General features: G+C 40.3%; 8 protein-coding genes, 1 non-coding gene and 2 pseudogenes across 32 annotated transcripts; 2 read left to right on the top strand and 9 right to left on the bottom strand.

Moving 5' to 3' along the window:
- Positions 1-25,884: 25,884 nt before the first annotated feature.
- LOC105712745 (gamma-crystallin F) lies at positions 25,885-29,168 on the bottom strand. Of its 2 annotated transcripts, XM_012445937.3 has the most exons (4): positions 29,160-29,168; positions 28,800-29,042; positions 26,712-26,714; positions 25,885-26,157 (listed from the first exon to the last, which is right to left on the bottom strand). In XM_012445937.3, the coding sequence occupies exons 1-4, from the start codon at positions 29,166-29,168 to the stop codon at positions 25,885-25,887; spliced, it is 528 nt and encodes a 175-aa protein (XP_012301360.1). The 2 variants fall into 2 exon arrangements, with proteins under 2 accessions (XP_012301360.1, XP_012301361.1); XM_012445938.3 differs by lacking the exon at positions 26,712-26,714.
- Positions 29,169-38,216: 9,048 nt separating this feature from the next.
- Positions 38,217-260,452, top strand: PIKFYVE (phosphoinositide kinase, FYVE-type zinc finger containing). 17 transcript variants are annotated; one of them, XM_064373093.1, is made up of 43 exons: positions 160,087-160,099; positions 174,370-174,550; positions 176,418-176,567; positions 176,849-176,884; positions 180,022-180,140; positions 180,844-181,015; positions 189,704-189,911; positions 192,335-192,424; positions 202,965-203,103; positions 205,455-205,612; positions 206,836-206,947; positions 209,385-209,532; positions 210,062-210,229; positions 217,320-217,379; positions 219,393-219,522; positions 220,288-220,468; positions 221,372-221,446; positions 223,757-223,864; positions 227,143-227,283; positions 227,921-228,047; positions 228,280-229,439; positions 231,124-231,224; positions 232,793-232,864; positions 233,462-233,633; positions 235,952-236,130; positions 237,988-238,101; positions 238,475-238,583; positions 238,701-238,855; positions 239,478-239,568; positions 240,523-240,583; positions 241,421-241,558; positions 242,261-242,381; positions 244,784-244,879; positions 246,730-246,813; positions 247,660-247,757; positions 249,465-249,629; positions 251,717-251,776; positions 252,459-252,635; positions 253,038-253,141; positions 254,379-254,507; positions 255,622-255,883; positions 256,272-256,346; positions 256,887-260,452. In XM_064373093.1, exons 2-43 carry the CDS (start codon positions 174,379-174,381, stop codon positions 257,000-257,002), a joined length of 6,333 nt encoding a protein of 2,110 aa, XP_064229163.1. In that variant the 5' UTR covers positions 160,087-160,099; positions 174,370-174,378; the 3' UTR covers positions 257,003-260,452. The 17 variants fall into 17 exon arrangements, with proteins under 17 accessions (XP_064229166.1, XP_064229163.1, XP_012301633.2 ...); XM_012446207.3 differs by lacking the exon at positions 160,087-160,099 and adding an exon at positions 169,177-169,261; XM_012446210.3 differs by lacking the exons at positions 160,087-160,099; positions 176,849-176,884 and adding an exon at positions 169,101-169,261.
- Positions 40,526-43,500, bottom strand: CRYGD (crystallin gamma D). Its single transcript, XM_012445888.2, has 3 exons — positions 43,450-43,500; positions 43,107-43,349; positions 40,526-40,864 (listed from the first exon to the last, which is right to left on the bottom strand). The coding sequence occupies exons 1-3, from the start codon at positions 43,456-43,458 to the stop codon at positions 40,592-40,594; spliced, it is 525 nt and encodes a 174-aa protein (XP_012301311.2). The 5' UTR covers positions 43,459-43,500; the 3' UTR covers positions 40,526-40,591.
- LOC105712723 (gamma-crystallin C) lies at positions 51,665-53,381 on the bottom strand. The gene is made up of 3 exons (XM_012445886.2): positions 53,337-53,381; positions 52,997-53,239; positions 51,665-52,004 (listed from the first exon to the last, which is right to left on the bottom strand). The coding sequence occupies exons 1-3, from the start codon at positions 53,343-53,345 to the stop codon at positions 51,732-51,734; spliced, it is 525 nt and encodes a 174-aa protein (XP_012301309.1). The 5' UTR covers positions 53,346-53,381; the 3' UTR covers positions 51,665-51,731.
- LOC105712757 (replication factor C subunit 2-like) lies at positions 59,013-61,626 on the bottom strand (annotated as a pseudogene).
- Positions 70,900-74,295, bottom strand: LOC105723031 (gamma-crystallin B). Of its 2 annotated transcripts, XM_021667129.2 has the most exons (4): positions 74,249-74,257; positions 73,911-74,153; positions 72,463-72,476; positions 70,965-71,223 (listed from the first exon to the last, which is right to left on the bottom strand). In XM_021667129.2, exons 1-4 carry the CDS (start codon positions 74,255-74,257, stop codon positions 70,965-70,967), a joined length of 525 nt encoding a protein of 174 aa, XP_021522804.2. The 2 variants fall into 2 exon arrangements, with proteins under 2 accessions (XP_021522802.2, XP_021522804.2); XM_021667127.2 differs by lacking the exon at positions 72,463-72,476 and having other exon boundaries at positions 70,900-71,240; positions 74,249-74,295.
- On the bottom strand, positions 88,893-92,335 carry LOC105712727 (gamma-crystallin A). Its single transcript, XM_012445889.3, has 3 exons — positions 92,294-92,335; positions 91,952-92,194; positions 88,893-89,229 (listed from the first exon to the last, which is right to left on the bottom strand). Exons 1-3 carry the CDS (start codon positions 92,300-92,302, stop codon positions 88,957-88,959), a joined length of 525 nt encoding a protein of 174 aa, XP_012301312.1. The 5' UTR covers positions 92,303-92,335; the 3' UTR covers positions 88,893-88,956.
- Positions 94,916-115,067, bottom strand: CUNH2orf80 (chromosome unknown C2orf80 homolog). Of its 6 annotated transcripts, XM_064372817.1 has the most exons (9): positions 114,962-115,067; positions 113,015-113,096; positions 110,789-110,871; positions 108,733-108,820; positions 108,150-108,221; positions 107,737-107,847; positions 100,763-100,850; positions 99,691-99,809; positions 94,916-95,324 (listed from the first exon to the last, which is right to left on the bottom strand). In XM_064372817.1, exons 1-9 carry the CDS (start codon positions 115,000-115,002, stop codon positions 95,316-95,318), a joined length of 693 nt encoding a protein of 230 aa, XP_064228887.1. In that variant the 5' UTR covers positions 115,003-115,067; the 3' UTR covers positions 94,916-95,315. The 6 variants fall into 6 exon arrangements, with proteins under 6 accessions (XP_064228887.1, XP_012301787.2, XP_064228890.1 ...); XM_012446364.2 differs by lacking the exon at positions 107,737-107,847; XM_064372820.1 differs by lacking the exon at positions 113,015-113,096 and having other exon boundaries at positions 110,775-110,871; positions 114,962-115,043.
- On the top strand, positions 117,853-118,693 carry LOC105712917 (glutathione peroxidase 1-like; annotated as a pseudogene).
- On the bottom strand, positions 140,867-159,783 carry IDH1 (isocitrate dehydrogenase (NADP(+)) 1). The gene is made up of 10 exons (XM_012446274.3): positions 159,620-159,783; positions 158,556-158,629; positions 156,081-156,218; positions 153,020-153,311; positions 150,622-150,727; positions 148,743-148,920; positions 147,296-147,447; positions 145,158-145,298; positions 143,460-143,622; positions 140,867-141,805 (listed from the first exon to the last, which is right to left on the bottom strand). The coding sequence occupies exons 3-10, from the start codon at positions 156,200-156,202 to the stop codon at positions 141,715-141,717; spliced, it is 1,245 nt and encodes a 414-aa protein (XP_012301697.2). The 5' UTR covers positions 156,203-156,218; positions 158,556-158,629; positions 159,620-159,783; the 3' UTR covers positions 140,867-141,714.
- Positions 178,048-178,168, bottom strand: LOC135273746 (small nucleolar RNA SNORA76). Its single transcript, XR_010341556.1, has one exon. It is a non-coding gene; the product is annotated as a small nucleolar RNA SNORA76 (small nucleolar RNA).
- Positions 260,453-262,820: the final 2,368 nt, after the last annotated feature.

The following is a 262,820-nucleotide window of genomic DNA, read 5'->3' as shown; positions in this document are numbered from 1 at the left end:
CAGTCCTTGAGCCCCAGATCTTCCCTCTAACATAGTCTACCCAAAAGAGAAGGAACCAGAAGAATCATTCTGGCAATATGATAAAACAAGGTACTTTACACTCCCAAAAGATCACACTAGCTCACTATCCTGTGAGAGGAACATATTTTGGGGCCCCAAATCACTAAGGAAAACTAGCTGGAAATTGCTTAGGGCAAACCTGCCTCCCATTCTATTCAAAGTTATCCCTCTGCTCATTGAGATAGATACATATCTGATTGCCTTCTTTGGAAAGGCTAACAGAAACTCTAATGCAACCATTTGTGTTTCACCTATCTGTGACCTGGAAGATTCCCCCTCTGCTTTGAATCTTCCAGCCTTTGCTTCAAGTTGTCCCGCCTTTCCAGGTCGAATCAATGTACTTCTTACATATGTTGATGTCTCATGTTTCCCTAAAATGTATGAAACCAAGCTGTGCCCCGACTACCTTGGGCATATGTCCTCAGAACTTCCTAAGACTGTGTCACAGGTGCGTCCTCAACCTTGGCAAAATAAACTTTCGAAATTAACTGAGACTTGTCTCAGATTTTCTAGGTTCACACCTCAAAGAACTAGAGAAACAAGAATAAATCAAACCCAAACCCAGCAAAAGAAAATAAATAACAAAGATCAGGCCAGGCATAGTGGCTCACACCTGTAATCCCAGCACTTTGGAGGCCAAGGTGGGCAGATCACTTGAGGTCAGTAGTTCAAGACCAGCCTGGCCAAAATGGTGTAACCCCATCTCTACTAAAAAAAAAAAAAAAAAAAAAAGCTGGGTGTGGTGGTCCATGCTTATAATCTCAGCTACTAGGGAGGCTGAGGCATGACAGTTGCTTGAACCTGGGAGGTGGAGGTTGCAGTGAGCCGAGGTCACCCCATTTTACTCTAGCCTGAGTGAGAGAGTGAGACCCTATCTCAAACCCGTCCCCACCAAAAAAAAAGAAATAACAAAGATCAGAGCAGAGCTAAATGAAACTGAAACACACAAATAAAAAAGAGATATGAAACAAAAAATCGATTCTTTGAAAAGATAAATAAAATTGATAGACCATTAGCAAGATTAACCAAGAAAAAAGAGAAGATCCAAATAAGCTCAATTAGAAATCAAATGAGAGATATTACAATTGATACCACAAAAATGCAAAAGATCATTCAAGACTACTATGAACACCTTTACAGACACAAACTAGAAAACCTAGAAAAGATGGACAAATTCCTGGAAATATACAACCCTGTAAGAAATAAGAATAAATAAAAGGTTCCTCTTCAAAGCTTTCCTCCTAGTTCATTATAAATAAATAACAGTTTCTTCAAAGGTTAATTTACTTTAAAGCTTTTGTTAATAATCTTAAAGTAGCTGTCAGTCATAATAAAGAAACAAACGTATTCCATGTTCTTAGTTCTTACACTTTAACCTAGATATTTGCCCTGACATGCCTGGACAAGCCCAGGCAAGTCTTAGGTCTTAGCTTATTCCCCTTCCTTATTTGGAAATGTTATAGCTTCTCTAAGAATTCCTCAAGTTACTTTCTCTTTTCCTTTGTTCTCCTCTGCCTTTACCTCTTTAGAAAATTTCCAAGTGTTTAGCCAATCAGATCAAGCATAGAATATGAGGTCCCATTCCAGCCAATGGAAACTGGACACAGCAGTAGAGCAATTGTGTCAGGTTATGAAAGTTATAAATGTCCCTGTCTCCTTTCTTCAGGTGTGTTCTCACGGCAAGACTGTCAGCAAGTTGCACCCTTCCTGCAAGAAGTAAACTAGCCTTGCTGAGTGATCCATTGTCTCGGTGTGGATTTTTCCTGACATTATAAACCTGTTTCCAGCAAACCCTCCTAGATTAAACCAGGAAGAAATAGAAACCCTGAGCAGATCAATAACAAGCAGTGAGATTGAAATGGTAATTTAAAAATTGCCAATAAAAAAAGTTCAGGACCAGATGGATTCACAGCTGGCTTCTATCAGACATTCAAAGAAGAATTGGTACCAATTCTGTTGACACCATTCCAAAAGATAGAGAAAGAGGGAATCCTCCCTAAATCACTTTACGAAGCCAGTATTACCCTAATACCAAAACCAGGAAATGACATAACGAAAAAAGAAAACTACAGACCAATATCCCTGATGAACATAGATGCAAAAATCCTCAACAAAATACTGGCTAACTGAATACAATAGCATATCAAAAAGATATCCACCCTGATCAAGTGAGTTTCATACCAGGGATACAGGGATGATTTTATATATGCAAGTCAATAAATGTGAAACACCACATAAACAGAATTAAAAACAAAAATCACATGATCATGTCAATAGACACACACACACACACACACACACACAAATTGACAAAATCCAGGATCCATTTATGATTAAAACCCTCAGCAAAATCAGCATAGAAAGGACATATCTTAAGGTAATAAAAGCCATCTATGACAAACCCACAGCCAACATTATATTGAATGGGGAGAAGTTGAAAGTATTCCTTACTTCTATTCAACATAGTGGTGGAAGTTCTAGCCAGAACAATCAGAGAAGACAAAGAAATAAGGGGCATCCAAATCAGCAAAGAGGAAATCAAACTGTTGCTATTTGCAGATGATATGATTACATACCTGGAAAACCCTAAAAATTCAACCAAAAGGCTCCTAGAACTGATAAATAAATTCAGTAAAGTTTCAGGCTACAAAATCAATTTACACAAATTAGTAGCACTGCTATACATCAACAGTGACCAAGCTGAGAATCAAATCAAGAGCTCAACCCCTTTCACAATAGCTGCAAAATAAATAAACAAGTAAAAGACCTAGGAATATACCTAGCCAAGGAGGTGAAAGACCTCTATAAGGAAAACCACAAAACACTGCAGAAAGAAGTTATAGATGACACAAAAAATGGAAACATCCCATGCTCACGGATGGGTAGAATCAATGTTGTGAAAATGATCATACTGCCAAAAGCAATCTACAAATTCAATGCACTTCTCACCAAAATACCATCATCATTCTTCACAAAACTAGAAAATATAATCCTAAATTCATATGGAACTAAAAAAGTGCCCACATAGCCAAAGTAAGACTGAGCAAAAAGAACAAATCTGGAGGCATCACATTACCCAACTTATATCAAAGGTTATAGTCACCAAAACAGCATAGTACTGGCATAAAAATAGGCACATAGACAATGGAACAGAACAGAGAACCAGAAATAAAGCCAAATACAGCCAACTGATCTTTGACAAAGCAAACAAAAACATAAAGTGGGGAAAGGACACCCTATTCAACAAATGGTGCTGGGATAATTGGCAAGCCACATGTAGAAGAATGAAACTGGATCCCCATCTCTCAACTTATACAAAAATCAACTCAAGATGGATCAAAGACTTAAATCTAAGAACTGAAACCATAAAAATTCTAGAAGATAACATCAGAAAAACCCTTCTAGACATTGGCTTAGGCAAAGACTTTATGACGAGGAACCCAAAAGTAAATGCAATGAAAACAAATAGATGGGACTTAAACTAAAAACCTTCTAAATAGCAAAAGAAATAAACAACAGAGTAAACAGGTAACTGACAGAGTGGGAGAAAATCTTTGCAAGCTATACATCTGACAAAAGACTAATAACCAGAATCTACAAGGAACTCAAACAAATCAGAAAGAAAAAAAACAATCCCATCAAAAAGTGGGCTAAGGACATGAATAGATAGCTCTCAAAAGAAGATACACAAATGGCCAACAAACATATGAAAAAATGCTCAACATCACTAATGATCAGGGAAATGCAAAGCAAAACCACATTGCGACACCACCGTACTCCTGCAAGATGGTCATAGTTAAAAAATAAAAATATAACAGATGTTGGCGTGGATATGGTGAAAAGGGGACACTTTTACACTGCTGGTCGGAATGTAAACTAGTACAACCACTCTGGAAAACAGTGTGGAGATTCCTTAAAGACATTTGATTCAGCAATCACACTGCTGGGTATCTATCCAAAGGAAAAGAAGTCATTATACAAAAAAGACACACTTGCACGCACATGTATACAGCACTACAGTTGGTAATTGCAAAAATAGGGAACCAGTCCAAATGCCCATCAATCAGTAAGTGGATAAAGAAAATGTGATATATATATATACACTATGGAATACTACTCAGCCATAAAAAGGAAAGAAATAATGGCATTCAGAGCAATCTGGATGGAATTGGAGATCATTATTCTAAGTGAAATAACTCAGGAATGGAAAATCAAATATTGTATGTTCTAATTTGTAAGTGGGAGCTAAGCTATGAACAAAGGCATAAGAGTGATACAGTGGACTTTGGGGACTCAGGGGAAGTATGGAAAGGGGGTGAGGGATAAAAGATTACACACTGAGTACAGTGTACGCTGCTTGGGTGATGGATGCATGAAAATCTTAGAAATCACCACGAAAGAACTTAACCATGTAACCAAACACCACCTGTTCCCCAAAAACCTATCGAAATAATAAAACAAAAACCCCAATTCTTAAAAAAAACCTTGTAAAAAATAAATTTTATATAAATGGAAAAAAATAGCTGCTGCTTTCAGTGTTCTAAGCATTTGCAAATATTAACTCCATCAATCTTTATGACAATCCTATGAGGTATTATTATTATTATCCTTATTCAAGAGAAGAGGCGACTGAGGCACAATTTAAACAACTTGCTCAAGGTCACATAGTAAGTGGGAGATTCAAATTAGGCAGGCTGAGTTTGTACCAAAATCTATTCTCTCAAACTTTACACTACCATCATGGTGTTTGATGTCCCCTCCCGTGGTTCCACTCAACCTCAACCACTCCTCTCTCTCTGTGAAAATTTCAGAATAGTATTCTCCACTTGCTGTCTTCATATCTCACCAATATACTTGAAATCATTTTCTGCCTGCACTTTTGCAAAGAAACTGTTTTAGCTAAGGTTAATAAAGACCTCCTATCAACACAATTCGTTTGGGATCTTTTAGATCCCAAATGTTACTTCTCATGTCTGTGACTTTGGACACCATCAACTACTCTCTCCTTCATGAAACTCTTTTCTCCTTTAGCTTTTAGTTATATTCTAGAAGTGATGTCATTCCTTTGCTTTTTCCTTTTTACTTTTTTGTCTGTGTCTCAGCTACTGGATCTTTCTGCTCCAAAATGTTGGTGTTCCTGAGGTTTCTTTCCTAAGCCCTTTTCTCTCTGCACACTGTAGGTTCTCTTTGAGTCGTCTCATCCAACATTGGGGCTCCAGTTGCCACTAATACAAACTTGACTAAAAGGAAAGAAAAAGAATTGAGGAAGTCTAGAAATAGTTTGACTGACCAAGTTTAACATCCTGATCCTGTTTGAATCATCCTTGGGAGGAAATACTGGTCAATTTGGTGGAAAGGCGTTGGGGCCAAATTGTCCATGGTATTTACACAACAGGGCAGGAAGAAGATGGGCAGCCAACAGAGAACAGAATTGTGTTGGAGGAGGATTGCTAAGGGTCAAACTGAAGAAGTCACTAGATTGAGTGGCTAGAGCAGCTGGAAATAGGAAACTATCCTGAAATGTAATCATCATCTAACTGAACTCCCTGCCTTCAGGGTTTCTTTGCACCAACCTATCTTTCACAAAGCTGCCAGAATTATATTTCTACAACTTACCTTCGTGATAGTATTACTCCTTTACTATTATGTGATAGTTCCATATTGTCTGCAGAATAGAGACATTCGTGAGGCTTTTCATGAGCCGGTCCCAGCTTTTCTGTTTAGCCTCATGTTCTTCTGATCCCTGCCTTATCCTCTGTGTTCCATTGATGCCATGCTTCTTGATGATCCCTGAGCACATGCAGATGATGTGTACATGTTCCTCTGTGAGGACCTCCAAGACCTCCTCATCACCTCATTCATTCATCAGAACATAGTTCTTGAACACCTGCTGTGGGCCCAGTTCTGAGCTCAGTGCAGAGATCTATGCTGCAGGCCAAAAGCATACACAGTCTCGACTCTATTGGAGACAGATAGTGATCAAAGAGTTTCAGGAAAGGCACCAATTTTCACTTATGGTAAGTTTTATGAAGGCAAAGTACATGGTACCATGACAGAGTGAAATGAGGGGAAATGGCCTAGTTAGAAAAAGTGGAGAGCCAAAGAAAGACTTAGGAGTTAGCTAAGGGTAGAGAGAGCACGTGCAAAGGCCCTGAATAGAAGGAAATTGGCAGGTACGCTGAGAAGGACAAAGAGGATATGGCAGAGGGAAAGGGTGACAAGTGAAAGGAGGTAGGGACCTTCAAAAAAGGGAGCTTGGATGGTTCCCTGAGAATCACAGGGAGCCACAAATTGTTGTAAGCAGAGGTTGGGGTGGTATCAACATGATCAAGTTTGCTTTTAAAAAGGTTAGTCTGGCTTCATGTGGAGGATGGATTTAAGGGGAGAAGACTGAGATAGGAAAACCAAGGAGGAGGCTGTGGCAATTGTCCCTGTGCATAATAACAGGCTCTGAATCCTGCTCTGAGCATCACCATATCTTGTCCGGGGTTTTGCTGCTGCTCTTGGCCCGTCCTCCAGTGGGTTTAAAGTTCTATGAAAAGTCTGGACAGGAGGGCCGGGCGCGGTGGCTCATGCCTGTAATCCCAGCACTTTGGGAGGCCGAGGCGGGTGGATCACGAGGTCAAGAAATCGAGACCATCCTGGTCAACATGGTGAAACCCTGTCTCTACTAAAAATACAAAAAATTAGCTGGGCACGGTGGTGCGTGCCTGTAATCCCAGCTACTCAGGAGGCTGAGGCAGGAGAATTGACTGAACCCAGGAGGCAGAGGTTCCGTTGAGCCGAGATCGCGCCATTGCACTCCAGCGTGGGTAACAAGAGCGAAACTCCGTCTCAAAAAAAAAAAAAAAGTCTGGACAGGAATGTTACAGACAGACCTGAAACCTAGGGGACTCTGGAATGTCATTGAACTTCTACTTATTTCTTTTGGAACACTTGTTATATTGCTCTAAATTGACTTATTTACATGCCCGTTTTTCCCAGGCCTCTGCCACCACTTTGACACATGTTTTATTCATCCTGGTCTTCTCAGAGCAAAGCAAAGTCTCTGACATGGTATATGCTCAATGAATGAAAGAATAAGGATCATATTAATAAAAATTATTATGACTGGGCATGATGGCTCACATCTGCAATTCTAGCACTTTAGGAGGCTGAGGTGGGTGGATCACCTGAAGTTAGGAGTTTGAGACCAGCCTGGCCAACATGATGAAACCCCATGTCTCCTAAAAATACAAAAATTAACCAGGCATAGTGGTGCGTGCCTGTAGTCCCAGCTACTTGGGAGGCTGAGGCAGGAGAATCGCTTGAACCCTGGAGGTGGAGGTTGCAGTGAGCTGAGATGGTGCCACTGCATATTAGTCTGGGTGACACAGTGAGACTCCATCTAAAAAGAAAAAAAAATTATGACTGTTGTACCACAGAATGCAACCATGAATCTGTAATAACAATAAATTAATATTTAACACTGTTAGAGGTTCTAGATAACCTTAAAAAGTAGAGAAAAGTTCAGATATTTAAAAAACTCCTTGTATTTTAAAAAATAAAATGAGCAGTAAGTACAGATGGGAACATGCATTTTGTTGCTATGAAGGAATATTGTTCTTTTCTGTATTAATATTTATATAACTTTGAGAACACAAGAGCATTACAAATAGAATGCAGTAGCCAAGACATAAAGAAAAAAATTAAAACTAGAAATAGAATTAGCAAAGAGTATTTGCCTTATTCACAATGGTGGCTACTGTATTTAAAAACTTTAGAAGGCAAATTGCCCCCATGGTTTCCAGCTCTGACTGTACATTTGAATCAGCTGAGGGACTCTACAAACACGGGAATCCTGTGCCCTACCTCAGACTAAGTCTTACTTTTGAGTGAGCTCAAACTTTGGGATTTTTGTGTTTTTTTTTGATATGGAATCTTGCTTTGTCACCCAGGCTGGAGTACAGTGGCTGGATCCTGGTTCACTACAACCTCAACCTCCTGGGTATGAGTGATTCCTCTATCTCAGCCTCCTAAGTAGCTGGGATTACAGGTGCCACCACTCTTGGCTAATTTTTGTATTTTTAGTAGAGATGGGGTTTCACCATGTTGGTGAAGCTGGTCTTGAACTCCTGATCTCAGGTGATCAACTTGCCTCAGCCTCCCAAAGTGCTGGGATTACAGGTGTGAGCCACCACACCTGCGGGATTTTTTTTTTTTTTTTTTTTTTGAAAAGTTTCCCGTATGATTCAAATGTTAGCCAGACTGAGAACCACTGCTTTGGTAGAGTGTCCCGGAGGGATGGGCTGATGAATGAGAGGATGCAACATTGACATTCCCGCAGAGAGAGCAAACAGAGGAAATGGGGGGAAGAGGAAGAAGTCTCCTAATCAAATTGTAGAGAATTTACTAGACACCGAAGACTGATGTATATCAGTTAAAGGATTTGGAAACTCAAAATAGAAAAAATGGCAGCCAGGAAAAACACAGATTTCTGCCAGACACGGTGGCTCATGCCTGTAATCCCAGCACTTTGGGAGGGATTCCAGCCCTGGCTAACACGGTGAAATCCTGTCTCTACTAAAAATACCTAAACTTAGCCTGGCATGGTGGCATGCGCCTATAGTCCCAGCTACTTGGGAGGTTGAGGCAGGAGAATCGCTTGAACCTGGGAGGTGGAGGTTGCAGTGAGCTGAGATTGTGCCACTGCACTCCAGCCTGGGCAGTAAAGTGAGACTCTGTCTCAAAAAAAAAAAAAAAAGATTTCTTTAAAATCTCATAACCCTCTTCCATAATCTAAAGGCAAATGGATTTATTACAAAAAAGAAATAAAAATCCATGAATTCATAACTATCTTTATGAAAGAAGAAAAGATAGTTTTATTTCTCTAAAAGAAAGGCAGGCTAAGTCTTAAATTAGCTTCCATCAGCATTTTAAAACATATTTAAATATTAATAACTGCCCACTTGGAGGAGAGTGAAGGGAACTAGCTTGATGTTGAATGACTCTGCAAGTAGTGGTTTAATTATATATTAATTCCATGTGTCTACCTTACAAAAAAGTAGAACACTTTCTTGTTTAAATATTGGCTTCCTGAGCAATTATCACATTTGCTTCTTCAAAAATTCTGGCAAGGTAGTAGGGTAGGAATTTCTGTTGGTGTTTGAGAGATAAGGACGCTGAGGTTCAGCATTGCATAAAATAAGGCAAAAAACAGGAAGCACATTTGAGACTTGGCTTCCAAGCTCGTGATTCCAAATCTAACTTCTTGTTGCATCATCCTACTGCTCATTAAAAGTGGCAGCTTTACAAAGCTTTGATTTCAGAATAGTACAGAGCTTTACAGAAGTTCAAAGTCTGGTTTTCAAAGTGAGTAATAGACTGAAAGACTACATTAGGTATATAGTAGTGGGTTGCTTAATTTCATGTGTCAACTTGACTGGGCTAAAGGATGCTCAAATATCTGGTAAAATGTTTCTGGGTATGTCTGTGAACGCATTTTGGGAAGAGATTAACATTTGAATCAGTATACTCAGTAAAGAAAATTAACTTCACCAATATAGTAATTTTATCATTTAAATGGATAACTTTATCCAGTAAGGGCCCAAATAGGACAAAAAAGTAGAGGAGGGTGAATTCCCTCTGTTTGATCTGGGACATCTGTCTTTCTCTGCCATTAGACATCAGTGCTCTTGGTTTTCAGGCCTTTGGATCTGAACTGGAGCATACACCATTAGCTCTCCTGTTTCTTGGGCCTTCAGACTTGGACTTCAGACTTCTGATGGAATTGCATCACCAGTTTTCTGATTCTCCAGCTTACAAACAGAAAATTGGGGGACTTCTCAGCCTTCATAATCACATTAGCCAATCCTCACAATAAATCTTCTCTTATATACACATATGCTGTTGGTTCTATTTCTCTGGAGAACCCTGAAGAGATTTGGCCATTCAAAGGTATGGGATTAATTGTAGATTACTCTAAGACTTGCCTTTAAGAGATCAGTAAGTTCATTGGCACTATTTTCTCCACAGTTCATAATAGAAAAATCTTAAAACTTTACACAGTAATTCCATTCCAATACTCACCTTTACCAACAGGAAGTGCTTATCTATCCTGAAATCTTTCCAGTACATTTTTTTTAAACAGTCTAAATTTCAAGGAAGAGGAACCATGTTCTGCTTCATAAAGTCGCAGTTGATAGGCTGCTGACTGGGAAATCAGAAATGCTCTCTGCAGACTCCACTGTCAGTGTCTGTGTTCCTAGTGAACGAGGGAGCCAGTGACTAGTTTGCCTGTTTGTTAGCAGGAGTGTCTGCTACATGCTGCAGCCTGAAGCGAGTTACCAGTTTTCTCTGGACTTTGTAGTGGGCATACTCAGGTGATGAGCACTTGTTTTGTTCTGATTTTCCTTCTTGGGGTCCATTCTACCTTCAAGTGCTCCTCTTCTCCTTATTAAAGAGACCTAATCTCAATAAAAATACATAAATACAAATTAATTAATTTTAATCAATTAATTAAATTTGTGAATAAAGAAATTTTTCCAGCTTATGTTTTCAGCAATAATGAAGTTTTGTGAACATTTTCAATAGCTCAACCTAAATTTATAAAGTGGACTTCTTCAAGAAGTCTAAATGAACAGAAATCTCCCTTGCTAAAGATAAGTGTTCAACGCTCTACATTTAATCCCCAAAATACTTTAGATCCAACTTTCCTTAGAAAGACTCCAGTAGAAGATGAGCAACAGCTGTTATGCTTGACCTACACTTCACCTCTTCCTCATTCTCATTCCATGTGTCTTAAGTCTCATTGACTCTATCTCCCAACTCCAGGGTTTGCTTCCCTATTTAGAGTGTTCGAAGGCTAAAACAGTTGAGGACCGCTGAATTAGGGATCTTCAGAGAAACAGAGCCAATGGGATGGATGGATAGAGAGATAGATAGATGAAAGAGAATTTATTATAGGAATTGATTCACGTGATTATGGAAGCTTAGGAGTCCCCTGACAGGCTACCTGCAAGGTGGAGAACCAGGGACGTTGGTAGCATGGCTCAGTCCAAGTCTAAAGGTCTGAGAACCAAGAACGACATTAGCGTAACTCTGTAACTCTGAGTCTGAGACCAAAGGCCTGAGAAACTGAGGGACTGCTGGTGTAAATCCTGGAGTCCAAAGGCCAGAGAACCTGGAGTTCTGATGTCCAAGGGCAGGAGAAGATGGTGTCCCAATTGCAAAAGAGAGAGCAAATTAAACTTTCCTCTGCCTTTTTGTTCTGTTTAGACGCTTAACTAATTGGATGGTGCCCACCCACATTGGGTGACGATGGCTCTTCCTTATCCCTCTGATTCAAAAGCCAAATTCTTCTGGAAACACCTTCATAGACATATCAGAAATAATGTTTTCACAGCTATCTGGGTTTCTCAACCCAGACAAGTTAGCACCTACAATTAACTACCACAACCACTATATAGAAAGAGCCTGCCTGAGAGTCAAACCAACCTAGAGGAAAGCAGAACAGAGGAAGGGGGGCTACAGAGACCAGCTCCTGACCATCTCGCCTGAGCCCCTGCATCCAGCCATGCCTGAAGGCTTGTGAGTATGTGGAGCAATACATTCTCTTTTTGTTTAAGCTTGTGTGAGTTAGTTTTAGTCACTTGAAATTGAAAGAGTCCTGTCCAGCTCATTATAACAGTGATTTCAGTTCGGTTATCTGTATTCTGATCTTATGTAGGCTAATTTTACTTTCCTATTTTGCTAGAAGACAGAAATGAAGGTCATGTGTAGGTTAAACATAGCAGCTGTTGCTCATCTACTGGGTGCTCTCAAAGCAAGATTGGATCTATTTTATCTTGAGGATTAAATGTAAAGCACTGAACCCTTATCTTTAGCAAGGGAGATTTCTGTTCACTTAGACTTTTTGAAGCAGTCCACTTAATCTTTAATTATAAATTTAGTTTGGGCTGTTGAAAATGCTAACCAAATTTCATTATTGTTGAAAATATAAGGTGGAAAATTTTATTTAATTAAATTTAATTGATTGATTTTAATTAATTAATTAATTTTCATTATTAATATTTTTAGAAGTAAGGTCTCACTTTGTTGACAAAGTTGGTCTCAAATACCTGGGCTCAGTCAATCCTCCCACCATTCCACCTTGGCCCTCAGTGTGCTGGGATTACAGGCGTGAGCCAAAAAAGTTTCTAAGCCAGAAAAATTTCTAAGTTAAAAACTTATTTGTAAGACTTGAAAAGAAGTCAGAGAAAGAATGAGGCTCATTAGAAAAGGCAAATATTAGCAAATATTCTTGGGAGAAAGACTCACTGACTTTCCAGTCCGTATTTTCTGGCTTGTTTTCAGTAGGGAGGATAAAAATAATGACAGTTAAGTCCCTCCCTCCCTCCCTCCCTCCCTCCTTCCCTCCTTCCCTCCTTCCCTCCTTCCCTCCTTCCCTCCTTCCCTCTTTCCCTCCTTCCCTCCTTCCTTCCTTCCTTCCCTCCTTCCCTCCTTCCACAGGGTCTCACTCTGTTGCCCAGGCTGGAGTGCAGTGATTTAATCACAGCTCACTGCAACCTTCACCTCCTGTGCTCAAGTGATCCTCCTGCTTCAGCCCCCTGAGTAGGTGGGATTATAGGCACACACACCATGTCCAGCTAACTTTTTAAAGATTGTTTGTAGAGATACAGTCTTAATATGTTGCCCAGGCTGGCCTTGAGCTCCTGCCCTCAAGCAGTCCTCCTGCTTCGGCATCCCGAAGTTCTGGCATTACAGGTGTGAGCCACTCTACCCAGCCAATTTTCTCTTGCTTTTCTTACAACTATGGGTATCAAAACCAAGCATATGAGTTGTTGTTTTTAAGATTGCAGTGGTTATTTGTGGTGCTTTGAATCTAAAAAAAAACTCAATTCTAACTTACGAAAAGGAGAATAATATACTAACTAAACAATAATACAATATACAATGTAGTAAAACAACCACAGAAACTTACATATATTGAGCACTTAAATTTTTTATTCATTATTTATTTATTTATTTATGTAGAGGTGAGTTCTTGCTATGTTGCCCAGGTTGGTCTTGTACTCCTTGTCTCAAACGATACTCCCACCTTTCTTCCCAAAGCGCTGATATTACAGGCATGAGCCAGTGCCCAGACTATTGAGTACATGCTAGGTCCTGTGCTAAATGCTTAATGTGCATTTCTTAATTTATCTTTCACAGCAATGATGTCAACTATCTTGCATAACAAATAAGGCTGTCTAACTAGCCCCTGGCCTCTTGGGAGCCTCCAGGAACCCCTGGCCTCCTGGTTGGTTAGTGAGAAAACCAGAATTCAAACAGGTTGGTCTGATTTCAGGAATCAATTACCAAACCATACTGTCGGGATTTATTTTTATTTTATTAAAAATAAACAGCAATGATATCAACTATCTTGTATAACAAATGAGGCTGTCTAACTAGCCCCTGGCCTCCTGGGAGCCTCCAGGAACCCCGGGCCTCCTGGTTGGTTAGTGAGAAAACCAGAAATCAAACAGGTTGGTCTGACTCCAGGAATCAATTACCAAACCATACTGTCTGGATTTATTTTAATTTTATTTATTTATTTTTTATTTTTTGAGACGAAGTCTCGCTCTGTCACTCAAGCTGGAGTGCAGTGATGTGATCTCAGCTCACTGCAACGTCTCCCTCCTGGGTTCAAGCAATTCTCCTGCCTCAGCCTCCCAAGTAGCTGGGATTATGTGCACCTGCTACCATGCCTGGCTAATTTTTTTGTAATTTTAGTAGAGATGGAGTTTCATCATGTTGGCCAGGCTGATTTTGAATTCCTGACCTGTGATCTGCCTGCATTGGCCTCCCACAGTGCTTGGATTACAAGCATGAGCCACCACGTCTGGCCCTGTCTGGATTTTAAATCCCTCCTATATTCCTAATTGTACAAAACTGAGGATGTTTTGCTTGCCCTGTATGGTGATTTAAAGATGTTTAAGCAACATTAAAAATCAGTGTTGGGGTAGGTAGTTACCGTTGAATGTACAATTTTAGATTTGCATAAAAAGTGAGAATATCTGGCTACCCTAAGCTCTTATTTCTCCAAAATGGGAGGCACAGGCTATGTCTAGCTGACCCCTATCAAGGGGCAGGTACACTTGGAGTTGGCCCAGCTCTCTGCAAGCACTCTTGTGGTTTCCTGAATTTCTTGTTTCCATCCTTCCTCTCATTTGTCAGTACTTTGTATTTAAGGAAACAGACCTGATTGCATCAGGCCTGCTGAAAGCCTTCAGTGGTCCCCTATTACCTGCAAGTACTTAAAACCCTGATCTACCCACTTTCTAGTGTCTTCTATGCCCTTCACTTCTATCTACCCCTTATTTCTTGTACTCTAGCCATGTTGGGCTCCACATTGTCTGCTATGCACCACGCCCCGCCATGCCTCTCTGTGTTCATGTCTTTTTCATTTCTGGTGCCAACAATGTCCTCCTGCTTTCTCAATTGTTAAATACCTACTCAGAATTTAAAATCCATTTCAAATGTCATCTTCTTGGGAGATAGAAAATCCTCTTTTACCTACACAGGGTGAATTCATGTATTTCCTTCTCCATGCCTCTGCAGCCCTTCACATCCTGGGCTCCTACAAAGCTAACCACATTTTACTTTTTTTTTTTTTTTTGAGACGGAGTTTCGCTCTTGTTACCCAGGCTGAAGTGCAATGGCGCGATCTCAGCTCACCGCAACCTCCACCTCCTGGGTTCAGGCAATTCTTCTGCCTCAGCCTCCTGAGTAGCTGGGATTACAGGCACGCACCACCATGCCCAGCTAATTTTTTGTATTTTTAGTAGAGACGGGGTTTCACCATATTGACCAGGATGGTCTTGATCTCTTGACCTCGTGATCCACCTGCCTCGGCCTCCCAAAGTGTTGGGATTACAGGCGTGAGCCACTGCTCCCGGCCCCACATTTTACTTTATGGAGTTAATTGTGGGTCTGGTTCCTCTGGCTACACTCTAAGCTCTTTAAGGGGAAAATCTCTGACTTATTCCTTTTTGCACTCCCAGAACCTGACACATTGATTGGCACACAGTTAGAGCTCAATCAATGCTATTCCTTCTCCCTTTTCCTTAGTGGCAGCAACTTTATCTTATCATCCCTGAAATGTTTCTGCTTCATTCAGCAGCATTAAGACCTGGGTCATAAAAGGCACTCAATCATTATTGAAGGATGAGCTAAATTCATGTTGTGGCTGTCACAGCAGCTCTTAACCTGTGTCTCACTCCACATTGAGCTTGACTGTTCTAGAACCCTTCTTAGTTTCTACCTGCTCAAGTCCACCCAGCTACAAACAATGCCTGTTACCTGCAGACTTGGCCCTCCTAATTATAAAACTGATGAGAAAATCTGATAGTCAACATATTAGAAACCTTGACTACTCAGGTGTGGGGTCTTTTTCTGCCAACATACAGTATAGTCAGTGTTCTTTGAAGTAATAGAGGGGAGCAAAATCACAGATTCCTGCCTGGACATTAAGCTACTTCTGCCCACTAGCCAGTCCCTCCAATGGGAATGGCATTTTGCTTCACTGGCTTCAGCTTCTTGCCTGAGGTCCCTACTGGGATGGATGCCCAGACTTGAGCAGTAGCCTGATAGGTGTGGGTCCCTGGCACCTGGCCAAGCTCCTGATGTCCATATTTACTGCTCCCACTATCCCTTTTACTGAGTAAATTACTGCTAGAAATGTCACATCCAGGATAAAGTAGACACATCTTCCTGCAACCACCCCCACTCCGTTTGTCTATGTCCAAGTGTCTCCTTACCCACAAAGAGGCAGTATCGCTTAATGCTGAAATGTAGGAACTCTGGAGTCAGAAAACTCTGGCTTCCAATCCTGGTTCTGCAACTTTTATTTGTATGTGGCACTGGATTAATCCTTTAATTTCTGAACATGTATCCTTGTTAAATGCACATACTACTGGTATCTGACTCACTATGTTTGTTATAAAAATATTGAACAATCAAACAGATGTGAAGTAAATGGCGCCATGCCCAACACCCTGGAAACAGTCTAGGAATGTTGTCGATTATTATTGTTGGCTGCAGGGCAGGAGAAAACACTGTAAAAACAGCAGAGTAGCCTTCCCAAGCTGTGGTCCTTTCAGCAGCTGCTCAGTCATTGCTCACTGCTGCACAGGTTATATTATACAGTACCAAGAAGCCAGCTTTACATACCTGGAAATAGATTCCAGATGTTTAAAGAATGTAAGTCTTTTTTGGCCAGGCACGGTAGCTCACACCTGTAATCCTAGCACTTTGGGAAACTGAGGAAGTCCGATCACTTGAGCCCAGGAGTTTGAGATCAGCCTGGCCGACGTGGCAAAACCCCATCTCTACAAAACATACAAAAATTAGCTAGGAGTGGTGGTGTTACAAGATCTTTGGGGTGTCACTTTTCTGGCTGCTATGCCTGGCTTTGTCTGAGTTCTTGCTCTGCATCCAGAAAAAATGAGGTATGCAGACAAGTGGAGGGTGAAAAAAACAAAGAGGAGCTTTACTGGGTGTTAGAACAGCTCAGAGGAGACGGCAGTGGGTAGCTCATCTCTGTAGGCAGATCATCCTGTTGAGTCTTCAGCTCTCAGCAGAGAGGAGGCCCTGGAATTGGTGGCTGCTCTCTATAGGCAGGTCAACCTGTCAAGTGTTCAGCAATCAGCAGAGAAGAGGCCTGGAGTGGGTGACTCCTCTCTGCCAGCAGATCATCCTGATGAGTATGCAGCTCTCAGCAGAGAGGTGGTCCTGGAGAGGGTAGCTTCAGGCCCCCAGGCTTCAGGCCTTCTTTGAACTGAAGGTGGGACTTCACTCAGACCCATTCCCTTCTGCCCAGGGGCCTGTCTGCCTCCGCCTCCATTCATGGAGTGTAGACTGTTCATGCCAAGTGCCTGCAGGCCAGTGCGGAGCTGCCCTCAGCCCTTCCTTGGCTTCCCTCCTATACTCATCAGTGCCCATAGCCCGAAGGGGGCCAAGGTGGCAGGAGGCTGTCATGTCAGTGTTGCCCTGAGTGTGTGCCCACCCTGCCGGACTGCGACAACTCCCAGGCTCAGCTTCAGTTCTGCTCCATGATCAGAGCAGGTGTGGAAGCTGGGAGAGGCCAGACAGTGGGAACAGGCACTTCTGAGCCTGTAGGGGGTAGGGGAGCCTTTCTGGGCCCCCAAAAGCACAGAGGCACTGGGGTCTGGAGCCACAGCAAGCAACTGCAGCAGCACGTGGGGAGGGCGGGGCTCCTGCCTGCTCTGTGGAGAGGGAGGCCCAGGCCCATCTCCCTGTTGCAGCCAGAATCTTGGCAGTGACCACTCTAGATGGGCTGCCGCCACCATCAGTGGCATGTGCCTGTGGCCCCGCTACTCGGGAGGCTGACATGGAAGGATTGCTTGAGCCCAGGAGGTTGAGACTACAGTGAGCCATGATCTTGCCTCGTACTCTTCCAGCCTGGACAACAGAGCAAGACCCTGTTTTAAAAAAAAAAAGAATTTCAGTATTTTCCTGTGGAATAAAACCTCAGAGGAGAGTCATCTGAACATTCTAATTAGATTTTATCTCTAAAATTATAGTGATGTGTATTATACCTCATGGGGAATGTTTTGTTTGTGCTAATAGAGGTATTATAATTGATGGCTCCAATGAGGAAGGGGGTAGAAAAGCGATCCCTTCCTACCCTGTTACCATTTTTTAAAAGCTTCCTGGAAGGTAGCAATTGCAATGAATTCTTATCAGCTCTGGACAGCTTGAGATATGGCAGTTTAAATAGTTTGAGCTTCTGTCATTAGAAACACCACTGGGTTGGTACCTGTATCTGCTCTACCTACCTCCCACTTTTTTTTCTAAAGCATTTTCTTTTCTTTTCTTTTTTCTTTTTTCTTTTTTTTTTTTTTTTGAGATGGAGTCTTACTCTATTGCCCAGCGTGGAGTACAGTGGCATAACCTCGGCTCATTGCAACCTCTGATTCCCCAGCTCAAGCAATTCTCCCCTGCCTTAGCCTCCCGGTAGCTGGGATTACAGGCACTCGCCACAGCGCCCAGCTAATTTTTGTATTTTTAGTAGAGATGGGTTTTCACCATGTTAACACTGGCCAGGCACAGCATCTCATACCTGTAATCCCAACACTTTGGGAGGCAGAGGCGGGCAAATCACTTGAGGTTGAAATTTCGAGGCCAGGCTGACCAACATGGAGAAACCCCGCCTCTACTAAAAATACAAAAATTGGCCAGGCGTTGTGGCGCATGCCTGTAATCCCAGCTACTTGGGAGGCTGAGGCAGGAGAATTGCTTGAACCTGGGAGGTGGAGGTTGCAGTGAGCCGAGATCTTACCATTGCACTCCAGCCTGGGCAACAAGAGGGAAACTCCATCTCAAAAAAAAAAAAAAAAGAGAAGTTTCTCTCTGTGCCTGTCTGGATGTTATTTTAGAGTCAAGCTTGTGGCTTTCAAATGCAGAAATGGGCAGTAGAGAACAACACTGCACACTGTCCATTATCTCTGAATACGATTAGATCGATTTGAGATAGCTTAAGATGAGGGGGATGGGATAGCTTTATATGTCTGTAGACACCAAGAGAGGGAAGGAAGAACCGTGGAAGTCAGCCAACAATGTTTGGGATAGGTTTCCATTTTTTTTTTAAATAAAAGATTTCTGTAAAAGAAAAACTATTCATATACAATGGTAAGAAAAAAATATACAGGATATTAAACAGTTGGTTGAGAGAAAACCACAAATAGAGATTGAGCTTGAAGATGAAGTGAAGGAAATACTTGAACACAGATGTGGGGTCTCTTTTATTCACGAACTCAGTGTTTCATAAATTAAGTGTGGGCCTGTCAGACGTTGAGAAATGGAGGAAGAAGACATAGGACTCTTTTATTATTTATTTATTTATTTTGAGACAGAGTCTCACTCTGTCACCCAGGCTGGAGGGCAATGGCGCAATCTCGGCTCACTGCTGCTTCACTTCCCAGGTTGAAGCAACTCTCCTGCCTCAGCCTCCCAAGTAACTGAGACTATAGGCACAAGCCACCATGCCTGGCTAATTTTTTGTGTTTTTAATAGAGACGGAGTTTCGCCATGTTGGTCAGACTGGTCGCAAACTTCTGACCTCAGGTGATCCTCCGGTCTCAGCCTCCTGAAGGGCTGGAATTACAGGTGTGACCCACGGTGCCCGGCTGACATAGAGCTCTTTTAAAAACCGCAGTGTAGATGCTGGATTGTCTATTCGAAAAGGCCATACCCATTGGGGAGAGCACAAGAGCAATGGGCATGCCTCTCTTCACTATCTCTTAGGAAATGCTTAGGATGTGTCACAGAGATCTCAAATGCTTCTTTTAAAAGTCTACATTTGATTAGTAACCACTAGCTAAGTTATAAGCTTAACCTGCATATACTGCATAGCAGAGTATATTTTAAAGGTGCAAAATAATCACTTACTATTTGTGATTTTGGAAAAGGCTTTTAAATCATACTTGCCTTCCTTCTGGCCAGCAAAGGGTGGAGCGCTTATCCAGACCAAATAAAAGCATTTTCTAAATGGAAGGGATGGAAGCTACTTTAAACACTCAATGGAATTTTTGGCACTTACGGAATTTTTATCCATTTAGTCTTCGTGTGGCACAAAAGGCTTCCAACTCTTCCATTAAAAAAAAGAAAAAGAAATAGTAGAGTCATAAATAAAAAACAAAAATGTGAGAAGCAGAGTACAAAGAAAAAGGAGTTTCATGATACATGAATGGAAACACTTGTTAATAATAAATTCCACTGCTGTGAATTTAAGCCCAGCTGAGTTGCGTAGGCCTCATATTCTCACAATCTTGTTCCTAAGCAAGGTAAATGTCTCCCTGGTGCTTAGGTGATTCTGTGGCTTAATAAACAGAACGTTCAGCTTGGAATGGGTCCTAGCCTGCTCATCACCATCACTAGGTCTCTCTGTGCCTCTTTCTGCTTCGTCCGTCTGTCCAGGTCGTGTTCGCTGCCTGATTCTGTCGCCAGGCCAGGTCCTGGCCCAGGAAAGAATATTTGCAATCCATAGTTGCTTTGCCTGTGGATGGTGGTTAGTTTGATTTGGAAAGACGCAGGGAGTCCCATCTTGGCCCTGGATCCAAATCTTGTTTTCTAATAAAGCTTTATCATCATTAAATATTAGGAATATTTGGATATCCAAAATAAATAAGTGAAGTAGTATACATAAGTCAATAAAATGTAAATCAGGGGAGAGAAATTATTTGAAAATTGTGTAATTATTTCATAATTAATGTCTCAGTGGGACCTAGGCATCAGCATTTTTAGAAAGCTCCATGGGTGACTGAGTGTGGTGGCTCATGCCTGTAATCCCAGCACCTTGGGAGGCCAAGGCAGGGGGATCCCTTGAGGCCAAAGGTTCAATAACAGCCTGAGCAACATAGGGAGACCCCTATCTCTACAAAAAAAATGTTTAAGTTGGGTGTGGTGATGCACAACTGTAGGCCCAGCTACTCAGGAGGCTGAAGCAGGAGGATCACTCAAGCGTAGGAGTTCGAGGCTGCAGTGAGCCGTGATCGCAACACTGCACTCCAGCCTGGGCGACAGAGTAAAAACCTGTTTCTAAAATAAAATAAAATAAAATAAAATGCAGATTCCAAGGTAGCAGGTCTGGAGTGAGGCCTGAGATTCTGCCTTTCTGACAAGCTCCCAAAGCATGCCCTGTGCTGCTGATTTTCGGACCACATTTTGAGAGGAAAGGCTTTTACTCAGTGGGTCCCAAATGTTTCATGTCATAACCCTTCCCAGAGAAGCTGGTTAAGCCTCACAGATGCTCAGGGCATTCTATGAAGGTTGCTGATTCAGGAGGTCTGGGAGTCTGCGTGTTAAAAGCTGCCCAGCTGATTCTTGGCTTACGTGCCTGCTGGAGAAAGGCTGCCCTGACTTCTTTTACGGTGTTGATTGTTTGCCTGGCTTTTGTTGTTTTGCTTACTCAAGCTTCAAAATCTTATTCTCTTTCTTAATAATTCTAAATATGAGTATATAGGCAACATGATATTTTTTAGTATTCATTAAAGTTTTCAAAATTTTCTTGATTACCTGGTAGGCAGTAATTTTTAATACAATGGGCAAATAATTGAAAAAAAAGCTTTGATCCCATTTATCTAATTGTGTTGGCATTGTTCTTGCTGATCTCAATGTTCTTGGATCTAAAAAACTGGTTAAAAAGTTATCACCATTAAGAAAAAACACTTTAGTTTTTAAAAATTAATTTTATTTTTTTTAAATGAAAGATATATTTTCATCATGTTAAGCCACTGGTTTTTTTTTTTTTTTTTTTTTTTTGAGATAGAGTTTCCGTCTTTTTGCCCAGACTGGAATGCAATGGCGCAATCTGGGCTCACTGCAACCTCTAAGCTGCTGAACTTTGGGCATCATTTGTTACAGTAGTTAGCTCTCTCTGATGCATACATTCTTCTTTGCTTTGTGCCTTTAAAGTTGAGGTGCCCCGGGGACTTTTCCATCTATGCACAGTCCTTTGGGGACCCCACCTACCGTCTAACGATTTGGAAACACAGATCTCCCCCCATGCCTCTTTCTTGAGCAGGCTAGTGTAACCAGTTGCCTGGTTAGTAACTCCACTTGCATGTTCATGGACATTTTCAAACTCTTCTCATCCAAAATGAGATGTCTGATTTTTTTCCCAAACCTGCTCCGACTGTGCTTCTCCCTGTATCGGTTGGAGGAACTCCATTCTTCTAGCTGTTCAGATCAAACCTCTCTCACACCCATATTTAATTCATCCAGAGTTTTTGTTGGCTCTCCCTGCCTAATAGATTCAAGATCCGACTACCTCTCACCTCTGTCAATGCCATGACTTGCCCTAAGCCACCACTCTTCCTTGCATAAGTATCTGCTGTAACTTGCTAGCTGTTGTCTTTTTCTTCTTCTCCCCTTCCTCTTTCTGTTGTAAAGTTTCTTCAAATAACCTTAGCGGTTGAGAGGTAACAGAAACAACCCGTGTTGCAAACATTGTATTCAATATTCTAATTTTTGCTTTTAGAGGGAAAAAATTTGTTGTTAAGAGAAAGTTGGAAGGAACTAGGTTTGGTTAACTGAGCTAAAAAGTTTTTTTTGTTCTTTTTTTGAGATGGAGTCTCGCTTTGTCGCCCAGGCAGATGCTCACCACAACCTCCGCCTCCTGGGTTCAAGCAATTCTGCCTCGGCCTCCTGAGTAGCTGGCACTACAGGTATGCACCACCACGCCCAGCTAATTTTTGTATTTTTAGTAGAGACGGGCTTTCTCCATGTTCATCTGGCTGGTCTCAAACTCCTAACATCATAATCCACCCGCCTCGGCCTCCCAAAGTGCTGGGATTACAGGCGTGAGCCACCGCGCCTGGCCAACTGAGCTAAAAAGTTACTGGAATAGTTCAGATGGAAAGAGATGACAGTGAGAAGGCAAGGGTTTTAAATAGCACGTGTTCATTCTTTTATAACAACCTCTTCAGATTCACAGGTCTGGGAATGTGGTTGCTTTGCTTGTGGAGAAAGCAGCTGTGTTCGTGTTTGGTATGTACAATGCTTCTCCTATATTGGTTTTTGCTGATATGGATGTGAAATGGTTTTGCTTGTTCCATCGTTCTCCTTCTTTGCGTGTGTGTTTGTGTTTGTGTGTGTGTGTGTGTGTTTTAAAAAATCTTTTTTGCTTTGGAGCTCAGGTTCTAAATCCTCCTCTGAGCCTTCTAATGACATCTCTTCTGTCTCAGTTAAGATCTGATCAATAATGTCATTTTCTCTCAAATCTGGCTTTAACCATTTGACTACCCTCTCCCTTGCTTTTTCCCTCTCAGCCCCAAATACTTCAGCTAAGGTGAATTATTCAGTGTTTTCTTCTATGCGCCATGCTTTCTTCCCTGTGGTACGAGATTAGTTCATGACATTTCCACCACCTTTATACCCATTTCCTCTAAATCCAAATAACCTAATAGTAATAGTCGATACTTGGTAAGTACTTACTCTGCGCCAGGCAGTGCGTTAAGTGTTTATGGCTATTTTATCATTTTAACCCCACACCATATAAGGTTGACCATTTTATGATTCCCCCCTCCCCTGCTTCTTTTTTGAGACAGAGTCTGGCTCTGTGGCCCAGGCTGGAGTGCAATGGTGCCATCTCGGCTCACTGCGACTTCACCTCCTGGGTTCAAGTGATCCTCCTGCATCAGGCTCCTGAGTAGCTGGGATTACAGGTGCCTGCTGCCATGCCCTGCTAATTTTTGTATTTTTAGTAGAGACAGGATTTCACTGTGTTGGTCGGGCTGGTCTTGAACGCCTGACCTCAGGTGATCCGCCCACCTCGGCCTCCCAAAGTGCTGGGATTACAGGCTTGAGCCACTGTGCCCGGCTTATGATCCCTATTATACTTCCAGGTTTGCCCCACCCAGATGCCCCTGGGTCCTCTTTTCCAGCTCTGCGTGCTCAGACTCCTGCTTCTGTGAGCTAGGCTGCAAATGCTTGCCCTACAACCTTCTTCACATTACCCCTCACCATGGAGGGACAGTGGAAAGGCTCTGGGAGTTTGTGCCCCTCCCCCATGGCCAGTGACAGAAGGAACTGGTGTGGGAACACAAGACCCAGATTCGTGGCCTCAAGGAGGGAGAGGCTGAAGTGTGATTCATGCTCCAGGACTCCCGGAGGACCAGCCTCAGCTGGCTTCCTTCCCCTTCCCTGTCTTGCTTCCCTACTCTTTCACTTTTCCTCTTGGGAGCTCATTCCCCAGTAAATCATGACCTGTGTCTGGAGGAACTCAACTTAAGACTCTAGCCTGGCTCATGCAAGGTACAGTTGCTATTCAAACCCAAGCAGTCTAAATCCTACCCCAGTTCAGAGTTCAAATCCCTCTGTTATGATGCCTCTCATGTCAGTATGATGACTCTGTTTCAATTTCTATTTCTTAGAAAATGTTAGAAATTTTACCCGAGAGGGCTGGGCGCGGTGGCTCACGCCTGTAATCCCAGCACTTTGGAAGGCCGAGGCAGGTGGATCACGAGGTCAGGAGATCGAGACCATCCTGGTCAACATGGTGAAACCCCGTCTCTACTAAAAATACAAAAAAAAAAAAAAATTGGCTGGGCACGGTGGCGCGTGCCTGTAATCCCAGCTACTCAGGAGGCTGAGGCAGGAGAATTGCCTGAACCCAGGAGGCGGAGGTTGTGGTGAGCCGAGATCTCGCCATTGCACTCCAGCCTGGGTAACAAGAGCGAAACTCCGTCTCAAAAAAAAAAAAAAAGAAATTTTACTCGAGAAATTTTGGAGCAATATCTTTGATATTTGCTCACAGTTCTGAGTATGATACTGGGAGTATTGAAAGTCCTTTCTAGCGATGGCTGAGGCTGTATTTGGAGCATCTCACTATACTCTGACAAATGTCTTGAGCATCTTCCTCCATGCACCACAGCCCCGTGGACATGCATCCGTCTATTATGCTACTGGGATCATGATTTCAAAAATTCTTTTGGATCTTCTGCTCCCTCCCCTGGACTGTGGACTCCTGGTGGCCTATTCATAGTTGTTTCCCAATGCAGAGCACAGTGTCTGAATGGAGGTGTTAATCTTTTTGGATGTAATTCTGTACTACAAGAAAGTGGATTTAGAACTGTGGTTCTCAAGGCTGGGCCCGGTGGCTCATGCCTGTAATCCTGGCACTTTGGGAGGCTGGGGTAGGTGGATAGCTTGAGTCCAGGAGTTCGAGAACAGCCTGGGCAACATGGCAAAAAACCCTGTCTCTACAAAAAATACAAAAATTAGCTGGGTGTGGTGGCATGTGCCCATAGTCCCAGCTATTTGGGAGACTGAGGTGGGAGGATCACTTGAACCTGGGGTGGTTGAGGCTTCAATGAGCCATGATCACACCACAGCACTCCAGCCTGGGTGACAGAGTAAACCTTGTCTAAAAAAAAAAAAAAAAAAGACCAGGCACTGTGGCTCACGCCTGTAATCCCAACATGTTGGGAGGCTGAGGCAGGTGGATCACGAGGTCAGGCGGCAGATCACAAGGTGGATCACTTTGGAAGGCTGAAGCGGGTGGATCACGAGACCATCCTGGCTAACACGGTAAAACCCTGTCTCTACTAAAAGTACAAAAAATTAGACGGGTGTGGTGGCATGTGCCTGTAGTCCTAGCTAATTGGAAGGCTGAGGCAGGAGAACTGCTTGAACCCAGGAGGCCGAGGTTGTAGTGAGCCAAGATCACGCCACTGCATTCCATCCTGGGTGACAGAGCTAGACTCCCTCTCAAAAAAAAAAAAGAAAAATTGTGGTTCTCAAATTTCATTTACATAAAAATTACAGTGGGGAAGGTGGTGGGCTTAAGTAATCCACATTTTAAGAAGGTGATGTTTAACCTATTATTGATACTTTGAGAAACACTCATTTATAAGGTCCAAACACTGAATACTAACCAACAGTTATGTTACAAATACTTATATGCATTTACTTCATACCTGGTACTGTTGTTAGAAAACCATAAATATTCACTCATTTAATCCACATTTAATCCTCTTGAGGTGAAAAGTACCATTAACCCCTATTTTTACATATTAGGAAACTGATGGACAGAGATGCTAAGTAACTTGCCCCACACCTGTAACTAGTAAGCAGAGCTGGGCCCAGGCGTTCTCGCCCCAGAGGCTGTGCTCTTAACCCCTTTCCAGTGATACATGCAAGAAAATCCACATGATTCACAGTATGATTTTTGCTAAGCCCTTCCAAGGAGGCTGAAAGGAACAGAGGATACATAACTGCATGGGACACACAGGAAATATTTTATTAGTTTTCAGATGGAGCACAGGATAGAGTAAAAATATTTCAGTAGAGCTCCACGGCTCTCCTCAGGGAGCCCACTCTGGCATCCGTGGCCCCCCAGTCCTGGTGCCGCCTATAGTCCCCCGGCCTCAGCAGGTACTGCCGCCCCCGGTAGTTGGGCAGCTCATAGAGGACCCAGGAGCCCTCCAGCACATTGAAGGAGTGGATCTCACTGAGGTGGAAGCGGTCGTGAAGAGAGGAGCAGTCCTCGGTGATCTCCACCATCTGGCCCCTGCAGTCCTCTCGCTCATAGATCCTGATCCTGTGGGAGCTGGCCTGGGGGTTCAGCAAACAACAGATGAGGGGACGTCAGAAAACCTGACTTCCTGGCAGATGGACTTAAAAATTTTTTTTTGTATCAAAAGTGACCAGACTGAAAGAAAGAGACTGCCAACACCAGGGCAGCCGTGTATAGTTGGGTAGGTTGCGCACTGTGAAACTCAAAAGGCCGCCATTCCCCATTTATTTGGTATGAATGGTGCTCCCTGGGGTTTTCTGGTACAATCTACATGAATAGACACACTGGTCATGCTCAGTACCCCTTTTAAATATTGTATGTATTTTTTTTTTGTTCTCTAAGCTTCATAAATTTATGGTGGTTTGGGGCTCTTCTTGGATGACCCACAAAATAATGAGATTTTAAAACAAAAAGGCAAATGTATTCTAGCAAAAGATATTATTTTGAATCTCAATACCATTAGAAGAAGCTAGAGGGAGAGGAGGTTGAATTGTTTTTACCCAAATGAGGCTTAGATTGGTGGCAACTCAGGAAGTCCAGCCCAAGCAATCCTGCATCCGTGCCTTTCTGCTTTAAGTCCTGCTGCTCTAACATGCTGAAAAGCAAGAGCCATCACGAAGACAGTTCTCAGCTCCAATATGTGCTCCTACAAATCAGTTTTATTTATTTATTTAGAGTTGGAGTTTCGCTCTTGTTGCCCAGGCTGGAGAGCAATGGCGTGATCTCAGCTTACTGCAACCTCCGCTTCCCGGGTACAAGTCATTCTCCTCCCTCAGCCTGCCCAGTAGCTGGGATTACAGGCACACGCCACCACTCCCGGCTAATTTTGTATTTTTAGTAGAGATGGGGTTTCTCCACATTGGTCAGGCTTGTCTCGAGCTCCCAACCTCAGGTGATCCGCCTACCTCGGCCTCCCAAAATGCTGGGATTACAGGCGTGAGCGACCGTGCCTGGCCACAAATCAGTTTTAGGTAATAATCAAAAATGGAAGTTCAAGATCATGAAGGAACAGCTGGGTATGGTGGTTCATGTCTGTAATCCCATCACTTTGGAAGGCCAAGGTGGAAGGATTGCTTGAACCCATGAGTTCAAGACCAGCACAGACAACACAGTGCACAGTGAGACCCTGCCTCTACAAGAAAAAAAAACAACAACATATATATATATATGTAGTCGGGCATGGTGATGTGCACCTGTGGCCCCAGCTACTTAGGAGGATCACTTGAGCCCAGGAGTTTGAGGCTGAAATGAACTATGATCACACCACTCAAGCCAGCCTTGGCGACAGAGAGAACCTTGTCTAAAAGAAAGATCATGAAGGAGGCTGATACAAGTTCAAGAGTGTGAAACCTTCAGAAAAATGAAAACTTAGGCTGTTTTTCCTGAGCTATTCCTGTCTCTTAGTTTTTTTTTTTTTTTTTTTTTTTTGTTTTTTTTTGAGATAGAGTCTCACTCTGTCACCCAGGCTAGAGTGTAGTGGCAAGATCTCAGCTCACTGCAACCTCTGCCTCCCAGGTTCAAGCGATTCTCCTGCCTCAGTCTCTAGAGTAGCTGGGACTATAGGTACGTGCCATCACAACCAGCTAATTTTTTTTTCTTTTTTTAAGTAGAGATAATGTTTCACCATGTTGGCCAGGCTGGTCTTGAACTCCTGACCTCAGGTAATCAGCCTGCCTCGGCTTCCCAAAGTGCTGAGGTTACAGGCATGAGCCAGTGCGTCTGGCCATATCGCTTGTTTTGAGCACTTGTTCTTCCTTCATTTGTTTGTTCCTTTCCATTGTCTCAATATATTTCTTCCTCTACGTTAAAATATTCTTTAGGGGCCAGGCACAATGGCTCATATATACATATATTTTAGGGAAGATTCTCATGAGCAATTCTTTTTGAGGTTTAAGTGACTGCTAATAAAATGGATCTTACAGTCTGTAATTAGAAGAGTTGGAACTTGAAACTGGAAATCTAAGTTTTTAGGCTTCTAATGGCAGGCTGGGTCCCTATCGAGCTATTAAACCCTGTGAGGTGATGTCAAACTTCACAAAAGTGGTGCATGTTCCCAGGACTCTGTCACAGTCAACTTAGAGAATCCCTAACTGTGAAATTCCAGGCTGCTGGGGCTTCATTTGGGTAACAGTGGGCCCTGCAGGAGCTATTGGAATCTCAATGTTGGTTACCGGTTTGTCTAATCAGAAGGCAGGACTTGAGAGGTCCTTGATGTTCATAATAATAGTTAATACTTGGGGGTGGGGGTTGGCCTGGACCAGGCGCTCTCCTTCCATCCTCACTGCAGCCTTAGAAAGGAACTACTCTTATCAGCCCTGTTTTACAGATGAAGTAAGAAATAGCCACTTAGCCTATGGCCACCTGAGAACAAGAAATCAATCTGTTGCTCATCTGTCACCTGTGGCATAGACACTCTGAGCTAATGCCATGCACAACTTATTCCCAGTGAAGATAAATTTGACTTTAGAAAGACAAATAAGATGTCCAATTGAAAGCACTGCATCACACGCGTTTTCAGTGGGAGGAAGACTTACGAATGTTAATAAAGAAAAAGAGAATATGGTTAGAGCCAGAAAAAAGAAAGCTGCCATCCCATCCCATCGCCTGTCCTGTGAATCATCCACGTGGATCACTGATGCGACTCGAGGGCACCGAAGGGACTCGGCGGGACTGCACTCACCTGGGGGATGAGACGGCAGGAGCGGACAGAGTCGTTGAGGCCCATCCACTGCTGGTGGTTGGCATAGTCGCCGCGGCGCAGGAAGTACTGGGGGCCCGAGTAATTGGGCTGCTCATAGAGCATCCAGCAGCCGCTGTCCACGCGCACTGAGTTGCAGCGGCTCAAGAAGGGCTGCAGGTTGGGGTGGTCGCTGTTGCATTCGTAGTGGCGGCCCTGGAAGCCCCGGTCCTCATAGAGGGTAATCTGCAAGGCAAGGCGAAGCAAGGCAAGGGCTCAAAGGCCTACTCCCGCCCCAGTCTCAAGTCCCCGCGATGCAGGGAGCTTCAGGGGCGCGGGGCGCGGGGCACACGCTGGGCTCACCTTCCCCATGGCTGGCTAGGCGTGCAGCTGGGCTGAGCGGGTGGGGCGGCGCGGCGGGTCTATATAGCAGGAGGGCTGCTGCGTTGGCAAGAACCGCACAAAAGGGGCCCGCGGAGGGGAGCAAGGGCATTTTTTCCCTCTCTCTCTCTGTTCTATATAATGACTGTGGGGGTGGGGGTGGGGAATTTATTGTATGTTTTCTTTTAGACTCTCTAAAGCTTTCGAATTGATGATCTGGTTAAAACTGTCAGTGCCATTCGGGCTTTTACATAAAGCCTATTTGGGAAATTGGAATTGAGCAAGTGCTTAAGAGTTAATAATTGTAATTAAATGTTTTATTTACCTTTTACAAGTTCAGTTTGAGCATCATCGCAGAATAGTGACCAAGTAGAATGTCGAAATGGACTACAGCGTGAGGTGTTTAGATTACAGAGTCTTCTTGGTGGGAAAATGTGAAACTCGAGGATGAACTTCCCTTCTGCTCGGGATGTTTACAGTAGGATGTGATTCTCCTCTAAGAGAACCTCTCTGTGATCCTACCTGCTGATAAGCAGGGTATCAGATAACTAATACAGGAGGTTGGATGCCCGGGGTTGGACTTGAGGAAGCCCTGTTTAGGCACCTGGCCTCAGCTCTGAAATCTGGGGCCTGGGTGGAACCAGGGAGGTCTTCAGCTTCAGCACCGAGCCTGCCTCAGCACAGGCAATGAAACCGGCAACTTTGGGATTCATGAAGTGACCCACTGGCGGTTATTACACTGCTAACTTTCTATTTCACTAACATATTTGCTAACTAAGGGCCAAGCTTAGTTGGTTCTAGCTGCTGACAAATGCAAGTTAACATGCAAATATAACACATTGAAAATTCTACAATCTTGCAAAGATTCTGTCTTCTTCACCCTGGGACAAAACCCTGGTGGCTCTCCAGTTAAGACTCTGACTCCAGGGGCTGGATGGAGTCTTCCTTCCTTTTGCTGAGAGCTACAGCACCACCTGGTGTTCCTCTGTCTCTCTTTTTTTTTTAGATGGGGTTTTGCTCTTGATGCCCAGGCTGGAGTGCAATGGCACGATCTCGGTTCACTGCAACCTCCCCCTCCCAGGTTTAGGCAATTCTCCTGCCTCAGTCTCCCAAGTAGCTGGGATTACAGGTGCCTGCCACCACACCCAGTTAATTTTTTGTATTTTAAGTAGAGACGGAGTTTCATCATCTTTGCCAGACTGATCTTGAACTCCTGACCTCAGGTGATCTGCCCGCCTCGGCCTCCCAAAATGCTGGGATCACAGGCGTGAGCCACTGCACCTGGCCTCCATTCTTTTCACAGAAGGGTTTCTCAACCACAGCACTATTTTGACATTTGGGGCCAAAAAATTATCTGCTGGGTGGGGAGTCTGTCCTGTGCTTTGCAGGACAATTAGCAGCATCCTGGCCTCTACCAGCTGGGTACCAGTAGCATTACTCTCCCGTTGTGACAAGCAGAACTGTCTGCAGACATTGCCAAAGGTTTCCTTGGAAGCAAATCCACCCGTATCCCCCATTGAGAACTAGTGATTTACAATAACTTTGGCGCACTCAATCTCATTCCTTAGATTCTTGCTATCCAAGTCTAATATTAAAAAATAGTTTTCTTGGGACAAATTTTATATGATCCGTGAAGTTTAATAAGCCTCATTTACATCTTTCTCTTTTAAAAATTCTAAGTTTTGTGGAAAATTAGAAACTATAGATCAGTAGAAAGAAGAAAAGATTTTAAGCCATAGTTTTGTATAAAAAGTAGCACTGTTGGCCGGGCGCAGTGGCTCACGCCTGTAATCCCAGCACTTTGGGAGGCCGAGGTGGGCGGATCACGAGGTCAAGAGATCCAGACTATCCTGGCCAACATGGTGAAACCCCATCTCTACTAAAAATACAAAAATTAGCTGGGTGTGATGGCACGCACCTGTAGTCCCAGCTACTTGGGAGGCTGAGGCAGGAGAATTGCTTGAACCCAGGAGGCGGAAGTTACAGTGAGCCGAGATCGCGCCACTGTACTCCAGCCTGGCGACAGAGTGAGACTCTGTCTCAAAAAAGAAAAGAAAAAAAAAAAGTAGAACTGTTGATGTATATTTAAAAACTCCTAATTCTCACACCTGTGATCTAATATTTTCATTTCTAGGAATTTGTCTAAAGGAAATAAAGGTGCATACAAAGATTATGCACAGTGATATTTTATCAGAATGGTGTTTATAATATAGAAAATTGTATACAAATAAAATGTCCAGAATAGGGCATTGATTAAATAAATCATGGAACACGTGTTTGATGAGATGCTATGAAGCTACCAAAAATCATGTTGTCAAAGAATTTATTTAAGGGTATGGAAAATGCTTACTACATGTCAAGTTAAAAAGAATCCTAGTTTATTATACTCTGAAAATTACAAAATATTGAAAGAAATTAAAGAATAAATCGAAAACATATCCTATATTAATGAAGTGGAAGACAACATTGTTAAGATGTCAGTACTACTCAAAGCAATCTATAGATGTAATGCAGTCTCTATCAAATCTCAGTGATTTTCTTAAGCAGAAATGAAAAAATCTATCCTAAAATTAATTTGGAATGTCAAGGGACCCCGAATAAACAAATTAGTCTTGCAAAAAACATAGTTGGAGGTTCCTTATTTCTAATAAGGAATGCTGACACATGCCATATGGATGAACCTTGAAAACATGTGAAGGGAAATAAATCAGACACAGAGAACAAATATTGTATGATTCCGTTTATTTGAGGTACCTAGAATAGTCAGAAGCATAAAGACAAGAAGTGGAACAGTGGTTACCAGAAACTGGGGGAGGTAGGATTGGTGAGCTGTTGTTATTATGACTACAGAGTTTCAGTTTGGGAGGATGAAAAAATTGTGGAGATAGATAGTACTGATGATTGCACAATAATGTAAATGCACTTTATGTCCCTGAATTGCACACTTAAAATGTTTACAATGGCAAAGTTTACTACTATAGATATTTTTATATATAAATATAGTATATTTTTATATGGAAATATTAGATTTTTTACTACAACATAAAAATTATTCCATGAGCAATAAGGGAAAAATATTTTATCTATTAATTTCTCGATTTTGATAATTGTACTGTGGTTGTAAGAAAATGTTCTCAGCCAGGCGCAGTGGCTCACGCTTGTAATCCCAGCACTTTGATTAGGCTGAGGTGGGCGGATCACAAGGTCAAGAGATCGAGACCATCTTAGCCAACATGGTGAAACCCTGTCTCTACTAAAAATACAAAAAAAAAAAAAAAGAAAGAAAAAATTAGCTGGGCATGGTAGCATGCACATGTAGTCCCAGCTACTCAGGAGGTTGAGGCAGGAGAATCATTTGAGCCCGGGAGGCAGAGGTTGCAGTGAGCCGAGATCATGCCACTGCTCTCCAGCCTGGTGACAGATTGAGACTCTGTCTCAAAAGGAAAAAAAGGAAAGTGTTCTCAGTACATATGGATAAGAGATTCATTATGTCTGCAACTGGTTCTCAAAGGTTTAGGAAAGAAATGTGTGTGTGTAGGAAGAGAGAGAGAGAGAGAGAGAGAGAGAGAGAGAGAGAGAGAGAGAGAGATAGAGAAAGGAATAAGATTTCCCAAATGTCCAAATGTGGTAAGATGTTAACATTTGGGAAATCTGGATGAGGGGTATATAAGAATTCTTTGTACTCTTCTGACAAATTTCTGCAAGTCTAAAACTGTATAAAAATAAAAGCTGAAAGAAAGAAGGAAGTTAACAAAGTAGGTTACAAAACATTTAAAACCTTATAAATCAGTTATATATATGCCTAAAATCATGTGAACCAAAATCGGATTATTCTGTACTTTTTCTATGCTTATTTCCATAAAGAATGTAATTAGGGGTAATTTTTATTAAACTTTCTTTATAACTTTTCTTTATCTTTCAACATTTTTGTGATAAAAATTTTTAAAGTCAGAACAAAGAGAGTAATGGATGCTCATTTTTAAACTATTGTTAAAATTTTGTTATGCTTTGGTGAAAAAATGTGATGTTGGCTGGTCGCAGTGACGCACACCTATAATCCCAGCACTTTGGGAGGCCAAGGCGGGAGGGTTGCTTGAGCCCAGGAGTTTGAGACCAGCCTGGACAACATGGTGAAACCATCTCTACCAAAAATACAAAAATTAGCTGGGCGTGGTGGTGCATGCCCGTGGTTCCAGCTACTCTGGAGGCTAAAGTGGGAGGATGGTTTCAGCCCCGGAGGCAGGGGTTGCAGTGAGCCAAGATCACACCACTGCACTCTAGCCTTGGAGACAGAGCCAGAATCTGACTCAAAAAAAAAAAAAAAAAGAAAAAAGAAAAAAAAGTGGGGGAGGAGGGATGTTTAGGAAGCAGTTAAAATTTTGAATCTTTTACATTCAGTGAGCATTACATCAAATACCTTTTCTGGTTACTGCTTCATAAAAAGTGGTTCTTTAAAAAACACCAAAACATTTATTAAGTACATGTGCTGTCATTTACTTATCATTCCTCTATTATTAGAAAATTACCGGTTTTCATTTGTTTTATTATAATAAAGATTGCGTGAATAGTTTGTGCATAACATTTTTTTTCACGTTTAGGATTTGTTTCTTAGGTTAGGTTCCTAGAAGTAAGCTCAAAAGTTAGTTTATATTTCGTCCTCTGCTGTTCTTGTGACATTCAACTCCTCATTATCACAAAGGACTGAAGTGTAAATGTTTGCTAATAGTTGGTACCATCTGAATTGCCTCCCAAGACAGGGTGAATTCCATGGATTATAAAGGAGTTAAAGAGTGTCCAAAACAAAATTTACTTTAAATTTTTTGTAGTCAGCCAGGAACCAGGCGTGATGGCTCACACCTGTAATCACAGCACTTTGGGAGGCGTAGGCAGGTGGATCATTTGAGGTCAGGAGTTCAAGACCAGCCTGGCCAAAATGGTGAAACCTCATCTCTAACTAAATATACAAAAATTAGCTGGGCGTGGTGGCGTGTGCCTGAAATTCCAGCTATTGGGGAGGCTGAGGCAGGAGAATCAGTTGTACCCAGGAGACGGAGGTTGCAGTGAGCTAAGATCACACCACTGCACTCTCTAGCTGTTGTCCTCTCCATCTCAAAAAAAAAAAAAAAAAAAAAAAAAAAATCTTATAGTTCTCTCACTTAAATATTCTTAAAGGGAAATAAAAGAATATTCAATATAATTGACATCTTAAAATTTGTTTTTTCTATTTTTACCCTTCCCTCCTTGGACTTTATCCTTCTTTTTCCTTTTATTCAGTTCACTCTGATTTCCCTATAACACCAAAGCTCACACTGAAGAATCAGATAACATTTTTTTTTTTTTTTTTTTTTTTTTTTGAGACGGAGTTTTGCTCTTGTTACCCAGGCTGGAGTGCAATGGTGCGATCTCGGCTCACCGCAACCTCTGCCTCCTGGGTTCAAGCAATTCTCCTGCCTCAGCCTCCCGAGTAGCTGGGACTACAGGCATGCGCCACCAAGCCAGCTAATTTTTGTATTTTTTAGTAGAGACGGGGTTTCACCTTGTTGACCAGGATGGTCTCGATATCTTGACCTCGAGATCCACCCGCCTCGGCCTCTCAAAGTCCTGGGATTATAGGCGTGAGCCACTGCGCCCGGCCTGAATCAGCTAACATTTTAAGGTCTTCTTCAATCCTGGGAATTTGTGCTCTGGACATAATTGCGCTAGAGGCAAAGACTGCTCTTGTGTTTCTTCACTCAACCTTTCTTGTATATTGCCCACGTTGCAGCTAATAGATATCCTGTGGTTACCAGGGACACAAGCTTTGGGATGATGCAGATGCTAAATACCGCGGGAGTCAGACAAAACCTGGGACCCTGATGATGTTGTTGAGCTGCTGAATCAACCATCCCTAAACCCTGTGCTCCCAGGACTTCCTGTCATGTGAGCTGGTAGATTTCTATCTTGCTTACCTATTTGACATTAAGTTGCTGCTACTTTCAGTCTAAAGCATTCCTTTTTTTTTGAGTCGGAGTTTCGCTCTTGTTACCCAGGCTGGAGTGCAATGGCGCGATCTCGGCTCACCGCAACCTCCGCCTCCTGGGTTCAGGCAATTCTCCTGCCTCAGCCTCCCTAGTAGCTGGGACTACAGGCGCACGACACCATGCCCAGCTAAATTTTTTTTGTATTTTTCGTAGAGACTGGGTTTCACCATGTTGACCAGGATGGTCTCGATCTCTTGACCTCGTGACCCACCTGCCTCGGCCTCCCAAAGTGCTGGGATTATAGGCGTGAGCCACCGCGCCCGGCCAGTCTAAAGCATTCTAAGTCAGATCCATTTCTGGCTGTGGGATTAGGGTGAGTTTTGATCTAGTTAAAGGCTGAGTAACTCACAAGGGAGAAGATACGGAAGAGAAATACTAGTGAGGAAAAGATGTAAGTAAGGGCAGAGATGTGAAAGTGTTTGGTGTGCTTGGAGGACTCAGATGAGATGGGAAGGAAAGACAGCTGAGAAGGAAGGACAGCTGAGAAGGGAGGACAGCTGAGAAGGGAGGTCAGGAAATAGGAGATGAGGTAGTCAGGCTGGAGATCAGGTTCTCAGGAATTTGAATTTTTTCCTATGGGAAGTGGGGGAACATCAAAGGTTTTTAATCAGGGAAATGACAAAACCAGAGTAGTCTCTAAGCACTTACATAGTGACTCCTCCTTTCTAAAATTCTAGCAATGAGAGTACAAATAAGACAGAATAAAAGATAGGAAAAGAACTAATGTAAGTGAAGATACTGTAGGACAGCCTTATATGTAGTATACTAACTCATACATATGTACATCGCATGAGGTTATATAAATATATATAACTGTGTGTGTGTGCACGTGTGTGTTCAGAGAGAAAACAGCTTTGGATTATTCAATATTTTTTTTTTTTTTTTTTAATTAAAAATGCTATTTTTTTTTTTTTAAAGAGAAAGAGAGAGAGAATAGAAAGGAAGAAAAAGGAAGAGAAAGAGAGAGAGAGAATGGGGAGGAGGGAGAAGGAAAAGAAAGAGGGAGAGAGAATGGGAGTATTGCTTTCTTGCCCAGGCTAGAATGCAATTTAGTAATGGGTATTGAAAACCTCTTGTATACTGATAATTATACTTAATGATGTAGTCAGGAAGGAATAAGGGAAGAAGATAACAAACAAACAGCCAACCAATATTTCATTTAAACCTATGAAATGCTATGCGATTACTGAGGAGTGATTTACTTCCAATTATATAGTCACTTTTGGAATAGGTGTGAGGTGGTAATGTATGTTTTGTGTATTTGAAGTGGAGAGTTCTATAAACGTTTATTAAGTTTACTTGTTCCGGGTCTGAGTTCAAGTTCTGAATATCCTTGTTAATTTTCTATCTCATTGATCTATAGAATCGTTAGCTCTTCTTGTTACATTGATCCTTTTGCCATTATGTAATATCCTTCTTTGCCTCTTTTGATCTTTGTTGCTTTAAAGTCTACTTTATCAGAGGCGAGAATTGCATCTCCTGCTTTTTGTTTATTAGTTTATTTTTACTCTCTGGTTGGTAAATCTTCCTCCTTCTCTCTGAGTCTTTGTGTATTGTTGCATGTAAGATGGGCCCGGATGCAGCATACCGATGGGTTTTGGCTTTTTATCCAATTAAAATATATATAAGTTTAATACCGGCGTTTGATGCTAGCTGGCTGTTTTGCCCATTAGTTGATGTAAATTTTTTATTGTATTAAAGTTCTTTGCTTTTTGATATATTTTTGGAAAGGCTGATATTGGTTGTTCCTTTATATGTAAAGTGCTTCTTTCAGAAGCTCTTGTAAAGCAGGCCTGGTGGTGGTGAAATCTCTAAGTACTTGTTTGTTCGCAAAAGATTTAATTTTTCCTTCGCTCATAAAGCTTAGTTTGGCTGGATAGGAAATTCTGGGTTGAAAGTTCTTTTCTTTAAGGATGTTAAATATTGGTCCCCACTCTTTTCTGGCTTGTAGGGTTTCTGCTGAGAGATCTGCTGTAAGTCTGATAGGTTTCCCTTTATGGGTAACCTGACCTTTCTCTCTGGCTGCCCTTAGTATTTTCTCCTTCATTTCAACCCTAATAAATCTGGCGATTATGTGCCTTGGGGTTGGTCTTCTTGAAGAATATCTTTGTGGTGTTCTCTGTATTACCTGGAGTTGAATATTACCCTGCCTTGCCAGGTTGGGAAAATTTTCCTGAATGATATCCTGAAGAGTATTTTCCAACTTGGATTCATTCTCTTCATCACATTCAGGTACACCTATCAAACGTAGATTAGGTCTTTTCACATAGTCCCATATTTCCTGGAGACTTTGCTCGTTCCTTTTCATCCTTTTTTCTGCATTCTTGTCTTCTCGTTTCATTTCACTGAGCTGGTCCTCGACTTCTGATATCCTTCCTTCTGCTTGATCAATTCGACTGTTTAAACTTGTGCATGCTTCGCGAAGTTCTCGTGTTGTGTTTTTCAGCTCCATCAATTCACTTATATTCTTCTCTAAATTGTCCATTCTCGTTAACAGTTCGTCAAACCTTTTTTCAAGGTTCTTAGTTTCTTTGCATTGGGTTAGAACAAGTTCTTTTAATTCACAGAAGTTTCTTATCACCCACGTTTTGAAACCTGCTTCTGTTATTGGAACACACGTGTAATCTATTAAGCCTTGTTCCGTTACTGATGAGGAATTGCAATCCCCTGTAGAGGGAGAGGCATTCTGATTTTGAGTATTCTCTGCCTTTTTACGCTGGTTTCTTCCCTTCATTATATATTTGTCCGTCTGTCGTCTTTATAATTACCGACTTTCTAACTGGGTCTCTGACGTCCAACTTGTTGATTCCCTGCACCGAAATCTGAGCAATCCACTGAGCCGGCCAAAACAGCAGTGTTAAGATTGATGGTGCTTTTCTGCCCGGGAATCTCCGGACTCTGCACCAAGAACTGGCGTGCTAGGGCACCAGCAAAACCGCCACGCCGGCCACAAGAGTCACCCTGGCGACCCGTGGAGCTCCTCCACTGGGAATCTCCTGGTCCGTGAGCAACTAATATTCGTCTGAAAGTGTGGCGTCCTCTCGTTCTCTGCGCTTTCACTGGGAGGTACGTGCCCGAGCTGCTAATCATCAGCCATCTTGGATCTCTCTCCCTCTGGATTATTCAATATTTTAAATTCAATTCCTGGTTGGTTGTTTGCAACGACCTCATGGTAAGAATCTATGAACTAATGTTGTCATTACTTTGACAAGATTTCATAATAGATTTTATAATAGAAAACCAGCAGTTTCTGAGCTGTCATTCTAAGTTCTGATTCCACCTTCGTTACTGAGTGTGACATTAAAGTTAGACCTTAGTTTACAGTACATAAAATGAGTTATCTAGATTAGATGATCTACGGATTTAAAATATGTTAGGCCGGGCACGGTGACTCACGCCTGTAATCCCAGCACTTTGGGAGGGTGAGGCAGGCAGATCACCTGAGGTCTGGAGATCAAAACCATCCTGGCCAACAATGTGAAACCCCGTCTCTAGTAAAAATACAAAAATTAGCTTGGCATGGTGGCGCGTGCCTGTAATCCCAGCTACTTGGGAGGCTTAGGCAGCAGAATCGCTTGAACTGGGGAGTTGGAGGTCATGGTGAGCCAAGATCATGCCACTGTACTCCAGCCTGGCAACAGAGCAAGACTCTGTCTCAAAAAGTAAATAAATATATAAATAAAATAAAATGTGTTAACCATCTTATCTTAAGACTACAATGTTCTATAATGGCCCCTCTTTCTGCCTCTCTCTTTCCCCTCCCTCCCTTTCTTTCTCTCTCCTCCCCCCCTTTTTTTTTCAACTTTTATTTTAGGCTCAGGGGTACACGTGCATGTTTGTTATGTAGGTAAACTTGTGTCACTGGGGTTGGTTGTACAGATTATTTTGTCATCTGGGTACTAAGCCTAGTGCCCAATTGTTACTTCTTCTGGTTCTCTCCCTCCTCCCATCCTCCACCCTCAAAGAGGTCCAGTGTCTGTTGTTCCCTTCTTTGTGTCCATGTGTTCGCATCATTTAGCTCCTGTCTTTTCTTTCTCTCTCTCTCTTTTTTTTTTTTAGTTAGAAATGTCTCTAAATAAAATTCTATACAGTTACCTAAGGAAAATTCACATATACTCTACATTAGCTAGAAATGTGTGTTGAACTGCAGATAACAGAACACCCAGATACAGCAGCTTAAACAAAATGTGGTTTATTTGACTGCTTTTACAAGGAGTCTGAAGGTAAAAGGTTGTTAGCATGGTCCAGAGGCTCAGCCACACCATGGCCGACATCTCTGAAATTCTCCCGGCCTTTCTAACATACTCTGTTATTTCTTGAGTGTAAGAAATTAAAGGGAACTGTGGCACCAGGGGCATCTGCTCCCTTTCATTAGAAAGGCAAAAATTTGGCTGGGCACAGTGACTCACGCCTGTAATCCCAGCACTTTGGGAGGCCCAGGCAGGTGGATTACCTGAGATCAAGAGTTTGAGACCAGCCTGCCCAACATGGTGAAATCCCATCTCCACTAAACATACGAAAATTAGCCAGGCGTGGTGGTAATCCCAGCTACTTAGGAGGCTGAGGCAGGAGAATCGCTTGAACACAGGAGGTGGAGCTTGCAGTGAGTCGAGATCTTGCCACTGCATTTCAGTCTGGACCACAAGAGTGAAACTCAGTCTCAAAAAAAAAAAAAAAGTTTTTCCAGAATCATCTCTTCTCCCTCGCTATCAACATTTTTCCACTTACAATTTGATGACCAGAAGAAGGTCACATGGCCATCTCTGCAGTAAAGGAGTCGGACAGAGATTTGCGAACTCAACTTTTGCATACAATTGTAGAGAATTCAAAAATTGATGCACATTATGGTACCCAGCTTCAGAATCCCTAATTGAAAAAGTGGGTCACACTATCTGAACCTACATTTTCAGGTCCTCCCTCCTCAGAGAAAAACTGAAATCTAAACAGATTTCTGATGATCTGGTTTGAAGCAGCAAGCTGTTTAAAGGCCAGAGAATCAAATGAGATAATGTATTACGAAATTTTGGCAAACTGTTAAGTTCTGCTTAATATGAAGACATCTGACCGGGTGCAGTGGCTCACGCCTGTAATCCCAGCACTTTGGGAGGCCAAGGTGAGCGGATCACCTGAAGTCAGGAGTTCAAGACCAGCCTGACCAACATGGTGAAACCCCGTCTTTAAATAATAATAGTAATAATAATAATAATATGAAGACGTCTCTCTGTTGTGAGAATTGCCTTTGTTATCTATGTATTACACATCTTGGTTGCCATCTGCCTCGTGTGTAAATAAGATAGAATAGGGCAAAATAAAGACACCAGCAATCGGTGCCAGGAACACACAGAAAATATTTTATTAGTTTCCAGATTGAGAAACGACGAAGGAGTACATATTTCAATAGAAATCTATGACTCTCCTCAGAGAGCCCACTCTGGCATTCACGGAGCCCCAGTCCTGGTGCCGCCTGTAGTCCCCTGGCCTCAGCAGGTACTGCCGTCCTCGGTAGTTGGGCAGCTCGTAGAGGACCCAGGAGCCCTCCAGCACGTTAAGGGAGTGGATTTCATTGAAGTGGAAGCGGTCCTGAAGAGAGGTGCAGTCCTCAGTGAACTCTATCGTCTGGCCTCTGTAGTCCTCCCTCTCATAGAGTCTTATCCTGTGAGAGCCAGCCTGGCAGACCCAGAAATGAAAAGAGGAGAAAAGCAACCATGAAATGATTCCAGTGCATTGTCAGGCAGTTCAGCTTGGTGAGGACCCGCTCAAAGCCATTTCGAAATACATGGTAAAATTTAATTAATTCTGAATATTTATAAACTCCTCATTACTGAAGGCAGAGATTCAGTACCTTTTCAAGATTATAAAGTGTTATAAAGAAATTGAGAAAGAAATAGCCTTAATATATTCTGCTATTTCTCAGGATGAGCTGACTCCTATGCTTAGTATCCTGTACCACACACAAACCCAAATCTGTAACAGCTTATTACTATTGTATGCCATTTTGAAGAGGTGTTTTAATATTAAAATAAACATTAAATTATAAAAAATTAAATTACGTATTTTAATATACATAATGATATCTAATATATATTTAATTAGATACTATATTTAAAATACATTATAAAATGTATAAAATTATATTTTAAAAAAGAAAAAAGAAAATGAAAAAATTGTTTTATTTAAAAATAATTATATTTATTTTAAAAATTATATTAAAATTATATTTTATAAGTACAAATTAAAATCGTATTTATTCAAAAATGATTATATTTTATTTAAAAATTACTTAAAATTTAAATAAAATATATTTAAAATATAGGTATTTTATATTTATAAAATACATAAATATAAGGGCTGTCACAGTGGCTCATGCCTGTAGTCATAGCACTTTGGGAAGCCGAGGCAGGTGGATTACTTGAGGTAAGGAGTTTGAACCAGCTTGACCACTATGGCGAAACCTCCTCTATACTAAAAATTCAAAAATTAGCCAGGCGTTGGGGTCAGGCGCGGTAGCTCACGCGTGTAATCCTAGCACTTTGGGAGGCCGAGGTGGGTGATCACGAGGTCAGGAGATCGAGACCATTCTGGCTAACATGGTGAAACCCTGTCTCTACTAAAAATACAAAAAATTAGCTGGGCATGGTGGTGCGTGCCTGTAGTCCCAGCTTCCTGGGAGGCTGAGGCAGGAGAATTGCTTGAACCTGGGAGGCGAAGGCTGCAGTGAGTCGAGATCGTGCCACTGCACTCCAGCCTGGGCGACAGGGCGAGATTTCGTCTCAAAAAAAAAAAAGAAAAGAAAAGAAAAAGAAAAAATTAGCCAGTCATGGTGGCATGCGCCTGTCCCAGCTACTCGGACGAGAATCGCGTGGACCCTGGACGTAGAGGTTGCAGTGAGCCAACATCATGCCACTGCACTCCAACCTGGGGGACAGAGAGAGACATCGTCAAAAAAGGTAATAATAAATAATAAATGCAATAAAATAAAAATACGAAAATTAGCTGTGTGTGCTGCTGTGCTCCTGTAACCCCAGCTACACAGGAGACTGAGAGAGGAGAATCCTTTGAACCTGGGAGGCCGAGGTTGCAGTTAGCTGAGATAGCGCCACTGCACTCCAGCCTGGGCGTCAGAGTGAGTGAGACTCTGTCTCAAAAAAAAAAAAAAAAAAAAAAAAACATAAAATAAAAACTATAAATAAATATAATGTAAATAAAATATATTTAAAATATATTAACTATATTTAAAATATAATATAATTTATATTATATAAATATATTAAATGAATAATTATTAAATAAATCTTAAATTATATTCATTAAATATATTAAAATATAATGTATTTTAAATATGATATAAATGAAATATATTAAATATATAAGCCTATTTAAAATATTAAATATTTTAATAAGATAATAAACAACAATTAATTCTAGGTCAATACTTTGTGAATACAATGAGGAAAATTAGGGAAAAAATCAGTAAGTCCAAGGACGAATTTTTCATAACTGTAGTGTTCTAACACACATATGAGATATATGTGGCACATCTGTAAAATGTCTGTGTTGCTCTCCATTGACTGCCGCACCCTCTGGCAGCTCTTCTTCTCTTAAGTAGTAGTGGTTTTTCTACGACTCCATTCTAAATGATTCCAGAATAGGAGTTAAGTCTTATACAACCCCTAAGGCGGGCGACACATTCTTACTCAGTAAGTGTTTGTGGATTAATTGTGATTCATTGGTATCTGGGTAACACTTTGCTTTTGTGGGGCACAAACTCTATTGATTTAATCCAGTATAGTTCATCTTTTATCCACTCTCAGTTATTGTGAATGATCACTACTTCTAATGTTCAGCATTTGCTTGAAACCATCCAGTGAGTGTTCTGAGGGCCTCGGTCCTGACTTGAGGCTGCACTCACGTGGGGGATGAGGCGGCAGGAGCGGACCGAGTCGCTGAGGCCCATCCACTGCTGGTGGTTGGCATAGTCGCCGGGGCGCAGGAAGTACTGGAGGCCCGAGTAGTTGGGCTGCTCATAGAGCATCCAGCAGCCGCTGTCCACGCGCACCGAGTTGCAGCGGCTCAAGTAGGGCTGCAGGTTTGAATGATCGCTGCTGCATTCGTAGTGGCGGCCCTGGAAGCCCCGGTCCTCGTAGAGGGTGATCTGCAAGGCAAGGGGAGGGCTCACAGGCCTGCTCCCGCCCCAGTCTCCGGTCCCCGAGATGCAGGGAGCTCCGGGGTCGCGGGGCGCGGGCTGGGCTCACCTTCCCCATGGCTGGCTAGGCGCGCGGCGAGTCTGAGCGGGTGGGGCGGCGCGCGGCGGGGCTATATAGCGGGAGGGCTGCTGCGTTGGCAAGAACCGCACAAAAGGGGCCCGCGGAGGGGAGCAAGGGCATTTTCGTGTTCTCTTTTTTCTCTTTGCTGTCCTAGTCCACGGGGCTCATTGTGGGTTTTGGTCCTAGTCTCTCTGGAATATTCGGATTGCTATCACTGGCTGATGCTGTTGAAAATGTTTGAAAAAAGATAATTTGGGACACTGTCTATTTCATAATAGAAGTAGAGCTTCAGCTATTTCACATATAGTTCACACTCTTATTTGTATAGGTTGGGGGAAAACAAAAAAGTTTAAGTCGGGGAGCAAAAAAAGCAAAGACTCTTAATAAGGCAAATATAAATTAGTCTGTCAGAACTGCAGCATTACTTGCGTGCCACAATATTGAATACTGTTAGTATTGTTAGTAGGAAGGAAATGGCCTTAACTGAATGTTGAGAATTTCAAGTTAGTCCTTTAAGAGAACGTCATCAAGAAAGGGTTAAGAAATTGGAAAGTTTTATCAAGAGAGTTCACAGAATTTCGATCTTTTATGATAGTAAAACACACAGCAAACATGAATCTTCAATATTGGGTCTGATTTTGTTGCAATCATGCCTGGAAGCAGCTGAGAGTTAGATGTTTTTCTCTTAGCTAATGGTAGTGCTGTGATTCAAAAGAGGGCCTAGTTCTAAGATGCTTAATCTCAGAAAGAACTAAAAAGGGAAATATCTAAGTTTGAGGAAATTAGAAAAAGTAATACATTTGAAACAAAAAGACAGGATCTCTTAGCTTGTTATAAAATAAAACTGAATTCCTAAGAAACTTATTTCTCGTAGGATCTAGAATACACATTTGTTCTCTGAATGAGCGAGAGTACAGGAGGCCTTTGACTCAGAGGAAATTAATTGCATGAACACAAAGGGGAGCTCTGGCTGGAATGATGCAGGGAGAGGAAGGAATAAATATCTAGAAGCTGGACTCTAAGAAGACTTTAGAAAGTACTTATTGGCCTGGAAGAGAACAGTTTGATGGACTGGAAAGATCACTGGAGTGGAAAATGACCTATGTGTCCTGCTTCTTTCACGTTCAAAGAACTGTTCACAGCCCTGTGTCAACCCATGGAAGTACTTTGTCTTGTTTTTGAGTCATATATCTTTGTAAGGGGCACTTATGAATTAAACACCAACTATGTGCAATACATTATTTTAATTCTTATTTTCTGGCTTCTTCTTATTCACTATGTAAATGCACATGTTTGCAAAGTTGCTTGTGTTTACAGAGTAGAAAATAAGAAACTAGAATCTAGGAATACACATTATCATTTTAATTAAAATTTTAAAATAAAAATAACATTAAAATAATTATTATTACATACAAATGGCCAATGGGTATATGTAAAAAATACTCAACATCACTAATTGCCAGGGAAATGCAAGTCAAAATCATAAGGGCATATCATATCACAGTCAAAATGGCTATTATAAAAAAACAAAAAAGAATGAATGCTGGCAAGAATGTGGAAAAAGAAGGATGTTTGTATTCTCTTGGTAGGAACAAAAAGCAGTATACCTGTTATGGAAAACAGTATGGAAGTTCCTAAAAAATAAAAATAGAACCACCATATGATCCAGCAGTCCTACTGCTGGATATACATCCAAAAGAAAGGATTGTCTTCACTTCTATGTTTATTGCAGTACTATTCACAAAAGTCAAGCTATAAAATCAGCTTACATGTCCATGAACAGAAGAATGGATAAAGAAAATGCAAATGTTATATATATATATATAGAGAGAGTATATATGTACATATACACACAAATAATGGAACATTATTTGGCTATAAAAAGAATGCTATCCTGTCATTTGCAGCAACTGACAGCGGTTACTGGTTGGAACCAGAGGTCATTATGTTAAGTGAAATAAGGTAGGCACAGAAAAACAAAATATTGCATGTTCTCATTCATATGTGGGAGCTAAAAATATTGATCTCACGGAGGTAGAGAGTAAAATATGGACCAGGCATGGTGTTCACACCTGTAATCCCAGCAGTTTGGGAGGCTAAGGTCAGGAGTTCAAGAGCAGCCTGGCCAACATGGTGAAACCTGATCTTTACTAAAAATACAAAAAATTAGCTGGGTGTGGTGGTGCGTGCCTGTAATCCCAGCTGCTCAGGAGGCTGAGGCACAAAAATCGTTTGAACCCAGGAAGCCAAGGTTGCAGTGAGCCGAGATCGCGCCACTGCACTGCAGCTTGGGCAACAGTGGGAGAGACACTGTCTCAAAAAAAAAAAAAAAGGAAGAGAGAGAGAGTAAAATAGTGGTTACCAGAGGTTAGGAAGGGTAGTGGGAAATGAAGAGATGAAGAGATATTGATTAATGAATATAAAAATACAGTTTGGTAGGAAAAAAAACAAAAAAAGAAAAAAGGAAGAGAAAATACAGTTCGATAGAAGGAATTCGTTCTAGTATTGGATAGTATAATAGGGAAATTATAATTTATTGTACATTTGAAAACAGCTGGAAGGGAAGAACTGTAATGTTCCCAACAATAAGAAAAGATAAATCTTTGAGGTGATTACCCTGCTTTGATCATTATACATTGTATATGTGTGATGTACACTGTACATTTTGTATACAGGTATCAAAATATCACATGTAGCCCAAAAGTGTGTATAAATATGATATATCAATAAAAATACAAAAAATAAAATAATCATTATTTTGCTGAATTGTTTTTGAGTCCGGGCTTCTGTTGGGGGAGTGTGGATGCAGACACAGTAAAATTTGAGAAAGAACCGGGATGCAGAGAGTCCCGGAGAGCATGGGCAGAGTGGTTCAGGGAAACCTCGAGGAGCATGATGGGGATGTCTGTGTGAACCCCTGCCTCTGCTGACACACAGTTGCAGCTGAAATTTCAGATGCATCTAGAAGACCAAAGCAAGGGACTTTGGGCTTGACTTTTCCATTGACCAGGAAGAGGGAAGACTTTATTTCAGCCTGGGGCTGAAGAAACAGAAAGTGCTATTTCCTATATACTTCATTTATAAAATTTCTCATCCTTAAAAGATTTAATGTGCATCTCAAGCACTTTTAGTAAAAGAAACAGGAAGTTTTGTAGTTCTGGGTTCAAATTTCCCTCCAGAGAAATAGCTATATTTTTGCCTTCAAGATCGTGTTCTTCATTAATACAGCTTTTGCTATAAAACTGTCATCTCTAATTGTGTCACATGATATTTTCATTTTAAATGAGTTACTATTTTTCTTTTTTGAGGTGGAGTCTCGCTCTGTTGCCCTGCTGGAGTGCAGTGGCGTGATCTCGGCTCACTGCAACCTCTGCCTTCCAGGTTCAGGCGATTCTCCTGCCTCAGCCTCCCAAGTAGCTGGGACTATAGGCAGACGCCACCACACCTGGCTAAGTTTTGTATTTTTAGTAGAGATGGGGTTTCACCATGTTGGCTAGGATGGTCTCGATCTCTTGACCTCATGATCTGCCTGCCTTAGCCTCCCAAAGTGCTAGGATTACAGGCGTGAGCCACTGCACCCGGCCAAGCTACTACTTTTCAAGCGCCTTCATCCTTGTCTGCCACCACCATAATTAGCTAACATTAATCTTGATCATTCCCAGAATCCTTCACTAAAGATACATAATTTACCAGTAAAGGCTCAAAACTGACTGTACCAGTGATGGGAAACTGGTTCCCTAACACTTCCCTTTTGAAATTCTAAAGAAGAAAAAGATTATTTTATGATGGATTGCAAGCTGACTGTCATTTTTGTATGAGAGAAAGAAAGAAAATAAGTCATGTACAAAATGCATGGATTATTTTTAGACTGGCATTTATACCAGCTATACAAATTATTGATATTGACTGTATGTAGCAAAACCCTAACTTGAGCTAGATTCTTTCACCCCTAAAAACCGAGAGAGACATTGGGAGATTCACATATCCTATACCCCAAGACCAGTGGGCTAGAGAAAGGAACAAAGAAGTAGAAGGGTAGGAGGCGGAGGCAGGTTGGGAGGAGAGAGTGGGAAGGAGGGCCAGATGGAGGCGGGAGGTGGAGGTGGCAGAGAACCTGGGACTACCCCTGGGTTTTTTCCCTGTGACTACCTTTTTGGCTGCCTGTGCCCCAGCCAAAGAACCAAAGGCAGGAAGTAGCTGCTCCTGTAATGCCACCCTTCATCTGCTGTCTGTTGTGGCAAGAACAGATGGTTTTCCATTCACAGGAAATTGTGTATTCTGTGGAGATGCTGTTCCAAAGCAGAAAAAAAAAAGTGTTGCAGAAAGGTAAGATGTGTAAGGAAGCGTTGAATGTGTAGTGTACCTCATGGCAGGAAAACACTTTTTCTACCAAAATGTTAAACATATACTGTAAGAAATATGTAAAAGTATTTGATAAACAAAAGTGATTAAATATATATTATTTAGTACTTGGGAAGTACTTGAATTTAAAAAGTGATTATATCTTATTTAGTATTAATATTTAGTTTCCTTCCTTCCTTCCTTCCTTTCTCTCTCTCTCTCTCTTTCTTTCTTTTTCTTTTGACGGAGTCCTGCTCGGTCGCCCAGGCTGGAGTGCAGTGGTGCGACCTCGGCTCACTGCAACCTCCGCCTCTCCAGTTCAAGCAATTCTCTGCCTCGGCCTCCTGTGTAGCTGGGCTTACAGGCGCCCGCCACCATGTCTGGCTAATTTTTTTTTTTTTTTTTTTTTGTATTTTTAGTAGAGATGGAGTTTCACCATCTTGGCCAGGCTGGTCTTGAACTCCTGACCTCGTGATCCACTCACCTCAGCCTCCCAAAGTGCTGGGATTACAGGTGTGAGCCACCATGCCTAGCCAATATTTAGTATTCTTTCTATGTGGAGCTCTGCAGCGGTAGAGAAATATCTTTTTTGTTTGTTTTGATTGTTTTCTACATCTCCATTGCTACATACAGCAGGCGCATGTAAAGTGCTCAAAGATTGATAAGGATCCTAACTCAAGGAAGTTAAGTCTCTAGTGCCTAATAACTGGAGGCTATTGAAACAGAAACTAAACTTGTGGGTGGGTGTGGTGTCTCACATCTGTAATCCCAGCACTTTCAGAGGCTGATGTGGGAGGATCACTTGATCCCAGGAGTTCAAGACCAGGCCTGGCAGCACAGTGAGACCCCTTTTCTACAAAAAATGAAAAAGTTAGCTAGGCAAGGTGGTGCACACCTGTAGTCCCAACTTCTTAGGAGGCTGAGGTGGGAGGATCACTTGAGCCTGGGAGGTCGAGGCTGCAGTGAGCTGTGTTTGTGCCACTGCCCTCCATCCTGGACAAGATAGAGTGTCTGTGTCTCAAAAAATAAATAAATAAAATAAAATAAACTCGCACTATGAGCCGGTGGTCTCACTTCTAGGTCACTATCTTTTTACAATTATAGTGCATCAGGATTAGCGTATATGTGCAGTGTTATGATTTGCAGCATTGTTGGTAAAAGCAACATTGGAAAATGACAAATGGTGAAAGGATCTAGGGGACCTTCAAACAATGGGATGCAACTCAACCATTGAGCAGAATAAGGTGCTGACCTAGACATAGGTCCATATTATAATGCATTTTAAAACCAAGTTACAGACGACTATGTATAGCATCATTCGGTTTTTGTAAAGAAAAGAAGCATGTGTTTTTTGAGGCAGTTATGTAAATAAGGAGAAAACCCCAGAAGGGTGCCCACCAACTATAAACAAGAGCAATGAGGGGCATCAGAAGGACTCCCTTCAACTTCTTTTTTTATTTTTTTATTTTTTATTTTTTGAGACGGGGTTTCGCTCTTGTTACCCAGGCTGGAGTGCAATGGCGCGATCTCGGCTCACCGCAACCTCCGCCTCCTGGGTTCAGGAAATTCTCCTGCCTCAGCCTCCTGAGCAGCTGGGATTATAGGCACGTGCCACCATGCCCAGCTAATTTTTTGTATTGTTAGTAGAGACTGGGTTTCACCATGTTGACCAAGATGGTCTCGATCTCTTGACCTCGTGATCCACCCACCTCGGCCTCCCAAAGTGCTGGGATTACAGGCGTGAGCCACCGTGCCCGGCCCATTTTTTTTTTTTTTTTTTTTTCACAAATTAACCAAGTATGGTGGTGTGTGCCTGTAGTTCCAGATACTCAGGAGGCTCTGGAGGAAGGATTGCTTGAGCCCAGGAGTTCTAGGGTGCAGTGAGCTATGGTCGCCTAGCCTGAGTTGACAGTGTGAGACTTTGTCTTTTTTTTTTTTTTAAGATGGGGTTTCACCATGTTGGCCAGGCTGGTCTTGAACTCCTGACCTCAAGTGATCCACCCACCTCAGCCTCCCAAAGTGCTGGGATTACAGGTGTGAGCCACCATGCCTGGATCCCCTCAACTTCTTTGTAGAGTTTCTACAGTAGTAAGATTATGAGAGTCTTTTACTTTGAAGGGAAAATTTTAAGTTAAAATAAATTAATTCTCTACTGATGAAAAGACTTGGCTGGGTGCAGTGGCTCATCCCTGTAATCCCTGCACTTTGGGAGGCCAAAGTGAGTGGATCACAAGGTCAGGAGTTTGAGGTCAGCCTGACCAACATGGTGAAACACCATCTCTACTAAAAATATAACAAACAAACAAACAAGCAAAAACTACCTGGGCATGGTGGCACATGCCTGCAATCCCAGCTACTCGGGAGGTTGAGGCAAGAAAGTCATTTGAACCAGGGAGTCAGAGGTTGCAGTGAGCCAAAATTGTGCCACAGCACTCCAGCCTGGCTACAGAGTGAGACTCTGTCTCTAAACAAACAAACAAATAAATAATAAAAAAAGACTTGCAATTCTTTTTTTTTTTCTTTTTCTTTTTTCACTTTTTAGGGCTTTGCTTATGAGCAAGTAGATTTTAGTTTAATCAAAGGCTGCAAAAATTATGGCTTTCTTTAATCACTTTTAAATTTGAGCCTTTTTTGTAGTTAAAGGACTTATTTATTTATTTTAACTTTTATTTTAGACTCAGGGGCACACATCCAGGTTTGTAATACAGGTAAATTAACATACAGGTAAATTGTAATAAAGGTAAATTGTGTGTTGTGGGGGTTTGGTGTACAGATTGTTTCATCACCCAGGTGATAAGCATAGTACCTGACAGGTAGTTTTTTGATCCTCTTCAACTTCCCAACTTCCAACTCAAATAGGCCCCAGTGTCTCTTGTTTTCTTCTCTGTGTCCACATGTACTCAAAAGTTTAGCTCCCACTTACAAGCAAGAACATGAGGTGTTTTGTTTTCTGTTCCTGTGTTCATTTGCTTAGGATAATGGCCTCCAGCTCCATTTATGTTGCTCCAAAGAACAGGATCTCATTCTTTTTTATGGCTGCATATTATTCCACCGTGCATATGTACCACTTCGTAAAATCCAGCCTGCCATTGATGGGCATTTAGGTTGACTCCATGTGTTTGCTGTTGTGAATAGTGTTGTGATGAACATATCATGCATGTGTCTGTATGACAGAATGATGTTTTTTGTAGTTACAGAACTTTTTATGTTTGGGGTGCACTACATCATGCAAGTCTATTTAAAAGATTGATGTGTATCTCTTATTAATTTATTTGCAATAGCTGGACACTATGTATTGATGTGCAGTTTCTGTAATTGACACAGCATTTTGGCCAGGGGTAGTACTAACCAAGAGCTACAGTCCTGGACAGGAGCCATTTTCAAATGAAGACGAATGGTCTTTAACTTTGTTCAAAGGTACTGCAATGGCCGGGGTGGCCCTGGCATTAGTTATAAAATACCGTGCCTGCAAGTAACAAAACTACAATCCTTTATATAGTCCAAACAGGCTGTTGGCCAAGTTAAGTTTGCTCTCACCACTCATCTGACTTTACCTTTTGTCTGACCCACATTTTGGGTCAGAAGGAAACTTCTGAACTCTTGATCCTCAAGGTGCTTAGTTGAATGCCTCCCTTCTCGCCAGCCAGCCTCCCCCAGGTCTCTGGCATTGCCCTGCCTTTTGTTTCTCAGGCAGGCTACACCCTGCTTCCACCCCAAGTTCGAAGCCTTGTTCAAACTCACTCTACCTTGAAGCTCTTCTCCAACAGACCCTGCTTCCATCCCCATTCACTACTTAACTTTTAACAGGGAGCATTTAAGGGTGAACTGATTTGCACAATGAAAGAAAGACAGAAGTCAGCAATTGCCAACAATGCAGACTAAATACTTTATTAGGTTCAAAAATGGGAAATTGGGAGTGTTAAGCTATTTTAGTATAAATCCACCACTCTCCGCAAAGAGCCTGCCTTAGCATCCAGGGCCCCCCAGTCCTGGCACCGCCTGTACTCTTGGGGCCTCAGCAGGAACTGCCGCCCCCGGTAGTTGGGCAGCTCGTAGAGGACCCAGTAGCCCTCCAGCACGTGGAGGGAACGGATCTCGCTGAGGTGGAAGCGGTCCTGGATGCTGGGGCAGTCCTCACTCAGCTCCATCATGAGGCCTTTGTGGTCTTCTCTCTCGTACAGCCGCAGCCTGTGGGAGCCTGTCTACTCGGTCCACAGAAAGAAGGATGGAAAAAAGCAAATGAGTCTCTTTTAGAATTTGTTCAACCAAAGAACAGATGAACTTGGTAGGCTGGGGCATGGAATTGTCCATGTAAAATTTAGACAATGTAAAACGTAGAGGATTGCTGTGATGCTGTGCGTGGATCTGTCTTCTGCTAGCACTTAAATACTGGCACGCTCATTTTCTATTTGACCTGCACTTTGGACCTGAAATTCATTCTTATTCAAGAGACAGAATTTTTAAGAGGTTCAAACTCTGAGTTGGAAACTATCAAGAACTCCAATATCTTGATTCCTAATTACCTGTGTTAATTCAAACTACATTTGGGAGGAAAATAGAAATAATTTATTTTGACTAGCATTCTTTTAGTAAGAAAGAGTATTATCTCTCAAATTTACAAACATATAAATTTACCACTAAAGTAAAATTTAAAAAATCTTGTACTTCGGTGTAAAGCTAATTTAAATAGTCATTTGGAAAGAGAATTTAACTGATTTTCCAAATTAAGAAAAATTACCTTTTCCAAAGTGGGACACAACGTTTGGCTAGCCTGTATTAACAATACAGTTGTGAAGGTTTACTTACTAGTCCACGGTGGAACCTATCTAATTCAGTTATCAGAAATTCCTTTACTATAGGCAAAATAATTTGTTAAAAATACTGTCTTTGTATGCCCAACCAGCTTCCCGTTTGCAAGTTTTGTTTTATATCCCATTATGATATTACATTTGTTACAGGCCGCTTTTGATTGACTTATCGGTAGCAAAAATTTAAAGGAAAACAGAACCTTCCTCTAAGTGCGTTCTTCCTTATACTCTGCTGTTTTTGTGCGTGTTCTCTATCTGGCTTCTGCAGGTGTCTAATGTCCTTCTAACCTTTAGGTGTTTTTAAATGCAAACCTCCCTCCCTCTAACCCACATTGACAATGCAGTGAGGACACTCCGGCAGCAGAATCGAAATCTAGGAAACTCACTTGGGGGATGAGACAACAGGAGCGGATGGAGTCGCTGAGGCCCATCCATTGCTGGTAGTCAGGATACTCCCCACGCCGCAGCAAGTACTGGTGACCTTGGTAGTTGGGGCGCTCATAAAGCATCCAGCAGCCGCTCTCCACCCGGATGGAGTTGCAGCGGCTGAAATAGGTCTGCAGGTTGGGGCAGTCGGTGGTGCACTCATAGCAGCGGCCCTGGAAGGCCCTGTCTTCAAAGAAGGTGATCTGCAAAGGAAGAATCATTCCTAGTTACATTATTTGCTCCTAACAGGTATTTTATAAAGGCAGTTTTTTTCATTTTATTTAATTGTGTTCTGCTCACCTTCCCCATGGCTGGTGGAGACGGATGATGCGAGCTCAGTGCGATGGGGCCGCAGAGTTCAGTGTGATGGTGCCTGTGGCCGCGCAGCCAGTTATATAGCAGGGTGGCTGCTGCGTTAGCAAGAATAACACAAAAGGGGCCCTCGGCAGTAAGGGGATTTTATGCATCCCTTTAACATGCTGCATTCACTGGAAATGATTGTAGATTGTGTCCTTGTTCTCTGGCATATTCTAACGCTGTCCTGTACATTACTGCTCTGTGTTGCTTTTATTTGGATTCTTAGTGTTTTCTAAATTTATCTGCGCATCAGTCTGCACTTTTGACCTGAAATTCGTGGCTCTCCCTATGTGATTCAGCTATTCTCCGTGAATTTTCTGGGAAAGATCTATGCCGTTATACAATTTCTCCAGGATTCCAGAGAGGTTGTTGAGGCAGAACACCACAAGCACTGACTCATTTTGCTGGATGGCAGAGACTGCTCTATCTTACATTTTTGTCTTTACACAATTTTCCAGTCCAGTTCAGGACATAAATCTAGATTCTTATCTCGGCTAGTTTTGACTTTGTTAACCCAATGCTTTAAGACAGCTCTTAACTTTGCCTTTCACGGGTGCATGTCATGTAACTAGAAATCAGGCCCTGGTAGTGAATTTGTAATAACACGAAGGGAAAGGTTTCTGTGGTCACTGCGCCCAAGACTGAGAAGTACCGTATACTGCTTTATAGATCGCTTTCCCTTTTTCAAGCTTGCAAGAGGCCATAAAGCTTCACAGGCAAGAGTGTGAGCTTTGGACTCAGGCCGCCTGTACTCAGAAGGCCCACTGATTAGCTGCATGGCAAATGGCATAACCACCCAGACCATGAGTTATCTCGTGGACTATAGTCTGATTAACAAGAAAAAAAAAAGTGAGAAAAAAGAGCAGCCTCTGACATTTGGATGCTGCCTGGCACTCACAGTGAGGACATGTTATTCCCTTATTAGACATAAACAGTCTCACAGCATAACAGCTTCAGACAAGACCACTCCGAGACCATGATGAAATGAGATAAAGTAAAGCCACTTCTTAACTTTGTCTAAGCGCAGACCAAAACAAAGTCAATGCTCCACTCTCAAAATCCCAAGCCCCCACTCTCTCAGCCAAAATGATTAACTGCTACTTCTTTATGAATTAGGGGTTTATCTGTGTTCTAGTCTCCCCTCCCTACGGGTAAGATTTCTTGAGATAAGTAATCACAAAATTAATCCTGCTTTCTGCTAATATCTAATCTAGAATGAGTCCCAGCTTTTTTAACTCCTTCCCCAAATCACACAACTAAAGTGCAAATCCTATAACAATTTCTTTCTAAGCCCTCTTACTGAGACATTCCATACTTCCCCAAGGAGCATGTTCTCCCTTGCTGTAACAAGTAATAAATCCAACTTGTTTAAAGACAAGTGTGTCCCTGGTGGTCTTTAGCTAAAGGACATTGACGTGAATAAGTGGGATTATGTGTATAAGGCATTTGGTACATGCTTGGCGCAAATGAACACTGAATAACTGTTGTTATTAGTAATCGAGTGACATTATTAAGGGTAACTTCATCCTGTTTATCTCTCTCAAAGATATTTAATCCTCTCAAAGATTCCTGAAAAAATTTATCCTCTATGAAGTCATTTTCTGATTAAAGAAAAATCAGGCTTGGAAGAGACGTTAGAAATCTTCAGGTGGTTTTCAAACTCTAGAGTTCATGAGAATCACCTTGCTTGTTAAAAATGCAAATTATCCTCTCGACCTTTTGGCCAAATCCTGCATCATTAGATCAGGAAAAGACCTCAGATCCGATGTTTTTATTTTTTATTTTATTTCTTTATTTATTTGTGTTTTAAGATGGAGTGTCTCTCTGTTACTCAGACTGGAGTGCAGTGGCTCGATCTCAGCTCACTGCAAACTCCACCTCCCGGGTTCAAGCCATTCTCCTGCCTCAGTTTCTTGAGTAGCTGAGATTACAGGTGCATGCCACTATGCCCAGCTAATATTTGTATTTTTAGTAGAGTTGGGGTTTTGCTATGTTGGCCAGGCTGGTCTCAAACTCCTGGCCTCAAATGTTCCATCCGCCTTGGCCTCCCAAAATGCTGGGATTAGAGGCATAAGCCACCATGCCCAGCCCAGAACCTGTATTTTTAATAAGCACCAAATAGTTCTTGGGCCAAAACACTACTGTGGTTTATCCCTTCATGTTTTGATAAGGAAATCACACGTTTTAGCCATCCCCAGGTAATGCCTAATTAAGAATTGTACTAACATTCTCTTTATTTTATTTATTTATTTATTTTGAGACAGAGTTCTGCTCTGTTGTCTAGGCTAGAGCGCAGTGACGCAATCTTAGCTCACTGCAATCTCTGCCTCCCATACTCAAGCTCAAGCTCCCACTTCAGCCTCTTGAGTAGCTGGGACTACAGGTGCATGCCACCACGCCCAGCTAATTTTTTGTATTTTCTTTGTGTAAAGACAAGCTTTCACTATGTTGCCCAGTCTGGTCTTGATCTCCTGGGCTCAAGCAATCCATTTGCCTTGGCCTCCCAAAGTGCTGTGATTACAGGTGTGAGTCACTGTGCCCCGCCTAACATTCTCTTTAAACCTGAAGGCAGATGTGATCTCTGCTTTGTAGCACTCTTTCTTGTTCTATAAAGTTTCATATGTACATAATGAGAGAATCAGAGCAGAGATACCAGCACTTAAATTACAGCACTGGTAAGAAGACAAGAAAAGCAATAAAAGGACCAGAAAATGTACATCACAGCACGTTGCTCTTGTTCCAGAATGGCATAGTCTTGTATTTCTCCGAACTTTTTTCAAATCTTTCTCCTTCTCTACTCTGCCCCAACCACCAGCCCCCCAAACCCTTGCCATTGTAGCTGCCTTATGTAGGGTCTCATCATATCTCAGCTGGACTTTCAACAGCCTCCTGACTCTGTCCAGCTTTGTCTTCCTCCAAACTGCACTCAGCCAGATGTTGGAGTGATGAGAATCAAAACACAGCAAGTCATGCTGTTCATTTGCTTGAAATATTTCGTGGACTCCCACTGTCTCCAGGATCCAATATTGATTCCTTAGCATGGCATCCCTGACTTGGCCTCCTCTGTCTGTCCCCACACTTTCTGTTTGATCGTGCCGAACCGCTTGTCATTTCCCAAACGCACGTTATTTCATGTTGTTCTTGTTTTTCAACATATTGATCCTTCTCTCTGAGACATGTTTATTTTCAACCAGAGAAGTTTTACCCTTTCTTCAACTCAGCTCAAGCATCAGTTTCTCTGTAAAAGATTTTCCTGAACCCTTCCTAATCTTCTGGGCTGAATTAAACACTGCCTCTGTTGCTCCTCACGTTCATACCTCTCCAGTGGTAACTACCACTTATCTAATTATTTTGTTTAGACATCAGTTTCTCAAAATAGATGGGAGAGCCCCATAAAGGCAGGGACTATTCCATCTTTGTTTTTATGTTCTCACTAACTGGCATAGTGGACTGGCACATAAAGGTTACTCAATAAATGCCTTGGGTGAAGGATGTGTGAATGTTATTCCTAGTGTGAAATTTATTGTTATAATGGTCTGTGGAGCCTGTTTCAAATGCTCAATATATACAGGCATAACATGCTCACGTCAAAGTTCAGAATGGGCAACTTTTGGTGTGTAGGATGACACAAGCACCCTGCATTTGATTGATTTAACGGGGCTTTAAAAAAAAATAGAGGCCGGGTACAGTGGCTCATGCCTATAATCCCAGCACTTTGGGAGGCCAAGGTAGGTGGATCACGAGGGCAAGAGATGGAGATCATCCTGGTCAACATGGTGAAACCACCTCTCTACTAAAAATACAAAAATTAGCCAGGTGTGGTGGTACACGCTTGTAGTCCCAGCTACTTGGGAGGCTGAGTCGGAAGAATCACTTGAATTGGGAGGTGGAGGTTGCAGTGAGCTGAGATTGTGCCACTGCACTCCAGCCTGGTGACAGAGCAAGACCCTGTCTCAAAAAAAAAAAAAAAAGAAATGTAGTCTTGCCATGTTGCCCAGGCTGGTCTCAAACTCCTGAGCTCGAATGATCCTCCAGTCTTGGCCTCCCAAAGTGTTGGGATTGCAGGTATAAGCCACCCCACCCGGCCACAATGGGCCTTTATGACAGTGGAGATAATAAGCAAAAGGGAAAAATCGGGAATGCTGTGTTGTGACCTAAGTCCTCCCACTCCTTAGTAATTCTAATTTTTATTTCTTTAGAGATGAGAAATTAATGTTACAATAGCGGTAGCCAATTCTAGAGTTTGCTGGTGTCTGAGGTCCAGCCAGCAGTTGATTTTACCACCCACCTTCCTGCTTCTCAGCAATGAATATTTGATGGTATCATATGCAGTCATGCATCTCTTTTAATATACAATTGCATGCATCTCTTTTTAAATATACAATTGAAATTTTATTTTAAAAAATGAGAAAAAATAATACCCTTGCAAATAAAAAGGCAATTCTACAAATTGATATAAAATTCACTGGGGAATTCTAAAGTAAAGGCAGAGTTCTCTGGAGAACCTGGGAAAGGCATCATGCTGGAGTTTTCCCGGGGGCCTGTGTTGTGTGACGCCAGACAGCAGCCCCTCAGCAAGCTCATTGCCCAGGTTCTGAGAAGTCTGCCTCAATAGGAAATTACAGAAAACTCTGCCTTTGCCCCAGGGAACTGGTCCCTTAATGCTTCTAGAAGAATTGAAATGAGCTTGTCCAATCTACTATCTAGTTAGTCTTCCTACTTGCAGGCTGCCAGGGTCACAAGTAGAAAGCAGAGGAACAAGCAGGGGCAGAGAGAGGAAGCTGGTTTTCCCCGAGGCCTCATGTGGTCACCTTACAACAAACACTGCAAGGCTTTATTAGTTAAAATGTCAACTCACACACAGATCAGGTGCCCGCCCTGAGCTTCTCTGGGCCTTTCTGCCCCACCCCATCACCTTATCAGTGAGTCTGAGGTTGAACGCACACACTCCTGGAGCAGAGGTCTGCTAGAAGTGAAAACCATGAGGGTTTAAAATGTCAGGTCTCCATATGCAAGCCTGGAACCAGAAAGTCTGAAGTCCTGCCTACCCCGGCTAATAGTCTCCCACCCCCAGCCTGCGTTGGCCGTTGTCCCTGATCGCCCAGCGGAGCTTCCCTGGACAAGCCTCCCACCCCACCCTGCCATCTTAACTGTTCTTATGATAATGTGAATGCTCCTTGCCCCATCCTGCCATCATAACTGTTCTTCCGCCTTACCCAACCTGCCATTGTAACTGAACTTGTGGTCATGTATACTCCTTGCCCCTACCCCCCAGCACTGTAACTGATCTTGCTCTGTAACACCCCTGCGCCCCAAAATTACCCCAACCTATAAAACCAATTTCCACCCTTACTCCCTTTGCCTATCCTTTCTCTGATTCAGCCTACTTGCACCCAAGCGAGAAACAAAATGGCCTTGTCGCCCACACAAAACCTGTTTGGGAGATCCTTTAATTAAATGCATTTAATATTCAGTACTATTGGATGCGAATAACAAAATATGGTGTGTGCTGGCACCAGCCTAAGGTGGCATTCCCCACACATGCCCCTCTTCAGAAAGCTGTGCCTCCTGTATTTCAGGGATGAGGACTGTTGTAACTCAATCAATGAAGTCTCTGCTCTAACTGGCCACTGGGGCCATTGTCTTCTGACACAGCCTGGCTAGGAGCCCACCGTCTGCAGAAGGGAATTGACTCCTCTGCTGCTTCCATACCAGTGTAGCCAATTTCCTTGACAAACTCCACTTCATCAGTTATTCTGCCATTTGGAAAGTTTTACACACTTGGAAGATGTTGCCAATGACATCTTCTGGTGAGTAGCCCAGATGCCATAGGTGAGCAGGAATCTTGTAGGTTTCCTTGACGTTGGCATTCACCCAATGCTTGATCATCTCCTTCACGAGCAAGGGATGGGGCTCATCCCAGATGCTGAACACATTCTCACTGTAACTGAAGCCAGATCCTGGAAGACGGACTGCAATTGTTCAGTGCCTGCTTCATATCTCCCTGGGCCATGAAAATGATGGCTTTTAAGCCATAGTCAGTGTATAGCACTGTACCCTTCTCTCTAGCATTCATCAGCCTGGCACTGGTTTGAGCGTTGGTCAGCTTTGTGTAGCAGAGGACTGTGCACTGGGATCCAGTGGGCTCTGAACAGAGCAGGGAAGGTAGTGAGGCTTCCTTCAGAGGCTGGCATCACCCTATTAGCTCTTTGATTACGAGTATGCAGCTGCATAATCCACACAGCCCAGTCATGCTGGTGGCGCCACTCTTCTTGGGCAGCAGGTGCTTAAGAGAAATGTGGTAAAAACAGGGCTAAATGTCAAAGTATTAACTAAAGTATAAAGTATTGCTTTATAGATTGCTTTTCCTTTTCCAAACATGAGGGAGGCCATAAAGCTTCACAGGCAAGAGTGTGAGCCTTGGACTCAGGCTGCCTGCACTCAGAAGGCCCACTGATTAGCTGCATGGCAAATGGCATAACCACTCAGACCATGAGTTATCTCGTGGACTATAGTCTGATTAATGAGAAAAAAAGTGAGAAAAAAGAGCAGCCCCTGACATTCGGATGCTGCCTGGCACTCACGGTGAGGACATGTTATTCCCCTGTTAGACGTAAACAGTCTCACAAAATAACAGCTTCAGACAAGGCTACTCCGAGAGATGAAATGAGATAAAATGAAGCCACTTCCTAACTTTGTCTAAGTGCAGACCAAAACAAAGTCAATGCTCCACTCTCAAAATCCCAAGCCCCCACTCTCTCAGCCAAAATGATTAACTGCTACTTCTTTATGAATTACAGGTTTATCCGTGTTCTAGTCTCCCCTCCCTACAGGTAAGATTTCTTGAGATAAGTAATCACAAAATTAATCCTGCTTTCTGCTAACATCTAATCTAGAGTGAATCCCAGCCTTTTTAGCTCCTTCCCCAAATCACCCAACTGAAGTGCAAATCAGAGGCCTTGGCTGGCACTGCCCTGGCATGGCCTTGGCTGGCCATGGCTTCCAGAAGGGGAGAGGGTCCTCCAAGGCAGACATCCATGTGCCGTAAGCCCTGAGATGAGTCAGTCCAGGCCCAGGAAGACTCTGGAATCACAAAGTGTGCTCAATGTTGGGCCCTTCTGGGCAGATAACAATTCGGTCTGGCTAGGGTAGGAACAGGACACTCGCTGTTTCTTTCTTTTTTTTTTTGAGATGGAGTCTTGCTCTGTCGCCGGCTGGAGTGCAGTGGCGAGATCTCAGCTTACTGCAACCTCCACCTCCCGGATTCAAGTGATTCTCCTGCCTCAGCCTCCCGAGTAGCTGGGACTACAGGTGCATGCCACCACGCCCAGCTAATTATTTATTTATTTATTTATTTTTGTATTTTTAGTAGAGACGGGATTTCACCATGTTGGCCAGGCTGCTCTCAAACTCCTGACCTCAGGTGATCTGCCTGCCTCGGCCTCCCAAATTGCTGGTATTACAGGCATGAGCCACCACACTCGGCCCATTCTCAGTTTCTTTAAAGCTCCACCGGAGATGCTGACCTGTAGCTGGAGCTAAGAACCACCAGACAGGCAAATGCAGAATTCTAAAACTCTCCTTTACCTTCTCCTTAGGCTACGACGACAGCTACTTCATGATGTCCAAGCCCCAATTTGGCCTCTCTCTGATCCTTCATCTGTGCCACTGTCACATTGGACTTCCAGTGATCTTATCTGAAGCATTAAAAGCAAGAATACAGGGAGTCATTTTAGAGCAGATTTTCATGGTTCTACTCAAGGCTTGCTGGACTCCATCAGTTACACTGTCTGCTTCATCCAGGATGATGATCTTATGTTGACCTTTGGGAAGGATGACTTTTTGTCGAGCAAACATTTTGATTTGATTCCTCACAATGTCGTCAATGCCCTTGCCATTTGAAGCATTGAGTTCCACTTCAGTGTTGGGCCCAGGATGCTCATAACTTTGTCAGTTCCCAGGGGGGCAGCATAGATGATGTGAGGCATATTCTCTTCTCTTGCAAAGACCTCCAGCCTGCCCACAGTGTCTTCATTCCTGATAATTTCCTTCAGCTTTACTTGCCTGTATTTTTCAACCTCACCCTTACGTCCGGATGTGCCCATTTCTTACGACCTGGGCCCTCACCATGTAGCTTGCAGTGGTCGGCCCTGCCAGGGGCCTTGCTGGAGGCAGAGTCAGGGTCCTGGGCTGCACGCTCACCTGCACCACCGCTGCTCTCTTGCACCTCCATTCTCTAGCTTTTTAATTTTTTTCTTTTTTTGAGATAACATCTTGCTCTGTTGCCCAGGCTGAAGCAGAGTAGCATGATCTCGGATCACTGCAGCCTCTACCTCTCTGGCTCAGGGGATTCTCCCACCTCAGCTTCCCAAGAATCTGGGACCACAGGTGCCTGCTACAATGCCTGGCTAACTTTGTTTATTTTTTACAGAGACGAGGTCTCACTATGCTGCCCAGGCTGGTCTTGAACTTCTGGGCTCAAATGATCCTCCTGCCTTGGCCTCCCAAAGTGCTGGAATTACAGGAGAGAGCCATTGAGCCTGGCCCATGCCTCCACTGTCTAGTCTCCTCTTCCCCCATGCATCTCTTATGAATGGGGTACATTCTGAGAAATTTCGTTGTTGTGTGAACATCAGAGAGTGTACTTACACAGACCTAGATGGATTGGCCTACCACACTAGTAAGTATTTGTATATCTAAACAAATCTAAACATAGAAGATGTACAGTAGAAATATGGAAATATGGTATAAATGATAAAAAATTCTACACCTGTAGAGGACACTGACCATGAATGGAGCTTGCAGAACTGGAAGTTGCTCTGGGTGAGTCAGTGAGTGGAGGTGAGGACGAATGAATGTAAAGGCCCAGGACATTACTGTACACTACTGTAGACTTCATAAACACTGTGCACTTAGGTTACACTACATTGATTTAAAAATGCGTTTCTTTCTTCAGTAATAAACTAACATTAGCGTACTATAACTTTTTGACTTTATAAACTTTTTAACATTTTAAAACTTTTTGACTTGTAGTAATATTTAGCTTAAAACACAAACACGCTGGTCCGAGTGCAGTGGTGTTTACAACTAATTGATCACAACCAGTTACAAATTTCTCTGTTCCTTTTCCATTCCCACTACTTCACTTGACTAGGAAAAAAAAAGAAAAAACCCCCACAAACATTGTATAGCTGCACAAAAATATTTTCTTTCTTTTTATCCTTATTATATAAACTTTTTTCTATTTTTTTTTTTTTTAGTAGAGATGGGGTTTTGCCGTGTTGCCCAGGCTGGTCTCAAACTCCTGGGCTCAAGTGATTTGCCCGCCTCAGCCTCTCAACTCTTTGGGATTACAGGCGTAAGCCACGTGCCTGGTCTAGTCTTCTACTTCTTAAGTTTTTTTGTGAAAAACGAAGACACAAACACACACATGAGTCTAGGCATACACAGGGTGAGGATCATCAGCATCACTGTCTTCCATTTCCACATCTTGTTCCATTGAAAGATTTTCATGGGCAAAAACATACATGGAGCTGTCACCTATGATAACGATGTTTACTCTGTAATACCTCCTGAAGGGCCTGCCTGAGGCTGTTTATAGTTAACTATTCTTTTTTAATATAAGTAGAAGGAGAATACCTTAAAGTGACAATAAAACATACACTAAGCCAGGCATGGTGGCTCACGTCTATAATCCCAGCACTTTGGGAGGCTGAGGCGGGCGGATCACCTGAGGTCAGGAGTTTTAGACCAGCCTGGCCAACATGGTGAAATCTCATCTCTATTAAACCCGTCTCAATTAAAAATACAAAATTAGCTGGGCATGGTGGTGTGCACCTGTAATCCCAGCTACCCAGGAGGCTGAGGCAGGAGAATCACTTGAACCTGGGAGGTAGAGGTTGTAGTGAGCTGAGATCATGCCATTGCACTCCAGCCTGGGCAACAAGAGCAAAACTCCATCTCGAAAAAAAAAAAAAAAAAAGAAAAAAATAGTATAGCATAGTAAATGCACAAACCAGTAACATAGTTGCTTATTATGATCAAATATTATGCACTATTGTACATAATTGTATATGCTATGCTTTTATACTGCTGACGGCACAGGCGGTTTATTTACACCAACACCAGCATCACCAGATACGTGAGTGATGTGTTGCACTAAGATGTCACACTATGACATCACTAGGCGATAGGCATTTTACAACTCTATTATAATCTTACGGGACTACTATTATAGATGTGGCCCATCGTTGTATATGCCATAATGACCAAACATAGTTATGCAGTGTGTGCTTGACTGTGTGTGCTTGGTTAAATAAGCGGAGGTCATTTAGGTGGTAGCCGTGTAGACCAAAGTGTCCCAAACAAAGAGACTGAATAAGGGACCAAGGATCACTGTAACAGAGGCCCTAGCTTCTGGTTGACTCTCTCAATGTGTCTTTGGTGACTGTGCAGTAAAGGACAAGAACACAGGGAGTAATCATTGACCCACCTTTGCTTGAGTCCTAGTAATATTCCTCTTGGAAAAAATTGACAATGCATTTCTTCTCGTTTAAGCAACAGGTGGTTGTGATGGACACTTTTGCCTTGACAAACCCACAAAGAAGAAAATAATTGAACTTCCAAGGACTGAAAAGATGAGAATGGGACACATACTAACATCAGGACCTAACCCCAAGGTAGCAGGGCAGGAATATTGTAGAAGCGGTCCCTAATGAGGGGAACCCTCTGAGGGCATAACTCAGCACACAGATCTTGGCACTTCTTTATGTAATAGCTGCTTCTTTAGTATCTTTGTGTGGTGGGCGTTTATAAGATTAAACAGACAAGAGGACATCATAAATTCAAAGGGAGGAAAGAGTGAAAAAAGGAAGAAAAAGGCTTAAATCCAGACTTAGTATTACAAACTAGGATACGCAGGAAAGACTGGATACTCAGGAAACACTGTGTAGGGTGTCTGGAGTGTCGAGTACGAAGGCTGACACTGGAATTATCTCAGATTGTTGGCTCATCTCAATAGGGAAAAGATTGGTGGGATTCTATGGGGTATCTTTTCTTCCATTCCACTCTTTGAGGTCCGAGGATTTACTTTAAACAGAGAGGAGGAAGAGAAGAAGTGAAGGGAGTTATTTTGGACATAATCACTTCCCCAGGCCACTCCCCAGTATTGACTTTCTCTTTATGTTGGCATTAAGAGGAGGACATCTTTTTCTTTGCCTGTATCCCAGGAATAAGAGTAACCAATTTCTTTTTTCTCTCTCTTTTTTTTTCCCCTGAGATGCAGTCTCACTCTGTCTCCCAGGCTGGAGTGCAGTGGTGCAATCTTGGCTCACTGCAACCTCTGCCTCCTGGGTTGGAGCAATTCTCCTGCCTTGGCTTCCAGAGTAGCTGGGATTACAAATGTGTACCACCACGCCTGGCTAATTTTTGTATTTTTAGTAGAGATGGGGTTTCACCATGTTGGCCAGGCTAGTCTTGAACTTTTCACCTCAGGTGATCCATCCACCTCGGCCTCCCAGAATTCTAGGATTACAGGCGTGAGCGCCCAACCAGGAGTAGCCAATTTCTAAGAATAATTACTTGATCAAAGAGATTTAGGAACACTAATCTCTTCCAGTTCAGATGTTTTAGAATAATTTCCATACCTAAAGACTGTGATTTACTTTTATTTTTATTTTTTGAGACAGAGTCTCTGTTGCCCAGGCTGGAGTGCAGTGGTATGACCTCAGCTCACTGCAACCTCCGCCTGCCAGGTTCAAGCGATTCTTGTGCTTCAGCTTCCCTAGTAGCTGGGATTACAGGCTTGTGCCACCACGCCCAGCTAATTTTTGTATTTAAATTTAGTAGAGATGGAGCCGGGCGTGGTGGCTCACACCTGTAATCCCAGCACTTTGGAAGGCCGAGGCGGGTGGATCACGAGGTCAAGAGATCGAGACCATCCTGGTCAACATGGTGAAACCCCGTCTCTACTAAAAATACAAAAAATCAGCTGGGCATGGTGGCGCATGCCTGTAATCCCAGCTACTCAGGAGGCTGAGGCAGGAGAATTGCCTGAACCCAGGAGGCGGAGGTTGCGGTGAGCCGAGATCACGCCATTGCACTCCAGCCTGGGTAACAAGAGCGAAACTCCGTCTCAAAAAAAAAAATAATAATAATAATAATAATTTAGTAGAGATGGGTTTTCGGCATGTTGGTCAGGGTGATCTCAAACTCCTGGCCTCAAGTGATCTGCCTGCCTTGGCCTCCCAAAGTGTTGGGATTATAGGTGGGAGCCACTGCACCCGGCCAAAATATGTGATTTTATGTCTTCTAGGAAAATAGCATAAAATTCAGCACTCCAAGCTTTTGGTTTTTAAAATTATGTTTGACATATTACTGTTGACAAACAGAGGTCTCTGATTAATATCTCCAGGAAGCCATCACTATTGTTGTGAGTGTAAGGTTGGCCGCGTCGTGGAGAGTTCGGACACGCCTCCTCCCCTCGCCGGGAGCTCGGACACGCCTTCCTCCCCTCGCCGGGAGCTCAGACATGCCTCCTTCCATCCGGGTCCCACTCCCCTCCATTTTGTCCCACCCACCTTGGCCACAGCCAATCGGATGCCTCCACTCCCTATAAAACCCCGTGCCTGAGCGGAGTCCGTGCGACTTCTCCGGCCCTTCCTGTCCGGACCGCAGAACCTGAACCTCGTCCGGGAGCCTGAGTAAATTCCCTTGCATTGGATTATTTTCGTGCTGGCCTCAGTTTCTCCGTTTCGTCTTCGGTGAAAACAGACCTTACAGTGAGTTTAAAGGTTAAAAAGCTAAGATTTAGGAAGAGTTAACACTAAATAATTCCAGATTCTGATTTTTTTTCAGGAAGTAAATCTTTATATATATTTGTACTCTCGATATATACACACATACAGTGGGCTAAACATGCATCCTAGTTTGCCTAGAACAGTTCTGGTTCATGCCTCTGTAATTATGAATAGTATATACTTTCACTCTCAAAAATGACCCACTGCAGGCCAGGCACAGTGGCTCACACCTGTAATCCTAGCATTTTGGGAGGCAGAGGTGGGTGGATCACTTGATGTCAGGAGTTTGAAACCAGCCTGACCAACCTGGTGAAACCCCATCCCTACTAAAAATACAAAAATTAGCTGGGCATGTTGGTGCATGCCTGTAGTCCTGGCTACTTGGGAGGCTGGGCAGGAGAATCGCTTGAACCAGGAGTCGGAGGTTGCAGTGAGCAGAGATCGCCCCACTGAACTCCAACCTGGGCGACAAAGTAAGACTCCATCTCAAAAAAAAAACCTAAACCTAAAACTAAAACTAAAACAAATGACCGAGTTTATAGCTGGGTTTGGTGGTTCACACCTGTAATTCTGGCACTTTGGGAGGCCCAGGCAAAAGGATTGCTTGAGCTCAGGAATTTGAGATCAGCCTGGGCAACATGACAAGACCCTGCCTTACTAGAAATAAAATAAATTAGCTGAGCGTGGTGGTGTGTACCTGTAATCCCAGCTATTTGGGAGGCTGAGGTAGGAGGATAACTTGAGCCCTTGAGAGGGAGGCTGCAATGGGCTGTGATTATGCCACTGTACTCCAACCTGGGTGACAGAATGAGCTCTTGTCTCAAATAAATAAATAAATAAAATTTAAGAAACAAATTATATGCTAGTCTGTTTAGAAGCCCCTTGGGTGTTGGATATAGAGACCTTGAGCACATGAGATGGAAGAAGTTTCTATAAAAAATGAACAGCCCAGGACTGGGCGAAGTGGCTCACGCCTGTAATCCCAGCACTTGGGAGGCTGAGGCAGATCACGGGGTCAGGAATTCGAGACCAGCCTGACCAACTTGGTGAAACCCGTCTCTACTAAAAAAAAAAAATGCAAAACTTAGCGGGGCATAGTGGCACGCATCTGTAGTCCCAGCTACTCAGGAGGCTGAGGCAGGAGATTGAACCTGGGAGGCAGAGGTTGCAGTGAGCTGAGATCACACTGTTGCACTCCAGCCTGGGTGACGAAGCGAGAAACCGTCAAAAATAAAAATAAAAATAAACAGCCCTTAGCCGGGCATGGTGGCTCACACCTGAAATCCCAGTACTTTGGAAGGTGGAGGCAGGTGGATCACCTGAAGTCAGGAGTTCAAGACCCGCCTGGCTAACATGGTGAAACCCCGTTTCCACTAAAAATAAGAAAAAATCAGCTGGGTATGGTGACACACGACTGTAATCCCAGTTACTCGGGAGACTGAGTCAGGAGAGTCGCTTGAACCCGGGAGGCGGAGGTTGCAGTGACCTGAGATCACACCATTGCACTCCAGCTTGGGCAACAAGAGCAAAATTCCATCAAAAAAAAAAAAAAAAGAGAGAGAAGAACACCCCCACCCCTGTGGGTATGGCTAACAGCCAAGAAGAAAGGAACAAGAAAGGGAGAGAAGACTGATCACGCAGCAGTAGGTTGAAGCCTATAGGCCATATAAAGCAGGGCAATCTAATATTAAATTTGCATCAATGTACTGTTACGATGTAAACTTGCGGTGTGCTCCCATACTCTTTGTAATAAAGGCAGCTGCACACATCAGTGCCCCATGTGAGAGATGGTTCAGAAGTTAGAGGAAAAGGAGCTCTGTCCCCTATGTGGGTCAGTGTGGTACATGAGGACAGAATAGTAGCACATGTGGGAAGCAAGATGACCCACCCAATGCCAAGGCAGGAGTTCTGAGTGAAGGGCTCCTGAGAGAAGCATAAGCCACTCATTCCTTCTCCAGAATTACAAAGGACATTTGGTTATGGATATGTTGGTGGAAGTGGATGCACAAAGCTCCCACCCCCACGTAAGATGGGATTTGAGGCAATTCATTAGAATCTCAAAGGATGGAGTACTTCTGATAAATTTTGATCTGAAGCCATTAGTTTGTTTTAGTGATGAACCTTATATGAAACATCCACGAAATCTTATTTAATTTCTGCAGGATGTTTTTGAGGATGGTGCTTCCTTAGTACCCTCTTTATGAGGACCCACAAGAAAACTTTCTTTTAGGTTTCATTACTGATGATGGTTAGGCTTATCTTGAATAGTTAGTTAATTTGTCGAATCTTGTTTCCTTCTCTGCCTTGTTGGCTGCTGGATCCAAATCTGGGTCTATCTATACTGAACAAAGCACTTCACAGCACACAACTAGGGCTCGAACCTTACTCTTGGCTCTGTCTTGTCTCTCCTACTCTTGCTTTTCCCTCAGACCCAATTTCCTTATTTATTTATTTATTTATTTAATTTGAGATGGAGTTTCGCTCTTGTTGCCCAGGCTGGAGTGCAATGGCACGATCTTAGCTCACCGCGATCTCCGCCTCCCGGTTTCAAGCAATTCTCCTGCCTCAGCCTCCCGAGTAGCTGGGATTACAGGCATGTGCCACCATGCCCAGCTAATTTTTGTATTTTTAGTAGAGATGGGGTTTCATCATCTTGGTCAGGCTGGTCTCGAACTCCCGACCTCAGGTGATCCGCCTGCCTCAGCCTCCTAAAGTGCTGGGCTTATAGGCATGAGCCACTGCACTTGGCCACTTATTTTGAATTTTAAAAATGTATTGTACCATATTTTTTTAAATTTTAAAAATTTATTGTAGCATACTTTTTTTATTAGCAACCTTAATTAATTAATTAATTTTTATTTATTTATTTTTTAAGAGATGAACTCTTAGCCGAGCATGGTGGCTCATGCCTGTAATCCCAGCACTTTGGGAGGCCGCGGTGGGTGGATCACGAGGTCAAGAGATCGAGACCATCCTGGTCAACATGGTGAAACCCCATCTCTACTAAAAATACAAAGAATTAGCTGGGCATGGTGGCACGTGCCTGTAATGCCAGCTACTTAGGAGGTTGAGGCAGGAGAATTTCCTGAACCCAGGAGGTGGAGGTTGCGGTGAGCCGAGATCGCGCCATTGCACTCCAGCCTGGGTAACAAGAGAGAAACTCCGTCTCCAAAAAAAAAAAAAAAAGAGATGAACTCTTGCTCTGTTCTTCAGGCTAGACTTGAACTCCTGGGCTCAAGCAATTTTCCTGCCTCAGCCTCCCGAGTAGACGAGACTACAGGTGCACGCCACTGTGCCTGGCTAACATTAATGCATTTTTAAAAACCAAAGAAAACAAACATACAGTCAAACAAATTTCTCCAGAAAATTTCAATTCCTTATTTTCCACGTAGTATTATTTTCTATGTGTCATCATACTTTACTCTCTACTGAAATGACATGAGGCTGTTTCCCCACATGCATGTAGTTTTCGTCAATGTCCTGAAATTCTTTCACAAAGCACATACAGTAAAACACAATGAATTATATTTGGACTGGAAATCTCATCGTGGAATGAGGTATTGGCAATGGAAGTGAGAGGAAAGGCATGGTGTTAGAAGGCCAGGAGTGCCATAGGTAAGAGCGGACCAGTTCATTTACGTGTTTGTTTATGGAGCTGAAGTAAGAGCCTAGATGCTGCGAACAAGTTTCCTCATCAGCTAAGGCTTGGGTTATTAGGGAAGACAATAGGGCTCACCTAGGGAAGACAATAGGGCTCACCTAGGGAAGACAATAGGGCTCACCTAGGGAAGACAATAGGGCTCACCTAGGGAAGACAATAGGGCTCACCTAGGGAAGACAATAGAGCTAACCTGGAGGGATAACTTGGTGGTGTTTCAAAAAGTGCGAACTCACCACTATAGCTGCAAACCTAGCCTTGGGAGACTAACTACAAATGGCCTGAGCCCAAGTGAGCTGAGTTTTTATTTGAGCCCACACATTTTAGTCATTAGAAGAGTGCTGGAAATAGTATCTCTGTGTTGTTCGGCCCAAGCATAGAAAGTCAACACCAAGATAAAAGTATGCCAAATTGCAGGGTCTTTATTGCCGGTGGCCACGGAGGACTCGAGTCTCTCCAACCTGTGGCCCCGAAAGGAGGGTGTCAAGACCTTTTATACCCGTAAAACCACCTCGGGAGTGAGGGTGAGGGACAGGGGTGGGGGTGAGGGGCTTCAGACGTTCTGAGGGCCAGTGGATTCTGTAAATCACCTCCTGGGCGGAGATGAGGGTGAGGGGCTCCGGACATTCCAGTGGATTGCTGGGCGAAGATGAGGGTGAGGGGCTCCGCACATTCCAAGGGCCAGGGGACTTTTGACATTCTGATTGTTACTTAAGCGGTTCACAAAAGTTAAGATAAGCATTTGTTTACACATTGGCTGGGTAGGGTGGAAATCACAGACCTTAATTACTTATTACAAGTTGCAGGGGCCAAGATGGCGTGGGTTTGGACTGCTTGCCTGTCACATTAGGGGTTACAGAGAGCAATTTCAACAGAAAGCCAAGGTATGGTTGAGGTATGCAGTTTTATGGGGCTTTTACCATGTCACATCTGGATTATTCCCCTTATGAAAGATTGCTTCCCATCTTGAAAACATGTTATTATGGTTAGCCGAGTGCCATAATTGCTTATAAATGCTTAATAGGTTGAAAGAAAGACAGGACTCTACTAGTGCCAGAAACACAAGCTAAATATTTTATTAGATTTTAAAGGAGAAAAGTGGAGAATCTAAATACTTCAGTACAAATCCATGGCTCGTCTAAGAGAACCAACTTTGGCGTTTGTAGCCCCCCAGTCAAGAAATCTCCTGTACTCCCCCGGCCTCAGCAGATACTGCCTCCCCCTGTAGTTGGGCATCTCATAGAGGATCCAGCTGCCCTCCAGCACATTGAGGGAGTGAATTTCAGCGAGGTGGAAGCGGTCCTGAACAGAGAGACAGTCATCTGTGAGCTCTGACATTTGTCCTCTCAATTCATCTCTCTCGTAGATCTTCATTCTGTAAGTGCCAGCATGCTGGAGTGACAGAAAAGCAAGAAACGAACAAAAATAGGTTGAAATTGAAGTTCCAGTCCCTACACCTCCCCTGCCACAGCTGCCTAGAAAGTTCTCCCGGGCCAAGTTTGCTTCTAGAACAACCATGTTGCAAAGTGAAGGGGCTGTGCCACCCCCAGTCACCCACCACTGAGTCTAATGATTCATGGGCAGATCGAGGTCTTTGGGAGTTAAGATTTGCTTATGATAAAATTTATCACATCACTTTAGTGCCTGTTATTTGAGAAAGCCTTTCTCAAAGGAGAAAACTGAGAATCATTGGAAAGCTAAGCATCATATTATATACAAATAGCAAATGAGAAATAAATCTTGGGACCTCAGAATCACTCAGCTAAAGGGAAGATTCAAGCTGGGAACTGCTTAGGGCAAAGCTGCCTCCCATTCTATTCAAAGTCATCCCTCGGAGGCTCACCTGAGACAAATGCATATCTGATTGCTTCCTCTCCCCTACTGTTTATGTAAAGATGCAGATTCACTGAGCCAGACTAAATTGCGTATTCAGTGGAAAGCTGACCAAGGACTCAAAAGAACCTTTTTTCTCTTATCTACTTCTAACCAGGAAGCCCCTACTTCCTGCCTTAGCAGACTGAACCTATTTACATCCTACACATATTGATTGATGTCTCAAGTCTCCCTAAAATGTATACAAGCAAACTGTACCCCCAACCACCTTGGGCACATGTCTCAGGACTTTCTGAGGCTGTCATGGGTGTGTCCTTAACCTTGGCAAAATAAACTTTCTGAATTGACTGAGATCTGTCTCAGATGTTTGGCACTCACTATTACACACACACACTCATACACACACTTGTTTGTTGATACAGGGCCTCCCTCTGTCACCGAGGCTGAAGTACAGTGGCATAATCATAGCCCACAGCCCCCTCAGTCTCCTGAGCTCAAGTGACCCTGCCACCTTAGCTCCCTAGTAGCTGGGACTACAGGCGAGCACCATCACATCTGGCTGATTTTTTGTATCTTTTTTGGTAGACACAGGGTTTTGTTATGTTGGCCAGGCTTGTCTCAAACTCCTGGGCTCAAGTGATCCAATCACCTCAGCCTCCCAAAGTGTTAGGATTACAGACCTGAGTCACTGAGCCCTGATCATTTGATATATTACCATTGTTTAAAAGATAGCAACATTTAGCTATTTTCTGTAAGACTAATGTATTTGTTTTTATGTAACCTATGGAACAAGGACTCTTAAGCTCTTGTAAAACAAAATGACCTGTTTTCCTTATCTCTGCTTTCATAACCCCAGTTTCAGTTCAAATTTTTTTTTTTTTTTATTGAGACGGAATCTCACTCTGTCATCCAGGCTGGAGTGCAGTGGCTCAATCTCAGCTCACTGCAACCTCCACCTCCCAAGTTCAAGCAATTCTTCTGCCTCAGCCTCCTGAGTAGCTGGGACTACAGGTGCATTCCACTATGCCAAGCTAATTTTTGTACTTTTAGTAGAGACAAGTTTCACCATGTTGGCCAGGCCGATCTCGAACTCCTGACCTCATGACCTCATGATCTGCCTACCTTGGCCTCTCAAAGTGCTGGGATTACAGGCTTGAGCCACTGTGCCTAGTCTTCAGTTCAAATTTCAATCTGTCTGACTTTTAAGTTTCCTTTCTAGACTCCTGCTCTCAACTTACTCATTTCCCTCAGAAGCAGGGATCACCTTCATTCAGTTCTGTTTTGATGACACTGTATCCCATGCCTCCCACATGCCACAGTTCTAAGAACCCTGCAATCACTCCCCAGAAAATGTGGAATCTCAAACTTTAGTTTCAGATTTAGCCTTTTCCCTAATTTATACCTCTAACTGAGCTAATAGGTACTGACCATTAAATTAGAATAGAAATCAGAAGACAGGATCCTATCTTCTCTAGGAGGAATAATCAAGTAGAAAAGTAAGACAAAGCAAACAGAAGTATTTTTTAATCAATTAAACTGCTCTAGGTTATATTTATACATTTTGATATATTTGATTTCTGACTTGCTATGGCTTGAAATGAACATTTAATACATTTTATCTTGAACAGATGGTAAATTTAGTTTCCTCCATGTCCTGCTTTTTCTTAATTAGTCTGTGATCTTTCAACTTTTTGATTACATTTAAAATATAAAATCTGGGAGCATGTGATTTAAAAAAAAACAACAAAGAGTTTATGAGGAACGGCTTCCCATCCGAGACATCGTTCTAGACTGGCCGGCTGGTACTGTCACTTCCACTTTCTGTCCTCTAGTTGGAACTATTTGGTTTACGAATAATATGATTAAATAGGCCAGATGCAGTGGTTCATGCCTGTAATCCCAGCACTTTGGAAGGTCGAGGCAGGCAGATCACTTGAGGCCAGGAGTTCGAGATCAGCCTGGGCAACATGGTGAACCCCGTTTCTACCACAAATACAAAAATTAGCTGGGCGTGGTGGTGCATGCCTGGAATCCCAGCTACTTGGGAGGCTTAGGCAGGAGAATCTCTTGAACCCAGGAAGTGAGGCTGCAGTGAGCCGAGATGGCGCCACTGCACCCCAGCCTGGGTGACAGAGCGAGACTCTGTCTCAACAACAACAACAAAGAATAATATCATTAAATAGCTTTTATTTTCAAAAAGGTGGAAGGCCAAGACAGAGCCACACTCACCGGGGGGATGAGGCGGCAGGAGCGGATGGTGTCGCTGAGGCCCATCCATTGCTGGTGATCCGGGTACTCCCCGCGCCGCAGGAAGTACTGCTGACCTTGGTAGTTGGGGCGCTCATAGATCATCCAGCAGCCGCTCTCCACCCGGATGGAGTTGCAGCGGCTGATATAGGGCTGCAGGTTGGGGGAGTCAGTGGTGCATTCGTGGCAGCGGCCCTGGAAGGCCCGGTCCTCATAGAAGGTGATCTGCAAAATGGAAGATGTAGGAGCAAGGAGCGATTGGCCCCCACTGAGACTATTGCCTCAGGGCCAAGGCCGAGCATCCGGTACCCAGGACTTACCTTTCCCATTCTGAAGGAAGCAAGCAGACGTGCTCTCGGTGCTGTGTGGGACTGGGGGAGCGTCACTGTATATATAGCAGCCCGGACTGCTGCCTCCACAGGAAATCACACAAAAGGGCCCATTTCGGTGAGTAAGGGGATTTGCAAGCTCGCTGTTCTCCCTCCCCCGTCATTGGGGTTGGCTGAATGGTTTATTCTCATTCTTTCTGGTAGGTTCGGGTTGTTCTAATTCACTAAAGCTGTTGTTGCCATCGAAATGAATAGAGTACGCTTTCAGTTGAGCAAAAGGATGGGAGAAATTCTGTCTCTGTGCTTTTATTTTATAGTTTACTCTGTTTAGCTGACTTCTCAAAGGTCATTAAGCTAAGTAAGGAATTCTGCTCAGGGACTGGTGGTATTTTTTTTAAAACGTTTTAAAAACCAGAATTTAAATAAGGAATCTTAAAGAAGAGGGAAATCAAGTGAAGTAATATGTGAAAGTGCATTAAAAACCATAAAGCTTAGCAAACTCAAAATTCTGTGATCAGCCTGGTGAGGTGGCAAGGCTGAGGCAAGTGGATTGCTTGAGCTCAGGAGTTTGAGACCAGCCTGGGTAACATGGTGAGACCCTGTCTCTATAAAAAATACAAAAATTAGCCCAGCATGGTGGCGCACACCTGCAGTCCCACGTACTTGGGAGGCTGAAGTGGGAGGATCCCTTAAGCCCAGGAGGTCTGGGTTGCGGTGAGCTGTAATTGTGCTACTACACTCCAGCCTGGGCAATAGAGCAAGATCCCGTCGCAAAAAAAAAAAAAAAAAAAAAAAAAAATTCTGTGATCATCTTTGTTGGTGTTTGGGGACTTATCTTGAATAAAACTGATACTTGTCTGGAATTTTGTAGGCTTCTGGGTGCTGGGTATTATTTCTTGTTCATTTCTACCCCTGAGCCCTAGAGCGGCGGGCTGGCACATTGCAGGCCCTCCATACTTGGCTCTGACCTGAACAAAAACAGATAGTTGTGGCCTTCCTCCCCCTCTCAGATCTTCCTAAGGGCCTAAATCCCTCCTTCTGCTGGTGGCTGTCCAGAGTCCTGCCTGCTGTTTGGTGTCCCTGCTCTGTCTCAAATGTTACCACTCAGTGGCTGATTGGTTTTCTCAAGGGATGGGACCAAACTGGGGCTCAGAATAGGTCCCTATTGCTGGCAGATTGGACATTCTACTGTGGAAATAGCTGGATTAGCTTTAGTAAGTAGGAATTAATGCATAGCCTTCATCCCTACCACCATGAACGCTCTGTTAATGAGCTCACTGCTAGTAGTAGGGTGGCTGGTGGCAGAGGCTGGCTGGTATCAAATGACCAAATCATCCTGTCTACGTGGCTGTTTAGTGCCTCTTCAATGGATGCCCTACACGGGGCCTTCACAGGATACAACGATCTTTGCCCTTTGTGCCCACGCCCATATCTCCCTACACATTCCTCTACCCCAGACCTTCTTGTCCCTAATCTTCCAATCCCTCTCCTTCCAGGCCCTGGACCAGCCATCCAAGCCACACATTACTGCTCAGTAATCCATATATGCTTGACCTCGGGCTACTTTTCTTTCTGCACAGAGTGAGCAGCTAGGTGCTGCCTGCCTTAGGCAACCTTGCCTAAAGGTTGCCCTTTGGGAGGATTTCCCTCACTGCTTGTCCTTAGGGCAATTCCTGAGTGAGCTATTGTGCAGCAGCATTCTATTTTGTGCTTGCACCCAAATACCACGCCAATTTATTAGTGTACCAAGCTCAGCCTTTCCCCCATCTATCAGCTGGTCAAAAGGGACCCCTGCAGGCAGTTGTGAATGGGAGCTGAGAGAGAGCTAATGCAATAATGGTGACCTCATCTGGTCCGACAGGGAGTGCTAGGGCTAGAGTTGTCAGGGAACTTAGTCAAGTGGGCTGGGAATCTGTGCCCCTGCATTGCCCAGTAATTGGATGTAGGCTGCCACCGTGGAGAAATGTAACTTTGGGCAAAGCAGCTCCTACCAGCAAAGGAAAATTCTTGGAGACAATCTCAGCTTTAAGCTGTCAGTCTCTAAGGGAAGGAGTGCCTCAGCCTAGAGTGGAAGTCCAGGCAGCACCATAGTGTCCACCATAAGAAGAAAATAAAGCTAACTGCAGTTAACATTTTGGTATTTTATCATCCCAGCTTTTTTATATGTAAAACCCATGTGTGGTTGTACAGTATTATTTATACTGTGTAGCATTCTCTTGTTTTCTTCTAAGTAATCTTTTTTTTTTTTTTTGAGACGGAGTTTCACTCTTGTTAGCCAGGCTGGAGTGCAATGGTGCAATCTCGGCTCACCGCGACCTCCGCCTCCTGGGTTCAGGAAATTCTCCTGCCTCAGCCTCCTGAGTAGCTGGGATTACAGGCACGCACCACCATGCCCAGCTAATATTTTGTATTTTTAATAGAGATGGGGTTTCACCATGTTGACCAGGATGGTCTCAATATCTTGATCTTGTGATCCACCTGCCTCGGCCTCCCAAAGTGTTGGGATTACAGGCGTGAGCCACCGTGCCCAGCGCTCTTCTAAGTAATCTTTCAAATAAAGTGATTAGTAATACTGATTAAGGTGATCACATTTAGTCTTTTAATAATTTTGTTTTTTGGTAAAGAGAAACTGAATAAAAAATCATTCTAGACTCTCTATTGCTTAGCTATACTCATGCTTGAGGTCTAGTCAGTATTCAAGAGAGGATCATTCACCCAGTGGGCTCCCTAAAACAATGTAAACAGGGCCGGGGCCGGGCACGGTGGCTCATGCCTATAATCCCAGCACTTTGGGAGGCTGAGGCGGGTGGATCATGAGGTCAAGAGATCGAGACCATCCTGGTCAACATGGTGAAACCCCATCTCTACTAAAAATACAAAAAAAATTAGCTGGGCATGGTGGCGTGCGCCTGTAGTCCCAGCGACTCGGGAGGCTGAAGCAGGAGAATTGCTTGAACCCAAGAGGCGGAGGTTGTGGTGAGCCGAGATCGCGCCATTGCACTCCAGCCTGGGTAACAAGAGTGAAACTCCGACTCAAAAAAAAAAAAAAAAAAAAAAAAAAAAACAGGGCCGGGCGCGGTGGCTCACGCCTATAATCCCAGCACTTTGGGAGGCTGAGGCGGGTGGATCACGAGGTCAAGAGATCGAGACCCATCCTGGTCAACGTGGTGAAACCCCGTCTCTACTAAAAATACAAAAAATTAGCTGGGCATGGTGACGCGTGCCTGTAATCCCAGCTACTCAGGAGGCTGAGGCAGGAGAATTTCCTGAACCCAGGAGGCGGAGGTTGCGGTGAGCCAAGATCACGCCATTGCACTCTAGCCTGGGTAACAAGAGCGAAACTCGGTCTCAAAGAAAAAAAAAAAACAATGTAAACGGTCTTTATGTGCTGAAAGTTCTAATTCTTAAAGAGATCAAATGAACAACCTGGTTTATGTAAGACCTAACATATTCAGTGTGATTCATACCTGGCCCCACCCTTGACACCTGGTGATTATTACAACTCAAGATGAGATTTGGGTGGGGACACAGCCAAACCATATCAGCATCCAAAAAGGAAAAGAAGAAGTCAAACTGTTTCTCTTCGCTGATGATATGCTTCTATACTTAAAAAACCCTAAAGACTCCTCCAAAGTCTACTAGAATTGATGAATGATTTCAGCAGGGTTTCAGGATAGAAAATCAATATACAAAAATCAGTACCATTTCTGTACACCAATAACATCCAGGCTGAGAGTAAAATCAAGAACACAACCCCATTTACAATAGCCACAAAGAAAATGAAATATCTATGAATACAGCTAACCAAGGAGGTAAAATATCTTTATAAAGGAAACTACAAAACACTACTGGAAGAAATCAGAGATGACACAAATAAATGGAAAAACATTATATGATCATGGATTAGAAGAAGCAATATCATTAAAATGGCCATATGGCCCAAAGCAATTTATGGATTCAACGCTATTCTGTCAAACTACCAGTGTCAATCTTCACAGAATTAGAAAAAAAAGTATTCTAAAATTCATATGGAACCAAAAAAAAAAAAAAAAAAAAAACCTAAATAGCCAAAGCAATCCTAAACAAAAAGAACAAAGCCAGAAGCATCACACTATTCAACCTCAAACTATATGTACTCGGGCCGGGCACGGTGGCTCAAGCCTGTAATCCCAGCACTTTGGGAGGCCGAGGCGGGTGGATCACGAGGTCAAGAGATCAAGACCATCCTGGTCAACGTGGTGAAACCCCGTCTCTACTAATACAAAAAATTAGCTGGGCATGGTGGCGTGTGCCTGTAATCCCAGCTACTCAGGAGGCTGAGGCAGGAGAATTGCCTGAACCCAGGAGGCGGAGGTTGCGGTGAGCCGAGATCACGCCATTGCACTCCAGCCTGGGTAACGAGCGAAACTCCGTCTCAAAAAAAAAAAAAAAAAAAAAAAAAAACTATACGTACTCTTAGGCCACAGTAATCAAAATATCATGGTACAGGTACAAAAACAGACACATAGACCAGAGGAACAGAATAGAAAACTCATAAATAAAGCTGGACACCTACAACCATTTGATCTCCAACAAGACTGACAAAAGCAACGGGAAAAGCATTCCCTATTCAATAAATGGTGCTGGGATAACTGGCTAGCCATATGTAGAAGACTGAAACTGGACCCTTACCTTTTACCATATTAAAAAAAGTAACTCAAGAAGGATTAAAGATTTAAACATAAGAACCCAAAATATAAAATTATAGAAGAAAATCTAGGAAATACCTTTTTCAACATTGGCTTTGGCAGAGAATTTTGGCTGAGTCCTCAAAAGCAATTGCAACAAAAATGAAAATTGACAAGTGGGACCTAATTAAACTGAAAAGCTTCTGCACAGCAAAAGCAACTATCAACAAAGTAAACAGAGAACCCACAGGATGGGAGAAATTATTTACAAACTGTGCATCTGACAAAGATTTAATATCCACAGTCTGTAAGGAATTTAAACTGTTCAACAAGCAGAAAAAAACAAATAACCTCATTAAAAAATGGGCAAAGGACATGAACAGACATTCCTCAAAAGAAGACATATAAGTGGCCAACAAATATATGAACAAATGCTCATCATCACTACTCATCAGAGAAATGCAAATCAAAACCGTAGTGAGATGCCATCTCTTACTAGTCAGAATGGCTATAATCAAAAAGCCAAGAAACAACAGATGCTGGTAAGGCTGTGGAGAAAAGGAAACACTTACACACTGTTGATGGGATGTAAATTAGTTCAGCCACTGTGGAAAGCAGTTTGGAGACTTCTCAAAGAACCTAAAACAGAGCTACCATTCAACCCAGCAATCCCATTACTGGGTATATTCCCAAAGGAAAATAGATCATTACACCAAAAAGATACACACACTCATATGTTCATCACCATGCTATACATGGTAGCAAAGACATGGAATCAACCTAGGTGCCCATAAATGGTGTATTGGATTAAAGAAAAAAAGAAGTGGTACGTATACACTATCGAATACTGCCCAGCCATAAAAGAAATAAAATTCTTTCCTTTGCAGCAACATGGATGGGACTGGAGGCCATAATCTCAAGGGAACAGAAAACCAAATCCCACATGTTCTCACTTTTAAGTGGGAGCTACAGCTTGAGCACACATGGACATAAACATGGAACAATAGACACTGTGGACTACTAGAGCTGGTAGGGGGAAGAGGTGTGTGGACTGAAAAACTACCTATTGGGTATTATGCTCACCACCTGGGTGCAATATTCCTATGTAACAAAGCTGTACATATACCCCTGTGTCTAAAAGTTGAATTTTTTTTTTTTTTTTGGAACAGAGTCTCACCCTGTCACCCAGGCCGAAGTGCAATGGCATGATCTTGGCTCACTGCAACCTCCAGTCTCTGGGTTCAAGAGATTCTCCTGCCTCAGCCTCCTGAGTAGCTGGGACTGCAGGCATTCGCCACGATGCCTGGCTAATTTTTGTCTTTTATGTAGAGATGGGATTTCACCATGTTGGCCAGGCTGGTCTTAAATTCCTGACCTCAAGTGATCTGCCTGCCTTGGCCTCCTAAAGTGCTAGGATTACAGGTGTGAGCCACTGTGCCTGGCCGAAATTTTTTTTTTTTTTTGAGATGGAGTCTCACACTGTCAGCTGGGCTGGAGTGCAATGGCATGATTTGGCTCACTGCAACCTCTGCCTCTGGGATTCAAGCAATTCGCCTGCCTCAGCCTCCCAAGTAGCTAGGATTTGAGGCATGTGCCACCATGCCTGGCTAATTTTTTGTATTTTTAGTAGAGACAGGGTTTCACTATGTTGGCCAGGCTGGTCTCAAACTCCTGACCTCATGATCCACCTGCCTTGGCCTCCTAAAGTGCTGGGATTACAGACATGAGCCTCTCCACACCCGGCAAAAAGTTGAAATTAAAAAAAAAAAAATTTTAAAGTGTTTTTGTGCTTTTTTTTTTTGTAAGTAGAGACAGGGTCTCTCTATGTTGCCAATGCTGGCATCAAACTCCTATCCTCAAGGGACTCTCCTGTCTTGGCCTCCCAAAGTGCTAGGATTATAGGTGTGAGCCACTATGCCTGGCCTGTTTCTGGGCTCTGTCATATTGCCTACACTTTTGCTTATGGTATAGAGACTAAATGTGATCAATGGATAATTTCATTTTTTTTTCTTTTGAGACAGTTGCTATGTCACCCATGCTGGAGTACAGTGGCCCAATCACAGCTCAGCCTCAGCCTCCTGAGCTCAAACGGTCCTCTCATCTAGCCCCCCAAGTAGCTGTGGATACAGGCACGCACCAGCATACCCAGCTGATTTTTATATTTTTTTGTTGAGACAGGGTTTCACCATGTTGCCTAGGCTGGTCTCGAACTGCTGGGTCTTTTTCTCCTTGGACTCCCAAAGTGCTGGGATTACAGATGTGAGCTATTACTCCGTGTCAGATAATTTCATATATTGGAACACTTTGGTTTAATTTAGCAAAGATCTTCTGTTTGATATCACAGTCAATGATGGCTACGAGGAAGAGTAACCTATGTGGGCACTGTGCAGTCTGAGCAGATGGAGTTGTTGGAGCCCACCTGTGCTGGTGGTTCATGTATCTGTCCCAGCAGAGCATCCAGCCCTTGCTGTCTACCTGTATACACCAGGTTGCTGCAGCTGAAGCAGGACTGCAGATCAGAGTGGTCACTGTTGCACTCACAAGGGGTCATCTACAGTGGAATATGCCAATAGTAGATAAATCCTCCCCAGAACACGTTACCATGAGTTCATAACAAGCCCCTGGTCTAAACTCACCTCACTGTGGCCAGAGGACTGAGAATTCGAAAGCCAGGGTTGTTCATCAGCTGTAACAGAGACTTGGGAGTGTATGTGTGTATGTGTGTGTGTGTGTGTGTGTGTGTGTGTGTGTGTGTGCATATTTTAACTTTCATTCTTCATTGTGTTATAGCTGTGTATCCTTTCTTTAACAGTGCTTTGGGGGTCTTTGAAGCATTTGAAAAGGAAGGCCAAAATATAAAGAACAAGTCAGAAAAAAAAGTCCTCATCCTCACTGTTTTATTGAACTCTTATGGTTAAGTACAGAGCAGTGACAGTAGACAAAATTCACCCTGAAAACTGTGGGCACATCTGATTTAAATTTTGGCAGCCAAGAAGAGCTAACCAGAAAGAACTTTTTTCTTATTTTGCCTTCTAGATTCAGGGTGTCCATGATAATTTGGGCCTATGGATGGGAGCTGTTCCCTAAGCCTAGAACACCTTCCCTTCCCCCAAGCTTGCCAAATTCTGCCCAATCTTCAAGGCCGTCCAGGGTCCTCTTCCTAGGAAATCTCTTCTCAGATCCAGCTCCTATTCATCTCTCCCTTCTCTGAACATCAGCATCACCTCATTACTGCTCGGCTTCTCTTAAATATTGTCTTCCTCATGCAGTTTCTTCTTTTCCAGGTTTCTTCTCTTCAAAAGAGTTTTAAGCTTAAGGACAAGGATCATGTCACACTTCTCTATTCCTCATAATGACTTATTAATTAATTGAGCAGGTAAACAGAGCCCTGGTGATTCCTATTTTATTCTAGAAAACAATTGCTCTCCCATGTGAGGTCACCCCATGTCAAGTTCAAAGACGCAGAAGCTACATATGTTCAGATATGGGCTTTCTCTTGCTCACTCCTCTACTACATCCACTGCTTCTGATACTCTCCCTTCTGTTCTGTCCAGTCTCTGGTGACCTGGGAAGACTGAAGGGAAATAAAAATGACCCAGAAGCCTACCAGCCGGTGTAGACAGACTCTGTGGTGATGTCCCTGGGAGGTGGAAGTGGGCAGCTAGGATGGGTAAGCACACAACCAGAGCTGTCAGAGTGAGGCTGCGGAACTTACCTCGCATGGCTAACGTAGAGGGACACGAGAGGTGGGCTGACCAAACGTGTGAAAATGAAAAAGAAAAGGTGATTTTGTGAAAGGAAATAATGAAAGAGATTCTCAGCCATTTCCTTGTATTTTAGAAGATGGATGGGTTCATGGAATGAGACATTGGGTCTTGAATGCAGCAAAACATGCTGTATTGGCTGATGACATCTCTTTGTGTTGTCAGAATGGGGAATGAAGACAGTGCCTGAGCCTTTTATCACAAGTATTTGAATACTGAGTTTAACTCTCAAGTTATACACAGGCTTTTTTCCCTTTAAAAATAAGTGCAAAACATTTTCTTAAAAAGTCAGGCTTTATTTAAATCAGAAAAATTTACCCATGTAGGCCCTCTAAGATGGTTAATATAAGCTTGTATATCAAAATATTTGAATAGATCTCACAAAACCCTGGCTTTTTCCATAAAAAGTCATTCATTTAAAAGCCATTAAAATTAACTGAGGTCTTTTAGAGGCCTCAGTGGAAAATTCATTACCCTCTCTCCCCTCCCCTAACACAAATATTATGGCTTATAATCTGATTATTGCAGACTTCTTTTCCTGGCTCTCTGGTAACCAGCTATATGTCTTCTACATGAAAGCAGCTGAGTTCATCAGTACATCATTGTATCACTGATACGGCCCTGCTGAACTATGCCATGTCTGCTTTTGCTTAAAGGGTAGGACTGAACTTGCAGCAAACTTTGGAGCACTCATTTGGCTCACAATTATAAAAATAATAATACTTATTAATAGCCTACTGTATCATGAGTGTCTAGTAAATTCTAGACATTGTACCGGGAATCTTATACAAGCTGCATCATGTAGCCAACCCAGTCCAATTAACATCAGGACTACCCAAAATATTTGAGAGATATGCCTGGAGCATAATAGAGCTCCTCCCTACTCTATGAAGTACCCTCCTTTCTTCCCACTCTCTCACATGTCCAACTTCTATTCATATGCCCCCTCCTCAAACAGCTGCCTGTGGCTACCAGTGTCCCCGGGAGGCTAGGCCTGGTGAAAACCCCCTCTTAGGTCTCAGAAGTGAGCTTGGGTCTAAATGGAGGGAATTTTCAAGATCCAGGTATGAAGAATGTGGTCTAGAAGGAGAAGTGCGGACATGTCCCATAGCCCCACAGACTCTTGCCCCACTGGGAAGAGTTCAGCTAGAGGAAGCCAGAGTGAAGTTCTCTGAAGTATCCAGTCCAGTCGGGGGGTCCTGGTCCATGAAGTCTAATCACAGTACTGATCACTGGGGAGAAACACATCTGGAAAGGTACACATAGCTAGTGAGTGAGAGAACTGGGAATTGAACTCAAGGCCTAAGCTAATGGTCTCTTCATGCACTGATGGTTTGTTTCAGATGTGATCTTTTCAGGTGTGCAGATCTTGTATCTTCTCTAAATTATACACTTGTCATAGTAGGTCCAATGTCATGCTTTTTTTTTTTTTAAATTTCCACAAGGTCTGGCACCCAAATAACCCTATCAGTGCTACATATCTTGGGCTTTAACAGGAGTTCCAATATATTCTAATGCATTGGCCAATTGATTAATTGGTGGAAGGCTTATTTCTTTCTTTTTCTTTTCTTTTGTTTTTGTTTTGGTTTTTTGAGACAGGGTCTTGCTGGAGTGCAGTGGCATGACCACAGCTCACTGCAACCTCAACTTCCTGGGCTCAAGTGGTCCTCTCACCTCAGTCTCCTGAGTAGCTGGGACTACAGGTGTGCACACCACAGCTGGCTAATTTTTTGTATTATTTGTTAGAGACAGGGTTTCACCATGTCGCCCAGGCTGGTCTCAAATTTCTGGGCTCAAGCAATCTGCCGGCCTCAACCTCCCAAAGTGCTAGGATTATAGGTTTGAGCCACTGCACCCCGTCCTGAGTTAATTTTCATATATGGTATGAGATGGGGTTCAGCTTCATTTTGCATGTGGATATCCAGTAGTCCCAGCACTATTTATTAAAAAGATTATTTATTCCCCATCGAATGATCTTAGCACCTTTGTCAAAGATCGGTTGATAAATCTCCACCCAGGGATATGTAAAATAAAAAAAAAAATCAGTTGAACATAAACATATAATAGGTTTACTTCTAAACTCACAATTCTGTTCCATCCATCTCTATGTCTGACCTTATGCTAGTACCTCACTATCTTGATTACCATTGTTTTGTGGTCAATTTTGAAATTGGGAAGTGTGAATGTTCCTGCTTTTTGTTCTTTCTCAAGGCTGTTTTGGCTATTCTGGGTCCCTTGCAACTCCAATAGATTTTAAAACCAACTTATCAATTTTAACAAAAAAGTCAACTGGAACAGACCATATTTATTTTATTTTACTTTATTATTATTGTTATTATTATTTTGAGATAAAGTTTTGCTCTTGTCACCCAGGCTGGGGTGCAGTGGCATGATCTCGGCTCACGGCACCGTCCACCTCCTGAGTTCAAGTGATTCTCCTGCTTCAGCCTCCCAAGTAGCTGGGATTACAGACATGTGCCACCACACCCAGCTAATGTTTTGTATTTTTAGTAGAGATGAGGTTTCTCCATGTTGATCAGGCCAGTCTCGAACTGACCTCAGGTGACCTGCTTGCCTCGGCCTTCCAAAGTGCTGAGATTACAGGCGTGAGCCACCGCACCTGGCCTATTTTTGCTTATATAAACTTGGGAAAGAAACTAACATTCTGGAATTGCAACTGAATATTTTTTATTTGAGTTATAATTTCTATACCACACAAATCAATTAAAACTGTACAATTTAGTGGCTATTCGTGTATTTACAGAGTTGTTCAACCAACACCACAATCAATTTTAGAACATTATCATCACCCCCCAAAAAAACCCCTGTACCCATTAGCAGCCATTCCCTATTTCTCCCCAGTTATCACTCCGTTTTTCCATCCCAGCAGGTAGGCAACCACTAATCTTTATTGTCTATTTGCTTATTTTGGAAATTTCATATGAATGGAATTATAAAATATGTAATCTCCAATGGGTTTCTTTCAGTTAGTATGTTTTAAAAGTTCACCATATTGTAACATGAGTTGATACTTAAATCCTTTTTTTTCTGTGATGGAGTCTTGCTCTGTTGCCCAGGCTGGAGTGCGATGGTGCAATCTTGGCTCACTGCAACCTCCACCTCCTGGGTTCAGGTGATTCTCCTGCCTCAGCCTCCTGAGTGGCTGAGATTACAGATGCATACCACCACACTTGACTAATTTTTGTATTTTTAGTAGAGACGGGGTTTCACCTTGTTTGTCAGGCTGGTCTCGAACTCCTGACCTCGTGATCCACCTGCCTCAGCCTCCCAAAGTGCTGGGATTACAGGCATGAGATGAGTTGATACTTAATTCCTTTTAAAGGCCTAATAGTCTTCCATTTTATGGATATACCACATTTTATTTATGCATCAGTTGATGGACATTTGGGTTGCTTATACTTTTTAGTTATGAATAATTCTGCTATATACATTTGTGTACAAGCATTTGTGCTGAACATATCTTTTAATTTTTCTTGGGTATATACCTAGGAATAGAATTACTAGGTAATATGATAACTATGACATAAAGTATGATATAAACATATGATAACTATGTTTAACCTTCTGAGGAACTACCAGACTATTTTTCAAAGCAGGGGCATAATTTTACTTTGTTTTTGTTACATTTTTTTGCCACCAACAATGTTTGGGTCTTCCCATTTTCTCACATCCTCACCAACACATGATTAACTTTCTTTTTGATTATGTCCATCCTAGTAAATGCGAAGTAGTATCCCATCTTGCTTTTTGTTTCATAAAGAACTCCACTGACGTAAAATTCATATACAAAGAATGTGCAGCTCTATTATAGTGGAAAAAAGCCGAGATATGTAGGATAGCAAATATTAATCGCTCACTCTGCATATAGTTCTTTTTTTTTTTTTTTTTTTAAAGAGAGAGGGTCTCACTTTGTCACCCAGGCTGGTAGTGTTGATATCCTGGGCTAAAGCAATCCATCTGCTTTGGCCTCCCAAAGTGCTGGGATTATAGGTGTGAGCCACTGTGCCCAGCCAGAGTCTTCAATAATTTAGTCTTGATAAAAATTCATAATGAAGTCCAACACGAAGATGACCACATTGTGATACTGAATTTGAGAAGACACTGCGGATATATCAAATTCTTACATTTGTATAATGATTTAAAGGTAACAAAATTTGCTCACAATCTTTTCCCATAATTTCATTGTCATCATCCTGGGATTTAGTGAAGCAGGAATTTATTATCACTTGTTTTCAGTAAGGTAATTTAGGCACAGAGAAGGTAAGAAGTGACTTGCTCAAAGAGATAAGCTAGGAAGTGCAGTAACCAACCATTTGGGTTCATCTGACACTGAGGAGCTTTCTGGGATGGAAGACTTTAAGTGCTAAAACCAGGAGAGTCCCTGGAAAACTGGGCTGGGTTGATTACTCCACTAGTAAGCAGCAGAGGTAGGATAGGGAATCAGGCTGTTTAACTCTTGGTTTAACACCTTTCCTACCAGGTTACCTAGTGAAGCAGGCTTGCCCTTCTCTGCTTGAAAGTTCTCTTTAAAACTCCTCTCTTCAGCCAGGCAAGGCGGCTCACACCTGTAATCCCAACACTCTGGGAGGCCAAGGCGGGTGGATCACCTGAAGTCAGGAGTTCAAGACCAGCCTAGCCAAGATGGTGAAACCCCGTCTCTACTAAAAATATAAAAATTAGCAAGGTATGGTGGTGTGTGCCTGTTATCCCAGCTACTTGGGAGGCTGAGGCAGAAGAATCACTTGAACCTGGGAGGCAGAGGTTCCAGTGAGCTGAGATCACGCCACTGCACTCCAGTCTAAGCAACAGAGTGAGACCCTGTCTCAAAAAAACAAAACAAAAACACCTCCTCTCTTCATGCATTTTCTCTCTCTTTCTTTCTTTTTTTTTTTTTTTTAAGATGGAGTCTGGCTCTGTCGCCCAGGCTGGAGTGCAGTGGCACCATCCCAGCTTACTGCAACCTCTGCCTCCCAGGTTCAAGGGATTCTCCTGCCTCAACCTCCCAGATAAGCTGGGATTACAGGCACCCGCCACCACACCCAGCTAATTTTTGTATTTTTGGTAGAGACAGGGTTTCACCATGTTGGCCAGGCTGGTCTTGAACGCCTGACCTCAGATGATCCGCCCACCTTGACCTCCCAAAGTGCTGGGATTACAGGTGTGAGCCACGGCACCTCTCCCCACATTTTCTTTTGACTAACCTTATCTGAGACTTCAGCAATCCCTTGTGTTTGACATTTCAGCCACAAGCCACTATGAGTCCTATACTTTTTCCTTTGTGTGACTTCTGAAGCATTTTTTGTTATGCTCATCTTTCTTCTTTCCTTCAGATTGTAGATCATGAAAGGCAGAAATTGTCACTCCTCTCTCGTTTTTTTTTTTTTTTTTGAGATGGAGTTTCACTCTTGTTACCCAGGCTGGAGTGCAATGGCGCGATCTCGGCTCACCACAACCTCCGTCTCCTGGTTTCAAGCAATTCTCCTGCCTCAGCCTCCCGAGTAGCTGGGACTACAGGCGTGCGCCACCATGCCCAGCTAATTTTTGTATTTTTAGTAGAGACGGGGTTTCACCATGTTTACCAGGATGGTCTCGATCTCTCAACCTCGTGATCCACCCATCTCGGCCTCCCAAAGGTGGCTCACACCTGTAATCCCAAAGTGCTGGGATTACAGGTGTGAGCCACCGCGCCCGGCCTTCCTCTCTCCTTTTCATGACAGGAATGGATATTCTGTAAATACCATTGCCTGACTAGGAAATGAGTAGGCATTCAAAACATCTTTCAGGGTCAGGTAAGTTGCCAGGGGTTGCCATCTATTAGAATTCAGTTATTATTTAAAGATAAGGGCCAGGTTAGGTGGCTCACATCTGTAATCCCTAGCACTTTGGGAGGCCGAGGAGGGCAGATTACTTGAGGTCAAGCACTGTAGACCAACCTGGCCAAAATGGTGAAACCCCATTTCTACCAAAAATACAAAAATTAGCCAGACGTGGCGGCACATGCCTGTAACCCTGGCTACTCAGGGGGCTAAGGCAGGAGAATCACTTGAAGCCGGGAGGTGGACGATGCAGTGAGCCGAGATCATGCCACTGTACCCCAGCCTGGGTGGCAGAGCAAGACTCCATAACAAAACAAAACAAACAAGTTATAAAATAAATAAATAAAGATAAACTAGAGCCACTGAGTGCAGGGGGCACAATTTGTGTATTTATTGTGTTTCTATGTGGATCATAACAAGGCAGTCACAGCTTAGTACAAATCAATGACCCGTCTCAAGGAGCCCACCTTGGCATCAGCACCACCCCAGTCGTGGTACCTCCTGTAGTCCCCCGGCCTCAGCAGATACTGCCGCCCCTGGTAGTTGGGCATTTCGTAGAGGACCCAGCAGCCCTCCAGCACGTGGAGGGAATAGATCTCATGGAGACGGAAGAGTTCAGGGACACAGGCGCAGTCGTCAGTGAGCTCAGACATAAGGCCTCGGTAGTCATCTCTCTCATACAGCCTTAACTTGTGAGAGCTGGTCTGTCATGGCAATAAACACAAGAAGAAAAATAAACAGCGTGCATCTTTGGGTGTCAAGGCAAGTGACATAATCAGTCTGCATCTTCATGAAGCATGGTTTTTATTTTATTTTTGAGATAAAGTTCTTGCTATGTTGCCCAGGCTGGAGTATAGTGGTAGGACTGCTGTTCACTACAACCTCCACCTCCCGGGCTTAAGTGATCCTCCACACCTCAGCCTCCCAAGTAGCTGGGATCGCAGGTGTGCACCACAGCACCTGGCCAATTTATTTTTAAAAATTTTTTGTAGAGATGGAGTCTCACTATGTTGCCCAGGCTGGTCTTGAATTCCTGGGCTCAAGTGATCCTCTCACCTTGGCCTCCCAAAGTGTTGTGATTACAGGTGTGAGCCACTGTACCTGGTTGAAACATGGTTTTTAAACCAGTTGATAAAGTGTTTCTCCCCAATCCCACTTTTTATGTCGTTATTCTAAAAAATTAGGAAAACTATTAAAATAAATCTGACCTAATCAATAAACTGGAGACACTGTGGAAGAAGCAAACATTAAAATACAGGGAATTAAAGTGTGTTCTTTGTAAGCACCCATCATCACAACTGAGGTCAATAAGTCTGTAGAGAGGATTTCAACTCTTGTTTCCATTTTGACTCCATACGATTGAGTCTTATCAAGCTTGTTTTTAAGTCACTTTTTGCAGTTACAATTTACAGTGATTTATATTTACACTGAGTCCACAGGTTTTTTCTTTTTTTTTTTTTTTTTTTTTTTTTTTAATAAGATGGGGTTTCACCCTGATGGCCAGGCTGGTCTTGAACTCCTGACCTTAGGTGATCCACCCTCCTCGGCCTCCCAAAGTGCTAGGATTACAGGCATGAGCCACCGCGGCCGGCCTTCTTTTTTTCTTTTTCTTTCTTTTTTGAGACAGAGTTTTGCTCTTGTTGCCCAGGCTGCAGGGCAATGGCGAGATCTCGGCTCACTGGAACCTCTGCTTCACAGGTTCAAGCGAGTCTCCTGTCTCAGCCTCCCAAGTAGCTATGATTACAGCTAATTTTGTATTTTTAGTAGAGACAGGGTTTCTCCATGTTGGTCAGGCTGGTCGCGAACTTCTGACCTCAGGTGATCTGCCTGCCTCAGCTTCCCAAAGTGCTGGGATTACAGGCGTGAGTCACCCCGTCTGGCCCCACATGTCTTTTCAAGTGACATTTTGACAAGTCATTTGTGCCATTTGAGTTTCTTGCCCCAAAAAAATGCCTATTTTATTTATATCTTTGTGCATTTGCAAATTTTTCTAGCCTAATTTTTTTTTTTTTTTTACCTTTTTTTATGAGATGAAGTCTCGCTCTATCACCCAGGCTGGACTTCAGTGGCACAGTCTCAGCCCACTGCAACCTCCACCTCTTGGGTTCAAGCAATTTTCCTGTCTCAGCCTCCCACTTAGCTGGGACTACAGGCACACACTACCATGCCTGGCTAATTTTGTTGTATTTTTGGCAAAGACAGGGTTTCACCATGTTGGCCAAGCTGGTCTTGAACTCTTGACCTCAAGTGATCTGCCCAGCTCAGCCTCTCAAAGTGCTGGGATTATGGGTGTGAGCCACCGAGCCTGGCTGTGATTTCAATTCTTGAATCTCCTTGTCACACCACATAATTTGGTGCCATCAGTGTAAACACATGCTGCACGTGATTAAAAAACATTAAGCAACACTTTGGTGAGGACCATGTTCTATGAAATCCTAATTAATTGTCTGTCTCTGATATTTGTAAGAAACTAGTTGATAATGACTTCTGGAAATTATAAATCCACACAAATTGAAACATATTTTCCTAGGTTCTAGTATGTCCTAGAATGTAGTGAAAAAAATTCCCAATGCAGTCAGAATACATTATACCTATATTGTTCTTCCACAGTCTGTTAAGTTTTTTTTATCATTAAAAAGTAATTATCTAGCCATTCCCCGTGGCTCATGCCTGTAATCTCAGCACTTTGGGAGGCTGAGGTGGGTGGATCATGAGGTCAGGAGTTCGAGACCAGCCTGGCCAATATGGTGAAACCCTGTCTCTACTAAAAATACAAAAACAATCTAGGCGTGGTGGTGCATGCCTGTAGTCCCAGCTGCTCCAGACGCTGAGGCAGGAGAATCACTTGAACCTGGGAGGTGGAGGTTGCAGTGAGCAGAAATCGAGCCACTGAACTCCAGCCTGGTGACAGAGCAAGACTCCATTTCATAAATAATAATAACAATAATTATCTAGACAAACTAGGCAGACTTTTTTTTTTTTTTTTTTACTACTGAGTAAGGTGACTTTTATGTAGAAATTAGGGATCGCCTAGATGCTACCAAATTTAATTTAAAGGCTGTTGTGATTTCTCATGCCCTGGAACAATTATGGATGTCCTTAAGTAAGAAAAATAGATCCCAGCTAATCAGGAGGCTGAGGCAGGAGAATTGCCTGAACCCAGGAGGCGGAGATTGCGGTGAGCCGAGATTGCGCCATTGCACTCCAGCCTGGGTAACAAGAGCGAAACTCCGTCTCAAAAAAAAAAAAAAAAGAAAAATAGAGATTATTGTTACTTTTCTTTTTTTTAATGTTTGAGGGTCAGGTCTTGCTATTCTTACTGTGAATACTCGTCCTGATTTGGAACTAACTGCCTTTTATAAACAGGAATTGATGGGCATGGATCATTGATATCTTTCACGTCAGTCAGGTTGAAGCAAGACTCACATCAGGAATTATACGGCAGGATCGGACTGAGTCACTGAGGCCCATCCAGTGCTGATAGTCGGGGTACTCGCCTCGGCGCAGAAAGTACTGGTGGCCCTGGTAATTGGGGCGCTCATAGATCATCCAGCAGCCACTGTCCACTCGGATAGAGTTGCAGCGGCTGAAGTAGACCCGCAGGTTGGGGCAGTCACCGATGCAACTGTAGCAGCGGCCCTGAAAGTCTCGGTCCTCGTAGAAGGTGATCTGAGGTAGAAACAAGGTGACAATAGATAGTCAGCTGGAAGGAACATCCCCACACGCCACTCCCCCAATAGACGTGGCACAGCACCTCCACAGGCTCACCTTCCCCATGGTTGTTGACAGCAGGTGATTAGTATCTAGTATGATGGGGACAAAGGGATAGCTGGTATATATAGCAGGAAAGCTGCTGTGTTGGCAAAAACAACACAAAAGGGACCGGGGGGTAGTGCATAGGGGGATTTCTGTGTTCTCTTTTTTTTTTCATTTGAGATCATGGGGCAGGGGGCTCTCTCATGCTCTCTCTCTGGCATTTTCCAGTCGTCCTCACTAGCTCCAGTGAAAGGTATTAAAGTCAGCAGAGCCATTATGACCTTGGAGACAAAGGGTGCACTTCTCATCCCATGCAGCTCACTAGAAATACATGACATGCCCAGCATTCTGCAGTGTTTGCCTGTGGAAACTGCTGAGATGGAGGTTGGTGGTTCCATCCGAGGCCACTTAGGAGAAGTATGTGTGTTCCAGAAGGACTTAAAGTGTGAAGAGGCAACAAAAAAATCCCAAACATAAAATCCTCTAATTGAAAGACAGTTATATTTCTTAAATGACTTCATCAGTATGACATGGTTTTGATAAAAATATTTTTTATATATTTATGTAGGGAAAACGTAAGATTAGTAGTGTGTACTATATCAACATATCCATCATGGTAATCAGTGAATGCCAACATTATAGATCTTAGCTTTGTGTTTTTATATTTTGTTTTTTGTTGCTGTTTTCTTTCTTTTTTTTTTTTAAAGACGGGGTTTCACCATGTTGGTCAGGCTGGTCTTGAACTCCCGACCTCAGGTGATCCGCCAGCCTTGGCCTCCAAAGTGCTTGGATTACAGGCGTGAGCCACCACGCCCGGCCGCTGTTGTTATTTTCTTAATTTCTATTATATCTGCCATCTTCAGCCAGACAGCAAAAAAAAAAAAAAAAAAAATTCTATTATAACAATTTCATGACATGAAAATATAATAAAATCAATTTTTAAATGTATGATGGTGAAAATCAGTGAATACTGGAAATAGGTATATTTTGCCTAGAGATTAAACACTACTTGAGCTAAAAATAAAAAGATACCCTGAGAGTCTGTGAAAGGGTGAAAGAGCAGAAACATCCACAGGATCCTTCCACTCCCCTCCCACCTCCCCCTGGTACCCTCCTTCTAGCATTGCTTTTGTTTTTTAAAATTAGCATGATGATTTGCCTGTGTTTTTCCTTTCAATAGTGTCACTGTTTTATTGAATCCAAGTGACTGCCTAAGAGAATTCTCTATTGCTGCCAACCTATTGATTTAGAAGCACTCCTCAGATGTGCAAGGGTGGAGGGTGACTCCAAACCCCAGACTGTCTTTTGTTATTCCACATGTATGTAGCAAGATGAAATCAAGCACCTTTGTGCTTTAGACCGACAGAGGGATTCTAAAAGGGTATTTGACCACAGCTAGCAAACACATTCACAATGTCACTTGTGAAAATCCTCAGGCAGCATGTAAGGCAAATGTGCAGGTGGTAAAAGGAGAGACAGCAATAGCTACCAAGGAAGAAATGTTTCCTCATTACTAGCAGAGCTGGACAAAAGAGAACTGGGTGAAGTCCTATGAAGTTAGACGCCTGGCAGTGCATGCAGGGATCACAAGTCGCGATTCCCTCTGTCTCCCCGCTAATTATCTGCAGGCCTACTGGTAAATCTTACTTTAATTACAACCATAATCAAACCCAGTGTGGAAAAGGTTGCATTGGTCTCCCAGCCACAACCCCGTGTGAGAATACACCACCATTTTCAGAAAGTCTACAAACCATGGCCGGGTGCGGTGGCTCACACCTGCAATCCCAGGACTTTGGGAGGCCGAGGCGGGTGGATCACGAGGTCAAGAGATCGAGACCATTGGTGAAACCCTGTCTCTATTAAAAATACAAAAATTTGGCTCACGCCTGTAATCCCAGCACTTTGGGAGGCCGAGGCAGGTGGATCACGAGGTCAAGAGATTGAGACCATCCTGGTCAACATGGTGAAACCCCGTCTCTACTAAAAATACAAAAAATTAGCTGGGCATGGTGGCGCGTGCCTGTAATCCCAGCTACTCAGGAGGCTGAGGCAGGAGAATTGCCTGAACCCAGGAGGCAGAGGTTGCAGTGAGCCGAGATTGCGCCATCGCACTCCAGCCTGGGTAACAAGAGCGAAACTCCGTCTCAAAAAAAAAAAAAAAAAAAAAAAAAATACAAAAATTAGCTGGGTGTGGTGGCATGCGCCTGTAGTCGCAGCTACTCAGGAGGCTGAGGCAGGAGAATCGCTTGAACCTGGGAGGTGAAGTTTGCAGTGAGCCGAGACTGCGCCACTTCACTCCAGCCTGGTGACAAAGCGAGAGTCTGTCTCAAAAAAAAAAGTCTACAGCCCCCACCCATGTTTTTGCACATGCTGATGAAAACTGTTCTATAGACAGACGGCACACCAAAACCTTCAGAAATGTATCGTGCATACTGATATTCATGAGCTCAAGTTGTTATTACATACATTGACAGGCTAAGCCATGTGCCTAATCAGCATTTTGGAAAGATACTAGAAGACTAGAACATTTTCCCTCCTAGTAGTCATTATACTCTACTGAGAGAGAGCCTGTATTCATTTTTTTTTAATGCTTTATTGAAATGATTTAAAAAAATTTTTCATGTGAGAACACAGTAAAGGCAATCAATGACAGATTAATTTTATTTTGGATTAAGTTTTTGGAAAACTGCCTCCTTCTCCAACACTGTGCGATGTTCAGTGCCACACATTTGTAAAATGTGCCACAAAGCCAGCTTGCTCTGTCACAGAAATGCTATATACTCTCTGAATTCTCCAACAGTCTTCCAGTCACAGTAAAGTAGCATAAGATCATATATTTCTTTTAACAAAATGTAGCCATGCAATATGCTTCGAAAAGAAAAAAGCTCAACATCAAAAATAACACTTCAATGCAGTTGTATCAAAAACTAGTTGTAAAGAAAAATATACTGGCAGGAACTGTGGTTTTAAGATGATGCTTCTCGTCTGCTCCCAGAGACTCTATTATGAAGTTCCATGGTACAATTCCAATTTTCTAAGTGACCTGCAGAATAAAAGATGATTTTGGTATCTAGCACATCAATTTAACATGGACACAGATATTAGCTTTAAATCTATAGGAAGTTAAGTTCAAATATCACATACTAACTTACTGACAAAGATAGATTAGATTAATTACAAAGGAATTTCCATGAAATTATTCTGATATTTGGAAATTGAGTTATATTTCCCAACTAAATGCAATTTGTGATCCCATACTGGATCTTATACAGAAGGAAAAAATGCTTACAAGTAACATTATTGGGTCAATTGACAAAATTGGTGTATAAAGAGTAGATTAAATAAAAGTACTAATAATAGATATTCTGAAGTTGATAACTATTCTGGAGTTATCTAAGAGAATGACTTTGTTCTTAAGAAATACACATCGAGGTACATGGGGTAAAGTGGTAGAGTGTGTATAACTTCTAATGGTGCAAAATAATTATATATATTTATCTACATACAGAGAGACAAAGACAGGGAGAATATAATAAAGCTAATAAAACAAAACATTAACAATTCGTGACTCTGTATAAAAGGAATATGTGACTGGGCATCGTGGCTCACGCCTGTAATCCCAGCACTTTGGGAGGCTGAGGTGCATGGATCACAAGGTCAGGAGTTTGAGACCAGCCTGGCCAATATGATGAAACCCCATTTCTACTAAAAATACAAAAATTAGCTGGGCATGTGGCACGCAACTGTAGTCCCAGCAACTCGGGAAGCTGAGGCAGGAGAATCACTTGAACCCAGGAGGTGGAGGTTGCAGTGAGCCGAGATTTTGCCACTGCACTCCAGGCTCGGCAACAGAGGGAGATTCCGACTCAAAAAAAAGGAATATGTGGGTTCTTTTCATATTATTCTTGCAAATTTTCTCTAAGTTTGAAATTATTTTCACATTAAAAAGTTATACTTCTCTTAACCAATCCTACCCAAAGCAAATCATTTTTTGGACTTTCGGCAGTTATGTATTATGCTTTTAGAATATTATTTTGAATTTCTGATGTATTGCTTTAGATTTAAATTTAAATTGTCCACTCTCTATGTCTCATTTCCTTCCATGATAGCGTGACTGTTTCATGAGTGGTGATAAAGGGCGCGACTATATATTGCTTGCCACTGTTCTGACACTTTTCTAAGCCTTTACGCATATAACTTATTTCAGTGCTTATAACAACCCTATGAGGCAGGTACCATTATGATTTTTTAAAGAGATGAAAAGCTAAGGCACAGAGAGATTAGGTAACACTCAAGTTATGAGGTGGGTAGCTTGGATTCAAGAAGTGTGCTGTCTTCTAGCTCTTTAGTATGGACCTGTTCGTTCCAAATTTACTTCCAAGTAATGTGCCCACTACTGACACTTTCCTAGGAAATGTTGTTGTTCGTAACTATTTTCACTAATAAGTCAGCTACTAATATCAATGCAATAAAAAAATTGTTTAAGCTATTTCCCAGAACACTGAGGGTTTGTTTGTTTGTTTGTTTTAACATAGAGTCTTACTCTGTTGCCCAGGCTGGAGTGCACTGGCGCTATCTCGGCTCACTACAACCTCTGCCTCCCGGGTTCAAGCAATTCTTGTGCCTCATCCTCCCTAGTAGCTGGGATTATAGGCATGCACCACCACGCCCAGCTAATTTTTGTATTTTTAGTAGAGACAGGGTTTTGCCATGTTGGCCAGGCTGGTCTTGAACTCCTGACCTCAAGTGATCTGCCTGTCTTGGCCTCCCAAAGTGCTGAGATTACAGGCATGAGCTATTGTGCCCGGCTGAGATTTTTTTTAAAAAACAATTTCCTCTTTTCTCTTACTCTTTGAAGAAATTTGGTGGCTGGAAATAAATAAAAAATTCCGAGTAAGGCATTGTTTTATCTTGAGGTTAAAAAAATTGTTCTTCAGCTTAAAGACATTTAATATCCACAAGCTCATAAAAGAAAAACGTTAAGCTCAAATATTTAAAATGAAAATCTTCAAACACCAAGATGTGAAACCATATTTTTCATCCATTTAATAAAATACTTATTCCTTTAATATAGAAAGAGTTCTAACAAACCAGTGAGACATACATATATGTATATTTACATGTATATGTGTAGCAAATATTTAAATATCACAAGAGGTATTAACAGTGGTTATTTCTGAAAAGTGGGAAAGGGTTGTGAAGAAGAGAGAATTCTTTTGCTTTTCATTTTATATTTTCTGTATGGCACGAAAATTTTACTTATAAGCATGTATCACTATTATAATTTTTAAAACTAGCTTAAAAGATACATTACCCAGGAGCCAGAAAAATGCCTAAAGTACACAAATAATAAAGTATGAAAGAAAAAACACAAATGGATTTTCTGTCATTTGATTATTAAGAAAGGGCCTTTCTGGAAGGGATTCATCTCAGGACCTGGGGCCCTACTGCAAAATGGGCATTTGTTCTTTTGACACTTCTGGGCTTGCAAGCATCAGTCAGCCTATAGAAAGGTCTGGTCCCAGAACTGAGCCTTAGATCACTATAGACAGCGCCCAGAGATTTGAGAATGGTCACCTAAGGACTATTCCTTACTACCTACTGACAATTCACTAAACAAAAATAGTTACTGGATCTGTGCTGCCTGCAAATCACTTTGTATACGTGTGAGAAATACTAAGGAAATAAAAGATATGCTTCCATCAAGAATCTAACAATCTTCAGTGGTTGTGGAAGAAAATATATGTGGAACAAAATTATATTTAAAAATAAGATACCAATGAGTAATCTTTAGAGCTATGTTTTTCTTACATGGGGTCCATTGATGAGGCTTGTTGGGGGTCTATAAAGCCCCGTTTCAGAGATTTTTCTTGTGTGTGATTAAGTTTAAAGTCTAGATTGTGTGTGTGTATGTGTGTGTGTATGTGTTCTTTCTGGAGTTGTTACTGTTTTTTCATTGTTGCTTTGTTTTGCTTTCTAAAACTTGCTGCTTCTAAACATGTATAAAAAAATGACCTCATTTTCAAATTCTTCAAAAAATTCTTCAGAAACAAAGGTATGGTTCTAGAAAATCTAATACTTTCAAATCTTATTACAGCAAATTCATTTAAAGGAAAATTGAATATTGTGATAACTTCCAAATAGTTGCAATAGTTCTGTTATCAGAATAACATTTATTAAGACCCTGATATGACCAAATAATTCAGTCGGTTCCTAAAGCAGTTGCTATGATAAGGTTACATTTCTAATTAATCAGATAAAAGGGACAGAGAAGATAGTTTGCCTCTGACATCTGAATAAATCCTAAGCCTCATGTAGTCTAGTCTATTCAGAGATTCAATTTAGAAATGCACGGTACAGTCTGGCGCTGTGGATCACACCTGTAATCCCAGCTCTTAGGGAGGCAGAGGCGGGAGGATAGCTTGAACCCAGGAGTTCGAGACCTGCCTGGGCGATACAGCGAGACCCCGTTCTCCACAAAAAGGAAAAAAGCAAAAAGATCAAAAAAAAGCATGGTACAACAGCCAAACTCAATAATTTTCAAATGTCACTTGTTTCCTGATGCAAACCCAATCACAAGTCAGTGTATCAGTTCTTCAAGCTCCCTTCCCCCTTTTCTACCTTACAGCCCTCCAGCATATCTAACACCTCTCATTCAACAAAACTCTAAAATATCCCAGACACCCACCCTGTACCACTTTTCCGATTCTCTCCCTTCTCAGCTTTTATTATGTTGATCAGAGAAGTCTCTCTGACTTCTTAAATTTTCTTTTCACTTTACACATTATAGTTGAGAACCCAGGGCTGGAAGAACAAAGAGCCCTCCTCCCTTTCTCCTTTCTTTCCAGCCCTCTCCACCTCTGACCATTGTCTGAATTCCACCACACAAAAATCAGGAATTTGATGGACAGGGCAGGAGCAGGGGAGACATTAAACAGGAAAAAAGAAAGTTATTATTACTGAGAGAGGGATCAAGGATAGGAACATTTGGGATACAGATACTAATACAAACTTTCTCCTCAACATACTTATTTGCATCTACAGAGTAACAGCCAATTAACTTGTGAATAATATTTTTCAAATGCTGAAAAGATAATAATGGCTAATACTTATTTGGGGTTTACTCTGTGTTAAGCATGTTCTAACCTTTTAACATGAATAATCTCAGTTAATCTTCCCAACAATCCGAAGAGGTATGTATCATTATTCTTCCCATTTTGCAGAGGAGGAAACTAAGGCACAGAAGAGTTTAAGTAGCTTGCCTGAAGTCACACAGCTGGTAAGTGGTGGGCTCTAGATTCAAACCCAGAGCATCTGACTCCAAAGGCTAGACTTTTAACCACACTATCAGGAAAGTATTTCCAAAATATCTAGTATCAGTTTGGTCTAATTCACAATTTCACACCTACTTTGTTCTTTGGCTGTGTGTCTGAAAACCTCTGTGATGATTTCCATTCTGTGGCATTTGCTTCCTTCGTAGAGCTGCTGGTGGCATTTTTGTTTGTTGTTCCCTTTCTTGACTTGACACCTACAGATAGATATAGTAACCATAACTATACATAGATTTTTTTAAAAAATGTGTTCATCCACAGTTTCATTTCATTTCATTTCATTAATTAATTATTTTTGAGACAGGGTCTCGCTCTGTCGCCCAGGCTGGAGTGCAGTGGTTCCATTACTGCCAATTGCAGCCTCCGCCTCCTGAGCTCTAACAATCCTCCCACCTCAGCCTCCTGGGTAGGTGGGACTAGAGGAGTGTGCCACCATGGCCAGCTATTTTATTTTTGTTTTCTTTTTTGTTTGTTTCTTTGCTTTTTGTTTTTTGTTGTTGTTAGATGGAGTTTTGCTCTTGCTGCCCAGGCTGGAGTGCAATGGGGTGATTTCAGGTTACTGCAACCTCCACCTCCCAGGGTCAATCGATTATCTCACCTCAGCCTCTGGAGTAGCTGGGATTACAGGTGCCCGACACCACATCCAGCTAATTTTTGTATTTTTAGTAGAGATGGGGTTTTACCATGTTGGTCAAACTAGTCTCAAACTCCTGACCTCAGGTGATCCACCTGCCTCATCCTCCCAAAGTGCTGGGATTACAGGTGTGAGCCACCACTCTGGGCTTATTTTTGTGGAGATGAAGTTTCACTAAATTTCCCAGGCTTGTCTCAAACTCCTGGGCACAAGAGATCCTCCTAGCTTGGCCTCCCAAAGTGCTGGGATTACCAGTGTGAGCTGCCCTGTTCAGCCCACTCATAGTCTTAGTCCTGTGAGTCAGGAGTGCTTTGCTTCCATCACCAAAGAGCATCTGAGAAATAAAACTTCCTTGATTTTGGTAACGGAGGGAAATCAAGCCCTAGAGCTCCTGGTTCTTTTAAATTCAAGCAGACACAGACATCTAATTCCCATTACAACTTTGACCTTACCTTGTGAGCCCACTTCCTAATTTTACTTATATTTCTCTAAGTAGATGAAGGTAAACAGGCTTACTCTGTTTGCGGGCGTATTCTGCCGCTTTGGGTGCTGTTAACATGGCAAAGGGGTGCAAGGAGAGGTGGAGAGATGAAACTCGGGGAACCTGAAAGGAAAACAGTCCTACTTTAAAAATCTGTTCATTCTCTGCAGCATGAACACCTGCTATTTACAGCATTTGGCCTGTTTGATCAACTGAGAATCCTTAGGTACTCACGGTCCATTGATGGGGCAAGTGAAGCATATGAACGCAAACTTGCACACATGGCCTTTTGTTCCTGTATTTGGTTCCCATTGCCTAGAATACTCTGTCATGCATTGACACTCTTCACATAGTTTCCATTCTAGCCATTTCCTCCTTTTCTGCCTAGAGACACCTACCTCTCCTTTATCATGTAGCTCAAATATCACCCCTTCTGAGAAATGTATCCTGATGTCCTCCCACACCCACTCTCCCTTACTGGCACTGTTCCCCCTGCCCATCCAGTGCAGAATTATTGGTTCACTTATCTGACCAAAAGTCTTTAACAGGCACTTTACAGAAGAAGAAACATATGAATAGTTGTCCATTGGTAATCAGGGGAATGCAAATGTAAACCACCGTGAAATACCACAATACACTAAACAGACTGATGAAACTGAAAAAGCCTGAAAGTATCAATGTAGATAACCTGCATTGCTGGTAGAAGTATAATTGTCACAACCGTTTTGGAAAGCAACTTAGCTTTATGTAGAGAGTTGAAGATGCTTATATCCATGGCTTAGCAATTTCATTCCTAAGCATATACCATTCAGAAACTCATTTGCTGTGCAACTCTTCTTGCTTTTGCAAGAAATAACTCAGCTGGGGGCAGTGGCTCATGCCAGTAATCCCAACACTTTGGGAGGCCGAGGCCAGTGGGTCACCTGAGATCAGGAGTTTGAGGCCAACCTGGCCAACATGGCAAAACCCTGTCTCTACTAAAAATACAAAAAATTAACTGGGTGTGGTGGCGGATGCCTGTAATCCCAGCTACTCGGGAGGCTGAGGCAGAAGAATCGCTTGAACCTGGGAGGCAGAGGTTGCAGTGAGCTGAGATTGTGCCACTGCACTCCAGCCTGGGCAACAAGAGTGAAACTTTGTCTCAAAAAAAAACAAAAAAAAAACCTCAAGTGCCTGAATAGGAAAAATATATGACAACATTGTAGTATATTCATAGAGTGGAATATTGTATGTAATGAAAAGAAACTACAGCTATGTGCAGCAATATGAATAGGTTTCTGAAATATAATGTTGAATGAAAAAAGGAAGCCACTAAATAACAGATTTGCTAATATCCTATTTATAAGAAACTCAAAAATGTGCAAATTAAACAATATATAGATTAGAGATGAATATGTGGTAAAACTATAAAGAAGCAAAAGACAATAATAAACACATAATTCAAAATAGTGGTAACCTATGGCGAAAGGAAGGGTATGAGACAGGGGAGGGTACACAGAGAGCTTTAAAACTGTTGATACTGTTCCCTTTATGCACTTGGATTTGTTTGTTTGCTTGGTCTTTGTCCTTTAAATATATATTGTTAAGTGTTCATTTGGACATAATATTGAAAGTTTGTTTTTAATCCCTCTTTTACTATTATTATTAATTTTTGAGACAGGGTCTCACTCTGTCACTCTGGCTGGAGTACAGTGGTGAGATCATGGCTCCCTGCAGCCTCTACCTCCCAGGTTCAAATGATCCTCCCATCTCAGCCTCTGAAGAAGCGGGGACTGCAGACACACGACACCATGCCTGGCTAATTTTTGTATTTTTTGGTAGAGATAGGTTTTGCCATGTTGCCTAGACTGGTCTTGAACTCCTGGGCTCAAGTGATTCTCCTGCTTCAGCCTCTTAAAGTGCTGGGATTACAAGTACCGTGCCCGGCCAATTCCTCATGATTAAGATCTGTCAATACTGAACATTTGTTTAAAACATAGGTCCCTCCCGTTACCATGAAAATATTTTAAAATTTCTGCACAATTCAGTCAGAGTTACACTTGGCAAATTATTGGAGTAAGTGTGAGAGGGTGGAAGCCAGGCCTATCACAAAGGGACCAGGCTGCTATCAGGAGGAAGGAGGCTGGCCATTCCGAGTGGGGGTGAACTTGGAAATAACAGCACTAATATGGAAGATCTCCCGGTACCACCATCATGTGCTCTATACCTGTGGTCTCACTGAGTCCTCAGAGTGATCAAGTGTGTGTGGGTGAGTGTAATCATGCCTGTTTAGACATGCCTATTTACATATGGGGAAATTGAGAATCAGAGAGAAATAACTTATCCGAAGACACACAGCTAGCAAGTGACAAAGCTGGGACTGGACATCAGTCTGTTTGCCTGTGACATGCTCTGGACTTGGATGTCAGTTAGGATGGACTTGAATGACAGCCAGTAAGACGCCGGGGTCCAGCTTCATGAAAAAAGAAGGAAAGCAGGCCGGGTGCGGTGGCTCATGCCTATAATCCCAGCACTTTAGGAGGCCGAGGTGGGTGGATCACCTGAGGTTGGGAGTTCAAGACCAGCCTGACCAACATGGAGAAACCCCGTCTCTACTAAAAATACAAAATTAGCTGGGCATAGTGGCACATGCCTGCAGTCCCAGCTACCTGGGAGGCTGGCAGGAGAATCGCTTGAACCTGGGAGGCAGAGATTGCAGTGACTTAAGATTGTGCCATTACACTCCAGCCTGGTTAACAAGAGCAAAACTCCATTTCCAAAAAATAAAAGAAAGAAAAAAAGAAAAGCAAGCAAGCAGAGGTTCTAGTCTGTCTGCCCACCTGCCTTTGTCTCTTCCCTCTCTCTTATGTGCTCATTTCCACTCTCTCTGTCTCCCTCTTTCTCCATCAAATGGAGCTGGAGAGTATTTTTATTTTTGTTTGATTTGTTGAAGGAAGATTTATGTTCTCTTTTCTTCAGTTTAAAATTGAGTAAGACACGGTCTGGCACAGTGGCTCACCCTGTAATCCCAGCACTTTGGGAGGCCAAGGCAGTTGGATCACTTGAGGTCAGGAGTTCAAGACCAGTCTGGCCAACATTGCAAAACCTCGTCTCTACTAAACATATAAAAAATTAGCCACGCACAGTGGTGTGCACCTGTAATTCCAGCTACTTGGAAGGCTGAGGCAAGAGAATCCCTTGAACCCGGGGGTCAGAGGTTGCAGAAAGCCAAGATCACACCACTGCACTCCAGCCTGGGTTCAAAAAAAAAAAAAAGAGTAAGACATTTTATATTGATCCGGGCTAGTTGTCAATAACCATCACTTGTGTAAGGCCCTTAGTTGAATTTTTTCTGTGAGTCCAGAATCCTCAGCAGAAAAAAAGCTAGCAAAAACCAACTCCCTCTCAGCTAACAGAGTTGGTGAGCAACCCCACGCCCATGACGCCTTTCTACCATCAGGTGGCAGCACATAGTCCTGGAGACAGCCATCAAGCTAGCACAGTACCCATATTGTGTCATGCGGCCAATTCCAGTTGCAGGAAATTCTACAAAATCTGATTATCATTCAACAGGGTTTTAAGCTTTTGCCTGGGAAGGATTTTAGCTGTTGCTTAGGAGACATCTCATCGGAAGGAATCAAAGGTCATTCAGATATATGCAGTAATTAAAGAAGAATCTTTAGCAATATCTTTTTTTTAAAACTCCTCTTTCTAGTTAAAACCATTTTTTTGAAATTATGTTAAATCCCAAAAAGACTCTTTTAAAATAGGTTTACAGTTTAGTCTTTGAAATGGTATATTTCCATGGAGAGGTCCTGCTAATTCCTTATTCAATATGTGGCAAAAGTCCCTGCGTGCAGCTGATGTGTAATTACAAAAGTACAGTCTGAGCTGGTGTTCTGGAGGTGGGAGGAGCTTGTGAAGCTCACGGGTAGATCCTCAGGCTCTTAGGTTCTAGTGTGTTGGTAACTCAAATTACACTCTCTGTGATCACTGGTTTTCCAAAAGAGGCAGAGTGTACGTTGTATTAATAATACACGTGGATGCTTGATTAGCTATTTAATTTTTGAATATTTAGAGCAGTAGTTCTCTATCTCATGTGATTTTGCCTCCCTGGGGACATTTGGCAAAGTCTAGAGCCTTTTTTTTTTTTTTTTTTTTTTGAGACAGAGTCCTGCTCTGTTGCCCAGGCTGGAGGGCAGCGGCACCATCTCCACTCCCTGCAACCTCCGCCTCCAGGGTTCAAGCAATTCTTCCTGCCTCAGCCTCCCGAGTAGCTGCTCACCACCACGCTTGGCTAGTTTTTGTATTTTTAGCAGAGATGGGGTTTCACCATGTTGGGCAGGCTGATCTCAAACTCCTGACCTCAAGCGATCCTCCCGCCTCAGCCTCCCAAAGTGCTGGGATTACAGGCATGAGCCACCACACCTGGCTGACATTTTTAATTGTCACAACGGGAGAGAAGCCACTTGCTTCTAATGGGTAGAGGCCAAGGGTGCTGTGAAACATCCCACAATGCACAAGACCGCTCCAGACCTCCACCCCCTACACACACAACAAAAGATTATCTGGCCCAAAATGAGAAATCCTGATTTAGAGGAACACAGAATAAATCAGATACCCATCCCCTGAGTACCAGAACTTTAATTAAAGCTGTTATTTGGAGGTTACCATGTGCCAGACACAAAGGGCTTCATTGATTCTAACTTACTTCATCCCACAACAACCCCCATCTTCTCATCCCTGTTTTTACAAATGCAGTTGAGAATTACAGAGGTTAGAACATTTGCCCAGGATTATTCCGCTTGTAAATGGTGAGCTGGGATTCAAACCCAGGAAGCCAGGCTTTGGAATCCTAGTGCTTAACATCACACAGCCTGCCTCTTGGTTTCATATATATATAAAATATTATGTGTGTGTGTGTATATATATATATATATAAATGAGCCATTGTTCATATCACATAGCAATAAACAAATACAATAAACAAATATAAGCGGCCAGCCGTGGTGCCTCATGCCTGTAATCCCAGCACTTTGGGTGGCTGAGGCGGGTGGATCACCTGAGATCAGGGGTTCAAGAACAGCCTGACCAACATGATGAAACTCCATCTCTACTAAATATACAGAATTAGCTGGGTGTGGTAGCATATGCCTGTAATCCCAGCTATTTGGGAGGCTGAGGCAAGAGAATTGCTTGAACCCAGGAGGTGTAGGTTGTAGTGAGCCAAGATCACACCATTGTACTCAGCCTGGGCAACAAGCGGGAAACTCTGTTTCAAAAAAAAACCAAAACCAAAAAGAGAAGTCAGCATCTATGATGTTCAATGAAGGTGCTGAACAAAGGCTCTTCAATGAATAAACGAGTGATCAGATGAATAGGTAGAGATTGGTTGGTCCACCTCTACATGGCCTGTCTTCCCCTTCTAGCACCTTTATGTTTTTTTTTTTTTTTTTTTTTTTTGAGATGGAGTTTAGCTCTGTTGCTCAGTCTGGAGTGCAATGGCACAATCTGGGCTCACTGCAACCTCCGCCCTCTGGGTTCAAGTGATTCTCCTGCCTCAGCCTCCCCAGTAGTTGGGATTACAGGTAACTGCCACCACACCTGGCTAATTTTTTGTATTTTTAGTAGAGATGGAGTTTCATCATGTTTGCCAGGCTGGTCTCAAGCTCCTGACCTCAGGTGATCCACCTGCCTCTGCCTCCCAAAGTGCTGGGATTACAGGCGTCAACCACTGTGCCCAGCCTACAAAAAAAGTCTTTAAAAAGTAATCTTGTCGACTTGCTCACTACTGCATCCTCTGCACCTACAATTATACTGAATGAACAGATGAATGGATGAATGAATGAATGGATAAATGAATGAATGAAGTGAGTTGAAACTAGGGGGATCAAAGAGAAAGTTCTGATTTTCACAGTGATCAAGGGCATTTGAGTCTCAGGACTATAGCCAGGTAACATATGGGTTAAGGTAATAGGAAGGTTGGTTTCAATGTAAACCCTTGACTCCTAAGGTGGACCTGGTAAGCTCTTGACCTCTACATGACCCCACTGCTTGCACTGTGATCTGCAGTAAAGGAGCAAGGGAGGCAGGCATTCCCATGGTCACAGCGCCGCCCCTGCCCTGCCCTCCCTTCTGAATCCAGGTGGGGGCAGGGAAGGCCACAGCCTGAGTAGAAGACCTGGGCATGAGGACGTTGGTTCCCCCTTCCCTCCTCCCACTGCATGCCCCGCACCACCCCACCTTCCCTTTCCTCTTTCCTCTTCTAGAGGTATCCAAAGGTGAAGGGATCAGTAGTTCATCTCTAAATAGCAGTTCATATTTAAATGTTTACTTAATGGTCATACATTTACAAATGGCAAAAATGAAAGAAGTGGTCTTAAAAATTATCCAGAACACCTTTTTTTGTTTTGTTTTGTTTTTTAAGATCAGTCATATGGAGGCCCAAAGCGGGAAGTGGACGCATCTAGGGCTTCATAGTAGTGGAGTCAGAACTCAAACCCAGCTCTCTGAACTCCCAGGTCATTGCTGCTTCTACTATTAGTGATTTCAAAGTAGTTTCATGGGAGGAGCTGGGAGTGGAGCTCACGCCTGTAGTTCAGTTACTTAGGAGGCTAAGACCAGGATATCGAGGATTACTGGAGCCCAGGAATTTGAGATCAGTAGTAGACCAGTCTTTTAAAAAAGTAGTGTTTTGGGAAAGGAAGATGTATCAACAATAAAATAGGGAATTTGTCATGAGAATGAGCCTTGTGGATCTCGTCCTAGTTCTAGGAGACACAACACATTGTAGAAGAGAAGAGTGTGGACATATCAGATCTACATTACAAAAAGTGTAAGTGAGAAATTACATTAATTAGAAACAGAGCAGAGGTCTGGTGTGGTGGTTCACACCTGTAGTCCTAGTAATTTAGGAGGCCAAGGTAAGTGGATCACTTGAGGCCAAGAGTTTGAGACCAGCTTGGCCAATGTGGCAAAACCCTGTCTCTACCAAAAAATACAAAAATTAGCTGGGTTTCGTGGTGCGTACCTGTAGTCCCAGCTGCTTGGGAGGCACTAGAATTGCTTGAAGCCAGGAGGCAGAGGTGCGGTGAGCCGAGATCACGCCACTACACTCCAGCCTGGGTGACAGAGCGAGACTCTGTCTCAAAAAAAACCAAAATCACAACAGAGTAAAATTTGGTCCCCAAGCCTGGTATTCTCTTTGCTTCCCCTTCTCAACCTTACACAGATACATTTGCTATTACCACATGGTCTTTTACATATGAAAGGCATTTTACAAACATGTTATTTAAGTAAGAAATGGTTATGTCTGGTTTTGTACCTTTTGATATAAAACTGTTATTTCATAATTGATGTCTGAAAATATGACATTATACATTTTTACATTAAATAAATTCTCTCTAAAAAACCTTTATATTGACAATCTCAGGTCACCCTTACCTTGATGGTACCAGAATTGGCAGAAGAATCAGCCCCATAAATTTTAAAGACTTCCTCAATTGGGATACTGTTCTGTTAAACAAAAACAGCATAACAAAATATGATCATACGTGGTTTTCTTTTATTACAAAACAAAGCTAGTATAGCTTCAGTATATCTAAAACTGTGCTTGGGTATCATGAGTACTAAATACAGCAAATAACTTCTGATCAACGGGTGAATCAGTTTCCCAGATACCGATTAGTTATATTTCTCGTTCTTTTCTTTCTTCTTCTTCTTTTTTTAATCTTTTCATGGAAAAAAGGGAATTAGGTATAGAAGTGTTCCTGAACACACACAAAAAAAGGCCACATATTGCAAGCCCACAACGAACAGCATATCTTTTTTCTTTGCCTCTAAAATGTTTTCACATACAGTGTAAAAGTCAGTCTTTTTATTACATTAAAAAATGAAATATTTGCTATCAGTAAATCCTAAACATTTAGAAACATTGGTTGAAAAATAATGTAAATATTCATTACTATAAAAACGCTCAGAGTAGATATGAAATATTCATACAGTGAAATAGTATTCTTTTCCTTACCATTAAGATTCCAGCATAAGATGATAAAATCATAGCTTCTCGTTCTCTACGATTTGGATATATGGGTCTGCCATGGAATGGCATTTTCCTAATGGGAAATAGGAAATACAAGTGGGGTATTTATTCTTATTCTTTTTGGTGCCTGCTAAGGTTGTGATGAGAATCCATAAGTAATCTGCAATGGCTGTGTGCTATCCGCTTATTTATATTCATAAAACGGATGTGATTGTTCCTCCATTGGTGAAATCCACACTTTGAATTTTTAATCTTTCAATAATGGTGATGAACTTGGCCTCATCTATCCACACTTTCATAGCAATCAAAGACTGGCAGACTGGCTGCTATGGGGGATGTTTGTGGTTTTGCCAGTCATTATCCTGTCCCCTTCATGTGGCAATTTGCTTTGTGGGAACAACCTAACCCCACTGTAAGCCTATATGCTTCAGGGAAGCCGACAACACCCCTAAAGTCCAAAGATGAAAAACACACTGTGGACTAAGCTGTCAGTGTATTCCACCTCCCCTGCCCTGCTACTGTCTACCCCAGACAAGTCAGGTAACAGCCACAGAGACACAATTATGTGACTAATATATATATATATATATATATATATATATTCACCCTTCCCTGGAGAGTGAAATAGGCTGAAACTAGGAATGGTGTCCACCCTGAGGAAATAGAGTCAAGAGGTAGATCCTGATGACGTTGTTTGAGTCTCGAATTAAACCATGCCTAACACAGTCCTACCCAAGGACTTTTCAGATACAAGGGCAATAAAATCTACCCCCCATTTTTTTCTTTCTTTCTTTCTTTTTTGCTTAAGGCTGTTCAAACTGGATTTTCTCTCATTACAGCTAAGCCCTAACTGTTACACCTCTCTAGGATCAGGTGTGTAGTCCAGAGCCACTGAGTAGAAAAAAATAACCGGCCTCCAGAATAAGCTATTTGATCCTGTCCTCACTGGTTCTGTGTTCTTACCAGTTGAGTGAGTCTGCCCAAACACTCCCTACACATGAGAGAAAATGCTGGTAATCCCGGAAAGAAAATTATTCTGTGCTTTGAACAGCTCAGCTCAGGTACCTACCTGCCTAAACGCTGAAGAATTTGCGTTTGGTAGTCCTTAGGAAGAGATCACAACTTTTACCCATAGAACTGACTGTTTTGACCAGGTGTGGTGGCTCACACCTGTAATCCCAGCACTCCGGGAGGCCGAGGCAGGCAGAGCACTTGAGGTCAGGAGTTTGAGAACAGCCTGGCCAACATGGTGAAATGCCATCTCTACTAAAAATACAAAAACTAGCTGGGTGTGGTGGCACATGCCTATAATCCCAGCTACTCAGGAGGCTGAGGCAGAAGAACTGACTGAACCCAGTTGCAGTGAGCCCAGATCACACCACAACACTCCTGCCTGGGTGACAGGGTGACTTTGTCTCCAAAAAAAAAAAAAACAAAAACAAAAAACCACAAATAAAGCAGTCATGTTTTGAGGATAGAGCATTCTTTATTTTTGAGATGGAGCCTCACTCTATTGCCCAGGCTGGAGTGCAGTGACACAATGTTGGCTCACTGCAACCTTCGCCTCCTGGGTTCAAGCGATTCTCCTCTCCTGCCTCAGACTCCTGACTAGCTGGGACTACAGACGTGCACCACCACGCTGGGTGAATTTTGTATCTCTTAATAAAGATGAGGTTTCATCATATTGGCCAGGCTGGTCTTGAACTCTTGGCCTCAAGTAATCAGTCTGCCTTGGCCTCCCAGAGTGCTGGGATTACAGGTGGGAGCCACCATGCCTGGCACCTTAAGACACAACATTCTGTGCAAGAAAGTCTTTCATCTCACATAAGTCAATTAGCAGAGATGCAAAACATGGAAACATATAACTTCTTCAAGTTGGCAACTGTGGAGGTTCCTTAGGTGTCTTGTCGAAGGGGGATATACCCTGTAGTATTTTCAAATCAGAGTGCTTCATGATGGAAGATGTTAGGGCTAGAACTTCCTCTATCGTTAATCATAGCCACAAATTAAAGAGGAAAGCCACAAACCTATTTCAACTTACACTTCCTCCCACTCCAGCCAAGCTAAGTCTTCTGAGGGATCCAGCCATTGAAAAGCAACATTGATGGCCAAGTCATAGTGTGCCTGGGAGCAGAAGCACAGAGAGCAAAGAAACAGGCTTAGACATTGGCCGAAGTACTCCCTGGACCCAGTGACGATGGCACTGCTAAGCCTATTCTAGTCTGTCATGTCCAAATGGGAAGGATCATTAGCTCTAATAACCTGATGCTCAGCCAGAATTTTTTTTTTCTCAGACTTCACAGGGATGAATCAGCCAGAAGTATTTTGGGATCTTCAGATATTAGATTTATCTCCCACTAGAGCAGTTATCTGGTTTCTGTGGTTTGGAAAAGAAAGGAGAGATCAGTGAAAAGAATGCTAAACTGGGAATCAGGAAGTCTTGGCTCAAATCTAGGTATTGCCAAAAATTCTTAGGTGAGTAATTGATGCTCTCTGAGCCTCGGTTTCCCTGAATTTTTTTTTTTTTTTTGAGACAGAGTTTCACTCTTGTTACCCAGGCTGGAGTGTAATGGCATGATCTTGGCTCACCACAACCTCCGCCTCCTGGGTTCAAGCAATTCTCTTGCCTCAGCCTCCCGAGTAGCTGGGACTACAGGCGTGCACCACCATGTCCAGCTAATTTTTGTATTTTTAGTAGAGATGGGGTTTCACCATGTTGACCAGGATGGTCTCAATCTCTTGACCTCATGATCCACCCGCCTCGGCCTCCCAAAGTGCTGGGATTATAGGCGTGAGTCTTCCCTAAATTTTAAAATAGAAAGAGGTAAGTTTAGGGGAAGAGGGCCGCAGGGAACAATTTCTGATTCTGTGAGTAGAATGTCAGAAATGTGCTTCCAGGAGTACAGGGGCAGTGTGGTGGGAATTTGGAGGGATGGGCCGCTTTATGTCTACCTTGGGAGATAGCTAGAATCCCAGGAAGCTTCAGAGAGGGAAGCTTCATTGGAGCTAGGGCTTGTGGGATGAGAATGTCTATAGACATGGAAGGACATCACAGGTAGAGGAATTAGCATGAGGCAAAGGATGGGGCGGTAGGGGGGTAGTCCTGAGTAAGTGACTTGCTGAGAGTCTCACACTTACATACAGTAAAAAGCTGAGAACCAATGTGATGCTCATTTTTATCATAGTAATTACCTTTTCCTAGTAATCCTAAGAGTTCTTGTTCCATAAGCCTATTTACCATTTGTCTATCAAAATATTCCTTCTCTCCTTTCAGTCTCCACACACAGGAAAGGGAAGATTGGTTTTGTTTTTAATTATTGTAGAAGAGTTCTAAAGTTTTAACATTTCCCAAACAGTGAAGTTATTTCTTCCAGGGACTGAACCAAACTGAACAGTGAACCTAAATGAATAAATAAACAAGAAGAATTGGACCATGACCAATTGTTGCAACTTGATCCAAAGTTTGATACCTTGGCATCACTTGTTTGTGGATTTGAAATGCAAATTCCTGCCCTGCTCTTCACCTCCTGAATCAAAACAGCCTTGTAATACGATCTCATTAAAGTTTGAGAAGTACTGCTCTAATCTACTTAAATTCTCTGTTTAATATGTGTACAGAGAGAATAAGGCTTAACTATTTCTTGAGCTCCAGGGTAGTTTGGAAGTCAGTGAGCCTCCCTCTACTTTAGTCAGAGAAGGAGAGGAGAGGGGAGTGGAGGAAGAGAGTCTTTTTTATTAGTGCAGGGATAGTAAACGGGCAGTGAAGAAACTGAGGGTTTTCTAATTTATTTTGAATTCGATCTTTATATGGTTTCTTCCTTAATTTCTGTGATGTGAACTTTCAAATCCTGAGTCTGCGTTTCAAAATAAATAACATCAAGGATTTTTAGGGTTACTTAATTTATTTGGTTTTCCCCCACTAATGCAAGTGGTAAAGAAATTATTTTGAGAACTACATGATCACTAATTTTGTCAAAATTTTAACTCCATGGATATAACATTTTACCTTGCATTAATTTTGCTTTCTAATCTTCTAAATAGCAAATAACTCTCATGATTTTTATTTTCTCATTCTCTTTTTGCTTTCTGGATAGTGGGTTGAAATGACCATATGAACAATCTTAGGGTAAGGAGAAGATGAGGAAGGGGACATTTAGGGGATGGGTGTCAAAATTAGCTTTGTTTATTGTATAAATTAGATCCTTTTTCTTTCTCTTTAATACACATATACCACAAATATGACTTGCATCAGCATGCCTTTCTTTACCATATCATCTAGAAAGGTGAGTTGCCTTCTTCCTTTTGGGTCAAATTCATTTTCCCGAAGTCTGATGCCAATATAATCTCCCCTTAAAAGCAAGAGAGCAGCATTGAACCATTGGAGTGACATGGGCTCAGTCTGCAGAAAGAGGCTTTTTCCCCCATCCCTCCCTCCCCCACCAAAATACAAGAGAAGTTGCTGATTCTCTGGTAGCTGAGTTAATACTCAGTTTGGGTTTACATGATAATTCAACAATGCTGCAGTTTAAAATGTATAACTGTAATTAACTGAAATCACATTGATCTAAATATTAAACTCAGTTGGAACAAAATTTACAGGAAAGCAAAGAATATGCCAAATACCCACACACAGAAATGGTTTTACAAGACTGAAAGGATTGAGACACACTGTTTAAAATAATCATTTGCTTCCCATGTTAAATTCAAGCAGCATGTCCAAAGTTGATCAATTCCAGATATGTAAAATTCTATAGATAAGTATTCTTTTGTCATAAGGCATTTTCTCTTTAGAATGCAAATACCCTTAGGAGGAGGAATGCATAAAAACTTATTAGTGATTCCACTTTAGTTTATCCTTAGCAGATACTTTCCTAACAGTGACTTTTAATAAAAGAAGGTAAAATGAGCACCATGAGGGGAGAAGAGAAAGAGGTGCTACCCTGTGAATGTCAGAGAGAGGAAATGGCGCAGGAAAAGGACTATGGCATCTCCCAGGCTGATTTTGGCACAGCTCACAGTTTTACATAAGGTGGAGAATACGTCTGTTTCTGGCTTCTAAAAGCTTTTCTTGAGTCATTAAGCTTAACTAGATTGATAAAAATTCTTAAAATTTTGCTGTGAAATTTCGGGATACTTTGAGGTAGCCTAAATGTATTCTCTGGATATAAAATTGTATTTCTGTCACTTTTGACATTCCAGTTCTTTGGGTGAGATGTGTAGAAGAGTTGACGTTCCTGATCATGGTTTGTTCTTTACTATTCTGTTGGCCTCTAACATATAATACAAATAGGACTGGCATCAGCATGCCTTTTTTACCATATTATCTAGAAAGGTAAGTTGCCTTCTTCCTTTTGGTTCAAATTCATTTTCCCAAAGTCTGATGCCAATATAATCTCTGCTTAAAAGCAAGAGATGAATATGAATTCACATATATGTGCATACACATATGTGTACATGGGTACTATATATGAATTTACATATATGTATATACACATATATGTTTCTTCCAGCATTTCTTAAGGACTTATTAAAATTAAATGGTCTTAGTAGGCCAAGAAAAGAAATTTGATGGGGACTGTGATAAGGCCTTTGATGAAAAGGTTATTACTGTTCTGTCTATAACACATATGAGACAGAAATTTTATATGGTTTGTGATTTTTTTTCTTTTTATATGGTTTGTGATCTTTCACCAACATTTGTTAAGTACAAGTCAAAGAAAAACTACCATGGGAGGAAAACGTTTCTTTCAAAGGAATGTTCAAATGTCGAGAAAAAGGAGATGAATTTCTTAGTTGATAAGGCTGACAATAAAAGAGGCAGAGCAGAGGCTGCAATTTAGACGCTGGGCCCTTTCAGGAATCTCTCCTATACCTTTTACCAGCAGGGCCAGCCCCTTTCAACGGCACATCCTGCCTACACAGGCTGACTGGGACACAGGCTCAGCTCTTGGGCTCTAGAATGGGGATGCCTCGGATGTGCAGGCTGTCGGCAGAAACATCCTCCCAAGAGTTTCAGCATCCTGGCTTGCACTACATGTGAGGCCTCCCTGGCAGGAGACCAAGAGAGGCCATAACGTCCTCTGGCTTTCTCCTACCATACAGAAATAGATCTTTCCTTAGATTTTTACCTGCTGCCAATACCCAAGCCATCTATGACATGAAACCCACCGAATGCCAAGTGTCATAAATGAAAGTTATTCTCAATCATACTTACAAGAGCTTTTTCATCTCCTTCTTTATGAGCCTTCTTTCCATGGTTAAAGGCTTAGCCAGCTGAGCAGGTATCGGCAGCTAACACTACACTTGATATCCTGTGGGAAGACCCAGCTTCTCTGAGCCTAGAGGCTACAGCAGCAAATCAGAGAGAATTTGAGTTAGGGATGCTATCACTCCAAATACCAGTCATGGAGTCCTAGGCTCTGGAAGGGATCCGAGGGAACACCTCATTTACGCCTCTTATTCAGCAGGTTTGGGGTCAGAAAGCTGCTTGGAGGCTCATGCACTGTACATTGTGTTTATTTGACACCTTTTGTTCCTTCCAAATTTTTCCAACACTTATTTACTTAATTTACACTTCCTTGCAATAATCTAGCAAGTAAAACCAAAATGGTCCGTGTAACTGATGAGTCTATTTGGGCATAACCATCCATGCTAGGTGGATGTGATTCATCTAGATCTGAATGCATTTAGGTTTTTCTGTAACCATTCAACTCCCAATGAGTTCACCCTGCCTCAGTGGCTCATAATCGAGTTTTCCATAGAATCCATCTATAACCTCCTATGGCCAGGAGGTCCTTGAAAGAACATGTGGTTATGGCAAATATGTCTTCAATTCCCACCCTGACATTGAATCAGAAATTGAAGATCAGGTGATGGGGTCGCAAGGGGTCTGAAGTCACCAAAAAGGAGGCTATCAAAAATCATCACTATTGAATGGGGTACTCAGGGAGAGGTATAAATAGGATATCAACTCTGTGATGCTTTATTTATTTTTAAATTTATTTTCTGGCTGGGCCACTATGCCCAAATAGTTGTTCAAATATTATCCTGGATGTTTCTGTAGAAAATGTTTTTTGATGAGATTATCATTTAAATCAGTGGACTTTGAAAGCAGATTGCCCTCCATCTGAGTGAGCCTTGTCCAATCAGTCAAAAACTTTGATAGAACAAAAGACTGACCTCCTGCATGCAAGAAGGAATTTGCCAGTAGGCAGCCTTTGGATTCAAATTGCAACTCTTCCCTGATTCTGTGGCCAGCCGGCCTCCCCTATCAGATTTTGGACTGGCCAAGACTCCACAATCATGTGAGCCAACTCTGTAAAATCGAAATATTTGAGCGAGAGAGAGAGTTAAGCCTATACTGCACCTGTTTGTGTCTGTGTGTGTGTGTAGCCACACATCCTGTCTATTCAGTTTCTCTGTGGAACCCTAATACACAAATCTATCAAAATGTTAATAGTTGTTGACTCTGGAATTCTAAGTCCATGGATGTTCATTATACTACCCTTTGTACTTTTAAAATTGTATATGTTTTTAAATCACTACTCTAAAGATGATTGGAAAACAAACTTTAGAAATGGTTTTTTGAAAATGGTACCATATAAACACTAAGCCTCACTTGATTCAGCTCTACTAACAGTAAGCAAAGAGCACACAGGATGCCACTAATCTAAATGAATTCTTCCCTAGGCTAACTTCATTATTTTGGATCATTCTTGCTGCCGCTACATCTGCTTTAGTTTTTGGGGAGTGGACAAGATGTGGATAAGGTGAAATTAGGGAAGAAAGTAAGAGCATTTTACAGGAAATTGAATAAGTATCAAGACAATGATATTGCTCCCTACAGGGTCAACTGGGAGAGGATACAGCAAGCCATAGAGGTGGCCCCATCACCTAGAGAAGAACGAGCCCTGGACCCCAGGAAAGCCACACTCATTGATGTGGCTGTGCATCTTCTGCTTCCCAGCCTCAGGTGTTACCCAAAAAATGATGGGCCTGGTTAACACTGTCCAGAGCACTTGTTACCCCAACATTCTGTAACTCTATAAGGTGTGGCATGCATTACAATGCTCCTGATTCAATAATTTGGAAAAACATTTGTTGCTAGACTATTTGACCTAGCTCAATTCCTTGACAGGGAGTGGGCACACTTAGCATGTGCTTTAATCCATTCTTGTCTTGTAATTCTGAGTAAGCCCTTTGAGTTTCAGACTTACAAGTTATAATATCTGCATTGCTCAGTTGTTGTAACAGCTTCCTCTTAGATCATCCCTTATCCTCCCCATCCCCTGTCCCCAACACCGCCATTCAATGTGGTATAATATGCAAAGGTTTAAATCTTTAAAATATGAGTATGTCCCACTCCCAAACTACTAGGCTGTAGGTCAGAAGAGCCTGTGAGGTCACTAACTAGTTGTGCACCTTGAACAAATTAATTTGCCTCTCTAGTTTCATTTCTTCCTCTGTAAAACAAGCATTGAATGATTGGAGAGGTTTCTTACAGCTGTAGAAGTCAGTGATTTATATGCGTTTAGTAGCTATGCGTGTTTTAAAGAAGGCCATTAGCACAGACTCTAATTCAGCTAGATTTGAATTCTGACAGTTACCCCTCTTCTCTGTCTATAAAGCTTTAAAGAAAACAAGACCGCTGGCTGAAAGCACACATAAAAGAGGTACTGGAAAGATGTCAGCTGTCTCAGGCTTTAGCCGTTTCATAGAAACAATTCCCTAGAAGTCAGAGCCCCCAAATTCTATAGGAATATCATTCCCTGGAGAATATCTGCACATTCCATGCAGGTTCCCTGCTGCACCCCTGCAATTGTGGTACAGGTCTCTGGGGCTGTGCTATTAGGTGCCTGCCCTTAACAAATTCCCCTTTGAGAACCGCTCATCAACCGGAGACTGATTCCAGTGCTTTTGTTCTTTCTCTGCTTCTGGAGGCATGCTGGAGCATCTGCGCATCTCAGGCTGGTGCTCACAGACATCAGGAAAACTTGCTTTTTCCTGGTTGCTAGGAAACTGTGAATGAATTAAAATCATTTGTTTTAAAAATACACTCCCGCGGCTGGTTCGGGGCGCTCCCTTAGCTTCTTGAATAGCTGCGCCATGTGTGCTGCTCGGCTAGCGGCGGCGGCAGCTGCCCAGTCGGTGTACGCCTTCTCGGCGCGCCCGCTGGCCGGCGGGGAGCCTGTGAGCCTGGGTTCCCTGCGGTGCAAGGTGCTGCTTATCGAGAATGTGGCGTCCCTCTGAGGCACCACGGTCCGGGACTACACCCAGATGAACGAGCTGCAGCTGCGCCTCGGGCCCCGGGGCCTGGTGGTGCTCGGCTTCCGGTGCAACCAGTTTGGACATCAGGAGAACGCCAAAAACGAAGAGATTTTGAATTCCCTCAAGTACGTCCGACCTGGTGGTGGGTTCGAGCCCAACTTCATGCTCTTCGAGAAGCGCGAGGTGAACGGTGCGAGGTCGCATCCTCTCTTCGCCTTCCTTCCGGAGGCCCTGCCATTGCCCAGCGACGATGCCATTGCGCTCATGACCGACCCCAAGCTCATCACCTAGTCTCCGGTGTGCCGAAACGATGTTGCATGGAACTTTGAGAAGTTCCTCGTGGACCCTGACGGTGTTCCTGTGCGCAGGTACAGCTGCCGCTTCCAGACCATTGACATCGAGCCTGACATAGAAGCCCTGCTGTCCCAAGGGCCCAGCTGTGCCTAGGGCGCCCCTCCTACCCCGGCTGCCTGGCAGTTGCAGCGCTGCTCTCTGGGGGATTTTCATCTATGAGGGTGTTTCCTCTAAACCTACAAGGAGGAACACCTAATCTTCCAGAAAATACCCCCTCGAGAATGGGCGCTGGTCCTGTCTATCCCAGTCTCTCTGCCAGACCAAGGCGAGTTTCCCCACTAATAAAGTGCCAGGTGTTAGCAGAAAAAAAAAAAAAAAAAAAAAATTACACTCCCACACGCCCACCCACGTTATTTGAGGGAGGGCAGAAAGTCATATATTTGGGACAGGACTGTGATCCTGGCCTGAAGTTCATGTGTCTTTTTACCTGAATAGGCTTATGTTTCCCATCTAAATGATTCATTGAAAAGCCAAGAGGATGGGAGGAGTTTACCTCCCCCAGAGTTTCTTATAGTATTTGGCTGCAGACATAGGAATCAATTGACTAAGCAAGGATTGCTGGGGAAGCTAGTGAAACTCTGGCTCCTACGTACTTCGAGTGCCCCAAAGACCTGAAGGTCATTCTACTTGGTGAATGTCAACACAAAACAGTGGCAATCCTGAAGAAGCATCACCTGGGTTCAAGCCATCACCATCTTTCTAATGATAAGTGATATCCCTGCTCACACACCTGCTTCCTTGACTTAAACACTTGCTCCCTTGCTTAAAGCTTGCTAATGTTTTTTTTTTTAATTGCATTTTAGGTTTTGGGGTACATGTGAAGAACATACAAGATTGTTGCATAGGTACACACATGGCAGTGTGATGTGCTGCCTTCCTCCCTATCACCTACATCTGGCATTTCTCCCCATGTTATCTCTCCCCAACTCCCCACCCCCCACTGTCCCTCCCCTATTTCCCCCAACAGACCCCGGTGTGTAATGCTCCCCTCCCTGTGTCTACGTGTTCTCATTGTTCAACACCCACTTATGAGTGAGATCATGTGTTGTTTGATTTTCTGTTCTTGTGTCAGTTTACTGAGAATGATGGTTTCCAGGTTCATCCATGTCCCTACAAAGGACACGAACTCATCGTTTTTGATGGCTGCATAATATTCTATGGTGTATATGTGCCACATTTTCCCTGTCTAGTCTATCATCAATGGGCATTTGGGTTGGTTCCAGGTCTTTGCTATTGTAAACGGTGCTGCAGTGAACATTTGTGTGCATGTGTCCTTATAGTAGAACGATTTATAATCCTTTGGATATATACCCAGTAATGGGATTGCTGGGTCAAATGGAATTTCTATTTCTAGGTCCTTGAGGAATCGCCACACTGTCTTCCACAATGGTTGAACTAATTTACACTCCCACCAACAGTGTAAAAGTGTTCCTTTTTCTCCACATCCTCTCCAGCATCTGTTGTCTCCAGATTACTAATGGTTTTTGTCTGTGTCTTCTCTATACCAGCAGACTGGGGGCAGAATTTGTTCTTCTGGCCCATCTACGGCTGGGTGTCTGTTGTTACACCTCTTAATCTTTATTTCCATTCCTTTCCGCTGGCCATGTAAGGCACTTGATTACCTGAGGTGTGATTATGAAAGACACTAAAGAAAACCCCTAGATTTGGAATTTTCCTAACTAGTTGTTCATTCCATATTTAGTTTGTATTGTATCTAGACGCTTTCAGGTTCTGTGAGCCTAAAGTTTATACAATATGGGGACCCTCTAGAATAAAAAGAATGCAGAATTGTGAATATAAAACTAGTACAAAATTGAATATTTATTTAGAACTATTAATTACAAGCACAAATTTTAAAGAGCTGACAAATACCACAAACAAAAAATCAGTATTAATATTTTTATGATTACTAACTGCCTAACATACTCTAAAATTTCTTTTTTTCTTATATACTCTTTGATTATGTCTTAATAGGACCAAGATTTCCTAGTATTTTCTATAGAGAGAATTAAAAAATAATTCAGTCTCTCCTCTACTGTGATTATTTACAATTTATTTATTTTTTAATTAATTTTTTTTTTGTAGCAATAAAGTCTTACTATGCTGCCCTGGCTGGTCTCAAACACCTGGGCTCAAGTGATACTTCTGCCTTGGCCTCCCAAAGTGCTGGGGTGGCAGGTGTAAGCCACCATGCCCAACCATTTTCAATTTGTTCTAATATTTTGTTTATAATTAAAAATAAACTGTAGGCTGGATGTGGTGGCTCACGCCTGTCATCCCAGCACTTTAGGAAGTTGAGATGGATAGACTGCTTGCACCTAAGAGTTCAAGATCAGCCTGGGCAGAATAGCAAAACCCTGTCTCTACAAAAAATGAAAAAAACTAGCTGGGCATGGTGGTGTATGCCTGTAGTTCAAGGTACTCAGGAGGCTGAGGTGGGGGGGATCACTTGAACCCAGGAGGTTGAGGCTGCAGTAAGCTATGATGTGTCCCTGCACTCCAGTCTGGGTGACAGAATGAGACCCTGTATCAAAAAAAGAATAAATAGAAAATAAACTGAATTATTTTTCAGCTTTTGACTCCCTATTGTTGATGCCTTTATTAAAAGGTGTTCCACAGTTTCTTGCTCAAGAGAGCTTCTGACGCAAAGGCAACCTTGGAGAACTTTAGCCTTGACCTTGCTTGGCTTTTGCATCCCTGTTAACTCCCTTACCCTTGTCCCCAGCTGAGGCTGCTGCAGCTGGTCCAACTCAGCCAAGTGTTCATCCCTTCTTCAGTCCTTGGAGGCAAAGAGAAGCTCCACGTGTGCAATGATCTATCAGGGGCTGGTTATTGCTAAGACCCAACATTGATGGAGGTAGTGAGGACATTGCCTTGCTGCAATGCCAGTGAGTCAGGAGTTCGGCAGGACTACTTTTACAAGGTACAGGTCACAAAGACCCCGCTGATGAAATGACATGTAGTAAAGAAGCCAGTCAAAACCCGCCAAAACCAGATGGCAATAAAAGTGACGTCTAGTTGTCCTCACTGCTCATTATACGCTCATTATGATATATTAGCATGCTAAAAGACACTCTCACCAGGACCAAGAAAGTTTACAAATGTCATAGCAATGTCTGGAAGTTACCCTATACAGTCTGAAAGCAGGAGGAATTCCCTTAGTTCCAGGAATTGCCCACCCCTTTCCCAGAAAACTAATGAATAATCCATTCCTTGTTTAGCATATGGTTAAAAAAAAAAGTAAACATAAAAAACCCACAAAAGGCCGGGCGCGGTGGCTCAAGCCTGTAATCCCAGCACTTTGGGAGGCCGAGGCGGGTGGATCAGGAGGTCAAGAGATCAAGACCATCCTGGCCAACATGGTGAAAGCTCGTCTCTACTTAAAATACAAAAATTAGCTGGGCGTGGTGGTGTGCACCTGTAGTCCCAGCTACTCGGGAGGCTGAGGCAGGAGAATTGCTTGAACCCGGGAGGCAGAGGTTGCAGTGAGCCGAGATTGTGCCACTGCACTCCAGCCTGGCACCTGGCGACATACAAGAAAAAAAAAACCCACAAAAACATAAAACATAAAAAAACATAAAAATAGCCAACCAGCAGCCCTCAGGACTGCTCTGCCTATGGAATAGTCACCATTTTTTATTCCTTTATTTTCAATTTACTCTGTTGGCTTGCTCTTGAATTCCTTCCAGTGTGAAGGCAAATACTATATATTTTCTACTTTTTACTATTTAAAAATTTTTTTTGTAGAGACAAGGTCCCACTACGTTGCCCAGGCTGACCTCGAACTTCTGGGGTCATGGCTGAGACCTCTCTAACAATGACATATTAATAAGAAAACAAAACAGCAAACAAATTTATTTAATGTAAGTTTTATGTGATGTGAGAGTTTTAATAAATGAAGACCCAAAGAAATGGGAAAATCTGTGTATTTTTATGGAGAGTTGTGCAGAAGTATGATTGGAGGACAAAAGGGTATGATCTACCAGTAACAAACTGGGGGGACTCTAGCAAGGCCTGTTTGTTCAGATTCTTCCTGGCCTCTTTGTGTCTTCACTACTTTCCTCCAGGACAAAGGTCTTAGGGTTCATGACCTGCTTCCGGGGAGAAGGGTAGGAGAAGGCCAGAGAGAACTTCCTGCTTCTGCTGTTTTCTCAGATTCCATAGTTCCATATTTTGGGTGAGTATGTCCTGTCCTGAGCATCATGATCTTAACATCTTAACAGTCCTGCCTTCTCATTTGTGGAAGCTTTCTAGCCTTATTGGTTGAATAATTGGAGTCTGCAGGAGTTGATCATAATGGGGTTCAGAATTCTCTACCCCAAAATAGGATACCTTGGCATACTGAATATTTTAAGATAAAGGAATTAGAGAAAATGGCAGAAGCAGGAAGGTCACTCTCATCTTCCCCTCACTTCTCCCCTGAAGCAGGTCATAAAACCTGGGAAAGATTTTTCTGACTTACGTCTGAAGCAGGTCATATGACCCTCATGTGAGAGGTGCCCTCTCTATACCTGGAGGAAAGGAACATCCTTATCTCTGAAGACACCAGGTCACAGAAAAGAATCTGAACAAACAGGCCTTGCTAAATTGCCCCCAGTATTTTGCCAGTAGATTATACCCCCTTTCCCCAATATATTTCTCTGTGACTGTCCATTCATCAAACATACCATAAAAATATACAAATTTAACTCTTTTTTTGGGTCTTCATTTCCTTTTTTTTTTTTTTTTTGAGATGGAATCTTGCTCTGTCATCAGGCTGGAATGCAGTGGTGCAATCTCCTCTCATTGCAACCTCCACCTCCAGGATTCAAGAGATTCTCCTGCCTTAGCCTCCCAAGTAGTTGAGACTACAGGAACTCACCACCACGTCCAGCTAATTTTATATTTTTAGTAGGGATGGGGTTTCACCACATTGGCCAGGATGGTCTCTATCTCTTGACCTCATGATCTACCTGCTTCAGCCTTCCAAAGTGCTGGGATTACAGGCATGAGCCACTGCGCCCAGCCTTCATTTCCTTATTAAGGCTCTCATGTCACATAAAACTTATATTAAATAAATTTGTATGCTTTTCTCTTGTTAATCTGCTTTTCATTAGAGGGGCCTCAGCCATGAACCTATGATGGGCAAAAAAAAAAAAAAAAGATAGCTCTCGTCTTCTACAACTGGATGGTAGTATCTTTAGCGTTTGCATTTGTTGTGGGGAGATGAAACTTCATGCACATACAGATAATATATAGTAAACCGGCGTATATAAATATAGCGTTTTTGCATGAAAAAAAGATGTGATGTAGTAAACTTCTGTGTGAACACAAGAGACCAGACCTTCTAGGGTAATGAGGTTATGACTATGCTCACGTTAGGATTTAAGCATGTCTGGGCACCTCTGGGCAAGTCTGCAGGTCCAGGGGTTGTGAGATTATCAGGATTCTATTTGCATCAGTGGTTCTCAACATTGGCTGTACTTTAGAATCACTGGAGAAACTTTGAAAACTCCCTGGAACAATTAACTCAGAATATCCGGAAGTAGGACCTAGGCTTCCTTAACCTTTAAATTTCTCCAGGTGCTCTAATATGCAGATAAAGTTGATAACCACTGACACATGTGAAAAGCTGAAGACCATCCCAGGTGGTGCTCCATTATTGCAGTTGCACTGAGTAGCTTGGGGAAAAGTTTTCTTCACTTTGCTTTTTCTTTGAGTCAGGGTCTTGCTCTGTAGCCCAGGCTGAGCTGCAGTGGTGTGATCCTGGCTCACTGCAGCCTTGACTTCTGGCTCAAGGGATCCTCCACTTTAGCCTCCCAAGTAGCTGGAACTACAGGCGTGCATCACAATGCCCAGCTAATATTTATTTTATTTTTTTGTAGAGACAAGATCTCGCTATACTGCCCAGCCTGGTCTTGAACTTCTGGCCTCAAGCGATCCTCCCATCTTGGCCTCCCAAAGTGTTGGGATTACAGGTATGAGCCACGGCACCAGCTTTTCTTTTTTCTTTTTCCTTTTTTTCTTTTTTTGAGATGGAGTCTTGCTTTGTTGCCAGGCTGGAGTACAATGGTGCGATCTCGGCTCACTGCAACCTCTGCCTCCCAGGTTCAAGCAATTCTCCTGCCTCAGCCTCCCAAGTAGCTGGGATTACAGGCACGTGCGACCACGCTCTGCTAATTTTTTGTATCTTTAGTAGAGATGGTGTTTTGCCACGTTGGCCAGGCTGGTCTCAAATTCTTGACCTCAGGTGATTCACCCATCTTGCCTCCCAAAGTGCTGGGATTACAGGTGTGAGCCACTGCGCCTGGCCCTTTCCTCACTTTCTAAAAGAGACATGAGGAAGAAGTGAACCACTTTTTTCCTCTGGCCATTGTTACACTAGATATGATGCCCAACACTACGGTAATGAACTATCAATCTGAAGATGAAGCTACTATATAGATGAGAGCAGAGTCCAAGGAATTCCAGGTATGTGCTTTTATAAATTCTATTATTTAAAATAATATATATATGTATATTATTTTTAAAGCCAGTTGTACCTGTAAATGGGATGGTAACTTTAGCCAAAGACACCCTAAGTAATACACTCTTCTAAATTCAACCTCAAAACTCATCCCAGGATTCTTGCTAGAAGGGGCTGCAATAGAAGAGTGAATAAAAACCAAATATAATCACGAAGGGACTCTCGGTGGACAATTTGGCAGCAATAGTACCACAGTTTCTGCCATGATGGTAGACAATGCCACCAGCTGTGGCAGCAGAAAAGGAAGGCAGACATCAGCAGCTTGGCACCTGGCATCATCAATAGGTGTGATAACAAGCAGACCTTGAGAGGCGCCAGTGGGAGCTCTCTTTATGATATTCTCTTGGTGGATGCCAGCTGCCATCTTCCTTGACTCACCATTTTTGACTCAGACTGCAACAAAAGATATAAGACGCGGCCGGGCGCGGTGGCTCACGTCTATAATCCCAGCATTTTGGGAGGCCAAGGCGGGTGGATCATGAGGTCAAGAGATCAAGACCATTCTGGTCAATATGGTGAAACCCTGTCTCTACTAAAAATACAAAAGTTAGCTGGGCATGGTGGCGCATGCCTGTAGTCCCAGCTACTCGGGAGGCTGAGGCAGGAGAATTGCTTGAACCTGAGAGGCAGAGGTTGCAGTGAGCCGAGATTGTGCCACTGCATGCCAGCCTGGTGACAGAGCGAGACTCCATCTCAAAAAAAAAAAAGTCTACTGCTTATATGAGGCAAATAAATGTTAACTACTGTGTATCTAAACTATAATAAAAGGGCAAAGAAGATACGGAATAGCCGACATAGATGGGATCAGTTTCAGAATGACACTGAATGACTCTTTGCCTCTTATCCCAGAGCTTGAGACTAAGCCACTAGAACTTGGCAATAGAATGGCTTCTATCTTGGGTACATCCTGAGATGCCCTCTATTCTCTGATTTGCCTGTGGGGTAAACATACATTCTAAATAGAAGTAAGTGATGGTTTTATTAAGTTGTCCTCCGCCATACCTTCAACTTCAGGGGTAGTAACTTTTTTCTTCTATGTGGATAAAAGTCTTCAGAGCCAAAGGTATTTGTGGGTGCTAATCTGCCTCTATGGGTCAAAGAACATTCTTTCATGGAAAGTATCTATTGCTTGAACAACACTGAGCTATTTTGGAAGTCCATTGTTATAATACACAGCCTTATAAAAGGCCTTGCTGCTTTGTTTTTTTCCAGTTTGAGCACAAAGTGTGCTAAATCAAAGTATCTTTAAGGACCCCTTTTCACTATGTCATTTATTGAATAAAAAACATTATTTGAAGCAGGTTGTAAAAGCAACAATTACCCTATACCGTATAATAATAATACCCTATAATTCCCACCAAGCCTTTCCTCCTGAAAGCATAGTTATTGTCAGTGTCCTTATGGGTAAGGGCAGCAGACAAAGTTTGGAAAAAAGAGTAGGCAGAAGGGGAGGCAGCATTGATTAGAATGAGTGTGGGGTTGTGAGACCACCTTCAAGGAGTCTGAATTTTCCTCAAGGGCTAGTGCCTGGTCCAAAACCAAGGGAGACCAGAAACCAAGTCAGCCCAAAGGTGCTGACTGCAGCTGTCTGGCAGAGCAGCAATGCACAACTGCAATAGAAATCCTCAGTTAGCATTTGGAAAAATACTTAGAACTTCAGACTTTGGAAAATGCCAAATCATTAGCCCTTAGGTTCCGGTCCTTGCCCTGATCTGCTTGTTTTTTGAGGTTATCTTAGGATCTGGATTCACTATGGCTGACTCAGCCTAGTTCATCTTGTTAGTAATACTTAATCCCTGGACAGAAATAAATGAGAGAGGCTAGACGCAGTGGCTCACGCCTGTAATCCCAGCACTTTTAGAGACCAAGGCAGGTGAATCACTTGAGGTCAGGGATTCAAGAGCAGCCTGACCAACATGGTTAAACTCCATCTCTACTAAAAATACAAATAAATAAATAACTGAAATGAATGAGAGAGAAAACCGATGTGTTGAATGGGAGGAGAATTAGAGAGGGATGCTGGGGAAAGAAGAGGTCTAGACACACAGACACACACACACACACACACACACACACACACACGAGAAAGAGAAATATGATGAAACAGTTTCATCATTACCAATTTTAACTTTGTTCATTTATCACAAAACAACATTAAACAATAACCAGGAAACAATAACCAGGAAGGCTCACCATGCCTTCCTGCTACAGTGGTGACAATATTGTTATAGTATATTTCCTGATGTATCTGTGATTAGTGGCCTTTTTCATTAAGGTTTTCCCATTCAGCATGACTTGGAATGCAAATATGCATTTCACCCTGGAGATTGTGGGGGAAAATACTGTAGAGATGCCTGAAAAGTAGAGCAAATGTTCTGGCAGCTATGGAACTAAGAACTCCTGACTTAACAAATAACTCTGCTTTACAAAGAGCCACAGGTGACCTTGCCACTCTCCTGACCCCCCTACTGAAAGTTCTTTTTCTCTCTGTCCCAGCTAAGTTGGTCTCTTTTTACCCTCTTGGTGGTCTCTTTCGTTAACTCCTTCCATTGTAAGTGATGAAATGTATAAGGCTCCACTTCAGATGCTGGCTTTGCTATGAACATGGTCTTTCCCTTTACTGCAACTCAGAGTTAACACTTTTGATTCTTGGGGCTTTTAAAATACATATATGTTTTTATTACATATATATATGTTTTTAGAGATGGGGTCTCACTATATTACCCAGGTTGGTCTCAAACTCCTGAACGGAAGCGATCCTTCCATCTCAGCCTGTCAAAGTGCCAAGATTGCAGGCATGAGCCACCATGCTCAGCCTGTTTCTTGCTTTTTATATTCCAGTCTCATAAGTAGTTTCCACTGTAGAAGTTATCAGATGACAGTCTTATTCTTTCTAGTAGTGGCTTACAATCAGACCTAGCTTCTCCGGGAACACTACAAGATGGACTTAGTTTAAATATGTATTAAACTAAAAGGTATTCTTTCAAATAAGTTTAAATGCATTTAATTTTTAGACAATCTACATGACATGGTTTTCTTAAAGCAATGTCTCCACTCCAAATAAATTATAGTCAAAATAAATGAAGAGCTCAAGATGATAGCAATCCCATTTGTGTGAAGTCCTGGTATTATGTGGATGACAAGCAGAAGCCAGTTATGACACCAGGTGATAGATCCAAAGTAACTGCCAAATTTGTTAACATTTTTCCATTTCTAAGCCATCCTTAAAGACAATCAGTGGGCACGGTGACTCACGCCTATGATCCCAGCACTCTGGGAGGCCAAGGCAGACAGATTGCTTGATCTCAGGAGTTTGAGACCAGCCTGGGCAACACAGCAAAACCTCATCTCTACAAAAAATACAAAAAATAGTCAGGCTTGGTGGCTTGTACTTATAGTCCCAGGTACTTGGGAGGCTGAGGCAGGAGGATCGCTTGAGCCTGGGAGGTAGAGGTTGCAGTGAGCTGAGATTGTGCCACTGCACTCCAGCCTGGGTGGCAAAAGGAGAGACCCTGTCTCAAACAAACAAACAAAAACATAAATAGAATAAATAAAAATAAAATAACAATTGAGTCAAAAAGTTTTGAAAAGTATTTAAAAAAAGAAAGAAAATAATATATGGGGTCATTCTGCTACCGGTGGCAAATCCGAACATGTTTGCAGCAACCTCAATTCTTGCCTCCTCAGAAGAAAGAATTCAATCTTTCTTGAGTTAGGAGGCCGAAGCAAGAGTTGGAGCAGGAGTGAAAGTTTATGAAAAAGCTTTAGAGCAGGAATGAAAGGAAGTAAAGTACACTTGGAAGAGGGCTAAGCAGATAACTTGGGAGATGAAGCGCAGCGTTTGACCTTTGACTTGGGGTTTTATATGTTAGCATGCTTCCGGGGTCTTGCATCCCTTCTCTCTGGATTCTTCCCTTGGGGTGGGCTGTCTGCATGCGCAGTGGCCTGCTAGCGCTTGGGAGGGGAGCATGTGTGTTTACTGGAGTTGTACGCATGCTCATTTGAGGCATTCTTCCCTTACCAACCAAATGTTCCTAGGTAGTCATATAACAGTTAAACTCTGCTATTCTGCCTCTTAATGTGCAAACTTGAGCCCACTCACTCAATTTCTGAGATCTTATTGGGAAACTCCTTATCAACAGTTTCAGGGTTTTTTTCTGTCTATTAAGAGACTGCCTTTCCCTGGAGCTGGCTGCAACCAATTACTATTATTATTTGAGACGGAGTCCCACTCTGTCATCCAGGTTGGAGTGCACTGGCATGATCTAGGCTCACTGCAACCTCTGCCTCCTGGGTTCAAGCAATTCTTTTGCCTCAGCCTCTGGAGTAGCTGGGAATACAGTCATGTGCCACCATGTCCAGCTAAGTTTTTTGTATTTTTAGTGAGATGGGGTTTCACTATGTTGGCCAGGCTGGTCTCAAACTCCTTTCCTTAGGTGGTCCACCCGATTCGGCCTCCCAAAGTGCTGCTGGGATTACAGGTGTGAACCACCATGTCCGGCAGTGACAAATTATTGTTTTAGAGAGACAGTTAACAACTGCCTGACCATCACCTGATGGTTGCCTGACATTCCTGGTAGGGGTTGGGGGAGCCTCTCCTTCCCTGCTCATGCCTAACTAGGTACCTACTATAACAACACCAGCCTCACGGTAGAGCAACCATGCCATCTGGATTCATGTTTTCACTAATAAAAACTGGTATATATATTTTTAAATTGCAAAGGGTGTGCTTGATTTGTTCTGCAGCCTATGTTATAACCGGTTTTACTCTTTCTGGTCTCTGTTCTTCAAGTTTGCCTTTGACTGATTGCAGGTGATCTTGGATGTAATTCTTGTATGCTCCTTTTGTAAAACTGCTTTCTTTCAAGTGATGGTTCACGGCAGTCTTAACACCAGTGATTACTGTGGTTTCCCTACGGTTGCCCTTTGGGCCTTCAGCTGAGGCATTTCCACTAATGAGAGAGTCACCAGTGCTACTCTCTGTCCTAGTGGCCATCTTCTCCTCCTCCTCCAGGCACAGCCGGGCTAGCTTGGCAGGAGCCCTGAGCTTGAGCAGTGCAGTGCTGGGGGAGAGGGCAGAAGGTGGAAAAGCCCTACTTGGAGCTCTAAAGGAATAACAGTGACAGAAAACCCAGTTTACCCATTTGAGACAGTTTGTGGGTTCAGGAGTGGGAGAAAGGAAACTGGCAACAAAGAAACTGGGAATAGTGGACCTCAGAGAAAGTTTCCTGCAAAAATTGTGGAAGCCTGCAAGGAGTAAGAAGTAAATAATACACCTTATTGTACTATCTTAAATTGTACCCATTAGAGATTACTTGCAATTAATTGTCATTATCCTGTTTTTAAAATGGCTGATGTAAGCCAATCACAACTTTATGTAAATTTATTACATATGGCAGCTTTCACCTAACCTCCTTCCATGGTTCTCAAACTTTGGCATTCATAAAAATCACGTGGAGAGCTTGTAAAACTGTAAGTTCCTGGAGCCCTGCCTTCAGAGTCTGATTCAGTAGATGGAGCCCAGGAATCTGCTTTTGAATATTCAATTAATTCTCCATTGTGTGTTTTACCTATCACTGGTGAGTCTCATATAGATGACTCTTGGTTCATATTTTGGGAAACATTTTGTCTAGATGCACTGAGAAAATGATAGCTTGAACTCTGTTCTGCTACTTAGTGGCTGACCCTGAGCAAATCACTTTTATTCTCTGGGCCCTAGTTTCCTCCTGTGTAAAATGCAGTGGTAGATGATAGTAAGGATGAAATGAAAATACCTATAAAGGACCACATACATAAATGTAAATTCCCTCAATTGTTATTCTCGTTAAATACTGAAGACTTACTACATTGCTTCCCCGATGTAGTAACAATGTAGTAACTAGCGATTATGTTCTAGTGTCAAATTGAATTATCTAAACTTTTGAAATGCAGTCTATTTGCATGCTTATATCTTGAACCTGGTATAAGGTTAAACTTATTTACCAAATACCATGTATCCAGAAAGCAATTTACTTTCTAATGCTACAGACTGTCAACATAAATGCTAAGGTCATTAATTTTGCAATAGAACTCAGTCTGTACACTGCTTTTCCATAACTCTAGCTTACATGAGATAATTCCACTTATAAATCCTACACACTGTGATATAGGCCTAAGGTTTGTCACTTTCTTACAATCTCAGGGCTCTGTAGGAATTCATTCTTCTTTTTCTTCTTCTTCTTTTTCTTTTGAGGCAGGGTCTCACTCTGTTGCCCAGGCTGGAGTGCAGTGGTACGATCTAAACTCACTGCAACCTCTGTCTCCCAGGCTCAAGTGATTCTCCTGCCTCAGCCTCCTAAGTAGCTGGGATTACAGGTGTGACCCACCATCGCCTGGCTAATTTTTGTATTTTTAGTAGGGATGGTTTCATCATGTTGGCCAGGCTCTCTTTTTTTCCCTTTCTATTGCTTTCCTAGTTCACTTAGTCCCCACAAACGTTATTAAATAATTTATTTTCCATAAGGTTTATGCAGATTAGATTAAGAAAACAGTGTTTAAGAAATTGATGTTTTCATAGGGTTTATATAGATCAGATTAAGGAAACAATATTTTAGACATTGCCCATTGAGACTAAACTTCAAAAATGGCTACTTTTGAAGTTTTCTGATTTATTTTTGTTTTTTTTGGAGAGGGTGCCTCACTATGTTGCCCAGGTTGGACTCAAACTCCTGGGCTCAGCTGATACTTCCGCCTCAGCCTCCAGAGGAGCTGGAACTATAGGCATGCACCGTGCGCCACTGCAGGTACCTTTGCCTTCCTACTTTGTATCTGAATAAACAACAAAACTGAATCTTCCATGAGCAGTTCACATAATTATTGAAATAATCAAGTTTTACATTTGTTTTAAAAAGTTGCCTGTATAGTTTGCATACATGGTCCCCAAATGCCAATGTAGAATGATGCATAAGTTCCCCTCTCTTTCTGGTAGTATGTAAATGGTGTAGTATCAAGCTTCAAGTCTAACCTACCACGCTGTGCCCATTGTCTAGGCCAGTCCCTGGCACACAGTGCACCCTCAAAAAGTATTTGTTGAATAAATGCATAGGTTTGGAATTTCAGTAGGAGCTGAATTTATCTTAGAAGTGTATTCAATTATTTATGTGATACCCTGTATTTTGTTACCTCACTGCTGATTATTTTACGACCTTTGTTCAAAGTGATTGCTGATTAGATGGTAAAGAAAATCAGTTCAGAAGACCAGGTGCGGTGGCTCATGCCTGTAATCCCAGCACTTTGGGAGGCTGAGGTGGGCAGATCACTTGAGGTCAGAAGCTTGAGACCAGCCTGTTCACCAACATGGTAAAACCCCATCTCTACTAAAAATACAAAAATTAGCCAGGTATGGTGGCACATGCTTGTAATTCCAGTTACTTGGGAGGCTGAGGCAGGAGGTTTGCTTGAACTCGGAGGCAGAGGTTGCAGTGAGCTGAGATTGCGCCACTGCACTCCAGCCTGGGCGACAGAGTGAGACCCCATCTTAAAAAAAAAAAAGAAGAAAAAAGAAAATCAGTTCAGAAGATGGGAATGTGATAAACCTCATTTATTTAAAAATCTTCAGATGCTTTTTGGAATATGATTCTCCAGAGTTGCTGGTGATAATTTTTCAGTTTGCCTTCATCTTCAGCCCTCTTCTAATATTTGAGCTGGATGTTTACTCCTTCCTACATGAATTGGCTGTTCCTCTGACTTCGTTTGACATTGATCTTCCCTGGTTGTCTTTCATGTTGTTCCCTCTGAGTCCTTCACTGATTCTTCCTATTTCTAAAGTGTAGCCAATCACTGAACACCTTTTGTTCTTGTTTTGCTATTCTCGTCAGAGAACGTGTCTTTTCCAGACTTCAACTGCTGTCCATATCTCTGGCCCTGGCTTCAGTCCTTCATCTTCAAATACTGCTTGAAATCTTCCAATTGCAGGTTCTGCCTATCTCAGACTGATTGTGTTCATAACTGAGCTTATTGTTTTGGAACCAGCAATCTTCTTGGAACTTCTGTATTTTTGACAGTGATTCATTCACCCAGACTCAAAACGAATGATCTTTAAAATACATTTCCTTCATTTTATTTTGGAGATTATCAGTGAAATCTCTGACCACTGAATGGATAACATGGAAGCTAATATGCTGTCATTCTAGAGGTGCCATGTGCCTTAAATTCTCCCCTGTGCTCAGAGGGAGTTTGTGAGGCAGTCACGTCAGGCCTGATACTTTTCCATTAATTGCCAGAGGAAATAGTGTATGTGAGTGATGTGGCAATCATACCACTGAACTACGTAAGGTAATCACAACTGCAGAAAAGGGCAAGAATTAAAACACTCACTGTACAGATCAAGATGTTGCTTATCTTACCATAGCTTTAGGATATTTGAAGAATGTACTCATAGAAAATGAGACCCAGGTTAACTGCAAATAAGTTCTGAAAAGCATTCCCATTATAATAGTAAAGAATCATACTAAAACACTGTAACAAAACCAATGACTCAAAACTTAAGCTGTCTGACGCTCAGCAATGATACAATTGGAGTAGCCTGACCTATAAAAGGTACCCTCACCTAGAGGTTGTGGGTCCTATGAGACATTGATTTACCAAGATAGTGTCAGGATTAGTGGACATACTTCCATCTACTTGTTAGATAAATTAGGTTCAAAAATCAAAGAAAGGAAAAAAAACCCTTCCATAAGGAAGTAGATGATGGAAAGGCCAGATTCAAAACACTGGCTGAACTCCAAGTTGTAAGTCTTCATGGAATAGTACAAGAGCATGGTAATTAATTTGCAGGAAAAAATAAGTCACCAACACGCAGGCTATTTCAAACAATAAAAATAGAAACAGGATCAAAAGACAAGTAAACTTGCTGAGTAATTCTAGCAAAGCAAGTAACTGTAGCCAGGAAATATGGAACATTTTAAATAGGTGAGACTAGCTCTAGAATATTAGAATAATATTTCAGGGTCAAAGTTAACTTGTTAGTTTTTAATCATGTATTTTGGACATCTTGGAGTTTACTAAAAAATTCAGAGTTAAACCCTATAGGAAATGACTGAAAATATCCTGAAGTGGAAAAAAGAGGAGGAGAAAATTTTGAAATTGGTAAAAATTTAGTGACTTGAACACAGGAAAATGTGATTTGGTTAGAATGTCTTGGAGCTTAGTCTCTGAACGTATAAAGAATGTGCAAAGCATTATTTTCCAAATAGAACAAAGCAAGACCAACTAGGAAAAGGATAATTCTCATGTAGAAATCAAATAAATGCTTTAAAACCAAATACTACTAATAAGAAAGTATTATGAATTCATCCAGATAAAGGAATGTAGGTCCAAAAAGCCCACTAAAGACCCTCAAATGACTTTACTCATAATACTTAGTATATAGTCCAATTAAAGTTCCAGGGCAGAGCACCTTCCTAGAGAGAGGCTTCCTAGCTTATATTTGGAAAGGTTAAAAAGATGATTTGCCTGCTCACGCTTGTATTCCCAGCACTTTGGAAGGCTGAGGCAGGTGGATCACCTGAGGCCAGCCTGACCAACATAGAGAAACCCCATCTCTACTAAAAATACAAAATTAGATGAGTGTGGTGGCACATGCCTGTAATCCCAGCTACTTGAGAGGCTGAGGCAGGAGAATTGTTTGAACCCGGGAGGTGGAGGTTGCCATGAGCCAGATTGTGCCATTTCATTCCAACCTGGGCAAGAAGAGTGAAATTCTGTCTCAAAAAGAAAGAAAGAAAAAAGATGGTTTGACTGAAATTGTGTCATCTATTGAAGGGAAACCAAGAGGCTTTGTCAGGAGGGTAAGCTGACTCTGCAGAGAAAGTTTCTGAATTTGTTCTAGAAGAATGTGATCCTATGCAATTAGTCCAAGGGATTAAAAACAAGTTTCCTAATACACTTTAAAAAACCTTTTATTATTAAAAAAGGATGCAGTAAACCACACAAAACAAATGTATAACGTAGTAAACCATTACAAGGTACACTTGTAATCATTACCCATAGCAAGGAATGAACACAGCCATCTGCCCCAGAAGTCCTTCATGTGCCTATCCCAATCATACTCTGTCCCTCTTCCCATTAATTATTACCTAAATGTCTATCATGTAGACTCAATAATTTATTCTCAATAATAGAATTTTGAAAGTCAATATCCCCATCTTTCCAAAAGGTCAGGAAGTGGTGACAACCCTAGTGCCCTAATACCTTCCTTTGCTTCTACCCTAGACTTCTTTTAAGTTAAGTAAGGCTCCAGTCTCTGGACATCCATCTTGAAACAGGCAGTCTTTCAACAATACTTTCTGCTGAGACATTGTGTGGTTAGATCTGGAAAGGAAGGCATGGACTTTCCTATAAAATATATTCTATTGGTAGACAAGGAGGATCGCATGTGAGAGCTCTTCTCAGTGGAAGCCTTACTGAAGAAATACTACTAGGTGGCTTAATATACAAGACCGCATACCCAAATTAACTGTGTGTAAAATATGTTACAATCCTGACAGGACCCAGCTTGATAGCATTCCCACTGAACAAATATGAGACAATCTAAGCATCAAAATACATGAAGATGGTGGTAAATTACAGTTCATTGAATAAAATCTGTGAGTCCAGGCTGGGTGTGGGGGCTCATGCCTGTAATCCTAGCACTTCGGGAGGCTAAGGCAGGTAGATCTCTTGAGTCCAGGAGTTTGAGACCAGCATGGGCAATGTGGCAAAACTTCATCTCAACAAAAAACACAAAAATTAGCTGGGTGTGGTGGTGCATGCCTGTTGTCCCAGCTACTAGGGAGGCTGAGGTGGGAAGATCACTTAAGCCTGGGAAGTTGAGGGTGTGGTGAGCTGTGAGTATGCTATTACACTAAAGCTTGAGTGACATAGCAAGACCTTGTCTCAAAAAAAAGAAAAAAATAATCTGTGAATCCATACCAATAATACCAATATAGATGAATGGAAGGAAGGGAAAGCTATTCTTTATGGTAATATAAATATATACTCTATTTCTATGCTAATGTATGTAATAATTACAGAAGGTATGATGTAGTTATAAAATCATGAATGGGTGCTGAAACAATGGGTGAAGCTTGATGATGAGCAGTGTGCATACACAGCATCTCCCTACATGTTACTTAAATTTACAAAGGAGAGAACAGTAAATTCACAAGGCAGCTACCACCTTCACCAAATAAGCTAACAGTAAATTCATAAGGCAGCTACCACCTTCACCAAATAAGCTAACAGTAAATTCACAAGGCAGCTACCCCCTTCACCAAATAAGCTAACAGTAAATTCACAAGGCAGCTACCACCTTCACCAAATAAGCTAACAGTAAATTCACAAGGCAGCTACCACCTTCACCAAATAAAGCTAATTTCATCAACATGAGGACAGACCAACACTATGCATCCTTTCTTCCCTTCCCCTATTATTGTATACTGAGAAGGATGCTATATCACTTGACAAAGATACAATTGTGCTTGACCAAACTTTAGTCAGCCTTCTGAATCTTCTGCTAGGTCCATCTGTGTATTTTCTTCTAAAATCCAATCTCCTTGTCCAGAAGCAATGATCTGGTAAATTTCAATTCCTTGATGCTATCTGGGAGGCCTGATGGTTTATTTCCTGGGAAAGGAACTCAGATAAGACAAATGTAACTTTTTCAAGTTTAAGACTAGGAGGGTCAATTTCTATGTTTATTCAGAAGAAACCATAAACATTAGTTGTGTGGGACAATTGGGCCAGTTTCATAAACAGTGCTACAATATCTGCAAAATTTATCTCCTGCAGAGTCTGAGATATCATCCGAATTCATAGTTCTTTGAGTTTCTTGTTGTAGAATAATTTACAGTTTGGAAGCTACATTCTCCCTAATATTAAAAATAGAGATTATGAAAATCTTTAATTTTAGATGAGTACAAGACTTTTATCAGTATTGATATAAATATCCAAAGCCTTCATTATCATTCTTTATATTAGTTTCTAATTTCCTTCTTAACAAGAAGAGCCAAGACCCTTAATTTGGGGGAAATGTTTATTATAGAATATTTAAGTAGATGATAGGTCACTTGTTAGTGTTGTAGAAGGATTTTATATATCAAGCAAGAACACAGGGGAGCTGTGATTCTGATTGCTAAGATTACATTTTAAATATTTTCAGTTAGAAATTCTTCCTGAAAACAGTACCTACAATTTAGAGTTTTGAAGTCTGGAACTCATATCTTCCCTGTCCCTGAATCCTGCTGCCTTCAATGTTGTGCTAAAGAACAGTGATTTTCCAGGTCAACAATTCTGATCATCTAGTTGTTATGTAATAAACCATTAGCCTCTGAATGTTCTGGTCCAAAATGATCACTGATATATTTTGCAACTTTGATCAAAGTAGTAGAAACAGAACACTTTTTTTTTGAGATGGAATCTCACTTTGTTGCCCAGGCTGCAGTGCAGTGGTACAGTATCAGCTCACTGCAACCTCTGCCTCCCAGTTCAAGCGATTCTCCTGCCTCAGCCTCCTGAGTAGCTGGGACCACAGGCGAGCACCACCATGCCTGGAAAATTTTTATATTTTTATTAGAGATAGGGTTTCGCCATGTTGGCTAGGCTGGTCTTGAACTCTGACCCCAAGTGATCTGCCCACCTCAGCCTCCTAAAATGCTGGGATTACAGGCATGAGCCACCATGCCTGGCCTAAAACACTTTTAAAATTTATTAAAATCTTGTTAATGGAAGAGGAAATGGATGCTCTTAACAGTTATGAAGAAGTTACCAGTTAAAAATCTGAAAAAAGAGTAATAAGTTTATTGTTTAAACTTTTTATTATTTTTTTGAGATGGAATCTCATTCTGTTGCCCAGGCTGGAGTGCAATGGTGTGATCTTGGCTCACTGCATCCTCTGCTTCCCAAGTTCAAGTGATTTTCTTGCCTCTGCCTCCCAAGCAACTACAGCCACCATGCCAAGTTAATTTTTGTATTTGTAGTAGAGACGGGGTTTCACCATGTTGGCCAGGCTGGTCTCAAATTCCTGACCTCAGGTGATCTGCCTGCCTCGGCCTCCCAAAGTGCTGGGATTACAAGTATAAACCACTGTGCCTAGCTGAGTAATAAGTTTAGATGAGAGGAGGAGAGTGCAAAACACATTTTATTTGACAATTGTTTTGGATGTAAAGTTTAAAATGTTAAAACAATTAGAATTTTATAAGAAGCCAAATATATAAAAATCTGAAGAACATTACATTTAACCAGTATATTGGACATCAAAGGGCAATATGTTTTTGGCTGGGTGTGGTGGCTTACTTCTGTAATTCCAGTACCTTGGGAGGCCAAGGCGGGAGGTCAGGAGTTCGAGACCAACCTGGCCAGCATGGTAAAACCCAATCGCTATTAAAAATACAAAAATTAACTGGGCTTGGTGGCTGGCACCTGTAATCCCAGCTACTTGGGAGGCTGAGGCAGGCAAATTACTCGAACCCGGGAGGTGGAGGCTACAGTGAGCCAAGATCACAACATTGTACTGCAGCCTGGTTGACAGAGCAAGACTCTATCTCAAAAAAAAAAAAAAAAAAAAAAAAATCTATTTTCCAAAGAGAGAAAGACCTGTGGGCTTTTGTTAGAAAAGATCAGTTCCACCTTTAAGTTAATTATTAGTAACATCTCTAAGTTTTTGCTTTCTCATTAAAAAACAAACAAACAAAAAAAAAACCAGTGAACCTCTTAAGACTGGTGAGAATTAAATGAGGTAGTAAAAGAATTTACATTCCTTTTCCTTTGAATCCCAATCTATCCTGTTAAAAAAACTTACTGGCATTAATGTTAAAACGAGTCATTGGCATGTCATTATATTGAGACATTATATATCAGCTCAAAGCCACCAAAGCTGAAAATCAATGATTATATGTCTTCTAATTTATGTAGCTCTCTATTCCTTTTACTAACTACAGATTATATGGGTTATAAAATCTTACTGAAAAATCTTAAAAATCTTATAGGAGAGATGAAAACATTTATTGCCTCTTTCTTAATGTTAACTAGGAGCAATGCTTTTTTTTCCTACTGCCCGAGTTACTTGACACTGGTTGATCTTATGTGGTAATTGATTTTTATTTCTCCTGCCAGGAGAGCTCATGTGGTTTGGATTCTAACTTCAACTTGGTCAGGAATAAACTGCCCAAGCCACATGGACCTCCCCTACTTCATGAGGATCTCCTCTCAACAGGGCTCTTCTAAGACTGTGGGCTTGAATTGGGGTGTATTTTGGGGGTAGCACTGAGGGAAATTGGTCAAAAGCTCATTCTGAATAAGCTCCATGCTATAGGATTCTGAAAGGCTCCACGTTTCATTGGGCCTTCAAGAGGATTTGTGAGCGCAGTGTCTGGGGCCCAGCTAAGCTTACCAGGAAGGCAGCCTAGAAATTACCAAGGATCTCCACCCCAACTTACTGACTTTTGATGTGTGAGAGCACAAAAGCTCACCAGAGTCTCCCTCCCAAAGATGCTAGGATGTGGACCAGCCTTTTCCCAGGTGTGAAGCCAGAAAGTGGGAAGCATCTTTGACTTGCTCCTGTCCCTCCATCCCCACATATCCTTGTCTTGCCAAGACCCATCCATTCAACGTCCTAGGGATTATCCTGTTCTCCTGGTGCCACTGTTCCAGTCAGATCTTCATCGTTTCCTATCTAAAGTATTGCAACAGCCTCCTAACTGGTCCTCCTTCTTCAACTGTACCTAACACTCTCCTCCTCAACCCCCACTATCCATTCTTTTTTTTTTTTTTTGGTTTTCTTTTTGAGACGGAGTTTCGCTCTTGTTACCCAGGCTGGAGTGCAATGGCGCGATTTCGGCTCACCGCAACCTCCGCCTCCTGGGTTCAGGCAATTCTCCTGCCTCAGCCTCCTGAGTAGCTATGATTACAGGCACGTGCCACCATGCCCAGCTAATTTTTTTTTTTTAATGTATTTTCAGTAGAGACAGGGTTTCACCATGTTAACCAGGATGGTCTCGATCTTTTGACCTCGTGATCCACCTGCCTCGGCCTCCCAAAGTGCTGGGATTACAGGCGTGAGCCACCACGCCCAGCCCCCATTCTTTTTTTTTTTTTGAGACAGAGTCTTGCTCTGTCGCCCAGGCTGGAGTGCCGTGGTACAATCTCGGCTCACTGCAACCTCCACCTCTGGGTTCAAGTAATTCTTCTGCCTCAGCCTCCTGAGTAGCTGGGACTATAGGAGCACACTACGACGCCCAGCTAATTTTACTATTTTTAGTAGAGACAAGGTTTCACCATATTGGGCAGGCTGACCTTGTGATCTGCCCACCTCGGCCTCCCAAAGCCTCTATTCATTCTTTGTAAAAGTTTCCCAGAGTGGTATTTTTAAAAAATAAAAATATGGCTGGGCACCCGCTGGCTCATGTCTGCAATCCCAACACTTTGGGAGGCTGAGGCAGACGGATCACCTAAGGTCAGGAGTTTGAGACCAGCCTGACTAACATGGGGAAACCCCATCTCTACTAAAAATACAAAATTAGCCAGGTGTAGTGGCGCATGCCTGTATTCCCAGCTACTCGGGAGGCTGAGGCAGGAGAATCACTTGAACCTGGGAGGAGGAGGCTGCAGTGCGCCAAGATCGTGCCATTGCACTCCAGCCTGGGCAACGAGAGCAAAACTCTGTCTCAAAAAATAAAAAATATGATCGAGTCCCTTATTTCTTAAAAGTCTTCACTGGCTCCCTAATAATTTATAAGATAATGACTAAACCCCTTAGCATGTGCATAGAGAGAATCTCTTCTCTGATATTCCTTAATTCTTCCTTTAATTCCATCTTTGGTCTTCTATCCTTTCACTGCAGGATCTACATCTTACTGTTTACTTATCTATTTCCACCATGGTAAACTTCTTGAGAGCAGAGAATTTTTTTCAGATTACATGCCTATGGCTAGGATGTAGCATGGTGGTTGGCATCCAATAAACAGAAACGCAGAAGAGTAGTCATTGACCCTTAATTTTAATTAAATCAACAGTTCAGGAGAAGATAAGGACTAGAATAGTGTTTAATACCAACTTCTGAGAAATCACATTTATATAAAAGAAATGAAACAGGCCAGAAGTCCAAAAAAGATGCAGCTTAGGTTATTGCACTTGGATGAAATATGCTATTTAGAGTAGCATAATATTCAGGCCAGGCCAGGCCAGGCCAGGAGGAGAACGAGAAAGAGAGGACAAACCTCCTGGTAGTATGTATTCTGGATTCCAAACTCTTCTGTGGCCTAAACAATATTTAGTCTATTGGAAACGTTCAGCAAGCTCTTTACAAAAATGACTGCAGTATCTTCAACACATCTGAGTTACACTCATACCTTGTTCCAGTCATATGCAAGTTTAATGTACAGCTATTCCTCACGAAACAGGACATCTATGACACCAGAATCTTCCTGTGCAGGAAGGGAGGGGAGGGGAGTAAATTTCTACTTTACGCATATTTTAGGGAACAATACTATGGCTATCATTTACCCTTTTGAGCACTCTTGATTTTGGTCATTTATAATTAGAACATGAGAAAAAGTGACGGTGAATACAAATGAGTACTCACTGAATTCCTAGGCTGCTACTAGAAAATAAAATAAAATTTAAAAAAGTCCCTTGCCACATTCACAAAGGTGGCAATAACTGTATATATAAGAAAAAGGCTGTAAACTCATAGAAAAGATAAACTCTGGCTTCCAAACAAATTACAAAATTGATTTTGCCTTTATCCTTGAGTGTGTTACAGAAAAATGTAAACCAGTAGACTTAGTTACCAAAAGACACTTATCCTCCTCAGCCCAGGTATGAACTTAAAGTTTGGCCTGAGCTAGTTTGATCTTCAAGTTTTCTCCAAGTTTGTCCATGAACTCAAAGGTATTCAAATAGTCAGAACGTTGCACGCTAATAGGGGAGGAAAAAGAGAAAATGTAGTTTGTCTCTGATATGGTAGCAGGTAGAGGTAAAATCCTAGAAATGCTACTTAAACTAGTATTCTATTTGTTTCAGAAAGAAAACGCATTCATGTTAGTAAGCTACAAAATCTATAGAGAATGACTGTGTTCACTGAGACCAGCCTGACCAACATGGTGAAACCCCATGTTCATTGTCTATAGATTTTGTCTATAGGTTCCTGGGACTGACGCAGGCTCAGTACTTAGGCTCTCTAGGCAGCCTGCAGTAGAGTCTCATCCACATACATTCAGTTAGGTCTCTTGCCATGTAGCTTTGAGGGTGATATTATCATGGAATTTCAGTTCATACTAATGCTGCTGAGATAGAAATCATCCCACTTCTTCCTTATTCTCAAACATAGCAAAACTTATTCAGGACATAGCTAAACCTTTACCCACCTTCCCAAAAACTATCACATGTCCTTAAAACAGTTATAGTATGGCCGGGTGCAGTGGCTCACGCTTATAATCCCAGCACTTTGGGAGGCTGAGGCGGATGGATCATGAGGTCAGGAGATCGAGACCATTCTGGCTAACACGGTGAAACCCCATCTCTACTAAAAATACAAAAAATTAGCCGGGTGTGGTGGCACATGCCTGTAATCCCAGCTACTTGGAGGCTGAGGTAGGAGAATCACTTGAACCCGGGAGGTGGAGGTTGCAGTGAGCTGAGATTGCACTACTGCATTCCAACCTGGGCGACAGAGCGAGACTCCGTCTCAAAAAAAAAAAAAAAGTTATAATGCTGTTATATCTAACAGTGTCTTACTTAAGAAAAACAAAAGACAATGGACTGGATAACATAATCCTGCTGATAGGTGCCTAATAGGCTACAAAGGTATTCCCCTGATAAGATCATTTCAAACACTGCAATCCTTTTTTTTTTGCTGGAAATTTAAATTAAGAAACATGCAGTGATCAAGTATATCCCCATTATGGGGTATACAGACCCTAGTTGAGACCTCTGCAGATGCACCGGTTGAGACATGGAGCCAATCCCCCCAGGATACTGGCTATCATATTCTCAGAAAAATTCTCTGTAATGTATGGGGTCTCAAATATTTGCCCAAATATTGGTTATAGATACTTAAGGGACTATGATCAATTGCACACCTTAAATTTGTGCTGCTCACTTTTCTCATTGGTAAGTTAATGAAAACAAAGTAGAATAAAATAGTCTCTGAAGTACCTTTGTTTCTTTTTGTCTATAATCTGCTTCTTAAAATTAAAAAGAACCTTTTCATTCAATGATTGTCAACTAGATTGGATGTTAGCAAATTACAGCCCAGCAGGTAAACCAAATTGAGCCTGGTACCGAACATAAAAGTTTGATTAGGGTGTTGCCATATCATTTGATTCTGTATTGTCTATGACTGCTTTCCTGCTGCAATGGCAAGGCACAGTTGAGTAGCTATGTAGTTGCAAAGACTGTATGTCCCACAAAACCTAAAACGTTCACTATCTGACAATTTACAGATAATGTCTGCGACTCTTGAACTAGATGATGAATAACAATTTATATAATTCCAGAAAGCACTGATGCTCTGAGCTCAGTGAGAATAGGTGTTAATTTGGCCACAGAAGCTAGGGCATCTTATACTTACTTGGGTAAACCTTTAATGCAAGCAGCCAAGTCCTTGGTCATGAAGCCAGCCTCAATTGTCTCAATACAGACTTCTTCCAAAGCATTGGCAAAGAAGGCAAGCTCTTTATTGTTATCAAGCTTTGCTCTGTGGGCTAACCCTCTGGTCCAGGCAAAAATGGAAGCTGAAAGAGGGAGAAAAATCCCAACACTCCAATCACCCCAGTTATAGAGGTTTCCAAATGTTTCATAGTTCCCAAAAATAGAATAGTTTTTTGTTTTGGTACTAACCACATGGGCTAGGTGTTTTAGGAGAGTTGGAAATATTTTACCAAACAAAAACTTTAAGAAAACACATTTTTATGGCATGGTACTAGTGCTTGAAACTTAAGGTATTTTCTAATTTGAAAAAGGTCACAATCTCCTCTATCTCTTGTCTATATTGGTCTCCTTTTTCCAGGCTGTAATTGTTGGGGGAAGCAGCAATGGAGAAAGGGTTTACAGTGTACCTACATAAACTGGTTATAAGTAATGAATAAAAGAAATCAGGAACAGGCCGGGTGTGGTGGCTCACGCCTGTAATCCCAGCACTTTGGGAGGCCAAAGCGGGTGGATCACGAGGTCAAGAGATCGAGACCATCCTGGTCAATATGGTGAAACCCCGTCTCTACTAATACAAAAAATTAGCTGGGCATGTTGGCACATGCCTGTAATCCCAGCTACTCAGGAGGCTGAGGCAGGAGAATTGCCTGAACCCAGGAGGCGGAGGTTGCGGTGAGCTGAGATCGCGCCATTGCACTCCAGCCTGGGTAACAAGAGCGAAACTCTGTCTCAAAAAAAAAAAAAAAAAGAGAAATCAGGAACAATAAACTGCAGAAGGCTATGGAGGCCTCTGGAGAGGAAGGCCTCTCTATGCCAGCATGTTCCCAGGAACAGAGTGACCTAAGATCTAATATTCTAAACATAGTGCCCAGTGCCCAAGGACGTAACACTCCCTTGAAGCACTGGAATGTAGCCAGACATGTAGGCTCCTTGCTAAGCCCATTCCTACTAGCTGCACTGTCTATTGATAAGCATATGCTTTTAGTTCTTGAGAAACTCACATAAACCACAACTGCTATCAATTTTATGTTTGATGCACAGGCTCCCTTCACTGATTCATCCTTCACCGATTCACCCTACCACCTGCACTGTAGATAAAAGTGATTATGTTCAATAAATACTGTGGAAACCAGAGCTCGGGGCCTTTACTGCCTCCAGTAAAAAGTGATGGTCCCCTGGTCCCACTTTCATTCTTAATCTGTCTTTTTCTAGTTTCTTTGTTGCCACCAAACTTGGGGCACCCACTGGTGGGGTGTGGGGCTGGTTCCCTATAGTAATCTCTTTTTAAGTTGCTGTCTTTGAAACTTGTTGAAAGGATCTATCCATGTGACTTTTAGATTTGTAGCCTTATGTGACATTTCACTGTACCAGAGGTGAAGGAAAATGCTTGTTAATAACATTCTTCTCTATAACCTGTGTTCTCCCACAAACAGAAAAGCATGTATTGTGTATTTTAAGAAGCATATTCAAATAGATTTTATGACTAGAACAAATCAGCTACTCGGTGATGACTTTACACACAAAACACTGAGCAGCCAAAGGAACACATCTGAGCTGCTTTGGAGATATCTTTTGGAGGGCACTCTCTGATGAGAAATCAACGTAAACACCATCTTACCAATGGGATTGGTGGACGTCTCCTGTCCTTTCTGGTACATGCGGTAGTGACGGGTTACAGTCCCATGGGCAGCTTCTGCTTCTACTGTCTTGCCGTCTGGACAAACCAGCACACTGGTCATCATGCCGAGAGAGCCATACCCTGTAAGTGATGGAGCATGAGGCATTGGGTCTGACTGCATGAGGAGCACTCAGTCTCTCGGAGATGAGAGCATTAATGACTCAATCTTGATAGATCTTGGTAAACAAAGTAAACATGAGTACATGGAATCACCAATAATTCTGCCTTTCAGAAGGCAGGATCCCTGCTCCAGATGTCAGAGCCAATGTGTCTGGAAAGGCTGCATTTTTCCCTTACTAATCTCAGGGGTACCTGCTCCCTGATGGAGGGCTCAGGGTCCAACTGCCTGCATTGCACCCTAGTTCTATGACTTCATAGCTACTGCGGCTCAGTTTTCTTATCTGTAAAATGGGAGTAATAACAGCACCTACTTCATCAGGTTGCTGTGGGATTAGATAAATATACATATATTCATAAATATATATGAAAATAATATGTATTTATATTCCTTAGAATAGTAGTAGACATAGAGTAAGAGCTCAATCTATTATTGTTATTCTTATGTGCAATGGTCTGCCGTTCTGGGGAAATAAAGATGGATGAGAGCTGTCTCCTACCCTCAAGCTGTTCATACACTTGCTGAAACTAGGAAAAAAGGCAGGTAAACATAGGATCAGTTGGATACAAGAACATCCCACTTACCCTTCCTTGCTCTCTCTAATACCCTCAATATAACAGTTCTCTTCTGTGGTTTCTTATTGAAAGAACCACATTTACAACTCTTGTATCTATAGAATTAATTTTCTTCTTTTCTCCATTTTTGCTATCTCCCAACATCACCTGTGAAGTTAATAATCAACCATGGAGTCATCACAAAGCAACAACACTCCTTCCTCTGTTGCATTCAGTACAAATGATTGTGAGGATGTAGAGAAACAGAAGGAGGGTAAGGAGACTTGGGTAACTCCTTTATCCGACATAAAAGTTATCTTTAACCTGGTTGGTCTACTGATTTTCAAACTGAGAGGACATGCCTACTTCTTGGGAAAAGCAAACATAATTAAAGTTAACAAACATTCCTCTGGAGAGATTCAAGTTCACACAGCTACCATCGGCAATGGAAACTGAAGGGCAACTTGGTGCTGAGGAAATCAGGGGCTGTGTTTCTGTTGATTTGGCCCTTACCCCATATACAAAACTTTTCCTGGAATTTCTATAAACAGCCCTGGGTTCTTTGCTCAATTTCTTTGTGTGTAAGCTAAGCAGTAAACAAAATCACTTGTTTTTTTTTGTTGTTGTTTTTGAGACAGAGTCTTGCTCTGTTGCCCAGGCTGGAGTATAGTGGTGCGATCTTGGCTCACTGCAACCTCTGCCTCCCAGGCTTAAGCAATTCGTATGCCTCAGCCTCCTGAGTGGCTGGGACTACAGGCATGTGAATGCACCTGGTTTTTTTTGCTTTTGTTTTGGTAGAGATGGAGTTTTGCTATGTTAGCCAGGCTGGTCTTGAACTCCTGGCCTCAAGTGATCCACTGCCTTGGCCTCTCAAAGTGCTGAGATTACAGGCGGGAGTCACCGTGCCTGGCCAAACACATTTGTTTTATATTCTACCAGAACAGCAGCTGGCAGAGGGACCTGAGTAGGTCCTGCTACCAGATAAATGAGCTTTGCAGGCACCAAAGCTTGGTTATGACATGATCAGGCTCCTCACTTTATCTTTCCTTGCCTGAGTGCCCTGGTTTTTTACATTTTCACCAAAGGACAATGAGGGCAGGTAAAGGGAGTGATTTGCAGATCAGGTAGGCTTTAAAACCTCAAGTGGGGAAAAGGTTGCGAGAGAAACTGTGTTAACATCTAAGGCTGGAGCCAGGAGTGTCAACCCACTCATTTACTTCCCATGTGTTCTTGAGCAATCACTTCTCTAGTCTGAGCTTAATATCCTTAGCCGTCAGACAAGATGTTGGACTTGATGTTTTAACATTCCATGATTTTACAACAAAGGACTATAAAACTCCCCTTCCCAAATTAGAGAAATACCCTGGAAAGACCCAGTTACTACAGGCCAGGCTCCATCTCCGTACCTTGGGCTACAGAGTCTGACTGCACGTCACCATCATAGTTTTTACAGGCCCAGATGAAGCCTCCTTCTGATTTCATAGCTTGGGCTACCATGTCATCGATAAGCCTATGCTCATACCAGATCTTCTGGGCTTCAAATTGGGACTTGTACTGCCTAAGAAACAAGAGACAAAAGAGAATAATAATAAAGAAAATGGATTTTGTTAGGGATATCATCTGCTTGTCCTAAAGGGAAGATGGGACACACAAGAAGCAGCATATTTTAGTAGAAGTGGCAGAAACTCAGGAATCTGACAGACATTGGCTCAAATCCCAGCCCAATCATTTTCTAGCTGTGAAACTCAATTTGGCCATCTGTAAGAACAATTTTACCCACCTTGCAGGGAAGCTGTGAGAATTAAGTGAGACAGTAGAGTATCCCAAGGACTACTTTACTTTTCAGTTTTCATTATACAATAGATCAGATTCTTGAGATTTAGCTTATTTTAAAAATGTATTTTTGAAAAGACCGTTCTACTGCTTGGTGTCATTCAGGAAATTAAATATATTCTGGGACAGTTTCTGGGCTTGGTATAGATGGGTAGCAGGAGAAGGAATCAAAATGCCTCAGGAAAGATTTCTCATCTAAAACCCAAGCCTTGGCCTGAACACTTGCACCTAAAGGGAGTTATGCCATGTTAAATATTAACACATGCTCACCTCCTGTGCTGTGGAAGCCAGCGTTGTTATAAACTTAGACTTAAGTTCAAATGACTCCACTAAAACAGAATTTAAAATTCTAACAATGGGCTTCAGAAGAATGGAAATGGGTCTGACTTAGAAACTGCCACAAGAAAATTACAACTTCCTATCTCTAACAAGGTACTTTTATTTAAACATTAAAGAAAATGGCCGGGCGCGGTGGCTCAAGCCTGTAATCCCAGCACTTTGGGAGGCCGAGGCGGGTGGATCACGAGGTCAAGAGATCGAGACCATCTTGGTCAACATGGTGAAACCCCGTCTCTACTAATACAAAAAAATTAGCTGGGCACGGTGGCGCGTGTCTGTAATCCCAGCTACTCAGGAGGCTGAGGCAGGAGAATTGCCTGAACCCAGGAGGCGGAGATTGCGGTGAGCCGAGATCGCGCCATTGCGCTCCAGCCTGGGTATCAAGAGCGAAACTCCGTCTCAAAAAAAAAAAAAAAAAAAAAAAAAAAAAAAAAAAGAAAATGACTGAAAAAATTCATGTGCGGCGCTTATTTAAGAACACGTTTATCTTCTAAAAGCAACTCAGAGTGGTTTTGTTTCCCTCCTGCTAAACCTCAATTTTGCCCTTATCTTTAAGGGATAGTGATGATTTTCACTCAATTTTCCCCAGAATCATAGTGTTAGGGAGATATATATACTCTACATGAGAAATGCCAGCTTCCTTGAGAATAAAGAAAAAGTTAAAAAAAGAACTATATTTACTTGTCATATATCTCCTGAAAGATGTCTTTAAAACGCCCATCATATTTCTTCAGAATAGTGTTTTTGGTGCTCAGATACAAAGGCCAACCCTTAGACAGAGCCATTTGGAAGGAACTGTGTGCAAAATCTTCAATTGACTTATCTTGATTATACATCCCCATGGCAACACCACCACCCTCTGTAGAGGAGAAACCAATGAGAGGAAAAAAAGGGAGAAAGGTAAATGTCATGTAGTTGTAATAAGGCTAAAGTCACCCACCACAACCAGATGACCTACTTCTCAGCTCTCACATCTGAGACTAGACTTCAGAAGTCCCAGACAGGTTTCCAACCTGAATATTCCACAAGTTTCTGAGGCACATAATGACATAATGACAGAAAAGTCAGTTATAGATAAGGACACTCTAACTTGTTTTGAAAGGACAATAGAAATGAAAATCAGTCTAAAATCCTGAAGATGCAGAAATACTAAAAACTGATATGAACCAGAAATACATGTAAGAAAAGGCAAATAATTTTGAAACTCTCATTTACATACTGATAAGGTTTGGATATTTGTCCCTTCCAAATCTCATGTTGAAATGTGATTCCCAATGTTGGAGGTGGGGCCTGGTGGGAGGTGACTGGAATATGGGGCTGGATCCCTTATCTCCCTAGGTGATGAAGTGAGTTCTCACTCAGTTAATTCACTTGAAATCTGGTTGTTTACAAGAGTCTGTGACCTCCCCCTTCTCTTTCTCTTGCTCCCACTCTTGCCATGTGATATGCCTTTGTCTGTTCAACTTCTCCCAAGATTGGAAGCTTCCTGAGGCCCTCACCAGGAACAGGTGTTGGAGCCATACTTGTACAGCCTGCAGAACCATGAGCCAATCAAACCTCTTTTCTTTACAGTTTATGCAGCGTCAGGTATTTCTTTATAGCAACGCAAGAATGGATTAACACGCCTACCTTTACAATTCCCAACATCTATTTTAAACTTCAAGGGTGTAGTCAATCCTCAGTTCTTGAGAAAAACTTGCATTTCAAATAATGAATGAAAATTCTTATAATATCCTGGAGGATACTGAGTACTGCTACTGTACTTGGTAGAAATAATTATGCTACTGTTTTACAACTCTTATTGAACTTTGTTATTATTAAAGATAAAATTTGAATCCGTGCCAATGCCCAGGATTAACGGGCTCAGGGTATAAGGTGCTGAGGCCTGCAGAACCAGATTCCAATAAGTAGTATTATTTAGAAGAGGCAAGAAAAACAAAAGCTAGGTGAGTGTTGGGTTTTTGCATTTGTGTGAGTGCTTTCAACAACTTCAATAGTGAAGGAAAAGGGCCCACTAGTTCTTTCAACAACTTTTGGGTGGGATTTGCCATAATGGACCTTCAAAGGTAGCAGGGTAGCTGGGAAAAAAAGGCAAAAAGCAAATGTTCCACTTTGGCAGGAGAAATACTCAGAAAGCAAGAAGAAAACTTTATTAAATATGTAATGCAACCTCTTCCAGATACAAACCCTATCAGAGCAAAGGGCAGGATTATATGCTGGGTAATTTGGGGATATTAATATTTAATGTATATAATTCATGCATAACAGATTTCTGCCAACCTTCTCTCTGTGTTTAAGATAAATGCATGATTATCTCCTTGTCTTTGTCTAAAGGCATTTCCAATTAAGTGGCTAACCCTTTTGTGCCTTTATTCATGCCACAAGAAGCCATGGAAGCAAATTACTTTTTTATGTCAGATTTCGGGTTTTGCAAAAACACTGTAGATTCAGATTGTATTTTTAGGCAGCCACATAACTAACTTTAAAAAATAATAAAAATGTGATCTAAATCATTTGCTTTTTTAAAAAAAGATGAAGCTTATGCTACAATCATACATACCTTCAAAGTTATGTATCAGGTATGTCACCTTTTGGGTTCCGTCAGTTGGTGTGTAGGTTATCTCTACTTTTCCAGGCCCAGGAACAACAAAATCAGTTGCTCTGTACTGTGTAGGGGGTAAAAAAAGGTATAAAGAAGAGAAAATACCCAGGCAGGAATTATAAGGAAAATATACATACAATATAGACCTAGAAGGCACCTAGACAAGTAGGGCAGTTTGTCAAATTTTTTTTTTTTTTTAGGAGATGGGAATAAACAGGTCCAGAAGTTTCCCCAAATCAATAAATATTTATCAGGTGCCTATGTGATGTACAGGAAAATTTTCTGAGCACTGATCTGGAGAGGACAGAGAATAACATAAGCCACTTTCCTTTAGGAAGTTTACAACCCAATAAAGACATACATAAGTGAAAGAAGAGCTTTGAAATGCCAAAAGAGGGTATAGACAAAAAAAAAAAAGAAAAAGCTATAGGATGGCAGAGGAAAAGAGATGACCATGGCATGGAAGTCAGGGAACTCTCCCTAGAGTGTGATGGTAACAATACTAGTTGTAGTGTTGAGGTAGCTAATGTTTTGTCCTTACTCTACACCAGATGCTTTAAGTGCTTGACTTGCATCATCTCATTTGATTCTTACATCAATCTGACAAGGAGAGAAATATGATATAGTAGAAATAATGCATCTAAGGTCAAATGACTCGAGGTCTTGTCCTTACTTAGGCCATCAGGGCTCAGTCTCTCATGGTACAATTGTTACTAGTGTTATATGACTTGTTCATATGGAGCAATAAATCATTCTGGCAGCAGCTACAATGGGAAGATGATGATTTTTAGGAAAGGGCTGTTCAAGGACAGACACCTCCCTCATGGGCCTCAGCTACTCAGTGGAATAATGTGCTTGGCATACACTAGACATCCACAGGTCTTTGCTGCATTATCTTCTTCAATGACTTGAATCAGACACTTGCAGAGTTAGGTACCAGCAGGTGCCAGTCACATCTATATGTGTAGAGAAATACTAATAACAATTGGCAAAAGAGCAGTAAGCAACAATAAAGATTAAATACCTACTTTACACAAAACATTTTTGACATACAAAGTCCCCTACCAGGCACGCGCCACCATACCCAGCTAATTTTTTGTATTTTTAGTAGAGACGGGGTTTCACCATGTTGACCAGGATGGTCTTGATCTCTTGACCTCGTGATCCACCCTCCTCGGCCTTCCAAAGTGCTGGGATTACAGGCGTGAGCCACCATGCCCGGCCTTAAGGTTCTTATAAGACATAAACTACTTTCTATCAAAGTCTGAAACCTGTTTCAACACTGAACTTTGATTTTGTTTAGTTGGCAGTTTTTCTGCTTACTTTGGCAATGAGCCTACTGGTACAGAAGTAAAGCAGCAATACTTTTTTTCCAGGCAGGAAGGAACGCTTTAGTAAGGCTGCTTTCAACTACCGAGTCAGTTTTTTTTTTTCTTTTTTGAGACAGGGTCTTGCTCTGTTGTCTACGCTGGAGTGCAGTGGTGTGATCATAGCTCATTGTAACCTTGAACTCTTGGGCTTAAGGGATTCCCCTGTCTAAGCCTCCCAAGTAGCTGGGAGTACAGGCACATGCCACTGCACTCAGCTTTGCCTATTCACTTTATATATGAATAAACAACAAAACTGGATCTTCCATGAGCAACTGACATAATTATTGAAACACTTTTCATTTTTGTAGAGACAGGGTCTTGCTGTGTTGTCCAGACTAGTGTCAAACTCCTGGCCTCGAGCGGTCCTTCCAACTCAGCCTCTAAAGTGCTAGGATTACAGATGTGAACCATGGTACACAGCAGTTTTTTCTTTTATGCATGATGAGATCATGTTTAATACAATCTTTGGTGATTCTCAACTTTGCACATTAGATTCACCTGGGGAGCTTTAAAATGCCTGAACCCCATAGAATTCAGATTTCAATTTGTATAGGGTGAGACTTAAGCACTGGAACTAAAACAAAGAAACAAATCAAGCAAAGCCAAACAAAACCATCAAAAAAACTTGTAAGGAGATCTTATTGTGCAGCCAATGTTGAAAACTACAGATCTTGTTGAACCATATGAAATTACCAACATAAAAATGGCAATATCATATGGTATAACTGAATGAAAGGATAAAGGAAAAAAAATAGCATGTTTAAAAAAAATGATGTGTTGAGATGGGTGCCTATTTGTAAGTTTATTTGTATTTACCTTTAGCTAAATGTATATAAATATACAGTTATACATATATGCATTTCTCAATTTTGTACCTTGCTTAATGGGTGTAGATACCAAAAGATAAGAATAAAACACATATAAGTTGGAAATTCTGGGCCATGAAATAAGAATATGGAAAACCAAATTATGCCAACATGACTTACTTGATCCCCATAAGCATGACGACCTATGATGATGGGTTTTATCCATCCACTCACAAGCCGGGGGATATTTTTGCAGATAATGGCTTCTCTGAAGACCGTGCCACCCAGAATATTTCGTATGGTGCCATTTGGTGATTTCCACATTTGTTTCAACTTGAACTCCTCAACCCTCTTCTCATCAGGGGTGATAGTGGCACACTTGACGCCAACGTTATATTTCTTTATAGCTTCTGCAGCATCTTTGGTGACCTGGTCATTGGTGGCATCACGATTCTCTATGCCTAAATCATAGCTTGAAAGAGAAAAATTAGAAGCACATTTTTTCAGACAAACAGGTTATAGTTATAACCTATAACTGCAGTGATGGCATACAGAGCTCACTTTGCAGAAAGTGCAGGTTCCAAGTACACCAAAATCTTCCAAGTTTTATCATTAGCACACCCTAAACACAGAAGATGGGTGCCAACTAAAAAGAGAACTAAGAGAGGCTGGACTGCTGGGCCGCCACCCCTTCTCTTGTAATGGGAAGTTGTCTATCAGGAAACTGAACAGAAACCATCAAACTCTGCCCTTTGACTCCTGTTTCTCACCACATAGAGGCAATAATGGCCTGGTTCTCTCCATATGATTAGTATAATTAAGTGTAAGCCTAAGCACCACCTTTTTCCCTTAGTAAATATTGTTCTTTAAAAATAAAGGGGGCACGAGGGCTTAAAGGATTGTTTTGTACTTTAGCATTAAAGTGGTGGGAGGTAAAGATGTGACAGTTGATGCCAAAAATGTTAATGACTCCTTCATTAATGCCAGTTAGTCATAAAGTGAACCTTTCCCTAATTTTTTTTTTTTTTGAAATGAGTCTCATTCTGTTGCCCAGGCTGGAGTGCAGTGGCATGATCTTGGCTCACTGCGACCTTTGCCTCCTGGGTTCAAGTTATTCTCCTGCCTCAGCCTCCTGAGTAGCTAGGACTACAAGCACCTGCTACCATGCCCGGTTGTTTCTCCAATTCTTGAACAAGTGTTTGCTCTGGAAACAAGCCTACAGTTTATTGGATAAGTAATGGAATCCATCGATGGTTTTGTATATACTGGAGAGTTACAGCTTAATATATACCAACACTAAGATGGCAGGTCATTCAGAGCAGAAAGAATGTTGGTTGTCCAGGGAGCATAGAAAATGACTGCAAAGCTTTATTTGAACCATGTAATAGTTGGTTAAGAAGCAAGAAAACAAACTAACAATTTCTTCTATTCTCCAAGGATTTCAAGAAAAGTTTTTCAGCTCTCAAAACTTGCTGAACTATTAAGCCTCTAGATTTCTTTTGAGTTCCCTTATCTTCCTTTCTTAGACATCCTACCCAACTCATGATGCAAACAAAGAGGTAGTAATCTTGACATATTTCCAAACAAAAATCATTCCCAACTGCTTCAACTTGAAATAATTCATATAAATCTAGCAAAGTCATGTCCTTTGTTATCTTCTTGCATAGGAACTGCTGATCCAGTCCCAACTCCAACAAGAAGTATAATCAGCAGTTTTCATGTTCCTAGGAACCATTTCTCAGGAGAAAAAGCAACGAGCAAATTAGTAGATTTTTTGCTTGTCTTCTTAACATTTCTAAGAAAAGAAGGAACAAATTGCCCAGTCCACTGTCTAGCCTACATAAAACAAACTATCGCTCCATTCTCCTCAAAAGGAACCAGTCAGTGATGATAATAATAGCAATTTTGGCAACATTTAAAACTTGTTTGAGCCTCCAAAAATTATTTAGTCTGCAGCCACCAACTTCCTTCCTCCTAGGCATAGTGACTCCCCTTTAAAACTCAGGATTCTAAGCTAAAGAGGCTCAAAGCCTATTTGCAGCCTTTATAAGGGCAAGAACCCTGCAAGTTCACCTATTGTCATGTAAAGTTATGAAACAGGAATTCCTAAAATGCTTTTTTTTAACCTAGTTGGAAGATGTTTTTATGCCTAATTTCCTATATGCTTGGTTGACTTCTGCAAGTATTTATATCTCATCATGATTGCAATATAGACATCAGCAGCTTAGAACAATTAAAAAGAATATTTAATGAAATTATGTGAATTAAGTGTCTCCACTCAAATAACAGGTCCTTAGGACAAATTTTGATGACTAATTCTGGGCTGAGGCAAACACACTTAGAGTTGCCAATAGTTTGGCTGAAATGTGTTGCTCAATATTTTACTATGCCATTCTTCAGCCACTTTACCCTTTTTAAAAATTCTATCTGTACCTAGTTAAAGGTACAAAGGGCAGAAGCAAGTTTATGAAAAACACAGCAAAAAAATGAGAGACTTACATAGACTTTTACATCTGTCCCCAAGCACTTAACACATAGGGCAAAGGGATTTAAGGGAACTTTTGCTGGAAAAGAGGGGTTCAGTTAAGTAATTTCATGAATTCTTTCTGCACTACAATTGTATGAAAAGGGCAAAAGGCGAGGAATGAAAAGGAAACTGGTCCATTGACTAAATAGGGTGACAGAAGATTGAGTTTGAAATGACAAAATTGTATTAACTGAGTTTAGTTTCCTGTTTCTTACATCCTCTCTTATTTTCCTTTTCTCAATACACTGTACTACTCTTAGCCACTGCTTTATTACAAATAAAACCTTCACAGGAAACAGAGGGTTAGAAGAATCTGAAAACAATTCTTTCCATTATAATTCTTGACTTTTAGATGATAAATCCAGTTTTTCTAGCAGTACGTTAAAATTAAAATAGAAGATTCATCTGAATATATTTAGGCTTAAAAAGCTTTATTCACAAAACATAGCTATATATATGGAAAAAAAGCTAACTTCACCTCAAAATAATTTAGATTACATTCTTTTTTTTTTTTCTTACTGTTTCCCCTCCCCACTCCTTTTTTTTTTTTCAGTGATGAGGCCTCACTCTGTTGCCCAGGCTGGACTTGAATTCTTGATCTCAAGGGATCCTCCTGCCTCTGCCTCCTAAGTAGCTGGGACTACAGGTGTGCACCACCATGCCCAGCCAGATTATACTTTCTGAGTTTGCTACATGGAGGGGTAACTGATTTACCTATGTAGATCCAATTCCACATAGGGAAAAATGAGTTTCTCTTTAATCAATTCCCAGATGATTCGTGTCATTTCATCTCCTTGCATCTCTACCACAGAACCACCATTGATTTTTTTGGACATTTTGATTTCAATAAACCTAAAAAGAAAAAAAAAATACATGCCTTGTCATTTATTTCATTATAAAGTGGAAACAAAATATATGAACAATGTGGTGACTACTGAAAGAACAATTCATACAATTCAATTTATGTGCAGTTGAATAAAAAGGTGGTAAGAACAATTATATTTGCCATTAGAACTGAGCACCTTCTCTGTACAAAGTATTGTTATGTTTCACATGCGGTTTCTGAGTTAGCCCTCATAACAATTCTAAAAAAAATGGACATTATTTTCCCATTTTACTTTGTTAAAAGAGAAATAGCTTTCCCAAGGCCACCTGGCTGGAGCGTGGGGAAGCCTGACCCTGTAACATGCCCTTCATAATGCAATCATTATTCTCAACTCCTGATTTGTCTTATGAAATGAGATTATTTCCACACTCTCATGTTTACTGAACACTTCAGTCCAACTCTTTATTTTACTGGGCTCTCAAGATAAGCAGAATGATGAGTGCTAGTATTTCCCCTCTTCAAAGAGGCTGTTTTTGTTATTTAATAAAATAACTAGCCATGAGGAGATTCACCTGATTCTTGTGACCCATCTTCAGGAAAACTTTAAGTCTGAAGTTTTAAGATGAAGAATTCCTGGTGCAACTATGTTTTCCTAGCGATAACACAGACATTGGAGATGTGGGGCTAAATAAAACAAAGTGATTTCTCAATTAGCGAAATCTGTATACAGTAGGGCCACTGCCCAAGACCTAAGCATGTCCCTGTCATCTTCTTCTGGCTGTTCAGAGGCAAGGGTAAGCTGCTAGTGAGTGGGACAGGACAATCTGTGCACTGTCCTAGGAAGATAGCACTTTAAGGATAGGGTGTAGGGGTAGCAATACAAATCAATTGGATTCTCAGAAAGTGCAAGGGTGCACCCTTTGTAAGAAATGAAACTGTGAGGCTTCAATGAAGACCATGTCCCGGCTTGTCTCTAGAGGCAGAAGAACCCCTGAGCCTGCTAAAAGTCACCTATTCCTTCTAATGATGCTCTATTGGAAATTCTTTTTTAATCCAACAACACAATTGCAAATTGCTTTTATTTTCTTAAGGACTAGAAAAGTCAAGAGAATTGACTTAAAAAAATTATTACATAAGAGACCTAAAACAGTCTGTCTTAAAAAACTGAGCTAAAGTAATGTGGTCTTTAAATAAAAATGTAATGATTAGTACACAGTTAGCCTCAGTTTCTTGACAAGCCTGGATGTATTTCCAGTCCCCAGGACCATTTTCACTTCCCAAATTTGTAATTCTAGAATTCTGCTTACTAGTGTTTAGGAGACTCCTTTGGGGAACTTTCTAGAACTAAACTAGAATAAAAGAAATGAACAGAATGAGTCAACGACTCATGAGTCAATTACTTCCCATCTGTAGTGTCAAGTATAATTTATAGTACAGCTGAAAGCATATGATTTTGTTCATGTTTGATTCCACTGTCACATCCATCCTTATTTTAAAGCAAAGTAAAAAAGGAGGTAGTGAACTTATCTGGTTCCTGATACTATACTTCCATGGCCATGCTCCTATATAGTATTGTGCAACAGTTATGACATGGCTATTTTTTCTTGATGGCAAATACGGTTAATAGAGGTCAAATATTGTACCTAAAATGTCAAGAGTGATTTTTTTTTCAGTTCACAATTTCCTTCTCAGTTAAAGCAATTGTATTCGCTGCAATAATCTTTATCTCATAATGCATACTTCAAACACTTCAGGTTTTCCTCACATTACTTAGCCATGAAATTGTTGCCATCTTTTAACTAAAAAAGTAAAGCTTTATTGTTACTATCATGTGGAGCATAATTGTATTTCTTCTGGATCTGATTTCCACGGTATAAGCTGGAGGCACCACTGGATTGACTTCTCTACCCTTGTTGCCCCTCAGATTTTATCTCCACCTCAACCCCAACTTCAGAAAGAAGGGCTATTTGTTCCTAATAGGCACCAGCTCATTTAGTTTTAAAGTAGCTGAATACCATCTCCTAACATACTTGTATACTTGTGCAATTCCAGAAAATAAACCTAGAATAACAATACAGAGTAGTTTAATTAAAAAAGAGCCATTTAATATTATTTGCATCAACCTCAAGTTTTTGGCCAGATTGTTTTTTGCCTAGTTCATGAACTACAATAATTTCTGGGCAAAAAGAATCTCTTGCAGAGAAAATACTGCACGAAAAGGAACAAGGAAGCTGTTATAATTTGTTGTTGGAAATATTCCTGACTCACTCCCCTGCAGAGCCTTGGCTTGCCCCCAAGACTAGTTAAACACTGTACTGCCACATCAAAGAAAGTACAGAAGGGAGAAAATTGCTAATTCTCACCTTGACAGTGAATGAATTTCTTATCACCCCAATTCCTCACAGACTTGCAGACTCAACTGAATATAGTTTATCCCCTAAAACAAAACAAGGAATATAAAGTCTTAACACAGAACACCCACAGGAGAATTTAGCTGTTTTTAATACCAGCCAGACAGCCCAGTTATCTGGTTTAAAGTACAGTGCTGAGTGTACTCAGAGGGGCAAAGGGCAGTTTTAGGCCCGCAGGCACTTTCTAAATAAAGGTCATGGGAGCAGAATTACGTCTGAGCGTTCGAGGGTGTGTCCCCGCTTTGTCACCCGTTAACAGGTCTTGGGGTTTGCATGTCCTTGAGTGTCGCTGTGAACAGCAGGCTCTCGGCCTGCACCCATCCTTGTGGCCGTTGTGCAAGAGGGCTGCAACCAAGGCTGGATCGGTTCCTCCTTCTGGGTCTCCACACCCGCCCCTTCCCTCTCCGGTGCTGGGAACTTTTAAACTCCAGGCACTTGGAACCGGCGGGGGCGTCTCCCCGAACTCCTTCTCGGCCCGTGTGGCCTAGCGACCCCTCTGAAGGCCACCGGAGCTCCGCCCCCTCCACGCCCCCTGGCGGACGCTAGGGATCGGCCTCAGCTATTCCCCGCCGCCTGAGTTCCCTGCAGACGCCCATCTTCGGCTTACAGACTTCTTTGCATCCAGCCCCCAGCTGCTGCCCGTTTTCTTTCTCCTACACCCAAGGCTTAGTCTTCTACATATATTCTTGCAACCGCCACCGCTCGCTTTTCCAACCCAAGTGCAGACCTGGTTTCTCCTTGTCATTGCATCCAACTTCCCACCGCCCAATTTCTCCCTCCCAAGCCCCAAAGCAGGCCTTCTGCATATCCAGGCATCCAGCATCCTCTCCCCTTTTTCTTTTCCCATTCTCAATACCTGGATTTGTTCCCTTCTTGCATGCAGGCCTCGACGCTAAGTTTCTCCCTCCATACCCAAGATCTGCGCTTTTTTCCTTTTCCCCATTCCCGCCTTCGACGGAATTAGAGCCTCCCCTTACAGCCAGAGGCCGGGGCCGCCCCTTGGAACCTACGGTTACCTGCTGGGATGATATGCTGGCGAATAGCTGGGACGCCACAGCCGCTCACACGCTCAGACTCACGCGCATAGGTAGGCAATCCCAAATCGGGCTCCCACTGCCTCAGATTCTGACGAGGCCCCTGCAGAAAGCAGGGACCAGAGGGCGGGCCCGAGCTTTTCCTCTTCCCGGCTTTGTCCCCACCCAGGCCCCGCCTCCTCAGCCCACCTCCCTGAGCCCCGCCCCCGTCACGACTCCAATCGTCGCGCGCCGATTCCCTTGGGGGGGCAGAGTCAGGGAGAGGGGCGTGGCCACAGCCGGATGCGGAGTCTCTGCTGCCACTTTCCGGGTGCTCCTGGTGGGGGTCGGGGTTGCCGCGCCGCAGGGATTTAGTACCGGCTCCCGGCAGTGGAGAGACGCGTTTGCCACCTGCAGGCCGGGGAGCGGGGTGCGCTGAGGCTGCACTATCCTGAACTTCGTAACAGCCTAGAGCACCGCGGGGTGAGTTTCGAGGTCGGCATTAAAGCAAACAGGGGACAGGGAGCCCCGGGCGGTGGCAGCTCGGCCGGCCCCCTGCCTGAAGCGCCCCAGAGGTGTGGTACTGGAACGTGTCCTTGGCTGAAGAAAAGAGTGCCCCCAGCCAGCGCGGGAGGGGGCTTCGGCGCTGCCGAAAGCAAAAGATGGAACAGTTACACAAGCAGGCACTGCCAACACCTTTGTCTAGGTCTTTAGAAACTCCTTTGGTTGGTTGCGTTAGAAGATAATGAATGGGATTATTATTTTCTTTTTTAGAGACGGTCTTGCTCTATCGCCCAGGCTGGAGTGCCGTGGAGCGATCATAGCTCACTGCAGCCTTGACTTCTCGGGCTCAAGAGATCCTCCCACCTCAGCCTCCAGAGTAGCTGGGATTACAGGTGCACACAACCACACCCGGCTAATTTTTTTTCCTTTCTTTTCTTTTTCCTTTAGTAGAGACGGGATTTCACTGTGTTGCTCAGGCTGGTCTGCTACTCCTGGGCTCCAATGATAGCCCTCTTTGGCCTCCCAAAGTGCTGTGATTACAAGCGTGAGCCACCATGCTTAGTCGAGGGGGATTATTATCTGTGATCCAATGAAGCTAGACTAGAGATGTGAAGCCTTAGAAAATGGTGGATTAAAAAAAGAATTCTAGTCTTCTCCGGAGATTATATTTTGTGTTCCTTGCTCTCTAAAACATGAAAATAAAGAGTATTTTATTTTGTGATCGGTATGATAACAGCACGCTTGTATATTGCTGCCCAGAATTCAATGCTCCAAAATTTATTTATTTATTTGATAAATAAATAAATAAATAAATAAATCTCGCTCTGCCACCCAGGCTAGAGTGTAGTGGTGCAATCTCGGCTCACTGCAACTTCTGCCTCCCGGGTTCAAGCAACTCTCCCGTTTCAGCCTCCCAAATAGCTGGGACTACAGCCACGCCACCATGCCCAGCTAATTTTTTTATTTTTAATAGAAACGGGGTTTCACCCTGTTGGCTAGATTGGTCTTGAACTCCTGACCTCAAGTGATCCTCCGTCTCGGCCTCCCAAAGTGCTGGGATTACAGGTGTGAGCCACCTTGCCCAGTCTCCAAAATCTATTTTAAAAAATTATATCTAACAGTGAATTAGTACATTATTCTTTGACGATAAACTGATCGACATAGTACTATTCAAGGTGCACTTTTGATGCCAAGGACACTGGTATTTTTCCCGAGAGAAAAGAAAAAAGCATACACCCTGTCAACTTGGTTTTTGAGGTGGCTTAAGGGAGATTGGCAGCCACCTCCATTTATTCCTGTAGAACTGATTAGAGAGGTATACGAGCTGTTAATTCTTATCTTGAATCTGATGTCCTAACACACCTGAGATTGTAAATTTTACTTTATATTATATCAGGTTCACATTGCTTCTTACCCCTTGCTCACTACTGAAAGTAAGGATTCATATCCATTCTTGTTCCCAAAATAATGTAAGACGGTCATAAAAATATATCAAATATAGCACAATAAAAACATTGACTATAATTGAGAAAAATAGCGTTAAAAAAATGAATAGATATAGGATATTATATAGAACCAAGGTAAATTCAATCATAAAATATGTTAAATCCTAAACACATGCTTGAGGTGGCTTTAAGCCAATGTAGTAGTAAAGGTGGCAGTTATTGGAGTCTCAGCATCTAAAACAGCGTTTCCTAAGCCAGTAATGGAGGAGTTCTTTTTCCACTAAAAAATCTGGCCGGGTACAGTGGCTCATGTCTGTAATCTCAGCACTTTGGGAGGCCAAGGCAGGAGGACTGCTTGAGGTGAGGAGTTTGCAACCGGCTTGGGCAACATAGGGAGACCCTGTTTATATAAACAAATGAACAAACCACAAATTAGCCAGGCATGATTATACCTATTGTTCTAGCTACCTGGGAGGCTGAAGTGGGAGGATCACTTGAGCCCAAGAATTCAAAGCTGCAGGCTGCAGTGAGTTATAATTGCACCACTGTGTTCTCACTGGGGCAACTGAGACCCTATCTTTAAAAAAAAATATTTTCTAGATTCCTAGAATTGACATTAAAATATTGCTATAAATGTGCATAAAACTAGATATATGCTCCTTATGCTGACAGCTCTTATACAACTGTAAAATAAAAATTTTATACATAAAATGACTAGAAAGAAAAGCATAAAACAATACATTACCATTAATATCACTTAAATAAAACAAATAACATTTAGCTGAAATTAAATTACTTCTTGAAATGTGAAGATGAAGCTCACTGCTTATGTGCATGTTCTTTTTCACATAGCCAGCCTATTTTACTGGATGATGGTTCATTTAGCCCAGCACTCTTCTCTATTTGGTTAATAATGTATGTGTTGACATATTCGTCTTTCATTTAGCCAGTAAAAGAATCTGAATATTTTAATAGTCTGGCCCCAAACACTGTTGCAAACACAAGTGGAAACATGGGCCGTGAAATTTCTGTTAGCATTTGGTTTTCAGATACCCATCTAGATAACAGGGGATTCTCATAAATATTATAATGCGGTTGTATTTTCATTTCGATTATCTAAAAAAAATGAGGTAGAATGAATAGAGCTTGGTCATTGAGTGTCCATGAAGATTATGAGAGAGGGAAGAGCAAAAAGGACTTCTGAATTTGGAGTTTAGGAGACAGGGTGCTATTCGACAAGGAAGGAATATGCATAGAGTCACAGATTTGATGGCCAAGATCCTGGGTTAAGTTTAAGGTTTGTTAAATTTGAGATGTCAAGGGACAGCAAGATGATGCCCAGAAGGCAGCTGGCCACATCTGCAGTTCAGAAAGGGTGAGCTGGAGAAAGAAATTTGGAAATCTTTAGCGTGTGTTGATAGCAGTTGAAGACATCGAGTCTATATTATCTAGGACTTCAAAGTAATGAGAAAAGTCAAACTCAGAGAGAACTCTTGAGGGACACTTACAACTTTAAAGGTCAGGTAGAGGAAAAGAAGCCCCCCACAAAGAAAATGAGGAGAGTCTGGGGCGTAACAAAGACTCAGAAGAGTCTGATATCATAGAAGCCAACAGACAGAAAAGTTTTTGAAAAAGAGGGAGTACTACAGAGAGATTAAAAAAAAAAAAGAGCCTGAAAATAATTTGGCAAAAGGAGGACCTCTTGAATGCACTTTTAGTAGAATGGTTCTATGAGAATGATTCTGATAGAAGCCATACTACAGGGGATTGAAGCATGAATGGAAAGGGAGACAAGAAAACCTTTTCAAGAAGGTTGATTGTAAAGCGAAGAAAAATACTTTTTTATTTTTTATATGGAAGCTGGCTCTGTCACCCAAGCTGGAGTGCAATGGCATGATCTTGGCTTACTGCAATCTTCACCTTCAGGGTTCAAGTGATTCTCCTACCTCAGTCTCACAAACAGCTGGGATTACAGGTACCAGCCACCATGCCTGGCTAATTTCTGTATTTTTAGTAGAGACGGGGTTTCACCATATTGGCCAGGCTGTTCTCGAACTCCTGACCTCAAGTGATCTGCCCACCTTGGCCTTCCAAAGTGTTGGAATTACAGGCGTGAGCCACCTCTCCTGGCTGGAAAATGCTTTTATAAGTCTTAGTCAACATACTTTTGATGTATACATATTTTAGAATATCATTTGTATTACTTCCACGTCAGTTGTGTTGGTTAGAATGCATTTGATTATATTGTTTTCATGTCTTTTGTGTTGGTTTGTATTAGATGTTTTCTTTTTGTTTCTTTAATGTTTAAATGGCTGTGACAAAAGTCTTTATCTTACTTTTTTTAAACATGGATCAATTCTTTGGGCTAGATTGCTAGAATGAGAATTATTGGATCATGAAGTATAAATATTTTTAAGGTGCTTGTTAAATCCACCAAATCATTTTCTAGGGGGGAATATACCAATGTATATTTTCACATGCCGTGTAAGAGAGTGCTAATTTCTTTGCATTCTAGCTGGAACTGAGTTTCATAACTTTTACAAACATCTTTGCATCCTTACTAAAAGGAATTGGTGCTCCTTTGAGAGCTGATTGATTCTAGGCTTGGGGCAGGGAAAATTCAAGATGAGCCTGCTGGGTCAAAAAGTAAGGAAATGTTCTCAACAAATTAGGTATAGCAGGAATATGCCTCAACACAATAAAGGTCATATATAACAAACCAACAGCTAACATCATTTCAACAGTAAAAAAGAGAAAGCTTTTCCTCTAAGATTAGGAATAAGACCAAGGCACCCACTCTTGCCACTTCTATTTAACATAGTACTAGAAGTACTAGTCAGGGCAATTAGGCAAGACTAATAAAAGGCATCTAAATTGAAAAGGAAGAAATTAAATTGTACCTGTTTGCAGATGACATGATCTTACGTATAAAAAAAACCTCTAAATACTGCACCAAAAAACTATTAGAACTAATAAACAAATTTAGTAATGTTGTAGGATATAAAGTCAGTATACAAAAATAAATACTGTTTCTAAATATTAACAATGAACTATCTGAAAGAGAAATCAAGAACACAATCCTGGCTGGGTGTGGTGGCTCACACCTGTAATCCAAGCACTTTGGAGGCCAAGGCGGGTGGATCACCTGAGGTCGGGAGTTCAAGACCAGCCTGACCAACATGGTGAAACCTGTCTTTAAAAAAAAAAAAAAAGAAAAAAAAAAAGAAAAAAAAAAAAGAACACAATCCTGTTTGCAATAGCTGCAAAAACATATTAAAATACTTAGAAATAAATTTAACCAAGAAGTAAAAGACCTGTACACTGAAACCTATAAAACATTGATGAAAGAAACTGAAGAAGACAGAAATAAAAAGACATCTCATGTTTATGGGTTGAAAGAATATTAAAATGTCCAAAGTGATCCAAATATTCAATGCAATCCCTATAAAATTTTTCACACAGATAGAAAAAAACTCTAAAATTCCTATGGAATGACAAAAGAGGCTGAATAGCTAAAGAAATCTTGAGCAAAAAGAACAAAGCTGAAAGTATTATATTGCTTGATCTCAAAATATACTACAAAGCTATAGTAATCAGAACATTATGGTGCTGGCACAGAAACACAAACCAACTGAACAGAATAAAGAGTCCATCAGTTAACAGAGTTGCTAATTTTTTTAAAAATTAAAAAATAAAAGAAAAAGAATAAAGAGTCCAGAAATAAATCTAACCATTTACAGCCAATTGTTCAACAAGGGGCCAAGAATACACAATAGGGAAAGGATATTCTCTTCAATAAGTAGTAATGGGGAAATGAGATATCCATATGCAGGAGAATAAAATTAGAGGATTATCTCATGCCATATACAACAATCAACTCAAACAAATTGAAGACTTATGTGTACAACCTAAAACTGTAAAACTATGAGAAAAAAACGAGGGGGAAAAGTTCTATGACATTGGTTTGAGTGGTGATCTTTTTTTTTTTTTTTTTTTTTGAGACAGAGTCTCACTCTGTCGCCAGGCTCCAGGCTGGAGTGCAGTGGCACAATCTCGGCTCACTGCAACCTCTGCCTCCTGGGTTCAAGCAATTCTCCTGCCTCAGCCTCCCAAGTAGCTGGGACTACAGGCGTGTGACCACCACACCCAGCTAATTTTTGTATTTTTAGTAGAGACAGGGTTTCACCATGTTGGCCAGGATGGTCTCGATCTCTTGACCTTGTGATCCACCCACCTCGGCCTCCCAAAGTGCTGGGATTACAGGCTTGAGCCATTGCGCCTGGCGAGTGGTGATTTTTTAGATATGACCCCAAAAGCACAGGCAACAAAAGCCAAATAGACAAATGAGATTACATAAAACTGAAACGTTTCTACAGAGCGAGGGTTACAATCAACAGATTGAAGAGACAACATAGAGGACAGGAGAAAATATTTGCCAGCCATACATCTGATAAAGGGATAATATCCAAAATATATAAGGACCTCAAACAACTCAATAGTAATAAAACAAATAATCTGATTCTAAAATGGGCAAAGGATGTGAATAGACATTTCTCAAAAGAGGACATACAAATGACCAACAGGTATAAGAAAAAAAATGTTCAACATAATCATCAGACAAATGCAAATTAAAACCACAATGAGAGATATCACTTCATATCGATTACAATGGCTATTATAAAAAAAAAAAAAAAGATAACAAGGTTGGAGAGAATATGGAGAAAAGAAAACCCTTTCACATTGTTGGTGGGAATGTAAATTAGTACAACCATTATGGAAAACAGTAGGGAGGTTGCTAAAAAACTTAAAACTATCATGTGATCCAGCAATCCCACTACAGGATACATATCCAAAGGAAATAAAATCACTATATATATATATATATTTTTTAATTGAAATTAAAAAAACCTTTTTATAGAGATGGGGTGTTGCTATGTTGACCAGGCTGGTCTCGAACTCCTGGGCTCAAGCAATCCTCCCATCTTGGCCTCCCAAAGTGCTAGGATTATAAACATGAGCCACTGTGCCCAACCAAAATCACAATTTTGAAGAGGTATTTGCACTCCCTTCTTTATTGCAGCATTAGTCACAATAGCCAAGATAAGAAATCAACCTAAGTGTCCATCAATGAACAATTGCATAAAGAAAATGTGGTATATATACATATACGCTGTGGAATATTATTCAGCCTTCTGTCTTTTGTGACAACATGGATGAACCTGGGGACATTATGTTAAGTGAAATAAGCGAGGCACACAAATATACCACAAGATCTCATATATGTGGAATCGAAAAATATTGAACTCATAGAAGTAGTAGGTAAAACGGTGGTGGCCAGGGGTAAAGGGTGGTGGAGAGAGAAAAAGAACAAAAAGATGCACTCAAAAAGTAATGGAGTCATGTCCAATGGACTCAGGAGTTTGTTGGAAGGGGCTCACACTGGCCAAAGCAGGGACATCTGGATCATAGCAATGAATAGTGGCAGTAATGAATTACAACATGTTAGAAAAAAAAGTGAGTCCAAATTCATACTAACCAAGATAAAGAAAGAAAGAAAAAGATGGAAAGCTATTAGTTGCAGTAAAATTCAACTAATACATACAGAGGAATAGAAGTATAATACCATCAAGCAATGATTGATTCAGCAAGAATCCTAAATCTGTGCTTGGATGAAAGTTTTTGAGGAGGCTATTTACACAGACAAAAAAATCTCTCTACAGATAAAATTCATCTGTAATTAATTTCGAATGTCTAGTATGAAGTGAGAATCGAAAATGATTTTTTTCCCCAAAAACAGTAGCTCAGTTTTCCATTTCTTTTCCACAAAAATTAAACTGTAAGCTAATATAGATATTAGACTGTAAGCTTCTTGAGGACATGAACCATGTAATGTTCACATGTATTTTTATTTTTTAGGCTAGTCAAGTGAAGCAGTGGGATATGTTCATAATTTTATCCTTAGTGTAGTGCTTACATAACTAACATTGCAGGTTAAGTTAGAGACTCAAAAATATTTGTGGAGTGCACTTTTTTTTTTAGCCATACATGGAGTTTCTATAAACACTACAGTCTTCGTGGCTGGGCAATTTATTCTTTTCATATGACCTCTGTACCTATTTTATATTTCATTGGAAGTTTATGAAATATTAACATACGGGGGATAATTACGAGGGCCTTTTTTGATTATCTGAAAAAAAATTTTTAAATGTTTTTATTGCAAGGCAGAGACTTGAGCATCTTTATGGGCTGAGGAGGAAGAGTCATTGGAAAAGGGGAGGTTGTAGATATGGTGCAAGCTCCCAAACAAGAGAGGGTGAATTGGGGGCCAAAAGGATTGAGCTGGGGAAGAAGAGGCCCTTTCCTCAGAGAAATGAGGGAGAAAGGCAGACCAGGGCAGATGTGGACGTAGGTAAATGTGGTGGTGGTGGTGGTGGTGGGGAATTAGGTTGTTAAGGGTCACGCCCAGATAACTTGGGATTTAAAATAAGATTCTCTGCTGAGAATAATAGTCAAGGTAATGTGGGGGTCGGGGTGGTGGTCTGGCGCAGCAGTAATGAGGAATGGGAGAAGCTGACTACAGTCTCCCAGAAAGAATGCTGAAGGGCCTACCTGACGATGGTGACTGGGATTTGCACTGAAATCAACCTGCAGGTTTCGATGGTACTTGCCTATTACAGGAAAACTGGGTGGGGATTTGACAAAACTCTTGAGGACAAGGACCCACAGAATTTAATTAAAATAGCACCTCCCTTTAGGTTTCGTCTCCTTTCCATCCTTCCCTCCCAAGCCCCACAGCTGCGGTGGGCGGGTTTTAGCATGTTTTCTGCCGTTAACTGCACTGCGCTCTCGGCACGACAGAAAGGACGAATAACGCTAGTCAAGCTGGGCAAGACAGGGGCTTGGTAACTTTATTTGCATCAGAATTTGCAACACAACACCTAAATGAAAAAATTAACTAGAAAGCCAACATCACTTACTCTGGGTCAGGGCACCATGCCATTCGCTTTAAGTGCATTTACTTAATCCTCAAAAAAGTATTAAAAAGTGAGTCCTATTATTAACCTGACTTTACACACCAGAGGTCTAAGGCCTAAAGAAATGGCCAATTTGTTTTAAGATCCTATGGCTGGTTATTGGCGGAGTCATGCAAGTCTGGAAACAGTCTAACTCCGGTTCTGGGCTACACGAGTGAACTGTCAGTCTACAACAACGCAGTAACATATTATGAGTGCCCACAGCATTGAACACATACGGTAACCTCAGTCCAGCCAGTACCCGTGCAGTGCCCAGAACACCAAGCACCCAACCAGTGACCCCTGCACGCGTGACGCTCACGCGCGCAGTCCGTCTGGCTTCTTCCCGGAAGACTGAAGTGGCCTAATCTCGGCCAAAAGATCAGGACGACTCGATCTGGGCCAGACTTCTTCTGCCTGAGCATCTGATCCGAGCGTCGTGCGGGCTGGGAGGAGCCGCCCCCCGGGAAAGGTTGAGGATTGGGGGACAGGAAAACAGAGGGCGGAGTCTTGGGGGGAAGCGAGAAGCCGCAACTACCAGGTAAGCACCTTCGCTTCCTGCCGAAACAGCCCGCGGCCTCAGGAGCACGTCGCCGCGCTCGGGGGCCGACTTCTGGGGGCTGAGCCGATGAAACGGTCACTGGGGTGGAGGGCAGCCGGCGCGGCCGGGGCGGGAGGCGCAGGTAAGGGCGGGGGCCTGGAGCGCGGCTGGCTAGAGCTGAGCATGAGAGAGAGGCCGGTTTGGGGAACTACTGGGCCAGAGCTGATGTGAAGGCGAGAACCGGGGCTCCTCAGCCGGGGGCTGGGGTCTGGCTGCGGCTGAGCAAGGAAGGACAGAGAAACCTGCCTTTAGAATTAGCTGGTCCTTCCGATTCCCCGGCTGCCTCGTCTGGCGAGTGGAGACAGAAGTCGGGTGGGGCCCTTGAGATTTCCTTGGAAACCTTAGAAGTTCCTTTGCCTCTCTCTCGACCCTTACGCCTGAACTTAGGAGGGGAAGAGTCCTGTTGCTTTTTCCCTCTCAGTGCAAGAGTTCTGAGTTTGTCAGAGGCGCATCCGTAGGTTGGAAAAGAAAGTTCATGATCTGCAGAAACGATACCAACCCTGGGGGTTTAAGTATGTGCTTGTCTTCTTAAATGCTTGCCTCTGATATTTGAGACGATTCCATTTCAACTTCAGTTTCAGAGTCTCGAGGAGGAGGCTTATTTCCCAGTTAGTGTTTACCCTTTGCTTAGAAGGTTCCCAACAAAAGGTTGAGAATAGAATGTGTTGGATACTTTTAGGACTTAGGGGTTTTCTGCCCAATCAGAGGTTATTCCAAAGACAATCAAGAAATTTAAGAAGTGCTAGAATTCTGTATAAAGCAAGTTATTCGTGTGTATCTTCTGTGCGTATATGATACATTATCTAGTGTTGACGCAGTGTATCCTGTGTTGTAAAATGTGTCCAATGTTGGCAGTAGAGGTAGTCGCTTGGTATAGTGTGCTTATTTATGATTTGAGTCTCTTTTTGGCACTCCATAACTCCCACTCTGTCGGTAGTCTTACAAAAAGTTTCTTATTTCTTTCTTTTGTGTTTGTGACAAAGATTGTGTAGGTTAAATCTCTTCTGCGGAGCAAGACTAATTCCCTGTGTCCTCCCTTTTTCTGCTTTCTGAATCATGCTCTGGTTTTCCTTTAGTGTTTCTTTAGGCTTGCAGGTCAAAAATTGAACAAGAAATCTTTGTTGATAGAAGCTAACATTTCCAATATTCAGCTTTCCTAAATCATTAAATACATTTTCAGTATGTACGTATGTATGTATGTATGTATTTTTGAGACGCAGTCTCTCGCTCTGTCCCCCAGGCTGGAGTGCAATGGCATGATCTCGGCTAACTGCAACCTCCGCCTACCGGGTTCAAGCGATTCTCCTGCCTCAGCCTCCCGAGTAGCTGGGATTACAGGCGCGTGCCACTACACCTGGCCAATTTTTGTTTTTTTTTTTAGTAGAGACGGGCTTTCACCGTGTTAGCTAAGCTGGTTTCGAATTCCTGACCTCAGGCGATCCACCCGCCTCAGCCTCCCAAAGTGCTGGGATTACAGGTGTGAGCCACTGCGCCTGGGGTCTCCCTCCCTCGCCCAGGCTGGAAGTCCAGTGAGTCTTGGCTTACTGCAGTCTTTGTCTCCCAGGCTCAAGCGATTCTCCTGACTTGGCCTCCCAAAGTGCTGGGATTACAGGTGTGAGCCACCACGCCCGGCATTTACTGACTGGCTTCTGATAGTTTGTAGTAGGTCTGCATATACTAGTAGACTCGCAGTGGCTCACGCCTATAATCCCAGCACTTTGGGAGGCCGAGGCGGGTGGATCACGAGGTCAAGAGATCGAGACCATCCTGGTCAACATGATGAAACCCCGTCTCTACTAAAAATGCAAAAATTAGGTGGGCGTGGTGGCACACGCCTGTAGTCCCAGCTACTTGGGAGGCTGAGGCAGGAGAGTTGCTTGAATCCAGGAGGCGGAGGTTGTGGTGAGCCGAGATCGCGCCAGCAGCCAATAAGAGCAAAACTCCGTCTTAAAAAACAAAAAACAAAAAACAAAAAACAGAAAGAAAGGGTAAAGAATTGGTGATATCAGTTGGCATTGGATAGGTAGGTTAATAGGACCGATTACCTCTCAGTTAGGAAACAGTCTTAGTTTATATTTTAAAGAGTTGTTAAGCTGCTGAAGAGTGAAGAGTTATAATTTTTTCAGGGCCCTGGTGTCATTATGTAATTATTAGGATTAACTATATGATTGGATTTGTATTTCAGAGACTACACTTGCTGAGTGTTTTCCTGGGAATTTTTATCTTCATATTTCCAAAGCCAAGTATAATTTTTGTGTAGATAACCTTTAGAAGTAATTCTAAGACTCTTTAGGCAGAATGCCATCTCTGCTTCTGACATTACTTGTGTCAAAGTAGAATGTAGGCCGTTTTCCAGAGGTTGTTGTTAACGACCATTACATTATCCTTTCTCTCCAGTGCTCTTTTTTTCTTCTTCTTTTTCTTTCTTTTTTTTTTATTTTTAATAAAATAGAGATGAGGTCTCCAACTCCTGGCCTCAAGCCATCTCCCATCTCAGCCTCCCAAAGTGCCGGGATTACAGGCATGAGACCATATTGCCCGGCCTCTTTAAAACAACAATAACAGCAACAAAAAACCACAAACTTTTTTTTTAAGTGTATACTTGATCAATCATCAGCTTGCTTCTCAACACTTTTTGCCCAATTGTCATGACACTGCAGAAGGATTGTTGATTATTCTTCTCAATAGAAGATATTAGAAACCTTTCTTCCCCTTCTTTTTTTTCCTTCCTCTTTCCTTCCCCTTCCTCTTCCTCTTTTTCTTTTCTCTCCCCCCCAATAAACATTTATTGCCAAAATTCTGTTTAAGTCAGTGGTTTTTCTGATTTAATTAATTTATTAATTAAATTATTGATCTCACAATGTCTTGAGTAGTTAGAGAATGCAGATAGGCTAAAAGTAAAGTGTGAAGAGCTACAAAAGTAATTTTGATTTGAGGAATACTTTTGGGGTAAGACTTGCGGTATAGTGACAGTTCTATCTGTATGACCCCCAAGAAAGTTGTTTTAGGTTCAGTGTACCTTGGTTGCCTCAAAGGTAAAATGTAGTAATAAAGCCAGCTGTGTGTGCTTTCCAGGACTGTTAAGAATAAAATGAGATGGTAGATATGATTTTGAATGTGAAAAGCATTTTACCAAGAGTGTAATGTCCTCTTTGTAAAGTGGAGACTAGATTATAAACTATAGTATATATATTGTTTACTATAGTATATATATTGTTTTTTCCAAGGGAGGAACCTTGTCTTTATTTTGAAACAATAGGTGGCCTTCTGGTGGCCAGAACATGCTTCTGCCTGTGGGGGCCAGTGTCTGGGCCCTAAGGATCGGCAGAGCTCAGCATGCTTAGGATGTTTCAGGAAGGCCTCGTAGTTGATGCAGCCATTGCTGACATCATGTCCTGCCAGAACAATCTCCATCTCCTCCTCAGCTATCTTCTCTCCCAGGGTGGTAAGGACTTGTCTGAGCTCTGCTCTCCTAACTTTGCTCTTCTCCTCCTTGTCAAACACGTGAAGCCCCTCCAAGTAGTCCTCATATGTGCCCTGGTTCCGGTTCTTGACTGCTGCTTGGAGCATGGGCAGGAAAGTCTTGAAGTCCACATGCTGGGACTTCAGCCCGTCGCTCTTGGGGTTCCCCAGGACCTTGAGCACCTTGGCATTGGTGGGGTTCTGGCCCTGGGCCCCCATCATGTCCCCAAACTGGCTGTACAGGATCTTACCATCCCCCACTCTGCCAAACAGCTTAACGGTCTCCTTGAGCTCCTCCAGCTGGTCCTTGTTAAACTTGATCACCACTTTGGAGAGATTGATTAGGGGTTCCTGGGTTTTCTCAGGGGTTTGGGGGAATAGCTGGCTTAGCTTTGATCTTGGCTGGAGAGACCCCTGCTGCTGCTGGCTTGGCAGCAGTTTTGGAGAGGGAGGGCCCTGGTGCTTCCTCCCCAGAAAGAATATCCTTCTTGCGAAGCATGATGTCTGTTGGCCAAAGGACAGTGTGTGGATGGGGGCACCCATCTACTTTGGGATCTGTGTCTGGGACACTGTTTTAATAATTAGAGTTATCCATGGTTCTTCTCTTTGAAATATAAATAAATATGGCAGAAAATACTACTTTTCTGTAACTTCCATCTGGTGATGTGGTTAGCTTTACTGCTTTGGTTGAAATACGATTTTTGGTTGAAATACGATTTTTGGTTATTTAGAAAAAAAGCCCTTTAAGAAGATCTGCATTAATGTCTATATGAATTGAGGCTTAAAGGGAGGAAAAACCAGGTTCATTTGTCCAGGAGCAAATATAGTGGGGAAACAACTTGTTGATTTGAATAGTCGTCATAGGTCATGAAGCATAGCTTCAGGTAAAAGTTTTGTAGAAATGTCGTTAGAGGATGATTTTCATGTCCTTGTCTTAGAAATATAATTATTTTTATATTATTTTTTAAAATCTAAAAGTTGAGGCCAGGCATGGTGGCTCACACCTGTAATCTCAGCACTTTGGGAGGCTGAGGTGGGTGGATCACTTGAGGTGGAGGAGTTCAAGACCAGCCTGGCCAAACCCCATCTCTACTGAAAATACAAAAAATTAGCTGGGCGTGGTGATGCATGCCTATAGTCCCAGATACTTAGGAAGCTGAGGCAGGAGGATTGTTTGAACCTGGGAGGTGCAGGTTGCAGTGAGTCAGGATCACGCCACTGCACTCCAGCCTGGGTGACAGAGCAAGACGCCATCTCAAAAATAAAAAAAAAGTTGAAATAAATAAAACAAGACTGAAGGATTTCTGTGTGCTGTATAACTAGCCTTCCCCCTGTAACTTTAAAAAGCCGTTCTATATCCTTTCTTCTAAAACATCTTAAAATGAAAGCAATGGAAATGATGTGAAAATGCTTATTTTTCTTTCTGCCTGCTCACATTAGTGCTTTACCTCCAAATTTTTATTAATTTAAATATTTTCTATAATTTGAATAGTAATGTTTAAAATTAAGTTGGCTATCAGATCATAGTTTTAGGTGATTGAGACTCATGATTTAGACAGCAGTGTGTTCAGTCCTTTGAAATATATAAAGCTAGATTTATTTACGGTTTGTTTTCATAGATCTGAATTTTCACAGAATAGGATTTTCTAGATATTTGGATGCTGTTTGGAATCAACTTTTGAGCTTCCTGAGGAACTTATATATTTGCTTGTTTCTTGTGTTTTTCAGACTCATGAAATGGCCACAGATGATAAGACGTCCCCAACACTGGACTCTGCTAATGATTTGCCTCGATCTCCCACTAGTCCTTCTCATCTCACACACTTTAAACCTTTGACTCCTGATCAAGATGAGCCCCCTTTTAAATCAGCTTATAGTTCTTTTGTAAATCTCTTTCGTTTTAACAAAGGTAAGACTTATTAAGGATAAGAAGTTTGATTCTTTGAAATACTCCTTTGTTTTCAGTAGCTCACCATGATCATATAGTGGTTAGTACTCTTTAATGTTGGGTCTGTAAGAAAGTGAAATATTAACAAGCTGATAGCTTTAATTATAGGTTACCAGGGTTTACTGCTAAAGAGAAAGCTAGAACTTTTACTGTAATATCATTAATTATTGGTAACTAAAGGTCTGAATTAAAAACTAAATGTTAAAAGAAGGTTTCTTTTAATAGATAAATCAGTATTCTTTTTTTCTTAATATACTTCAACTTATTTCATAGAATGGACTTTGTTCTTTTGGGGATTAATAGCTAAAATATAAAGCAATGAAACTAAAAGGAGCAGTACATGGAAGGAAAGGTTTATATTTTTCAAAAATTGGAAGCTGTCAGTAGGCCTCTTGCTGACTTAAAATATTAGATTAAGGTGTACATGTCATGACATCAAATGAAAAGATACTTTTAAAATGAGCTATTTTTAAGTAATATGTCTTTTACCTGGAATAAGAATTTAAAAAACATGGCCCATATATTTTGTCTTTGGTTTGTCTGTGTTACTTGAAGTATGTTAGAAAGTAATTCTTGTTGTAAAGAACTTGGGGAGGTTAATAGTTTTAATTAACTTGGTAGAATATTTTATTTTATTTTATTACTGTTTTTGAGACAGAGTTTCACTCTTGTTGCCCAGGATGGAGTGCGATGGCACGATCTTGGCTCACCACAACATCTGCCTCCTGGGTTCCAGGGATTCTCTTTCCTCAGCCTCCCAAGTAGCTAGGATTACAGGCATGTGTCACCATGCCTGGCTAATTTTGTATTTTTAGAAGAGACAGGGTTTCTCCGTGTTGGTCAGGCTGTTCTTGAACTCCTGACCTCAGATGATCTGCCTGCCTTGGCCTCTCAAAGTGCTGGGATTACAGGCGTGAGCCACTGCACCTGGCCAGTAGAACCTTTAATAATATTAACTAAATTTTATTTATGATCATATTTAAAGTGCTATAAAAACCCTTTAGTACATTTTGAAGACAATGATATTTTTAAAAATAAACTATTTTTTAGACCAGTTTTAGATTTACAGAAAAATTGGGAAGGTAGATTTCCATATACACCCATACCCAGTTTTCCTTATTATAAACATTTTATATTAGTCTGGTACATTTGTTACAATTAACGAACTATTATTTTTAGATTATTAACTAAATTACATACTTTATTTAGATTTCTTGAGCTTTTACCAGTTGTTCTTTTTGTGTTCCAAAATCCCATTTATGATACCACATTACACTGAGTTGTCATAAGACAATAACATTTTTATTTATTTAGCAGATGCTTATTGAGTACCTCCTTTGTGCTAGGAACTGTTTTAATAGTGTAAGGGATCTATCCCATAAACAGACCGAAAAAAAAATCACTGCCTTTATGTGAAGCTTGCATTTTGTTTCTGTCAGTATGCTCAAAAAATTTCTAATGAAAGTAAAACAAAGAGAAGATCATATATACCACAGGTGTGATTATTGACCTGTAATTTTGCCCCCTTTGAATTTTCTTTTTTTAAAATCTAGGCTGGGCACACAGTGGCTTATGCCTGTAATTTCAGCACTTTGGGAAGCCGAGGTGGGGGGATCACTTGAGGCCAAGAGTTCAACACCAGTCTGGGCAACATAGGGAGAACCTATTTGTATTTAAAATTAAATTGATGAAAACGGAAAAAAATTTTTTTAAATTATACATATAATACATTAATACATTGTTGCCTGAAAATGTCATCTACTTCCTTCTCATTGCTGAACTGTCAGTCTTAGTTTTTCAAGTAATGCCAAGTGTTCCCTTGCTACAGAAAGAGCAGAAGGAGTCCAGGGAGAACAGCAGCCTTTGAGTGGAAGTTGGACCAGCCCTCAGCTCCCTTCAAGGACACAGTCTGTTAGGTCACCCACACCTTACAAAAAACAGCTTAATGAGGAACTCCAGCGGCGCTCTTCAGTATTAGGTAAACAGTGTTCTTATTTTATTCCCTTCTATATACTATATTTTTCCACAGTCATTGGAAAAGGTTGTTTATAGTCATTTCCTAGGTTGTTTATAGCAGGACTTAACTTTCCTACTATTTGGAATAGTCAGATACTGTTCAGAGTAAATAAAACTGTTACCTAGGAAGTGAAAGAATTTGTTGACACCTGGAAAAATTCTTAAATGAGTCTTTAAAATTTAATTTAGGCAAGGCACATATCTCTTGACTATTTTTTGATTAATTACTTGCTTGGGTTTCAGCAGAGAACAGTTTGCAGCATCCCCAGGAGAATACAGGTTAGTTTCTACTTTGTGAATGAATTCTGCATCTGTTCTTGGGATGCTAGTGAAATGTGATATGCATGCCTCTGGCTGCAGAACTCTGTCACCTCCATTAGTGGGCTGCCACTTGCTCTTGGCCTTCTGTCCTTGTTGGGGTGCAAACCGTCAGTGTGGCTGAATAAGCTGAGCTCCTCTCATCTGTCTGTTTTCCATTCTGGTCTACTACACAGTCATTTCCTTCACTTTCATGCTCTTCTGATGAGTATGGGCTGGGGATTGTTGTCAGAATTGAGAGATTAGATAAAGAGAGGTGGTTTATGTTTTATTTCTGTCAGATTTTTAAACTTGGTGGAGTGGTTTGTCCAAGTCAAGGTGACAGAAGAAAGGAAGTGGAAGGTGGCATGATAGAGGGGAAGGGATGCAGCACTGGGGACTAGATGCCCCTGAACACCAGATCCCGTCTGGTCTGGTTGATCTTCCCCCAGGTAATGGTGGTTGGCAGAAGGATACTTTATTGTGAGTTGAGATTCAGTCAGCCAGAACAAAGAGAAACCAAGCAAAAGAAGAGTTTCTACCCAAAGACTGGCACAGAGCTGGCTGTATCACCTGCACAGGTTTTCTAGGGCAATGAGCCTCAGCCTGGGTTACATCAGCCATTTGGAGGGAAGAATCAGAAGATGGGGCGTGGGAAAGAAAGGAGTTGTCCTTTTATTACAGATAATCTCTATTTTAACCTTTAACTTCAGTAAACTCTCCTTAGCACTTGTGCCTAACCTACAGCAACAATATTTTTTGTTGAGGGAACTCTTTTGACTAAATCCCACGCTGAATTGAGTATAGGTTTTTTTTTTTTTTTTTGACCCCACACCGAATCTGTTTATTTCAAGTACATAGTGGCCCTGCAGACGCCATTCCACGCAACCTTCAACTAACCCTGCATGTCGGATGGCAGACACGACAGCTTGGGACTAACGACATAGGCACAGCACGCACCATGCACTCGGAGGGCTGGGCTGGGGAACGTGTGGGAGCACAGAGGGGCACTCACTACGCAGCGGAGTCTGCGTATCTCCATCAGCCACTACTCCCCTAACACGCCATTCCAGCCTTGGTATTACGGGATGAGGCCTGTCGTGGCAAACACCTGGAAAACTGCCCAGCCTGGCAGCCAGGTTATTTATTGTAGCTCGCGGTTAAAAGGGCCGCGGGCGGGGGGGCGGGAGCAGGCGGCCTCAGTTATGCTCAAGCACGTGCTCTGGCGCTGCAGATTGACCCCCTGCGGGGGCTCAAAGACAGCGCGTGGGTTTTTTTTTTTTTTTTTTTTTAATTTCTAAAATCAAGTTGGACTAGAATGTAATCTTTTAGAAGTTACAAATTGGAAAACCTTGCCATTGGTGTTATGATCCAACTTGAACTTTAATATCTCCAGGTTGAGCCTTTAATATCTAGTTTCCTTATTGTCTTTTTCAGTTGTCTTATTATTTGATTCTACTTAGAAGGCATTTGGGCTTCAGAAGCCTGGTGGTGTTTGGCCAATCAAGTTATTTTTCCTACTAAAAAGGCTTGTAAATCTACAGTTTACTAGCTTTCAGACCTTAGGAAAGTTATTTAATTTTCTAATGTTCATTTTGCAAGAGAAGTAGCCAAGGCTATTTGCCTAAGGGCATAGAGCTAGACCAGATTTTCTCTTTGGGTTTCTTTCATCTTCAGTCAACATCTCTGTTTCTCTTGGTTCCAAGAAGGGTCTCGTTCATCCTTTTTCAGTGGATGATGCTATTAATACTTTCTTATATTGCTAATTGGCTAAATGCAAGGGACTTCACACACTATTGTTGCCTGTTGCACGGGAGCACAGCTGTTATGTTTCCAGTAGCTTCATCCATCTCCTTTTTCAACTTGTAGATCATGGAGAGTTGCTTTTCTTTTTTGAGATGCAAGAAAAGTTTAGTTATTCTAATACTTACAGTAGCAACACCTCTGAGGTATGTGCTGAAACTAAGATATGACTTTATAGAAGATGAAAGTTTCCAGAGTTTTCTAAAGTAGGTACAGTTTTGATCGTTACTTCAGTGATTACATTATCTTGGGAAATTCTTAGTAAACTTTAGATCCCAACCTCTCATTTCTTTGTAATTCTTTTTTTCCCTACCCAGCCAAAATGACACCTATAACAAATCTAGTAAATGGTGAGTTTGAGGAGGATTCAGAGTGGGGTGTTTTCCACCTTACTTTGCCTTAGGTTATAGGTTGAAGGATTTAAGCTAATAGGATGTTCATCCTTTTTGTCAAAACATCTTTGCTTCATCCTTAGGTTTGTAACTGCCAGAGATAGGCAGAAACTTTGGTTGTAATTTTGGTCTAAGTTAAGGAAATAATAGGTGACAACTTTGGTGGGCATAACCTATTTTGGCCACAAGTCTAGAATTTGGGCTTATTAGTGATAGATTTGGCTTCAGTATTGCCATGTCAGGTATAAATGATCCTTTCCAATTTGGAGCTGCAGGGTTGGGGAAGTGACAGGGAGGGATAGGTTTGGAATTTTAGCAATTTTTCTGGCAGTTTTAATCTGCTTGGACCATTGGTCAAGTTTTATCATGGCAAATTACCGTTCTGGATGTTGTGAGGTCTGTCAGAATCTTTGAAGGCTGGACTATTAAACATTTTTCTGATCACTTTCTGCATGAGACTTGGGATATGTGGTCTGCAAACAGAACTGAACTGTTTGATCCTATTGCTTATCTGTTTGACTTTAGGGACCAAGCTAAGTTAACCCTCCCTGACTGCTTTTTCTTCTGCTAAATTTCTAGCAGGCATTTATTATAGGTTGGACCAAAGAGCTTAAGAAGTCATTAATGAATTTTGGACCATTTAAGTGATGTTCCCATTCCAGGCCTGAAAACCATCAGTGGTCTCAGACAGTGCTTGTCTTAGGCAGCCTTTACTTGCTTGTAAAACAGCATTTTACATGATAAGAAATACTTTCAGTAGCTTCTTACCCTTATAAAGACTCGTTTTAACTCTCAATTCATAGACCTGGATGGGAGAACATAATATATGCTAACAATAAGAGATAGTTTCCATCACATATATACCTTGTTGTTTATAGATACTAGGGACTATTAACAAGGTTGCTTTTTTTTAATCCAACTCAGACACAAGAAGGAAAGCAGAACCTACCTTTGGAGGTCATGACCCTCGTACAGCTGTTCAGCTTCGAAGCCTCAGCACAGTATTAAAACGCCTCAAGGAAATCATGGAGGGGAAAAGCCAGGTACTGTCTAGAGGCTTTGGAAGATTACTTATGAAGCACTTATGGGGATCATGCCATACCTACTGAAGATGGCATAAAGCCACTTTAAAGAAAGTTTAAGTAGCACTTCCTCCAGGTGTGAGCACCCTATTTTTATACATAGTTCTTAATTTTATTGTAGTCTAATTTATCAGTTTTCTTCCCTTTATGCTTAGTGCATTTTGTGTTCTGTTTAAGAAGTATTTATCTAGTTCAGGGCAGTAGATATTCTCCTATGGTTTCTTCAAGAAGCTTTATTATTTCTATCAAGTATAGGGGTCAGGCTTTCATTTTTCCTCATGGATGTCCAGTTGGATATAGTACCATCGTTTTGAAAAGACCGTCTTTCACTGATTGCATTATAAATTTCATCATAAGTCCATATGTGTGTGAGGGTATGTCAGGGCTCTCTTTTCTGTTCCATACCTTTATTTTTTTCTATTCTTGTACCAGTACCCTGTCTAAAGTTATTGTAGCATTAGAATAAGTCTTGATGGCTGGTAATATAACTCCTTCAATTTTGTTCTTCAAGATTGTCTTGGTTATTTTGACCTTTTGTATTCCCATATGAATTTTTGAATTAGCTTGTTATTTTCTGCAAAAGAAACCTTTGAGGATTTCATTTGCCATTGCATATTAATAATCAGTATTTTCAAGAAGCCTTCACACATTTTTATTGTTATAGGATAGTGACCTGAAACAATACTGGATGCCAGATAGCCAATGTAAAGAGTGCTATGACTGTAGTGAGAAATTTACAACCTTTAGGCGCAGACACCATTGCCGACTATGTGGGCAGATTTTCTGCAGTCGTTGCTGTAATCAAGAAATCCCTGGAAAATTTATGGGCTATACAGGTAAATGCATTTTATTGCCAGTTTACAATTTTTAAAGGTCATAACTGTAAAACACTTATAATACAGGGTAGTATTAAGCCAATTTTCATTTTGAGCTTTATGTGTAAGACATGGGGACACAAAGGTGAGGGAGACATAGCTTTGCTTTTAAGAACTTTACTATTGAATAATACAGTAGATGGGACTGATGATAAATAACTAGAGTAAAAATGTAGATGCTAGCAAAAAACTATAGGAACATTAAAACTTATTAGACAAGATGGTTAGAGTAGATTACTAATTTGAATCACTGTGAGAGTTTTCATTTTACAAAGTACAGATCTTCCTTGACTTACATGACACTGTGCTTTGGTGGTGAATTGTGTCTTACTCAGATTCTTCCATAAGGAACATAGTCAAATTTCAGCAATACAGAAAATTAAGTTGTTTGTTGAAACAGAAAAAAGTGAACAATGGTGTGTTGATTTATACATTGATTTGAGAGTGGAAGGTAGGCAGAAATTATCTGAAAAAGAACACCCCTAACATCTCTCTCATGTTATTTTTGTTATTGTGAAGATCTTTCTGTCTACTCATATTTTCTACTCAAACTACTACAGAGTTCAGAATCCCATTATCTGTCACCCAGAATCCCATTAGCTTTTATAACAGCTTTTTTGTTTGAAAATTGTGTTTTTTTTTTTTTTTGGTAATATTTCAACTTTGATTTTAGATTCGTATTTGTTACATGGGTATATCTAGTGATGCTGAGATTTTGCCTATGATTGATCCTGTCACCCAAGTAGTGAGCATGATATCTAATAGTTTTTCAAACCTTGCTCCTCTCCTTCCCTTCTGGCTCTAGTAGTCCCCTTGTCTATTGTTACCATCTTTATGTACTCAGCGTTTAGTTCCCACTTATAAGCAAGAACATGCAGTGTTTGGTTTTCTGTTCTGTGTTAATTTACTCAGAATAATGGCCTCCAGCAGCATCCATGTTGCTGCAAAGGACATAATTTTGTTCTTTTTTGTGGCTGCATAGTATTCCATGGTGTATATATGCCACATTTTTTTAATCCTTTCCACCATTGGTGGCACCTAGGTTGATTCTGTCTTTGCTTTTATGAAAAGTGCTACGATGAACATAGGAGTGCATGTGTCTTTTTGGTAGAATGATTTATTTTCCTTTGGATATACACCAAGTAGTGGGATTCCTGAATCAAATGTAGTAGTTCTGTTTTAAGCTCTTTGAGAAATCTTCAGCTGCCTTTCACAGTGGTGAATTAACTTACATTCCTGTCAGCAGTGTATAAGCATTCTTTTTACTCTGCAGCTTTGCCAACATTCATTTTTTGACTTTTTAGTAATAGCCATTCTGACTGGTGTAAGATGGTATCTTATTGTGGATTTGATTTGCTAATGATTAGTGATGTGGAGCATTTTCTCATGTTTGTTGGCCACTTGTAGATATTTTTTTGAGAAGTGTGTTCATGTCTTTTGCTTAGTTTTTAATGGGGTTGTTTTCTGCTTGTTGAATTACGTTCCTTATATATTCTAGATATTAGATCTTTGTCAGATGCATAGTTTGCAAATATTTTCTCCTGTGGCTTGTTTGTTTAGTCTGTTGATAGTTTCTTTTGCTATGCAGAAGCACTTTAGTTTAATTAGGTCCCATTGGTCAATTTTTGTTTTTGTTGCAGTTGCTTTTGAGGACTTAGTCATAAATTGTTTCTCAAGGCTGATGCCCAGAATTGTGCTTCATAGGTTTTCTTCTAGGACTTTCATAGTTTGAGGTCTTACATTTAAACCTTTAATCCATCTTGAATTAATTTTTGTATATGATGAGACATAGGGGCCAGTTTCATTCTTCTGCATATGGCTAGCCAGCTATCCCAGTGCCATTTATTGAATAGGGAGTCCTTTCCTTGTTGTTTATTTTTGTTGACTTTGTTGACGATCAAATGGCTGTAAAGTGTGTGGTTTTATTTCTGGGTTCTTTGTTTTGTTCCATTGGCTTACGTGCCTGTTTTTGTACCAGTACCATGCTGTTTTTGTTACTGTAGCCTATTCCTATGAAACTACTAATGTTTTTTTCACAAAATTGGAAAAAACTATTCTAAAATTCACATACAACCAAAAAAGAGGCTGAGTAGCCAAAATAATCTTAAGCAAAAAGAACAAGGCAGGAGGCATCACATTTCCTAACTTCAAATTGTACTCTAAGGCTACAGTAACCAAGATTACAGTTTTTAAAAGACTTCTTTCCTTTAGTTTCTCCCTACCTGTAAAATGCTAATTTGGTCATGTCAAGATATTTCCTTGCATAATACTCCTTCAGAGCTCCCATTACCCTCAGGATAAAACCTGTCTGTGGTTGGTATGTTAGTTTCCTAGGGTTGCCATAACAAAAGTACCACAGGCTGAGTGGCTTAGAACAACAGAAATGTATGTCTCAGAGTTCTGGAGGCAGAAGTACCATAATACAGTCAGGGAACAAATGTAGGGATTCTGTTAGTTTTCTATTCTAACTCTATATTCTAGAACTGGGGAAATAACCATCAAGTGAGTCTGGAGACTCACTAAACTCACAATGAGATGGACCTGAGCTAAAGCTCCACTGATCACCTGACATCTGTAAGCCCCTACTCTGACAGACAGACCAGAGTGATATTTTGGAATGACTGTCAGTTGAGAGTGAGTATCTAATAACCCCTGAAAAATCTGATCATTCATTTCCTTCTCCTCAATGTCTGATCGCCTTAGTAAAAGCATAGGTCTCTTTGGGAATGACTAGTAGAAAGATTAACAGAATACATTTCTGGCAGTGTAGTGGGGTTCTTCCTCAGTGTAGTGGGGTTCTACCAGTCCCCTCTTTATTCAAGGAGTTTTGGGTCATCTATAAATGGCTCAAGTCTGGGAATTGATTGAGGGGTCATATGACTATTGGATTCAAGTTAGACTTATAGCTACTTGATGTAGAGTTGTTTCCCTTATACAAATCAAGTAAGAATTTTGTTGACAGCTCATCTGTGTCACTTGTGGAGACATTATGATCAACCAGCCAATGCCGTAGGTCTCTGAGTCAGGCTATTCTGATTACTGCTTTGATTCTGTTGTCCTTTACAGTAACCATGCCCACCTTGTCTTTGGTGATTAAAGTGCTACCGGTTGGCCCCTGCCACTCTGGGATCCAGTGATCCCTGTTGCATTTAGTTTTCCTGACCCAGTAGCGGTAGTTCCTGCTGTAATTTCTGATCTACAAAGAGCAACGACAAAGCTTTTTAAGGTTGCTGGGCCTCCCCTCACAAATTTATTTCTCGTAGTCGTGGTTGAAAGGCGTATCCTTCTTGAGTGAGTCAGCAAGTCTTACCTGGTAAAACTACTTTTAAAGTTTCAGTCTCCCCTAGCCTTTGGATGCCTTCCTCTATAGTGTACTAGGGCATTCCTGACATTTCAACCCCATTTAGTGTAAGCCACCTTTTGGTGTGTGTTTCAGCCAGTCATCTAAACACACTGTTGGAGACCCTTTTAGCCCCTTGAGCTGCAACGATAAATATAGAATCTGCTTAGTGGGCCCATATCAGTAAATTCAACTTGATCCAACTTTATGTTCTTTGCACTGTTATCCCATACCTTCATTATCCACTCCCATATGTATTTCCTGGGTTTCTATCTGTATAAATTGGAAAAATCATGTAGTTCTTCTAGAGGTAGTGCACCTTCTCATGGGTCACACTTTGTATCTCACCTTTCAGGGCCTGCTGTGATATGAGTTTCTTTTTAGGTCTGGCAGCAAAGAGGAGTAGTAGAAGTAGATCTGAGTAAAATTAGCAGGGTCTTGTGAGGCAGCTAACTCAGGGGAGGTTATTACAGAATATCTGGTCAAAGCAAGGTTAATCTTCTCAAATGAGGTGGAAAGACTGCTTCTGCTGGCAAAGAAGATTCAGAATTTTGGTGTTTAATATCCCCAGCTTCATCAGGATCTTCCTGTATATTTCTGCTTCTTCCCAATCAGTGCCCTCACTTTAATAGCAGACAAACTTCAGGTTGGTGATTCAGTTTGTGTTTTAATTCAGCCACTTGCAGGATGAGAATGGCATTTTGATTTTTAGCACTGTTAGCACTGAAGCTGCAAGAGGTAAGGCTTTCTTTCAAGGAAGACATAGAAACTTTCAGATAATTTATACAGTTCTTGAGCCGGGAATTTGAATCCCTAAGGTAATCCATTTCATTTTTCGCTTTTGTCTTAATGCAATTAGGAGGAACCAGCCTATGTCATTGTATTTGTTAGCTTGACAAAACTGTTCTAAGGTATTAAATACATGGTCACCCAGAACTTTGCCTTTTGTAAGTGTTAACATTTGATGGAGTATCTATAGGTGATATTTTACATGTCTTTGTTGCCACATTACACAGTGGACTGTCAATGTTCTCTTTACTACTGGAAACAGAGTCATTAGTGCCTTTAAATCTCATCAGCATAGAGAACCCATTCCAGAAATCTAAGAACCAATTCAGAAAACTTGTCCTTAAGATTCCGTTGCTCTAAAACCATTCTTGGTACCAAAATATGTATCAGCATTTTCCAGAGAAACAGAACCAGTAGGACACACACACACACACACACACACACACACACACACACACACACACATTTATATAGAGAAGTTTGTGTTTAACAGTTGGTCAAATGATTTTGAGGACTGGCAAGTCTGAAATTCTCAGGGCAGACCAGTAGGCTGGAAACTCCTACAGGATTTCTGTCTCACAGTGTTGAAACAGAATTTCTTTTTCTTCTGAAAACTGTAGTCTTTGTTCTTAAGGCCTTCAACTGATTAGATGAGACCCACTCACATTCTAGAGGACAATCTGCTTTACTTAAAGTCAGCTGATTGTAAATATTAATCATATCCAAAAAAATACCTTCATAGCATCTCAGCTAGACCAAACAACTAATCTAGCCAAGTTGACACATAAGGTTAATCATCACAAATGGGATAATATAGCGGTCCTGAACCTTTTTGGCACCAGGGACCAGTTTTGTGGAAGACAGTTTTTCCATGGACTGGTGTAGGGGACAGGGGATAATTCTGGGATGAAACTATTCTACCTTAGATCATCAGGCATTAGATTCTCTTAAGGAATGTGCAACTGGGATCCCACACACATGCTGTTCATGATAGTGTTCACGCTTCTATAAGAATCTAATGCCACTGCTGATCTGACAGGAGGTAGAGCTCAGGAGGTAATGCTCGCTTGTGTATGGCTTTTGCGCTGCTTGCTTGCCACTCACCTCCTGCTGTGCGGCTGGGTTCCTAACAGGCTATGGATGGGGAGCGGTACATGGCCCTGGGGTTGGGGACCCCTGGGATAATGTATGCCAGGCACAATTATACATTGTGACCTTAAATAAATGTAAATACCTAGAAAAATGTCTAGCACATGGAAAGGGATCAATGAACAGTAAACTATTGTTATTGATGGTAATAGTAATAGTATCTGCATCTGTTATGAAGCTTTTTGATTATATGTGTGTTGCCTCCGGTGGACTATGAGTTTTTTGATGCAGGGCTGTATCTCATCAGTCTTTGTATTCCCATCACACCATACAGGCATGTGCTTAATAGGCTCTTGATGATGAAAGTTGTTCATGGAATGAAAACTTTTCTGATCAGGTTTGGCTCTATTTATTGATTTGACAGTTCTAGTTCTAATAGCTGACTGGGTAGGGGAGATTTCCTTTATAGTGTAAGAAACAAATGAAGTCTTTGTTGTTGTAAATCGAAAGTCTTTCCGTAGGGAGTAATTTCACTTCTTTTTTCTTTTTTTTGGAGACGGAGTCTCGCTCTGTCACCCAGGTTGGAGTGCAGTGGCGTGATCTTGACTCACTGTGACCTCCACCTCCTGGGTTCAAGCAATTCTCCTGCCTCAGCCTCAGTAGCTGGGATTACAAGTGTGCACCCAGCTAAATTTTGTATTTTTAGTAGAGACGGGGTTTTGCCATGTTGGTCAGGCTGGTCTTGAACTTCTGACCTCAAGTCATCTGCCAGCCTCGGCCTCCCAAAGTGCTGAGATTACAAGGTGTGAGCCACCATGCTCGGCTGTAATTTCACTTCTGAGCTGCAGTTCTACTTTGGTCAGCTGAGAGTAGTATGTCCTAGCACTTTGATTTATCCTGGATTGTAGTTTACTTTTTTGGGGTAGAGGGTAGGGGGTGCTGATTAAAGTGGCTATATTTTTCTTTAGAGTTTTAATAGGTTTCATTTGTTAAATTGTGTTGGAAATTAGTAATACAAGTGAAATTTTGATTTTTACATGTGTAATTTTTTTTGTTTGTTTGTTTTGAGACGGAGTCTCACTCGTGTCACCCAGGTTGGAGTGTGGTGGTGCAATCACAGCTTACTGCTGCCTCAACCTCCTGGGCTCAAGCAATCCTCCCACCTCAGCCTCCTAAGTAGCTTGGACTACAGGTGCATGCTGCCATGCCTGGCTAGTTTTTGTATTTTTTGTAGATGTGAGATCTTGTCATGTTGCCCAGGCTGGTCTCAAACTCCTGTGCTCAAGCAATCTGCCTGCCTTGGCCTCCCAAAGTGTTGGGATTACAGGTGTGCACCATCTTACCTGGCCTGAATTCGTAATTTAATAAAACTGAGTAGTATATAATAGTAGTCTTAAAATGAAAAAGTAAAAGGCCATTTTGGTAGTGATTATGGTAAAAACACAATACAGTTAACTTTTAGAAGTTTTTTATTTTGTATCACTTCAGTGTTCTAATATTAGAAAATTTTAGGTAGAATTATTAAACCACATGTTATTAGTAAGGTTTAATTATTTTATCTCGTTTTTTAATACCTAAAATGTTGTAGAATCACTCAAGACATTGTTATAGAAAAATAGGGTAGAAATGCAAGCTTATATTTGGGCAGGACCGCACTTTCAAAAAATATTTATTTAGAAGTATCAACATTGTTTATCTTCCCAAGAATATTTCATATTATCTATCCTTTTTTTTTTTCTGAGACGGAGTTTTGCTCTTGTTGCCCAGGCTGGAGTGCAGTGGTGCGATTTCAACTCACTGCAACCTCCGCCTCCCGGGTTCAAGCGATTCTCCCACTGCAGCCTCCCGAGTAGCTGGGATTACAATCGCCTGCCACCACGTCTGGCTAATTTTAGTAGAGATGGGGTTTCACTGTGTTGGCAGGCTGCTTTCGGACTCATGACCTCAGGTGATTTATCCACCTTGGTCTCCCGATGTGCTGGGATTACAGGCCTGAGCCACTGTGCCCGGCTCTAACTTTTCTTATAAGAATTCTTTCATAGTTTTTACTCCCATATATTATACTGTACGTAAGCCCATTTTCTATTTGCTTTTGAAATTCTGTGGAGGGCACTCTTCAGGGCTTCACAATAAAAACCTTAATAGTATTTTCCTCCTTAATTTGCCTGTGGAAAATATGTTGTTTCCGTTTGTGTTGGTTTATTTATTCTATTGAAAATGTTTTTCCTTGAAACTCATGTCTCTGTTAGATTTCTTTTTTAAAATTTTATTGTATATATGTTTATATTTTTATAGAGACAGGGTCTCAGTATGTTGGCCAGGTTGTTCCTGAACCCTTGTCCTCAAGCAGTCCTCCTGCTATGGCCTCCCAAAGTGCTGGGATTACAGGTGTGAGCCACTGTGTCTGGCTTAGATCCCTTATTTCATTTTTACGACCTGGACAAAAATAGTCTTTTAAGCAAAGTTTTCTAGTATCATTGGGATATACATTAAATTAAATTAATTAATTAATTAATTAATTTTTTTTCTAAGACAGGGTCTTGCTATGTTGCCCAGGCTGGAGTGCAGTGGCTATTCACAGGTGCAATCCCACTACTGATCAGCACGGGAGTTTTGACCTGCTCCGTTTCCGACCTGGGCCTGTTCACCCATCCTTAGGCAACCTGGTGGTCCCCTGCTCCCAGGAGGTCACCATATTGATGCCGAACTTAGTGTGGACACCTGATTGGCATAGCGCACTACAGCCCAGAATTCCCGGGCTCAAGCGATCCTCCCACCTCAGCCTCCCGAGTAGCTGGGACTACAGGCACACACACCGCACCTGGCTAATTATTTTGAGATGGAGTTTCGTTCTTGTTGCCCAGGCTGGAGTGCAATGGCACAGTCTTGGCTCACTGCAACCTCCGCCTCTTGGGTTCAAGCGATTCTCCTGCCTCAGCCTCCCAAGTAGCTGGGATTACAGGTATGCGCCACCACACCTGGCTAATTTTTATAGTTTTAGTAGAGATGGGGTTTCACCATGTTGGCCAGGCTAGTCTTGAACTCCTGACCTCAGATGATCTGCCTGCCTTGGCCTCCCAAAGTGCTGGGATTACAGGTGTGAGCCACCATGACCAGCCTGGGATATATATTTTAAACTCGTTATAAATGTTTGTGATAGTTTGGACACCTGGATGATTTATGGCTGTTTTTTTCTTTTATTTTAACTTTTAACTTTTTAATTTTAGTGCCAGAATTCAAAGTGGCTCTTAATTGTGTATAATAGAGCTAACAAAATTATTTCACTTTTGAAAATTTTTTTTTGAGAATCTGTACTTGAAGACATTTCCCTGTTATTAGGTGAACTGTTGACCAGGGAGTTAAACAGTTATGCCAAGCAATATATCATGCTATCTTTTCCTTCATTTTCCTTCTTTTTTTTTTTCTCCTAGGAGACCTCCGAGCTTGCACATATTGTAGAAAAATAGCCTTAAGTTATGCTCATTCCACAGACAGTAATTCTATTGGGGAAGACTTGAATGCCCTTTCAGATTCTGCTTGCTCTGTGTCTGTACTTGATCCAAGTGAACCCCGAACACCTGTTGGGAGTAGGAAAGCCAGCCGTAACATATTTTTAGAGGATGATTTGGCCTGGCAAAGGTATTGTCCCTTAAATATAATTTTATTTAAAATCCTCTGACCTGTGAGTGCTTTCAGTTAACACTTACCTTCTTTGAATTATTTCCTGTCAATTCACTATGTTCTCCTTTTTCCTTGGTTTGCCTCCAGAATGTTTACAGATGTTTATGGATAGTGATGATATTGACTAATTAGAATGTAAGCTCCATGAGAGGAGACTTTACACCTTTCCTGTCACTGTCCTACCTCAGGCACCAAGAACAGTGCATGGCATATATATAATCTTGATAATATTTGTTGAATAGGCAACAGGAGTCATTAACATTATTAATTTCTAATGTAGCCTTCCATGAGAAGAAGAATGCTCATACAATTTGTATTCATATTTCCAAATTAGATTAGATTTTTTTTCCTTCTGAAGGATCACATCATGTTTTTCTGTAAATATACTGCACTGCCTAGTAGTAGAGGGTGCTAACTCTTGGAAGTTACCTGGAATTATTTAAATTAGAATCTTAGTTTTATCAGTTTCTGATTTTTAAAAATTATTAGTTACTATTTTTGAGATGGCCTTGCTTTGTCACCCAGGCTGGAGTGTAGTGGTGTGATCATAGCCCACTGCAGCCTGGAAACCCTAGACTTGAACACTCTTTCTGGCTCAGCTTCCTGAGTAGCTAAAACTACAGGTGCATGCCACTGTGCTTGGCTAATTTTTTTTTTTTTTAAGATATTTTTTTAGAGACAGGGTGTTGCTGTGTTGACCAGGCTGGTCTTGAACTCCTGATCTCAAGTAATCCTCTCACCTCAGCCTCCCAAAGTGCTGAGATTATAGGCATGAGCCACTGCACCTGGCCTCTGAGTATTTTCTTTGGCTGAATTATTTTGTTAAGCGTAATACCAAATCTGGCCATTTCAAAGAGCTTATAGTTTTGACTAACATCTCTCTGATAGGTTAGTTTCTCAGTTACCCCTTAAAGAGATTGATAAATTAGTATGTAATGAACTTAAGTAAAGTAAAAAATGAATTAATTACAGCTGCGTTCAATATGTATGAATCTCGGACAAAGTGGAGTAGAAAAGAAAATCATCTAATCGTGTAACTATTAAAATTTAATTTATATAAAATTTAAAAATACACAAAACTAGTATACTTTCTAGGGACACAAATGTGGTAAAACTTAAAGAAAAGAAAGACAGCGATGTGAAATTTATAGCAGTGGTTTCACTGAGGGCAGAGAAGGGAAGGGATTAGGACTGGGTAGGGGAATTTCCCAGTCAGTGGTAGTGTTCTTTTCTTACATTAGTTTTTATTTATTTATTTTGAGATGGAGTCTCTCTCTGTCACCCAGGCTGGAGCGCAGCGGCGATCTTAGCTCACTGCATCCTCCGCCTCCAGGGTTCAAGCGATTCTTGTGCCTCAGCCTCCTGAGTAGCTGGGATTATAGGTGTGTGCTACCATGCCTGGCTAAGTTTTGTATTTTCAGTAGAGATGGGTTTCGCCATGTTGGCCAGGCTGGTCTTGAATTCCTGGCCTCCAGTGATTTGCCAGCCTCCCAAAGTGCTGGCACTTTGTGTTGGCATGAGCCACCATGCCCAGCCTTTTCTTATATTGCTTGATGAGTACTTTGGTGTTTATGGCATTGTGATTCTTTATACTTTACATATATTTTATAAATTTTAAAAATTGATTCTATATTATAAACATTGATTCTACAAATTAGAGATTTTTTAAGTTTTTGCTTACTTTTGTTAGTAATGCTTTTTAGTTGTGACTGGCCCTGTTGTAATTGGCAGATGTGATTTAACAAAACAAATCAGGTAGGAAAGCTTCCTGAGAGATGTACAATAGATGTCAAAGGTAGAATAATAGGTTCTGTGCTATTAGGTTCTGTGCTAATTGCTTAATGTTCATTCTCTTTTAGTCAGCATATCTCTGTGGTAGGCACTGTTTTCTCCTTTTGGCAGTTGTGGATGCTGAGGTTTAGAGAGATTAAATAATGAACTCAAGGTCACACAGCTAGTAAGAGGTAGAGCCTGCACTTGGACCTAGGTTTGTCTGACTCTATGATGCTATTCTAGTGGGTTTGGGGACTGAGTATAAAATATTTGAACTCAGATTTCCCTCCAAAATCAGTTATCATCTTGTGTTTGTAATGTGAGAAGTTTCATCAGTCAACCATCCATCTAATTTTATTTATATTCCATGTACTTAGAAACTTTTAAAAATTGTCCTTTTGGCATTTTGTATTCTTAAGAAAAAAGCCATGCACTGCAAAAACTGTTATTCATACTGTTTACACCCTAATTAAAGGAAAAACCAAAATGACCCATAATCTCATTATTGCAGGGAAAAAGCCTTAATCTGCTTTTAATGTTAAAGCACCTCACTGAAGTTCCCTCTTACTGTCCTGAATTATTTCAGTATTTTCCTGTTTTCTTTATAGTTTGATTCATCCAGATTCTTCAAATACTCCTCTTTCAACAAGACTTGTATCTGTGCAAGAGGATGCTGGGAAATCTCCTGCTCGAAATAGGTAAACTGACAAATGAAAACAGTATTCTCTGATGTTTATTTCTTTTCATGCTAATAAGAAGAGCAAATGGATTAAAATGGTGGGATTGATTGTCATATACTTTCTTAGCTCTAAAAGCTGAATTAAACTAGTGTTTTCTTTTTGGTATTCAGCTCTTGTTTCCATTCTCTCAGTGACTCTTGGCAATATTCTCCACTGACTTTTGAGTTTGGAACCTACACTATCCTTTCTCTTCTAGTTAAGTAAGATATGAAGGATGTGAGGGAATGAGCCATGTGGACATTTTGTGGAGGAGGACATTTTCTGGGAGGAAATACACCTGGCAAGGAATAACAAGGAATCCTATGGTAATGGAATAGAGCAGTCTTAGAGTTAATCCTGAGGACTCTGTCATTTACTCTGAGTGAGATGGGAAGCTGGGAGAGTTTTACATTTTTTGTTGTTAATTTTTAATTGCTTTGAAAAAATGTCAAATTTGCAGAAAAGTTGCAAGGACAGAAAAATGTATCTTCATCTATTCTTCATTAAGATTTGCTAATTTATATTTTGCCCTTTAGCTTTCTAATTTTTTCTTTTTTAGATTTTTATTTATTTTATTATTTTTTAATAAATTATAGAGATGAGGTTTCACTTTATTGTTCAGGATAGTCTTCAACTTCTGACTTCAAGCAATTCTCCCACTTCAGACTCCCAAAGTGCTGGGATTGTAGGCATGAGCCACCGCACCTGGCCATCATTTTTTATATTGTATATACATATGCATATTTTCTGAACCATTTGAAAGTTGCAGACATCATTATCCTTTATATTTTCTTAGTTAATAAAGTTTATTTTTTATAGCAGTTTTAAGGTTCATAGAAAAAATTAGCAGAAAGTACAGAGAGTTCCCTTATAGCCCCTGTCTCCACACATGCACAATCTTCATGACCGTCAGTGTCCTCCACCAGAGTGGCATATTTATTGTAATCAACGAACCTACTTTGACACATCATTATCATCCAAAAGTCCATAGTTAACATTAGAGTTCACTGTTACTGTTGAATATTCTATGGGTTTGGGCAAATGTATAATAACATGCATGCATCATTGTTGTATTCTACAGAATAGGTTCTCTGCCCAGAAAGTCTACTGGGCTCCCTCCTATTTATCCCTTCCTCTCCCCAACCCATACAATCTTTAATCTTTTTACTGTCTCCATAGTTTTACTTTTCCCAGGATGTCATATAGTTGAAATTATACAGTGTATAGACTTTTCAGATTGACTTCTTTCACCTACTAATAAGCATTTAAGTTTTCTCCATGTCTTTTCATAGCTTGATAGCTCTTTTCTTTTTAGTGATGAATAATATCCCGTTTTCTAGATTTGTCATAGTTTATGTATCTACTCACCTACCGAAGGACATCTCGATTGCTTTAAGTTTTATCAGTTATGAACAAGGCTGTTATAACATCTGAGTATAGGTTTTTTTGTGAATTTAATTTTCAATTTATGTGGATAAATACCAAGGAGCATGATTGCTGAGTCCTATGGTAAGATTATGTTTAATTTTGTAAGACACTGCTAGACTTTCTTCCAAAGTGGTTTTACCATTTTGCATTCCTACAGCAATGAATTAGAGTTCCTGTTGTTTTACATCCTCATCACATTTGGTGTTGTCAGTTTTGGATTTTGGCAGTTTTAATGAGTGTGTTGTATTATCTCATGTAATTTTACTTTTCTGTATTAATCTTGTATCCTGTCACCTTACTATAATCACTTATTCATTTCAGGAGTTTGTTAGTTCTTTTGGATTTTCTGTATGAACAATCTTATCATGTGTGAACAAAGTTTTCTTTCTTCCTTCCCAGTCAGTGTACCTTTTATTTTCTTTTCCTGGCTTATTTCATTAGCTAAGACTTCTAGTCCAGTGTTGGAAAGGAGTAGTGAGAGGGTACATCCTTTCCTTGTTCCTGATCTTAGTGGGAAAGCTTTGAGTTTTCTTACCATTAAATACGCTATTAGCTGTATGTTGTTTTTTGTAGATATTCTTTACCAAGTTGGGGAAATTTCCTGTATTTCTAGTTTACTGGGAGTTTTTATAATGAAGGAGTGTTGGATTTTGTCAAATGCTTTTTCTGTATCAATGATATGATTATGTAATTATTCTTCTGTAACTGATTGATGTGATGAGTTATATTAATTGATTTTTGAATGTTGAGCCAGGCTTGCATACCTGTGATAAATCACCAAGTGGTGATAAATCCCACTTGGTCGTGGTGTATACAGTTTTTTATACATTGTTGCATTGGATTTGTTACTGTTTTGTTGAGGATAATAGGCTGTGGTTTCCTTTTCTTGTTATGTCTGTCTGGTTCTGGTATGAGGGAAATGCTGGCCTCACTGACTGAATTAGAAAGTATTCCCTCTGATTCTATCTTCAGGAAAATTTTGTAGAGAATTGACATATTTCTTTCTTAAATGTTTGGTAGAATTCAGTGAATGAATTTGGGCCTGGTGCTTTCTGTTTTGGAAGGTTACTAATTAATGATTCAATTTAAGAGAAATAGGACTATTTTGATTTTCATTTCTGGTATTAGTACTTTGGGTTTTCCCTTTTTTTTCTTAGCCTAGCTGGAGACTTACTGATTTTATTGATCTTTTCAAAGAACTGGCTTTGTTGATTCTCTCTATTGATTCCTATTCTCAGTTTCATTGACTTCTGCTCTAATCTTTATTATTATTTTTCCTGTGTTCACTTTGGATTTAATATGCTTTTTAACCTCTTTGTTCCCTAAGGTGGAAACTTAGATGATTGATGATCGATTTTAGATCTTTTTTTTTTTTTTGATTTTTGAGATGGGGTTTCACTATGTTGGCCAGGCTGGTCTTAAACTCCTGACCTCGTGATCTGCCTGCCTCAGCCTCCCAAAGTGCTGGGATTACAGGCGTGAGCCACCTCACCTGGTTTTAGATCTTTTTCTTAAATGTATGCACTTGGTGCTATGAATTTCCCGCTAAGCACTGCTTTCGTTGCATTCCACAAATTTAGATAGGTTGTATTTTAAATTTTCATTTAGTTAAAAATATTTAAAAATTTTTCTTGATACTCTTCTTTGACTCATTTTTATTTTTCACAAGTGTGTTGTTTCATCTCCAAGGATTTTGGGATTTTGTAGCCATCTTTCTGTTAATTATTTTCTAGTTTGATTCAGTTTTGGTTGTTGAAGGCAGATATTGTATGTTTTCTACTCTTTTAAATTTGTTATGGTGTGTTTTATGGCCCTGAATATGGTCTGTTTTGGTGAATGTTCCATGTGACTTGAGAAGAATGAGTCTTCTGTTGTTGGATCAGCAGTCTATAAGATGTCCAGTATATCCACCTGATTGATGGTGTTGTTGAGTCCAGCTCTGTTGTTACTGATTTTCTCTCTGCTAGAGATATGTCCATTTCTGATAGAGGGGTTAAAGTCTCCAGCTGTACTAATGGATTCATCTGTTTCTCCTGTAGTTCTATCAGTTTTTGCCTCATATATTTTGGTACTCTATTGTTAGGAGCTTACATATTAAGGATTGTTATATCTTTTGGAATATTGATTTCTTTATCATTATGTAATGTCCCTCTTTATCTTTGATAACTTTCCTTGCTCTGAAGTCTGTCTGAAAATTAATATAGTTACTTCTGCTCTTTTTTTTTTTTAAATAAGTGTTAACATGGTATATCTTTCTCCATCTACTTACTGTTTTTCGTGTATCCTCTTGATTTCATTTAAAATTTTTAAAAAATTAATTTTTAAAATTTACACATAATTGTACATATTTATGGGATAAATAGTGACATTTTGACCATTCGCTTATTTTTTAATATGTATGTGTCTTTGTATTTAAATTGGATTTCTTGTACAATGTATTTTTGGATCTTGTTTTTTGATGCGTTCTAACCATCTCTGTCTTTTAGTTGATGTATTTAGACTATTGACATTTAAGGTGATTACCGATGTAGTTAGATTAATATCTGCCATATTTATTACTGTTTTCTACTTGTTGCCCTTGTTCTTTCTTCCTGTTTTTGTCTTCCACACCTTTTCCACCTTTATGTTTTTAATTGAGCATTTTAAATTATTCTATTTTCTCTTTTTAAAAGCATATCAGTTGTATTCTTTTTACTTTTTTAGTGATTGCCCTAGAGTTTGCAATAACTTACAGCTAATCCACATTTACTTTCAAATAATACTATACTACTTCCCAGTTTTTCCCTCCTATTTGTTATATCATTGCCATTCATTTCACTTACATATAAGCATGCATACATACGTAGTTGAATACATTGTTGCTGCTATTATTTTGAACAGATAATTATCTGTCACATCAACTAAGAGTAAGAAAAAGAAAAATTTTTGCTTTAACTTATTTCTTCTTTGATACTTTTCTTTGTGTATTAATAGATCTAAGTTTCTGACCTATATCAGATTCCTTCTCTCTGAAGAAATTCTTTTCAGCATTTTTTGACACGCAGGTCTACTGGCAAAAAATTCCCTCAGTTTTTATTTGTCTGACAAAGTCTTTACTTCTTTTTCACTTTTGATGGGTATCATCAGGGTACAGAATTCTAGGTTGGTGACTACTTATTTTATTTTATTTTATTTTATTTTTTGAGACGGAGTTTCACTCTTGTTACCCAGTCTGGAGTGCAATGGCGCGATCTCGGCTCACCGCAACCTCCGCCTCCTGGGTTCAAGCAATTCTCCTGCCTCAGCCTCCCGAGTAGCTGGGACTACAGGCGCGCGCCACCATGCCCAGCTAATTTTTGTATTTTTAGTAGAGACGGGGTTTCACCTTGTTGACCAGGGTGGTCTCGATCTCTTGACCTCGTGATCCACCCACCTCGGCCTCCCAAAGTGCTGGGATTATAGGTGTGAGCCACCGTGCCCGGCCGGTTGGTGACTATTATCTTTGATCCTCTATAGGTAAGTTTTTAATTTTTTTTCTTTACATAGAGATGCGGTCTTGCTGTGTTGCCCACGCTGGTCTCAAACTCCTGACCTCAAGTGATCTTCTTGCCTTGGCCTCCCGAAGTGTAGGGATTACAGGTCTGAGCCACCATGCTTGGCCTCTAAGGTGGTTTTTTCCAAGATCTTTTTCTTTATTTTTGATTGTCTGCAGTTTGAATACACTTAGTTTTGCCTAACTGTAGTTTTTTCGCATTTATCCACGCTCATGTTCTTTGAGCTTCCTGGACTTGTGGCGTGGTGACTGACTTTAATCTGGGGGAAATTCTCAGTCATTATGGTTTCAAATATTGCTTGTGTTCCTTTCTCTCTTCTTTTTTTGGTATTCCCATTACATTTATATCATACCTTTTGTAGTTGTCCAACAGTTCTTGGATATTGTTTGTTCAGTCTTTTCTATTTGCTTTTCAGTTTTGGCAGTTTCTGTTGAGATAGCCTCAGGTTCGGGGATTCTTTCCTTATCTCTGTCTAGTCTACTAGGAGCCCATCAGAGGCACTCTTCTTTTCTGTTATGGCATTTTTGATCCCTTTCATTTCCTTTTTAGCTTCTTTCTTAGAATATCCATCTCTGTGCTTACATTATCTATCTGTTCTTGCCTGTTTACTTTTCCCATTAACACTCTTAGCATATTATTGTTTAAAAACAATTCCTAGACTGATAATTTCCACACTCACGTTGAGCCTGTTTCCGATGCTTGTTCAGTGTCTTCAAACTGTTTTTGGCTTTCATTATGCCTTGTGATTATTTGTTTAAAGGTAAACATGCTGTACTGGGTAGAAGGAACTGGTAAATAGCCCTTCAGTGATGTAATGATAGGATGCGGGGGGAGATGAGGTGGTCTCTAGTCCTGTGAGTCACTCTCACAGGTGAGCCTGTGCCTCTGAACTGTGAGCTTTATCAGTGCTTCTCATTTTTCCCCCTCTTAGGTGAGACAGAGTGGCTCACGGGGGCTGGAGTTGGGGATTTTTCTTCCTCCGTGTGGAAGGCAAGAAGGCGCTGGGGTTGGGGATTTTTCCCTCTTCCTGGGTAGGTTAACTCTGATATAACTCCAGTAGATTAGGCTCTGGTAAAATAGTTTTTCCTTAAGGCAGGACTTATTATGAAGAACAGAATGCTCTGATATATTTTAAAATTGTTTATTCTCTCCCACTGTTGGAAGCCAGAAGCCGGAAGGAATTTTTCTCTGACATTCATGTGAGGACATGGTAGATCTGAAAGTGAAACTCCCAGAAGCATCCCCAACACCCCCATGGCTGGGTTTACCTAGAATTTGTATCTCTGGTTTGTTTACAGTGAGCCTCGAGGAGTTTGTCAATTTGAGTCTAGGTTTTCCTGGCTCCCATGGAGGTTTCTGCTCCAGTGAGTTGTGATTCTCTCTATCTGCTTGTCTGCCTCTGCAGTATTTGGGGCAGCATTTGCTTTGTGACCTCACTTTTCTGATAGATCTAAGAAAAGTTGATGATTTTTCTGTTTGCTCAGATTTTAGTTGTTGGGATGGAGTGAAGATCCTCACATGCTAGACCAGAAATGGAAAGTCTTATTTTTTGCTTTTGAATGCTTAAGTGTTTTTCCTTGGAACAATCGTGTTCTCTTACATAGCAAATTTAGGAAATTGTAACAGTGGTAAATTTCTATTATCCCCATACTGTAGGTATTCTGATTTTCCCAATTGTCTTAATAGTGTCCTTTGTACTGGTTTTCCCCCAATCTGTGATCCAGTTGACAGTCATACATTGAATTTAGTCATGTGTCTTGGTTTTCTTTACTCTGTAACAGTATCTTAGTCTTTCTTTGTGAAGAGGGAAGACCAGTTGTTTAGTAGAATGCCCATCAATTTAAGTTTGTCAAAAGCTTCCTATGATTAGATTTAGGCTGTGTGGTTTTGGAGCAGAAATACTACATGAGTGCTACATCCTTCTCAATGTGTTATGTTATAAAGGACACAATACAAGTTTATCCCATTGGTGGTATTGACTTGATCTCTTGTATGTTGGGTTTCTCCACTGTAGTTACTATTGTATCCTTTGCAATTAGTAAGTAATATGTGGGGGAGATACTTTGAAACTGCATAAATACTCTGTCTTACTAATCTTTCAGTCAATAGTTTTAGCATTCCCTTATGATACTTGTTGAAATGCAAAGTTATTATATTTGCAAAATGGTGATTTTTCTAAATCCGTCATTGCTTCTACATTTATTAGTTGACATTTTACTCTGAAAAGGTTTCCCTTTTTGCAGACTTTTGGGTGAAGTGTGGAAGGGTGACATGACCTGATATATGTATAATACACACACACATACACACACATATTTTAAGACAGAATCTTGCCTTGTTGCCCAGGCTGGAGTGCAGTGGCATGATTTCAGCTCACTGCAACCTCCACCTCCCGGGTTCAAGCACTTCTTGTGCCTCAGCCTCCCGAGTAGCTGGAATTATAGGTGCCTGCCACCATGCCCAGCTAATTTTTGTGTTTTTAGTAGAGACAGGGTCTCCCCATGTTGGCCAGGCTGGTCTTGAACTCCTGACCTCAGGTAATCCACTCACCCCAACCTCACAGAGTGCTGGGATTACAGGTGTGAGCTACCATGCCCAGCTGAAATAGACAAATTCTAAATATGTTTTGATTATAGAGCTAATAGGATTTGCTAATCAACTGGATGTAGGCTTCAACAGAAAGATATCAAAGATGACTCAGGTTTTTGGCCTGAGTAGTTGGAGGGGTGGAATTACCAACTGGGAGGAACAGTTTGGTTTTAGACACGTTGAATTTGAGATATCTTCTAGGCATCCAAGTGAAAGGTCAAATAGTTGGGTATATGAGTCCAGAATTTAGGAGAGGGATACAGGCTAGAGATATAAACTTGGATGTTGTCATCATGATATTTCAAGCTATGAACTTGGATGGAGATCATCAAGAGAATGAGTGTGAAAAGGGAGGAAATAAAGACTAAGGACTGAGATTGGAGAAATCAAAAGAAACCAGAAAGGGAGACAGAGGGAGAGGCCAGTGAGGTAACAGGAAAACCAGGAGGGTATTTATCTTATTAGTCAAGTGGAGAAAGTTTTTCAAAGAAGGGGAGTTATGTGGCTGATACGTTAAGATGAGGAGTGAAAACTATTGGATTTAACGACAACATTGGTAATCTTAATTTTTTTTTTTTTTTTTTTGAGAGGAAGTCTTGCTCTGTTGCCCAGGCTGGAGTGCAGTGGCACGATCTTGGCTCACTGCAACCTCCACCTCCTGGGTTCAGGCAATTCTCCTGCCTCAGTAGCTGCAATTACAGGCACGTGCCACCATGCCCAGCTAATTTTTGTATATTTAGTAGAGACAGAGTTTCACCATGTTGGTCAGACTGGTCTCGAACTCCTGACCTTGTGATCCTCCTGCCTCAGCCTCCCAAAGTGCTGGGATTACAGGCGTGAGCCACTGTGCCCGGCCAACATTGGTAATCTTGATAGGCAGTTTCAGTGGGTTGTTTGGGGTTCAAGAGATAATGGAAGAATTACCGGAGATGGGATTTTTGCTGTAAAGTAGAGGGAAATGCAGAAGAGGGATGTGGAGTCAAGAGATGGCTTTTTAAAAAGATAGGGAAAATTACAGTATTCCTGTTGACATGTTTAGAAGTTTAGGGATAACTGTGCTAATTTACAGTGTATCTCCCTGTGTTTTGAATTAATGCTAAGATTGATGTAAGTCTTAGGAAAGATGTAATTTAGTCAATGAATGCTGTCTCTAAATATAATTTTAATCAGTATTCTTGCTACTAGCCTACTTATTAGAGCTTTTGACAGCAAAATTGACTAATTTTCTTTTATTCTTGTTGCCACTATATTAGAATATGTACAGGGATAGTTAGAATGATAGAGAAGTAGAATGTATGGATAATGCACCCATTGGAAAAGAGGTTAAAATTAACTAAGACATAATAGCAAGCTTTCACTGAAAGACTAGGCCAAGAAATAAATAAATGATCATTTAAAAAAACCGCTGATTGACCAGGCCTGGTGGCTCATGCCTGTAATCCCAGCACTTTGGGAGGCCAAGGCGGGCGAATCACAAGGTCAGGAGATCAAGACCATCCTGGCTAACACAGTGAATCCCCGTCTCTGCTAAAAATACAAAAAGTTAGCCTGGTGTGGTGGCACTTGCTTATAGTCCCAGCTACTCGGGAGGCTGAGGCAGGAGAGTCGCTTGAATCCAGGAGACGGAGGTTGCAGTGAGCCAAGATTGCGCCATTGCCCTCCAGCCTGGGTGGCAGAAAGAGACTCTGTCTCAAAAAAAAAAAAAAAAATTGCTTATCGACTATTTGATATCAGTGTTTTCCTGTTAACTGACACTTTGCTAAACCTGTAGATAATTTAAATTATTTTAAAAATATTTTATCTTCATGCAGGGAAATCTTGGTTTTCAATTGACACCTAATTGTAGATGCCAGCCCTGATACATATTAGTTGAGTTTAGATTTTAAACATATTAGTCCACCTACTTTAGATAGATTAATCTCTTATTCTTGATTTCTTTATCTATGAAATAGAGCTAGCAATACATATTTCATAGGCTGTTGTGAAGATTAAGTTTGGGAAGTACAGATTCTGCTGTAATGAAGGAGTTATATAGTCTAATACATCATAGGTATTTTTGCCTTTTATCCTTTACATAGAAGCTAAAATTGGGTTTAATTTTTTCTAGATAGACGTTAACTAAATTTTTAGTTACTTTTTCTTTTAAATGAATTAAAGTTTGTTTGATGCTGTTGGTATTCCACTTCTAAGTCATTTGTTTGGTAACTTTGCCAAGAGTCAGAATTAAGGATATATATGAATACTGATATTACGAGAAAAAACACATTTCTTGTAATTTTTTTTACTGACAAAATAATGTAATACTATTTGAGGATAATATTTTAAATATAGGTCTACTAGTGAGAAGAAAATAATTATTTTTTGGGGAGTAACATTTTGCTTATTTGGGCTTCAAAATTAGTGTTCCTTTCATCAGATTGATTGCATTGCAGATAATTCAATTATGAAAACCTTATTACTTCATAGGCTATACAAAAACAGGAAGCAGGCTAGATTTGGCCTGTGGGCCATAGTTTCCTGACCCTGATCTGGAAGATTATTTTACATTTAGTTGTCATTCTTTATATTTGTCAGTTAAAAAAAAAATCCACTAACTTGAAGCATTTTAACAAGAAGACTTTGTATCTATTCCTTTTGAAATATTACTGATATATGAGCTATATAATTGTTTTCCTGTAATTTTTCCATAACTACTTCCTTTTAAACTTATTTCCAAGTAATTTTATACACACAATTTTAGAATTGCAAAATATAGACTTACATAGAATTGCAAATATCGTACAGAGTTTCTGGGTATCCTTTACCAAATTTCTTTCAATGATAACATCATGCATAACCATCATAACTACTTTTAAAAGTACCCTTAACGTTGGTAAATAAATATTTATTTAAAAATGAATTTTCTCTGTAATTTTATTTATTGAAGAAGAATTTACACCTGTGATTTCACTTTTTGTTTTTATTTCCAGATCAGCCAGCATTACTAACCTGTCACTGGATAGATCTGGTTCTCCTATGGTACCTACATATGAGACATCTGTCAGTCCCCAGGCTAACCGAACATATGTTAGGACAGAGACCACTGAAGATGAACGCAAAATTCTTCTGGTACTGGTCCAGTATCCTTGACCCATTGCTGGTTTTGACCATAGAGAGTGTTTATGTGATGGAATCTTTTTTTAATTTTTGATACAGATTCTCACTGTGTTCCCCAGCCTGGGGTGCAGTGGTGCGATCTTGGCTCACTGCAACCTCTGCCTGCTGGATTCAAGTGATTCTGGTGCCTCAGCCTCCCAAGTAGCTAGGATTACAGGCACATGCCACCACACCTGGCTAATTTTTTGTATTTTTAGTAGAGATGTGGTTTCACCATGTTGGCAAGGCTGGTCTGACCTCAAGTGATCTGCCCCCTTCAGCTTCCCAGAGTGCTGGGATTACAGATGTGAGTCACTGCACCTGGCCTGTCACTGAGTCTTTTAAAAAAGATACATAAATGAAATAGCTTATCAGTTAAACAGAAGTGATTAACTTCAGTTTTACTGGGATTACCTGAGTGATAGGTCAAGTATTCTATATTCATTACATTAATTTTCTTTACCCCTTTTATTTGGTAAAATCGGAATTCAATTGCCTACATAAAAAGAGAGCTTAACTCTTAGGTCCCATATTGCTATTTAAGCTTTGAAGCATGTTTGTTATACACATGTAGCACTTTTCAGACATTTAATACTATATGTGAAATAATAATTATTGAATTTATCTGTGCATAAAATACTGTGTTCAATTCTAAGAGTGACTCTAAGGTTTTGCATTTCTGAGGTTTTGCATTTCTCAGTGCAATCCGTGATTTATACTCAGAATTGACATTCTTTAAAAAAAAAGTTATTTCAAGAGAAGGCATAACTGTAAGAGGTCAGTGCTAGAATAAAGTCCTGTAGGTTTATTTTGGAGGGAACTGTGGCCAGGGTAGTTCTCAGGTTGTGCTAGAGCAGCACTTTGTTATGTGGAAGACAGGTTTTTTAAGCAACCTTTGAATCCAGCTAGTCAGTCTAAGCAGGCAAAGGTAACTGATGACTAAATTTCAGTAGCTACTTTCATTGGATTGACCCTGCAGTTGCCCTGGGACATTTCACTGTACTGGTATTAACTGCAAACAGCAATAATGGTCATTACAGCAAGGGCAGTTTTGGGGTAAAGCATTTTGGAGGAATAACCTTAAAAAGTTAAAAAGTCATTGTGATAACTGATAAACTGTATACATTGTGCTCCTGTGGGAGAAGAAAGATTTGGTGGAGGGAAGCTTTCTGGTTTAAAAATTAGTAAGGTGTGTCTTTTTGTGTTTTGAGAAATGGAAGATATAGCTGTGTCCTCAAGCTTATAATTCAAAAGTAGAAATAAGAGCCAGGTATGGTGGCATGCACTTATAGTCCCAGCTACTTGGGAGGCTAGGGCGAGAGGACTCTTGAGGCCAGGGGGTTGAGGCTGTAGGGTGCTGTGATCATGCCTTTGAATAGCCACTGCACTCCAACCTGGGCAACATAGCAAGACCTTGTCTCTAAGACAACAAACAAACCAGCAAACCCACAAAAGGTAAAAATAAGATCAGTAGGAAGAGCCTTAATAGTGGAAGAAGTAATACTTTAATAATAAAAGAGTATCAAATAAATAATATGACTGTATGTCATAAAAGAATTCAAAAAATAGAAAACTCATTACTAATGAGGGAATCAGGAAAAGGCTTAAACTGAAGGACTTGAACTGGACCTTGAGAGATGGAATAGTTTTGGATAGGCAGTGAGGATGGTGAATCTTATTTGAAGGTGTGAAGAAAGATACAACGATGAGAATAACTTGTGGCATTTTCCACGGCCAGAAGTAGGATTTTTTAATTGGGAGAGAGTTTAAGTAGGAGTCAGGGGGCAATGACAAAGGAAAGTTATTTGGGACTACCTGGTGGAAGGCAGTGACTTCTGTACTTAGAGGTGTAGATTTGAACCTGTAGTTGCTGAGGAACATTCAGAATTTTTTTGGGCAGGGAGTATAAAAAGCTAACCTGGCAGTTGGGTACGTGGTGAGAATCTGGTGGTGTGAAAGCCTATAGGAACAGTTACCTTAGGTTAGTGTGATTGACTGTTGTCTCTCTCTGCCTTGCCCCATCTTCAAAGAAGAATACATAAGTAGGAGATTGATAATATGTACCATTGACTGAAAAAAGAAGTATTTGGAATAATTGGTTTTCAAGAGAAAAAGTTATATTTGGAATTAGATGAACTGAGTTCAAGCTGTTCCCACGTATGTGTCATTTGAGTGACATATAGTAGCTAAATCATGTGAGTAAGCTACTATAAATAAATCCAAATTGGGTTTCCTTTTATGAGTCTAAAAATCACAGGAAAACATCTGAAAAGGTATATAGCATTTTTCTGAAGAGTAACTACTTGCTGTTAATGTGATTGCAGGACAGTGTTCAGTTAAAGGATCTGTGGAAAAAAATCTGCCATCACAGCAGTGGAATGGAATTTCAGGATCACCGTTACTGGTTGAGAACTCATCCAAACTGCATTGTAGGAAAGGAATTAGTCAACTGGCTAATCCGAAATGGGCACATTGCCACAAGGTATTCTGATCTTAGAAAGAGTTTTCAATATTATTTATTTATTTTGGATGAGAAAACATATTTGAAGATAATAAGAGTTACAGATTCTTTGTAGAGTTAGGATGCTCTTTGTTTTTTGTAATTGATGGTTTAGGTTGCTAATTAGTTAATCCTCCTCCAGTCTGAGTTTTAACCAGTAGAGAACAGATGCAAGGAGTACAAGGAGCCAAATGGGATCATAATTTACCTTATTAAAAGCAGAAGAACTCTACTAAAGCAGGATTGGAGAATGTAGCTGGAACCTAAGGCCAAAGAATTCCCCTGCTACTGTTCGCTAATCTAGACATTGTAACCTGTGTTGAGTATTGGGTCCATAAGCTATGCCTGTCAGGTCCTAGCTTGCCTGTCTCATAAATCATTTATAAAAAGAGTAACAGGTCATGCTTTTCAAATAAACATATCCCCTAGCTTTTACTATTTTCTCAGATTAGCTACTCGTCCTCTCATGGGAAGAAAAAGGTATGTAAAAAAGTAGAGAGAAAAATAACTCTAAGCAGCGAAGCCCTGGTTGTAATTTTGGCTATATATATTTTTTAGCTTTGTGCTTTTAGTCAAGTTATTCAATTTCTTTGAGATTTCTACAACATGAGGAAAATTATGTGGTCCTGTGAATAAACTGTAGGAATGAAGTAATACTGGCTGAAGTGCTTTATAAATTGTGAAATGCCATATAATGTAATGTGTCATTAATTGTCTATTTCATGTGTGTGTGTGTGTATATATATATATACACACACATATATACACACACATATATATATACATGTAGATATGTATGTATATACACACACATATTTTATGTCTGTATCTGTAATATTTGGTATTGTCTTATTAAAACGAAGATCCTTGAAGATAGGAGCTTTTCTCAACATTGTTTACTTTGTTAAGTACAGGGTTGTGCATGGATTGAACGCTCAGTCAATGCTTGCTGTTATTAAAATTAGATTTTGTTAGGACTTGCCTTACCAGTAGTTTCTTCTTGTTTACTATGGTACCTGAAAGAATCTTTTAATTTGCTTTAAGTCTCTTTTGTTTTATCCTTTACTTATCCTACGTCTCTCTTGTTTTATCCTTTACTTATCCAAGGGCCATTGGAAAATCTAACTCTGATTAGAACTTATCTGGTATTTATAAAACTATTCTGACTGACTTTTAAAACTTCATTTTTGTGGGTCTTGATTCAGGGCACAAGCTATAGCAATTGGACAAGCAATGGTTGATGGACGTTGGCTGGATTGTGTTAGCCATCATGACCAGCTTTTCAGAGATGAGTATGCGCTGTATAGACCACTGCAGGTACTTTTCAGTGTTTACTGCCCATTAGAATGTAGCAAGCTTATTTTATAGTCTTTCTTCATCAGTGGGAATAAAGAGTACTTTACTCGAAGACAATTTTTCTAACATTTTTTTCTGTTGTTTGAGGAAAGTGAAAACATTTTTTACGTAATAGGCAGCAATGATGAAAATGCTGCCGTTAGAATCACACATTTTATTGTTTACTTTAAATTTGATCAGACAATAAAAAGGAAAAAAAATAAGAATCAAACACTTTATTCAGTTGGTATGGTAGTTCTTTTTTTTTTTTTTTAAGACAGAGTTTTGCTCTTGTTACCCAGACTGGAGTGCAATGGCACGATCTCGGCTCACCGCAACCTCCGCCTCCTGGGTTCAAGCAATTCTCCTGCCTCAGCCTCCCGAGTAGCTGGGACTACAGGCGCGTGCCACCATGCCCAGCTAATTTTTGTATGTTTAGTAGAGACGGGGTTTCACCTTGTTGACCAGGATGGTCTTGATCTCTTGACCTCGTGATCCACCCGCCTCGGCCTCCCAAAGTGCTGGGATTATAGGCATGAGCCACCGCTTATAAGGCCTGATAAGCAACTTATAATACCATAAATCCAAATTTAAGAACTACCAGGCCGGGCACTGTGGCTCACGTCTTTAATCTCAGCACTTTGGGAGGCCGAGGCGGGTGGATCACGAGGTCAAGAGATCAAGACCATCCTGGTCAACAAGGTGAAACCCCGTCTCTACTAAACATATAAAAATTAGCTGGGCATGGTGGCACGCGCCTGTAGTCCCAGCTACTCGGGAGGCTGAGGCAGGAGGATTGCTTGAACCCAGGAGGCGGAGGTTGCGGTGAGCCGAGATCGTGCCATTGCACTCCAGTCTGGGTAACAACAGCAAAACTCCGTCTCAAAAAAAAAAAAAAAAAAAAAGTGCTTATCATTTAACTTTAATGGTTTTCAGTTTTATTATGCCTATGTTTTTAGAACTGAGAGTATAAAAAAATGAAAAATTTTATGGCATCTATTGAAATAATTTTGACTCTAGCACTATTGTGTAACAGTGGTGTACTGATGAATATATATATTTTTATTCTACTTCTAGGAAGTAGAAATTATTTAAAAATAGAACTTTAAAGAAAAGATACACTTTTACTCTTGGTTTAGATAATTTGATATATATAATATATAGGTTATATATATACACACATATATAGACATATCCACACACACACACACAGACACACACACACACACACACACACACACGTGCATTGCTGACCCTTGAGAGTTAGGGATACTGACCTCCTGCATAGTTGAAAATTCATGGATAATATTTGACTTCCCCAAAACTTAACTGCTAATAGCTTACTGTTGACTGGGATCTTTATCAATAACAGGCAATTAATACATATTTTATATGTTGTATGTATTATATACCATATTCTTACAATAAAGTAAGCTAGAGAAACATGTTATGAAGAAAATTATAAGGAAGAGAAACTATATTTACTCTTTAATAGGTGGAAATGGATCATCACAAGGTCTTCATCCTCGTTTCATGTTGAGTAGGCTAAGGAGGAGGGAGGAAAAGAAGAGATTGCTTTTGCTGTCTCAGGTGTGGCAAAGACAAAAGAAAATCTGCGTATGAGTAGATCCATGCAGTTTAAACCCTTGTTCAGGGGTCAACTGTGTAATGTTTGGTAACACCTTTGTGAACTAAAATTGGAAAGTCAGTGGTTAGAAGAGACAAATGACTCCAAAGACTGGTGTAGTGATTGATTGAAAGTTACTTTCCAAGATGTATTCTGGATAGAGTTGCCCCAGAGTTAAAATAAATTCTAAGCTGTCTTCACTCTCAGGACTAAGGCATGAAATGAAGCACTATAAAATCTGTATCAAAAAAAGTTTTGTTTTTAATTTACTACCTAAGCCTTCTAGCTAATGAAAATTACAATTTTGAAGAGTGGAATCGGCCGGGCGCAGTGGCTCACGCCTGTAATCCCAGCACTTTGGGAGGCCCAGGAGGGTGGATCCACGAGGTCAAGAGATCGAGACCATCCTGGTCAACATGGTGAAACTAAAAATACAAAAAAATTACCTGGGCACGGTGGTGCATGCCTGTAATCCCCAGCTACTCAGGAGGCTGAGGCAGGAGAATTGCCTGAACCCAGGAGGCGGAGGTTGCGGTGAGCCGAGATCGCACCTTTGCACTCCAGCCTAGGTAACAAGAGCGAAACTCCGTCTCAAAAAAAAAAAAAAAAAAAAGAGTGGAATCATCAGTATGATTCTGGTTTATAACTTAGTTTTTGTTTATTTATATATAAATATATAAATTCAATTGTTAGGTGGTAGAAATATTGGACTTCAATTTATTTGTAGTGTGACAGCCTCAACATTGTTGCCATTGAGGGCCAATTGCTTGGATCCTGTCTTCATCTTTTCAGAGTACAGAATTTTCTGAGACGCCTTCTCCAGACAGCGACTCGGTGAACTCCGTGGAAGGACATTCTGAGCCATCCTGGTTTAAAGACATAAAGTTTGACGACAGTGACACAGAACAGATAGCTGAAGAAGGTGACGATAATTTGGCTAGTGAGTTTGATTTTCTAACATTTTAGTTTCAATGGGTCATTACTGTGTATGTATGATAAAATGATTATCTTGTTTGTTGAAATAATTCTGCTTTATGATTTATGGCTCCAACTAAATGGAAACATCTGACAGCAATCCTTGTCTTAGATACAGTATTTTCTTAAACCAACTTGTTTAGGCTGACATTTCTAGATTTTACCATAGTCTGTAGTTTGCAGCAGCTTAAAAATAACTGAACTAATAATATGGCAGCAGACAACTTTCTCATCTCTTCACTATGATATCAGACTTTCTCTCTGCAGAACCTCCAATATATTTCTTCATTTAAAAAATTGATTTAATATTTAACTTGTTCAAATTTTTATTAAGTCTACACAGAAGTACATGAAAATACTGTATCCATTTTGGTATTGCACATTGGGCTTGTATATTAAAAAAACATTTTTCTCCTTTCCTCCAATACCCTGATAAAACCCATTTTTACTCCCCTCCTCTCCCTGTATTTCTTTCGCCTTCCCAACACTAAAAGATTCTGCCAGTCCTAGCAAGCGCACATCAGTCAGCAGTTTCCAGTCCACAGTGGACAGTGACTCAGCCGCTTCTATCAGCCTGAACGTGGAGCTGGACAACGTGAACTTCCATATCAAGAAGCCCTCCAAGTACCCACATGTGCCCCCTCACCCTGCTGACCAAAAAGGTAGGAGGTAGTCACCATCTGGAATCCAAACACAGGCTGGACAGCTGGGCCATAGGATCTCATGCCAGCCTGTCCTTCTGGCTTCCTCTGTCCCATATGGCTAAGGGGATTTGGTGTGGGTTTTGTTTTACCCTTTCTCATTTCTCCCACACCTCCTCCCCATACCTTTTTTGGTTGATTCGTTTTATTTCTTGTTTCCTCCCTCAGCACCACCACGCCCAGTTTAAAGCTTGTAGTCTTTAAAAGGAACTACATCTGACTGCTCTTCCCATAATGTGCAACTTCCAAGGTGGCATTTCTTTGCATTTATAACATGGATGTTCTGCTCTATTCTTTTCTCTTTCTTCATTTAACATTTTAAAGCCTGTTTGCCTTTGCTGTTACCCAGTAACATAATATTTCACTAAACCCATTAAGATGCTTGAACTAGATTGGGGGAAAATCATTCACATATTCCAAAATGTCTCCATAATAATTCATAATGCTTATTAAGTATATTCTATATTTATTAAAATAATTTCTTCTCTAATTAATGTAAAATGAATTTATTATTTTTAGCTATCTTATTTGATGCTTAAGTCTACTGGCTCAAAAATAATAGTGACCATATTTAAAATACATTTGGTATAAAAGGAGAAAGAAGGTAAACACTACTAAAATGTAACATAGCAGCACATAAGAGAATGCCTGTTTTTAAAATGGATGATGAGGTTTACTCTACTGGATATAATTAAAAGCAAATTTAAATTATAGTCCTATTGTGGCATTGTGTAAAAGTGAATAAATAAAAAATACGTGAGTAAATAAATAATTGTGGGATTTTGTTATGTCGTAATAACTGAAAAATTATTATTATAAAGGTGAAGCACTTTATTCCATGATTTTACCTGGAGTTTGTATTTTAAACATATAACTTTCTAAAGTTGAATTGTCTCCTTACTTAGATGTGAAATGCTTGCCTAAGTTTTGCACACTCTATTTTGAGCCTAAAAATACAATCAGGAAACAGAAGCTTTTGAACTAAACATTTATACTGAAATGATTTGATACAAGTTTATTTATCTCCGACAGATTTCTCATAATTGTCACTATTAACCATTATCAAGATGTGGTAAAATGGCACTTAAGAGTTATAGTAATAGAAAGATATATGTTATTTAAAAATAAGAAATTTAGAGAGGGTGTGGTAAATGAGGAGATTTGACTAGCATTGAACATGACTAAGACAGACATCTTTATGGATATCATCAAAACAGAAATTGGAAAAATGATGGAGAATATTTGGGTGAGTATGAAAGGATGGAAAAGCAGATAGGACAATTGTGTGAGAAGTAACTATAGATGGTAGTCACATGGAGGATATTATGGAGGTTTTGAATATAAACTTACGGATGTGGGTCAGGGACACACAGATGATGAATATCTATTCTCTGGACACACCTGTTAGCAATTGCATTTTGCCGTAAGCAGAATGTGAAGTATACGTTTGACTTGCTGATGATTTCACCTTTTGAAATGTTAAAGAAGTTTTGAAAATCTTGAAGAAAGTGAACTGTCATCACAGAATTTATAATAGTGAAGGATAGACTGCTGAGCACAGTCAGATACTTACTTTTGAAAACCTAACTTGAGAACATTCAGAGTTGAATGGAACAGGAGGCTCCAAAAATGACATTGTTTTGGTAGACTCCAGATTGTATCTCCAAGGAAATTGATAGGAGAAGCACCTGCAGACGACACAAATATGACTCCTTTGGAACCTCCCTGATCTCAATCCTTTTTTTTAAAGAGAGAGTCTGGCTCTGTCACTCCGGCTAGAGTGCAGTGGCGTAATCTTGGCTCACGGCAACCTCCACCTCCCAGGTTCAAGTGATTCTCCTACCTCAGCCTCCCAGGTAGCTGGGATTACAGGTGCGCGCCACCGTGCCCAGCTAATTTTTTTGTATTTTTAGTAAAGATGGGGTTTTACCATGTTGGCCAGGCTGGTTTTGAACTCCTGACCTCAAGTGATCCACTTGCCTTGGCATCCCAAAGTGCTGGGATTATAGGCATGAGCCAGTGTGCCTGGCTCTCAATCTTTTAAAAAGATTGTCTATGAAAGTTGTAAGTGGCAACTTCATAGGAGAATGAATCTGAAAGAGGGGCCAGCACTTTTAAGAAAAATGACAGGATACTAGAAGCCCAGCTTGCACTGAAGTTTGGAGAAAATACCAAGGATATCTGAGAAACATTTAAAGTTTGGTAGAAAGAAAAGCTAGGCTAGTTACTTGGGAAAGTTTATGTAATATTGATTGATGACTTAAAAAAGGCTTTTTTTTTTTCCTCTCTGCTCTTTAGATTAATCTTATCAGGAAAGAATACACATGGTTAAGAGGAAAGTGGAGTCCAGGATAATGAAGAAATTAGAGAATTAGTGAATTTTTAAAGTAAGTCTGTTGCTAGGTTTAGGCAAACTATATGCCAGGTTATTGGAAGACTTGATGTGGGATCATGGAGCCAGAGTTTGTTATCTTTGAAGAGTTTCGAAGAGTTGGAGAGAGTCTAGATGACTATAGTGATAGATTTGAAAAAGATGGATTCTTGATGTGACATTGGAAGCTGGCAAAATGTAGAGAAGTGTAGTGAACAGAATGTACTGTGGTATTTAGAAAAGGGGTTGGTGGTGATTAGGCACCAGCATTGGTTAAACAAAACAAGTCATTCCAAAACAACCCCATTTCCTTTTTTTATGGTGATACGAGATTGATAAATCAGAAGACTATGATAGATACTATCTTTGTTGATGTTAATAAGACATTTAATGATCTCTTAATAGCTTTGTAGACAAAGAGGACAATTTCGTACTTGAAGTATGTTAAAAGAGGCAAAGGCAGTGGTTATATTTGTTTAAAGCATAGGCTTTAGAGTCTGAGCTTTACTTTTAAATTATAAATTGACAGATTATAATTGTATATATTTATGGGATATAAAAAGATGTTACAATGTATGTATAAAATATGGAATGATTAAGGAATAATAAGGATTTGAAATGATGGATATATTTATTAAACCAAACTAATGAACATATTCATCATTTCAAATCCTTTTTGTTGGGGCAGGCGCAGTGGCTCACACCTATAATCCTAGCACTTCGGGTGGGTGAGGCACGTGGCTGGCTTGAGTCTAGGAGTTTGAGACCAGTTTGGGCAATGTGGCAAAACCCCATCTGTGCAAAAAATGAAAAAAAATTATCCGGATGTGGTAGTGTGCTCCTGTGGTCCCAGCTATTTGGGAAGCTGAGGTGGGAAAATTGTTTGAGCTCAGCAGGTTGAAGCTGCAGTGAGCCATGATTTTGTCGCTGCAGTCCAGTTTGGGTGACAGAGTGAGACTTTATCTCAAAAAAAAAAAAAAAAATCCTTATTATTCTTAATAATGAGAACCTTTGAAATTTACTCTTAGCAATTTTGAAATATACAATACGCTATTAACTATAGTCATCATGGTGTGCAGTATGTCTCAAAAACTTATTCCCCCTGTCTGAATGAAACTTTTTACCCTTTGACCAGCATCTCCCCATTCCCTTCACTCCCTCAACCTCTGGTAACCACCCTTCTACTTAGTATGAGCTTTCAATATGAAACACACAGAGTGTAGTGTGTTTGGTGAATGTAAGAACTTATGATACCACTACTAGTATTAACATATGGATCTGTAGCTTCCTTTACAAAATATTGAAAGGATAATTAATGATTTGATGTCAGCAGGAAGGGGATGCTTCTAGGTTATGTTATAGAGATTTGACTCTCTGTATTAAGTTCACCACTTTTTTTTGGTCAGCACTTTTAATGTTTTTTAGATCCACAAATAATTAAAATCTGGAGAGAATAGCTAGTGTGTTGGATAGCAGTATTGACATTTAAAGATCTTTATTTTCTCAGGCAATAGATTGAGACTAACAAGATGAAAGTTAAAAACATAAAATAATGTGATTAGGCTTAAAACGTTTACTGTTAGTACTTTGGAGAAAGCCACTCTTAATAATTGGTGTGATAAAGATCTATCTAAATTTTAGTTATTTGCAAATTTAATAGTGTGATGTGCTACCTCCCTCCCCCCACGCCCCCCAGGGCAATCATAGATTTCATTAGTGGCCATATAATGTCTAGAATGAGGACCCAATTTAAAGTTTTGTGTTCAGTTCTGATTTATGAATAGAACTGGGTTGCCAGGATCCCAAGACATCTGAAAACCATGCTAAGGAAAGTTGGACGATTTAAAATGGAGAAAAGAAGGCTTGGTGTTGCCTTTAGGTATCTGAAGAGTAGCTGAAAGAAATTATATTTATTTTGCATATGGCTGAAGGAAGAACTAGATTCAGTAGTTAGGAGTAGTGAACTTTTACCACTGTGCATGGGAAGTGTCCAGGTTGTGTCTGAATGTCCACCTGTCATGGTTATTGAGGACTGATGCCCACATCGGGTGATGAGTTACATAGACTTGGGGACTTCTAAGTTTTCTTTCAATTCTAAATCTGTGAAATGAAAAATCTAGATCTGGAATTAAAAAGAAATTATAATCCTTTAGCCTACTCACTGAGAATATTATAGAGGTGGTTCTAGCATTAGGAAGAAGATAATTATTAGGTCATTTGCAGCCTTATACTTTGAAGACTTTATAAATCTCTCAATAAATGTAGCTGGCTTTCATAGTTCTTCCTTAGTTTTTAGGATACTAACAAGAGTTATTATTTTTACACTTTTTCTTGTGAAGTTGAAATGTCATAGTTTGCTCAGTGTTATAGTCAAGATGAACATGGATTACCAGAAAATAGAGATTTCCAGAGAGACTGGTAGTTACGTGAAAGAATAATAGAATTCTTCTTCTTCTGGTTTTCATTCCATTTATATAAATACAAATGGGAATGGTTTTTATCTTTACACTGAAATTGCAAGTAGTACTTATTAAATATTTTCTTATGGATTACTTATTAAATATTTTCTTATGGATTGTCCTGTATTGTTTAAGGCTGAGGAAAAATGGATTTATAAAATTGGTTGGAATATTTGTGCTTTAAAAAAAACTGCTTATGCTTTCTATCTTAGGTGAGAAAACCCTATTTTCTTTTCTTTTTTTTTTTTGAGACGGAGTTTCGCTCTCGTTACCCAGGCTGAAGTGTAATCGCGCGATCTTGGCTCACCGCAACCTCCGCCTCCTGGGTTCAGGCAGTTCTCCTGCCTCAGCCTCCTGAGTAGCTGGGATTACAGGCATGCGCCACCATGCCCAGCTAATTTTTGTATTTTTAGTAGAGACGGGGTTTCACCATGGAAAACCCTATTTTCAAAAGCTCATAAAACTGGCTTGATTAATTTTTCATTATTGGTCTTGGAGAGTTGTACGATTAAAATATATTGTATTATGTGTTTCAAGCAGGATTCTGAACTATTCTTGGAAAGTTAGCAAGTAGAACCTGGAGAAGAAGGTGAAAATCATGGCTTCCACAAACCTCTAGATGTAGTTTTCTGTGTATAGGAAAACATGGGATACAGGAGCAAGATAAAAACACCATGAGAAAACAATTGACTAAACTCAGAATGTGGGACATTCCACAGAACATTTGATCTGGGTTCTTTTAAAATTCATTTTATGAAAAGGATAAAAGTCTGTTCTAGATTAAAAGAGAATGAAGAGATACAGGAACCAAATGCCATGTGTGAACTTTATTGCATCAAGGCTTGAGAAAAAAACCGTTGATTAAAAACATTTTGGGGGCAGTTGGATAAATTTGAGTACGGGCCAATTCTGTGCTTTTAAGACATTGTGAATTTTCTCAAATATGTAAATAATATTGTGGCTATAGAGAAGAATACCCTTATTTTTACGAGAGTTGTGCTGATGTACTAGTGGTAAAGTGTCATGATGTGTGTAACTTTGAATGATTGGGGGCGAAGAAACATAGACATATATGGCAGATCCTTAACAATTGTTGAGCTCAGGTGGATGGTATACAGCATTTTCTGTAGGTTTGAATCCACCATTTCTGGAGTCTCATATAGATATGATTAAGCTTTAGTGTGAGAAGTCTGGTAAAGAATAATACCTTAATTGAACTAACAGGATTTGGTGTTACTCACTTCTGTGAGGGGAGAGTAGAAATAAAGTATAACATCTATCTTGCCCACATACTTGATTTTTTTGTATTTGGCATGGTCACTTGAACTTTCTAAATAAAATATTTTCTTTATTTCCTGGTTGGAAGGTTGAGCATATTGGCTTATAAACATAGTAACCTTAAAAGCCAGTTGTTTATAAATGAACTTGGAGAAAATTTTGTGGAGAACCTTTACCTTTAAAGGAGTTAACATGCATTATGTTTTAATTTGCATAGTGGAAAGAACCTCTTTGAGCTATGCTTGGTCACAGACCTAGAGAAAGTTCATGGGGAAGTAAAGAGTAAGTTTCACTTGTAAGAAAAATATTTAATATAATAAAAACATTCAGAGTGTGTTCAGTTAATATCTAGCAAAAATTTGACAGTGTTTGATAGAAGTTTTGAAAAACAAAAACATTTGGAACTAATACAAATACTGATGAGTTTTATCTTTATTCCTGCCAATGTCACTTTTGTATTAATTTGTTTTATAGCTTATATTCTGAAATTTTTAAAAAATTTATATTGTTTTATCAGGTGGGTTCTCTATAAACTCCTTTGTGCATAGGCAAAGTGATTATTTGTTAAATCTTTGAGTTATACATGAAAAAAACTGTCATCTTTTATGATAGTCATACAAGTATCTGAAGATCTTAATTTTCATAAACTGGTTGGTTTTGATAAGAGAAGAACGTTTCTGTTACTGACATTTGAATTAAGGAGAATTGTTTCATGGCTCTATTGCGTTATTAATGCAAGTCTGCTTAAGTTTAGTATGAAGTATGTAGAACAAGCATAAAAAGACATTTTGACCTAAAGCTTTCTTGAATTTCCCAGGCAGTGATGGGTTTAGTGTGAGTAATGTTTTGTGTGTGGGTGTATTCTGTATATAATTATGCTGACATATTATAGTCATATGTCTCTCCTTTCCTTCCTCCTCTCTGTTGTCTCCCTGGTATGCAGAGTATTTGATTTCTGACACTGGAGGACAACAGCTCTCAATAAGCGACGCTTTCATCAAAGGTAATTTTGTAAAAAGCTGCATGTGGAATGGTGTCTTTTTTGTTCATGAGGATATAGTTAGGGCTTAGCATGTTGATTGGCACAGATAAGGTGCTGAAAATGTATTTGATTACGGTAGTATCATGGAACACAGTTTTTAATATGTATAATGATTTGAGAACGATTGAGAATGTTGAGAACCAACAATGTAAACTTGGACTTGGTTTGCGAGAAGGTGATCTCTAATGTGAAAAGTAATTGTTTAAGAACTTTTAAGTAGAATTTGAACTTAATTCTTTGAAAGACATAGTTACGCTTTCCTGTATTGTGAATATAATATTAAGTATTGATATACCATATCATCAAGGATTGTCAAATTTGTCAGAAAGCCCACAGGCAGATCTCATCCAGTTAAGGATGCTGCTTGCCTTGTGGAGTGAGGAAGAGAAGTAGGCAGTAGAGGATAAAGGACTAACTGCTGATAAATTTCTTTTGGACACAAAAGGAGAATAGAAAAGTATTAGCCTTATCCTATTCCTTCCCTACTTAGCTTAGCTTCCTAGAATAAAGAAATTCTTAATTGGTCCACAATACTCTGCTGGTTAGGCCTCAGATAATGGGAGAAAAGTTCCCTTCCTTCTTGGCTCTCAGGGTTTCAGATCAAAGAGAGAAGGCAGGGCAAGCAAGTACAAGGAGGCCACTGCAGCTTATCTGATAGCTTGGCAGTGCTTCTAAATTCACCTCCAAGCATCTGGTTCAGCTAGAAGTTTGGAGTGGCCCTTTATGTAATTGAAATGCACAGTTCTTGTACTTCACATGTCATGGACATATACTTTACTATGTTATTTGGTTGGCTGTTTGGTGGAAGTTTTTTTGTTTGATTTGCTTTTAAGAAGAGACAGGTTAGAGAATTTTTGTAAGCATTTCCCACTTCTTTTCTTTCCACTTATTTGGTCACATTATTCAACAGTTATTTAGTGAACGTCTTTTTTTTGTTAAGCATTTATTATTTAAGCATTTATTCATTTTGTTAAGCATTTATTCATTTTCATTCATCCTTTTTAAAAGATTTTCAAAAATTCTACATAAATGCTGTTTATGTTTTAATATTTATTTTTTTGAGTTTGTTTTGCTAAAATTTTGTTTGAAAACCTCTGTGCCAATATTGAAAGAGAAACACTATTGAGGATTGTCTGAATAATAGACTTTTTACACTGTCATCTGTTGTTTTGGGATGTCTGAGCTGAACTTCTTTTTTGAAAATTCATCACCCACACTATCATATGTTCTTCTGCCAGCATTCAGAGTTCTATTGAATGCAGTTTTCAGTTTGTGATTCTTTTTTTTTGAGATGACGTCTTAAAGCTGGAGTACAGTGGTGCATTCTCGGCTCACTGCAACCTCTGTCTCCCAGGTTCAAGCTATTCTCCTGCCTAAGCCTCCCTTGTAGCTGGGATTACAGGCATGTGCTACCATGCCCAGCTAATTTTTGTGTTTTTAGTAGAGATGGGGTTTCGCCATGTTGGCCAGGCTAGTCTTGAACTCCTGACATCAGGTGATCCACCGACCTCGGCCTCCCAAAGTACTGGGAGTACAGTTGTGAACCACCGTGCCGGGCCCAGTTTGTGATTTTAAAGGGAAAATTAACATCTTCTTTTTAAAAACTTAAATAAAAGGAGAAGCAAAAGTTTCATTTTATTTGCTTTTCAGCAAATAATAATTGTGCTTATAATTATTGTCTTGAGAGTCTTAGTTATGTACATTTGATTTTCATAGTTCTGTTTCTGATTTTGGCTGTTGCCAGTTACTGCTGTTTTTATTTCTTGCATTTCTGTATTTTTAGTGTATTTATGTATTTGTATGTATTTTCTTATGCATTTTATTTATATGTTTATTATGTGTTCTTGCCTTTTTACAGCAATAATTTATGTTGGCTAACTTAAAGCATTTATAAAGAGAAATTTCTAAATACATGAGTAGATGGTATAAAACATGACAATGAAGTAATAACTTCTTATTTTATATTGTACTTAGAATCCTTATTTAATCGTCGAGTAGAGGAAAAATCCAAAGAGCTGCCTTTCACACCTTTGGGCTGGCATCATAACAACCTGGAGCTCCTGAGGGAGGAGAATGGGGAGAAACAAGCCATGGAGAGGTTGCTGTAAGGCAATGAAATTTTTAATTTTAATTTTTCATGTTTGTTATCTTCAATGACTTGATAAGCATGATGCATCATTCCTTTTAAAAAGGGAGGTCTTTTTCTTTTTCCTTATAAAGTAAGAAATACTTAGATTACTTAGGAAATAAAGCCTATTTTGACTTGTGAGTAAATTCCTTATAAAACCAAGAGCCCTGGCTGGATGCAGTGGCCCACGCCTGTAATCCCAGCACTTAGGGAGGCCGAGGTGGGAGGATCATGAGTTTAGGAGTTCGAGACCAACCTGGCCAACGTGGTGAAACTCTCTCTACTAAAAATACAAATATTAGCTGGGCATGGTGATGTGCACCTGTAATCCCAGCTACTCGGGAGGCTGAGGCAGGAGAATTGCTTGAATCCAAGAGGTGGAGGTTGCAGTGAGCTGAGATCGTGCCACTGCATTCCAGCCTAGGTGACAGAGCAAGACTTATCTCAGAAAAAACAAACAAAAACCACGAGCCCCAAACTGTGCCTGTCTGTCCCCATTTTACATGTTAAAGTTGCATTTCAGTTAATTACAGGCGACTTCTTAGTTGACGATATTCAGATTTCATTTATATGCAAAATCCTTAAGGTACAAATATAATGAAAGAATGAAATTGATCTAGAAAAATCTTACTGTGAACCATAATTGAAATGTTTATTTCTTTGTGGACTGCTCGTTTTATCATCATAATTATTGTCTCTGGCAGTATTAACTATGCAGACTTCTTTCTTATATTTTTGTAGTTCGGCTAATCATAACCACATGATGGCACTACTCCAGCAGTTGCTCCATAGTGACTCACTGTCATCCTCTTGGAGGGACATCATCGTGTCATTGGTCTGCCAGGTTGTTCAGACAGTCCGACCTGATGTGAAGAACCAGGATGATGACATGGATATCCGTCAGTTTGTCCACATCAAAAAAGTGAGATCTGCTGATGTTTTACTAATGCTAGGAACTGATGAAGCAGGACTGATTGTAATTTTTCTCTTCATAGTAATCTAAAAAGAGTCATTACCCTGGGGGTGCTAGGTGAGGAGTAGGAGATTTTGGTGTCTGCTTTGTTTGTTAGCAGTGCACTCAGGAGTCATGGAAGCCATGCATAGGAAGTGAGAGGTGAATGGAAAGGATGCCTTATATGGGAGATGAAATGGGAACCCAAGCAAATACAGGTTCTTCCTTTCTTGCTTCCTCTTCTTGACACGTCAGTTATGAGAAAGCCTATTCTCACAGATTATGATCACTGTTCTGACAAAAAGCAGTGGGTATTTGCTTTATTTAGATAAGGCTTGTCCAACTCGTGGCCTGTGGGCTGCATGTGGCACCCAAGGCTGCTTTGAATGTGGTCCAACACCACCAGTTTATAAACTTTCTTAAAACATGAATTTTTTTGGGATTAAAAAAAAAATCTCATCAGCTAATGTTAGTGTATTTTATGTGTGGCCTAATACAATTCTTCTTCCAATGAGGTCCAGGAAAATCAAAAGATTGGACACCCCTGATTTAGTTATTAATGGAGTCCTGTGTATGCTTTTTCCCTATGATATTTAACTTAAATAGTAGTGGTTAACTGCCACATGGCACCAGTTTATTCAGTCAGTGAGTACTTTAGAGTCCTAGTTATAGTACACTAGAGAGCAGGGGATGGAAAAACAGTCATGCAGAGATGCCATTGAACATTGGTTGAAAGGAAGAGTTATTTTTGAAACTTTTTGTTCTTATTTGATTACATAATAGTTAAAAAAGGAAACGAATAACAGTATACATCTGACTAGATTCTAAGCATGTTATCATTGAATTTTATTGTTTTCTTAATTGCTCCATTAGATCCCAGGTGGAAAGAAGTTTGATTCTGTGGTTGTCAATGGCTTTGTTTGTACCAAGAACATTGCACATAAAAAGGTAACGTGGTTCAGTTCAGTAGTGAAGTTCAGCAAACCATGGCTGTGTGCTAAGCTAACAAGTTGGGGTACCTTAGTCATGGAAGAACTAGAAAATGGACAATGAAAGGCAGCTGTGTCTGCCATAGGGGTGAAATTTGGGAGGTTCAGGAAAGGTTTCCCAGAGCTGAGGATGAATGGATTGGAATCTGAATAATGGGACTTCACCAGACAGAAGGAGGAAGGGGGAGGTCAGGCTTCTAGATCAACAGAATGATACAGTACTAGCATTATTTATCTCCTGACCCTGCCACGTCTTAGGGAGACAGGGTTTCTCTAATAGGCTGGAGTCCTTCCAGAGGCTTAGCATTATAAAACTGATAGCTGTTTTAGGGCTAAGTTACAGAACTGTCAGTTTTCTTCTGTTATCCTTCTCACCTTATAGCTTTGTAGCACTAGCACAAAGGAATGGGATGAGATAAACTGGGGCATTAAGGCAACTCTGAGCTCCTAAGGTGTAATATGGGCAATGCAGATGAAGCTGGAGGAAGCAGGCAAGGGCTTTGTATCACATTATGGGTCTTGAACTTTATTCTGAAGTCTTTTGTTTCTGAGAGTGTAGTGTACATACATTGAGATCACCTGTGGACCTTGTTAAAAATGTTTGTTCCTAGCCTAACCCCTAGAAATTCTCATTTTCAGTAGGTTAAGGGCAGTGGGACTGTGTGGATGTTAGGGAAGTGGCAGTACTGTATTTAAAGTAGGCACTAGGCTGAGCACAATGGTTCATGTCTGTAATCCCAGCACTTTGGGAGGCTGAGGCAGGCGGATCACGAAGTCAGGAGTTTGAGACCAGCTTGGCCAATATGGTGAAACCTCATCTCTACTAAAAATACAAAAATTAGCTGGCATGATGGCATGTGCCTGTAGTCCCAGCTACTTGGGAGGCTGAGGCAGAATTGCTTGGATCCAGAAGGCAGAGGTTGCAGTGAGCCGAGATTGCGCCACTGTACTCCAGCCTGGTGACAGAGTGAGACTCCGTCTCAAAAAAAAAAAAAAAAGTAGGCACTGTAGGTGTTTCCAACGTCATTTGTTGGTCCTTGCATTTTGACATATCATTGATCTATAGCAGTGTTGTCAAACCTTGCTGTGCTTCAGAATCACCAAGGGAAACATTAAAAACAGAGATTCCCTGGCCCTACCTCTGGGGATACTGATTTTGTTACAGCGAGAGCTGAGGCAGATTTCTAGCCTGAGCAACCAGATGGATGAACTGTAGTCTTGTTTCACTTTTTTCTAAGTTGAGCCTAATACACTTTTTCTAAGGCATTAAGATTCCTGAAAATTATTAGTGACCATAGATAAATAAAAATATGCTTGGCTTCAATAATATTTTATCGCAATAATCCCACATCAGTTAGTATTTCTACAGAGAGTCTTACTAAAACCACACACTACCCTTTAAAGGAGAACTTTAAATCAAATTAAATGATATTTGTTGAATTAGGAGGTAAACATGTTGTGCCCTTCTCAGAAAGTGAAGAAAATTTGTATGTGAGTGTGAGTGTGGTGGAAACATATGCATGAATGACTGTCTTGCCCCACTGATTAGACATAGTCTTTGATTTGTAGTTGCTAAAAGAATCCTGAATTGAGTTCCCGAGCTAGTGAGTCACTGTTTTCAGAACTGTTTGCCAGTTTGGGGGTCCATAAATTTGGTCAGCCTGAAACCTTATTTGCAGGATTTGGTCTATTCTGTCTGTGGCTTTAAGCACATGGTTAGGGTATATTATTTGAGTCTCTGCTTCTGGAGGTGCTTTCAGATTTTCTTTTTAAGCTTCACATTATGTGTTTCAGCTTGCCACCTTATTTGGAAATTTATTCTATTAGAAATATGTTCAGGAGGCATTTTAATTATTTTCTCCCTCTTCTGCTCCTCTGAATTTTAGAAAGACTAAAATATGCTTTTAAAGTTGCTTATTGGAGTTTGTGAAGTAACCTGTCATTAACTACTGTTCCCTCTGTGCACACTCAGGGCATAACATCTCTTCTTACAACATCAGAAATAAAAAAATTAAAAAAAGTTCAGAGTATAGAAGATTAATAATTAGAAAGCAAAACCAATTTTTGAAGAATTTTGCATTGTTCTGAACAAATTATTTGCTTTGAAAAAATTTAATATCATGTAAGAACTAAATGAGAGTATACTAATGCTGAGATACAATAAGTTAGTAAGAATTATAAGCATTATTAGATTTAAAGTTATAATTAAAGGAGAGCTGTAAAATGCAAACCTTTAAAAGCTTTAACAAACTGTTCATTTTTTTTGTAGATGAATTCTTGTATTAAAAACCCTAAAATTCTTCTGTTGAAGTGTTCCATTGAGTATCTCTACAGAGAAGAAACTAAGTTTACTTGCATTGATCCTATTGTGCTTCAGGTAAGAATTTATTACTGAAAGTAATAATTTGGAGGGATGTATGAGTACCATCATGCTTGTAAATTCTTATTAATTTTGACTTAATTCTAGCTGAGTAAGTTGGATAGGAAAACTTGATAGCTTACCAAAACCTCTGTCACTCATCATTTTTAAAGTTTCAAGTGTTAAAGGTAAGGTGACTGTTCAAGAATATAAGGAAGAAAAGGTTAAAATCCAAATACTAGTTTCCCTTTCCCACTTAATCCATTGATTTACTGTGAGTATTTCACTAACCTACCAGATTTTTAATGGAATCTCTGGTTTTTAATACAGTCTGTGCTACTAAAACACATTTCTAAAACACCAATTAGCTTATAAGTAGTTGGCAAACAGAATAATATCAGATGGAAGTGGTTTTTCCTAAGCAGGGAGGCCCAGAATAGCTGCAGTAGGTTGTAACCCTCAGCCAGAAAATAAAACAGCTTCAGTTCAGCTGCTACACAGGCAGAAGCCTTTTAAGTTCTATTTTAAGAAAGTGAAAGTCAGCTTTTGCTTGCAGGGCTCTCTCCCCAAGGAGGGACACCCACATCCCTGCGTGGTTCTTGGTAGCTTTACTGCTCAGAGCTCTGTTTCCAGTTGTAGCATTGCAATAGTTTTTGTACATTTAATTTCACTTGAGGCAGCCTCATGCTATACTAAGCTCTCTGCCTGGGCTGTCCATGATTCCTCTTAAGGTACCAGTTATTATTTTCGTTAGTGCTGAAGGTACGAAGTTGGTTTTAAACTTTATACCTTCATAGATTTTAAAGTTTTCTGCGCCAACTCCTTTTCTTCCATAAATGCTGTTAATTTTACTTTGTGATCATTCAAAATGGAAGCTTTTTAGGAATGTGTATATTATATTATAGTGGAAACACTTATACTGGGTTCCAGAAACCTTTAGGAAAAGCATTACTTGAAAATTCTAGGTAATTACATTTTTTTAAGAGTGGTAGGAGCAATCACTTTTGTACTGATTTCATAGATAACAGTAAGAGAAACTGAGTTGTAGTAAAAGTCACAGTGTTTATAAAACTCTGCTGTGTTACTTAAGAACTCTGTTACCTGGGGCTCTTTTCTCTTTGGAATTCAGCTGTGCTATCAGTAAAAACGATGAGTTTTGACTAGACAGGTTAGTAGAGAACTCTAAAGGAATAAAGGGAAACACAATAATTATTGTTCAGGAAACCTAACATAATTTGACGCTGAAGGTTTTGTTAATTTCCATAGAAGATTGTCAGCAGAAGACTTTCACATGATCAGATCAGGATTGCCTTGACTGAGATGCATCCTGGTTGCAGAGATGTTAAAATTCATAAAATTGTATGTCTTAGAATTGATGAAACCTATAGGTGTTTATTTATTTTAAAAAGTTATAGTTAAATTTATTCACATTATTATTACTTTATTTTTACAGTCAACTTAACAGACTAAAGCTTTTTTGTTAGAAAGATATGTTCTGGGCAGATGTGTACTTAGGAAACTTGGTTTAACTCACATAACATAAAGCATCTTGTTCATCAAAGCTTTCAAACATAGTTTTTATTATACCTTTAACTCCTGCCCAATTAAACTTCCTAGTTTGATTTGATAGAAAGTATCAGCTGATTTGAGCTTTTTCTGAATTGATAGAAAGTTCCAGCTCATTTGAGTTTTTTCTGTTTTTGTGTTTTGTCTACCCAGTGTGGAATAGTTAATCAGAGAAGAGGCTGAAAGGTAGATAGTCATAAAAAGGCGGAGAAACAAAGGGCAAGGAGATAATCAGCCTGTGACTTTATACTCTCCTTACAAGGCCGGGCCTGCTAGATCTCTTGGTTCCCCACTGCTGTGCCTATGGCCTACCTCCTGATATCTTCCTTGCTGAGCTTGGACCAGACCTCCTTTTTGACATGTTTCATGAGTAGTCATGATAGCTGATTGGAGTTGGAACTGGAAGGAAAGTTATTTGCCATCTTTGTACCACAGGCAGAAACTTTAAAAAAGAAATCAACTTGTTCTGATTATATTTTATTAGAGCTACACAAATAAAATTATTTTAAATGCTGTTAAATTACAGTTTAGTAAGTACAGTAAGAAATTAACACATTTAGGAAAAAATCCATTTTGTTAATAGTGGGAGAATTTGAAAAGAAATAGTATCAGTAAAACAAAGGCAAGAAGCAATATACTTCACAACAGGGCAAGTTTATTGCAGTGAGTAGGCTCATCCATTGTGGGTGGTAAGGGACATTAATATAGTCTTGCTCAGAAAACACTTTGGGCGCATGGAGTAGGAGTGCAAACATGCTGATCTTCAGTTGTCTCCCATCTGGAGCCCAGAGATATTATGAAGCAATTAATGAGTTGTATTGTTTTCACTCTGGTTGTTATTTACGATTTCTTTTGAAATTAAACCTTTGTGATAAAAATATATTAGAATTATGTTTGAGATCTTTAACTGTAGCTGTTCTAGGTATTATATGATCTGTTGGGAAATTAGAATTAGGAAGTAGGTGAAATAGCATCTGTTAGAGTTATTTATTCAGATATCCAGAAAAAGAGATAACTCATATTGGTTTCAGAATGTAGAGGAGAGAATTCATAACCATATTAAAACCACTTAGGTCTGGGCACAGTGGTTGACACTTGTGATTACACTCTGGGAGCTGAAGGCGGGAGGATTGCTTGAGGCCAGGAGTTCAAGACCAGCCTGGGGAACATAGTGAGACCCTGTCTCTACAAAAAATAAAAAAAGAAAAAATTAGCCAGGCATGGTGACATGTGCCTGAACTCCTAGAAGAGTGAAGCAGGAGGAGTGCTTGAGCCCAGCACTTTGAGGTCACAGTGAGCTATGACAGCACCTCTGCACTCCGCCTGGGTGACAGAATGAGACCCTGTCTCTTTAAAAAAAAAAAAAAAAAAAAACCAACAACTTAGAAATTACTTTTATTTTGGGAGTTGTGAGGTTAGGTTTCTTGTTCTTGTTTTTTTAACCTCTGAACTAGATAATTGGATTCTTGGCTTTTAAATTAAGAATTGGAAATCTTTCAAGGAAAGTTATTTGGAGAATGGAATTTCTCCTTAAACTCTTGTCAGCATAATCAAGTTTAGAATGATGAATGAGATTCTTACTGTGTTTTAATTAATTTGCTTAAAGACTTATTTGTGGATGAAGAAAATTTAGGCTAAGATTGATAATAATAGTCAAGCTATCTTGATATCTTAATATGTCCAGATAATGAATTTTACTAGGTATAATATTTCTGATTTATCTTACTTAGGAAAGGGAATTCTTGAAGAATTATGTTCAGCGAATAGTTGATGTTCGACCCACCTTGGTTCTAGTTGAGAAAACAGTTTCTCGGATTGCCCAGGACATGTTATTGGAACATGGCATTACTTTGGTCATTAATGTAAAATCAGTGAGTGTTTTTATTTTTATTTATTTTTTTAATCACAGCTTTTAAATTTATATGCACATATGGTAGGTATACATGAATCTTTTTTTCTTTGCTTTACCATACATATTGAAAGTGGGACAGAAGATATGGCACCTATTTCATTATTTAAAATTGAGAATCTTAGACTGGAAGAACGTGTACTTTTATGTAATACTTATTATTGGTGTCTACAAGACCAAAACTGAAATGGACATTGGTTAATCAGTAGGTATTTGTTGATCCTTCATTTTTGTTGGAAAATTGCTTGAGCAGAAAATGTTCTCCCTTGTAAAGTTTACCCTCTGCAGAAAAAAGGCCAATTCTAGGAAGTTTTTTTTCCCCTCTTCCTACAGTAACTTGTGATAATCCATGATGCTTAAATGCATTTTGATAATGTTATTAATATGAGTTAGGTTTCAGTGGTCACATATTGATTACTAAGCAACTAAGTGTAGAAGAATCCAGAATTTAAAAATTCATCATATATTTATTAAAAATTTATTAAATTAAAAATTATTGTGAATGTTATTTTTTAAGTTTTTCATGACATTTCCAGATTAAATTTATAAGATTTTTATTTTTCTCTAGTTTTGTAATATAATGTTTTTCTGTTTTGTAGCAAGTTTTGGAACGAATCAGTCGTATGACCCAAGGTGATTTAGTGATGTCAATGGACCAGCTGCTTACGAAACCACACCTGGGCACTTGTCACAAATTTTATATGCAGATATTTCAGTTGCCTAATGGTGAGTGATCTTTGGCATAGATTGACCTGAGGAAAAGAGTTGACTTATCAGTACTACAATGTTTAATTAGTAGGAAATATCTATTAATAGTGGATAAGTGACGATAGGCAACTGTGGTCTTAATCGTGTAAAAGTTTTTCTTTTATAGATGTTAAGAGAGTGAATTAATTCTATATGGACTTCTGGATGGCCACCTCCACCATCTTAACTTTTTGTTTGTTACTATTTGTAGAACAAACCAAGACGCTGATGATTTTTGAAGGCTGTCCACAGCACCTAGGCTGTACAATCAAGCTTAGAGGAGGCTCTGATTATGAGCTGGCTCGAGTTAAGGAGATCCTAATATTTATGATCTGTGTCGCTTATCATTCTCAATTAGAAATTTCCTTCCTCATGGATGAATTTGCTATGCCTCCCACGTTAATGCAAAACCCTTCATTCCATTCCCTGATTGAGGGACGAGGGCATGAGGGGGCTGCACAAGAGCAGTACAGTGGAGGTTCCCTCCCCTGGGATCCTGACATCCCTCCTGAGTCTCTGCCCTGTGATGATAGCAGTCTGCTGGAATCGAGGATTGTGTTTGAGAAGGGTGAGCAGGAAAATAAAAATGTGCCTCAGGCTATTGCCTCTTTGAAGCATCAAGAACATACCACAACAGCTTGCCCGGTGGGTCTCCCTTGTGCTTTCTTTCCACCTGTACCGGAATCGTTGCTGCCACTTCCTGTGGATGACCAACAGGATGCATTAGGCAGTGAGCAGCCAGAGACTTTGCAGCAAACAGATGTGTCGCAGGATCCCAAAAGCCAGATGAGAGCTTTTAGAGACCCTCTGCAGGATGACACTGGATTATATGTTACTGAGGAAGTCACCTCCTCTGAAGATAAACGAAAGACTTATTCTTTGGCCTTTAAGCAGGAATTAAAAGACGTGATCCTCTGTATCTCCCCAGTAATCACATTCCGAGAACCCTTCCTTTTAACTGAAAAGGGGATGAGATGCTCTACCCGAGATTATTTTGCAGAGCAGGTTTACTGGTCTCCTCTCCTCAATAAAGAATTCAAAGAAATGGAGAACAGGAGGAAGAAACAGCTGCTCAGGGATCTCTCTGGACTTCAGGGCATGAATGGAAGTATTCAGGCCAAGTCTATTCAAGTCTTACCCTCACATGAGCTAGTGAGCACTAGAATTGCTGAGCATCTGGGCGATAGCCAGAGCTTGGGTAGAATGCTGGCTGATTATCGAGCCAGAGGAGGAAGAATTCAGCCAAAAAATTCAGACCCTTTTGCTCATTCAAAGGATGCATCAAGCACTTCAAGTGGCAAATCAGGAAGCAAAAACGAGGGTGACGAAGAGAGGGGGCTTATTCAGAGTGATGCTCTGTGGTCAACAAAGGTGAGCCAGATTGCTTTTTGATGCCCGTGTAAGTTTAGAATGTGTTGAAACACTCCTCTAAGGCAGGCTAAAAAAATCAGTTTGGCAAACTGTATCCAGATTTGTGAAATACTTCTTCTTCTATGCTGTTTTAGTTTTTGTCTTGAGTCTGCTGGCTTCTGTGTTAATTTAATATGTATGAAGCAGAATTGTAATGAATCTGGGTTTCAGGGCTTTAAGATGAACTTACAGTAAGCTAGGAAGATCCCTGAAGTAAGGGGAAATGTGGAGCTGCTTAAAATTTCTGACAACGTGACTTGGATGTGGTATTATAATCCTTGAACCTTGTGTCAGGGAGTCAGAGATGGAAGCTTATTGCAGCAAATGGATGTGTTTTTTTAAAAAAAACAGGAAATAGATGTGTTTTTTAAAAAAAGGTGGGGTTTTTTTTTTTTAAAGTCATAAAACATTTTACCTTGTTATTTAACTAAGACAGTGACCTTTTTCTTTTTAGGCATAAATTGAGAACAAATTGAGGAAGTTTATAGACGTATTACTGATAAGGGTAGCAATAAAGCTAGTGAACAAATCCATTGCTAGATGAGGAAATGCAATTGTTTAATAAAACAAAAAATGTCCAACTTCTCTAGTAGTCAAGGAAGTGCTAAATAATAGTGTTGCTAAATAATTTTTTATTTGTGAGATTAGAAAAAGGAAAGTGATACAAGATCCATGGTTAATGATGACATGGAAAAACACCTTTCATAAATGTTACATAAATTTATAAAATGTATGTATTTGTATATTTGTATAAATTTATACAAATTTATAGAAAGTAATAGGAAAGTATTGATTTACACATACATGTATATACCTTTGACCCAGGACTCCAACTTTTGATAATCTATTCCTGCAGAAATAATTAAGTATGCTTATATAAGGATGCATTCATTCTATAAGAATATGTGTACAAAGATGTTTATTAAAGCAGTTAAAGGATGAGCAGGATCTCAAGTCATTTAATGACTTAGATAAAGCCCATGCTATATTTGAAGTGTTAAAAAGCAAGTTGTGTTTTAATATGTGTTGCATTATTTCAAATTTATAAAAACAAAACTCCCTGTCTGTACTTAGATAGGAAGTCATGTGTGTATGTGGGATAGGGTATGTGAACTAGCAAAAAGAATAGATACTTTAAAACCACAGAGTCAAATTGCTCAGCTTGGGAGGTTTAGTGGAATCATAGAAGGAGTGGTTTTGTGTATTTCCTGAACTTCTTCATATACTTCTATACTACTTACATTTTAAGAGATAGCTGGTGTTGCCTTTATCTCCTTAGAATTTAGATTTCTGGGTGCCTCAGATTGATGTTCAGCCATCAGTTCAGACTGTTAAATATGGATGTATTTAATTTTTCTTCCAAAATAATTTATTGCAGTTTTGTAAAAATGAAGAATAAGTTAAGAAAACAAGCTATTTAGACATCATTTTGTATTTTTAAGTTTAATTTAAACTTTTTGGGTTGTCTTTTCTCAAAAACTAACTGCGCTTCTTCCTTACATTTAGTTTCCTGTAGTTTTAAATCTTGACCAGAGCCCCTACAGCAGTAATTGGAGGCTTTACAAATAGAGTGGAGTGTGTTTGGTGCATTGGGGTTGAATGTGGTTGCAGTCGCTTGCTCATCCATCCATTCCTTCTTTTTTAGGTAGACTGTCTGAATCCCATTAACCACCAGAGACTTTGTGTGCTCTTCAGTAGTTCTTCTGCCCAGTCCAGCAATGCTCCTAGTGCCTGTGTCAGTCCATGGTAGGATTCTTTTCCCCCTACACTATTCCACTTAAGAACAGAATTCTAGCAATTAAAAAAAGCACAGTCATTAGGACCTGTTTTTAGGTACACGGCACATTGCTGGTCACATATGAATTGATAGAACTTTTATTTTAAACTTGTGAAGTAAATGGGAACATACATGTTTGTTCATGAGTAGAAGTAAATGAGAGTACCTTAAGAGTGAAAAAAAATGTGAGACATAGAAGATAAATCGTATAGGTTGACTTTCCCTTATCTGAAATGCTTGGGACCAGAAGTGTTTTGGACTTAGTATTTTTTCAAATTTGGAAATATTTGCCTATACTTAATGGGATATCTTGGGGATGGGACCCAAGTCTAAACATGAAGTTCATTTATGTTTCATATACACCTTACACATGTAGCCTGAAGTAAATTTTATACAAGATTTGTGATAATTTTGTGCATAAAACAAAGTTTGTATACATTGAACCATCAGAAAACAAAGGTTTCAGTTGTGGAATTTCCCACTTACGGTGTTATGTTGGTGCTCAAAAAGTTTCAGATTTTGGAGCATTTTGGATTTTCAGATTAGGGATGCTCAACCTGTACTTAAAAAAGTGAGAAAGTTGACACACAAAAGCTTGTTTGTAAGCATTTTGATGATAGTATGTACAATTTAGGCAGGTTTTCCTTCAGGCATAATTTTTATAGAAGCAGTCAACCTTTTGTTTTATTAATGGATTTTAGTCTAAAAATTAATTTTCAGTAGATTGATAGAAATTGAAATACATTTCATGTTTTAAATTATTTTTTTCAAATTATTGTCACAAAAACCTCACATAGATATATATAGCCTTACATTACGTAGTTCACCTTTACTTTTAAACATACTATGGAACGTAACTGCTTTTTTGGGGGCACTGTTTCCATGCCAAAGCATATACTGTATTTTAATTTCAGATTCCTGAAACACTTATTTCCAGCAGTGAGCTCATGGGTTCTTCCAGTAGTATAGCTTCAGCAGGCAGACTTGGGACTGACAGAGCCCATAGGAATTTTCTCTGGGAGTTTATAAACTCCGTAGGTCAAGGCTTGAATAAGATGTGGGTTTCACCAGTTATATAGCCAAACTGTCTTGTGAGCATTTATAGGTTAGATATAAAGATAGGAACTGGTACTTTAGTAAGAACTGCTGTTTTCCATGCTCAGTAAAGGCATGGACGAGAGAGTAGGAGACAGGAGTCCTGCCTTGTGTTGACAGGGCTTAAGCCTTTGTAAAGGAAACCTTTACCTCTTCCTAACTCAAATCAGTTTTACTCAATTAATATTATAGTTTATGTATCCTCATTCATTTTATAAGATACTAGTGGATTGGGAGTGAAAAAGACGCTATAGTGTGGCTAGTCTAAACTTGTTTTATTGGATGAGCTAAAACCTATTCCATAACAACAAAGAGTATCACCTGCTTTCATACTTCATTGTAAGTACCGTACATTTAGTAGGCAATCATAATTTGTGGTCTCATGAAATGTCTTTGGTGTATGCTAATTCTTATGTTTCTAAGAGGTTGTCTCTTCTTTTAGGATTGTAACAATGGAATTTTATGGAAAGAATGATCTTACGTTAGGAATATTTTTAGAGAGATACTGTTTCAGGTAAGAACACATTTCTTCCTTACATTCCATTACACATTTTTGATACTCAGAATTTCAACCTAAAATGTAAACATGAGTTGGATGTCAAGTAACTGTTGTATGATCTCACTTTCATAGTGCATATCAGAGTATATCATTCAAAGAAGTAGTCTATTCCATGTTTAAACTGAGATATCTTATCCAGAACATTCTTCCTATCTCTGCCCATCTAATTACCCTACCATTGACATTTTTCAGAATCTGTTTTTATACAGTGATTCAAGTGAGAAGCAGGTAAAGTGTTGGAATCATCTAGACCTCAGTTTAAGTCTTAGCGCTATCACTTGCCACTTACGTGACAAAACACTTTACTAGTCCCCTTTTTAGGGAATAACAATCCCCAGAATTGTCAGAGGGTAAAAGGAAATGTTTTAAAATTGTTTGGCAAATAGAAGGTTCTTAACAAATGGAAATTATCACCATGCTATAGCTGAACACAGGATGTTCAGCTGCAGGCTCAGAGCAGCATGAGTACCTGGTGCAGATTGTCCACCAGTCAGTGGTTCTGATTTCTCTGTTTCATGCTTAATGTGAGAAGGGCTCTTTTGTTTGTCAAAGGCCTTCTTATCAGTGTCCAAGCATGTTCTGTGATACCCCCATGGTACATCACATTCGGCGCTTTGTTCATGGCCAAGGCTGTGTGCAGATAATCCTGAAGGAGTTGGATTCTCCAGTACCTGGATATCAACATACAATTCTTACATATTCCTGGTGTAGAATCTGCAAACAGGTAAATAGACCCTATTACTATATTTTATTTGCCATTTATTTCTTTATTTGTGTAGTTTTTTTTTTTTTTAAGGGAGGGTCTTCTATATTATAATAGATTTGTTATTTGTCATTGAGCTCTGTTTGTCTTTGTTATCTTACCTTCCAATGCTGTATGTTCAATCTAGTATTTGTTTTTTGAAGATCTCATCTTAGGAATGTATCAGTCATTAAATAAAATACAAGTGCCTTGTACAGTAAGATATCTTGAGGTTGTATCTTGACAGTTCCCAATTATGTTTGTTAATTGTTTCAACAAACACTTATTGAGCACCATTTATGTGCCAGTTACTGTGCTAGGCCCTAGGAATGAAAAAAAGAATAAGAAGTGACTTCTGTTCTATAGGGAAGGAGACAGACATGTAAAGCAATAACTGCAGTATATTAGGATATTTGTATAATAAATTTGAGCCTATATCAACATTTCTATTCGTATACAGATGAGACCATGTTGAAATTGGTCTCTACTGGTTTTCATGTGGATTCTTGAGAGAAGGACATGTGTTTTATTTCTTCTTTGTGCCTTTCTTACTTTTCTAACTCTGGGGCAAGTGTTTGGTGCCAGTACTGTATTTTTTAAATATATAATTTTTATCCAGATTGCAAGCAATCTGGATAAAATGTTCCAAATTTAACTCATTTCTCTAATTGTATTATTTTGTTTTCTTTATTTTTTTTTTTTGAGTCTTGGTCTGTCACCCAGTCTGGAGTGCAGTTGTGTGATCTCTCACTGCAACCTCCGTCTCCCGGGTTCAGACTATTCTCCTGCCTCAGCCTCCCGAGTACCTGGGACTACAGGTGTACACCACCACACCCAGCTAATTTTTGTGTTTTTAGTAGAGACAGGGTTTCACTGTGTTGGCCAGGCTGGTCTCGAACTCCTGACCTTGGGTGATCCACTCTTCTCGGCCTCCCAAAGCGCTGTGAGTACAGGCATGAGCCACCGTGCCTGGCCTTAATTGGGTTATTTCGAAGTGTGCTTTTGGAAGGCACATATGGGAATTACATATAAAATAATAGCATGACCTACATTAATCAGTGGTAGAGAACGGCAAAATCAAAGTTGCACCTGCAGCAGCAAACATACAGACATAAAATTATTTCTAGCAATTCTCAGTCTTAGTTTCATACTTGTCCTTACAGGCTTTAGTTCCTATTAGATAGCTGGTAATAGTTTGTGGTAGAATATGTGAACTCTAGAGTGACCATCATACTAAATGAATAACTTAAATTTGATCTTTATGTCATATATGCTTTGCTATATACACTTTATTTTAAAACAAAAACTTCTGCTTTTTTATGCTAGAAAGGAAAAGGTAAGTTTCGTTACACTAAAATGAAAAACTTCTAGTGTCAAGGAAAAATACAACATATATGACTAAACATAAATTTATGTAATATTAAATTGCTATAAGCCATGATAGTAGAAAAATGGGCAAAGAACATGACAATGCAATTTAATGCAAATGGCTACTAATCATGTTACTCATGAGTAGTCAAAGAAGTATACATGAAACCAGTAAAATCTCTTCAAACATTTTTCTTTAGGAGATCACATTTCAAAAATTTCAATTCTAATTCCTAGGATTGGTAAGAAACTGGGGGAAATTTATATTCTTAAATACTGTTCGAGACTATATACACTGGTACACTTGTTTTGGAAGATAATGTGACAGAAACTATCAAAGACCATATAAATGCTTATGCTGTTTGACCTACCAATTTCCACCTTTATTATTCGAAGGGAATAATTGTGGATGTTGTAAATATATACAAGGATGTTCATCAGAGCATCATCTCAGTATGGAAAAACTTGTAATGTCTTAAAGGCACATCAGTAAGGATTGGTTAAATATATGTTCATATAATAGGATACTCTGTGGCCATTTGAAAAGTTGTACAAGAATATTTTGTGTGGGAAAATATTCACGATAGATTGCTAAACTATATAATATGAAACTAATAGGAAAGAGTTTTTATTTACAAATATACTGACTGTGTGTGCCTGCATATATATATGTATATATGTATATGTGTATATATATAATATAAAATACATCAAAAGTAAACATATACTAGTATACTGACGTTGTTGGTGGGATTTTTGGTGATGCTGCTCTCCTTCACTACCCCCAACTCCACCCACCTTTGAACGTTTCATTCTTTTCCCGGTTTTCTGCAGTCAATATATATTACATTTGTATTAGAAAAGAAAATGTTATTTTTTAAAAAACAGATTCGCAATATGTGATCAGATAAACTATTTTTGCTGAATTCTAGGTAACACCAGTTGTTGCTCTTTCCAGTGAGTCCTGGTCTATGTCATTTGCAAAATACCTTGAACTTAGGTTTTATGGGCACCAGTATACTCGCAGAGCCAATGCTGAGCCCTGTGGTCACTCCATCCATCATGATTATCACCAGTATTTCTCCTATAACCAGATGGTGGCGTCTTTCAGGTAAGAAATCCTAGGAACCTTGTACCTAATCTCAGATCTGATAATCCCTTAAGAATTTTTTTTTTTAACATTTTCACGGTTACTAGATTGAACGAATTTGTGGGATTCCCCATTTCCACTCTTACCAATGCAGAGGACCAGTCTCTAAGAACTTTCAATATTATTTTATTTACTCTTTACCCTATGAAATAGTTATTATTATCCTTACTTACAGAGCTTACAATTGTTCACTTACAGAGCTGTCAAATGATGGAGTCATACTTGAACCCTGGTCGACCTACTACCAGCCTCACTCTTTTTAAAAAAAAATTTTTTAATATAAAAATTTTAGAAAAATATGAGACAGGATCTCACTGTTACCCAGGCTTGGTCTTGAACTGTGCTCAAGTGATCCTTCTGCCTCGGCCTTTCTAAGTGTGGGGATTATAAATGTGAACCACCACCATGTTGGGCCCTGGCCTAACTCTTAACCATTGTTTTGGCATCTGATGGCATCTGGAAGTCTGTCAGAATTTTTGCCAAGACATTAACCAGAAGGATAATCATATATTTCTGATAGAGCTAAAATTCTATGTTCAAAAAATTGACATTTGCTATTGTGGTATTAAATAATTTGAGAAAGCCTTCAAGTTCTGCCTTCAAAATATATCGAGTCTAAGCACTTTTTACCACCTCTGCCACTACCACTTTGGGCTGAGCCTCTGTTATCTTTCACCTGGATTATTATATTAGTCTCCTTTTGGCCTTGTCCCTTTAGCCTCTTCTCAACACAGCAGTCAGAGTGGTTCCTTTAAGAGGCAGTCAGCTAAGGCCACTCCTCTGCTCTAGACACTCCAAAGGGTATCTGTTTCACCTGGAGTGAAAGCCAAAGTAAGTCTGTTGACTAGCCTTTAATCTCCTATCTGCTCTGACTGCCCAGGATCTCTCTGCCCTTACCTCCTACTACTCTCCCTTCACTCATCCTGCTGTTGCCCCACGGGCCTTCTGACTGGGCCTCAGGTATTCAGATAGCTTTCTGCCTGGGAACCTAGTACTTGTTCTTTCCTCTCGGAACTGCTCATTCCCAAGATATCTGCTTGTTGCTTCCCTGCCTCCTACAAGTCTTTGCTCAAATTTCACCTGCCCTGGCACTCTCCCACCCTAGCACTCTACTTCTTCTCTTTCTTGCTATACTTTTCTCCATAGTACTGAGCATCTGATATGTATTTGTTTTGTTTCTTACCTGAATCTTGTTTTTCCTGAATTATGAGAATAGGAATTGTTAATGTTATATCCTCAGCACCTAAAACAGTGTCTGGCTCATAATAGACCCTCAGGAAATATTTGCTAATTAGAGCTTATTTCCTTTTTTAAGCAAGGACTTTTAACCATGCATCTAGGACCTTGTGGGTGAGTGGGGTTGTAGCATTTGTTAGTCAATATAAACCCTCAGTTAGAAAGGAAACAAAGACTCATGAAGAATCTTCAGCAGCTGGAAAGGTAATGAATACCTGTGTCTAACTGTATACCTACATCTAATTGTAGGTATTCATTACTTTTTAGTTTCCTTATTAATAGGGATGGTTTATAGCAATCATTTTTGTTTTTATAGCAGATAAAGGTAACTTCAAGGAATAAATGATGGTACTACTAGAGTGCAATGAAAGATAAAACAAAATCCCTCCAAAACTGGGGAAGATATTTATTATAGTGGCTAAAAGTTATCTTTAATATCTTTGTGATTGTTTTAAAATGCTGTTTTATAGAAACTTTTTCTCTTATGCCTCATAGGATTTAGTTGACCATCATGATACAGTTCTATTCAAGATATTAAACTGTTTTTCCTTTTCTACTGGTTCTTGTATTTTCTTCTCTCAGTTATTCTCCTATTCGGCTTCTTGAAGTATGTGTTCCACTCCCCAAAATATTCATTAAGCGTCAGGCCCCATTAAAAGTGTCCCTGCTTCAGGATCTGAAGGACTTTTTTCAAAAGTAAGTTCAGTTTTTAAAAATCATCTTTTTTTGATTTTTTACAGTCATTTTAAAGTATTAGGTTTGTTCATTTAACTTTCTTTGAAAATGTAAATAACTTTTCTAATTGTATGCGATGCATGCTTGGTGTACAAAAAGAAAGTTGTAGACGTCATGGAAAGATACTAAAAAGAAGCCGAACTCTTTTAGACATAACTTAAAATTTTCAAGTACATCCATTTAGATCTTATTTGCTCTGCAAAACTGTATGTAATTCTTAATTAGGTAAAACATTATTTCAATTATGTTTTGTATGTAACTTTTTGTTTCTATTTATGTGAGATAGAAAATTTGATTCACCCTTTCTAGTGTTTAATGTTCTTTCTATTGTTAGAGTTTCACAGGTGTATCTTGCCGTTGATGAAAGACTTGCATCTTTGAAAACTGATACATTTAGTAAAACAAGAGAGGAAAAAATGGAAGATATCTTTGCACAGAAAGAGGTAATTTATTTCTTTGGGTAGAAAATTCAAAAGTTAATTATTAACTTACTAGAAGTTTCTTTTGGGGTATGTCTATATAGTGTCTCTCTCTCCTGAAATTGTTTCTGTTCCTTGTAGATGGAAGAAGGCGAGTTTAAGAACTGGATTGAGAAGATGCAAGCAAGGCTCATGTCTTCCTCTGTAGATACCCCTCAGCAACTGCAGTCGGTCTTTGAGTCACTTATTGCCAAGAAACAAAGTCTCTGTGAAGTGCTGCAAGCTTGGAATAACAGGTATGATTTTGCAGTGTGGTTTTCTTTAATATTATTGCCACATTTGTTCCAATATGATATCTAAAATCTTAAAAATCTTTAATTATTGATGTTTCATTTTGTGCTCAAGTTAAAGAAGCTTTTGTTTTCTGTCACCCTCCTTCTTTATATTTTAAAATATATGTGCTATTCTTTAGGTAGTTTGTGAAGATGTAAAAATCAAAGAGGAGAACAGCCTTTAATGCTGTTTCTCATATGATTTGAAACAATGTTGTTCAGATGTGTGTGCTGTTAAATTGTTTTTAACTGAATTAGTATGCCATGAGTGACTGTTGGTTTTTAGCCAGCAATTCCAAATATATTGGTATGTTTATCTTATGCCTTTATTTAAATGTACATTTTTAGAAGTATTTTTCTTTATAATAATTTGCTATTCTTTTACAACTATAGTCATATTAGCAAATGCTCCTGGTTAATTAGATATGATAAGAACTTACTCTTATATAACTTCAGACTGTGGTAATCCCAATAGGAAAACTTTGTGATTTCAAAGTTGTAAAGAGAAAATTTATAAACAGCACTCACGGTGATAGAAACAAGCTATATTCTTTCCTTTTTTTTTTTTTTTTGCCTTTGGCCACAGATTGCAGGACCTTTTCCAACAGGAAAAGGGTAGAAAGAGACCTTCAGTTCCTCCAAGTCCTGGAAGACTGAGACAAGGGGAAGAAAACAAGGTATGAAATGTGGTCTTGTCTATCCTAAGTATTCCTAGATGCCTAATTCCAGAAAGTGAGCTACTATTTAGAATGTAGTACTCAAAGTGTGATTCAAGGACTCCTGAGAGTCCAAGACCCTTTCCGGGACTCTGCAAAAGCTTTTTTTTTTTTTTTTTTTTTGTTTTTTTTTTTTTGAGATGAAGTCTCACTCCATCAAGCAGGCTGGAGTGCAGTGGCGTGATCTCGGCTTACTGCAACCTTTGCCTCCCGGGTTCAAGCGATTCTTCTGCCTCAGCCTCCTGAGTAGCTGGGATTACAGGTGTGCACCACCATGCCCAGCTAATTTTTTGTAGTTTTAGTAGTGATGAGGTTTTGCCATGTTGGCCAGGCTGGTCTCTAACTCCTGACCTCAGGTGATCCACCCACCTCAGCCTCCCAAAGTGCTTGGATTACAGGTGTGAGCCATCATGCCCGGCCCATTTTATTTTTCAACTGCATATATAAAGCTAGATTTTCTTTGTATACTTCAATCATAACAGTATATCACAACAGATTACATGCAGAAGTCAAATACAAATCTAGCTATTTTCTATTTAGCTAGACATTTACATTAAAGATGTTTTTGTCAGTGTCTACATTTTGTCAAATGTAAAACAGTGTCACTCTTTCACCATTTTTTTTTTAAATTTTAGAAAATTGGTATGTTACATGTTTAAATATTACTTATATTAATGGGTTTATTTATAAATGAGTTAATGCACATTTAAAAACTTTTAGTTTTAATTTCTAATAAGGTAAAAATTTCTAAGGTAAACAAAAGCTATTTAAAAATATTAAGGGGTATTTTAGTAATTTTTAAGGGTGTAAATGGGTCCTTAGAGGAAAAAGTTTAAGATTCACTGGATTAAAATTTTTTTTTTTGAATGTGATTTTCATGTTTTCCATAACAATGACGTATTTACTTCTCTACAGATAAGTGCTATGGATGCATCTCCACGGAATATTTCTCCAGGACTTCAGAATGGAGAAAAAGGTTTGGTCCTTGAGTCTGGTGATCACTTGCCATTGTATTTAAAGGAATTTCTTAGTGTATATGTTGTTTTAAACTGTTTGAGCAGTTTCTCTGTTGCTGTTGTTCATAGACTTTTTTCCTTCCTTTAGAGCATTTGTAATCCTATCAGATTAAGATTATCATACAGTTTATTGTAATAAGATAAGTCAGGTTGTAGAAATACATGAAATATAAAGAAGGCTGCTATTGGGGAAGGAAAAACAAAAAGTAAATTGAATTTCTGTTTTGCTTATTACAAAGTCAGTTCCCAGGTTTCATTGCAAAAATCTTATAAAGTTTGATTTACATTTTTGATGTCACTAAAATATTGTCTAGACTTAAGATGTCTTTCACAGTATTTTCATTGAATAAGTTGGTGTCATCATAGAAACTTTGTGGGGAAATTTACATTGACTGTAGAACCAGGAGCTCAACTTATAATTCTTGGCATTTTTCTATTATAATTATTTTTTCTCTCCCAGAGTAAATGTGCATTCTTTCTCACAGTGTCCTAATTTCATTCTCTATTAAACTCCAAAACTAATATATATTGTGGTATAATGGATAGAGTATTGGATAGGAGTCAGTCTTGGTTGACAGTTGCAGTAGTGCTACCAGGATTTGATTGTAGTCAAGTCATATATTACCTTTTTGGATTTTTGTGTCCATTTCTGTGACATGAGCTACACGACCTAGATGATTTTTAAAAAGTGAAAATTCCGTGTTTTAGAAGGTAGGAATAGGAATGAATATTTAAAAAATATTAGACATGGACTTAATGTATGTAAATGACTCATTTAAGATTGCGTTTTTCTTTAGAGGATCGCTTCTTAACAACTTTGTCCAGCCAGAGCTCCACCAGTTCTACTCATCTCCAGTTGCCTACACCACCTGAAGTGATGTCTGAGCAGTCAGTGGGAGGGCCCCCTGAGCTAGATACAGCCAGCAGTTCCGAAGGTAGAGGTTAAGTCACTTTTACTATACTTCATTGAATCTAAGACTGAAAGATGTATCATTGATTTACATGTGTCACCAAAAAGGAGAAACTGCTGATTCTTTGACATAATGCTCTTATCCCTTAGAATTTTTGTTTACACTTACTGAAAGTATTTTTTAGATGTAGCTTATTATCATATTATTATTTCATTTAGTTACATTGCTTGACATGTAAATATCTTAGTATCAAAATGTCACTTAGCTTCATTTACCTTCTGGGGATGTTCCTTTCTTAAGTTTCATACAGCACATGGCTACTGCTTTGTAAGAAAATAAGAGAATTACAGCCATTTCTCTAAGGACAGATATTTGCTTCACAATAACAGATTCATGCCTTGCTTTCTGTTTAGGTGGTAACTACTTAATTGTAGTATAAACTTTGAAATTAACTTAAAAATTGCTATTTAACTCAGGTGTAATAGCCATAGTGCTTCAGAGACATTTGAAAAAAAAAGCTTCCCTTGGAGTCAGTGCCATGTATGTTTCACTGTTGTTTCCTGTTTTATCCCATAGGGGTCTTTTCCCTTGATCGGAAATTTTAAACTATTATTGGTATAGTATACATATGTCCATATTCCAGAAGGGAAAAGAACCAAAGTCAGCAGTTTATACTTTTTATTCTCCCTGAATATTAATGTATAAGTAGATTATTTTTCATTTTAGATGTGTTTGATGGGCATTTGCTGGGATCCACAGACAGCCAAGTGAAGGAAAAGTCAACCATGAAAGCCATCTTTGCAAATTTGCTTCCAGGAAATAGCTATAATCCTATTCCATTTCCTTTGTAAGTATTAAAACCAGTGGCTCTTGATAGGGGGTGTTATTTTTTCTTAATTAAAAAAAACTCTCTAGACTTGCTCTCTACATAGGTCAATACGTTTATCTGATACATGATTTCTCAATTCTAAATTTTATTTTATCATAGTTAAAGAGATGTCGTTTGATATAATGTAATTTGTAGAATATATAATCATTATAATATAGTAGATGAGTGGATGAAGAAAGCACTAACCAGTGTTATTTATAAAGACTTGAATTACTCGTTCTGGAAACACTTGTTTGTATATCTTTTTTCAAAGATATATGGCTACATTTACTGATTTAATAATTATAAAAACATACTGCTGGTTGTATATGAAGTTGGTATTGCTCGTCTAATAATTTACTGGGACATGGCATTGTTCTAGCACTGAAGATGAATTAGAGTGACTTGTACAAGTTATTTATGTGATCTTTTTTGTATGGGGCCCACTCAAATTTGGGAAGAATATAGGCTGGCTGTGAAAGTTTATTTTTCTTCCACTGGTTGACTCATGTGGCTGTCAAATGGTGCCCTTGTTATGGAACAAGTGTATCCAAAAGGTGGACATTTTTGTTAATAAGGATTTCTGCTTTTTCTTAACTGACTTATGTATTTATTCAGTCAGTATTCAAACTTTTATTTAGTGCCTGTTTTAGTGCCCTATGATGTAGAACAAGGTTTTTAAGGAACAGTCACTGCTCTTAGGAACTCATAATCTTTGGGAAGATATGGTTAGGACTCACAGTACAGTATGTGATATGTTTCATGATAGTAAAATATAAAAGATTCCTTTTTTCTCTACTTTAGACCTGAATATTTCAGTTTCTCAATTGGGCTGGGATACCTCTTCCATTATGGTCTTTGTTTATGTTCTCACATTTTAAAAAATTTTTATTATTTTTGGAGATAGAGTTGCACTCTGTTACCCAGGCTGGAGTGCAGTGGTGCGATCTTGGCTCATTGCAACTTCTGCCTCCCAGGTTCATGAGATTCTCCTGCCTCAGCCTCCTGAGTAGACGGGTGCAGGTGTGCGCCACCACACCTGGCTAATTTTCGTATTTTTAGTAGAGATGGGGTTTCACTGTGTTGGCCATGATGCTCTCGAACTCCTGACGTCAGGTGATCTGCCCACCTCAGTCTCCCAAAATACTGAGCCACTGGGCCTGACCCTTTGTAATTTTTTTAAATATGTTTTTTTTCTTTTTAATTCTTTCTCTTCTTTCTAAACTGCTTTTTGTGAAACACATCTTTTTAAGTTATTCAGTCTTGTTCTTTCTCAAGAAGAATTTACTAGACCCTCCTTCTTACCTCCTGCTCCAGTCAGAGTAGGTTTCTGTTATATGTTCTTATGATTCCTGTATGATGAATTACCATAGACTGAGTCACTTATAGACAACAGAAATTTATTTCTCATAGTCTTGGAGGCTAGAAGTCTGAGATGAGGGTGCCAGCATGGTTGGATTCTGGCGAGGGTCCTCTTTTGGGTTGTAGGTTGCTGTTGTCTCTTTGTATTCTCATGTGATGGAAGGAGGCTGAGAGAGCTGTGTTCAGTTGTCTTTATAAGGGCACTAATCCCATTCATGAGTACTCCACTCTCATGACCTAAATTACCTCCCAGAGGCCCCACCTCCTTATACCATAACATTTGGGAGTTAGGATTTCAACATGTGAATTTTGTGAAGGCTGGATAAACATTCATTCTATAGCAATTCCCTCATAGCACTTATCACAGATATATTTATTTATAGGATTGTCTATTTCTTTACCCCCACTACACTATAAACTCGATGATGCCTAGTTTTTTGTTTTCTTTTTCATCATTGTATACAAGATCCTTAAAAATAGTTTTTCTTCATATTGTATCCTTGGCATGTTTGGTGTTCAGTAAACAGCATTTAAATAAAATGAATACTGTGCCTAACAATTCCTAGGTGAGTTAGGGTCGGAGTCAGGGGAGTAAAATTTAAGTTGAAATGGAGCTATAGTGGGCTTTTTGTATGATAATAGTAGACTGGCTGTGTTGCATTGTTTATTGTTGAACTAGTAGTATGTCTTCTCCACAATTTCTAGAAGACTTTTCTCTCTAGCTTACAGTGGAATGAAATGTCTTAGACTTCTGCTGTTCATTGTAAATTCTTTTTGAGGTTAGTATGGCCAGAGTCTTGGCAGGATGGAAAGGTTTGTTTGGCGTGACTATTGCAGAACCCTCTGATTTGAAACCTAATTAATTCTGATAATTTTCTAATTGCCTTCAAAAACTTTCTCGATATTTTTTTCTTACCTAATGATTCAAGTTATCAGATCTGCATACATTTTGGCTTTCTTAGTTATATTCTTAACTCTACAGTACTTAGTTAACTTATGTATTTTAAAAATTTGAATAGTGATCCAGATAAACACTACTTAATGTATGAACATGAACGAGTGCCTATTGCAGTCTGCGAGAAGGAACCCAGCTCCATCATTGCTTTCGCTCTCAGGTATTATTCATGGGACTTTGACTTATGTTGATATCTCTGTTAATCCCTTATTTTTGGGATCTTTCACATGGGGTAAAGCAAAATGATTCAATATAAGCAAAAATATATGTTCTTTAGTCATGATAGCTTGTTCTTTTTGTACGTAAAAATCTTCTCTGTGCCCAAATAATGGAGTATAGAATGATTCCTAAGTACATTCCTAATAACTAAATTGACTAGGTAAGTTATTTACTGAGCCTGGAATCCTCTACCCATTCTGTTAAAATATGTATTCCCCTTTATCCCTTCCCTTAGTTTACTTATTGACATAGTACTTGGAACATCCTGCCTTGTACCATCTGAATATCCTTTTTGTACTATTCACTTATTTTTTAATACCCCACATACGAGGTAAAATTTTTCTACTTAGAATACAGCAGTCACCTCTTATCCATGGAGTATGTGTTCTAAGAACCCTTGAGGATGCCTGAACCCACAGATAGTACTGAACGCTATAAATATTATGTTTTTTCCTGTACATACATACCTGTGATAAAGTTTAATTTATAAATTAGCCTAGCCACAATTAGAGATGAACAACAACAATGATAAAATAGAAGAGTTATAATAATATACTATAATAAAAGTTATGTGAATGTGCTGTCTCTCTTTCTAAATATCTTAATGTTTTTGGACTGCAGTTGACTGTGGGTAATTGAAACCATGGAAAGTGAAACTATGGATGAGGAGGGCCTACTGCAGTGCTGTTCTTATGTCTTATTCCATAGACATTTCTGACTTTTTAGTTTATACAGTTACCATGTATCTTAAAAATATATCCACTTTAAAAATATTTATACAGTATGTCTAAAAGGGCAAAGCTTTTAAATCTTAAGAATATCTTGGTGGTAGCTGAACTTAGTTTAAGTAGAATCTAAGATATTTAAAGCAATTTTTTCCCACTGGAAGGCATTAATAGTTTTTAATTTTCCTTTTTAGATAGTGGTTACAAGAAGTCAGTTTATTCAACAAATATTTGAATGTTTGCAAAATGTGATATACTAGGTGTTAGATGTACAGGAGTAAATAAGATAGATTTTCATGCCTCTCCCTTTATGGAGTTTATAGTTTACCGTGCAGATAATGAGGGATTTTTTTTTTCCTTTATGAGATTCCATATGATACATTTTTAACCTTTGCCTTTGGCCTTTGTGAACATAGTATAAGCTTCTCACTTTATTAGTCATAATATATTAATAGATAAGCAAGGTAGGAAAGTCAGCCAAATCAAAAATATTTTTTGTACTATTAGGAAGTAAGGATTCTAGTTGAGATAATCTTTTTTCAATGTCTTAGAAAAATAATACATCCTAACATGCCTCTCTTACTGCATGGCATTTATCTAAAGCAGGGCTCCCAGACTGCTAGTCTAAGAGTCAGGTTGTTTTTTTTCTTTTTGGTTAATAGAACAAACTTTTTTTACTTAAAGTTTAGTGCTTTAAGTAGAAAAGCACTCTCGAGTTCTTTTTTCTCTGTTGTACTAAACACTGAGGCTTCAAATTTAAGTTACTTGTTCAACCCCTGAAGTTATTTGATCTAAATGTTAGTAGGCTTTTAAAATCTTTGTTGAGCATGTTGATACTGGTTGGTGAGTCTTTGGGTCATGTTTTGTATTACCATCTATGAAGACATTGACCTTTTTCATGAATCTTCTACTTGATTGCTTGGTTTGTTAACCAAAATTATTTAGTTATGGAAACTTATAATGATTGTGCTTCTATAATGCAAAACTTACTCTAAAGCATTTGATTTGATTTACTTTTAAAGAAGACGTTAATGTTTAATGTTTTTCAACCTATTTCTACCCTCAGTTGTAAAGAATACCGAAATGCCTTAGAGGAATTATCTAAAGCGACTCTGTGGAACAGTGCCGAAGAAGGGCTTCCAACAAATAGGTGATTCATGATTGAGTAGAATCTATTTTAATTTAGTTATGTCATCATTTTCTATATGCTTGAACTTCAGTTTTATTATACATTTTATCAGTATAAAAATTTCTAGGATTCAGATAATGGCACTCATATTTCAGCCAATGATTGAGACAACAAAGTTCAAATTTAACAAAAGAACTTAAACAGTCCCTTAGGATCCAGTTTTATGGTAATTGTGATGATAGCAGTTAAATGTATATTGCAGATTTAATGACATTTTTGAAAAAGTGTTTTTATTTAAAAAGTAATAACTTGTAAAATTGGTAAGCTACTGCTTGACTTTGCAATTCAAAGTATCTGTGAATTGTTTGTAAGTAAAGGTCCTAATACTTAAAAAACCAAATCCAAACCAGTTCTTTTTGCATGTTTCGTATTTTAGACTTATAGACAGAAATTGTCACATGCTCATTATTATGATTCTTACTGAAATAGAGTTTCCAACTCTACTAACATGATAAAATTTTATCTGAACTATCATTATGGAGACTAGTGTGAGAGAAAGGAATTGATGTTTTCTGTAATTTTTGACTTATGGGTGCTGATATAGTGTTAATGGACTTGGAGAACATATTATAATTTATTCCTCCATACATTGTTATAGTTATAGCATTTCACTTTAAGTCCAGTAGATATTTCAGACTTTTTCTTCTAGGTTCTAGCCTGTGTTTTATGTAAATTATGAATCAGACTTTTGATATTGTTGGTGGAGTTATGTAGGAAGTAAATTAGTGTAGAATGTAATTAGTGTACTTACTATTTTCTGTTTGCCTTGTATAAAACTATTTTTTTCTTTGCTTTTTTTCATTTTAGTACTTTAGACAGCAGACCAAAGAGTAGCAGCCCTATTAGATTACCTGAAATGAGTGGAGGACAGACAAACCGTACAGCAGAAGCAGAACCACAGCCAAGTAAGATTACACATGGAGGAATATTTATAATTAGATTTACTTATAATTATGTTTTGAAAAAGAAAATACATAAAAACATGTACCATCTGGCAATGATTTGCTACTTCTGATCTCTGAAATATAAATTAAGATATTTTTGTATGTCCTCTTTATAGGTGTTTTGTTTTTCTTCCTTGATTCTTATCTCAAATATAAGTTCAAGGTATTGAATTTGAAACTTTTAGAAGCTGTTTGGTCTATGCAAAAAGGAGGATCTGCTTCCTAGAAGAGCTTTCACTGTAAAATATATAACCTAAGATAGAAAACAGCAAGTTACATTTTTTCCTTTTCAGTTTTACAGTATTACTGTAATTATGAAAATAAATTTTCATGCATTACCTCCTTTTATCCCCATAATAGCCACATAATAATAATTAGACATCCTTATTTTTCAGAAAATAAATTAAAATTTAGATTTAGTAACTTGCTCAAGATTAGACAGTGATGGAGCTGGGATTTGAATTTGTGTCTCCCTGACGCTGTCAGTAACACATTCAGCTGCAAGTAACACAAAATTCAGCTGTAAGGATTTAAACAAGTGACCGCTTATTTTTCTAAAATAACCAGACTTGGAGGTTGACAGTTGTTGCCATTTTGTTTAGCTGCTCAGCATTGTTATAACATTAGGAGAATAGTTTCTCTATGATTCCGTTAAGTTTTCCTCATGGTTAAAAGTGTTCCATTTTTGTTTGCGTTTGAGGCAGAAAGAAGGATATTAGCTGTTCTCTTTCATTAGGAAAGCAGAGGCTTCTCCGTTAGTCTCATTGGTCAGAACTGAAGCTCATGGCCACTCCTGACTGTGAAAGAGGCAGAGAAAGTAGGGAGGAGCATTGTCCTGGTTGGCTTATACAAATCATAATCCTTTCCTGGTGCTATACACATAGTTACATACCTTGCCCTGCTCCCTTCTTCCCACAAGTTTGTGTTCTGTTAGTGGGGAACCAGGTAGAAGTGGATATTAAGGAGGCAATACTAGTGTCTGTTACTCTAAGTAAGCACATTTATGATTGACATTTTCTGTCAATTTTGTAAATGATGTATTTGCAAGAATTAGAATCATATTAATAAGTATGATGAATGAAGCCCAAAACTAGGAGTCAAAGTATAGAGCAAGCTTTAGTAAATTCCTGGCTGTTCAATGGCCTTTTTTATTTTTTGAAAGATGCTAAAAGGGAAATCTTATATTTTCCTGTGTGAAACTGTAGGAACACAAATGACACAAAGATGTTACCTTTAACTATTTTAGCTTGTGAAATTGTTTTGTGTTCATTTAGTTAACTATATTGCAATACTGTAAGAAGTCAGCCCTAATTTAATCTTGTTGCTTAAGCTGTGACTGCCTTTGAAAGATATTTTTGAAAAGCTTTCTAGAAAATTTCCCATATTTTTATATTCATCTAGCTGAGTATTAACCCTCCATCTGTGTTTTTCTTAATAAGGGTTTTTGTTAAAAGGGGTGCTTGATTACGCAAAAACGACATGTGGATCAATAAATAACGTGGAACAATAAGTAACATGTGGAACAATGTGCAAACTAAAGCATCTGCATTAGTCAGATTAATTAGCTTCATATGGTGGTTACTGCTAATAAAGAAATGAGTTGAAAATTTTTATTTTCCCCTTGCAGTGACCTATACTTAAAATTAATATGTTACTTCTTATTTTTAGCCAAAAAGGCTTCTGGAATGTTGTCCTTCTTCAGAGGGACAGCAGGGAAAAGCCCCGATCTCTCTTCCCAGAAGAGAGAGACCTTACGTGGAGCAGATAGTGCTTACTACCAGGTTGGGCAGACGGGCAAGGAGGGGACGGAGAATCAAGGCGTTGAGCCTCAAGGTGTGTTAAAGAATAAATGTGCTTATTCGAGGCTTTGATTTATTTATTTTAGTTGCATATATTTCTTACAGCCTTAAATAGATAATTCTTAGTGCTGAAACCGGGGCATTCCCTCTGTTCTCACTCGTCAGTGTGTTAGACTGGAAAAAGCATGGCTCTGGGAGAGTCCAACTAGTTTCAGATTTCACTGCCACCATGTACTGTGCAGTAGAAGCAGAAATCTTTAATTTCCATACTGTGTAAAGTAGAAAGAACAATGTCTTCCAAAGTTTATGTGACATTGCAGATGTAATACATCTGTCTCCTTATGTAACTCATAGTATATGCTCAAATGTTTTCATTCCACTACTCCCTCAAATGTTTTCTTTCTTTTCAAGTCCCTGTAAAGTTGCAGCTGTTCATGTACCCTTCATTTTGACATTTAAAAATTATGTCTAATGCAGGGTGAGATGGCCCATGTCTGTAATCTCATCACTTTGGGAGGCTGAGACAGCAGGATCACTTGAAGCCAGTAGTTTGAGACCAGCCTGGGCAATAAAGCGAGACCTCTGTCTCTACCAAAAAAAATGTGTGTGTGTGTGTGTGTGTGTGTGTGTGTGTGTGTGTGTGTGTGTCTACCTCATTGTGTTTGCGTATGGGTTTAGATCAGGAATAGGCAGACTATGCTGGCCTGTTTTTGTAAATAAACATTTATTGGGAAATAGGCACACCCATTCATTTACTTATCATCTGGTTGCTTTCACTTTATATTGGCAAGTTGAGTAGTTAGAACTGAGTGAAGTATTTACTCTGTCTCTGTACAGAAATAGTTTGGTGACCTCTGGGTTAGTCCATGAGTTAGTAGTTTTTAAAAATAGCAACTGCTGGGCCCAGTATGATAATTCCAGCATTTTGGGAGGCTGAGGCTGGAGCATCCCTTGAGACCAGGAATTTGAGATGAGCAGGGCCAACTTAGCAAAACCCAGTCTCTACTAAAAATATAAAAATTAGCTGGGCATGGTAGTGCATGCCTGTAATCCCACTACTTGGGAGGCTGAGGCACGAGAATCTCATGAACCCGGAAGGCGTAGGTTGCAGTGAGCCGAGATTGCACCGTTGTACTCCAGCCTGGGTGACATCAAGACTCTGTCTCAAAAACAAAAAACTGCTATAATAAATTTTAACTAGTAATTAAAACATCTGTTTAGTATTCTATAGGCAGCTTGCTATTGGGTTGTAGCTGTTTAAAATGTAATCCTTGGAAGGCTTTGATACTTCAAAAAATTATTTTAAAATGTGAAACTTATGGGACGATTTGTTCTAGATACTAAGATGTATTCCAAATCTCTAATAATTACACAGAAAGTAGGAAGCTTGCAAGGCAAATCAGTCACATATAAAAAAAAAAGTTCTGACTTACACTCTAGTATATTTTATGTTTAAAAACGTTTATATATTTATAAACAGAGTTACATTTCTCAAGTATATTAATAAAATTATATATTAACATACTAGTTGTTGCCTTCTGTGCAACTGAAGGTGAGCCTTTCTCATTTAATTTTATGTTAATTTTATGTTATATGATTATGTATGTTATATGTTAAAATTATATGATATCATGTATGTATATGATACAATTTTATGTTTTAAAAAATAATTCACATTTTATATATCTTAGTACATGATAAAGCAGTGCAAACTGTTGAGGAAACATTCTACACACATGGGGAAAAATATAGTAAAGAAGCTATGGTTTCATTTAGACAGTTTAATTGTATTTCTAATGCTTGCTTGATAGTGACTTGGTCTAAGAACTGAGTTACTGTATTGCCATTGTAGGAATCATTCAGTTGTAAGAAAAAGTATTCAACCTAAATTCTCAATTTTTCTAATTTACAAACTGAAATTGCAAAAAACCCATACATTTTTATTGTAATCATTTAGACAGTTTAACTGTATATCTAATGCTTGCTTGATAGTGACTTGAGTAGGATATTTTTACTTTTAATTTGCTAAGTTTTTTTGTTGCATCAAGGAAAAAGGAAAAGACAAAATGAACTGATATTTACTCAAAACTGTGGCTTTACTAATGATGTTAAACCTTTTAGATGAAGTAGATGGAGGAGATACACAAAAGAAACAACTCATAAATCCCCATGTGGAACTTCGTAAGTATGAGATAATATATCATTAGTTTGGGGAGAGGGACTACAGTTGAGTCAACTCTGTTATTTGAGAATTCTTGCTTTATACTAGATAAATATCCCAGTTCTTGAAATGAATATTAAGTCTGTATGCTGACATGAGGTATATTTAATCTATACTTTATAAAATATGCATTACTTAATTTACAAAGAAATTTAATCAGCAATATAATTTATAAATTATGCTTTCATTTCTAATATGTAAACATTTACTTATGTAAATAGAGCCACAGAGCTTTGACAGTTGCATTTAGAATTGTGTATATGGGTACCAGATATGTATTACCCAGAATAATATGTACAGTACATTTTAAGATGGTTATTAAGAATGGATATAAATGTACAGTGATGTTAATATGGTAGGTAATCAGTGTAAAATTAGAACTGACTCATATTTTTTGTGTGATTTTTCTTTTTTCTCTTTTTTTTTTGAAAATATGTAAAGATGGTCATAGGATGTTCTTTAAGTTCCCCTGAAGATCACTTTAACAAAATTATGATAAATAGGGATTTAGATCTAACGTAAAAATTGCCATCACGGAAAAACTTAAATGGTTGCATTTGGCCGGGGCAGGAGGTGAGGGAGCCGGGGGAGGAAAAATATTTTCTGAGTCATAAAGCTTTTTAAAAAAACCTCTGTTTATAGAATTTTCTGATGCTAATGCCAAGTTTTACTGTCGGCTCTACTATGCGGGAGAGTTTCATAAGATGCGTGAAGTCATTCTGGGCAGCAGTGAGGAAGATTTCATTCGTTCCCTCTCCCACTCATCGCCCTGGCAGGCCCGGGGAGGCAAATCAGGAGCTGCCTTCTATGCAACTGAAGGTGAGCCTTTCTCATCATTTCAATAGTCTCCATCTCTTTCCCTCAGAAAATGCAGCAGGAAGGATATTGCTTAATAAGAACTTTCATAACTATGACCTACTAGATTTAACAGAGGCATTTATAAAGTTTTATTTGGTAGTCTTAAAAAGTAGATCTTCTAGAACTGAACTTAAATATGTTACTGACAAAAGTAGAGGGTCTTTGACTATATGAATCCATGGGATCCCTTCCAGCCCTTCAGTTAATTGAGAATTGTGTTCTGATCAAAATTTTCACTGTGATATTAGAAGATATCCCTTAAAATCATAAAGCAACCTGATCAGGTAGGATCTTTGGAATGATGTATGATAGATTGCAGTATATGTTGTGATTGAATAAATACATAAAATTTCTGCCTTTTAGATGATAGATTTATTTTGAAGCAAATGCCTCGTCTGGAAGTCCAGTCTTTCCTCGACTTTGCACCACATTACTTCAATTATATTACAAATGCTGTTCAACAAAAGGTAGAAATCTAAAACCATGTTATATAATCAGAGTTTGGTTGCTTTTTTCACATTCTTTCTGATAGTCTGTTCTTATGTTGCTATAAAGAAATACATGAGGCTGGGTAATTGGTAAAGAAAATAAATTTATTTGGCTTATGGTTCTGTAGGCTGTATACAAAGGTGCTAGCAGTGTTTGTTTGTGGTGGGCCTCAGGAAGCTTACAGTCATGGTGGAAGGCAAGGGGAGCTGGCATCTCACATGGCAAGAGATAGAGCAAGAGAGTGGGGTTGGGGGTGGGGGAAAGTGCCGCATTCTTTTAACTAACCAGATCTTGCATGAACTCAGAGCAAGAACTTATTACTGCAAGGAGGGCACCAAGCCATTCATGAGGATTCTGCCCCCATGACCCAAATACCTCTCACCAGGCCCCACCTGCAACATTTTGGATAACGTTTCAACATGAGATTTGGTGGGGGGCAAATATCCATACTGTAACAGTCCTAATGGCAGTTTTCTCTATGGTAAGATATATGCAGGACACAAATGGATCTCTGTTATGTTGTTGAGGTATTACAGGATTCAGAGATCTTAAACTATGTATTTTCTGCCTTTGTTCTTTTTTTCTTTTATCATTCTGCCGACACCTCTCCTATTTCCTGCCTTTGTTAGTGAGGAACCGAGTGATCTTGAGCAAGTTACCTTTAATTAGTTTATATAAAAAAAATCACTTAAGACATTAAGACTGGATGAAATTAGGTGCACATTCAGTAGTTGGTAATTTTGCTGGGACTGAAATTTGAAATGTGTATTGAGAAATGAGGGGATGCTTCCTTTAGCTAGAAAGAGAGGCAGCCAATGGCCCAGGTTTGCCCACTTGTCAATGAGCAGCCACCAGTGCCCCATACCCCAACCCAGCTGCCACCTTAGAATCATGAAAGAGTTACATAGTTTTGGGTTTTTTTTTTTTTAAGTTATCATGGTTTATTGCATGGTCTTGGGGGAAATTACATGTCATAGTAAAGTTTTTGATCAACTGGATTATTCCTTGGGAGAATGTTAAGGGTCTGATATTTTTACTGGCATTGCTGTTATACTCACTTCTGAGATTCAAGGATTTGAGTTTTTTTCAAGGTCCTTTGGTTGGTCATATTAATAGAAAATTATGTTCATATATTACATGGATAATCCTTATATTGGTATTAAATTATAAATAATCCTTTTTGATAAGAGTTTACTTTGACTTTCTCTTGATTAGAGGCCTACAGCATTGGCCAAAATTCTTGGAGTTTACAGAATTGGTTATAAGAACTCTCAGAACAACACTGAGAAGAAGTTAGATCTCCTTGTCATGGAAAACCTTTTCTATGGGAGAAAGATGGCACAGGTAAGGGTATTGGATTATGTGAAGCATTTAGCTACTGGAAACTTCTGTACTTTTGGTTCTTAAATATAATGAATCAGAGGGTAACATCTTATTTTATAGTAAGTATTTAACGTTGATTACTAGGCCATATTTAACTTTTGACTTGCTCAGCCTTGGAGAAAGAATAAAGAGGAATTTTCTTGTGGAGTGGTCTTAAAATTCAGCGTATCCAATATTCTGGAATCACAGAATTGGTAGAATAAGAAGGTAGATCTTTAAAGATTAAGAAGCTGAGGCCCAGAGAAATTAAGTGCTTCATCAAAATCACTCAGTTATTCCTAGACTCAGGTTAGTCTAGATTCTAAAACAGTGCTCTTCAAAGTGCTAGTCCTTGAACTGTTTCCAGACTATAATGAGATAAGGAACTTGTGCTAGAATGTAATTCAGTGCACTGGTTTCTTCATTGAGAACATCTTCTATGAGAAAAATGTCAGCTGAACTAAACCACATGTTTAATAATGTAATTGATTTATATTCTGGCACTAGTTCCCTAATGTCATAGTGAGCCAGAAGCAACTGACCAGCATTGGTCTGCAGAATATACTACAGGTTGTACTGGTTCTGGTACTCACGTCCTTTGTCTTTTGAGTGCACTGCTTTTGCTACCACCCAAATATTCCTATATTATGCTCTTCTACATTGACGTAAGTAATTGTCCAGAGTTTGATATTAAAACTTTGTTTCTTAAGACTATTTGCATCTTTCTCTCTCTCTCTCTCTCTCTCTTTTTCTTTTTTTAACACTGCCTTGTGATCCAATGATATATTTCTGGAGATACTTGTTAATATATCTTAAAGTTAATTAAATTGGCCAGTATATTCAGAAATGTTTCAGTAATTGAGTATCTAGGTGTTAATTTTATATGATAGGATTATATTACTGTGTATTTTATGTACTGCACAATTATATCACCATGCATTTAAAAACTTAAAAATTACAATTCAATTTTTCAATAAAATTTAGGAGTGTATGTAATGGTAGTGACTACAAGAAGTCTTTCTGCCTTTTTAATTTAATTACATTAATTGTTTGTGGCAACCTACACATAAATGACATAGAATTTTCTTTCTGCTAGGTTTTTGATTTGAAGGGCTCTCTTAGGAATCGGAATGTAAAAACTGACACTGGAAAAGAGAGTTGTGATGTGGTCCTGCTAGATGAAAATCTCCTAAAGATGGTTCGAGACAACCCTCTGTACATTCGTTCTCATTCCAAAGCTGTGCTGAGAACCTCCATCCATAGTGACTCCCATTTCCTTTCTAGCCACCTTATTATAGATTATTCTTTGCTGGTTGGGCGAGATGATACTAGCAATGAGCTAGTAGTTGGAATTATAGGTAAGTCAGTGTGTACCCTACTTATAGTACATGAATAAGATTCTATTGAACCTGGTCTAATAATAGCTTATTGAATATTTTCATAAACTTGCATTTGTAATTTCAAAAATAACAGTTTTTTATTCTAGTGTCTTCTTAGTTTCCTCATTTTCATTATCTTTACCAAAAATATGTGAATTCAAGAAGTCACTTATAAATGAGTCCCTTTGTGATTGTTGTGAGGATTAAACAAATTAATGTGGAGAAAGCCCTGAGAACAGCACTTAGCGTATTGTTAGCACTCAATAAAAGTTAACTATCCTAGAAATAGTAGTAATAGTCATTGCTGTTGTCATTTGATTATTTATTAACATAGCTTTATTGCTAATTTTACTCCTTCTACCCCTAGATTATATTCGAACGTTTACATGGGACAAAAAGCTTGAGATGGTTGTGAAATCAACAGGAATTTTAGGAGGACAAGGTGAGCAGAATTTTTGTTTTGTTTAAATTGTTCTCATGTATTTCTTATCAGTTAAAATTTTAAAAGTGGATACTGATTCTTTTTTTAGTTGTAAAAAATAAGTGGTTATCTCTGATTTCATTGTCATTTCTAAAATGACCAAACAATAATGAGAATTGTATAGGTCAGGAAATATTGGGTGTAAATTTGTGTTTAAATGTCAGAGGTTCTCAAAAAGATTTTTTTAAAAAGCCAGATGTTCTGAATAAGAGATTGTCTTTAATTAACAGTTGAGACTTCCAAGTTCTCTAAGTTTGCCTCATTTGTGCTTTTAGGTATCTCTCATCTCTAGGCAAGAGCTAGTCTTTTTAAATAGAAACTCCTACCAGGCAGGACCTTGTCCCATGGCATGTGGCACAGCAGATAACCCTGCCTGCTCACTTAGACTGCTCTGGCATGTGTATCTTTATGGCAGTTTATATGAAAGAACATGGTTGGTTGACTTCAGTTGTCCAGTCAATTATATAACAGCTTTTCTCCTTTTCTCTTTCATAATCTTAGGTAAAATGCCAACAGTGGTGTCTCCGGAGTTGTACAGGACTAGGTTTTGTGAGGCAATGGACAAGTATTTCCTGATGGTACCAGACCACTGGACAGGCTTGGGTCTGAATTGCTGAAATCAAGTACATATTTTGAAATGGACTGTGAAGGAAAAGGGGACAGGAACAAAGGACCAAAAATAAGCTACATGTTTTATTTCTTCATCATGTTCACTACTGTATGCAAACTTTTCAGTTCTGTGGCTCTTTAGACTGTCCGTAAAGGAATGGAAAAAATCCATGAATTTGCACTTTGGTTTTTGATTCCTGTGGATTAGCTGTCTGTAGGTTGGGAAGTGGCATGAAAATTTTCTTACTTAAGCTAAAATACAGACATGTTTCAAAGGGCTAAAGTTGGAGATGAGTAGATAGGGTGAAAAATGGGTTGAATTTGCTAACTTAATTGTTTTAAGAAGAAAACAATGTCTCATAAATTGACTCTCCTGGCATCACATTTGACACATTACTCAGAAGGCATTTGTAGAGCTGCTGAATTTGTTTTATGTTTTTCTGTCATAATTTAATGTTACTTATTATCAGAATTTCTGAAACTTTTACAGAAATTCTGATTTATTCCATTAATGGCCAGTTAAACATGTGGGCATTTATTGTTTTATCGAGGAATTTGACTTAAACTGGGAATCCTGTCATGTTCTTTGTCTTCCCATCTTGCCTATTTTCGAGTATGTTTGATATTTTTAAAATTCTGTCTTCTCTGTGGATGACAGGAGGCTACAGCTTTTTTAACTTTTAAGTCTTTTTTGGAGATAATTTTAAAGCTTGTTTAAAACTTTTGTGCAATTGATATATTAAACTGCACTTACTTGCATATGCTCATATTCCAGGGTTTTTTCTCTATTTTCAGGGTATCATAGTAAATGATTAGTAAATGAGTCTGTGGTCACTAAACCTTAATGGAATAATTATTAATGAAGGATTTTTAAAATATAAAAAATAAATTAGGCCCAATCTAAGAAATTGAGTGAGAAGGAAACACTTGTTTTTTTTTTTTTTTTTACAGAGGTAAAGTGTCTTTTCAATATAACCAGCAATTTAAGTGGCATCTATAAATTCAAAAAATTTCCATTATGGACATCCCCATTTTCTAACTTTCTATATATTGGCTAGTTCTGACTGCTGAGAAATGTTAATTAGGCCGGGTGTGGTGGCTCATGCTTGTAATCCCAGCACTTTGGGAGGCCGAGGCCAGCAGATCACCTGAGGTCAGGAGTTTGAGACCAGCCTGGCCAACATGGCGAAACCCCGTCTTTCTACTAAAAATACAAAAAGTTAGCTAGGCATAGTGGCACACTCCCTGCTACTGGGGAGGCTGAGGCAGGAGAATTGTTTGAACCTGAGAGGTGGAGGCTGCAGTGAGCTAAGGTCGTGCCACTGCACTCCAGCCTGGGTGACAGAGAGAGACTCCATCTCAAAAAGCAAAACAAAACAAAGAAAGTTATTCTTAGTAAGGAATGTCTTGTTTAATAGCATTTTTGTTTATTTTAAGAAGTGATCAGAAGTTGTAAACTATCTTTGAGGAAATACTGCAACCCCAGAATATTTCCACTTAACTTCTTTTTTCTAACAAGGATAAGTTAGGGATTTATAAAGTTGTAAGGATTTCACTGTTTTCAGACTGCCTATAATAATAGCACATTAACCTTCACGTAATAAGACATCTGGACAAGTTTAGTTATACAGTATGATGAATATTTTAAGTAGGAACATTATGAAAAGTTTGCTTTAGAGAATGAAGGCAGTAGTTCAGTATTTGGTGCTTATTAAAAATGTGGTTTGTTTTGAACTGGAAGCAAGTTGACCAAGGACTTATGACTAATGTGATGCTAAGTTCCACTTGACCCCTTTTAAAAATGTGTATGTGCCTTTTAAGATACACAAAACACTCTAATGATTTTAGTTTTGAAATCAAAGACTATTAAAGGAACTGTACAGAGGTTAAAAAAAAATGTGGGACATTATTAACTTCTTTGGTGTCTGGAACAATGGATTTTGTATCCGATTTAAAATACCAACACTCTTGTGTCTCTGTTCATTGTTTCTGTGAGGATACATAGGGTTATTTATCCTGTCCATTTCCTGTACTCCTCTAGTCAAGAACACTTGAAGTACAAGGTGTCATCCCCTAGCTGCAATCAGTTTGTTTCTTTGTTTTTAGTTTCAGTTCTATGTGCATAGCAGGAATTCTCCATGGGAATGGCTTCTGACAATAATGTGTCCTGTTGATTTTGTTTTCCGTGCCCATGACTTGAAAAAACTATTTTTTAAAGTACTGCTGCCTTGCTGCTTAGTAGGTAACTTTGTGACAGAAATTTTCAATATAACACATTCTGAAGCAATAGTTGCTGCCTTGCAAGGGTAATCTCTCCTTTTAAAATTGGACAGTATTAATGAAGGAGAAATATAAAATTTAACTTTCTATTGAGTGGTAGAACTGTATGTCTGGTCCTTTGCTGCTCTTGTTTAGGCCACTATCATAGATAAGAGATATTTCAAATATTGTGCTACTCAGTGTTAAGTATTAAGTGACTGTTTTCCTTTCCTTCAAGGCCTAGAGTATATTAATTCTGAAAAGTTAGGAATGAGTAAGAAATCTTAATACTTCTTTCCTTAAAATACAGTGTGAGTCCCAAGAATAATTGATAGTAGCAAGAGAAAACTATGTCAGTAACATGTTGCTTTGTATAAAAATCTTATTTATGAATATGAAGCTTTTTGATGCCATCAAAACTTATTAAAAAATAGGAAGGATTTACTTTTTTCTAATTCTGACCTAAGAAAAATAATGGGAACAAGCTGTTGCAAGCTCTTTTGTAATCTATTGAATACTTTATAGATACTCAAAATTTCCTGCAAACTGATTTTTTCCATGATTTAGCAGTGAGTGGTTTTCTAGCTTTGGCTTTTAATAGGCCTTGTAAACAGTAGAGTTATATTGACATCAGCTTTTGTGATGACTTTGTGGTCATCAGCTTCATGGCATTTCACCCATTTGCAGTGAGCTTGTGTAAAACTGCTAAGGAAAGTAATTACCTGTAGAAGTTTGCTGAGCTTGAAGAGTGAAAGCTGTTGTAAGTGAGCCTGATTGTATAACGGGTCAGGCCATTCATTATTCCTCAAGTGTTACGATACTGACTTATGCAGTATTCCAACCATCTAGTGCAATGCCTTTTTTTTTTTGTAACACAGGTGCAGTGTATTATAGAAAAAATAAAAATTACAATCATTAGCAGTTTTATTAATACTGCTGTGTCAGTTTTGTAAAAAAAATGTACATTATGTCTTTTGACAGGTTGAATTTTAAACTAGAGAAATGACATTGTAAATCATAGCCTCTTTTAATGTAATATGAAAAATGCAACTATATTGAAAGTACTTAATGTATTATATTGTATATATTTCTCTACTTTGGTTCTAGCTATTTTATATGATTGACATGTTATTTAAAAGATAACTGCCTTGAACTTTTGGAGACTTGTACTGTAAATAAAGACTTAACAATAAACTGAGCATCTACTTACTCCACTTAGTATTGAATCCGCTTGAAGAAATGACAACAAAAGTAAATGGAGGTCTGTGCAAGCCTAGTCTCTCTGTTACTGGTGGAGAGTGTCCAGGTTCTTGGCATTTTGAACAAAGAATTGGACAGAACACACGAAGCAAGGAAAGAATGAAGCTACAGAAGCAGAGAGTTATTGAAAACAAAAGTACCTTCCATAGGGGTGCAAGAACCCCCGACACAGAATTTTCCGGGGTTTACCCTCTAATTTCCCATTGATTACTTGGTGTACCCTATGTAAATGAATTAGTGGCCTGCAATCAGGCTGAAGTGAAGTTACAAAGGTTACACCCTATGCAAGTGTCTGGTTGTGTAAAGCAACCAATCAGAGGCTGCAGTGAAGTTACAAAGTTACACTCCTATGCCAATGTCTGGTTGCAGAAAGGAGCCAGAAATACTTTCAGTTTTCCATCTGCCATGCAGAAAAGGGGGGAGGGTACTTGCAAAGAGGGTAGCCTCTGTATTTTTTTGCTACTTGGGTGTGGAAAGTTGCGGTTTTCCTTTCTAGTTCTAGAAAGTTAGTGTGAATCAGCGTTAGGTTCTCTGCCTCCAGACTATTCTGCCTCACCTGGCCTGGCAGTGTCGGTCTCTGTTCATTCTGTTCATTCTCTTTCTGGTTGTTTAACCACGGGAGAATCCATAACTTAGGTAAATCCATAGTTCATTTCAGCCAATAATGGGGAGGTGGCATTGGCCTTCTCTCTTCTGATAGGGCCCTCAAGGAAGTCACGCCCTCTTCCATTTGCGATTGGCTAAGTTTGTGGGTGGGCAGGGCTCTCTGCTGCCAACAACTTAAACCTGTGGGCACAAGGCCGGGAGGGCCGCCTACTGCCTGGGTTCATGCAGGCGAGGGTGGCTGAGTAGAGCGTGCCCTGAAAGGTGGTTGGGCTGGTGGCCAGCTGCGCAGGGAGACCAGGAGGTGGCAGACCCGTGGGTCGCCCAGTGGCTGCCTCCATGTTCTCGTGCTGGGCAGGAGGAGTGGATATAGCTGGGGAGGCAGCCCACTCTCCAGTCCCCATCCACCCACAGCTTTCTTGGGTTGGAGAGAAATTATCTGATATAATTCCTGGTTTAATTTAAAAAATGGAGAGTTTTGAAAAATGACTTTTCCCTCGAAAATTATCTTTTTATGCTTTGAAGCAGTTTGTCACCAGCATGGTGTTTTTTCTTTTTCTACACTAAACAAAAGCATTTCTTCAAGAAAATGGGACTTGAACAGGTAAGAAGAGCTCTCCACTTGTTCCCCCGCCTTCCATGGGAGCAGCCCCCGCAGGGTCTCACACGGGTTCCTAGGAACGTTCGGCACACCCAGAGTGGCGGCCTCCCCGAGCTCCTGGGGGCCCCTTCCCGGTCAGCTGGGATGAGGGAAGCGTGCTCCTTGCAGGTCACTTGATCCTGAGGTCCTTGCTCAGGTGCTGGGCATGTCTGGGGCCCAGAACCACGGCTCTGGGCCAGACCTTGCTGAGGCTGTGCTTGTGTGGCAAGTGGAGGCTGCTCCCGGGCCCTGCCGTCCTCCCGCTCGCTCAGGGTTCTGGAGTCTGGTGGGCTGCAAGCTGCGCAGCAAGCTCTACCTGGGCTTATTCATCCAGCCACCCACGGAGCGCCACGGTAAAATAGCACCGGGAAGCAGTTGTGGCCTGCTGCCACCAGGTTGCCTTCTGTGATGAAAGTGGAGGCCAGGGTTACAAGGCCCTCCTTTTGTTGGCATCAGCATCAGCAGTGCTGTCGTGGCGTTAACCTAGGCCATGTGGCACCCGCTGATGAGAGGCCAACCCAAGCACCCAGCTGCAGCTACCGCTGGCCTCAGACATCAGCACCCCGAAGGATATTTTGGAGTGCCACGGTGGGTCCTGGCTTCTCCTCCACCCACTTGATGTAGACCGAGAATCCCGTGCTTGATGTCGCAGGAGGCGTCAGCCAGGAGCACGTTGTTGGGGTGCCAGCCCAGGCTGAGGACGGTGGAGCCAATGGGCTTCTTTTTTTTTTTTTTTTTTTTTTTGAGACGGAGTTTCGCTCTTGTTACCCAGGCTGGAGTGCAATGGCGCGATCTCGGCTCACCGCAACCTCCGCCTCCTGGGTTCAAGCAATTCTCCTGCCTCAGCCTCCTGAGTAGCTGGGATTACAGTCATGCGCCACCATGCCCAGCTAATTTTTTGTATTTTTAGTAGAGACGGGGTTTCATCATGTTGACCAGGATGGTCTCGATCTCTTGACCTCGTGATCCACCCGCCTCAGCCTCCCAAAGTGCTGGGATTACAGGCGTGAGCCACCACGCCCGGCCCCGCCAATGGGCTTCTTGATGTACTTGCACACTGTTCT

Source organism: Aotus nancymaae, unplaced genomic scaffold (genome assembly GCF_030222135.1).
Source record: "Aotus nancymaae isolate 86718 unplaced genomic scaffold, 86718_ANA_hifiasm-v0.15.2.pri h1tg000008l, whole genome shotgun sequence".
Classification (NCBI taxonomy): domain Eukaryota; kingdom Metazoa; phylum Chordata; class Mammalia; order Primates; family Aotidae; genus Aotus; species Aotus nancymaae.
The sequence above is the reverse complement of the archived record's forward strand: the minus strand, read 5'-3'. Positions and strand labels throughout refer to the sequence as shown.

Coding starts and splice junctions, on each gene's coding strand:
- CUNH2orf80 (XM_064372817.1), bottom strand. CDS start 115,002: ATGGAAAGAAGGCTCATAAAGAAGGAGATGAAAAAGCTCTT. Junction 110,872..113,014: donor TCACCTTTCTAGATGATATG/GTAAAGAAAGGC, acceptor TTCTGCTCCCAG/GCACACTATGACTTGGCCAT. Junction 108,222..108,732: donor CTTATGCTGGAATCTTAATG/GTAAGGAAAAGA, acceptor TTTGTTTAACAG/AACAGTATCCCAATTGAGGA.
- IDH1 (XM_012446274.3), bottom strand. CDS start 156,202: ATGTCCAAAAAAATCAATGGTGGTTCTGTGGTAGAGATGCAAGGAGAT. Junction 150,728..153,019: donor GTCATGCTTATGGGGATCAA/GTAAGTCATGTT, acceptor CCCCCTACACAG/TACAGAGCAACTGATTTTGT. Junction 141,806..143,459: donor TGCATTAAAGGTTTACCCAA/GTAAGTATAAGA, acceptor CTCCCCTATTAG/CGTGCAACGTTCTGACTATT.
- PIKFYVE (XM_064373093.1), top strand. CDS start 174,379: ATGGCCACAGATGATAAGACGTCCCCAACACTGGACTCTGCTAATGAT. Junction 236,131..237,987: donor CAGATGGTGGCGTCTTTCAG/GTAAGAAATCCT, acceptor TTCTTCTCTCAG/TTATTCTCCTATTCGGCTTC. Junction 253,142..254,378: donor CAAATGCTGTTCAACAAAAG/GTAGAAATCTAA, acceptor TCTCTTGATTAG/AGGCCTACAGCATTGGCCAA.
- LOC105712727 (XM_012445889.3), bottom strand. Junction 89,230..91,951: donor CCTGCCGTATAATTCCTGAT/GTGAGTCTTGCT, acceptor TTGCCATGACAG/ACCAGCTCTCACAAGTTAAG.
- LOC105712723 (XM_012445886.2), bottom strand. Junction 52,005..52,996: donor CCTGTTGTCTCATCCCCCAA/GTGAGTTTCCTA, acceptor TGGACCGAGTAG/ACAGGCTCCCACAGGCTGCG.
- LOC105723031 (XM_021667127.2), bottom strand. Junction 71,241..73,910: donor CCTGCCGCCTCATCCCCCCG/GTGAGTGTGGCT, acceptor CTGTCACTCCAG/CATGCTGGCACTTACAGAAT.
- CRYGD (XM_012445888.2), bottom strand. Junction 40,865..43,106: donor CCTGCCGCCTCATCCCCCAC/GTGAGTGCAGCC, acceptor TGGGTCTGCCAG/GCTGGCTCTCACAGGATAAG.